The sequence below is a fragment of the Zalophus californianus genome, chromosome 1 (assembly GCF_009762305.2).
Source record: "Zalophus californianus isolate mZalCal1 chromosome 1, mZalCal1.pri.v2, whole genome shotgun sequence".
In the NCBI taxonomy this organism is placed as follows: Eukaryota; Metazoa; Chordata; class Mammalia; order Carnivora; family Otariidae; genus Zalophus; species Zalophus californianus.
In genome coordinates this window covers 158,546,452-158,790,244 of record NC_045595.1, presented here as the reverse complement: position 1 = coordinate 158,790,244, position 243,793 = coordinate 158,546,452, and the positions used below count along the sequence as shown (strand labels likewise).

General features: G+C 39.4%; 5 protein-coding genes and 1 pseudogene across 28 annotated transcripts; 4 read left to right on the top strand and 2 right to left on the bottom strand.

The window, feature by feature from the left end:
- Positions 1-255: 255 nt before the first annotated feature.
- Positions 256-28,425, top strand: C1H3orf52 (chromosome 1 C3orf52 homolog). The gene is made up of 6 exons (XM_027585553.1): positions 256-441; positions 6,193-6,322; positions 13,041-13,168; positions 19,123-19,193; positions 22,581-22,762; positions 26,952-28,425. The coding sequence occupies exons 1-6, from the start codon at positions 304-306 to the stop codon at positions 26,954-26,956; spliced, it is 654 nt and encodes a 217-aa protein (XP_027441354.1). The 5' UTR covers positions 256-303; the 3' UTR covers positions 26,957-28,425.
- A 4,065-nt stretch (positions 28,426-32,490) lies between these two features.
- Positions 32,491-44,014, bottom strand: GCSAM (germinal center associated signaling and motility). Of its 4 annotated transcripts, none has more exons than XM_027585669.2 (6): positions 43,885-44,014; positions 40,494-40,562; positions 37,655-37,699; positions 36,563-36,609; positions 34,852-34,880; positions 32,491-33,950 (listed from the first exon to the last, which is right to left on the bottom strand). In XM_027585669.2, exons 1-6 carry the CDS (start codon positions 43,911-43,913, stop codon positions 33,633-33,635), a joined length of 537 nt encoding a protein of 178 aa, XP_027441470.2. In that variant the 5' UTR covers positions 43,914-44,014; the 3' UTR covers positions 32,491-33,632. The 4 variants fall into 4 exon arrangements, with proteins under 4 accessions (XP_027441470.2, XP_027441471.2, XP_027441472.2 ...); XM_027585670.2 differs by having other exon boundaries at positions 32,491-33,947; XM_027585671.2 differs by lacking the exon at positions 37,655-37,699.
- Positions 44,015-53,003: 8,989 nt separating this feature from the next.
- On the bottom strand, positions 53,004-133,218 carry SLC9C1 (solute carrier family 9 member C1). Of its 11 annotated transcripts, XM_027587097.2 has the most exons (30): positions 132,995-133,079; positions 132,581-132,671; positions 128,391-128,647; positions 127,157-127,257; positions 124,393-124,521; positions 120,557-120,722; positions 117,512-117,640; positions 115,643-115,804; positions 110,674-110,773; positions 106,142-106,285; positions 104,802-104,976; positions 95,127-95,208; positions 92,418-92,584; positions 90,529-90,654; positions 87,476-87,573; positions 84,150-84,269; positions 77,239-77,434; positions 75,902-76,087; positions 74,939-75,088; positions 73,687-73,738; positions 72,339-72,487; positions 69,450-69,575; positions 68,005-68,103; positions 67,324-67,497; positions 61,357-61,488; positions 61,038-61,223; positions 59,449-59,569; positions 58,526-58,575; positions 56,218-56,305; positions 53,004-53,364 (listed from the first exon to the last, which is right to left on the bottom strand). In XM_027587097.2, the coding sequence occupies exons 3-29, from the start codon at positions 128,539-128,541 to the stop codon at positions 56,240-56,242; spliced, it is 3,537 nt and encodes a 1,178-aa protein (XP_027442898.2). In that variant the 5' UTR covers positions 128,542-128,647; positions 132,581-132,671; positions 132,995-133,079; the 3' UTR covers positions 53,004-53,364; positions 56,218-56,239. The 11 variants fall into 11 exon arrangements, with proteins under 11 accessions (XP_027442898.2, XP_027442899.2, XP_027442901.2 ...); XM_027587098.2 differs by lacking the exon at positions 132,581-132,671 and having other exon boundaries at positions 132,995-133,084; XM_027587100.2 differs by lacking the exon at positions 106,142-106,285.
- On the top strand, positions 133,148-172,967 carry LOC113918559 (OX-2 membrane glycoprotein-like). Of its 5 annotated transcripts, none has more exons than XM_027587108.2 (6): positions 133,172-133,244; positions 138,203-138,262; positions 152,107-152,445; positions 153,126-153,425; positions 158,472-158,574; positions 172,758-172,967. In XM_027587108.2, exons 1-6 carry the CDS (start codon positions 133,187-133,189, stop codon positions 172,759-172,761), a joined length of 864 nt encoding a protein of 287 aa, XP_027442909.1. In that variant the 5' UTR covers positions 133,172-133,186; the 3' UTR covers positions 172,762-172,967. The 5 variants fall into 5 exon arrangements, with proteins under 5 accessions (XP_027442912.1, XP_027442909.1, XP_027442907.1 ...); XM_027587106.2 differs by lacking the exon at positions 172,758-172,967 and adding an exon at positions 172,516-172,706; XM_027587107.2 differs by lacking the exon at positions 172,758-172,967 and adding an exon at positions 166,464-166,522.
- Positions 172,968-173,486: 519 nt separating this feature from the next.
- On the top strand, positions 173,487-192,398 carry LOC113918561 (OX-2 membrane glycoprotein-like). 7 transcript variants are annotated; one of them, XM_027587113.1, is made up of 6 exons: positions 173,493-173,511; positions 177,213-177,294; positions 180,469-180,789; positions 183,073-183,345; positions 185,296-185,403; positions 189,807-192,398. In XM_027587113.1, exons 2-6 carry the CDS (start codon positions 177,276-177,278, stop codon positions 189,812-189,814), a joined length of 729 nt encoding a protein of 242 aa, XP_027442914.1. In that variant the 5' UTR covers positions 173,493-173,511; positions 177,213-177,275; the 3' UTR covers positions 189,815-192,398. The 7 variants fall into 7 exon arrangements, with proteins under 7 accessions (XP_027442918.1, XP_027442914.1, XP_027442913.1 ...); XM_027587112.1 differs by lacking the exon at positions 173,493-173,511 and adding an exon at positions 173,518-173,663; XM_027587116.1 differs by lacking the exon at positions 173,493-173,511 and adding an exon at positions 177,905-178,171 and having other exon boundaries at positions 177,218-177,294.
- A 25,157-nt stretch (positions 192,399-217,555) lies between these two features.
- LOC113918562 lies at positions 217,556-218,612 on the top strand (annotated as a pseudogene).
- The last annotated feature ends 25,181 nt before the right edge of the window (positions 218,613-243,793 follow it).

Genomic DNA, 243,793 nt, shown 5'->3' with positions numbered 1-243,793 from the left:
AGCCACCACCTGGCCGGGCCCTTGGCTCAGCTTCTGCTTTGGATCTGCGCGAACTGGGAAAGGCTGAGCCGGCAGCTCCCTGAACAAACCAGAAAAACAGCCCTCCTCTGCTCGGCTCGCGAGCCCACAGGAGGCGCGGCGGTTCTACCCCGCAGGGGCCTGGGGCGCCTCCTCAGCACCGCCCCGCTCCGCCCCGCCCGCGGGGGGCGGAGTGCGAGCTGTCGGCAGGCCACTCTGGACTCCGCACCCTGGAGTGTGAGCGCCCTGCTTGCCTAGGGCGGCTCAGCGCCCCTCTGCCCGTCCATGGAAGGGGTCAGATCCCCATCGCCGGGGGAAGACCTGGAGCTCTTGGCGCTCGGGGGGCAGCCGGACGAGCAGAAGCCTCTCAATGGAACCGTCCAGGTGATCCCTCTTTCGGTCGAGGAACCCTGCCCAGCCCAGGTAAGGCCTGCTTGGCGCTGCGGGCGGTGTCCCGGCGCCCTGTGAGCCGGGCTGCCGGCCAGGACCCGGGCCTAGCACCCTCAAAGTTGCGGGGTTCCAGCCAACCCTCCGGACGTCTCAGACGCGGAGCGCTGGTGCGCCCTGGAATCTTCTGAATGGCGCGCACGCGGGAGTGCGCTTCCGCCTGAGCCAGCCAGGGCCCCTGCCACCCCTCCGATCCCCCTGACCCCCATGGAACCTGTGGAACCCTACCGTGCAGGTGTGCGGGGCCCTCTCTTCAGAGAGAATCCCCAGGGATAGAGGTGGTTTTAAAAAGCAATGTAACTAAGTTTTTTCTTTTTCAAGCGGGAGAAAGAACTAGAGTGACAGATGGAGTCTTCGCTCGCTCTTCAGAATCTCCTTGCCTTAGCTTTACTGCCTTGCTGCTTCCACCCTCCCCCTAGCCCTCCCCCTAGCCCTCACCCATTGCCCATCATCCCCTATCCCGCTACACATCCCCCAGACACACACTTTCTGTCCTTTACTGATCTGGCCATTTGATTTGGCAGGAAAAGAGACCGGGAGAGGCGCGTGAACTCGCCCTGCTCAGTTGATGGGAAGTAATTTCAAAGTTTTTGTCCCAAAGAACTAGACTATGCCTCATTTGCTTTCCCTCCTCTCAGTCTCTACAGCAAATCATGGCGGTGCTTAGGCTGAGCTCTTTTCTGATCCAGCCCTGGCAGTGATGGGAAGTTTATCCATTCTCATCAAATGCTTGTAAAACAGCAGAGACTTGGAATTCACAGCCATCTGCCTTCTGATTAACCCCTAGGATTGGCTGGAGGTTTACAGGGTGCTTGGAGCTCCCCATATATATAGCTTCAACCTGATCTTTCGAGGTCGCACTTCTCCATTCCCACCCCTTTGACTCTTCGCCTGTTGATTTAAGGGATAAGCAAGGACATCAGAAGGGGAAAGCTTTGCCTTTCCTTCGACATCGAACCCTGGAAACACTGTAAAGTCTGCTTTTCTAAGGACCTATAGGTACCCTGGAGGGTGATTTGGGACTTTATGTTTGAGCGAAAGATGAACACCACAGAAGAATGAAGGTTGGATGAAGATGGTCTGTTCTCTGTGCAGTGGCCACAGCTGTGGGCTTGCTGTGTCAGTCCTCCAAGCCAGGGTCTAGGAATGGAGAGCGCAATACTTGCGTCATGTTAGGTAGACCCAGGATGTACCAACGACTCCTGGGACTGAATGCAGAGATAGGAGTTTTGGTGACAGTTTTACCACTAAAAGGTGTGCCCTGAGTCACGGTGCTAACGTCTGTAGTCAAATCGTCATGTAATGAGGTTAACCGGTCTTCTCTAGGAGGCCTGGGAATGCCTTGCTGAAAACGGATGAGTAGAAGAACATGGCGCATACATGGAGGGCATCAGTATTTTATAATTGTTTAGTACCTACCCAGGAGAGATGGCTCTTTCGTATTCTAATTACTTCCTTGTCAGCCAGCTGTACACTGATAGCCTAGACTTCCTCGTGACTTAGGCTTGTAGGTCGCCAAATAGGAAAAGCTATTGGGAGTGACAGAATGGCATGAAGGAGAAGGTGAGCACTTGGAGGGCATTCAGATATTTGAACAGGAAACATTTAAAAGGAGAAAAAAAATCTCCATTTAAGGTGTTAATCATTCTCTTTGGTTACATAGAATAAGTTGAAGTGTATTTTATTTTTTTTAAAGATGTATTTATTTATTTATTGAGAGCGAGCACACGTGTACCCACAAGCAGCAGGGGGAGGGGCAGAGGGAGAGGGAGGGAGAGAATCTCAAGCAGGCTCCAAGCTCAGTTTGGGACTATTGGGAAGAAGACATCCCGCCTCATGGGTAACTTCCTAGTTGGAAGGGCGGATCTGGGAGAGTCTACAAAGGCAGTGGGGAAAGAAGTTCTTTCCCTTGCTTGTTCTGGGCTTGGAGCTTGAAGGAAATTAGCCCCATTGCTATGCATTGTTCAGAATTTAGGACAAGAATCAGCTGGATTTTCTGTGGGTGGACAAGTGGATTAAATCCCACAATGAGATTACAAAGTACAGATTTTCCTACAGTGCTAAGAAAAATTTTCTAGATGTATATAATATCTGCTCTTAATAGAGCCAAAGAGAAGAAAAGCTTCTTGTGTCTAAGAGAGAGAGTTCGCCATTGTTGCAGGACCTTAGGTCATGTATTTGGATCCCTGTCTGAAGGGGGATGTGACTATTTGGGGACCTGTTCAGAGGAAAGCCACAAAAATTCTCCAGCCATATAATGCAATCATAGAATGTAAGATGCAGTTTGCAAAAATCTCTGGAAAGCACCCTGTAGAAAAGCCTGCCTGTGGCTTCTCCTCATGACCTAGAATTTGGGCACGAGACAAAGAAGATGCTAGTGAAGGAGGCAGTGTGTCCTTGTGACCTGGTTTTTAGGGGAGTCTCAGCACAGGTGGCACACACCTACTATATCAGAGGCTCTTCGCCCTCAGGGCACAGTGGAATCTCCTGGGGGAACTTCTAAAAAATACAAATTTCTTGGTTGATTCTAATGAACAGAGAGCTGAGAAGCACTGTAGTTTATTCTTGGGGTGGGAGTAAGCTGATGGACTACTTCACAATGACTTAAAGTCTGTGAAGATTAATTTTGCAAACGATAGTGTCTCACCCCTAGGGCTGATGGCAGGCAGCAAAGGGGCCAGGCTGTAGGTTGGCAGCTTTGGGCTGGACAGGAAGAGGCATTTCCTACAGGCGAGGGCTGTGTACTTGTGAGATGACTATCTCACAAGTCAGAAGTCAGAGTAATGGTCTCCTCACAGCACCAGGGTCGTAGTTTATTATTTCTAAGGGAAATCATAAGTGGAGGCACAAGAGGCCAAAGAGATTCACTGACCCTCATTTTGTGGCTCATTTGAGACTCCAGCCCCTTTCATTTTGTACTAACCTTATGGTCCTGGCTGCTGCTTGTGTAAGCACTGAAAATGGCATGAGGTCATTTTGTTCTCAGGAGCACTGTAAGTAGGAAGATACGTTTCTGTTCCCTGGGAAGTTGAAGATTCCTTGTCCTGGGACTTTATTCCCATGTGCCTTATCGAGCCCTTGGCTTTGGTGTCTTTGGAGCAGTTTTCAGTCTTCAGGTGAGGTGAGAGGTGGCTCTGTCCTTGGACTCTGGAAATACACTTACCTCAAGAGCATTTTCTTCTGTCCAGGTGTTCCCTTTATTGCTCCTCTCACACCCGACCCGAAGAGCCAGTGTAAAGTGTACTCAGGGGCTCCAAAGTATGACCTCCACTCTAGAATTTCTCGAAGTACCTTCTTAAAAGTTCTAGAACCTTCTACAATGTATTAAGAGCCTAATACCTGAATGAGGCACTAACCTGGGCTATAAGAATGAGGAAGTTTAAGAACTACCCCTCCTCCTATCTGGTTTCAGTTTACCTTGGAAGATAGGCTGATATCTGTTTATATTTGAACATGAAACCAGACAAAGCAGGGACAAATGTGCTGTGTGGACAGCTCATGTTCTGGGGGATCTTTCCATGGGTGACGTGGCAGGGAGGCCTCCACAAAAGGAAAGATCTGACCTGGCTCCTGGAGAGTGATGAGGCTTCAGAACAGAAGTCTCAACCCTGATAAAGCAACTGATTCACTCTGGGAGGCTCAAAATTACAGACAGGGCGGGGGGATGGTGGTGGTGGTGCAGGTGGGGGTGGGGGGGGGGTGCCCGGGTGGCTCAGTCAGTTAGGCGTCTGCCTTCAGCTCAGGTCATGATCTCGGGGTCCTGGGATCAAGCCCCACGTCCAGTCTGCTTCTCCCTCTCCTTCTGCCTTTGCCCTCCTCCCACTCATGCGCTCTCTCTCCCTCAAATGAATGAATGAATGAATGAATGAATGAATAAATAAATAAATAAATAAATAAAATTACGGGCTGGGGCCTATCCCCCACCTCCTCTACAGTCTGGTCCCCTATGTCCAGGTAGAGCCTAGGGGTGTTGTGGTTTAAATTCCTCCTCAGCTGATCCTGATGTGCTGCCAGGCTTGGGAACCTCTCACTGAGCAAGTCTGAGCGGTCATCCTGAAGTGAACGATTTCCTTTTCTGGTGGCCATCACCACAGGCATGAGGGAAAGAAAGTCAACCAGATGCTGCTCTGTGGGACTGGAGAACACAGTAATGATGGCTTCCATGTGTGGGGTTCCTAACATTTGTATAGCAGGTGCTTCATGTCCATGATCTCTAGTCTTCACAAGAACCCTGGGAGCTGGATTTATTTTACAGTTGAGGATGTCAGGGCTGGTGAGCTTCAGTAACTTGCTGAATGAGGCGGTCACTGCCTTCGAGTGTGGGCAGCGAATGTCGATACAGAACCACATTTTGCCCCCTCGGAGTCCGTGAACTCAGTGTGGGAATTCCTAAATGGCTCGGTGGGAATGGAGCGGAGTCACGGAAGCTGGTAGGGGCCGGGGGTGGCCCTGAGCAGAGGCACCCCACGGCAGCCAGACGCGCTCGTAACCTGGGGCTCTGCACCGTGTCGCGGTGGGCTGTGGACAAAAGGGGCCAGCTATGCCATGACCCGCAGCAGGGATCCGTCCCGCCTGCTCTAACTGCATCTTGGAGACGGGCTAACGCGTCCCTTGCAGGGCCGTTCGACTGAAATGAAATGGTGTTGGCCACCAATCAAGCATGACCGTTGTGGCCTCACGACCCCCATGGCCACCCCCTTCCTGGTGTGGCTCCCCAGCTGCCTTGCATTTCCCTTCCCAGGCCCCCCTTATTCCACAGTATGGGGTGTGGCGGCAGCCTTTTCGCTTGTTCTTGGTGTGCCCGCTCTAAACTGCACATCATTCTTCTCTTCATCTTCAGCTCTGCTCTTGTGCTCCAAAACCTTTCGCAGGTCCCCAGCACACAGCAAATTAAGTCCAGACTGCTCTGGCGGCATTGAAAACCCTCTCGAGGAGGCTCCAGGCTTTCACGGTCTCTAATCTTCACTATCGGGACTTGCTTCTGGAACCCACCACATTCCCATCAGAGGATCCTCCTGGCCAGCTAGCTCCCTTATGAATCAACACTGAGGACGCTCTCTCCTGGACTTGGAATGCCTTTCTCTGTCCATCCTTCAAAGTCCTGCTTCCCCCGCAACTTCACCTCAAAGCCCCCAGGGAATTTTCTCCCTTACTTTTTTTTAAAGATCTTATTTATTTATTTGACACAGAGAGAGATAGTGAGAGAGAGAGAGAGAGAGAGAGCACAGCAGGGTGAGCAGCAGGCAGAGGGAGCGGGAGAAGCAGGCAGGGAGCCCGATGTGGGACTCGATCCCAGGACCCTGGGATCATGACCTGAGCCGAAGGCAGACGCTTAACTGACTGAGCCACCCAGGCGCCCTCCCTTACTTTTTTTTTTAAAAAGGTTTTATTTATTTATTTGAGAGAGAGAGAGAGAGAGCACATGAGCTGTGGGGTGGAGCGGCAGGCAGAGGGAGAAGCAGACTCCCTGCTGATCAAGGAACCTGAGCAGGTCTCAATCCCAGGACTCTGGGATCATGACCTGAGCTGACTGCCTGAGCCACCCAGGCGCCCCCCCTGCCTTCTGTGTGAGGTTCCATTCTGCTTCTTTGCAAACCTGACTCCATGGAGTATAGCCTCGAGAGGGCAGGATCCTGCTGCCTTCATTTCTGTATCACTGGCCCTTCACAAGCATTCAGAAGTGCTTCTTGAAACCAGTGACTGCCTCAGTGTCCCTCTGCTTTCCAGGTGAACAAGGAGAACCCTTGGAGCTCCTGTAATAAGAAATTGATTGGAAAGTGCAAACTGTGGATGGTCATCGCCTCTGTTTTCCTAGGTCTCATTGTAGTCATCATCATAAGCTTATGTCTTATTGGAGGTAAGAGGATTTAAACAGGACTAAGCTGATGCGTTTTAAGAACTTATTTAATGTTCATTTATGAGTTACATTGATATGGAAGATGTGCTCATTGCTATTTCATTATTTATAATATGAATTTACAACTGGCTTGGGATTGTTGTATGGGTGGTAGCTATCCATGGCTCTTTGTTTTATTTCATTTTTTTGTTTATTTAATAAGCTCTGAAAAGAGTATGGAGACCAGTGTTTTACTTTAAACTCTGCCCACCGGATCTTGAAGATTTTTTAAGTTTTAACTTACTTAAACATTAATTTATCTTTTATTATTTCTCTACACCTACTTATTTGAAATTTTTTTCATTTGTTTCATAAAATAATTATTGTACTTCCTCTGATATACCTAGTACATTTTTAGAATGATAAATAATGAACAACCCATTTGAAAACATCTTAACTTTATAGAACCGTGTATCTATATGCTGTCATTAACTATTTTGGAAATAACTTTATTATATTTGTGTTGTATGTGTTTACAAAACAAAAAGTTACACGGTGCTAACTATATACTCTACATATATTATTTTATTTATTATTTATTTATTTTTTAAAATTAAAATTTTTTAAAAGATTTTATTTATTTATTTGAGAGAGAGAGAGAAAGAGAGCACAAATAGAGGGAGCAGCAGAGGGAGAGGGAGAAGCAGGCTCCCTGCGAAACAGGGAGCCTGATGCAGAGCTGGATTCCAGGACCCCGGGATCATGACCTGAGCAGATGCTTCACCGACTGAGCCACCCAGGCACCCTTTATTTTTTATTTATTATGAATATGAAAATAATACATGTTCAGTTACCCATAAAACCTATTCATATTATTAATATTTACTATATTCTTTTTCTTACTTGCATTTTTTTCTTACTTGCATTTTTAAAATAATTTGAGATCAGATTGTTATTTATTTATTTAATTTACTTACTTATTTTTTTATTTTTTTTTTAATTTTTTTTTAAATTTTATTTATTTATTTCAGAGAGAGAGAAAATGAGAGATAGAAAGCACGAGAGGGAAGAGGGTCAGAGGGAGAAGCAGACTCCCCGCCAAGCAGGGAGCCCGATGTGGGACTCGATCCCGGGACTCCAGGATCATGACCTGAGCCAAAGGCAGTCGCTTAACCAACTGAGCCACCCAGGCACCCTATTTTTTTTTTTTTTAGAAAGAGAGCGCAAGTGTGAGCCCTGGTGGGGTGGGCGGAGGAGCCGAGGGAGAGGTAGAGAGAGACTCCTAATTTTTTTTTTTAATTTTTTTCATTTATTTGTCAGAGAGAGAGCAGCAGGCTCTCTCCTGAGCAGGGAGCCCGATGCAGGACTTGATCCCAGAACCCTGGGATCATGACCTGAGCCGAAGGCAGACACTTAACCCACTGAGCCAGGTGTGGAGCCCTTCATGGTGCTCGATCTCACCGCCTAAGATCATGACCTGAGTCGAAATTAAGAGTCAGATGCTTAACTGACTGAGCCACCCAGGTGCCCCAATAAGATTGTTTTTTAATCATCTTGGGGCCTACCTTTAGGATTTTTAATGCTATATTGAGGCCATTTTGCCAATTCACTAAAAATTATTTGTGAACACTTTTTTTTTAAATGACTGCATGATATAGTCTTCCATACAATTTTAAAGCTTTTTTAGGTAGTTGCTAATTTTTTATGATTATTGATATTAAGGTTTTCATGATGAATAAATATAGCACCCTCCAGGGGGCAGTCATTTCCATTTTAAAACAAGAAAGAAGAAAATTGTTTTTATTTGTAAGTGGGGGTGATTGCAGCGATGGGGGGCGCTTTTCTGGAGTTGGGATACTCTTGAGGGTGATCTCGTCTCCACAAGGATTTGAGTTGAGTTGGATTCTTCTTAATAAACCCAATCTTGGATGAGGAACCTCTGAGTCTCTCCAGAAGGGGTCCTGGGAATTTTCTTCAGGAACTACATTTGCCCTTTACTTCCTATTCCTTTTCTTCCTCTCCTGTCTCAAGGTGTTAAAGTCCCTGAAGGAATAGGGAAATTTGATGACACCATGTTTGCTTAATTACTTAGGGCATAGTTGAGGTGGGATGGTGATCTTTTGAGGCCACAGGCTGGTTTCGAGTTAAGGAGAAGTTGATAAGAGGTACTATAACTCCTCTGACCTGCTGAAGGCAAGAGTTTTGGTGTGAGCCTTCCTACTCTCTCTTCCCATTGGACTCCCATACATGGATGTCGAAACTGAAGTTGAGCTGTGCCACCTTGTCCCATCACAATTAGGTGGTGCTATCCTGAACATTGGCTAATTTGTCTGTTGGCCTCTGGGGCCTATAACAAAGGAGGATGCAGCAGATCCAGTTGGTTTAATATTCAGGTTTCTAAAGCACAAGACCCAAGAGCTGTTTTCCATTCCCAAAAATCATCGGACCTCTTCAACTGCCCAACGGCAATCTGCAGAGGAAGGAATTTCTTTTCCTTCCATCATTTCCCAAGGGACATGAGAGTTCACTGGATAATATTCAGGGAAGAGCTCTGTAACATTTGTAGTGCAAACTTCATTCTCAATGTGGTTATAAAAGTGTATTTTCAAATGTTAATGCTATAAAGAGATTTGCACACTTTCACATTTTTTTAATCCGAGAGATACTTTTACTTCACTTGGCACCTCAGCCCTCAGGGGTTTGGGCCTTTAGGGAGAGTCATGGTGTGGGATGGTGGGGGAAGGGGAATGCCATGGGTAAAAGGGGCGGGGCCAGGGCTCTCCTCCTTCCCTCCTTGACAGTCCCAGCCTCGCCCAGAGCAGCTCTGTAGGTACTTCTGGGATGACCGTATACAGTAATTGGCCATTGCCTCATGGCCGAGCCCCAGAGTTAGGAATCGAACTCATAGAACTTCTGAGCACTGTGGGGAAAACTCTGCTGTCTGGAAAAGCACAGTGTTGGCAGAGCCAAGGGCTACACGTATGGCTGGCTTTGCTAAGAAGTGAGGTTCCTTGGGAGCTACCTTTGCCTCCTTCTTCCTGCCCTCCAGCTCCGCAGTCTCCTGTCACCGGGCTCTGTAGCATGCAGACTGAGGCTCAGAGGCAGAGACGTTTAATAACTGTGGAGCTGGAGTGCACACAGAAGTGGACAATAAACAGGTACCGACATAGAAGGGGTTGAGGAGGGGACAGTGGGGTACCCAGGGTGAGGTGTTCAGTGCAGAGGTCTACCTTGTCACTGACATTGTTAAGAATTACTGTCAACTGTGGTCTGTTTTATTATTGTTAATTTTCTACAGACTCTATACCCTTTATTGCCTGCATCTGGGGCGAGTCTCCTGCCACTTTGCCCTTGACATGCCATTGAAGTGATGACAACTTCAGGGTCATGGCTCAGCGTAAGGCATTGAGCTGGGGCTACATATGCCCTGTGCAGGAGATGCTCTGGTAGACAATGAAATCTTAAAGTGGCCAATTTGGGGAGCAGAGCCCAGGGAATCCTGTTGAGTCTGGAGGCTTGGTTTTGTCTCCATTCTTCAGGGAAAAGATAATGATGGATTCTCTTCTTCTCCCTAAAGAAGTATAAATTCCTTGATGTAAATAAACGATAAAAGGGGGGAAAAAGCCTCCCCCCCAAGTCATCTTCTTTCTGGCCAATTTAGAAGACCAGTTAAGCATCTTCAGGGGTTCTGCTTTTTTCACTGAGTTGCCCCAGCCAGGGAGGGGAGACACCTGAGTAACACCCTACAAATGAAACTCTCGTTGGAGTGGGCAAAGAATTTTGAATATTGTATAAGCCAAACTGTGACAAGTAGGTGGATACTTAGAGATATAGTTTAAAGGTGATCAGATTTAGCACCCGAGGGACTCTTATGTGATATTCCCCAGTATTATGGATGGGGAAAGCCTGACTTCTTTACTGTCCTTCCATACAGGTTTTTCCCTGAGTAGGAGTGCTGTGGTGCTGAGATGTAAGCAGGGACTTCACAAGCGCCGCGTGTTGAATGGATTGTTTTGTCTTTGCGTTGGGTGTAAGAGCCGCAGTTTATGCTGTCACAACCTGTCGGTAGGCAGACAGGTTGCACAAGGCAGTGCTCCCCAGTGTAGGGTGACTCATGGGAAAATCCTCGGCAGACAGCGTTAGTAAGTTATAAACTAGCAAGGTCCTTGGGGGCAGGAACTTAGTAGCAAATCCATAGGCCCTGTTCCTTGAAATTTCTTTGTGTTTTCCCCTGTTTCTCTACCTTCCCAGGACCAGCCTCTTCACCTATGCTCTCCGTAGGATCCTCCCCAGCTCCTCCTGACCCAGGGACCTTCAGATATCTCCGTGTCTCGCTAAGCGTCCTCAGGCTCTTCTCAACTTGGGCCTCTTACAATGTGCTAGCGTTGTCTGTCCTTCAGAACCTTATTCCATCAGAATCTTGCTACTTCATTTTAGGAATTTTTTTCTCTTTCTCTTTTTTCACTGGCAAACTTCTAGAAACGGAGGTCTGCGTTTGGATCTTGCCTCCTGCTCTCTCCTAACCCATTGGTTCCAGGATCCTGGGATCATGACCTGAGCAGAAAGCAGACACTTACCCAATTGAGTCACCCAGGCGCCCCAAGACTTAAAATATATAACATAAAATGTGAGGGAAAACTTGTTGATTAAAGAGTTACTGTATTTTTTTTCACGTTTTATTACAATTTCCTGTACTTGGCAAGTTTTCAGCCACGAAGACTTAACTTTATTGTCAGACAAAATAATGTCACGACTTACAGCAAATCAGGGTGTGGGGGGCTAATTCCCTGTGTTTGGGATCCTCAGGATCACTCCTGGATCTAGTGATCTGCTGGGAGAAGTCATGGGACTCAGCATATAGGCAAAGGGATGATTGCTGACGTGGGGAGCAAAGGCAAAGGGGAATGTAGATAAAATTCCTTAAAACTTGCAGCCGGTTGACAAATACTTGACTCAGGGAGAGTAGCACGTTCCTCCAGGAACTCCCAACTGTCTTTAAGTTAATGCCTTTCTAGAAGAAAAAAAAAACAACCTAAGCTTGACAATAGCTAGGCTTCCAGGAACCCCTAAGTCCTCTTTAACATATGGAAATCCTTTTGGAAACTTCCTTTGTCTCTACCCCTCCCAACTTGAAAGTATCTAATCAGGTGTTCCTCACAACCCCCGTGAGGCTCTTTCTGCCCATGGGTCCTGTCACTGTGCTTTAATAAAACACCCTTTTTGCACCGAAAACGCTGTATCAAGAATTCTTTCTTGACCAGTTGCACCCAGGCCCCATGTCAGATCACATCACTTGTGATGTATCATAGCAAAATGAAATAAAGCAAAATCCAGTAGGAAACCAGGCACAAACTTGAGGACACACTCAACTGCCGCAGCAATGAGATGTGGCAACACAACACGTGAGAAGTGTGTCCTGGGGAAGCTCAGAGGCTCAGTGCCCAGGGTTTTACTGGGGCTGGTCGTGGAGGCAGCCTCAGCCTGGCACATGCTAAAATTCCAGATCCCCGGAAGGCAAGGTGGTCAGTATCAGCCACATTGCTTGTATCAACAGGGGGTACCAACTGGGAGGGCGAGGTGGGAACCCTCCCCAGATCCAGGTTCGCAGAGGCCAGACAGACATGGGCCAGCCTTGAGCCGGCCGCTCGGAGCCGCTCATCTCAGGCTCTGAGAACTCTGTTCTGCACGTCCCCTTGCTCCTCGTGCCTCCGAGGGAGTTCGTATCAGGATTCTTTTCACCTGCCTTTCTCTCATACACTGAGGGCCTTTTCAAAGTCCAGCCAAAGAGGCTGCTTATGTTCCGTCTGAAGCATGAGATCTGAGAGTCAAGTGTAGGGCAAGGTGAGCGCCCGGTTCCGCCACCCACGCCTTTCTCAGGGCCCGAGCTGTGGTTCCTGTGCGGGCCCAGTGGGGAGGCCGCCGGGGAGCCGGGCGAGCAGTTTTGACTTGGAGTGCCAGCTTCCAGCGCCGGGCCCCCGACCTTGTGTGTTTTTCCTTTGGCTGTAACTGCTTAAAAATCAGTTAGCTCACCATCCTTAGAGCACTAACAGCCGCGCAGAGCTCACTGTGCCAGGAATGCAAGGCCCTTGGGCCCTGGGGCTCTGAGTGCAGTTTGGTTTCCCTTCTATAGAGTGTGTAAAAAAAAAAAAAAAAGTGTGTCAACATTTCTCTCCTGTGGGACAGACTGCAGAGTGGAGGCTTCCTGCCCATCTTCTGTCTTCCTGGGAGATGTCAGGACATGGCTCACGTGCTCATGTCTAGTCCCCACTCTGTTCTGGTCCATGATGTCCCTTCCTCATCAGGGTCTCTGACAGCCCGGGACTGAGGTGATTCACTGAAGTTCCTTGCTCCCAACCCCTGGCCCCCATTACCCATGGTTCACCCCCTAGGCGCTCGCCCAACACCTGCCTCGACGCCTGTGGACATAGCTAAAGCTGCAGGTCCCGTTCAACCAAGAAATTCATATTCTTCCCGCTCCCTCCCACTGGCTTTTCCCCCAGTTTGTATTCAGTGGCATCTGGGAGCTCTTATGGTGTAAAACAAACAATTTTTTATCATAATGGAGGCCAGCCCCTGTCTTTATTTGGTTTCGCCAGGAAGACAAAGCATTTCTGCTTGTACTTGCTTACTGTGTCTCGGCTTTATCCTTGATGAATGCTCCTTGTCTTTTATAGCAGCCAGTGGAACAAATTATTATTCTAAGCATGTGTTTACTTTTACTTTTTATCCCCCCCTTTAGTAACTTACATCGATGAAGATGCAAATGAAATACTTGAGTTATCATCAAATAAAACATTCTTGGTCATGCTAAAGATTCCAGAGGAGTGTGCTACTGAGGAGGCGTTGCCTCACCTGCTCATGAAAAGGGTAATTATATCTTAAGCATTGTTTACAGAGTTCTTAACATTAGAATGTGGGTTCTTCAAGGAGTTGGCATAGAGCAATCACATAAGTAGCTTCAGGCTTGGATTCTTTGTCTGGATTTAGGCAGACACTGATGCTCAGAATTTTCTTTTTTTTTTTCTTAAATTTATTTTTTTATTTTTTTAAAGATTTTATTTATTTTTCAACAGAGAGAGAGAGAGACAGCGAGAGAGGTAATACAAGCAGGGGGAGTGGGAGAGGGAGAAGCAGGCTTCTCGCGAGCAGGGAGCCCGATGCAGGACTCGATCCCAGGACCCTGGGATCATGACCTGAGCTGAAGGCAGACGCCCAACGACTGAGCCACCCAGGCGCCCTGCTTAGAATTTTCTGTAGTGCAAAGCCTGAGAGAGGAGCCCTGCCCTCCAGTGAAATGCATCCTGGAGGATAGTGCTCCGTCTCCTCACTCTAGTCTTACGTTTGATTCAACCTCTCATGTCATGGGGGACCTGTGATGTGCTAGACAGCATGCTGAGAGCCACGGTCACAGAGTCTGGGCCCTCAGTGGGGGCTCAGTGCAAGTAGAGGAAGCAGTTAAATAGATAGTTCTAAACAGTGTGGTATGTTCTATTGGGGAGATGCATACAGAATATTTTGCAAGCACGAGGGAGGGTCATCTAAACTACCTGAAGGTGCAGATGGAAGCTTGGAGGGCCTCTTTCAGGAGGTGATGCTCAGGGTGAGTCTTGAAATATGAGGTAGGAGTATTCTAGATAATACTAGGGGATCTGCCCCACAGTGTCCTGCTGCCTCTTGTGGACCGTGTGGTGGGGACTTGCAGGGGTGAGGTATGAAGGTTTTCCTACTCTTTGGTAAGGCACTGAAACGTTTTCATCTTGTTGACTTGGTCAACTTTTCATGTTAGCCCTTGAGAGTGGTGGTGGAGAAACACTGGAAGCTGAGAGCTCAGTTAGAAGGTACTGCAGTAGTCCCGTTGATAGATGTGGAGGCCTTGACCCAGGGCAGTGGCAGGGGGGGTAAGGAAGATTCAAGAGAGATTTAAGAGGTCTTCTCACTCGACGGGACTTTATGGCTAATTGGCTGTGGGGATGAGGGAGAATACGACTCCAGGCTCCTGGTTGGGTGGCCGAGTGGGTGGATGGTGGCTTTGTTCTTGGAGCAGGAAATGCAGGAGAATGTCCTTTGGGCACGAAGAGGGCATGCAGCGTCACCATGAGGGCTGGTTGGGTTCACAGCCAGATCCAGAGAAGTATTTGATAAGAGAGAAGCAAGACCAGCCTGCCATCCATTACACCCTTCTCTGCAGTTGATAGGTGGAACGGGGTGAGTCACCTTCATTTGGTTTCCATCTGATTCCTACGAAAGCTTTCCCGGGAGGCGATTCCATCTCGGTCATCCCGGAGTTAATTTCTGGGCACCCAAGGGCATGTTATTTGATTGCTCTTTTGGGTCACAGGGGTTTGTGCTCTGGGATGATTATCTGGGCTTCTCTTCCTCCTTCTTTTCCTTGTTTAAATCTTACCTGCAAGCCCCTTTTCCTCTTTTTCTTTCACCTGCTTCCAGAGCAAGTTGCTGAGTGAATAGCCTCTTGCCTTTTTCCTCTTGAGTGTTTTATTTGTCAAGGGGTTTTGCATTTGCTGAGCAGAAATGAGATGATGCAGCATCCACACATGTCACATGTTACAGACCGAATTCTTTATGTCAAAGGGAAGTGGATGTTAATCATTCACCTCAGAGCCATATCTCTTGCACAGAGCCAGACATGAGCAGATCCTGCAGGTATGTTTATCTCATTGCTATGTAGTGGCAAAGGGGCAGGGACTGGCATGATCCCCGGGGCAAGTGCACAGGCCTGTTCGAGTTGGTTCCTTCCCTGATAAGTGGGAATTGCTATACTTTTACTGTATACCCCCAGGTGCACATGAGATGCATATAAAGAACTCTGTAAAACACTTTTTTTTTTTTTTTTAAGAATGGTCTGGTTTACATGATAAAAGTTAAGGCACAGCAAGGTGAAAAAGCTACTGCCCCCTGGTGTCCCAATCAAGTATGTTCAGGAACAAAAGTGAGGCCTTAGAGGTATTAGTCTTACTGTCAGGTCAAGAGCCCCTTTCTTTCATTCACTCAGGCCAACTTCTAGAAGTTTCCAGATATGGAAGGCAAATGGGAGTGGAGAGTGAAACACCACGTCCTCGCTTTTGCTTTATTGTCTTGCTTTTCTAAACAGTTTTCCTAGCCCCTCTCTTATCCCACTGCCAGAATTTTCTTCTCTTCCCGCTGGGGCCTTCGCTCTGCTTCGGCCAGCCGGTTAGCTGCCTGTTGTGTTACCCTGGCCCGTGTCCCTGATGCAGGCGTTAACAACGGCAGGTCTGCTAACACGGAACATACCTCCCTGTCTCGAATTAGCGGCTCTGCCCAACCCCGGGAGTCAGCTCACCGGGTGCCAAGCTCAGCATGCACCCAGCTTCATAGGCACAGTGTGAGACTCCAGGGCCAGGGGTGAGAAGCCCCCAATTTCACTTCTTTGGGCCCATAGTAGTGCGGTTAACTGCTCCCAGATTTGTGGACATGTCCCAACGACATCAGGGGGCCGTGTCACCAAAAAGAATCAGAGTGGACACTAAAAGTGATCTGGTACACCGTTCCAGCTCTTAATGGAAAATTTTAGCTTAGTTTTTTTTTTCTGAGAGACGACTCTGTGCCAAAGAATACTAGGCCCTAAGGATTAAAAAGGAAGGAGAGGAGGGTGCCTGGGTGGCTCAGCCGGTTAAGCGGCTGCCTTCGGCTCAGGTCATGATCCCGGGGTCCTGGGATCGAGTCCCGCATCGGGCTCCCTGCTCAGCGGGCAGCCTGCTTCTCCCTCTCCCTCTGCCTGCCTCTCTGCCTACTTATTCTCTCTCTCTCTATGTCAAATAAATAAATAAAATATTAAAAAAAAAAAGGGAAGGAGAGGAGAGCGGGAACAGAGAAGGTTGGAAAGACACCATCCGTGCCATAACACGTTTGTTTATGTTTATGTGCATATGTGTGTATGTGTATGTATGTGTGTACACATGTATGTGTGTATGGGTGTGCGTGCATGTGCGCGCGCATGTGTGTGCACGTGTGCACGTGTGCACACATGCATGTGTGTGGGTGTGCGTGTGCGTGCATGTGCATACGCATGCGTGCGCGTGTGTGCACATGTATGTGTACCTGTGTGCATGCATGTGTATGTGTGTGCCTATGTGTGTACGTGTGCATGCATGCATGCGCGCGCGTGCGCGTGTGTGTATGTAAGGAAGTGCTTGGAAAAATAAAACCCCGTCCATAGCATCCTCCTCCTCCTTATTGTTCAGAGCAGCCCTGTGAGAGCCACTTTTTTATTCCTGCATTGGCCTCTGGCAGCATACTTTCTCGGGGGCTCAAAAACTATAGGATGACTCATTTTCCCCCAAGGTTCTTATCACCTTATGGTTCTTTCCTCTTTGCTATTCAGGACACTTTCTTGCTTCATCCTCAAATGTAAAGAAAGTGGGTTTTAGTGTCTATCACCCCTAGGACTGCATTCCTTATGAGCAGAGCGACCTCAGGCAGGTTTCATACCCTTTCCGCGTGCTGTTTTCTCTATTAGTAAGAAGGGAAGGGTGGTAATGCCGCTTATGTCAGGTTCTTATAAAGCTCAGAAAAGAGATACAAGATTGGAATCGTACACACTGTAGGTGCTCTGATCCCCTCTGCTCCACCTTGAAGGGACTGAATTGTCACCAGGTGAATTAAGTGGGAGCGTATTGTAGAAATGTAGGCTCCTTGAGATTCTGTTCGGAACTGGGTGGGAGACAAAATGAGCTGAGCTACCCTCCGGGCACTGCTCTTTAGGGTGTGTCTGCTGCTTGCTACTGGGTGAGGTGAGGAGGCACTGAGCCATCATGGGTGCAGCTGGGCCACTCACCTCAGCACCAAGCTGCCACTGGATGCCACTGAGCCTTCCAAAACCACTTCAAGGCTGACTTCAGGCTAGACAGGAGTAGGCCTGATGGTGGGCTCCCTCCAGCCCTAGAGCTCGGTCCAGGGTAGAGAGCGCAGCCAGATCCAGGGCAGTCCTCCCGATTTATGCTAGAAGCTGTCTGCAAAAGGGCAAGGCATTTAACCTTCAAATGCCAATTTCACAAAAGTGCAATGTAAGTACATTCAGCTACCCATCCTCAAGCCCTACTAGGCTAGGATTCCCATCTCTGAAACATGATAAAAAGGTTAATCAAAGACAAGGAGAAGATAATGGTAATGTAAAAGCAGCTAGTGTCGGGGCACCTGGGTGGCTCAGTCGTTAAGCATCTGCCTTCGGCTCAGGTCATGATCCCAGGGTCCTGGGATCGAGCCCCGCATCCGGGGTCCCTGCTCAGCAGGAAGCCTGCTTCTCCCTCTCCCACTCCCCCTGCTTGTGCTCTCTCTCGCTGTATCTCTCTCTGTCAAATAAATAAAATCTTTAAAAAAAATTAAAAAAAAAAGCAGCTAGTCTCCAGAGTATAACACCCGACACCTCAGATACAAAAGATAGAGATACAGCCAAGAAATAGACAACTCAAGAGAAAGACAGGAAACCAAGAGGCACATCAAAGGTGCAAAATCCTAAAGGAGTTCATAAACACATGTGAAAAGATACTCAACCCTACTTGTAATAATGCAAATTGAAACAATGTAAGCAATTTTATACCCCTTAGTTTGGCAATAATTTTTTTAAAAATCTGGTAACAGGAAGTGACAGCAAGGCTGTGGGAAATGGAACACTGCCAAGTGCTGAGATGGAGAGCAATTTGGCAGGATTTAGGTGGGTTGGAGATGCACCCACTCTTGGACCCAGCAATTCCATTTCTCTGCACATACTCAAGGGAAACTTTTACATGTATCAGAAGAGAGGCACCGAAATGTTCCAGGAAGATTCCTTGGGCAGTTTGTGATAAGGGAAAATTGCAAACGCTGCACGTCACCAGCATGGGGCAATGGAAAAGTTGGTGTAATCATTTAATCGGATCTCTGCAGGAGTTAGAAGTCAGCTTAAATGACCTCCATCTCGATGTACCATTATGGGGTAAATATCAAATGCAATTTTGGATGAAAAAAAAATAAGTCACAGAAGACTGTGTGGAATATGCCACCTTTTATTTGAATAAAAACAAAGTAATTATGAGTTGTTATGATTATACAAGGAAGTATTACATTTGTAAAAACCTGCATGAAAAGGATACATGCCAACTTCAGGACAATGGTTAGTGCTGGGGGCGAGAGGGAGGAAAAATAGTGTGTAGGAGTAGATTTAGCTTTGTTTTGTTTTTTCGAGTGAAGGGCTGAACTAAAATGTGTAGCTGTGAAACCTGGGTAGTGAGCACACAGGTGTCATTTTTGGTGTGTGATTGCAGTCTTTGATGCATGAAATAAGAACTCTGCAATTACACACCAGCCCCACTCGGTCCCTTCATCCAGGGCAAAGTGCCACACCTGGGGCTTCCACGGCCGTGTCTCCTTACAGTGAAGCTCCGCAGAAAGGAGAGAACAAGCCCTTGTCTGGTGATGTGCTGGGTCCTGAGTGGCCTCTTCTGCCGCCTTCCCAGCCACTTCAGTGTCGTCTCCTTCCCATAGGTCCTCGGGGTCCGTGGGGGCTCCGGCTGCTGATCATGCTCACCATGAAGGACTCAGGTGTCCACACGACATGTGAGAGATGTTGAAAATCCCAGCCTGGTCACCTGCTCCTTAGAAATGAGGTTCTTTTAAATGAGTGTTGAGTTTGGGTTTGGGTAGGTGGGGTCCACACCTTCCTATTTCTCAATCCAGAGCCTCTGGATAAGTGAATTCCGAGCTAGCATGGAATTTCTGTCTACTAGTAGTTTTGCTTTGTCAGGTGATACACAATATGATCCATCTGTAATGCGCGTGGTTGTTTAATTTGTTCCTATTTGTTTTAGCTCACAGATGTGTACACTTCATCCCCGTCACTGAGTCGTTATTTTACTTCAGTGGAAATGATGGACTTCAGGTAAGAATGTGGAACGTTCCACGTTGGTCTCTTTCTCTGGGAGGCGACACCCGTCACCACTTATCTAGAAGGACCTTTGAGTCTCAAAGGACAAAGGGAACCGATGATAGATACAATCATAGACTGTTGGCTTGGAAGGGTCTTTGGACACCCACTAGTTCAACTCCATGATTTTACAAAGGAGCAAAGTGAAGCCCAGATTAATTATATGCCTCAACAAGGTCACACAGAAGAGAGGAAAAACCAGTCCCAGGTAAACCATTCCTGTTTAACAGCAGATGCTCAAAATAAGCTAGGGGTAGGACTAGAAATGGATCTCAGAGGGTGGCCGTGTGGCTCTGTCAGTTAGGCGTCGGACTCTTCATCTCAGCTCACGTCTCCATTATCTTGATCTCAGGGTCGTGAATTCAAGTCCCACACTGGGCTCCACGCTGGACATGGAGGCTACTTAAAAAGAAAAAACCAGATCTCAGATAGTGATGTGCTGTAAATGATATAATCCGTATACTAGCTTTTGCTTTTGAGGAACATAATTAATATAAGAGTTCATGCTCCTTGTATAATATTAAAAATATAAAGACATGTAATACAGGAAAAGTCTACCTTCGCCCTTCCACCCCAGCCTACTACCCTTGGATATTGCATGTTCCAGTCGATTCCATACACATAGTATATTTCCTCCCTTCTACTGAATGGACTGCCATCCACGGTTTAGTATGATTTCTTCTATCTGTGTACTTACCACATATACTTTATGTACTAAACATGTATAGCCTATACATATACATACAGTTTTTCTTTTTACATTTCTTAATCTTAAATATATTTGTCTCCATTTACAGAACTTAGATAAGAGGTGTACATGTGACTGTCTTTTTGTATTGCTAGGACAAGATTTAGGTGACAAAGCTGTATTATCCACTATTCCTAAGACACCTCTGGACCGTGACCATCACAGATAGTATTGTGCTGAAATCCCCCTCTCCAGCTATACATTTCCCAGACCATAATCTTCGTACATCTGAGAGAGGAAGCATGTAAAGCACGTGGTAGCACAGCGGGATGGGACCAAAAGGGACCTGACATCTGAAACTGCCTCCAGTGGTGGGTTGCCTTGGCAACGACACTCTTCCTCCTTCTTTATGGACCCCCCACTGTGCATGTTACCTTATGGTGACCTCTCTGACATTGCTCATTTTAATCACAAATTACTGGTATTAAAATGCCAATAGAAAAAAGCCCAACACATTTTCCTCCATGTACTTGCCCCAACTTGCAATTTCAAGACAGCTGAGAAAGGGAAGGCATTCAATCGGAAGGGTCTTTCCAAGAATCCAGCCCCAGATTATGGGTCTAGAGGAGGTGGGATTGCATAATGGGTTGGGGTCGACCTTGGGGAAAAAAACATCAGAAAGTTGAGTCAAGCATGGCTAGAAATTTCAAGACTTGATGTTAGAGAATTTGTTTTTAAAAGTTATTTGAGGGGCACCTGGGTGGCTCAGTCAGTTAAGCAGCGGCCTTCGGCTCAGGTCATGATCCCCGGGTCCTGGGATTGAGCCCCACCTCGGGCTCCCTGCTCCGTGGGAAGCCTGCTTCTCCCTCCCTCACTCCCCCTGCTTGCGTTGCCCCTCTTGCTATGTCTCTCTCTGTCAAATAAATAAATAAATAAAATCTTAAGAAAGAAAGAGAGAGAGAAAGAAGAAAGAAAAAAGAAAGAAAGAAAGAGGTGCAGGCAGAGTTTTAACAATGTTGAGTTGAGAAACAAAAGCCATTGCCCCCCAAAATGTGCCGCCGCTAGTGGGCAGGAGACAGCCAGACCCCTGACAGCTGGGTTTGTGTCTCCAGGGGATACTGACCTCGGTCCTGCCCCGGCCATGCCCCTGCAGGAACCTAAGAAAATGCCCATTGGTTTATCACCTCCCGGGCCCACTCTAATGGTGGGCAGTGGAGGCAAAGCGCGCAGGCTCTCTGTTTTCCTGAAAATCCCTCCTTTCCCCCTCAAAATCTAGCCATAAGGTAAACTCCCCTGGTGGGTGACTGGACACGGTGGGACTAGGTTGAACTAGTGGGACTGAGTTAGGCAGGGCAACCCTCTCACCATCCAGAAGTCAGCTTCTGGTCATTGGCAAAGCCAGCCTGAGCCTTTGCCCACCTGTGGGAGTGCAGGGTGGCTGCGCGTCTAGACATTGACCGTGGATAGCCATAATTGGAAGGTGGAGCACAGGGGACAAAGAAGGACACCTGCAAACTTGGGTGGCCGGCTAAAAGTGTGAACGTGCATTTTCTAGCCATTTTCTGTAGCAGCATCCATAACCCGAGAGAGTTTCTCCAGAGTCTTGATGGTATATTGCTCATTTGCATGGCAGGGTTTGGCACACGGCTTGGCTGTCGCAGAGTTCATAAACGGCCCCATTAATGCAAGAATCTTGGCCTATGTGACCTCTGGCCACAAGAGGGAGCTCGTTTCCTGTCCTTAGCAGGGACAGCGGTCTGAGTCTGGCTCCTGGGAAGTGTGTCCAGTCTGTAAAAAACCACTGCAGAGCAGGGTCTCACATGTGGCCACCTCTTAATTATTTTATTACTGGCTCTTGATCTGGGCCTTCTTGAACCAAAGTAACAGGATAGCTTTGAAACACCTAAATGCTGAGCTAGCATTTAAGGAGCAGTATAAGCTACTAATGAACTGAGGATAGCCCTATGATTATTTTCATTTTGGAAATGGAAAAATATGTGCTGGGAAGATGAAAACTCCTTTTCCTTAGGTGTCTTTACTGTGAGTTGCAAAGCTGGGAGCCTCAGGAGGTGGAAACGGGACAGAACAGGTTTCTCAGTCTAGAGACAAATGGGGGGTGCGGTTCGTGGTGCTACACGGGGCTATGTGTGGGAGTTCAGGAGTTCTGCAACGAGCGGGTTGCAGGGAGCTCTGCGTCCTACCTTAAATATTTTATAGGTCAAGGAATGAACTGGTTGAACCCAGTAGCTTGTCGGGGCAAGGAGAGGGTGGATGGAGTGTGGGAACGTGGAGCAGGGAATACAAGAGGAGTACGTGGCTTCCCTGCCCCAGGGGATAAAAGGCTGGCATTGGAGCCTACGGTGGGCCAGCCTTCGGTCTTCCCTGACAATAGCTGGGTCGTGACTCTCCCTTCAGTGGCCTCTTCCAGTGATCTCCTAGAGGATGGGCTTTAGGTGCCAGGAAGAGGTTAGGGTCACCTCCACTTTTTGTGAGGAAACTACGGAAGAGGGTTCTTCTAGAACAGTGTGCCCTTTGCTATTTTGTCCTGGAAGAACGTGAGGAACTATAAATATGGTCCCGCTAAAGCCAATTTCCTGAGTTGCAGTGGGATTCTGTTGATACGTGTTGCTGTCTCGGTTTGGTGTGTCTTTCAGCAACGAAAATGCCACAATAGCCTACCACCTGCAATTTGGGGTTCCTTCAGAAGGTGACGGCTTTATGAAGTACAGGATGAGTAAGGAGTTGGTGCACGGCGTGTTGCTACAGAATCTGCATGATCGGGGAGTGCCTGGCTGTGAGACCTTGGGACTGGATCCAGCGTCCCTCTTGCTCTACGGTAAGTGGAGGAAGTCAGGAAGGCAGAGTTGTGGTGAGCCAGACTGAGGGCAGCTGCTTGGGGTCTGATTTCTGCGCTGGTGATGTTCGCGCTCCGTGGAGGTTGGTCCCTGCCTTCCCCGAGCAGACAGAGTATTTGGGATAAAACAATTAAATTGTTTCCTTGTTGTCGTTCACCCGCATTTGAAGCCCCGTATCCCACTTTGCAATATTATTAGTAAGCTCCGTGGAAAGGCCGCGGTTTCATAAGAGAAGCAAGTACTGAATTTGAAACTAATAATGATCCCAACATGGGGAACCTATCTCTTTTTCCCTTGAAGGCCACTTTGCCTGTTACATTAGAGGCAGAACAAGGCAAAACAGTCTGTGAGTATAATAAACTCACTTACCTACTTTTGAAACCAAGAGTGCGATGAGAAAACTGGCATGTTATTTAATGAGCCTGGAGGTGGGCGCCTGGGTGGCTCAGATGGTTGGGTGTCTGCCGTCGGCTCGGGTCATGATCCCAGGGTCCTGGGATCGAGTCCCGCGTTGGGCTCCCTGCTCCTTGGGAGCCTGCTTCTCCCTCTGCCTCTCTCTCTCTCTCTCTCTGTCTCTCATGAATAAAGAAATAAAATCTTAAAAAAAAAGATTTAATGAGCCTGGAGGACACCCCACTTGTCAGAATCTGAGAACTTTTAAGACTTTGCACAAAACCCGGTGACAGGCCTTGGAGAGGTGCCTCCCTTGCATCTGCACGAGAACTTCGGCCGGGCCTCTGGTCCCACGCCCCACTCTGATTCCTCTCCGGGCAAGGCATGGGCTCTTGTTAGCCCCGATGCCGGCCATCTCTGATAGTCCATCACCCACGATCCATCAGAAATACTTTCCGCACACTAGTAGTAGTAAATAGTAGTTGAATGAATGAAAAAGGCCAATCAGGAGATGGGTTAGCAGCAGGCACAGTGCCAGCCAGCCTCGCATTAGAAGATAGAACAGAGAGATTATAAAGCACCCCTGTTGCTACATAGTATGAGAAGGGGTGTTTATTATAATGACGCTTATTTCTTGATGTTGGGAAGTGAAAGTAGGCCAATCCTTGTCTAAGGAGGCAAAGAGTGTTATAAAGCAGTTCTGAAAGCTTTTTTTTTTTCCCATATAGAAAGGATGACATTCAGAAGGTCAGATCTTAGCTCCCTGGGAATGAATAGTTTCCTCACAGAGCATCTGAATAAATTGCGTCTGTGGGCCAGACAGAGGGCGTACATGTGGAGCGTGAAGAGGCTATACCCCCCTCTACAGGAATTTGAGGAAGAAAGAAAAGAAAGGAAGGAAGAAAAGTGGGAGGGAGGGAAGGAAGGAAGGAAAGAGGGAGGGAGGGATGGAAGAAGGAAGGGAAGGAGGGAGGGAGGAAGGAAGGAAGGAGAGAGAGAAAAAGAAGAAAAGAAAGCAAGCCCTTCGAACCCCTCCTGTGTAAAGAGGTGAGAGAGGGGAGGTGCACCTGCCTGAGCTGTGTGTGTGGCGGCCGCTGTGTGTTGTGACCGGTCGTGATTTTCTGAGCCCCCTCTGTAGTACAGTGGTCACCAGCTTTTTCCAAATGTTGGCGAGGAAGGTAGAGGAGGATGGTGAAAAAAAGTTGAGGAGATGATTGGGTTGGGAAGGCCGTACAGAGTAGGGCAAAGGGCAAGTGGCCTGTGAGCCTGGGGAGAGCTTGAGAAGACCTTGAGCAGACCTTGAGCAGATGGCCTTGGAGACACTTGCCCAGGGCCAGCCTCTGCATCAGGCCCCACGGATGCAGCGCGGAGCTCAGCGGGAGCTTGTACTGTTCCTCTGAGACATTTGGGCTGTGGGAGACAGGGTGTTTCTATGACCCTATGTCCACTTTCTAGAACATGCAGGTGCAGTATTTGTGCCATTTGATATTTTCAGGAATATGAGTATCAGTCAAATGGAAGAGGACACAGTGACCATTTGGGGAGTGAGGAAGGAAGAAGAGAGACCTAGAAAAAAGGCAGGCAGGCCAAGGGAGGGGACGAGCTCAGGCAGGGATAGGTAGAGGCCCTTGGGAGGGGCCCAGTGAGACCCAGCCAGTTTTCCATGTTCATGGACACTGTGAGCCTGACGGTTAAACCTCCCCTCCCCCCATGACCCCCTGTGATCATCGGGGCCATTCGTGGTGAGCCGGGCAGCTGGTTTCCTACAGAGATAATGTTCCAGTTCTCAAAGAACAATGATTCTTTTTTTTTTTTTAATTTGAATTTTAGTTAGTTAACCAGTCAGTATTGGTTTCAGGAGTAGAATTCAATGATTCATCGCTTACATACAACACCCAGTGCTTATCACAAGTGCCCTCCTGAAGACCCATCACCCATTAGCCCATCCCCCCCCCATCAACCCTCTGTTTGTTTTCTGTCATTAAGAGTCTCTTATGGTTTGCTTCCCTCTCTCCTTTTTTTCCTCCCTCCTTCCCATATGTTCATCTGTTTTTTTTTCTTAAATTCCACATATGAGTGAGATCATATGGTATTTGTCTTTCTCCGACAGACTTATTTCACTTGGCATGATGCACTCTAGCTCCATCCATGTCATTGCAAATGGCAAGATTTCATTCTTTTTTATGGTTGACTATTCCATTGTGTGTGTGTGTGTGTGTGTGTGTGTGTGTACATACACCACATCTTTATCCCTTCATCCATCGATGGACATTTGGACTCCCTCCATCGTTTGGCTGTTGTTGGTAATAAAAGAGCAATGACTTAAAAATTCTTTTCTCCACGTAATGAGAACTTTCAGGATTGCCTCTCTTAGCAACTTTCAAATGCACCATACAGCAATGGTACCTCTAGCCCTTGTGTTGTACGTTACATCCACAGAACTTACATATTTTATAACTGGAAGTTTGTGCCTTTTGACCACCTTCACCCAAGCCCCCCACCCGCTGCCCCACAACCAGTCCGTTCTCTTTTTCTATGAGTTTGTTTTTTCTAGAGTCCACATGTGAGCTGATGCAACATTTGTCTTTCTCCGTCTGACTGATTTCACGCGGCATGATGCCCCCGAGGGTCAGGGAATTGTTGTAATAACTCTCACCTCCCGCCTTCCCGGGTTTTGGGGCTACTTCACCTTATGGATGTTTGGGGGCGCTGGGGATGAGGAGGAGAAATCTGCTTTACAAATGTAAAATGGCAGTCTGAGTTACTTTAGACATCTTGACCTGAGTTCGTTATTTTGTATTGTTTTCTCACAGGGGAAGGAGTCAGCTAGTACACTAAATGAGAAACAGAGGCAAAGACCAGATTTATGTGAGAGAAAAGAGGAAAAACCTGTAGGCAGTGAGAACGGTGAATCTTGTTTGCACATTTTTGTGGTAAACCGATGAGCTGGCTGCTGGCAGAGGGGCCGATGTGTGAGTTCCGTCCTTGAAAGGACTGCTCGGTATCAAGGAAAATCATTTGAGTTGTTTTATAGATTTTCCAGAAACTCAAGGAACGTTTGGCCAAGGAGCACTCATTCTCCTGTGGGCGCAATTCTGCGGCCCCACCGCACCCCTGGGGGTATTTGGCGATGTCTGGAGACATTTGTAGTTGTCAAGGCTGGGTGTGTACGTGAGATAACTAGCATCTCGTGGGTGGAGGGCAGGGATGCTTCTGCACATCGTGCAATGCCCAGGACAGCTTCTCTGCGACGGAGAATTATCCAGCCCATAATGTCAACTGCGAGGACCCTGTGGTAGCACGTGGGCTGTCTGTGTGGTGTCCCCAGGTCCTTGCACAGACATCTCCTTGGTCACACCAGGTCCACACCATTTCTTTCAGCAGACCTTCTCACAAGCTACCGTAGACGTTTTAACAAACTGAAAATTTGACCTCAAACTGAGGTCAGTAGTGAGATTATGAAGAAGGACTGAATATTTAAATGTCCTCAGCACCCAGCAGGCCTCATCAAAATGTTATTTATCATGAGCTATGCCAAAACAAATGAGCATTGTGTTATTTGCTTTCTGAAAAGTGTTCAGAGGTGTGTGTGGGGGGGGTGGGGATGTGTGTGCGTTGACTGAAAAGAAAACTTCCTCTGTTAGGAATTTACAAGCATTTCAATTTTACAAAAGAGTTTATATTCAAACCCAATGAAATAAATGAAAGCATAAATCTTTAAAATAATCATGATTTTAAAAAATTAGTGACTTCCGTTTGCCTGTATTCTCTTTTCAGAATGAAGGGGAGGATGTCGGTGTGCATCTGAAGGCAGAGCTCCACTGAGTTTGGGGATGAGAGAATTCACTTTGTTTTCCAGAGAAGATCCTGCGAATTACCATGGAAGGCCTGGCAGTGACTTGGGGGCGGGGGGGGAGACTTCTCCTGATTCAGCATTTATGAAGTCTGGGCTCTGTGTCCCGCAGAACAGCCCCTGTGAACCACCCCCGTGGGGTCTACTCTTGGCAAAGGCAGGAAGCCTGAGGGAGCTGGGGTGATGGGGTAGGTGGGTGGGCCTTGCAGTGCGGGGTCACTGCTATTCTTGGAGCTTGAGTTGCCTCCGCCCACACGTGCACACTTTCTCTTTAGTGCAAAGGTGACCTTTCAGGCAGGATCCTGTCAGCCTGTGCTGGTGGAAAGAGTGGGCAGGCACGAGGTGAGGGACAACTGAGCCAATCACTCGCCGAAGTCCTCCCACTCCTGTCCTGCTATTTGATCTACCTCTTAGCAAGACTGTGAGGAAGTCACTTTACCAGACCACAGCAGCAAAGTTCTGTGGCTAATTCTATGACCTGTAGCTGCCTACCCCAGCCTCAGGCACATCATCCAGTACCACTGGGTCATGTGTAGCTACAGAATAAGAGGTGTGTTTTATTTCACATCTCCTCATGGCTCCAGTGACTCCTGAACACCGCTTTTGGAAACGTGGGTCCCTGTGTGTTTTGAGTTTTGAACACAACTGCTGTTTGGGATGGTTTTTGCACTTAACAGTTTCTCAGACTTCCCTCAGTGGATCGTTAAGGCTGCTTACCATGTGCACGCTGGTCCTTGGCTTTTTATTGTCCCATGTGACTAGGCCTCCTCTAAAACTCAGTGTCTTCACACACTGATTGCGTATCTTACTGAAAAGGATTTGAAACAGGAAGAACCACTCTCTGTTTGAAATAACCCGTTGGAGGCTTGATGCCAATTTGTTAGCAGGCCAGGGGGAATGTCAGCGACTGTATTGATCATCTATAGACATGGAATTGCCTAGCATGAGGAAGCAGAGGATTTGTTTCGTTGGGAAAATTGTTTTGCTGGAAATGTTCCAAGAGAGAGTGTTGTGGTCCTATCATGAGACATTCTTAGCCCTGGGATCTCAGTTAATGGGCCGTGGGTGGACGTCAGTGTGAGGGGCTGCCGTGCACGGGGAGGTGTCCAGCTGTGAGTCTCAGGCTAGATTTGCCCCGGTCTTTTTGTGATCCAGGACTCTGGATAATGTGAACTTGTTTTCTTATTTAACTGGAGGGTACGTTTATTGTAACCTGCTGTCTCATTTTGAGGCCAGTTCCTCAAACTATCCAAATAGGTGTGTTTCCCTTCTTCCTCTTTATTTTTTACATGTCAAATGTAAACCGTAACGTGTGTCTACTTTTGAGAACGTAATGAATAACTTTCATGGGGAAGGATTTAAAACTATTCGCAATAAATTATTCCTGGCGTGGGCGTGGTCACAGTCACATTTGTTTCACAGGTGTTGTGTCTCGGGGGCATGATGGGGCTGGCATTTTCCTGCGGTGAATGGTGCTGGAACTGATTTTTCATTTCCCGGAGGGCAGTTTCCCCTCCTGAGTAAGACTGAGCTGGAGGGGCTGGAGTGGGCTAGGTCCTCCTCTGTTGCAGGGAGAGCAGGGAGGGGCCCCCTCTCCCCTCTGCTTCCTTCCAGGGTGCTCTCCCGGCAGGCCCAGGTGTCTGAAGGGCCGGGCTGGAAGGAAGGGCCAGGACAGTGGGCTTTTCCCTTCTCCTTTGGAAAGCACTAAGACGCAACTACCAAGTCATACAGAAGACTTTCCATAGGTTTGACTCGGCTCCAGTGGTGTGGGAAGAACTGAACTTTGTGAATTAAGTATTTTGAGGTGTCTGGGAAAAAATATGGCACTCAGGTATACACTGTTCTGCCAGAGGAGATGAACTTAGTGGTCGCCACGCATCTTCACGATAAGCATAATGCCTGGTGCATAATAAGGTCTCAACAATTATCTGTGACATCACTGAAGGATTTGAGAAGAGGCACTGGTCTTTTCTGGAAGTCACTTAGATGCAGGCAGAAAGGGTACAGCCAGAGTACTGGAGTGTGCCCCCCTCCCATCCCCAATGAAAATTCTGTCCATGCATCCAGTTCTTTTCTACCTTTTTTTTTAAAGATTTTATTTATTTATTTGTTTGTTTGTTTAAGAGAGAGAGAGAGCTCACAAGCAGGGGGGGGGAAGGGCAGAGGGAGAGGGAGAAGCAGGCTCCCCGCTGAACAAGGAGCCCGAAGCGGGACTCGATCCCAGGACCCTGGGGACATGACCTGAGTGGAAGGCAGACACCTAACCGACTGAGCCACCTGGGTGTCCCTCTTTTCTACCTTTCAATTTAACTTAGCTCTAGATTTGTTTAATGATGTGTTTGGCAGAAGACTCCAGGAGATATGGGCGAAGAGGAGGACGATAATAAGAAAAGAAGCTGCTGGTCTCGTTGGGCAGTGTGGCTCTGCGCAGACCAGCTAGGAAACAGCAAGACAAAACAGCCTGTTGTGAACATGGGGACAGACTTCGGGTTGTGGGTAGTCAGAGAAGAGAGCAGTCAGTGTCGTCTAGTTGGAGAAGGCCTTGCCTAAGAGGGACGACACAGCTGAACCTGCAGCCGGGGTGGGATTGGAATAGACAGATTTGCTTTCCTTTACACATGTTTGTGTCTGATTAGGATGAGGTTCACGTTCTCATTCATTCATTCATTCATTCATTCATTTTTTTTAAGTAGGCTCCATGCCCAGTGTGGAGCCCAATGTGGGGCTCGATCTCATAACCCTGAGATCAAGACCTGAGCTGATAGCAAGAGTTGGATGCTTAACCGACTGAGCCACCAGCTGCCCCTCTTTTCCCTCTTAGCTGTGGGCTCTGCATGGACCCCTGCCCCGTTCAGAGTCTCATCCGTGCTGAGAAACATGAGAGAAATCTCGGTAAGTCTTCCCTCCCCTGCTCCCCATTATGGTTTCCTTGCCTTACAGTCCGCTCCTTCACATTGCCCTGTGTTGCTGGCGGTGGTGTCCACAGGCAGTCCCCTCATCTCATACTTAGGAAAGCGAGGCCTGGAGAGGTGAATGGATGAGCCTGGAGTTCCCCAGTCTTGGGGAGCAATGTCCAGCCCACTAGGCAACCTCAGACCGTCAAGAGCCTCTGACTTTGGCAGGCTCCCTAGGGTCATGTTCAGTTCAGGCTTGACTGAATCCACGAAGAGTGTGCTCTCACAGGTGGTGAGAGGGGAAGGGATGAGTTAAGAGATGTTACCATCAGACTGTAGAAGACCCTCTGGGATGATCATGACCACCCAGGGCTCCCCCGAAGGCCTTGCAAAAGCACCCTCTGTAGGAAAGTGGGAAGAACTTACACTGACCCATTCAACAGGTGGCAGAACTGAGGTACGCTCAGATCCAGTGACTTTCAAGGTGCCTTCTGAACACAAGAGGCTGGAAAAAGGACAGAGTCAGATACGTGTAAACGGAATCTCCTTTTGTCTGAAGGCTCCTGTAGCATCCCAGGGACTCACCTGTCCTGTTCTACCTACATGTTTCCATCCCATTCCTGAGAATATTCGAAGCACTTGGCACCCAAGGTTGTCCGAAAAACGTCAGCACTTGAGTTTATTTGTTATCAACGGTAGATTGTCCTGACCTAGCTTTGCCCTTTTCTTGTACCTCTCTTCTGTTCTGAATAAGAATTTATTCACAGGCTAAAGGACTATTTGTAGACGCTACTATGAACGTAAAACGGAAACCACAAAGCCTGCCTCCGTGAACTGGCCGAGTACAGGTGTAAGAAGAGCGTGGGGGAGGGGAGTTCCCTGATGATGTCTGTGCTCTGAGGGAGCAGTTTAAATCCTCAGCCTCTGTTTCTTATCAAGAGTGCAGAAATTCTTTCATTGATGGGTGACAGCCCTGACCACGTGAAATTGTATAAAATATTGTGTGAATGTGTATTTTCTGTGAAGAGGGTTACATGGCTTTCATCAAAGTCCTGAAATCTCTGGAAAAGAGGAATAGCATTATATACAGACAAAGCACTCCTGAAGGGCTCTCCTGCTCAAAAATCATTCCCTTCCATCATCCCTCTGAATTTCATTATAAGAACAAATTTCATTGGCGAAGCATTTATACTTAATATATTGCTGGTAAGAGGCATATACTATTTGGGACAAATAATGCTTTCATAGGAGAAGACTCAAACTAATATAACTTATATTGTACTGAAGATATTTAAAATGGTCAACTTTAGCAATGGTCCAACGCCCAAATGACAAATTCCAGTATAAAACCAGCAATTCCATTTCTAACCCACTGGAAGATCACTGGATGACCCTGATCATCAAGCACATCCACACATGTTTTTCTCCATATGTCATGAAGGTTTTTGTCCTTTTTGCTCTTTAATATCATTTATTCAAGGTCTGCGGTAAATGAATTACATACATTAGAGGCAACCCTCCTCCTCATGGGTGATAAAGCCAAATTTTCAAGTTACATGCTCAAGGTCACAGAGGGAGGAAGGGATAGAGCCAGGATCTGAATCATTGATTATCTGACTCTAGTGTCCACACTCTTTCCCTAAGTGAATCCTGGCCAAGGGTCAAGGTTAGGGTTCCATAGCGTTCCATGGCTGAAAATGGGAAATTAGCAGAGGACAAGATACCCAGATGTGACTGGCTCTTTAGCTCAAGACCACTGACTGCCTGAAGTCTCAGCAAACGTGTGTTGACACGTCCAACCTCATGTCACTGGATTTCTCCTCCCTGGTATTTAGTGCATTTTATTTTTTAATTTTTTTTAAGTTTTTTTTTTAAAGATTTTATTTATTTATTTGAGAGAGAGAGAATGAGAGATAGTACGAGAGGTAAGAGGGTCAGAGGGAGAAGCAGACTCCCCGCTGAGCAGGGAGCCCGATGCGGCACTCGATCCCGGGACTCCAGGATCATGACCTGAGCCGAAGGCAGTTGCTTAACCAACTGAGCCACCCAGGCGCCCCGTATTTAGTGCATTTTAAAGAACAGTTATTTAACTTTAGGTACCTTGGGGGACAAAACAGTAATTAAACATAATTTTATATACTACTTTGTCAACAAACCTTTACTATTTTAACATCCCTAAAATTAGGACAATGGCCACAGGTTAAAAAAAAAAAAACAGGAAGTTGAGAACACAGGTGTGAATATAGAAATAGTCTAATTTGCTAATTGTTCTTGGCCTCACTCATATCATTTGTGGTTTAATATTTTCATGCCAGTTTATTGGTACCAGCTCTTATGAGTTACAATACCCAAACACATTTCTATAAAGTTTATCTCCCAAGTATCATCGTTTAGGTCTGGGGTCTACAAATTTTTTTTTCTAAAGAGGGCAAAAAAATAAATATTTTTGGCTTTGCAGGACCGTCAGTGTGTGTCACGACTACTCAACTCTTCTGTGGCTGAGGAGCCATAGACAGTATGAACATGTATACAGTATAAATGAATAAGCATGGCTGTGTTTCAATAACATTTTATTTATATATAAAAAAAGACAGTAGGTCAGATTTGGCCTGCAGGTCACAGTTTGCTGACCTCTGTTTTAGGGGATAGATGGAATTCTAGGAATAATGAAGAAAAAATTAGGAAAAATAATCAGAACATACAGAGAAAGGCTCATTAGAGAAGGGGTATGTGTGTGGGGATGTGTGTGTATTATTTTTCTCATGTGGACTTTTTTTCATATTTTATACATGACGTATTAGTTCAACCACACACACACCACACATTTGAGTAGAGGCTCTTCTAGCTAATATGTTGGAAGAGTGCTGAATTGGAAACCAGGAAATCAGGCTCTGGATAAAGTTCTGTCACTAACTTGCAATGTACATTGCGTTACTTCTCTGAGCAAAAAGGATAATGGGATTAGAGTGTCTCCATAGGTCTTTCTACTCTACCATTCTCTAATGCTGTGATTTTCTTGTTAAGATTTCTAGGGAGAAATACGAGGTTAAAAAATATGGACTAAAATTTTATTAAAAATTATATAAAAACCTGATGTAGAACTTACTGATTCAACTCACATAACCAACAAAACCACAAGGGTCAACGAGTCAAAGGACACAATGCAAAGGACACGGTTAAGTGGCACAGGGTGAGAGGAACACACAAGGTTGCCACCTGGAAGGCTTGGAGTGAGGGGTTGGGCCTTCAAACGTGTGGAACCAGTGGAACCCCTTGGCACACTTAGTACGATGGATAAAGCTTCCTTGTGACTCCAGGAAACAATCATGTGGACATTTTATGGAGAAGAATCTGGACAAAGGAGCAGACCCTTTGTGATACTCATAGCTGTAGGTGACCAAGAATCCCCTCCCTCCATTGAGCTAATTGGTCCTTTTCCAAAGCCATTTGGAATCAAAGATGGCCACTCCGTTCTCAAAGAGCGGTGTTCGGGATAGGTGGTTGGTCTTTGGATGATGAATATTGAGCTGGATCTAAGAGGCCCTGTGGTTGGCAAACCGGATTCTGCAGAGACCCCTGTAACAAAGGCTGTTGTGTGTGTGGAGGGGGGTAAGCCTGAAGGGCTCTAGACCCCACACCTGCTTCAACCAGAGCCCCACACCCCCAGTTTTTATTTACTGGTATTAGACAAGTGCTGGTCCAACTATTTCATTATAAATAGGAAACCTGAGTCTTTGACGGTAGCAGAGGTACATGTGGCTGTTGCAGGGAGTGGAAGGAGATTCTACTAGGGACTACAAGTTCATATTCATCTTCTGGGGAAGACAAATGCCTCGGGGAGGAAGGCACCCGGAGAAGTGCGTATGAAGTCTCGGTTTCTCCCAAGGACTTCCTGGATGTCTTGGTCTTAGGGGAAACGTTCTCATAGAACCCCTCACTGGAGATCCCTGATAGCCTTCTCCCAAGGACGACATGATTAATGTGGGTGTAGCAGAGATTCTCCGAGGAGCTCTGATCAGCACTGTCCTGCTGGTCAAAGAAGAACCTTATCAAGAGTGAGACTCTTGCCATTCCCTTTATATACTCCAGGCTCAACACAGACCCAACCCTGGTCAAAATCTGTCTTCCATGACCATCTCTCCTCCACCCCCTGGCTGTTTTTCCTAATGGCGACCCCCACCCCAACCACTAGCCCAGGCATCCAGAGAGCTCATGCGTCCAGAGTATTCAGCCTGCCCAGGCATGTCCTCTCTGCCCCATGTTCCAGAGTGACCCCTGACTATCCCAAGTCATATATACAATTCCCAAGTCTCAGACCCCGAGGGCAGCACATTTTTATATAAGAGAACAATCTGAGGCCACCTTGGCATGACAGCTTATGGTATTTAACCACTCATCCTAGAGATTTTTGCATTATTAAAAAGGGAAACCACTCAAAAGAAGCTCCCAGGCAGTGGAATCTCAGGAGATAAAAAAGCAAAGCAGCAAAATACAAGAGGGAGAACCTTGGATCTGGGACTGAGGCTTGGTTTTGAATCATGCCCCTGACTTCTTGTCAGCGTCTGGCCTGGGGAGTATATCACTTAGCCTCTCTGTTTTCTCATTTGTACAACAGGGGAAATAATAGTGCCAGTCTTATAGGATCGCCATAACAGTGACGTGAGACACTCTAGGCAAAGCTCTCAGCACACTGCCTGGCATCAACAAAGGGCTCCATATATATTAGCCCCTTTCAGTAAGATGTACAACAGAGGTGGCTGACGTTGCTGCCACCAGGCCCCACACAGGGCCCTGGGCCGACAAGCACTGGCATCTAAAGTCTTTCTTTCATATCAAGGTTGGAAGGGGTCTTGGAGGCCAACTTCTGCCATCTGGGGTATCTGCATTGCTACCAGCATCTCAGAAAAGGGGTCAGAGGTGTTTGCATTACCTGCACAGGAGCAGATGACATTCCTTTATCTGGAGAAAGAAAATACAATCAATTTCAGGTCCTGGAGAGATTGTGGAGAGGGTGGGGAGTGGGGGGCAGCTGTGGACACTGGGGCAGAAGCAGTCGGAGAGCCGAACAGTGGTCCGTCAGGCTACCCTGACCTGTGACACACCCCTGGGGAATGACAGGACCATCTAAGGAAACAGCAGAGCTGTTTGCGGCTGAGTGGAGGGAGACATATTCAGTGGGGTCTTGGAAGGGAAATCACAATTCCTCTCTCTCCCTCACCCCTCCCTCCCTCATACAAAATTCATTGCATACCTACCTTGTACCAGGCACGGGGGAGACAAAGAAAAATCAGAAACAGTTCCTGTCCTCAAGGGGCTCACAGGCTAGCATAGGAGGCAGACAAGGGCCCCTGAGGATCCATGATGCAAAGGAGGACTGTCGTGTCTACTGCAGGTGACAGGGGATGATAGTAGTGGGGGGGCTGGTGCTCAGGGAAAGCTTGACGGAAGGAAATTCTTAAATTGAGCATTCCCATTCCTGAATTTGCTAGCAGATACACACAAAACCTGGCCAGATTTTCAAAAGCCAGTTTATTTAAAAGCAACTGGCTTTGGCCACTCAGCAAAGAGGCAAACGGATGCACTCGCTACCCCCTCGCAAACACACAGGCTCGATAAGCCAACGTGAGCTTTCACACGGAAGCCGCAGGATGCCCTCCTAACACAGGAGGTGGGTGTGCCCCTGCAGCTCATCTTATTATATTATGGATTTACCTTCCCTCAGGACTGACATCCCAGATTCTCACATCTCCATAAATTCGCATGGCCATCTAGGATGGTCCCTGATTATCACTGCAAGGAACGTCTGTGAGTTTTTGCATTAGAGGTCTTATCTCCACCTTGTTTTGCTCTGATGGAGATTGGGGTTTCCTGGGCCCCACCATTCCCCGGGGTGATGCTAGGGGTGGGAGGGCCGTATTATTCACACATACACTTTATGGAGCTAGTTTGCAAGACTCAGAGTGAATGAATTAGGCTCTGCTCTTTAAACCCAGGAAGGCAGAGGCAAAACTCCATCACTTTTCTTCTTTAGAAATACAATGGCCTGTCCTCAGGCCTATATTTCCTTTCTCTCTTTCTTGCATGTGATGCTATTCACCACCCTCTCCTTCTCGAATTTCTTCTCCTTAGCTGCAGTCCTCTTCTGTCTCCAAAGACCATTGCCTCACCCCCTAAGTGAACCTCCAGCATCTCTTCTTGCCAGGCGCTAGTGCAATGTGTTCTCTGCACAGCAACCCAGGCGGTGTCTTTTCATGCAAAGGGCATCATACCAGCCCCTTGTTTAAAGCCCCTCAATAGTTCTGCAGTTCTCAAGACAAAAACTCCAATCCTAAGCTTGCCTACAAGGTCCCGCCCCTCCTTGTTGCTCTCGGTGACCCTCTACCTTTCCAGTTATTGTTCCCAGTTCACCCGTCTGGCCTCCAGACCTCACGGGGGGATACAGAGATCAGTAGCCAGTTCCTGCTTCGATGAGCTCACAGTCTTGTGGAGAGAGACACAAGCAACTGGATGAGTGACACAGACCCACACGTAAGTGTTACACTGGAAGGACGACGCCCAAGGAGCTTGGGAAGCACAGAGAAGGGGCGGTGTGGAAATATAAGTCTGTCCAAAGTAGAAAAGATGAGAAAGCAATGACTTACTCGTCTTTGAGGAATCTGGCTTTGCTTTACAAATGCATACTTTTTTCCTGAAAAAAGAAAAGGAAGGAAAAGTTTTCAATATTCAGAAATTCTCAAAGGAAATGACACTGGACTCTAAAACCTTATCTTTAACTCTTTCATTTGTTAAAGTTATACCTCCTTTAGCGTAGAGGAAAACGAAGATAGATAAAAGGAAAAATGAAAGATAAGATCAAGTAGAAATCTCCACCTCTGGGTGTGTGTGTGTGTGTGCGCGTGTGTGTGTGTGTGTGTTTGTGTGTGTGTGTCTCTCTCTCTTCTCCCTTTTCCCTTTTCTATGGGTTGAGGTAGAATTGATTTATAAATGGAGAACTATGGTGATGTCATAGTTAACTATTTGGGGATTTTTTTTCTAACAAAATATCAATTTCTTTTATATCATGTGACATAAGGAGCCAAGGTTATTTCCAATTCCAACCCCAAGCCTGATCTCTGACCTCCAAGCAAGCAAGCAAGCAAATGTGGTCCATGTGAGCACAGGGGTAACTACTCTGTAGAGACGAGTCCCCCAGAGGAACACAGTCTAAATATAATGGAAGCTCATTATCATCTCAGGAGACAATGACATGTGTGCCAAGCAGCATGACCATATGTCCCACTTGGCTTAGGGAGTCTGGGTAATGTCCTTATCAGTCACTTAGGGACCCCAAACTATTTGTAGCATGCCTTTCACTCTCAATGCCTTCCCAGGGTGTCAGAGGACTTATATGATCACCCTGGCTGTGAGTTTTCTGTGCAAGGACCAGGAACGTGTGCTTCCACACATGGAGTCTAGCACTTACAGTGTGAGGAGGGGTCTTTCCCTCTACAGTGGCCACTTTCAGCCTTGCTTCTAGGGCTTTCTGGTTCAAGGAGCGCCATCAAGACTATTGTTCCTATTTCTCACCAGGCTCGAATTGTTACTTCCCTGACTAACTCTCAGATGACTGTGTCTGGGGAGTCAGAGGCTTCCCCTGTGGCCACAGACAGTGGGCAGTTACAGGTGATTTACAGTAAATACCACATTGAAACCACACTCAGTGAAATAACTCTTGAAAACAATTCTCCACTCACCACGGAAGGCAGAAACACCCTTCGGCAACGTAGCAGTCCCAGCATCTAAAATAACCATGAGATGACACAAGTCACCATGTTGGTTTCTGCAGCTTGATTAGGGTGACTCCTTCTCTTTGCCAGTTCTGTGAAAAACCTTTTTTTCTCTCCCAACCCCCAAGACAGTGTTTATTCTAGATGACTTGGACACATCTATTATGTTAGAATGATTTCTTCCTCCCAGAACATGAACTGCCCCTTTGGAAATATGAAGACGATGCGTATCACCTCCTAATCAGGGAAGGAACTTTCTGCTGTTGATAGGCATCATCTCCATATTTCCAAAGGGGCAGTTCATATCCTGGGAGGGAGGAGTCATTCTAGCATGATAGATGTGTCCAAGTCACCTAGAAGAGCTTGCTCATCCCCAATTTCAATGATTTACTTGGTCTCTTGTGATGAAGGACACACAAGAGTCATCTCCAGGAAATCATGGTATCAGTGTGTGGACATTTTAGAAATTTCTTTCTGGTACAGGTTAGACAATATTTATAGTGAATTCTACTGTACTCTGAATTTCTCCTATTTAAACTATAATTATAAATGTATACCACATTATAATTGTTAGGTTGAAAAAAACCCCAAAACAACACTGGCTCAAAATGGTGTCACTTGGACTGAGTTCCCAAAGTGGTGCTTAAACATAATTGAATTGCAGTTTCAACCTCCTCCATCAATGTAGTCTTAACCCATCAGCCGGGAATTCTTCAATTTGTGCCATTAAGTCTGTCACCTGGCCTTCTCCATCCCCACAAAAAGATGAGATAATCTGCATGATAAGACACCTTGCTTTTCCCCTTAGAAAGTAGTAGCCTCACCTGGGATAATCTTTTTCTTCTGCTAATAACTTTCTTTTCTCCACTCTCCTTCTATATATAACTCCTTTGAGAGCCTCTCTACCTACTAGATGGGGTGTTGCTGATTCGTGAATCATTTAATAAAGACAAGTAGATCTTCCCATTTACTTTGTTGAATTTTGTTATTTAACAGTTCATTTGTTTACATCCTACACTAGAGATTCATAAAGTTGGGGACCGTATAGATTTATTTTGTTCATCGCCGGCATAGATCACCAGCATGTGGCAGAGTGGCTGGTAAATCTATTTTCAATAAATATTTGATAGATGAACGAGTAGCCAAGAACAGAGTAACTCCAACTGGCTCAGGTCATCAAATCTGCCTCCTTGACCCAAGGGACAGGTAAATTAACAGGACTTGGGATCTTTTTTATGGGAGGCAGATCGTTCTGCAGTCAGACATCCAGGCTGACGTCTATCATGCTGGGCATCTTTCTGAACTTGAGTCATAGTCAGCTACCTATGTAGTTGAATGTGAAAGCCCTGCATGTCCTGGTAACACTATGTTAAAAGGGTCTGTAAAAGTACCATCCGGACATATCCCCCACAAAGTGAGCTTCCCAGGGAGTTCCCTTGCAAAGGGTGCTGGAGGAGATGCTGTCGGCGCCAGCATGGCAGAGTGTTCTGACAGCAACTGGGGGTCCCTGTACCCCCAGAGTTTGACGGCTGAAAGGCATGGCTCCTCTTCATGCGACTTTCAGCCGTTGTTTCTATCTCCTGTTTCTGTGGCTGAAGAAACGCCCGAAGGAAACCACTGAACTTCGCCAGTGCTAAGAAACTGGGTTCCCTAAGGAGATTTGGTTCCCTAAGGAGATTTGGGTGATGAGAAAAGACAGCCGATTTTGAGTTACTGACGGGACGAGGATCTTTGGAAAACTTGAGCCATGGTTTCTTTGTCGTAAAACGAAGATGCTTACACTGCTTACCTCATGGAGTTGTAAGGGTCACATAAAGTTAAATATGGGCAAAAACTATTTTCAAGCTTGTTATTTCCCCCACTCAATTTTTCTGTAATGTATTCTTGCATTTCAGCCTGGATGTTTTGGTTTGGGGTAGGTTCTGCAGGAGACCGGATGTATCTCTGGGACGCCACACTCTGTGCCGGCAATTCCAGGTTCCTGTCTCTTACATAAAGCTTCCCTGGCCCACTAGTCTACCCAGTCTCTACCTTGTTATAATGCCCATGACCCTTCTGGTCTGGTTCATTATTTGGAGTATATGCTTTAACACACGTCCAGGGATATCCCCCAAATAGATGATCCTTAGCTTGCCCTGAAGACATGTACTGTAAAAATACCGTCCAGACATATCCTCCCCCAGTGATACAGTACAGATCCCTGTTGGGGGATCTTTGGGTGTCCAGCTCCTAATGCAAGCTTTGGCTCAGTGGTTGCTTTTTAATTTAATTGATATTCTTTCAAGAGCTTCTCCTGAAACCATGGGAAAAGGGCAGATAAGTCTATAGGTCACAGAACAACTGGCTTTGCTACTTTTTGGAATTCTTGGACCCTGAGACCCTAGTTCCATATTTGAGTGATTCCCTGGCACTCAAAAGGACTGGTCAGAAAGGGTTCATGAGGAAATCTTGGTCTAACAGCATCAGGGTAATTGCAAGTGTCTCTCTCCACAAACCTTTTAACGATCATATGGGAGATGTAGTCACCTCAGCAATAGAAACTTAAAGAGTCTAAAATGGAATGGTCAGGATGGAGCTGAGCACAAAGGTACTTGAGCTAAATGATCAGAGGCAGCAGGGGTTGCACGTCTCCTGTCCAAAGGTTCAAAGTGTTTTGTCTTTTGTCTTGTCTTCACATTTACCATGATTACAGCTGCTGCTGGGCGAGGCAGGGTGCTCCGTTGTGGAGCATGTGAAGTCCAGTACCTGACAGACTTTACTCTTCATGGGCAAAGGCTGGGAGAAGGTTTGTTGGATTTGTTCTCACCTGGATGTTCTCTGTTCGAAGCTTTGGTTTTCCAGAGTCCAGGGTATTTCTTGAGTGTTCTGCTGCCACCTAAAACCCAACATATCAGGAATGAGCTAAGTTCTTCCTTTCTGGGCTTCCCTCCTTGATTACCAATTTTTCCAACTTTTGCCATTTCTGCCATTTGTGTATCACCCCGGCATCACCTCAGCTTCAGCCTGTTCCCCTCAGATCTGTTCACAGCTTCTCTTTAACATACATGGCAACCTTTTATCTGACACTTCCTCATTGCCATGGCAACAACCCACCCACCGACATTCTCCGACAAACTCCACACACCACCGGCCCTAAATCATTTGTTCCCATGCGGCCGGGATTGCTCATGATGACCATGAGACTATCAGCATATGGAGAGGTCTATCCACTTGGCGCAGTCTTCGGGATGGCGCACGGGGATGGGGAAGGGTACTGGCTTGTCTCAGGTAAGTCATCAGCTTTTACAGCACCAAGGCAGAGAACATGGGATAAGAGGAGAAGAAAGGATTAAAGAAAGAAAATAAATCTGTTCCTTGTGCGGGTTGGGTTTCTGTATAACCATTTTTTTTCACTTGTGGGGATTTGAGGGTATAGAGAAAAAGAAACTAAAAATTAACTACTACTGGGGCGCCTGGGTGGCTCAGTCGGTTGGGTGTCTGCCTTCGGCTCAGGTCATGATCCTGGGGTCCTGGGATCGAGCCCTGAATCAGGCTCTCTGCTGGGCGGGGAGCCTGCTTCTCCTCTCCCTCTGCCTGCCACTCTGCCTACTTGTACTCGTTGTCTTTGTCTATCAAATAAATAAATAAAATCTTTAAAAAAAATAAAAATTAAGTACTACTTACTATATGCTTATTACTTTCTCTCATCTTCTCTCTCTCTCTACACACACACACACACACACACACACACACACTCCACTTACTAAATGTATATAACACACACATTTTATATGTTATATTTCATTTAATCTCAGAATAAATCCATGAGATAGATGTTATGATTCTATTTTTTACCAATGAGAAAACTGAGGCCAAAAATGTTAGGTAACTTGTCCGAGGACCACCAATCAGTAAGACTCTGAGCTCCTCTTGTAGAGGACTAGGTGACACACTGCTCAGTGTGTGTGTGTGTGTGTGTGTGTGTGTGTGGGCGGGGGGGATCTCCATGGCTTTTGTAACAAATCTGATCTGGAGAACCATGGTGGGGCTGTGCTGACTAGATGATAAATGGGAGATAGGGGTGAAGTTGAAAATCAGATCTCAGGAACTAAAAGCCTTTGAAAATTATACTAAGGGAAATATTTTATTTTATTTTATTTTTAAATCATTTTTTTTAGATTATTTATTTATTTATTTGACAGAGAGAGACAGCGAGAGCAGGAACACAAGCAGGGGGAGTGGGAGAGGGAGATGCAGGCTTCCCACAGAGCGGAGAGCCCAATGCAGGGCTTGATCCCAGGACTCCGTGATCATGACCTGAGCCGAAGGCAGACGCTTAACCAACTGAGCCACTGGGGCACCCTAAGGGAAACATTTTAAATCAGCATGGAAATGAAGATGCTGAGCCAACTGATCAACTATTTTGGAAAAAAAAATATATGTGCGTGTGTGTGGGTGGGGGGTGTGTGTGTGTATGTGTATGCGTATTTGACACCATATAGTGAATGTATGGATCTACATGTAAAGCAATAAAACAACAACAAAAAAATGATACTGTGGATGTGTCTTATCTTAAGATGGGGAAAAATTTTAAGCATTAATTGGTAGAAACCTAAGAGCTTTCTAGATTTAATTCAATTATGTTTAAGAAATAGTAAACAAAACATAAAAAGTTTGCATGGCACAAGATATACAGACTAGAAAAACTATTTCTTTGTAATATGAGAAAGGGCTAATTTCTTCAAACTGAGAATAGCTTGTACTCTCAGTAAAACAAAGTAGACCAAAATCCAAAACAAAAAATAGGCAAAAGACATTACTGGCTCTTCACAGACAAAGAAATACAAATGACTGATAAATATAGACATTAAAATAAGGAAGATGTATCTAATGTTGTCAACAGTTATAACTGTGAGTTACCATTTTTTTCTTTATACTTCATGTATTTTTCACTGTTTCTACAACTAATATGTATTAAAGTCCTAATCCTTCACCCTCACACCAAAATTCTAAAAACAAAACAAAACAAAAAAACTACAAATGTCACATCAATCATGACTTTCTCAGTCACATTGTATCTGTATTTTGTTTTATTTTTCTTCTCAAGACAGTGATTTCTTCACGTTTCCAATCATTCATCAAACTCATTTTGAGTGCCTACTATTTGTCAGAAATAATGCTAGGAAACAGGAATTCAAACATGACTAAGAAACAGTCTCTACATTTGAGGAACTCACACATAGATATGAGAATAGGGATTTATAAGCTGATAACATGGCCGAGCTGCAGATGGCTCAAGGCCTGAGGAACCAGGGAGGAGTTTCAGAAAACACTGGGTTTCAGGGAGGGGCAGGACACATCCCATGGGTTCACCAAGCCTCTTTTTGACAGGTGGCATTTTGAGTTCCGTGTCTTAGCTCCCAGTGGCAGGAACTGGGACTCAGGATGCCAAACGTAATCCTTAAAAGTACTCCCCTTTCCTTGTCCCAGCGAGTTCATTCTTCCTAGACCACCTCACTAGGGATTCTCTTTGTTTTGGGTGGTACTAATTTTTACAATGACTGCTTTGATGTTAATGAAGATGATGGTCCCTCAAAATAATATCTTATTATTATTGAACCTTACTGTGTGTAAGGCACTGTGCTAGCATCACACGCACTAGAAACTTCCAAGGTAGGTATTGTATTATTACTTCCTCTTAAAATTAGGAAACCAAAGTCTAGAAAAAGCCAAATTCTTGACCGATTTTAATGACCGCTGCTTACCCATTGCAGGGAATGTGCACCGGGTGAGCCCTCCCTGTGGGCAGAAGCTTGCTATTTATTTTGAACTAAAATAGTAATTAAAAGAGTAGTGGTGTCTTTGAGCTCCTTGCAGGCATTAAGAACTCGGGAGACTGTCCTACCCACCCCCATCCCCTGCCAGCCCTCAGAAAATTGTTGCATTTCTTAAGTCATGGTTTACTGCATTGACCTCCCTTGATAAAGTCCTTCTGCCTTTTAGGGGTTCTCCACCAGCTGCTTGCTCACTCTGATTCTGGGGAGAAGGCCAGCACTATAAGGAGTTGAACTTAGTGTCTGACCCTCAGTAGGCACTTAATTTTTTTTCAGTTCTTTACCCTGTTCCCTCCCCTTGCCCAAAGACCTCTTTTTTTTTTTTTTTTTTCTTGATGGCTCTGTCCCACGTCCGCTGCTTTCCCCTGGGGAGACTGGACTCACCTGTTTTCCTTCAGCGGAGAGTTCCCCATTCTCTCAGTTCTCTTGGTGACTTCCCCTCAGCCAGCCTGGTGCTCTAAAGGGGGCAGCTCCTGACCCAATGTGCGTTGCTCTGGCTACCAGTGCCAGAGAGCTGAAAGGAGAAGAGTACCTCCCCACAAAGGAAGGAGGACCCCAGGGGGAGGAGAGTCTGAGGTGCACGCACGCACAACTTCCTAAAATGTCAGAGCCCGTAAACGGGAGCAAATTTCGCCACTCAGAGATACGCCTCTTTGGCATATTATTTTAAGTTGGTTACTTTAAAGAAACTTCAGATATAAAATGGGCTCTGAAAATCAAGTAGAAATTACCCTACTGTAAGAGACTTTTGCATTGACAAGGGAAATCTCCATGTGTAAGGGTATCAGGAAAAGGGAGCTCTAAGTCTCTAGAAACTGTTACTGATGCAGAAGGCAATTAAATCTGCATAACAGCATGACCCTTGTTTACTGTGCTTTTTCCTCTCACAATGGACCCTCCACCCCCAACGTCTTTTGTCTTTAACTGAAGATGGTTTTTAAGGTGATGGCTTCAGCCCTTTGGGGGAATTGCTTAGTTTCCCTGAGTCTCTCCCTTACATACAGGAGATAGACATGTTATTAAGCTTTTGTTTCTCTCCTGTTAATTTGTTTCATGTCAATTTAATTCGTAGGCCAGCCAGAATAGAGGAAAATGTTTCCTTCCCAACTCCTGAGGGAACCAGGCTACTGGCCTTAACCAGAAGCCATTGGTCAAGGAGAGCGTTCAGCTTCTGGGGAAGCCCCAACTGCAATTACAGACAAGCCATGGAGTTTTTCACTTCAGATTCCTGAATTTATTCAACCACTTCATAGTCTTGGAAAAGTCAGAGGGGGAATTTTGTTTTAAAACAAAAAAAAGGTTAGCGGTGCCTGGGTGGCTCAGTTGGTTAAGCGGCTGCCTTCGGCTCAGGTCATGATCCCAGGGTCCTGGGATCGAGCCCCGCATCGGGCTCCCTGCTCAGCAGGGAGCCTGCTTCTCCCTCTCCTGCTCCCCCTGCTTGTGCTCTCTCTCTCTCACTATCTCTCTCTTTGTGTCAAATAAATAAAAATAAATAAAATCTTTAAAAATAAAAAACAAAAAAGGTTAAAACAAGTTAAGTCAATCCAATGACCAATAGAAATTATTAACAAAGCATATATCTGATAAAAAGATTTTATCCAGAATATATAAAGAACTCTCAAAACTCACTAAGAAAACAAACAGCCAATAACAAAATGGCCAAAATATTTGAACAGACATTTCAACAGAGAAAATATACAGATGGTAAATACATACATGAAAAAAATGTTCAATACCATAGTCATTAGGGAAATGTAAATCAAACCACAATGTAATACCTTTATACACATTTGCTAAAAAACAGGTCAGTCAAGTGATTTTGAAGAGTTAATTGGCTTTATAAGAGACTCAGGACTTGGGCAGTATCCCATCCAGCAAGTAGAGAGATGCTCTGAGGGGCTGTATAAAATGGAAGGTTTTTATAGGAGGGTGGGCCAGGAAAGTTATTAGCAAAATAAAAGAAAGAATTGTTCCAGTCAAAGTCACTTTCCCTTAGAGGGACGATGGACAGGGGGTCTTATTAGGTGGATTACCTCATCTTCCTTTCCGGGATGAAGAGGATCACTGATGTTGATGAGACAATTCCCGACTCACCAGTTAAGACTTAAATTTCTGGAGGAGATTGAAATTGCACTTAGTTAGGTATTAAGCCCCCATTTGGTGACTTAGCCTAAGTAAAGCCATTGTGGGTCTGTGGTTGTCTTATTTACACCTATTAGAATGGCTAACATTGAAAACAACAGAAAAACTGATGACACCAAGCGCTGGTGAGGGAACGCAGGGCTTGCTGCATGCATTGCTGATGGGAATGCAAACTTGTTCAGCCTCTTTGAAAACCAGCATGGTAGTTTCTTATAAGCATAGCCTCATCATACAATTTAGCAATCCCAAGTGAAATAAAACATAAGATCTCTAGGAACCTGCATGCAATAGCTGCTTTACTCAGAATTGCTCCTCAAACCCTGGAAATAACCCAAATGATTTCCAAGGGGTGAACAGCTAGACAAACTGTTGCATCCCTCCAAGACTGACCGATAATAAAAAGGAATGGACTACAAATTCATGCAACAACACAGATGAATCTCAAATGCATCACACGAAGTGAAAGAAGCCAGACTTAAAGGCTACCTTTATATGACATTCTGTCCAAGGCAAAATGGTAGGGACAGAAAATATATCAGCAGTGGCCAGGAGCAAGGGGTGGGGGAGGGATTGACCTTCAAGGGGCAGGAGGGAATTTTTCTGTTCTTTTGTATCTTGTGGTGGTGCAACATGACTGCACGAGTGTCTCATAATCGAAATAGCTGTCTACCAAAAAGGGTGCATTTTACTGTATGTAAATTATGTCTCAACGGAAAAAAAAGAGGTTATAAAAACAAAGAAATGAACTTGGGGACAGGGAACCATCGATTTTTGGTATTATCCTTATATTTGATGGCTGGTTCCAGCTTGATCACTCATTCGTTTCTTCATTTCTTTAACGAGTATATGTTGAACACCTACTATACGCTGGGCACGGCGGGTTCAACGTGGAGCAAAGCACATACAGGCTTGCCCTCATGGAGTTCCTTGAAATGAGATAAGACAAAATGCAAGCTACTTTCTTGCCTGTCCTTGAGTAATGCAGAGGTCACACTTGCCACAGTCAGGAGCAGCATGGGGAGAGTACTAGTTCTGCAGCCACCCTTGGTAGCTGCTCCCCAGGCTTCAGTCTGTGTCTGTGGAGCATTTCCAGGAGGGCTTCACTACCAGCTGGCAGACAGATAACAGTCCCTGCAGGGGAGGAGAAAATATTCTGACCTGAGGAGGAGCCGTAAGGAAAGGAGGGCAATGCCAGTCTAGGGGCACTGGAGGCTCAAAGCAAAATACGTGAGTATTTCTAACATTTTAGTACTCTAAGGGCAAATACAAATTTAAAAGATAAGAAGTTTAATTCTCTCTGCTGAAAATGAGGGTGGAGACTTTCTCTCTGGCTCTTTTCTTAAAGCTTTTCCATTAGAAAACTTGTAAGTTCTTTCTATCTTTGAAAGGCAAGTAACTCTTGTAAAGGTTGAATAAGCAACCCAGGAATGAAGTTTCCTTCAGGATCTGGGAGATTTCTCTTTGAAATGTAATCATCAAGGAAGATCGTGCCCAACTTCCCAGTCCCCCTACCCCTGGGGAATAGCCGCAGAAATTCAGCTGGCCTGGGGACTCCAAACTGCAAGCTACTTCCATGGAAAAAAGAGGAAATGCTCTCTTAAGGACAATTAGCAAATATGTTACCAAATGAATTTAGGGTGAGTTGTGTGTGGCAGGTGGTACAGTCAAATCCTCTTATTTGAGGACTAGGCACTGTTTATCTTGAGAGAATGCATGCAATGGATTGTATCTCCTTGGTTAGATAAAAGGGCACAATTCCATTGTCTTGACAATCTCCGTAGTGAATCACTTGTGGCTTGCTGCACATTCTGGTTCCGTGCTTATTCAATAATAAAACTTTTTTTTTCTACTTTTATGGAAAGATTTTTCTGGGATGGCAGGAGATTTTTTCATTATATTTCTCCAACAGTACCACCATCCAATGTTTTCATTAATCCCTCGGGTAATTAACTCTAGGAAAGATGTTAGGGTGGCAGATTTTCTTGCCCGGGGAATATCTAAAATTCAGGAAACCCTTTCCTCAGCGAATTAAGTGAAGCAGTGAAGTAAGAAAGAAAATTCTTAACAAAGCATATATTGAAAATTAGGGGTGTCCACTGAATACAGGTCTAAGAAATCTAGGGCTGCACTAATCTGTTTCTCCCATTCTTCTCTGTCAAAACCACTTTCTTTTCCAGGCTGACCAACTGCAATACATTTTAGGGAATGTCTTCCAAGTTATCTAACGCATTCTTTTCTGTGTGTAAGAAATCTGGGGTAACAGTCAATGGTCTGCCATTCTGTGTATGAAGAAAGTGGTGTGTGTGTGTGTGTGTGTGTGTGAGTGAGAGAGAGAGAGAGAGAGAGAGAGAGAGAGAGAGAGAGAAAATGAAGTAGTCTTGACACATTGTTATAACTAACCTTTCTCTTCCCCATTATCTTCAGGAAAAAAATGAAAAAAAATTTCAATTCAATCTATAAGTCCCTCTCCTCAATGGCATCTGTGCCTTTCACCCTGCCTAGAGGGCAGCAGAAGGGAACCATAATTTTTCAGTATTATGGAGAAAACAAAATGGCCAAGGACATTTAGCCAGTGAGTAGGACTATTGCTGACTCCTCATCAGTATGAATTAAGATATCCCAGACTCTGGGTGGAACAGTTTGAGCAAACAGTCTGGAGACTGTCCCATGGGTGGCTTACTTAGTTCCAATGTTGAGCAAAGCCAAAGGGTCAATGCCTCAGGGGTGAGGGTTGGAAATCATTATGCCACTGCTAGGGATCACTTCTAACCTTCAAGGGGCACTTTTACTCAGGCCACTAGATGGAGAAGCTGAGCTGAGTAAAAGTGTTAGCTACCCATCATGAAAATTTCCTGTGATTGTGTGAGGTAGCAGTGAAGAGCAGGACATTGATAGAAAATACACACATTTATTGCTGTGAAAAGGACTCTGGACTAAATAATCTACCTTCACTTCACAAATGGAAGTATAGCAGCACACATTCCCACAAAAAGAAGCCAAAATAACAAAGCTTTGAATCAGATCCTCCTTTTTATCCTCCTCAGTGCTGACCCCAGTGCCTAATACATGAGAAACTATAGGAATTGAAGTGGAAATAGAAGCCTGGATCTTTGTAAACAGATGCTGGTGAAATCAGTGGAAGGTTGAGTTGAAATCTTCAAATTTACTTTCCTATCCTTTGGCATTACTGCAGACACTTGATGACAAATGCAAACACTGTTTTGCTGTATCTCAAGATCATAGGCTAATATCAAAATAACTATTTGTTGAGAACTTCCTATAATCCATGAACTGTTTAAATGTTTTAGATATAATTTCTCATTTGTTTATGCAAGAATTCTTTATTTTTAAGATTTTATTTATTTGTCAGAGAGAGAGAGAGAGATACAGGCAGGCAGAGGGAGAAACAGACTCCCCGCTGAGCAGGGAGCCCGATGTGGGGTTCAGTCCCAGGACCCTGGGATCATGACCTGAGCTGAAGGCAGACGCTTAACCAGCTGAGCCACCCAGGCATCCCTCGTGCAAGAATTCTATGGGATAAATACTATTTCCTCTATTTTAGAGATGAGGACACCCAGCCTCATACAAGCCAAGTGACTTGCTCAAAGACACCCCTTAATAAGAAAGAGAGCTAGAATCTGAGTTCAAAAGGAGGGTGGACCCTTTCTGTCTATTCATTGCTCTATTCAGTAAGTACTTGTGGAAAGATGAACTTAGCTTTGAACTCTGGTCTGTAACACTCCAACGTGTCTGGGAAGACTGAAACATACTTTCATGTTTGGGGTGTATTATGCTTCCCAATTCTTATGTGGCTTTTCAAACACCTGGCTGGCTTCAGCTGCTAAGGCAGGTTAGAGGCCTTTCAGATAAAGAGTGATTCTTCGAGCTTCTTCAGTCTCAAAGAACTGGATGGGATAAATCTGGCTCTAGCTTACTCCTTTGTAGACTCTTGTGGCTAACGAAGGGAGCTGGGAGAGATATTTATGCGAAAGGAAAATCCTTATGGATCATTTTATGGTAGGAAAAGAACTGGTTTATTTAAGAGTTCTTGTAGAGTCAGGAATCTAATAGCTTAGCTAAGTTTTCCCTATTCTGCTTCCTTCCCAAAGGTCTTACGGAGAGGGTAAAGACTTCATGGAGTGATATTGTTGAGAGGTATTCCTGAGGGTAATTTTCCAACTGTTTACTTTGTGGTGCAGAGTATGAGCTGATGAGGAGTCCTGGCTAATATCAGAGAGTTAGTCATGTGTTTGAAACTCTGGCTATTCATTGCTGATATTCCCCACTAATGTGCACTTGGTTTGAAACAGAAGGTAATAGCAGAGTTTCAGTACCTCCCTAAGTGAACTTTGGGACTGGGATTTTGCTTTCTGGTGGAGGGATATTCACATATAGCTCTGCCGACTTTCCAGGAGTAATAACAACACAGAGGGTTATTTTTAATGGTAAGAGGACTATTTGGCAACAAAATGGGGATTTGTTCAGCTCACTGAGAGGGCTTTTACAAATCTAATGGCAGGTGGAAACTATAGCACTTTCCTGTCACTGTTTTTTTTTTTTTTTTTAAAGATTTTATTTATTTATTTGAGAGAGAGAGAATGAGAGATAGAGAGCACGAGAGGGAAGAGGGTCAGAGGGAGAAGCAGACTCCCCGCCAAGCAGGGAGCCCGATGCGGGACTCGATCCTGGGACTCCAGGATCATGACCTGAGCCGAAGGCAGTCGCTTAACCAACTGAGCCACCCAGGCACCCTCCTGTCACTGTTTGAGCCACGAATGACCCTTGGGAAGAATATTCCTTCATTTGCAATGTTTCCGGTTTCTCATTAGTGAGACTGACATAGAACATACATGATTAAGAATCTGGGGGGGAAATTACAAACTGGGCTTAAGCACCATAAAAGTTAAAAGCTAAATTAAAAAGAAATCCAAGAATCAAAGGATCAAGGAAAGCCTTTTTTTTTTTTTTAGATTTTATTTATTTGAGAGAGAGAGATAGAGATAGTGAGAGAGAGAGCACAAGTGAGGAGGAGAGGGAGAAGCAGGCTCCCCACAGAGCAGGGAGCCTGATGCGGGACTCGATCCCAGGACCCTGGGATCATGACCTGAGCCGAAGGCAGACGCTTAACTGACTGAGCCACCCAGGCACCCTCAAGGAAAGCCTTTTATCTAAAAATTTTAAAAGCAGACATTCTGGGCTTTGTAAGCAAATAAAGGGGTTTCCACTGAAGAGTCAAGTGTAAGTGAGCTCTAAGTGTCCTCCTCAGGTCAAAGTCAGCGCATTACATTATTTCAGATGAGGGAAAAGTCCTGGCAGCAATCACCCAGATCCTGCTGATGGGTGGGTATATACCATGCCTGGCTCTGGAATTACTTCATATCTCAGTACCTTGCTCAGGGTTCTTTCCCCATGTGAAAATGATTACACTCCAGAACACAAACCTGTCCAAAAACTGACCATGACTAATATATCTGAGCCGAAGGCAGACACCAAACAACTGAGCCACCCAGGTGCCCCACATCTAGCTGTGATTTTGAGTAATTTATCCGAATTCCCTAAATCCCATTATTTCCTCTGTAAAATGAGGCAATGATAGTACTCACTTCCTAAAGTTCCTGGGTTGATTGCCAGAGCTAATGAGGGCAAAAGACTCCGAAGAGAGTGTGGTGCATACTGAGCTCACTGTAAGTGACAAGCTACTGGTGGAGAACTTTTTCCCCACCTGGTGTCTTGTTCGGGATTGAGGGCTTTACTCCCCATTACCCCAACACTCATAGCTTGTCACCAACTCATTCATTCTGCCAAGGTCGAGTGGCTTATTGATGAATTTGGAAGCAGAATCTGGGCATTCTTTGTCACCCCTTTCTTCCTGATTTCTTTTAAGACTGAATTTGACTCTACAAACCTTGCATTGTTTATTGTTCTCAGCTATGCAGTAAACTTAATGATAAATGCCTACAATGGTCAATACATCCAATTCTGGGGGTCAGAAGGCAACCATGTTCTTTATGTCAGTTCAGTTACTAATAAAGGCGTGTGCATGAGTGTGTGTGTGGGGGGGTGTGTGGGTTGTTTAGTCTCTAACTGCCTCAAACCTTTGCTTTAATTTTCATTAACACTCAGGAGAAAAAGGGTACTCATTAATGGGGTTCCCTCAAACACTAAAACAGCTGCTAGTCAATTATCATTAGAATAAAAACTGGTTGAGTTCAGTTTTGGAGAGAGGTGATAGTAGTTTGATTTGACTTTCGCAACATAAACAAACCAAATTGTTTTCTCTGCAAGGACCTTTTGTGAATGGAGTCTCTATACTTGGCTTCTGAAAATGTGCCTACCACCACTTGTAGAAGACAAAGTTTAATATTCAGATTTCCAACCCCCAGGTGGAAGCATGGTCCTGAAGACATATATTTAAATTTTTATTAATTTTTCAGATATTTATTTAGGACTTACCATACTGGAGAGACATATGGTATAATAGCCAATCACAGGCTTGTTCCCAAATCTCTGTTCTGCCTATTACTAGTTGTGAGATATTTGGCAAATTATTCACACTCTTTCAGTTTACACATTTGTAAATTGGAAATAATAGTATCTGCCTTATATGCTTGTGAAGATTAAGTCAGTCCGTAAGTGCATAGAGTTTGTTAGACACTATGGAAAGCATGCAATAACCCTTAACTGGTTAAGACTGTTTTTTTAAAAAGACTTATCTATTTATTTGAGAGAGAAAGAGAGAGAGAGCAGGGGAAGGGGCAGAGGGAGAGAGAGAGTAGAAAAATCTTAGGCAGACTCCCTGCTGAGCGTAGAGCCCAGTGCAGGGCTTGATCCCATAACCATGAGATCATGACCTGAGCCGAAATCAAGAGCTGGATGCTGAACCGACTGAGCCACCCAGGTGCCCCTGGTTAAGACTATTTTAAAAAATGATGTGCCGGGGCATCTGGGTGGCCCAGTTGGTTGAGCATCTGACTTTTCATTTCGGCTCAGGTCATAATCTCAGGATTGTGAGATCAAGCCCTGCACTAGGCTCCATGATGAGTGTGGAGGGTGCTTGGGATTCTCTCTCTCTCTCTCCCTGCCCTCCCCCCCGGCCAGCTCTCTCTCTAAAAAAAAAAAAAAAAAAAAAAAAAACACATGATATGCCAGGCATTGGGCTCATTGTCGTAATGAGATGATGAACAAAATGGATGGACCCTGGAAGTTTCATTTAGGACTGAGTTACATTGTTTAAGTGTAAATCAGTTTCCATTCTTTACTATTTTATTCACTGAGTGGTTCCAAGATGGGTGAAGTGCAATGAATGACAAAAATCAATACGTGGTTTAAGATCAACATTTAAACTACATTTTAATAGCGTTTTATTTTTCATAAAGTGAATCAAACCATTTATGCTCTAAGAGCACTATGCAAACTATCCTAGGTGGCCTAAGCTTATTTTCTGGCTCTAAAACGGAAACTTACTCTCTGATTTTTCTGAGATGTTTTAGATATTTACCATAAAAGAGATTTTAAATCAAGAAAATATTCCAAAAAATATATTTTAGATGGAATGGTTGCAAGGTCCAGACATCTTTCCTTGTGGCACCAAGATCATCCATATGGGATCCAGCTTGAAGTCGCTTCCTTTTGATGCAGGGAAATGAGTTTCAAAAACAGGAGGTGACTCGTGACAGTAGTGCCCATATGTGCATCAGTCTTCAAAAGTGTTGTCAACCATTCCTAATAGAAAAGTAGAGAGGGGGAAAGAAAAACAAATGCAAAAGAGCTTTGGAGTTTTTCAATATTGACTTATAACCCTGAACAGGATGTACTAGAGGGTCAGTTTTCATTCTTACAGGAAATACCTCCTGGTCATTATTGCTGAGGCAGAGGAAGGACATCGAGTGGGTGAGTGAGTGTGAGTCAGTCATCTTTCCCAAAGTGGTGGTGGCGTGATTTAAACTGCGGGTCCGAGTCTGAGAAGCCCCTGGGGCCTACTGAACGGGACAGGGGTAGTTTATGGACTATTAGGAGGAGCACGTTCCACTGTGGAAAACCCAGATGGCGTCTCAGCTCTAGCTGCTACCACTCCTTTTCACCGCATGGGGATGGCTGAGTGTAAAGGGAGGCAGAAAGGAACAGACAAGTTCCACACTATTTATATTTGAATAATGCTTAGGAGTTTTACAATCATGTTTTCCATTACAAGAGCAATAAAACCATGGAAAATAAGATAAGAGGTAAACACACCTGTCCCTACTCTCACCTTTCTTTTTCTTTTAAAGATTTTATTTATTTATTTATTTGAGAGAGTGAGAATGAGAGAGAGAGAGAGAGAGCACATGAGAGGGGGGAGGGTCAGAGGGAGAAGCAGACTCCCCGCTGAGCAGGGACCCCCCCCCCCCCCGATGTGGGACTCGATCCCGGGACTCCAGGATCATGACCTGAGCCAAACGCAGTCGCTTAACCAACTGGGCCACCCAGGCGCCCTGTTTTTTGTTTTTAGATTTTATTTATTTATTGGAGAGAGAGAGACAGAGATAGTGAGAGAGAGAGAGAGAGAGAGAGAGCAGGAGCAGGGAGGAAAGGGAGAAGATTCCCTGCTGAGCAAGGAGTCCAATGTGGGGCTTGATCCCCAGGACCCTGGGATCATGACCTGAGCCAAAGGCAGACGCTTAACCAACTGAGCCACCCAGGCGCCCTACTCTCACCTTTCTAACACCTGGTTGAATCATTTGGGTTTATCTTTTCTGGCCTCTTTTTTTGTTTTGTTTTTTAAGATTTTATTTATTTGAAAGAGAGGGAGAGAGAACAAGCAGGGGGAGAGGCAGAGGGAGAAGGAGAAGGAGTCTCCCACTGAGCAGGAAGCCCGACGCGGGGCTCGTGCCCAGGCCCCTGGGATCATGACCTGAGCGGAAGGCAGACACTTAACTGACTGAGCCACCCAGGCGCCCCCGACCTCTTTTCATGTTAAGAAAGTTGTATGTACAGGTTTGCCTTCCTTTTTATATTTTACATCGGACTATATGCCCAATCTTTTTAAAGGTTGTATGATATTTCCTCTAACAGGTGGTCAGTAGTGAAATTACGTACTTTCTTACTATTGGACACTTGGACTCTTTTTAATGTTTGCCATTAGAAATAGTGGTGCACAGGACAGTTTGTACATATGTCTACTTTACTACTTTGGATTACTCTTTTTGGATTGATTCCCAGAAGCAAATTCATGGAGTCAAAGTATATGAGCATTTTTATGACTTTTGTTTCAAATTCCGTTTAATCATCTACCAGCAAAATATAAGAAAACAAGTATCACTCTATTTTCATCTATTTCAAGGAAAATAGATGTTACCATGGAATAAAAATTTTAATTTTAAAAAGTCAACGTTAATACTTCATTGTTGTTTAACTTGGCACTTCTTATCTTCCCCCCTATTCTGGCTATTGTCTTTTTCCTGAATTGGCTGTTCTTAAATTTGCCTATTGGAGTCATAGTGTTTTCCTTATCATTTTGTATACATTTTTTTATCCCGTGAAGATTTTGACTTTATTACAAGTAATTCTTTTTTTTTAAGATTTTATTTATTTATTTGAGATAGAGAGCACGAGAGGGAAGAGGGGCAGAGGGAGAAGCAGACTCCCTGCTGAGCAGGGAGCCCGATGTGGGACTCAATCCCAGGACTCCAGGATCATGACCTGAGCCGAAGGCAGTCGCTTAACCAACTGAGCCACCCAGGCGCCCTATTACAAGTAATTCTTAAAAATACTTTTTCATAGTTTATTGTTACCCTTTGAATCTATTTTTAAATATGGTCTTCGTCATAGGAAGTAGCATGCAAGAGTTAACATTTTTTAAATGGAGACACAAAGATTTATGGGAAGGTCATTTTTTTAACCCAGTGATATACTTTATGTAACATAGTCACACACACACACACACACACACACACACACACACACACTTCCCCATGGATGCTACGTTTTGAGCAACCAAAGGCCACCCTGGCTTACTCATTTTCCCTAGAAGCCTTGGTTTCCTGTGTCCCCTATTCCAAACACCCTCTTCCTTCTCCACAAAGAGTTTATGTTCGCCTGCAGCTGTTTCTGTTTTGTATTCCTTGAGCTTCAGTTGGCACTATCCACAGTGTATCTCAAATGGCTATTCAACTGCCTTCTGATCGGTTTTGCCTCCTTAACTAGAACAGAAACTCTTGAAAATTGAAGTCATTGCTTATTACCTGTTTATACCTTTGTTACTTGTTTATATCTTCCATAGTACATGGCAGCCTGAAAAATGACCATGCTGCATGTGAGATTAAGTAGCAGAATAGAGAGGGAAACCATGAGTCTATTTCAGAATTCTAGATAAAGGAATCTTATTTTAGAGTTAATTTTCCAAATTAGAATTTAGAAATAGTATCATTAGAGGAATCAACAGGCTAGTGGAAAATCATCATATCACAAATAATGACTAGCGGAAAGGGGTATAATTCATATTGTCACACCAAAGGGCACATGAACTTCTGGCTTCAGCTTGTATCTCCAGGGACAGGTGTGATCCAGATCGTGTTGAGGAAAACTGAGGCAGCTTACCAGATTTTCACTGAAGTCTTATTTAGGCGACCGTATAGATGTCCATTTTTTCCTTGATACTATCAAGTAACCCTGTAGGCTGTTGAATCTAGAAATTGAGATAGGAGATAGGAGTCAAATTCTGAGACTGTTAATAAGGATTAGATTTATAAAGCAGGGCAGGTGTCAAATCTGGTCTAGGGAGCAGGGAACTGAGGACTGGGACTTCTAGCAACAGCAGCACTGTGTACTCCCATCCTGGGAACCAAAACACTTTGTAAAGAGCTGCTGGGTGCTGCAATGGGCCTTTATACTATGTGAAGGTAAAGCCACAGTTCTGGGGTGGTGGCAGGAGGAGGGGTTGGGGGAGCATGGAGGGAGCTGGCCCAGAAACATAGCCAGGATCTAACATCAAGGAGAAAAAGCATTTACTAAATAACACAATTTGACAATTGTCTTTATAAGACTCAGTAGCTGATGTTTCTACCATTTAATGAAATGTCTCTCGCTTCTCTATATTAACAACCTCATGCAATCAGGTTTTTTTAAATTATGAAAAAGCAGCAATTTGGGGAATATGTACAGGGAGAGCATTAGCTTCCCTGCCTCCTCATTCTTCAAAATATGCTATTAAGCTGACTGCTACAAGCTTGGCAGCTCGTCCAGCCTAAAGGGAAAGATAGGCTACCCAGTGGCCCCTAGAAGCCATCTAATATTTTATCTCAAGTGTTCTCCTCATCTTCTTCATTTTTTAAATTGTAATTTCCCTTTGTTACTTCCTAGTCTTCAGCAGCAACTGTGTTTGGGAGAATTAGAGGAGGTACCTGTATCCGTATTTTTTAGAAAATTAGTATCTGGGGAGCATGAGAAGTTTGGAGAAGTAGTTTACAACGTGAAGAAGGGGTTAGAAGAGAATAATAGAAATTATGTGTATGGATTGTTTGTTATGTGCCAAGCACTAAGCAGTGTACTTTTCATTTCTTTAATCTGCACAGCAGCACTACACGAGGTCCGTATGGTTACTGTCTCAGTTTTGTAGTTGCAGAAAATGATGCTTAAATAGATTACGAAATCTGTCCAAGCTCACATGGCTAAGAAGTGATGGAACCAGGAAGCAAACCAGGAGTCCCATGCCAGAGCCCATACTCTCAGCCCCTCTGTTATTGAGTCAGTAGTTCTAGGCAACAAGGAACAACCAGGGAAGGTTGAGGAAAAACATCCCCAGAAAGACTCCAAAATGTTTAGGGAGGGGGTGAATTTCTTGCCTTTATGCTGGATGGGAAGTGGGTATTAAAGACAAGTGTTGGCCTCGTGAAGACCGGACAGACATGAGAGAAACACCTTCAACTTCCCCCAGCAGAACCTGTAATCACCTTTCTTGCAACATACACTTGTTGAGAGGTTCAGGGGAGAAAGAACGTGTGTTCTCAGAGTTTTATGTCTAGTGCTGATAGAGCAAATGGACTTGACGTAAAACATATTTTTAACGACCAAGAACACAATTTTCTGGCTTGTGTATTTGTAGCAGACATCACTCAGATCGTGGTTATTATAATCAGCACCTCCTGGAGTAATATGACCAGCTCGGCACAAACTAGATTTAAAAATAAATTCTCCACCTCATCTGGAACTCCCCAGGATTCAGTCTACAAGCAAGCTGGTGTAGTGCGGTACTTCCATCCTATTTCTCTGTGCCCTACTTTCATGTCCAGGGCCCTGTAGTGTTTTATAACTGTTGCCAAGTTGGCCCAGGGTTTTGAAGATCCCAAGATCCCTAAGTGACCTATCCAAGTTCATAGGGGACTATGAAATTAACCAATATTTATGAGATTTTCTGGATAACTTAGGTTAGCCTGGGGCAGAGTAGATTAGTACATTCATTGTTGAGCTCCTGCTTTGTGACAGGCATTGTGAATAATTGAGCAAACTGCCTCCAGGTTGGAAGATCCCAGATGCGTAGTTGAGGTAGCAATGAAGGCTTCAGACCAGTCAAAATTTCTGCCCAAGGCAGAGAAGTGGGAGGGGCTCATGTACACGACAATCCTAGCCAGCCACCCCAGTAGTGCGTGGTGGCGCATGTGATTCAAAATAAATATCCTGGTATCTTCTGAACTTTGTTTTTCTCTGTCATTTATCAATATTTACCTAAAAATATAAATGCAATTTCCACTATACCCTGGACTAAGAGACAGTGTTCATATCAATATCTACAAAATGATTAACAGGTAAACTCCTTCAGATTAAGAGAAACATATTGATAATTTCTGTACATTCCAGACTCTCTTTTCCCCAAATTAAAGCTTTTAAAAAGACTCTGCTTTAAATTTACCTCAATATTTGTGTCAAATTGAAGGTCTTCTTTATAGAGTCTGCTTGCAGCTGGTTCAAGAAAGACTGTGTTAGTTCAAGCATTGGAACAAAGCTCTGTTTCTATTAGTTCAACTGTCACATTAGGCCAGGTTCAAATCATTCACACTCAGGGCCTCTGATCTGAAATTGGTGGTAATCTCAATTGGTGGGAAGAAGTGTCACATTTAAAAAAAAAGGCTTAAAAGTCTTTTATTATAAAGATTATGTAACAAATGTGCAAGAAGTTTGGAAAGAAAGAAAAAATGAGCTATTTTCCCATCATCCCGAATACATTTATGTTAAGATGTGTTGAGAATGAAAGCCAGGCCTGTGGGTAATTGGAACAGTCCGATAGTACAACAGTATTTCCATTATTACTGCTACATAAAATATGTTAATTTGGGGGAAGAGCTAAAAATTGTCTCATTGGGGCACCTGGGTTGCTCAGTCAATTGAACCTCCAAATCTTTGTTTCGGCTCAGGTCATGATCTCAGGGTTGTAAGATCGAGCCCCAAGTTGGGCTCTGCTCTCAGTGGGGAGTCTGTTTGAGATTCTCTCTCTCTCCCTCTCCCCCCTACCCCTCTGCCTACCCCAGCTCTCTCTAAAATAAATAAATAAAATCTTGAAAAATAAAAATTCCCACATTATTTTTTCCATGGTATTTTGATAATTATGCATGTTTATTCTTATAGATGAAATGTAGAATAATTCCTACTACAACACGGATATTCTCAATCTGGATTCCCCCATCAGATATCAAATATGGCAATTAAAATGCTTTTCCAGTACTCTAGGTAGAATGCATTCAATAGTTTCCAAATATATATATGGCTATTTTATAAATATATAAAATTTTATAAATGGAAATTAAGGTCTCAATTACTCAAAGAACTCTAACTCACATGATACTGGAAGAGATGCTTTACGCGAAGGTACATACTTTCTAGTGTTCCATCTGAAGTTTTTCACATCAACCAAAGTTTGAACAATCATTACCTTTGTAAAATCTTCAGTGCCTTGTACCTGAAGTTTGACAGAATGTAAGTTAATTTCTGAGTACATATCATACAATAAATGTTTCTCTGGTAAGCTACTATCTCAGGACCTCTCTAAATATCATGTAAATATCTAAATTTACATGAAAAGTAAACATGTCTCTATTAGATAGACATCTTAAAATACCTGACTATGTTGGTTTTTTGAAAGTCAACATTCCATGTACTTTCATTGATTTTTAAGTGTTTTGCTCATTTCTCTTACAAATGAGAAAAATGATTAAGAGTTCATCATTAATGATCCTTTAAAATATCACCGAGAGAGATTATCTATGTGGCAAAAGAAAGTTTAAAAAACAGTAGACTTCAAGAAATCCTTCGGCATGTGGTTGTTTTCGATATGCTGTGAATCACATTGGTACCCAAATCTACAGTAAGCAGGGCTTTCTGCCTATGAGAGTAGACGGAGTTGCCCAGGTTTTAAGTTGCCTTGAGAATCTCTTGCTTGGGCATCTAACTTCCCAATCAGCACCCACAGTAGAGCTCTGTTATATTGTACCCAAGGATAGCGGTAGGGAGCACCATAGTTAAGTGTAATGTCTTACTTCCTTTCAGTGGCATCTGTTCAGAAAATTTTTCTTATGACCCTTTCTCATCTTGGGATTCCTCTTATCCCCACCTCATGTTTTTCTCCTGTCCCAAATCTACCTCCTAAGTACTTCTATCATAGCTGTACATGTTTCATGAACATATATGTGTTTCTTTTCACTTGGATGAGACATCTTTTGAGGGTAAGTCGCAAATCTCATTTGTCCTGATCACTTTAGCGTCTAGCACGGTTTCCGCCATACATTCATTGCTTTAAAAATATATGCCTAATTTAATTGACTCTAGGTCCCTCTTTCAATTTACTTTTTGTAGCTATATTTTGTATGTCCCCTGATTCCTCCTGACATGTGCCTCTCTTCCTCTACCCCAACACACACACACATGCACACACACAGAGTCGGCCTTCTTTCTTTCTTCATATGCACAGCTTCTCATTTTGATTGCCAGGAAGACTCAACAGCTTAAACATGGGAAGTCTTTCATCTTATATTCACTTTCAGAGTGGCTGAGCAAATACCCCTGATACTCAGTTCAGCATGGGTCTGGCAAAACTTTTCTAGAGTACTGTTGATACAGTCCAGGGAAAGTGGTCCTTCTGCAATGTGTAAATGAACTTACAGGCCCCCTGTTGCTATTTATAATTGCACCAAAATCTAACGAAGGCCCAAATGTACAGCTCGGCCTGCTTCATTGACATTGAACAGGAATATCTTGGTGTTTGGACTACTTAGAGCCAAAGCAATCAGTGACCTGGGTGTATGTGGTGTGTGTGCTTATGGAATGGTAGGGGAAACGCAGAGGATGGGAAGGTGGAAAAGTGACAATTTTTCTTATGTTCATACATATATGGCATATTGACTGGAAGGCATGAATCAACATTTCTATACCTGATAGCACGTTATAGGAATTAAGGAAGGTGCCTTATAAGCTTTTCGTAACTGACAATCTTCTATAGCTCCATTGATGAGGATGACATAGATCACAGTTTCATCATAGATATCAGTTTTGGAGTTCTTTGGTATATCTTTTACACAAACATTACAGAGTTTTAACTGCATCTTGTAGTTCCAATCCTATAAGGAAAACAATTTCATAGTCTACTGTTTATAAAGTTTAACATCAATCCCTAAAGAGTTAATTGATAACACTACTTTAATACAATTCCATTCAGAGAGAAGGATGAGTTTATATATAAACACCTCTTACCTCATAAGACAAACGTTCCCTCATTTTTTTGGCGGTAATAGAAAGTCCAAGTTTTAGCCACATTTTATATTCAATGTGAGGACAACATTGTTTAAAAGCTTCATACAAGTGATTTTTAGGAATAAAACAAGTCTGAAAAATGGAGGATATAAATTTAATATTTCCTTCTGCACACCTATAGTTTAAGGATATAAGGTTTTCTCATTTACATATAACATTAAAGCTAAGAATTTAAATTCTGTGAGATTCATGTTGTTGCCTGGACATCTAATAAGATGTGTATAGTAGTAAATATTTGTGTGATCTTATCATAAATTAAATATTAAAATGTCACATCCTCCAATGAGACATTATTATTCTTACAGATTCTGCAAAAGTAGAAAACAACATATCAAAAATAATTGAAACTTTTAAACTAAAGATATAAATATTTCTGAAAATACATAATTTTAGGGGAGCAAACTTTTTAGATAACAATAAATGCTAGTGCTAACAATGAGCAGGCTATTGGCTATGAGGAATAAGCTGCTACGAATATACAAGATGCTGTGTATGTTGGTTTTTATTTCTCATAGGTAAGTATGTATGAGTGCGATTGCTGGGTAATATGGTAATTGTGTGTTTAACTTTATAAGAAAATTGCCAGTCTGCTGTTAGAAGGGTTGTAACATTTTACACTCTCATCAGCCATGATGGAAATTTCAGCTGCTTCACATCCTTGCCAATATCTGCTACTCATTATTTTTATTTTTCGCCAATGTAGTAGGTGTGTGGTGATACCTCATCATGATTTTAATCTGCATTTCTCTGAGAGCTAATGATATCAGGCATCTTCCTCATGTGCTTTTTGGTCATTTGTATATTCCTATATTCTTTTGTGAAATGTTTGTTCAAATCCTTTGCCCGATTTTTAATTTGGTGTTTTGTCTTCTTATATTTGAGTTGTAAGAATTCTTTATAGGTTCTATTGTCAAGTAATTTTTCAGATAAAGATATTGTGACACGTTTCCATTGTCTGTGGTTTGCTTTTTCCATGTTCTTTGTGGTGTCTTTAAAAAGCAGAAGATTTTAAGTTTAGTGACATTCAATTTATCAGTATTTCCTTTTATAGTTAGTGCTTTTTGTGTCCTGGCTTAGAAATCTTTGCCTATCTCAAGATTTGTGTTTCCGTTTAGAATTTTTATAGCTCTAATTTTTATGTTTAGGTCTATCATCATTCCAAGTCAATTTTTGTGCCAAGGCTCATAGCTCCCATATAGATATTTGAGATTTTCAGGATCATTTGTTGAAAATACTATTATTGATTATTATTATATTAATATTAATTATTATATATTATATATTAATAACATTATTAATAACATTACTATTAATAATCAATATCATATATACACAATATATGAATCTATTTCTGGATTCTCTTCCCTGTTCCACTATTTTATATTATCTTAAGTTAATATCATTTTGTCTTGATTATAATAGATTTATAATAAGGCTTCAAGTCAGACAGTATATGTCATCTAACATTATTCTTTTTAAATTTTAATTCCAGTGTAGTTAATGCACAGTGTTATATTAATTTCAGGTGTACAATATAGTGATTCAGTAATTCCACATATTACTCCAGTGCTCATCAAGATAAGTGTACTCCTAATTCTCGTCACCTATTTTACCCATCTCCCCACCCCCTTTCCCTCTGGTGTCCATCTGTTGATTCTCTATAGTTAAGAGTCTGTTTTTGGTTTGTCTTTTTTCTTTGTTCATTTGTTTTGTTTCTTCAATTCCATATATGAGTGAAATCATATGGTATTTGTCTTTCTCTGACTTATTTCATTCAGCATTATACCCTCTAGATCCTTCCATGTTGTTGCAAATGGCCAGATTTCATTCTTTTTTATGGAAGAATAATATTCCATTACATATATGTATATATACATATATATACATGTAATGTGTGTGTATATACATACATATATATATATATGTATGTATATACACACATTTTCTTTATCCATTCATCTATTGGTGGACACTTGGGCTGCTTCCGTAATTTGGCTATTGTGAATAATGCTGTAGTAAACATAAGGGTGCATATATCCCTTCAAATTACTGTTTTCAAATTCTTTGGGTAAATACCCACTAGTGTGATTACAGGACTTTAGGGTAGTTCTAGTCTTAATTTTTTGAGGCACCTCCATTCTGTCTTCCACGGTAGCTGCACCAGTTTATATCTCTATCAATAGTGCATGAGGGTTCCTTTTCCTCCACATCCTTGCCAACACTTGTTTCTTGAGTTTTTGATTTTAGCCATTCTGATGGGTGTGAGGTGATATCTTATTGTGGTTTTGATTCGCGTTTCCCTGATAATAAGTGATGATGAGCATCCTTTCATGTGTTTGTTGGCCATTTGTATTCTTCTAGGAGAAATGTCTGTTTACGTCTTCTGCCCATTTTTTAACTGGATTATCATCATTATTTTTTGGTGTTGAGTTGTATAAGTTCTTTATATAGTTTGGATACTAACCTTTTATCAAATATGTCATTTGCTAATATCTTCTCGCATTCAATAGGTTATCTTTTAGTTTTTTTGGTTGTTTCCTCTGCTGGGTAGAAGCTTTTTATTTTGATATAGTCCCAATAGTTTATTTTTGTTTTTGTTTCCCTTGCCTCAGGAGACATAATTAGAAAGATGTTGTTATGGTTGATGTCAGAGAAACTACCATCTGTTCTCTGTTCCAGGATTTTCATTTTTTTATTCATTTATTTTTTAGGTAAGCTCTATGCACAATGTGGGGCTTGAACTCATGGTCCCAAGATTGAGAGTCACATGCTCTACTGACTAAGCCAGCCAGGCACCCCTATTCTAAGATTTTTATAGTTTCAGGTCTCCCATTTAGGTCCTTAATCCATTTTGAGTTTATTTTTGTGTATGGTGTAAAAAAGTAGTCCACTTTCACTTCTTTGCATGTAACTGCCCTGTTTTCCCAACGTCTTTTTTGAAGAGACTGTCTTTTTCCCATTGTATACTCTTGTCTCCTTTGTCAAAGATTAGTTGGCCATATAATTGTGGGTTTATTTCTGGATTTTCTATTCTGTTCCATTGATTTATGTTTCTTTTCTTTTCTTTTTTAAAATATTTTATTTATTTATTTCACAGAGAGAGACACAGAGAGAGACGCAGGGAACACAAGCAGGGGGAGTGGGAGAGGGAGAGGCAGGCTTCCCGCCGAGCAGGGAGCCTGATGCGGGGCTCTATCCCAGAACCCTGAGATCATGACCTGAGCCGAAGGCAGACGCTTAACTACTGAGCCACTCAGGTGCCCCTGATTTGTTTCTATTTTTGTGCCATGCTGTTTTTATTTACTACAGCTTTGTAATATAAAGTGAAATCTGGAATTGTGATACCTACAGCTTTGTTTTTCTTTTTAAAGATTGCTTTGGCTATATTAGCCTGGTGATGGGTATTAAAGAGGGCATGTACTGAATGGAGCACTGGGTGTTGTACGCAAACAATGAATCATGGAACACTACATCAAAAACTAATGATGTAATGTATAGTGATTAACATAACATAATAAAATAAGGTAAAAAAAAAAGATTGCTTTGGTCTTTTTGTGGTTCCATACACATATTAGGATTGTTTGTTCTAGTTCTGTGAAAAATGCTGTTGTTATTTTGATAGGGATTACATTAAATCTGTAGATTACTTTCGGTAGTATGGACACTTTTAACAATATTGGTTTTTCCAACCTATGAGCAATGGGACATCTAATTTCTTTCATCAAGGTTTTATAGTTTTCGGAGTACAGATCTTTCACCTCCTTGATTTATTCCTAGGTACTTTACTATTTGTGGTGCAATTGGAAATGACATTGCTTTCTTAATTTATTTCTGCTGCTTCATTATTAGTGTATAAAGATGCAGTGGATTTCTATACATTGATCTCATATCCTGCAACCTTACTGAATTCATTTATCAGTTCTAGTATTTTTTTTTTGGTGGTCTTTAGAGTTTTCTTTATATAATATCATGTCAAAGAGTGAAAGTTTTACTTCTTCCTTACCAATTTAGATGAGTTTTATTTCTTTTTCTTGTCCGATTGCTGTGGGTAAGACTTGCAGTACTATGTTGAATAAAAGCAGTGAGAGTGGACATCCTTGTCTTGTTTCTTACCTTAGGGGAAAAGCTCTCAGCTTTTCACCATTGAGTATGATGGTAGCTGTGGGTTTTTTACATACAGCCTTTATTTTGTTGAGGCATGTGCCCTCTAAATCTACTTTGTTGAGGGTTTTTATCATGAATGGATGTTGTACTTTGTCAAATGCCTTTTCTGCATCTATTGAAATGATCATATGGTTCTTATCCTTTCTCTTATTGATGTGATGCGTCACATTGACTGATTTGTAAATATTGACCTTTGCATCCTGGGAATAAGTGTCATTCAATAGTGGTGAATGATTTTTTTTAATGTATTGTTGGATTCTGTTTGCTAATATATTGTTGATGAATTTTGCATCTATGGGTAGGTATCTTAATGTTCATCAGAGATATTGGCCTATAGTTCTCTTTTTTGTAGTGTCTTTACCTGGTTTTGGTAACAGGGTAATGCTGACCTCAAAGAATGAATCTGGAAGCTTTCCTTCCTCTTTGGTTTTGGAATAGTTTGAGAAGAGTAAGTATTAATTCTTCTTTAAATGTCTGGTTGAATTCACCTGTGAGGCCGTCTGGTCCTGGACTTCTGCTTGTTGGAGTTTTTTGATGCTTGTTCAATTTCATTGCTGGTAATTGGTCTGTTCAAATTTTCTATTTCTTCCTGGTTCAGTTTTGGGAGGTTATATGTTTCTAGGAATTTATTCATTTCTTCTGGGTTGTCCAATTTTTTGGCATAAAATTTTTCATAATGTTATTTTACAATCCTTTGTATTTCTGTGGGGTCAGTTATTTCTCCTCTTTCATTTCTGATTTTGTTTATTTGAATCCTCTCTCTCTCTCTCTCTCTCTTCTTTTTATGAATTTGGTTAAAGGTTTATCAATTTTGTTGATCTTTTCAAAGAACCAGCTTTGCAGTATCATATCCAGAGGTACATGATGCCCAGTTGTCCAACTTTTAGTGATGCTACAATTGTTTTTTAGGTGGTGCCAGCTAGGTCCTTTCATTATAAAGTTTCCCATTAACACTGCGCACAGTAGTTTTAGCATTAATTGATGGCTGTTGCCTAGATCCATTATTTCATTGAGATGGCAAAATGAAGATATTCTAATTCTCTGTTTCTACATTTGTTAGCTGGAATTCTGTATAGAAGAATATTTCTTCATTTTTTTTTTTTTTTTTTGGTTACCTTGAAAGAGTTCATAGAAGAAAGGCAGGATAAATGTTGAATTCTTTCTATTTAAAAAAAAATCCATTTTTAGAGTATTAAGTTAATATCCCAACAATCTTATTGGAAATTAAACAAATTTTGGTATCATCATCAACTTATGGATTTTTATATATTATGGGGTTCAATTGTTTGCAGTCATTGTTCTTTTTGAGTTTAAATTAGGCCAGTGATAGCCCCTGTTGCTTTGAGAATTTTGTCCTCATTGTACCTGGGGAAACTTCCAACCACTTTGCTCAACTTTTTTATTAATAGATATTAGTTCTCTGACTTTTTCCCTTCCTTACCCCCCAAATTATGGTATTGATAGCTAAAATATGTCCTCTAATTTCCCCATGAGAGACCTCATTTGATCAGTTTTTCTGGTTAAATTTTTCAATATGGTAGGTTAACTTTTGCAAGCCATTTTGCCAGGACAGTAAACTGGATAAATATAATCTGGTAACAAGTTTTATTCCTTTACTATTCCTATTTTTTAATAAAATTATCATGAGACTGTAAACATATGCTAAATACAGAAATAACCTTAAATTTGATACTAGATATTTAATAAGATACTGCAATAGACCATATGGTGATGTTTTCTGACCTCCACTACAGTTTTGCAGGTAGCAGAACACATCATGGGTTCGTTAGTTAAACAGTTTAGCTCTCCTATTATTTCCCCACTGATTGCAAAGTCTGTGTACATTAGCTGATAATCTTTTTCCTCTGACTCCCAGAGCATTTGGTCAATTCCGAAACCAGGTTTTGATCTTTGAAGCTGTTTAGGAATGAAGAAAGAGAAAAAAAATATGCCAGTTAATTACCAAAACTCTCTAATTTTTTACTTTTTTCCTTTGGTTTTAGCAATTTTAATATGTAGACATTGTTTTGAGGATACTTCTTACTTATACCTTTTAAGGCGATTTTATTAAATTAGCAAAAGCATTCCTAGATCCTGCGATATTTCTGAATCCTTCTACTCAGCCAACATATACCTGCCTTAGAAAGGCTAAATGCCCAATTCAGATAAACATAAGATGAAAACAACTTATAATATTCCATCTTAAAGATGATCCTTTGCATGGTTTCTTGTTGTCTATGGGAAAGTAATGCTTAAAAGGTGGTAGGTAATGTTAACCACTGTGTTTGAACAAGAAAATTGGATGGTAGCTGTTGTCCTAAAAGAGGAACAGTGCAGTTCTTAACATAGAAAACTATGAATTCTCAATTTTATAGAATTTTTAACTAATGTTCCCAAGTGCATTTATAAATAACTTTGACTTACCTTTATCATACCTGATATTATTATATAAATTCCTTCGGGCTCATCACCTTCTTCAAATATATCATTTCCACAATCAAATGTTACAACTTTGGCTCTTTCCTTAAAAATATCACCAAATATATAAGATACAAACACTATATTAGCAGTGGTTGAGGATGTTGAAGTTTACATCTTTTTTTTAAAAGATTTTATTTATTTATTTATTTATTTGAGAGAGAGAATGAGAGAGAGAGAGAGAGCATGAGAGGGGGGAGGGTCAGAGGGAGAAGCGGACTCCCCGCTGAGCAGGGAGCCCGATGTGGGACTCGATCCCGGGACTCCAGGATCATGACCCAAGCCAAAGGCAGTCGCTTAACCAACTGAGCCACCCAGGCACCCCTGAAGTTTACATCTTAATAAAATTTTTACATTTTAGAATATCAGTCAGTAAGATCCAACTTATTGTGTTAGTGATAAATTTGCAAGAGAAAATAGGAATTATGACTATCAAAGAGAAGAAGGGGATATTCATAGATCTTCATAACTTCAGATGGGATATTTATACATGGATTAGAAAAGAACTAATCTAATATAAGAGTAAGAATGTAGTGGAAAGATAAAAATATTTCATCTGGATGAAAATAATCAGAACAGATTCAGGCTAAGGGCATATATACGTCTCACACATAGTTATGCTCTAAATGGCTGATGAAGTAAATAAAAAATTCATTCATTCAAAATATTCTAAGCAGGTGGAAAAATATGCACCTGCTCCTTTGGCACCAAGTAGATATAGAAAAAGAATGTTATTAGAACAAGTTAGACCTATTTAATTGTTTATTCTACAGTCTTTGAGCATCTTCTCTGTAATAAGCAAAGTGCAAGGGGCTGGGTATTCAAAAGATGGATGAGCTAAAGGATATAGCACAGAAGAGGGATGTAAATGTAATTGTAATGCAATGTACTTAATGCTATAATGAAACTGTATAATGGATACAATGGCGACACCTTTGGTCCTCCAAACTCAGGATGGACCACAGAATGGTCTTCTACTGGTGGGGTGTTTGCCCCCAAAGCCTACTTTTCTAAGTTACCTTTGGTAGGGATGTTTCCAGGATCTTTCCAGAGAAGCAAGATTTGGGGAAAAAAAAGTAAAAACAAAGGACATTTCAAGAAAAGTAAATAGCACCTCCAGAGGAAGGGAATTAGAAAACAGTGAAAAGGGTTTGGGGTACCATGTAAGGTTGAGTATAAATAGAGTATGAGGTAGATGATGATGGAAATGTAGACAGGAAGCAGATTGGGAAAGGACTTTTCAGGTCACTTAAAGGGATTTTGATTTTATCCCATAGACAATAAAAGACTTTTAAAGAGTTTTAAGCTGGAGAGAATCAGAGTTCTTCGTTAAAAAAAAAATCATTTGTTGGTACATTATAGATGGTATTACCAGAAAATAAAAATATTACCTGAATGAAGTTTATATGGTCTTTGTCTTTATCTAGCCATGGAATATGGTAGAGTGCTTCTTCAACAGTAAGGGGCTTGATAACAGGTTGAAAATCAAGTATCTCTCTTTTTTTGGCCATTATTAACTAAAACCACAAAATTTAAGAAAGAAGATGAACAAAACTGGTGTTCACAGAATGCTTAAGAAATTATGGCTTTGTACTATCTCCTTTACTTGCTCTTCTGAGATTTTTGTTCTTCTGTGGAAACTTTCAACTTCTCCCCACTGATAGCATTTTTCTGTTATCATCATTCTGAAGTCATAGATTAAACATTTAAAAGTAAACTTTTTTTACTAAATTAAAGTAGATAAGCAAAAAGTGCACAGATTATAAATGTCTGCTCAAAGAACATTTACAATGTGAAAAGATCTGGGTAACCAGCACCCAGATTAAGAGATAAAACATTTACTGCACCTAAAATCCTCTCTTATATTCTCTTCTAGTCATTTCTTCTATCCAAAGATGACCTCTCTTCTATCAGAGTTTAGCTTTGTTTGGTTTTGAGATTTATCTGCATGAAATCAATGAGTATGTACTTGTTTGTGTCTGGTTTTATTTGCTCAGTAGTATGTTTGTGAGATTCATCTCTAATATTTCAGGGAGCAATATTAGAAGTTCATTCCTGTCATTTTCATTGTTGTAGAGGATTATGTTGTATGAATATACCACAGTTTTGTCTACTATTGATCAACATTTTGGGTGTGCCAGTTTTGGCCTTTGTAATGCTGCTATGTTTGTTTGCTGTACATATGTATACATTTCTGTGGATATATGGTTCTGTAATCTAATTGCTGTGTCATATGTGTATGTTCAAATTTAGTAGATTCTGCCTAACAATTCCAAAGTGATTGCATTAATTTACACTCTTATTCTAACGTTCCAGTTATTCTACATTATTGCCTACAGTTAGTTAAAAAAATCAAGTATTCTGATGGTTGTGTATTGGTATTTCATTTGGTTTTAATTTGTATTAGGCTTTTGACAATGAAATTTAGTACCTTTTGTTATGTATTAGTCATCTGAATATCCTCTGTTGGGAGGTGTCTACTCAATCTGTAGGACTCCTTTTAGCATTTCTTTCAGGGCAGATCTAGTGGTAATAAACTCCCTCCACTTTTGTTTATCTGGGAATGTCTTAATTTCTCATTTCTGCAGGACAGTTTTGCTGGACATAGGATTTTTGGTTGATAGGTTTTTTTTTTCTCTTTTAGCACTTTGAATATATCAGTTCACTTTCTTCTGGTCTACAAAGTATCTGATGAGAAATCTGATAATAATCTTATTGAGGATTGCTTATATGGGATGAGTTGCTATTGTTGATTCAAAATTTTCTTTTTGTCTTTTTGACAGTTTGATTATAATGTGTCTCGGTGTGCGTCTCTCTCAGGTCATCCTACTTGGAATTTATTGAACTTCTTGGATGTTAATATTTATGTATTTCATCTAAGTTGGGAAATTTTTGGCCATTATTTCTTCAAATATTCTCTGTCTCTCTCGCTCCCTTCTCTTTGTGGAATTCCCACAGTGTATATGTTGGTCCACTTGATTAGATCTCATGGGTCCCGTAGATTTTGTTCTCTTTTCTTCAATCTTTTTACTTCTGTTACTCAAATAGGATAATTTCCATTGTTTTATCTTTAAGGTGACTGATCTTTCTACCTGCTCAAATGTGCCTTTCAGTTCTCGCCACATAGATGTTATATATTTTATGTTAGGTTCACACTGAAGGATTTAGAGTTTTTAATCAATACTGTGAATAGAATATTTTTCTACATTTTCTTTAGTTGGGGAAGAATTTTGAATTTTGACATTATTTCTTAATACCCTATGATTTATCTTATTAATCTTATGGATTTTAATTTATTTTCCAAGGATTTTAAATTAAACAATCAACATATAATAACTTTTTTCCTCTTTCCAAAAATTTTATCTCTCAATTTCCTTTCTTTTTTTTTCTTGACCTGGCTAAGACTTCCAGCACAGCACTCAATATTTGGAGTGGCACTGTTCATTCTTCTTTCATTCCTGACTTTAATTGGAATACTTATAAATGTTTTGACATCCAATACAATGTTTCAAATTTTTAATAGAAACTCTTTATTTAGTTAAGGATGCTACTTCTCTTATTAGCCTTGTAAGAATTTTAAAAAATATTTTGAATAATAAATTTTGTCAATTTTTTTCTTTCTTTTTAAATCTCTTAATAAGTTATATAGCTATTGGGGGATCTAAAACATTCTTAGTTATAGTATACTAAACTTTTAATATACTAATAGATTCAATTAGCTACCATTATGTTTTTAAAAGTTTTGTATATGTATTCACAAACATAATAGCTTTTGGGTTTTTTTTTCTTATACTATTCCCAATTTGGAGAGTAAATTTTGTACTTACAGAATTAGTCGGGATCCTCTATTTTTTTATATGTCATGGTACCATTTAAATAACTTAGAGAAAGGAAATGTAGTGAATTTTTACCCTATAATTGAATGCTCTTATAAATCATGGGGTTCTATGGGAAAAGTTGTCTCAGTGTCAAAGATAATTCCTAGAAAAATACTAATATCCACTGTAGCCTAGGAAGAGAAATAGTTTCATCATACCATCGGTTTGGGAGCAAAGCATAGAAAGAGATGGTCCCTTGCTGTGGCAAGAAAGGGAAAGAGAAATTGAGCATTGGAGCTCTTGGAAGGAAATACTCTATGGTAGGTGCTTATCTTTAGATAATTATTTTAAGTTAGATATTCATATCTCAGAGACGGCTTATATTGAAAAATCAAAAGTAGGTTTGAAGATCATGAATAACTATATATCAAGTATATTTGCCTTAAAAATATGCTACCTTACCTTATTAATTTCAGAACCTTCAATTTTATGAATAATTCCTTTTGACCTAAAAACCTTAACAATTTCTCTAGCCAAATTGAGCATGACATTAATCTCCTCCTTTGTTTTCATAGTAACAACGATTTCTGGGTGATCATACTCTAAGTAGCCTGAAAAATAATATTTTCGGATAAAATAAGAATATTATTTAAATATTTCATGTAGACAGTAAGCTAGTATTTCCACTCTAAATCCATGAAATACAACTCCCAACACAGAGAAATATATCTCTCCCTGATGAGTCCTCCAGTCGTTGCAGAGTTAGGCTTGCCGTTTTCTTGCCAGTTTATACCTAAGCCCATGAGGAAGGACAGACAGTCCTAGTCCTAGGATTAACAATTACACTGATACACCTGCATGGGACACTGAGAAGCTCTTCTGGGCTCTAGGTCTAGAGTTTATGTCCTACTTTTCTATTCTGTTTGAATTAGGATTAGCACTTAGATATGGCTTCTGATTAAGTCCTCTCATTCCTCTTGGGTCATTGTCCACCCAACATTCTTGTGCATCTAGATGACTCATCCATCTGTGCTCTTCTGCTTGACTTATCTGGATTCCTGAATGCCCACGAGAGTTGCATTCACTTAGATTCTACATTTTGGCTTTTCCTTCGTGATGGCTTCATGTCTGGCTTGATAACTATCTGCCATGCAAATCTCTCAAGTCTTGTTTGATCTCAGACTTGCTGTGCCCTTTTGCTGCCCACCACCTAGTACCAAACCCCCTTCTTCTCCTCCCACATGAACACTATACTAGAGGAGTGTGTCTGTCCCACTCCCAGGATTTATCCTGTGCTAGGAGCATGACGTGGCATGATTCAGAGAATAAACTGTTGTCATGTTTAGGCATAGAAGCTCCCAGTGGTCTATCAGAGATCTGTGAGATCTTCTAATTTCAACTTATAAATCCTAAATCCTCAGATGGTAGCTCTGTGGCAAGTGAAGGGAAAAATAATAACTTTTTTCCTTGTTTTGCTCAGCAAGGTATGTGTACTTTTGGTTTGGAAGAAAATAGAATTTATAAGGTGATAATAGCATGTATAAACATGTAATGCTAATGTGTTTCCTTTAAAGAGAAATTAGAAGGTCTTCATTGAGGTATAAGGCAGGAAGAACAAGTGTAGAGAGGTAATATTACACTAAACCCATCCAAACCAAAGATATGATCATATCGATTAAAGTTATATACTTTATTACTAGTAATAAATAGGTTTCCTCAAAGATCAGTTTAGTTATCAAAATAATTGCCTTTCTGGAGTAATGATAATAAGAAATGGTTGTGTTTAATCTTTAGGGCGAGGGGTACATACCCAGCTCTTTCATAGCGTGTCCTGTATTCTTCATAATCCTCCTTAATAACATCTACAAAATAAAAGAAGAGTTATCCCCACTGGAGAACAAGCTGTTATAAAATATCTTTACATTTGCTACTGATGGATTTTTTTTTTTACCTAACTAATAACTTCAAAGAAAAAATATGATGGGGAGCTTTACAGGGATTAGAATTGAATTTTGCGCAATAAATTTTATTTTGCTCCAGCAAATTTGTGGAGAGAATAAAAAGTGGCTTCAATCTTAAATGAGGTAGAAGGTTTGGCCAAACTGTGTGAGAGCAGAAATGAGGACTAAAACTGGACATCTTAGAGATTCAGGTCCTTTTGTTTTCCCTACTGTGTATCCTCAAATTCCAGTGCCAAATATTCTTTTCCAGGTTAGAACAGGTAACAAAATTCAGGAAAACAGTTTTAAAGTTACAGGTGGTGAAGAAAGGAAACATACTGCTTTTTGTGTTCTACTACCTATCACATGTTCAATTTTCTCAACTACAGAGCTTTGGGCATATTAAATGGCATTCACGTGTTCTACATTGCCTTGAAAGGTAAATATTTCACATAGTTGACAAACTTGTGAGAACAACCACCTCGGTCAAAAAAGTGAAAATCTAGAACTTAGGCCCTAGAATTCTCTTCACTGTTTACTAGCCATGTGACTTTGAGAATAACCATTCAAGCTCTCTTGGCTCTTTTTTGTTCCTTATCTGTGTAATGAAGAAATTAGACAAGGTTTCCTTCTGGATGAGTTATTCTTACTTTTTCCATTTGCCAGATCCCCATCCTTTGCTTCTTTTACTATTTATTGTGGGAAAATCAGGCAGGGGGTGAGGAAGGGAGCCTTTGGGAATTATGAGGAAGCTCCCTTTGCTTAACACTGCCATTATGTCTCATCCTCCAATATTTCCTATTTAGTGCACCTGTAGCTGACAGACCCTGGAACTTGCATTGGGAGGGAGCTGATGACCACTGCACATATATTTCATGATAGCCTCCACAAGAACCAAAAGGTGGGTTGCAAAAACCTCATGATTTGTTACTGTGGCACAGACATTTAAGCAAGGAAGATTTTGAGTAATACAAATGTAGACTAGTTTAAGTTTTTACAGAAATTACTTAGCGAATCGAATCAAAATCCCCATCTACATATATAGATAGAGGACATAATGGGTGAGGGCAACTGAGGGACTGGAGGAATAAACCCTTTCCTTACTATTGAAAGTTTTCTCACCTGTTTAACTTGCTTAGAACTTGAAATCTGATCAATTATAGTCATTATGTCTGCTTCACCTTGGACATATCCTTTTAGTATAGCATACTTAAAGGACAGCTGGTGACTCATCTTTTGATCTATTATTTGCAGCAACTTTGGGGTTATGAGCTGGAAAAAAACAGAACTACTATTTAATATAAATTGTATACATTTAGATAATTATATATTGATTAGTTGAACTAAAGTAGATAATAATAAGAAATAACATGCTTTCAACAATAATTATAGTAACCTGTCAAGGCTTTTAGTTATTTTATTCATGGTAGTTTTATAACTTCATGACCAGAGTGATTTCCTTATAATTAATAATGTTGGACACATATGTGAAGTTGTGAATTTACTCTTTACTTATGTCCCTTATAGAGAATTGGATGCTAATTTTAACTGGTTTAAATTCTTGGAAAACAATGCAATTAATCTTCTGGGATTAAGTCATAAATGTCTATAAAGTACTGTCACTTTTACCTGTGAAATCTCCTACTAACCTTCTTCTTAGAAGGTTTATTTGGGGGTTGGAACCCACCACAATTATATTCTTGTTTGATCCCAAGGATAAGTGCAAAAGAGAGTATGTACAGAATGCTAACAAGATTTTAAAAAAATGATATCCTTTATTAGGTGATACTTAAACTGAATCTTGAAGAATGACCATAAGCTAGCACTTTGAGGATTAATGGCAGCTGGTTGGAGGGCAGAGTATGGAGATTATGGAGCATAGACAGGAAAACACAGCAAATACATAATTTGGATATTCATAAAATAATGTTATAAAATTTAATTTGTGAAAGGGTTATAAAATTTAAAATACAAACATCACCTCAATAGAAAGTGGAAGTCATAAAATTACTAAACTGATTTTAGTTCATATTTCATGAAGCAGTCAGTAGAAATTTGAAATTGAATGATTTAATAGTTCTTTACCTTCAAAATACGTAGTATGCGAAGAAATCGAACAATTTTTATAAATATTACTGTTAGAATAAAATCAAGAGTAAAAGTAATGGAATTTGTCTCAATAAGAATTATATCTATGATGCCAACTGATGTAATTGCTAACTCAAATAAGTTCCAGGTATGTAAAAAATATTCCTTCCTCATTGCAGCCATCTGTTGATTAAAAAAATAGGTTATCTTGTTTTTGCTTTTACTGCAACATTTTCCACAATAACTGAAACATCACTAGTTAGATTTTTTCTGACCTACCTTAAGACTACTTGTCTGAAATACTAGTAAGTAATCATATTAATTTAAAATTAAAATGCTTGAAATATTGAAGCATAGTAAGAGAGTGGGAAGTATTAAAGATGATTGTGGATGCTAGTCTGGGAAATTGGGTTTCCAGTGGAATTTTGAGGGAAAAGTAGGCTTAGAGAAGATAAATTTTTTAGAATGTGCTGTTTGAGATGTTTGTATAGGATTTTGTTGGAGAGATCCAGTCCTCAGTTGTCTATATGATCTGAGGTTCTTGATAAGATATGAGCTGGGAACATGAATTTGGAAGTTATTAGACAATAAATGGTAGTTGATGTCAGGGAAGTGGGAGAGATAGCACGGCCTATGAACTTCTTTCTTCTTTACGTCCATGTCTCCTGTTTCATTTTACATATCCTCCACACCAATCTAACATCTCTCCAATATCCGTGCTGACCAATCCATCATCCCAAGCTCCAGTCACTGGGAGTGATGTTCGTTGCGGGTGTCATGGTGTTGCTTCTAAGTTTTCCCTTGTTTTTGTCCATCATGTTATGTACTCACATACTCATTCTCCACTTTTTGATTCATATAACACAATACTATTATCAGTTTGTGGGAGTACATTTCCTCATTTTACAACTACCTTTATATTAGATTTAAAAATCAGATCATGAAATGTTTTTCAAGTATAAAGGAGTCTCTATAACTCTACCTATCGATCTGTTTATCTATCTAGTATTAAAAAAATAAAATGAGCACTGCCCTGCTAAGTTTATGAACACTGCCAATATCTTTGAAACTCCCTTTGACACATACCATTTTAAAATTTATTTTTACAAATACAAAATCAATTCTTAAAGTATGGATGTTTTCTACTGAGTTGTCTTAAAAATTTACCTTTAAAAATTAAAGTTTGTGAAGTGAGAAAGAATTTCATACACTCCTTTAGAAAATTGTGTTCAGGTAGTGTTGAAAAATGAAGTCAGGGACTCTCTCTGTGAGACATATAACATGTTCACACATACACAGATACACACACACACACACACACAATTTCAGATTACCTTAAGTAGGGACTCCATTATATAGAATGCAAGAAAAGAGTAGTTGCAATATCTTAATTCATGCTCATAGATATCACTTAACTCAGGTATCCAAGAAATTATAATGGGAAACATATTCATTAGTATCACAAGATATCCAATGTACTCAAATTCATCAGTAAATACAATTTTATGGCATACACGAAGAATGCAATGTCTACAAAAAAAAGTTTTATCTGATAAAATAATTACACTGAATTATTTTCATTATATGTTCAGTTCTGTTCCAGTCATCTATAATACACAGCCCAGCTTAGTTCTGGGTAGGAGCAATCCCTACCAAACACTTTCTGGCATCCTGCTTCAGATATTGTCCTTTTAATTTCCTCCTCTGCTAAATGTCTGGAGGCTTGTTTCCCCTCTTCTTTCCCCCCATCTTCCTCAACTCTCAACCATTTTTAGTTTTAATAGAAATACTTTTGGTCACGAGATGGGGATAATTCAAACTGGAAATATTAAAAAAATAATAAAACAAAGGGAATCTCTTCAACCTGCCAGACATGATTACTATTAACAGTTTGAATATTGGTCCAATCTTTTTGTTTATGTAATCATTATCTGTAAACACAAAAGAAATTATATCATACGTATTGCTCTGTAAACTTTTTTTCTTTTTCTTAACAATGTATCATGAGCATCTTTCCTTGTTGAGGCATAAAATCTGTAAAAAAAAAAATCCCAGGATGTGTGGTAATGGACCAGTATGCATCCACAGTTTATCAAAATATTTAAATCAAAATGGATGGAAGTCCTAAATGTGAGACAGGAAGCCATTAAAATCCTAGAGGAGAATATAGGCAGCAACCTCTGTGACCTCGGCTACAACTTCTTAATAGACACATCTCTGGAGGCAAGGGAAACAAAAACAAAAATGAACTATTGGGACTTCATCATGATAAAAATTCTGCACAGCAAGGGAACAATCAAACTAAAAGGCAGCCTATGGAATGGGAGAAGATAATTGCAAATGACTTATCTGATAAAGGGTTAGAATCCAAAATCTATAAAGAAGTTATCAAACTCAACACCCCAAAAACAAATAATCCAGTTAAGAAATGGGCAGAAGGTGGCTCAGTTGGTTAAGCGTCTGCCTTCGGCTCAGGTCATGATCCCTGGGTCCTGGTATTGAGCCCCGCATCAGGCTCCCTGCTCAGTGGGGAGCCTTCTTCTCCCTCTCCCTCTGCCTGCCTCTCTGCCTACTTGTGCTCTCTATCTCTCCGTCAAATAAATAAATAAAATCTTAAAAGAAATGGGCAGAAGACATGAAAAGACATTTTTCCAAAAAAGACATACAGGTGGCTAACAGACACATGAAAAGATGCTCAACATCACTCATCATCAGGGAAATACAAATCAAAACCATGATGAGATACCACCTCACACCAGTCAGAATAACTAAAATTAACAACTCAGGGAACAACAGATGTTGGCAAGGATGGAGGTTGTGGAGAAAGGGGAACCCGCTTACCCTGTTGGTGGGAATGCAAACTGGTGCAGCCACTCTGGAAAACAGGATGGAGGTTCCTTATAAAGTTAAAAATAGAACTACCCTATGATCTGGCAATTGCACTACTAGGTACTTGCCCAAAAGATACAAAAGTACAGATTCGAAGGGGCACATGCACCACGATGTGGTATCATGCAGTATTTGTCTTTCTCTGGTTTATTTCACTTAGCATAATGCCTTCAGCATCCATCCACATTGTTGCAAATGGCAGGAATTCCTTCTTTCTCATGGGAATAATACTCTATTGTGTATATATACACCATATTTCTTTATTCGGTCATCTGTTGATGGACATTTAGTTTATTTTCATGTCTTAGGTACTGTGAATATGTTGCATTGAACATGGGAGAGCAAATATCTCTTTGATACCCTGTTTTCATTTCCTTTGGATGTATACCTGGATGTGGGATTGCTAGATCATGCAGTTCTTTTTTTTTTTTTGAAGAATCTCCAAACTGCTCTCCGTAGGGGCTGTACCAATTTTCATACTTACCAACAGTGCACAAGGGTTTCCTTTTTTCTACATCTTTGTGAACACATATTATCTCTTGTCTTTTTGTTGATAGGGATTCTAGTAGGTGTGAGGTGATATTTCATTGTGTTTTGATTTGCATTTCCCTGATATTAGTGACATTAAGCACCTTTTCATGTATTCTTTGAACATTTGTATGTCTTCTTTGAGAAAATGTCTCTTTGGTTTCTCTGACCATTATTTAATTGTGATGGTTTTTGTTTGTTTGTTTGTTTGTTTTTACTATTGAGTTGTATGAGTTCTTTATACACATATTGGATATTAACACCTTCCCAGATATATGATTTGCAACTATTTTCTCCCACTCCATAGCTTGCCTTTTCATTTTGTTGATTTTTTTTTTCCTGTGTAGAAGCTTTTCAGTTTTGACGTAGTCCTACTTGTTTATTTTTGCTTTTGTTGCCTTTGCAAAGGTGTCAAATCCAAAAGTCATTGCCAAGAATGCTATCATGGAGTTTTCTTCTGGGAGTTTTATGGTTTCAGGTCTTAGTTTACTCCATTTCAAATTGATTTTTGTGTATGGTGTAAGATAGTGGTCTAGTTTCATTATTTTTCATGTGGCTGTCCAGTTTTCCCAACATCATTTACTGAAGAGACTATCCTTTCTACATTGTATTTCATTGACTCCTTTGTCATAAATTAATTGACTACATACCCATGGGCTTATTCCTGGGCTCTCTATTCTGTCGCGTTGATCTATGTGTCTGTTTTTATGCCAATACCATACTATTTGTTTACTACAGCTTTTTAATATAGTTTGAAATCAAGAAGTGTGATACCTCCAGTTTTATTCTTTATTCTCAATATTGTTTTGGCTATTCAGGATCTTTTGTGATTCCATACAAATATTAGGATTTTTAAAAATTTTTGTAAAAAATGTTATTGGAATTTTGGTAAGAATTGCATTGGATCTATAGATTGCTTTGTGTAGTACGGCCATCTTAACAACATTAATTCTTCCAATTCACGAGCACAGGATATCTTCCCATTCATTTGTATTTCTTCAATTTCTTTCATCAGTGTCTTATAGTAATCAGTGTACAGGTCTTTTGCCTCCTTGGTTAAATTTATTCCTAGGTATTTTATTCATTTTGATGCAATTATAAATGGGATTTTCTTAATTTCCTTCTTTTGTTATTAGTGTATAAAAATGCTGCTGATGTTTGTATATTGATTTTGTATCCTGTAACTTTACTGAATTTGTTTATTAGTTCTACCTTTTTCTGGTGGAGTTCTTAGGGTTTTCTGTATATATCATGACATCTGCAAAAGATGTCAGTTTTACTCATTTCTTTCTGATTTGGATGACTTTTTTTTCTTGCCAAATTACTCTGGCTAGAACTTCCAATACTATGTTTAATAAAAATGATGAGAGTGGGCCTCCTTATCTTGTTCCTGATCTTAGAAGAAAAGCTTTCAGCCTTCACCTTTTCACTGTTGAATATGATGTTAGCTGTGTGATTGTCACATATGGCCTTTGTTGAGGTACACCCCTTCTTTATCCAGTTTGTTGAGAGTCATCGTTTCTCGGCCTTTTGGCTAAGATCAAGTGCAGTTTGTTGAGTCATAATTTATATTTACCCCTTTTTATCTTGTGTATCCATTATTGTAGTTATATTAATTTTTTTAATACTTTTGACTTTTTGCTAGATACTTTGACCTTTATGCTAGATTTTAATGTGATTTACCACCATTGTTACAATATTAGAGTAGCCTGAATTTTATTTTATTTATTTTTTTAGATTTTATTTATTTATTCATGAGAGACAGAGAGAGAGGCAGAGGCAGAGGGAGAAGCAGGCTCCCTGCTAAGCAGGGAGCCTGATGTGGGACTCAATCCCAGAACCCTGGGATCATGGCCTGAGCTGAAATGCTTCACAGACTAAGCCACCCAGGCTCCCTAGAGTAGCCTAAATTTTATTATATATTTATCTTTACCAGTGAGATTTATGCTTTCATATGTTTTTCTGTTACTAATAGGGGGTGTGTCCTCTGGATGGCGATCACCAAAATCAGGGTGCCAAACTCTTGCACAAGTTCATTTCAGGTAGACGCTGTCCTTGCAAGCTCATTAAGAACTGTTTCATTGTCTGCTCCAGTCTTCTGGATTTTGTGGACATAAGCCCAATTAGCTCTCAGAGCAGGTGTTTTGGGGGCCCATCTCTCAAGTGGAAGTCTTAAAAGTTGGAGCACTAGATGTTGGGTCCAAACCCTTTACTTCTCATGGAGAAGCTGGGGGCCATGAGTTCCCTTCTGATCACATGCCTCAATGCCAGGGGGTGAGTTTTATGCTGAAAGTGTGTCTCAGTCTTCCCTATCTGTTTCAGTGTAGGTATTCTCTCATTAGTCTGATGTGTAGGAATCACTCAGCTAGTTTTTGGATTTCTTTGAGAGGGAAGTGATCTATATGTGCTGTAGATTTGGTGTGTTGATGAAAGAGTTAAGTTCAGGAGCCTCCAACATCATTATCTTGGACTAGAATACAGACTGCTTTTCTTTATTTCTTTCAGGAATAAAGTCATATCTGGCACAGCATTGCACTTGATGTTACCTTTTGCTTAAATTTGTAATTGACTATACTTTGACTTGTTTATGCCAGATAGATGAATTGAAAGGGATATAATGGGGATTGCTTACAATTCCTTTAAATCTTTAATGTTGGCGTTAATTTCTTTACTCCTGGAATACTATATTGCTTCTTATGACTATTTTGGCCAGGGTTCCACTTGGTCACTTGGACCTTCCTGCCATAATAATTCTTATTCTATAGGTCAGCAAAAAAATGTAAATGTTCAGTTACACACGGACTATATTCATCCCAAGTATACACTTGGGAGATTTAGAGAAATAATCACACAGTGGACTTGCTGGATTATTATGAAGCAGACTGGGTCAGAGTCCCCATATATCATCTAGCCTAAAAGCTTCCTCTCTAACTTGAGAACTATGATAGCATTTCAAGCCTTTGGTCTTTTGTTTGTTTGTTTATATTCCCCCAAAGTCTTTTAAAAAGTCTGAGTATTCTCTTTTTTCCCAGTGAAAAGTAACTCTTTTAGTAAAGTGACTAAAGGCCCATCTGAGAAAAGATTGAGGGAATATTTGTCCTATGTACTTGTGGTGTTAGTGTAGACCTTTATGAAGGCTTTAAAATTAGGAATGCATCAAGTCCTATATACATTTGTGGTTTTCTTGTAATTACCATATCATTCTATGAATCACAGAGAATTGAATGACTTCCTTTTATTCAATTATGAAGGCTTTAAAAACCCTATAATATGAAAATATCTTTCTTGTATTTATTGAGTATGGTAGATTAAGGATGCCACATAATCTTTGATACTTTTATTGAGAACAGGGGTCTATATTTCCTCCTCTTGAATCTAAGAAAAGAAACTAGGCACCCAAATTGGAAAGGAGCAAGTAAAATTATCTCTATTCATAGATGACATGATCTTATACACAGAAAATCCCAGCAAATTCACAAAAAACAAGAGAGCTAATCAATGAATTCAGCAAAGCTTCAGAGTCAATATACAGAAATCATACACTAGGAATAAACAATCCTAAAATGAAATTAAGAAAGCCGTTTCATTTATAATAACATCAAAAAAGAAAAAACGATATAGGATTAACTTTAATCAAAGACTTGTATGCTGAAAACTACAAGACATTTCTGAAAGAAATTAAAGAAGATCTAAATAAACCAAAAGTCACCTCATGTTCATGAATTGGAAAGCTTAATATTGTTAGGATGACGATAGTGAAGATTCAGTGCAATCCCCGTGAAAGTCTCAGTGACATTATTTTTTTGCAAAACTAAGCAAATCCTAAAATTTATATGGAATTACATTTATATATAACATTCCACATTGTTACACCAATCTTGAAAAAGAAAGTAAAGTTGATAAACTTATATTTCTTGATTTCAAAATTGTCTAGCAGCTGTGGAAAACAATTTGGTGGTTCCTCGATAAGTTAAACATAAAATTATCATATGATCCTGCAATTTCACTCTTAGGTGCATACCCAAAAGGTGAAAAGCAGGTATTCAAATACTTGTACATGAATGTACATAGCAGCACTGTTCTCAATAGCTATAAGGTGAAAACAACCCAAATTCCATCGACTGATGAATGGGTCAACAAAATACGATATAGCTGTACAATGAACTATTATTCAGCCATAAGAAGGAATAAATCTTGATACATGTTACAAAGTGGATGAAACTTATGTTACTGATACATTCTACCATGTGGATGAAAACCTTATGCTGAGTGAAAGAAGCCAGAAACAGAAAGCTATATATTGTACGATTCTAGTGATATGAAACATTCAGAACAGGTAAATTCATAGAGACAAAGCCGACTAGTGCCATGCAGGAGCTAGGGGGCAGGGGGAGTAATAGGGAGTGACTGCTTAATGGGGGCTGGATTTACATTGGGGGCAATAAAAATGTTGTGGGTTTTGGTCAAGATGATGGTTGCCCAACATAATGAATGTGTTAAATAACATGGAATGATACACTTAAAAATGGTTAATCTTGTTATATGAAATTTACTTCCATAATAAAAAAAGTTATTATACTATCTCTTTTTTTCTTCAAGTAACTTTTTGTATGTATATAAGTAATTTAATTGTAAACTACTCCAAAATATTTTCCAATGTATTCAGGATATGAATTTAGTTTTTAAATTTTTCATGGGGCTTCAACTTTCAACCCTGAGATCAAGAGTTACATGCTCTACCAACTGAGCCAGCCAGGAGCTCCCAGATATAAAAAAATGGTATTTAAAATCAGTATAATAGCATTTCTAGTAAGGTTAAATCGCTTACCTTGATGGGATCCCTTTTTCCTTTTTAGTGTTATACACCCAATTGAGCAATACTTTTCTAATAAAGGAAAGAAGTTTTTTGCTTTCAGAATAATTCTTTATTGTCTCAGGACTCATATATCTGGGGAAAAAAAGAAGTAATCATTAAACATGCTTTAAAATTTGGGGAATAGATTTAATGCAGTATTGTCAGAAAGCAGGAAGATGATTTTGTCCGTTGATAACTGGAAATAGGACACTTTCATGAGCATAGGTCCAAGTCACAAAGCTGTAGATACAAGTAGATATATAATTATTAATTTAGATTCTGCAGCTCACTCATTAAAGAGAGAGTATAAAAAGTCAGAGATACATGGTTTAAAATAGAGAGGTCAGGTTCAGGAAAGAAAAGGATAACATGATTCAAATACATCCAGGTTTTCATGTTGGATCCCCCATTATCTGGTGAGGCAATGAACAAATTACCTCATTAAAACGTTTGCTCTACAAAACAGACATGAAAATACCCATGCCAGTTGGGAATAATTAAATAAGAAAGTATATATGAAGCATTCAGCCCATCTTATACATCCTCTTATCTCTTTGATCTTACCTTCTGGGCAGTTAGTTGGGGAATTAATGGACAAAATACAAGTGGTAAGTAAAGAGTTAATGGTTACTTGGAGAAGTTAGTGGTCCTAAAACCCCAAAAGACAATTTGGTGCACATATCCCATTGTCTCTAGGTTTCTGCTGGCTTTTCTATTGAGGTAGCTCTTATCTATGTGCTACAATTTGGTCTTAGCCAAATCCCTTGGTTTTTGTTATCTTAATTGGAAGGGGGATAGGGCTTTGTGCTTGGGTCTGAGACCCTACTTTAAAATATGGCTTAATGGAAGGGTGTTGGGGGACCTTGTCCTTCCTATTGACTATACTGTTCTTACTCTGAAATTTAAGCAATTTCTCTGCTACCAGGATACAGATGTAATTGAAAAGAAGGAAGTCATTCAATTCTCTGTGATTCATAGAATGATACAGTAATTACATGGAAAACCACAAATGTATATAGGACTTGATTCACTCCTAATTTTAAAAATATTTATTGAACCTATCATGCTTGCTAAAAGCTGGGGAGAAACCATAAACAACCATAGATCTCTGCCCTTAAGGATCCAGCAGACTAAGGGAGTAAAACATGCAAATAACAATTGCAGTAAACTGTAGGGGGTGTTGCTATGGAGATAATAACCAATAGGGCACTCTAGATCCAGCAAGTGGGGGGCATTTAAAGTAGTGTTGGGAAATCAGGAAACCTTCCTGAAATAATTAATGTCTCAGCTAAAATCTGGCCATTTCTTAAGTTCTCATGAATCCTAAAGTTCTGTGATATCAGTAATTCAGGCTCCTGAATTCCTATTTTTTATCATCACATTCCCTGCTTAGACCTGATTTAGGAAGACAGTTGTGATCTCTTTAATTGGATGGTGAGGCAGCTTAAACTTCCAGTGCGAGCTTCCCAAGGGGCAACTGATAGGAATGACCGGCAAGTTGCAAAGTCAACTCCAAGGCAAGTACTGACTATTAAGTGTAATTAACAGGAAGTTCTTTGGGGATTAGAACACGATTCCACTTATCCTACTATCCTGATATTCCCCATAGTGCCTGCCATATACATCTGCCCATATTAGTATGTAATATTTATCTCTTTAATGTATCACAAAAAATAATATATTCTAAAATGTGCCTTTGTTGTCCGCTAGGAATCCTTCCAACCCTTTAACTCCCTTCTCCCCACTGTTGACCTCCTTGCTCTGGGTCTTCATAGGCATATATTGCTTCTGCCTTCTTGGAGGATTTAAAGAGGAAAAATCAAGGCAATGGGTTGAATTGCGCTATACTGCTTTTTTTTTATATTAACTTCTCCTGAGCAATGCAGCAATAATGCTTTTCAGCATGTTATTTATTCATCCATTTAAAAACTTTCACTGTACACTGTGCATCTGTCTTCTTTAAAGAGTGCATCATATTGTTTCTAAGTGATCACATTTGCCCAGTCCTCTTTCCCAGTCTCTCTCCCGTAAGCATTTGAATGGCCTAGAGCAAGGGAGCAAATGGAAGCCCTTGTCCTTACACCTCATTCATCAAGAAAACAAAATTTTAAGTAAGAGGTATTATATCTTCCTACCTTGACAAGCATGTCATAATGATTTGTATGGCTAGGCTTGAAATGGAATCTCTTACACTCTGAAATCCGTACTTAAACTGCAACGAGATTGTCCTCCAGCATCTGGCTGCTTCTCTTCCCACGCACGGCTTTATCCCTCTCTGTGCTGGAAGCCAGTACTCGTGAGTGGACACCATGCTGGGGCTGCTCTTAGCTTTCAGGCTATGCACACCAAAGGCCCAGTTTGCTTGAGAGATAATGGCCCAGGAGAAAGGCCCAAGAAGAACTTACAAATGAGCTTTGGGACCATTCGAGCAGGGAATTTTGGTGTCTTTAGTACCAGGAGTGTGGTTTATTTTATTTTATTTTATTTTATTATTTTATTATTTATTTTTTTAAAAGATTTTATTTATGTATTTGTCAGAGAGAGAGAGAGAGAGAGAGAGAAAGCACAAGCAGGGGGAGTGGCAGGCAGAGGGAGAAGCAGGCTCCCTACTGAGCAGGGAGTCCAATGTGGGACTCGATCCCAGGACCCTGGGATCATGACCCGAGCCGAAGTCAGTTGCTTAACCAACTGAGCCACCCAGGCGTCCCAAGAGTGTGGTTTGGAGCAAGAAGATATGTTATGTCCGGTATTTGGGTGGACATCGTTGTAACTACATGGCAGTTTAACTCTTCCCTTAGCCCACTCATATATCCTTTGTCCTTCCAAGGGGATCTGAGGCTACTGTCTAATATGCAGACTTCAAGGAACTCGCTGTGAACTACATGGGCTTACAGCAAAAGAAGCTATTACAAAAATATGCTGGGTATTAAGAGAGAATATGCATTGGGAAGATGTGCCTGGAGGAATTAAGGGAGTCTTTGACCTTAGTGAGGCATTCAAGCAGTCTAAAAGGAAGAGTATTTTACCACAGCTCAGCTTTGGGGGCAAAAGGAGGAAAGGAAGAGCATCTTAGTTGGCAGCAGCAACCTGTTCAAATGCACAGAAATCTGAATAAGCAGAGCAAACTGGGAAAATGAACATAAGTGATTTGGCCTGATTTGGGGCTGCAGAGCAGGCAGCGGCTCGAACACGTAATACTGGATGATCCCAAGTTACCAAAAAGAGCAACAAAACTCACTTGCACAATTTCCTAAATGCAGTGGCTTAGGATGAAAGCCTTCTCTTGCCAATGTACTTACTCTCCCTTCTTCTCTCCAAAGCTTCCCGCTGCACCTACCAGCACCTGGACTGCACTCTGGGACAGAGTCTCATTCCTATATTGTCTCTGGTAGCTTGCCTAAAACAAATGTGCAAATTATTATATAGCATGGATAACAATAACAACTTAATATTTTCTTTATGGAAAAATAGTCTGTAGAAAGAAGTCAAAATCCCTAAATATCTACTGTCTCTATAAAAAGACTGTTTCTATGCAGTCCAGACCTTGCAATCAGTGCAGAAGGTCCGTCTGGGCTTTGGGTAAAACCAAACTGGTTCTGTGGAAAACTAGGTTCCTGCAAGATGTTAATTAGGCTTTCAAAAATAAGTGGTGTTCTGTGGCCACTTAAATGGCCAAATAAATATGGGAACTTCCTGCTGCAAGTATATCCTCACCTTAACAGTTTATAATGCATATTAGAAAATTAAAGACTGAGAAATCCTATAGTAGAGAATCCTGGTTTATATCTTTAATTTCATTTTCCCAAATATTTTGACAACACAGCTCTGTTGTCTCCAGTCTGTTATAAGCATTAAATGAACTGCCGCTGTTGTACAGAAAACAGTCATTTGCTAATTTGGCCCATATATTGAGAGCCCACTTTGCTCCCCGGCACTACCTCTGATGCTGAAGAGGCCACTGTGTGACACTGCCCTGGCCCCATTGTGCTGAACACTGTCAAAAATCACTGTATGGACTAACTTCCTAAATTGGAATGTATGATATAACTAAAGACTTTTGCTTCCATAGAACATGACTTGTCAGCACAATCATGTATGGATCTTTTTTAACATTTTTATTTATTTATTTGTCAGAGAGAGAGAGAGAGAGAGAGAGAGAGCACAAGCAGGGGGCGGGGCAGGCAGAGCAGACTCCCCACTGAGCCAGGAGCCCAACGTGGGACTTGGTCCCAGGACCCTGGGATCATGACCCGAGTCGAAGGCAGACACCTAACCGACTGAGCCACCCAGGCATCCCTCATTTATGGATATTAAAATGCAGCTTTGCTCTTGAGGGATCCCAGAAAGGGGTAGAACTAATTTTAAGAATGAGGGAACAAAGGTTATTTGTCTGTAACACAGGAACTCAACAGAGTAACACTGTTCTTCTTAAACTTAAAGTACTTATAAAATCATGTGAGATTAACATATTTTCAATATTCTCGAAGGTAAACACCATAGTTTGTAGAAAAATAAGGAAGCTGAAAGTAGTATGGAACTCATGAAAGCTTAGCAACACAAATGACAAAACAGACTCTAGAAAAATGTTAATTCTTAAATGATCATTCATACCAAAATGTAAGAAGAATTTAGAGAATGGTTGATTCCCTAAAATAACTGCCATTTATTGAGCTCCCTACCATACTATTAAATTAACTGATTTACATATATTTTGCAAAGAATCATTTAATCCTTACAGGAAATTTATGGGGAAGATATTCTAATCTGCATTTCACAGAGAGAAAGCTGAGGCTCAAAGAGTTAAGTATTTTTCCCAAGATCACATTAGAAACTCAGTTCTCTCTGAATTTAAAGCCTGTCTCCCCTTCCCCCTGTTATATTTGGGGGATGTTGCCTCTCCTATACCACTGTCTCATCATGCTGTGCTTCCTCTTCTAATGTACAACAGTATTCTCTCTCTCTCTATAGTATTGCCCAGTTAATAGTAACTGGCTGAGATTTAAATAAAAGCTCTCAAAGCTTTGAGAAGTATCATAGACTTGTTAATATTATGGTTGGAGCAGTGAGCATTAGAATTGAGGTTGCAGAAACCAAATTAGCAAATGAAGGTAAACATGAAAATATGTCCAGAACAAAGAAGGGCTAAAAAGATGTGAGATGAGATAAAGAGCTGGAGAACAGAACAGAAAGATCCAACCTACTTTAAAAAAATAGGATTTCCTGGTTAAGACCCAATACATACCACAAAATCAACAAAGATATAATGGTAGAAAACAAACATTTAGGGAAAAGTATGTGGAATGTATATTGCAGAAAACATAGAATATCACAAGGGGAAAAATGTAGGGGGTCCTGCAGTTAGCATTTTCCTCTTTTACAAGTGGGGAGAATAAAGACTAAAAAGAGTAAGTCCTGAGTCACATTATTAATGAAAGCAAGACTTAAAATGGAGTCTCCTGTATTGATTTGGAGGGTTCTTGAATACTATATAAATTAAAAATCTGGAAGTGACTCAAAGATATGTTATCATAAACTCTGCTGGTGGAACAAAGCACTATATGGGCATAAGTTCATCCTTCATGGCACTGCCTCAATTGTTTAAAGAAATTATTTATGTCCTTGGAAAAGCTGCCTTTGAGAGTCAACCTCTCTGCCAGGACTAATGCTGAAGAGAGAACAATCGTACCCTATAGACCTTCCATTTCCCAAGTTAGAATGAACACATAGAATGCTTGGAATTCTGTATGGCTGTAATAGCCAAGACATGCATGAGAGTTCCATATGCAATGAGGAAGACCTACCATGAACATTTTGAGAGCGTAAGTCATGGCAACGAGTCCAGATCCTGACCTGGATAGTAAAATGGTAATTAGGCTATTAGCAATTTCCCACAGAGTCCAGTATGCTGCTGTGCCACAGAATTTCTCTAACTTTTATCCAAAATTGGATCTGAAAACTAGTCTCTACCTGCAGTTATTAGCAGAGCTGGTGGTATCTTTCATGAAAAACTGGTGTGGACCCAGAGATGGGCAGTGTTGTAGAAATGGCTGCATGACACACCTGAAGGTTGAGTTCCGCTGTAATTCCTGCCTTGGGGGGTCTGGATTTGGGTTCCCAAATCCTCTTAATAAAACACCTTTTATTTAGGCTAATTTAGATGGATCTATTTCCCTTTTCTTTTTTTTTTGGCAGTCAAACGGATTCCTAAGATAATGCCAAACTTCCTTTTGCCTTTGTAACAATCTATTAAGCTATGCAGGTAAGCCTAATCAAGATGTCTTTAGTGAAGGAAAAAGTTTTCAGGATAATTTTAGCCCAAATATCATTTAAAAGTGTATGATCAAGTACTAACTATTTGTGCCGACAAGAGACGTCTGTTGGCCAGCTCCATTGCTTCAATGTTAAGGGTCTCATCTATTTCCTTGTTACAGTCTAGACATGTCACCTTTTGATGTTCTGTTGGGTCTCCTTGGCTCAACTAAGTGAAACAGAAATAAAAACAAACAAAAAAAATACACGAATATTAACATATTGTTTAGCATAACCCTCAAGCAATTCACCTAAAAATTTAGTTTGAAAAACTATAGAAAATCTGTTATATACAGAAAAAGTGTTCAGATGAGTTTCCTCATCATTTCACAGTTATCTAGAAGGTAAAATAATTGCCAGTTTTGGAGGAAAGGAGTTATATTTTTATGTTTACATGGCATTATTGACATTTTATAAAAGCGACCACATATATGATCCCACTTTAAACCAATGATTCTGGAAGTGTGGTCCCTCAGCAGCCTCAGTGTCACGTGGAAATTGTTAGAAATGCACATTCTCAGACCCCAACACAGACCTGCTAAATCAAAAGAACAGGGCAGAAATCTGTGGTTTTATAAACCCATTCCATGATTCTTGCTGCTGATAAAGTTTGATAATCACTGCCTTAACCTCATCACTTAAGGTAGAGTAGAAGGTGAACTTAGCATTGGGAGATGGGGATTATGGATAACTTCATTTTACCATTGAGAAAAGCTGAAGCTTAGAGAAAATAGAAGATTTGCTCAAGATCACAAAGCTATTTATTAAGTGACAAAGCCACGATACGAACCCAGATTTTCTGAGTCCAAGGCCAGTGCTCTATCTATAATACCATAATATCCCCCATGTTTAATTATCTACCTTCTGAAACAGATCGAGTATCAGAGTGGTGGCCTCAACCTTGACTTTGCACTAGAATCAGCTGGGTAAATGGAATAAAAACACATATTCCTGGGATCCACCAGACCATCTGCATTATTAGAATCTCCTCAGTGGGGCTGGGAAATAAAGCCATATTTTGATAAGCTTTCTAGATGAATCTGATGCAGTCAGATTAGCAAAAAGCCACAGTTGGGAGCTACTGTAGAAAATAATTGGATTTGACTTGGTACTTGTCTTATCCAGAAATCCCGGCACTGTTCTGTAGGCAGAAGGCTTGGTTCTGAGTCTCCATCTGGAGCTTCAAGCACTGGTTAGTGGATATGAAATGGATTTTGGGGAATCCTACTTTATAGAAACATTGATCTTATGTCTACACTCGTAGAAGTTGGCTCCTTCTCCTATTGTATGACTCAGCAAAACATTGCAAAAACTGCATCATACAGTATGCATTGAAATATTGCATTGAAAACTGGATGTAACAGAGGAGATAACAAAGCAGCAGTAGCATTGAGAAGATTCCAGAACAACTTTTATTATTTCTCCTTATGGCAGCCATGACCGATTGGGGAGTTACATACCCTTCAGTGACTAAGAAGTCTGACCGCAGAGATTCTAAAGCATATCTCAGAAGCAGGAGGTGACATCTCACCCACACCTAAACTTATGATACTGGCTTTGAATTCTATTTGATATCAAAAAATAATATTAATCATAAGTGAGGGGCTAGTAAGTACTTGGCATATATGATAGTGTAAACAAATGCTAAGTAAATGCTGAACAAAGGCACCTGTCCACTGTCAATCTAATAAAAAACTAGCCATTTTCTCAGGCTCACTTTCCTCTTTTATGGCACCTTTTATAGGGAGCTCCAAAGCACTGCTCCTTCTTTTGAATTTACCCTAAGATTCCTTTCTATTATTACAGTGGGTTACCAATACAACTTCTCCATCAATTACCAGTATTAAAACTGTGAATATTTGTAACATTTAGACTTACTTCAGGTAATGATATCTACTTTGAAGGAGTAAACAAAGGATATGACTTGCTTACCGCATATGGGTTTTGAAGTATAATTGCTTTCTCAACCATATTCCAATCCGCATTAGCAAGATCTTTGTCAAATTTGAGTGCAGAGGCTGCAGATTTGGTTAGCTCTTGAAAGTGTTGAAATGTACAATAAAGTGATTTATATTTTGTTGATGTGACATCACGAAGACCTTGGGTATGAAGAGTATGTTTTATCAATAATAAGGATACCACCATTTTGATATTGATTATATAGTTTCCTTTTGTGTCTACTGCCACCAACTATTTTTTATTGAAGTTAAAGACTCAACATAAATTGTTTAATAATGGAAACATTAACAATTTCAAGCTTTTCTACTTTCATACTCCTCAGAATAATAACTGTAATAGTTAATATTTATTGAGTGCTTACCATATGCTGAGAAAAGACTTCTCAGCACATTGAACGTATTAAATCTTTGATTACCTTACCCATCTTTTAAAAGTCCCTTTTTCTGGTTTGATAGATGAAGAGACAGAAGAACAGAAGTGTAATGATTAATTTTATGTGTCAACTTGACTGGGCTACAGGATACCCAGATATTTTGTAATATTATTCTAGGTGTGTCTGTGAAGGTGTTTCTGGATAAGAATAACATTTAAATTGGTAGACTGGGTAAAGCAGATTGCCCTCCTCACTGCCAGCAAGCCTCATCCAAACCACTGGAGTCCTGAATAGAACAAAAGAAAATTCGCTCTCTCTGACTTATGGTCTTTGAGTTGGGACATCACTCCTCTCCTGCCTTTGCATTTGGACAGGAAGTTACACTACTGGCTTTCCTGGATCTCAGACTTTTGGACTGAAGGTCTTGGGACTTCTTAGTTTCCATGATCACGTGAACCAATTTCCTATAATAATATAATATACATACGTACACAGAATAGATGACACATACATATATAGGAGATATACATGTAGGAGATATATATCTGTGTATATGTATATCTGTACTTCCTACATACACATTCCTGACATATGTATCCCATATATATGTATATATTTACAAATATACAGAATATAGGTAAATATACATATATTTAGGAGATACCTATTAAAGGATGTATCAATATAGATATATACATATATATATATATCCTACCTAAATGTAATTCATGTATATACATATTTATACATATATATATATATGATAAGTATATATATTTATCTCCAGACCTCATTAAGGTTTGAAGGACTCTTCCTATCAGACACAAATTCCTTTTTATGAGCCATAGAAGCTTCCTTGGAAAGCAATAATGTTCTGCGAGCAAATGTTCACTGCTCTCAATGCAAATAAACTCATGCTCCTCAATAAGAATTTTAAGTTTATTTAGCTATTAAGTAGAACATATGATACTCTTTGCAAAACTCCCCCTCTTTAATCTTTTCTTCCCAATTTACTGTGTTAAGGCTCAGAGAATTTTAAAAAGAAAAGAGAAAAGGTTTTGTTGCAAATACAAGGAAGGAAGGTAGATTGGGTAGTGCAATGTCATCCATAAAGATGGAGTCTCAAGACTGATTAAAAATGCCATTAGATGAAAGCTCTGTGTAACAGAAAGGGTGACAGAGCATTTGGGAATATAATGGATTGAAAGCATCAGGGCTATTTGTTTCTAGTTCCTCAACTGCCATTACCTCGTTGCATGACCTTGGGCAGGAACTTTTAACTCTCTAGATCTCCATTCTTCCCCTGTTAAAAAGTAGACGATGAAAATGGGCATACTGTATAAGGCAATTGCCTCCTACAACTGCTATTTCCCTCATACCATGCAATCAGTTATCCACAGAACAAGAGTTAACCATTTAATTACACTTACTTGCTTAAAACTGGCCAAGGACTTCCTCTTGCCCTTAGAGTAAAATCTTAAAATCCAAGGCCCTTCATTACTTAACTCCTTTCTACCTCTCCCATCTGGACATTCTCCACTATCTGCTTGTTCTCAAAGGGTCAAACCCTCTTTCCTTGAACACACTCAGCTTCTAGCTTCCTCAGGAACCTAGGACCCATTGTATTTTCTATCTTATGCATGTGTGACTTGTTTACTTTGATGTGCATATGACTCTCTGGTCCTGCCTCATATGACCTGTTAACTGTCTGTTTCTCCTTTCACCAATGTAAGCTCCATGGATATAGAAATCCTGTCTGTCTTCAATGCATCATTATCAGAATAGTGCCTGGCAGATAGAAGGCTTTCAATAAAAGTTTGTTGAATAATTGAATAAACTTATTGTACTATTTTATTTAACCTAGACTAATGCAAATAAGTAATCTTTTTAAATTTACAAGCTTATTGGCCTAACCTGTTCATATGCTTTTTTAAAAAATTTATTTATTTGAGAGACAGAGATAGTGAGAGAGAGCACTAGTGGGAAGGAGGGGGAGAAGCACACTCCCCACTGAGCAGGGAACCCAATGCAGGGCTTGGTCCCAGGACACTGGGATCATGACCTGAGCCAAAGGCAGATGCTTAATGGACTGAGCCACCCAGGCGCCCCTGTTCATATGCTTTTATACAGAGATCCAATTTCCTCTTCAATTAGACACTTAATTTTCATTTATGTGGCTTCTTTCCTCATTATTAGCAATTCTTTAGCATTTTTAGAACGTCTGTCTCTTCACTCAGGAATAGTAATTACTAGGGGTTACCTAGTAAGTAGTAGGGCTTATCTAGTAATTAGTAATTACTAGGGCTTACCTAGTTTACTAACTGCCATTGGCAAAATAAATCTATTGACAATCAAGGTAACTAAGCATACTGACACTCCATGAAATAATACCTAGAATAGAAAAAAATACAAAGTAAGTATTCATGATAATTTCTTGTAATATATTCTATATTTACCAGTGTAAATTAAACTAGGTTGTACTAGGTCAATAAATGCTCATAGTAGGAGAGAATTTGAATGTCAGGCATGATGAAAGTACTCTGGGGATTCTCTATCTTCCTGCACATATTTTATCCATGTTTTTGGAACAAAATCAAGACCCAGGACATATGGTTTGACAAGTAAACATATAGAGACATTGGGGGAAAAAAAAGCTTGTCCCTAAATTCCATTGTTGCACTTCTTGGGCCTTCAGATATTGGGTGCTTCATATATTTTAACCAGTTTAATAGTTGTTTACTAGAGAAAATAGGTCTGATATCTTTTATTCAGCATGGTTAGAGTCAGAATTCCACATGCATCAGTAATTTGCTAAGAGTTCCTGAAGCATTCTAATGTGCCTTCAAAGTTGAGGACCACTAAGTTAGTTAATTTAATAGTAGTACAAGCTAACATCTCTATAGTAAGCACAGAGCACAATATGTCAGGCTTATTTAATCCTCACTACAAGTCTATGAAGTAAATACCAATATTGTCTAATTACACAAGTGGGAAACTCAGGCAGTAACTTACCCACGGTCATTTAACTTGTGAGTCCTAGGGACAGGATTAAGTTATTTTTTTACTTTATTTTATTACATTACATTAATCACCATACATTACATCATTAGTTTTTGATGTAGTGTTCCATGATTCATTGTTCGCATATAACACCCAGTGCTCCATTCAATATGTGCTCTCTTTAATACCCATCACCAGGCTAACCCATCCCCCCACCCCCTCCCCTCTAGAACCCTCAGTCTGTTTCTCAGAGTCCATAGTCTCTCATGGTTCCTCTACCCCCTCTGATTTCCCCCCCTTCAGTTTCCCCTTCCTACTATCTCTTCTTTTTTTTTTTTTAACATATAATGTATTATTTGTTTCAGAGGTATAGGTCTGTGATTCAACAGTCTTACACAATTCAGAGCACTCACCATAGCACATACAATGTCTATCACCCAGCCACCCCATCCCTCCCACCCCCCACCACTCCAGCAACAATCAGTTTGTTTCCTGAGATTAAGAATTCCTCATATCAGTGAGATCATATAATACATGTCTTTCTCTGATTGACTTATTTCACTCAGCATAATACCCTGCAGTTTCATCCAAGTTGTTGCAAATGGCAAGATTTCATTCCTTTTGATGGCTGCATAATATTTCATTGTATATATATACCACCTCTTCTTTATCCATTCATCTGTCGATGGACATCTGGGCTCTTTCCATAGTTTGGCTATTGTGGATATTGCTGCTATAAACATCAGGGTGCACGTACCCCTTCGGATCACTACATTTGTATCTTTGGGGTAAATACCCAGTAGTGTAATTTCTAGGTCCTATGGTAGCTCTATTTTCAACTTTTTGAGGAACCTCCATACTGTTTTCCAGAGTGGCTGCATTCCCACTAAAAATGTAGGAGGGTTCCCCTTTCTCCACATCCCTGCCAGCATCTGTCGTTTCCTGACTTGTTAATTTTAGCCATTCTGACTGGTGTGAGGTGGTATCTCATTGAGGTTTTGGTTTGGATTTCCCTGATCCCGAGCAATATTGAGCACTTTTTCATGTGTCTGTTGGCCATTTGGATGTCTTCTTTGGAAAAATGTCTGTTCCTGTCTTCTGTCCACTTCTTGATTGGATTATTTGTTCTTTGGATATTGTTTCATAAGTTCTTTATAGATTTTGGATACTAGCCCTTCATCTGGTATGTCATTTGCAAATATCTTCTCCCATTCTGTTGGCTGTCTTTTGGTTTCGTTGACTGTTTCTTTTGCTGTGCAAAAGCTTTTTATCTTGATGAAATCCCAATAGTTCATTTTTGCCCTTGCTTCCCTTGCCTTTGGCGATGTTTCTAGGAAGAAGTTGCTGCGGCTGAGGTCAAAGAGGTTGCTGCCTGTGTTCTCCTTTAGGATTTTGATGAACTCCTGTCTCACATTTAGGTCTTTCAACCATTTTGAGTCTATTTTTGTGTGTGGTGTAAGGAAAAGGTCCAGTTTCATTCTTCTGCATGTAGCTGTCCAATTTTCCCAACATCATTTGTTGAAGAGACTTTCTTTTTTCCATTGGACATTCTTTCCTGCTTTGTCAAAGATTAGTTGACCATAGAGTTGAGGGTCCATTTCTGGGCTCTCTATTCTGTTCCATTGATCTATGTGTCTGTTTTTGTGCCAGCACCATACTGTCTTGATGATTATAGCTTTGTAATAGAGCTTGAAGTCCGGAATTGTGATGCCACCAGCTTTTCTTTTCGTTTTCAATATTCCTCTGGCTATTCGGGGTCTTTTCTGGTTCCATACAAATTTTAGGATTATTTGTTCCATTTCTTTGAAAAAAGTGGATGGTATTTTGATAGGGATTGCATTAAATGTGTAGATTGCTCTAGGTAGCATTGACATCTTCACAATATTTGTTCTTCCAATCCATGAGCATGGAACATTTTTCCATTTCTTTGTGTCTTTCTCAATTTCTTTCATGGGTATTTTGTAGTTTTCTGAGTAGATTCTTTGCCTATTTGGTTAGATTTATTCCTAGGGATCTCTTGGTTTTGGGTGCAATTGTAAATGGGATCGACTCCTTAATTTCTCTTTCTGCTGTCTTGTTGTTGGTGTATAGAAACGCCACTGATTTTATATCCTGCGACTTTACTGAATTCCTGTATGAGTTCTAGCAGTTTTGGGGTGGAGTCTTTTCGGTTTTCCACATAAAGTAGCATATCATCTGCAAAGAGTGAGAGTTTGACTTCTTCTTTGCTGACTCGGATGCATTTATTTCTTTTTGATGTCTGATTGCTGAGGCTAGGACTTCTAGTACTATGTTGAACAGTAGTGGTGATAGTGGACATCCCTGCCATGTTCCTGACCTTAGGGGGAAACTCTCAGTTTTTCCCCATTGAGAATGATATTCACTGTGTGTTTTTCATAGATGGCTTTTATGATATTGAGGTATGTACCCTCTGTCCCTATACTCTGAAGAGTTTTGATCAAGAAAGGATGCTGTACTTTGTCAAATGCTTTTTCTGCATCTACTGAGAGGATCATATGGTTCTTGTTCTTTCCTTTATTAATGTATTGTATCACATTGATTGATTTGTGGATGTCGAACCAACCTTGCAGCCCAGGAATAAATTCCACTTGGTCGTGGTGAATAATCCTTTTAATGTACTTTTGGACCTTATTGGCTAATATTTTGGTGAGAATTTTTGCATCCATGTTCATCAGGGATATTGGTCTGTAATTCTCCTTTGTGATGGGGTTTTTGGTTTTGGGATTAAGGTAATGGTGGCCCCATAAAACAAGTTTGGAAGTTTTCCTTCCATTTCTATTTTTTGGAACAGTTTCAGAAGAATAGGTATTAATTCTTCTTTAAATGTTTGGTAGAATTCCCCTGGGAAGCCATCTGGCCCTGGGCTCTTGTTTTTTGGGAGATTTTTGATGACTGCTTCAATTTCCTTAGTGGTTATAGGTCTATTCAGGTTTTCTATTTCTTCCTGGTTCAGTTTTGGTAGTTGATACATCTCTAGGAATGCGTCCATTTCTTCCAGATTCTCTAATTTGCTGGCATATAGTTGCTCATAATATGTTCTTATAATTGTTTGTATTTCTTTGATGTTGGTTGTGATCTCTCCTCTTTCATTCATGATTTTATTTATTTGGGTCATTTCTCTTTTCTTTTTGATAAGTCTGGCCAGGGGTTTATCAATCTTATTAATTCTTTCAAAGAACTAGGTCCTAGTTTCGTTGATCTGTTCTACTGTTCTTTTGGTTTCTATTTCATTGATTTCTGCTCTAATCTTTATTATTTCTCTTCTGCTGGGTTTAGGCTTTATTTGCTGTTCTTTCTCCAGCTCCTTTAGGTGTAGGGTTAGGTTGTGTATTTGAGAGCTTTCTTGTTTCTTGAGAAAGGCTTGTATTGCTATGTACTTTCCTCTTACGACTGCCTTTGCTGCATCCCAAAGATTTTGAACAGTTGTGTTTTCATTTTCATTTGTTTCCATGAAATTTTAAATTCTTCTTTAATTTCCTGGTTGACCCATTCATTCTTTAATAGGATGCTCTTTAGCCTCCATGTATTTGAGTTCTGACTTTCCTCTTGTGATTGATTCTAGTTTCAAAATATTGTGGTCTGAAAATATGCAGGGAATGATCCCAATCTTTTGGTACTGGTTGAGACCTGATTTGTGACCTAGGATGTGATCTATTCTGGAGAATGTTCCATGGGCACTAGAGAAGAATGTGTATTCTATTGCTTTGGGATGGAATGTTCTGAATATATCTGTGAAGTCCATTTGGCCCAGTGTGTCATTTAAAGTCTTTATTTCCTTGTTGATCTTTTGCTTAGATGATCTGTCCATTTCAGTGAAGGGGGTGTTCAAGTCCCCCACTATTATTGTATTGTTGTCAATGTGTTTGCTTTTGTTATTAATCAGCTTATATAACTGGCTGCTCCCATGTTAGAGGCATAGATATTTACAATGTTAGATCTTCTTGTTGGATAGACCCTTTAAGTAGGATATAGTGTCCTTCCTCATCTCTAATTATAGTCTTTGGTTTAAAATCTAATTTGTCTGATATAAGGATTGCCATCCCAGCTTTCTTTTGGTGTCCATTAGCATGGTAAATGGTTTTCCACCCCCTCACTTTCAGTCTGGAGGTATCTTTGGGTCTAAAATGAGTCTCTTGCCAGACAGCATATTGATGGGTCTTGTTTTTTTATCCAATCTGATAGCCTCTGTCTTTTGATTGGGGCATTTAGCCCATTTACATTCAGGGTAACTATTGAAAGATATGAATTTAGTGCCATTGTATTGCCTGTAAGGTGACCGTTACTGTATATTGTCTCTGTTCCTTTCTGGTCTATGTTACTTTTAGGCTCTCTCTTTGCTTAGAGGACCCTTTTCAATATTTCTTGTAGGGCTGGTTTTGTGTTTGCAAATTCCTTTAGTTTTTGTTTGTCCTGGAAGCTTTTTATCACTCCTTCTATTTTCAATGATAGCCTAGCTGGATTTAGTATTCTTGGCTGTATATTTTTCTCATTTAGTGCTCTGAATATATCATGCCAAGTCCTTTCTGGCCTGCCAGGTCTCTGTGGATAGGTCTGTTGCCAATCTAATGTTTCTACCATTGTAGGTTACAGATCTCTTGTCCTGAGCTGCTTTCAGGATTTTCTCTTTGTCTCTGATACTTGTAAGTTTTACTATTAGATGTCGGGGTGTTGACCTATTTTTATTGGTTTTGAGAGGGGTTCTCTGTGCCTCCTGGATTTTGATGCCTGTTTCTTTTCCCAAATTAGGGAAGTCCTCTGCTATAATTTGCTCCAATATACCTTCTGCCCCCCTCTCTCTCTCTTCTTTTTCTGGGATCCCAATTATTCTAATACTGTTTCATCTTATGGTATCATTTATTTCTGAATTCTGCCCTCGTGGTCCAGTAGTTGTTTATCTCTCTTTTTCTCAGCTTCTTTATTTTCCATCATTTGGTCTTCTATATCATTAATTCTCTCTCTTGCTTCATTTATCCTAGTAGTTAGAGCCTCCATTTTTGATTGCACCTCACTAACAGCCTTTTTGATTTTGACTTTAGATTTTAGTTCTTTTATTTCTCCAGAAAGGGTTTCTCTAATATCTTCCATGCTTTTTTCAAGTTGAGCTAGTATCTTTATAATTTTCATTCTGAACTCTAGTTCTGACATCTTACTAATGTCTGTTTTGATTCAGTTCCTGGCAGTTGGTACTGCCTCTTGTTCTTTTTTTTGAGGTGATTTTTTCCATCTTGTCATTTTGTCCAGAGGGGAATAGATGAATGAGAGAACAAAATGCTAACAGGGTAACAATGACCCCAGAAAAATATGCACTAAACAAATCAGAAGAGACCTGAAACTGGGGGAAAAGAAAGGGAAGAAAGAAAGAAAAAAAAAAAGAATATGATCAAATATGATCAGGCTGGTGCATAGATCAGTGCCACACACTAGATTTTGGGCGTATATTGGTCTGTTAGAAGAAACTGCCTCTCAAAATTTTAAAGAAAGAAAAACTTATATATGTACAAAATAAGGGTAAATACGATGAAGGTATGGAATATGACTGCAAAGATGAAAATTATAAAAGATTTTATGAAAGGAATTGATAAGAAGTTGGTTGAAAAAAGAAAGAAGAGAAATTAAAAAAAAAGGGGGGAGAGAATGTGATCAGGCAGGAGACTAGAACAAAGCCAAACACTAGAGATTTAGGGTATATTTTGGTCTGTTAGAAGACACTGTATCCCAAAATTTTAAAGAGAGAACAACTTATATATATATATACCAAAAATAAGATTAACTACTATGAAGGGATAGACTATGACTCTAAAAATGAAAAATAAAAAAAGATTTTTAAAAAGGGATTGATAAGATGTTGGTTGAAAAAGGGAAAAGGAAAAATTTAAAAAAAAAAGAAAATTGAAAAATTAACTTTGAAAGACTAAAGAATCATGGGAAAAAAGCCATGAATTCTACGTGCAGTACTCCCCTAGTGATGGAGTCCTGCCGTTCTCATTGATTGGTAAACTTGATCTTGGCTGGCTGTTCTTGCTGATCTTCTGGGGGAGGGGTCTGTTGCTGTGGTTCCTGAATGTCTTTGCTGGAGGCGGAATTGCCCCGCCCTTGCTGGGTCCAGGCTAAGTAATCGGCTTGGGTTGGCTCTTGGGAGCTTTTGTTCCCTGCAAGCTTTCCGTACAGCTTTGGAGGATGAGAGTGAAAATGGTGGCCTCCCAATCTCCGCCCAGGAGGAGCCGAGAACTTGGGGCCCCGCTCCTCAGTGCACCCCCAGAAAAAAGCAATCACTCCCATCTCCCCGGTCTCCGGCCGTACCCCGTGCTCACCCGGCCTGTGACCGAGCATTTCTATCTCTTGCACCGGACCCTGTGTGGAGTCTCCAAACCCAGCAGATCCCTGCGGTTGCGCTCCAGCGCCGCTCCTCCCAGGGGAGGAAGGGAAGTCTCCCTGGATCTGCCGCTTGTTGGGTCCCTGCTGGAGGAGCTGTGCCCCGACTGTGCTGCAGACCACAGTTTATGGCAACCCCGAGCTGAGAGCCCACTCCTCGGCTCCGTCTCTGCAGCCGGCTTCCCCGCTCCGATAGCTGGGAGCTCTGCCGCACTCAGGCACCCCCGGTCTTTCTGTGATCCCGAGGGTCCTGAGACCCCACTGTCCCAGCGAGGGTTCCACCCCCCGCTTAGCCACTGGAGCAATGTCCCTCAGCGGAGCCGACTTCTAAAAGTTCTGATATTGTGCTCCACTGCTCTATCACTTGCCGGAAGTGGCCAACAGAGGCCCCTTCCCCCGCCGTCTATCCTCCCGAATATCGCTTCGGATTCACTTCTCCACATGTCCTACCTTCCAGAAAGCGGTCGCTTTTCTGTTCAGAGTTGCTGCTATTCTTTTCTTCGATCTCCTGTTGAGTTCGTAGGTGTTCAGAATGGTTTGATCCCTATCAAGCTGAATTCCTGAGACCAGAGGAAATTTAGGTCTCCTACTCCTCTGCCATCTTGCTCCGCCCCTCAGGATTAAGATATTTTTAACCTTTTCCTCTAGTGCTGCTTCATGAGCATTAAAAAGTTAGCTGGAGGGTTCAGCCAGATTAAATTAAGGAAGGAGTGCGACTTTCTTTTCAACTAGTTACTACTGATGAGGGCATCTCACTACATGATTTTGTTTACTAGGGTTTTATCTCAAATCAGGTCTACGTGGCATCATCATCATCATCAAGACTCATATTTATTGTACATTTACAATATGCTAAACAATGTGTTAAGCATTTTATGTACATTTTCTATTTCTCAAATAAGCTTTGAGATAGTGTTGTGCTAGTGCTGACTTTTACCAGCTCATGAGAGCTGATCATTAAATTTTCAGGAAGTTATGGAGTTGATCGTTGTTCTGTTAGGGTGATTACACCATGGAAATTGACAAATACTACCAATTAGGGCTCCCTTTGACCCCTAAGAAAGTTACTTGTTAAACATTTGCTAGCACAACACTGGTATTATTTAGTTCCTTTTGGAATGAAGAAACTGACAGGTGCGATGGGGTGGGTACTAATTAACTTACTGACAGCCACACAGAAATAGCAGCCAACTAGAAATTTCAGAATCCAGATCCATGTGCAATGTCTACCTTTACACTGGCCAGGATGTGTGGTGCCAAACTGACCTGGATTATTCAGGCATGTGGAGATAGTTAAAAAGAAAGGGGAGATAATGTAATATTAGATAATTTTGGTTTTAAAAGCAGTGTTTGAATGTTTAATTTTGTAATGTTTGGTCTATTATCTAATTAGACATGCAATGATTCCCTTGCTGCTCTTCTCTTTACATTTGGAATTTTTGTGTTAAAAAACCCACAATGGAAGTGTTAGATGCATTGTGATATCTGCACAGGAAATTTCTTACTAGAGCTCCTTGTAATGGTCTTACCTGGAAATAAGGTAGAGGGAGAGTCATGCCCTTTATGTTCTGTTTGGCAGAATTTGGGGCTAGTCTCAGTGAAGAGGTAACTTCAGTTTACCATTAAAATGTTTTGGTTCCTAGCGTTACTAAATGTGGCCTCACAAAGTTACAGAAAACAGTAAAGTCAATCATAAGCAGGTTTCTATTTTTCTCAAGTGGCTATTAGGAATAAGTAAAAATAAAAATAAGAACACTTATTGAGTACTTACTCTGTATCAGGTACTATTTTTAAAAACATTTATTTATTTATTTATTTGATGGGAGGGAGGGGCAGAGAGAGAATCTCAAGCAGACTCCACACCCAGTGTGGAGCCCAGTTCGGGGCTCCATCTCATGATCATGACCTAAGCTGAAACCAAGATTTGGAGGCTTAACTGACCAAGCCACCCAAGCACCCTGATCAGGTACTATTTTAAATTATTTATAAGTTTTAACTCCTTTAACCTTCATAATAAACTTATTTTAAGAGTGTAATGAAAAAGGGTGCCTGGGTGGCTTAGTCGTTAAGCATCTGCCTTCGGCTCGGGTCATGATCCCAGGGTCCTGGGATCCAGCCCCACATCAGGCTTCCTGCTCAGCGGGGAGTCTGCTCCTCACTTTCCCTCTGCCACTCCCCCTGCTTGTGCTCCCTCTGCTTGTGCTCTCTCACTCATGCTCGCTCTCTCTCTCTCAAAAAAAAAAAAAAAAAAAAAAAAGCCAGAAAAGGTAAACCCAAATCATTCAATCAGGTGTTAGAAAGGTAAGAGTAGGAACAGGTGTGTTCACCTCTCTTATCTTATTTTATGTAGTTTTACTGCTCTTGTAATGAAAAACATGATTGTAATGTTAAGCGTTTAGGAATTCCTAAACCAGAATATTCCCCAGGAAGAGGAAGGTTGCCGGTTGTTTTCCTCTCGCCAATCTTGCCATCATAGCTAAATCACTCCTGCAGTCCAGGTGGGGTTGAGCTACCTTACTACCAAAACGTATTTTAGTACAAAGCAACAGTATTCATAAAGTATTCAAATAAAAAAATTCATTTATCTTTACTTGAGATTTTTCCCTCTCAGAGCCAAGAGAAAGGTCAGAGTAGGCAAGCAGAAGAGCCATGTTTATATTAGGTGTTCCTTTCATTTCACTCCAGACCATTATGAATGCCCAGCGCCAGCTGAACCCATGACCAAGTCGAGACAAAAGAGGGCTCATTATTAGAAAGACCAGAAGTCTAAAAGACAAAAGAGATTTTTAAGAAGTTATTCTTGCCATAGACATTTTTTTTCCATTTCATTCTACTCTATTCCAATCTATTCCCTGTGGAATGGCTGACTCCCAGACAAACGAGCCATGTTTCACACACCATTAGCTGGCACCAAAAAAAGGCAGAAGGGCATTTCATAGAGGAGAGAGAGATGACAAGAGGATGGCATTATTCTTTTTGTTTCTTTCTATGAAGTTTGTAGAAGGGTAATTTCACATTTCTTGAGGTAGAAAAAAAGTTAGAGATGTTTTGTAGATATATTCTATTCTGGATCCCAAAAGGAAATAAAAACAAATCTAATGAATAAGAACTGAGGGGGGGGGAAATGTCTTCCCTTTCTTGTTCTTTGTAGATTTTAATCTTGCTGAACTTATCCAATATTGGTGGATTCATTTCTAGTTTTTCTTTTAATCACACATCTCCTACACTTTACACTAATTGTATCTGATAATTAGGGACTAATTTCCATTTAATTGGCGCTAGCCCACTGATGTCAACTCCTAATTAGTTTTCCTAGATGGAAGTAGAATGCTAGCAACATGAGGGATAGAATCTGGAGAGAGTAGCCATGGTGGTTTTTCCTGCTCTGTGTCACGTCCTTTTCACTTACAGAGGCAGACTCTTTCCTGCCTCTTACCACTGAAAAGGGGACTACAAAAATTATTTAAGTAAAAAGGACATTTACAAAGAGGACTTCCTAATGATTTTTAAAAAGCTATTTGTAACTACAATTTAATCAGAAGGAAATTATTTGTTATACAATATTAGGCAAACAAAAGCAACATAAAATTTTTATTTATGATTGGTGCTGAACTTTATGACACCTCATAAGAAAAAATAACACTGGACAAAATATATCAAATGTTAATAGCAGTTTCCTCTGGGTAGTAAAATTATGAAAGATTTTTTCCTTCTAATTTTCAAAATTTTTATAGAGTGCTTAGATTGCTTTGACATGCAGTTAGAAATTGGAAAAAAATCCCACTAAAACAGTAATTTGCTAATAATTCCTTGGTAAGTTTAAGAGGGAATGCTTCATTTTCATTCTAAGGAATGAAACATTTCTATTTAAAAAATATCTTTGGGCTTACTCAATGTCCTATAAATAGAAAAATTCAAATGACATTCTTACCTTAAAACAATAAGTGTGAAATAGATATTTAATGAATAATATATGTCAGAAAATGATATATATAAATATGTATGTGCAGGAATTAGAAGTCCAATGAAGGTAAACACCATAAGAAAAGCAACAAATGATAGACAATTCCAGAATCTGCATTTTCAGAAAAAAAATTGAATGTAGTTAATTACAGTTAACTAATCTAACACATTTATCACAAGGCTTATTCATGTGAGGCATTGTGCTAGGTCTAATCAAGAAAATAAAGTTGAATAAGGCATTTACTTACACTCAAAGAGCTTATAATTTAACTGGGGAGAAAGGAGCAGTAAGGCAAGTAAACAAATAATTCTAAAGCAACCACATGTAAATTAGTGTCTTTCTTTTGGGATTGATTCTGAAAACATGTTTTGGTGCATTCAGGCATCACGGTTCATGTAGCTTGAAAATCCTGGTGTGAACTCCTTGTATCATTAGGAAGAGCTAAAATTATTTATCTTCAAAAAGAACACTGAACTGCTAGTCTGCTCTACATAGTGATAGAATTGAGGCTTATCCTAAGATCTAGCTAGCACTTAGAAGATGTGAATTAATCCTTTATTCAAATGAACATCCTTTGTAGATTCTCCATTTGGGATTTGTGAACATAAGTACATTCAAGTGCCCTAGATAGAGCCCAGGAAAACTCTACATCACTCAAAAGTGCATGTTCTCATCTGCTACAGGCAAAGCAATTTGGAAAAAGACACTCAGTTACCAATATTGGTCATGTTTCACTATTGGGACCATAGGAGGTTATTTAAAATTTACTTCTTGGGGTGCCTGGGTAGCTCATTCAGTTAAGCATTTGCCTTTGGTTCAGGTCATGATCCTAGGGTCCTGCGATCAAGCCCTGAATTGGGCTCCCTGCTCAGCGGGCAGTCTGCTTCTTCCTCTCCTTCTGCCCCTCCCCACTGTTCTCTCTCTCAAATAAAATATTTTAAAAAAATAAAAATAAAAAATAAATAAAATTTACTTCTTGTTATCTTCCTATGTATTTCCTGTGTTGAATGTCACAATATTATATTTATAACAAAATAAATTGAAAAGATTAAAAGGGCACATGAATACCACTTTATGAGATGAAGGTAGCTTGGTTTAGCCATATGCTGAATGCCCAGAAACTGTCCCTGAAACCCTTAAAAAGAATGATTGTCCCTTCTCCAGAAAAACAGATTTGCCAAAAAACAGATCCAATACAAAAACAACTCTTTCTCTGTTACAGTAATGTGAATTTTCAGTTCTGGAGAACTGAAACAGTTCTGAACGGTATTTAAGAGGCACAAATACCTAGGCCTCATCAGAGAAAAATTAAATGTAAAACATTTTAGCCTAGGAAATATTAAGTCAAATCCTTCAAAATACTGATTCTGTGACCAAACTTAGGCTAATTACTCTAGGCTGTGAATTATCATCCCTTTCTTGCATATGCATGGCCATGCTTTTAATTCTGTTTCTTCTGCATCGAACATTAACTTGGAGGGAAACACACTAAGATATATTTTATGACAATTATGTAATTTTTGTGTTTTTTATCCTTCTTTTGACTTCACTATCAAAAGCAAATCCAATTGTTGCACCATGTGCATAGTGACCAAAAAACAAACAAACAAACAAAAACACCCTCAAAGCATTATACACACCTACCCCTACAATTAATGAAATCCCTTGTGAATATTAATTGAGTAGGATAATTCAGTCAAATGAATGGTGAATATGAACTACTACCATTCCTTTCTCTTCGTTTAACAATTACATAATTGAATAATTTTCCTAAATTTGTGGAAAAATGCTGCTGAATACCAAATATAACAGTCTCATTAAATGAGCATAAAATGAAACAAATCAATTAAGCAACAAATATTGAGGAGCTGTCAAGACCCTTTCATATGTGGTAGGAATTATGGGAGAAACCTGATGAGGAGGAAACCAGATTCTTTAAGGAATCAGTCTATCAACTTCAAAGTGGGTATGAGCCGAACAACCAAGCTCCAACCCAGCTAATGGATGTGTGCATGTCCTTGTGCATAGGTTTGTGCACTTCCGTGTTTGCAATAAGTCAGGCACACTGAAAAAGAGCTTCTGACTTTTTTTTAAAAAAGTCCTTTTTTATTTGGTGATCATGAGTATCCTAATAAATCTAAATCTTTTATGTAGCAGAGTCACAGCCCTGTCTATATGTAAGTGTCATCAGGGGAGAATTTTTAAAAAAAATTTTAAAAATCGGAAGTCCTATGCACTTGTGATTTTGATTCAACAGATCCAGACAACTGTATTATTTTTATTGCCCGATGTTGCACAGCCACTAGCCTAGAGAAATGACATGACCTTACGGACTGAATGTTGTCGGGATGTCAGTTTGCCAGGAATAAAAGATTATGCAGGCTGGTAGGGAAGTAGTTTCTATTTTGGGAATTTCTTTCTAGCAAGGTGATGTACAAATAGAAGCATGGAAGAAGTATGGCATCCACTCTGCCAGCATGCAGGGGAAGCACATTTCAGGAGCAGAAACACAAGGACAGAAGAAGCACAAATAGGGAGCATGTTGGGCAAGTCTGAGGAATAGCAGAGTGATCAGTGTGGCTAGGGCAGGGTCAGTGAGGGTGAGAGTGGTGGAAATGAGGGGGACCTAGGGCTCTGTTTGTCATTAAAACAGCTTTGACCTGTAGCCAGAAGAGATGAGAAGATATTAGATGGTTTTAAACAAAAGAAATGATCTGGGTAAGGAGGAAGTGAGGATCAGTAAAGATCATAGGATTGATACAGTGTAGTCTCAGTGTGATTGCAGAATTGTTGAAATCAGGGTCCTAGAGGCTGTAAGCTGAAAACATGGGAGATGATACACCTCTTCTCTTAGAGAGTAGCAAGGACCTGATGCAGATTGCTGTAGTATGTAGGAGGTTTTACCATTGTTATCCTAGATTTCTACTATCTTGGAGAGGAGGAGTTGACACATGTCATATTTTAGACTGTAAGATTCTTGAAATTGAGATTATGAAGTGGTCATTTCGTGGGTGGCTTAAGCAAGGTGGTAAACATGCTCATAGGAAGAAAGGAGGTCCAGGAACTGAAAGGTGGAGTAGAAGGATCAACTGTGTGGATATTGGCTGACATCACTAAGAATGGTGATAGAGTAACAGTGCTACAGAGAGTCACAGTGAGAAGGGGCCAAAATCTTCATGAAATGGAGAGTGTGAGTCAGGGCTCTAGATACAACTACGACCAAGAGGGTGGCAGATGGTATAATCTGATGGCATGGGGTTCAAAACTGGGTTTTCCTAGGGAAGAATGATAAAGAATGATCTAGAAATGATTTTGAGGTACAGACAGATCACCTACCTCAACTCTAGGTGCAGTAGCACCAAGGATGTGGGTGAGAAAAACACAACTTTTAAGGAATTCAAGGGAAGTAATGTCTTCAGGGGAGACCCAGGTTTCAGTTAGAGCAGAAAGGTGAAAGTAGTCTTCAGAATCACTTCCCAAAGACAGAGTTGAAACACATAACATTTTTAATTCTTCCTCCAACAATTAATTGTGGCAAGTAATTCTGCCTAGCTGCTGGTACAATTGGCTTCCATTATAATTGACATGAAGTTTAGCTCCAAAATTCTGTAAGAGTCTATACTTTCAAACTTCTGACTTCTGAATTTATTCTGTCTTCTCTAATGTTCTCCAAAGCTCCATGATCATTGATTATGTTCAGGGCTTCTGTTAACATATGTTGCCATTTTGTGATTTAGGTCAAGTTCTCAGCCAACGTGTTGGAGCATCACAGAAAGCAGCACCCTTCTTCTACGTTGGCACAAATTTCAATCACCCCTAAGCTGGATGCCCTTGAGCAGGGAACAGTTTATACATTTGTACATTTGGCCATATTTTCTTTTATAACACTGCCAATCCTTTTCAAATGCTCTAGGTTAATCTTTTAATTTGCTTTGCATGCCATCTCATTATTCTTAAAATACTGGGATTATATTTTAGTAGCAGTGCCATGCTGAGCCATATTGGAGCCTGAGGCAAAAGGAACTAATCAATAATATTGATTCCATCTTTATTTACAATTTTTGTTTTCACAAACATGGATTTTTTTGCATTAATTTCAATTTTTTAAAAAAAATTGCCCTAAAATATTATTTATCTTCATTACTGAGTATTTTGGCACATTCTTAAATTTTGTGACTGAGATGAGTGCCTCACATGCCTTACCTTACTCCTGGCCCTGTCTAGTGAATTATACTGGAAATTACTGAGTAGATGGTCAGAGACTTGAGAGAATTTGTAGGAAAATAAAGCCAACACGAACTCAAGGTAAGGCTACAAATTTTGCCTATAATTAGAGGATTAGAAGACACAAGCGAATAGAGTTTTTAGTAAAGGTTTTTCGTCGGGTAGTTTTGGAATCAGTATCTTACTTTGACCAGTGTAGATGTGGATATAGTTGCTATTACAATATTATAGCTTCTAATACATGAAACAAAGTGAAAAATATGCTAGCTACTCACTCGAGAAGAAGCGCTTCAACTCCTGGTTTAAAACTTGTAGAATTTAAAAAAAGTCCCATAATGGCCAGGGTAAATATTCCAGACATTCCAACTAGCTCACCTATTTTTAAAAGAATTAAATATAAAGTATTAATTTAACATCAACAGTGGCACAAATTTTGCCTGAGATGAAAATATCAGATATCTCGATAGTATAGTAACTTTATAGAGAGGATACTCTACTTGGTTTCAACTGGATTATATTGCAGATTATTACCACCACCTTGTCCTTATTCCTCCTCAGATTCACATCCAACTGTGTTGTCAAGTCTATACTGAACATCCTTGCACTGCTTTGGTTTCAGATCATTGCCAACAATATGAAGCTCACAAAACTCTTCATGTGCCCCACTGGGGCTTGAGCACCCTTTATAGGTCTAATTTTTTCAGAGGAGCTATGGAGGAATGAAATGGAAGTGAGCCAGTGAGTTCTTTATGGACTGGCCCACTTCATATGCTTTCTTCTTAGGAGACAATGGGAGATAGAAATGGTTTGATTTTGTGGCAGGACTAAGGGAGTCGATCCAGCAGAAACCTCTTATGGATATACTTATCCAGCTTAATATTGTTTTGGTACATTTACTGTGCGGGACTGAAAAGCATAAAAAATTGGAATATTCTTAAAAGTAGTTGTATTAGAGTTATATTCCCCCTTGCTTATGAAAGTAGTATTTTACCACTGTAAAAAATTCAAATAATATGGTACAGTATAGAGATTATATATATATATTTTTTTTTTTAAAAGAGGACCCATAATTCAACTACCAAGACTTCAAGTACAGACCATCCCTAACTTACAAAGGTTCGACTTGCAATTTTTCAGCCTTACAGTCGTGCAGAAGCAGTGTGCTCCAGGAGAAACAGTACTTAGAATTTTGAGTATTGATCTTTTCTCAGGCTAGCAATTTGTGGTAAGAGCCTCTCGTGATGCTGGGCAGTGACAGTGAGCCGCACCTCCCAGTCAGCCAGGCCATCGTGAGGGTGAACAACCGATATGCTTACCACCATTCTGCACCAACACAGACACTCTCTTTCTCACATTCAGTACAGCACTCAATAAATTACATGAGATATCCAACTCTTTATCATAAAATAGGCTTTGTGTGAGATGATTTTCCTAACTGTAGGCTAATTTAGTATTCTGAGCATGTTTAAAGTAGACTGGGCTAAGCTATGATGTTTGGTAGGTGAGGTGCACTAAATGCACTTATGATATTTTCAACTTACAATGGTGTATTGAGATATAACCCCATTGTAAGTCAGGGAAGATAATTATAATTTTAAAGAAAATTTGTATTAGAATTTCTAAAATGGAGAGAACTGTATTTGTTTAGAAGAAATAAGTTGATAAGTTAGTTGAGAATAGAGAATGAGGCCCAAAGGGCAGCCTTAAGCATTAAAGGATACTTGCTGAATTTCTATACTGGACACAAGTGATAAGAATTAAGCAGGAAACATGGAAAAGTGAGGAATTAAAGGGAGCTATCAGATCTCATAGAGCCATGAATTACATAATGTAACTTTCCCTGTGAGCTCCCTTGTCCCCATCTTCAGTAAAATTTACTAAGAACCAAAACTTCTCTATATTTAAAAGGAAGTAGCATGAGATGCTTGGGTGGCTCAGTCATTAAGCGTCTGCCTTCGGCTCAGGTCATGATCCCAGAGTCCTGGGATCGAGCCCTGCATTGGGCTCCCTGCTCCGCGGGAGGCCTGCTTCTCCCTCTCCCACTCCCTCTGCTTGTGTTCCCTCTCTCACTATGTCTCTCTCTCTCTCTGTCAAATAAATAAATAAAATCTTAAAAAAAAATAAAAAGGAAGTAGCAGAGATCATGAGAAACTAAACTCCAGAAATTTTCAGCAATCATGAAATCCTTGGGTGCTCATAGGCTATAGAATTGGGAATTTAAGATAATTGGATCAAGATCTTTAAGAGGAGTGGAGTACCCAGTGAACACTCATGATGGCATATATACGACATGTATACAAAGTCACACATTTAAAAAAAGCTATAATGAGATTATACAGTAATAGTGTTCTGTAATAAGCTGCTTTTTTTCACTTATTGTTTAGCAGACATTGTTCTAGTTAATAAATAAAAATTAAAAATTTTTGTTTTAATAGTAAAAGAATATTGTGGACATGCCACTTTTATCATATTGCCGTATTTATCAATTGCCAGGCATATTTGGATCAGTTCTTTCCCCCTCCATTTTTTGGCTTACTTTACCTTACTTTGTTGCAACAGTTGTGTTTTAATTACTGGTGGCTTGTTAAATGTTTAATACCTACCTAGGAGAGAAAGTTCTTCATTTTTCTTAAAGTTACTTGTCTGTTTTCACAATCAGTATTTCCAGATGATATTTTAAATTGTTCGGTAAAATTTCAACCTCCCCAATTGCTATCATCGTTTGATTCAGATTGTGATACATTTTAATTTTGTAAAGTTAGTATCCTTATCACATTACTGAGACTTCCCTTCCAGAGATGGAAAGTTACAAGTTTTATATTCTTCATTTTAATCCTGGCTAGAAATGGTACCTAAGCCAGAAACTAACAATTTGTTTAGTTAGTTTTGAATTATAAAATAAGAGGGAAGTGTGGACATAGGCACTTTGAGGAGATCAAGTCCTGGACTAGTCATAGTCATTTATTAGGTAGTAGTGAAACTTGGAAAATATTTGTGGTGAATATCTTGAAGATACTAATAATATAAACATTAAGCCAGGTCAGAGTGAAAGTCTTTTTACATTAGATTTATATTTACTCTGTACCTCATTTTCATGAAATTCTGCTTTGTTTTCTTTCTAAAATGTTTATAGAGGGACTGGGTGGCTCAGTCTTAAGCCTCTGCCTTTGGCTCAGGTCATGGTCCTGGGATCCTGGGATCGAGTCCTGCATCGGGCTCCCTGCTCCGCGGGAAGCCTGCTTCTCCCTCTCCCACTCCCCCGGTTTGTGTTCCTGCTCTCACTGTGTCTCCCTCTGTCAAATAAATAAATAAAATCTTTAAAAAAAAATAAGATAAAATGTTTATAGAGACATTTTAACTTTAAAAGTTTAAAATTATTTTGGGGGTATAACCCTTAATCTTGAGGCTATGTTCACTTACTAAATAATGTTAGAGGGAATTATATTTGCTAGGATATATTTTTTGTAGAAATTTAGGTATCCACAACTAAAGTAGTATGCAATGAATGTATCTGTACTGACCGTTCTGTTGCTATTAATTAATTAATTTGATTCTATAAACTCACTTGACTTTAACTGACTTTAACCTACTGATTAGTTAGGAAGACTCAAGATCCTATATTCGGCCTTTCCTTCCTCAGACATGAAAATAATGAATCTTGTTACTCTAGCATTTCTAAAAAGATTTTCTCTGTCTTGATTTATTCAAATTTTATATTTCTCAGTAAACTTATATAGTTCTCCATGTTAGGCTCAAACTTCTTGTTCAGTTTATTCCTTTATATTTTGTAATGTTTTGTCAATGTAAAGAGAATGAAATTTTCATTATATCTTCTAATTAGCTACTACTGGCTTATAAGAACACTATTTTTTTCTGTATTTTTCTTATATCAAGCTATTAAAAAGCCTTTTGGGCTTAGTTTATTAGTTAATGCTTTTGGGTTTTCTATGTAATCTAAAATGTCACTAATATAATCATTTTCTCTTTCAAAATTATGGATAAATGTCTTCTTTCCTCTCTTTTCCTTCCTACCTTCCTTTCTCCTTTCTTTCTTTTTTCCTTTCTTCTTTTTTTCCTTTCTTCTTTCTTTTTCTTTCTTTTTTTGTTTGTTTCTTTCTTTCCTCCCTTTTTTTCTTTTCTTTCTTCCTTCCTTCCTTTCTTCTTTCTTTCTTTCTTTTTCTTTCTTTTTCTTTCTTTCTTTCTTTCTTTCTTTCTCTTTCTCTCTCTCTCTTTCTTTCTTTCTCTCTTTCTCGCTCTCTCTTTCTCTCTCTCTCTCTTTCTTTCTTTCTTTCTTTCTTTCTTTCTTTCTTTCTTTCTTTCTTTCTTTCTTTCTTTATTCTTTTTCTTATTGCCTTAGCTAAAGCTTCCAGAGAAATCATGGATATGAGAAAAGGCAACATTGGCTTGCTCCTAAATGGAAATGGAAGGGCATAGTATAAGTTTGTAACTAGGTAACTAGGTATCATTTACTGCACATGCTAACTCCCAGTCATTTACAGGGCTGTCTTGAATGACATTCTGGGGCTGCACCAGAGAACAATAATATGGTGAATTATTAATATCCTCCATTCTTCTGTGAGGAAGAAGTGGTGGCAAATGGATTAACATTGATAGATTTTCTAATATTTAGTCTTAATCTGTAACTTCTATTTTGATTTCCTTTTTAAGCTAAAATTTATCAAGAAAAGTATATTTAGTTTCAGGCTATTAGAATGATTATTTTTAAAGGCCCTCCTTTTGTAATTAGTAAGTTGTAAATGCATTGTGATTGAACAATGTTTCAGATTTTATTAAAATGCTCTTCAAGTCTAGTTCATTTCTGTAAATGGTCTACAGGTATGTGTAAAGGATATGCATTCTGCTTGGGGAGATAAAACTTTATATCCTGTAAACCAAGCATTTAAGTTTTTATTTATATCTTTTTATAGCCATCATTTTTTGTCTGACTAGTTATGAAATTATCTGGGAAAGGCATGCTAAAGTATCTCATTATAATTATGATTTTGTCAAATTCTTTTGGCTTTTATAATGGTATTTGCTTTATATATCTTGAGACATTGATTTCTGTTGTATAATATTTTCATCTCTTTGATAGGTTATTTTAACAAAAATATTCCTCCTAGACAAGTTGAATTTTGTTTTCTTTTGTTTTTTTGTTTACAAACTTTGCCTGGTATGCATTTTCCTAAATCTCTGTTTTGCATTTTTCTGTCACTTAGTTTTAGGCATAAGCCCCAGACTTACAAATAAAAAAGATGAGGTACAGAATTGAAAAGCTGAGGCTTATGTGATTGACATCATCTCCAAAAACAGTAGACATCCACAGTTGAATCAGTTTTGAACTTAGAATTCCAAACAAGAAACTGGCTAGAAAATAAGACCAAATTTCAAGCAGGATGTCAAAGGCTGCAAGAAAGGGGAGTAAACAGAAAATAGTTAATAGAACTTACTTGATCTTAATTTTAAGTGATACTCTGGGTCAACTTTTCTTTTTGTCCTTATCTTTAAAAATAGCTCATCGCCATTGGTATGTATGGTATTTTCTTATTCCTAAATTGAAAGTTTCTATTCAAATGCTGAAAGCCATATAGAAGTTTGCAAAATTCAGTCAGTTTAGTTTAAGAGCTTTTTTCAGTGCCCATTAAGAAATACACATGTATTCAGTGCCATACAATTCAATAAATTTTGGAGATGCAGTTGAGTAAGAAGTAGAAAGTCCCCAAACTCTTGGAACTTACATTTTGTATCCATCAAGGTACATACAGGAAATACAGAAAAAGGAATGCCTCTGGGTCCCAGTGGAGTGAATTTCTTGCATTGTTTTGGCTTACCAAACTAACTGATTGGTTTCTCTAGGTCACACCTGCTCTAGGCATGGAGTTAAGCCATAGTGGTAATCTGGGGAGTCTAGCACCTTTTGCAGCTGAAACAGAGCAGAGGTAGACTCTGATTTCAGAAGGAGGTAGGGAACTGGAGTTAGAAGACCCACTGGAAAGCTGCTTTCTTTTTAAGAAAAAAAAATTTCTAATCAGTGAAATATTTACTGAATGCAATTATTAGGCCAAGAAAAAGCAAATCCATTATTTCTTACAATGTTTTTAAACTCCTAACATGCAAGTTGGAAAGGACAGACCTGTGAGTGCAGTAAGTCCTCTTAGTTTTCCCCTTTATGAAATATGTGCTACCTTCAAAGATGGAGCAACATTATTTAAATAATTACATGAGTTTTAAAAATAATTATTATGAAAATTATTGAGTCACTATTATGTCAGTTGATGTAAATGAAATATCAGTAAACCTTATTAAGCATCTTTTTTTCTTAAAGGAAATTTTTCTTTCAAATCTATTAAAAATTCAGAGAACGCCATCGTGGCTGAGGAAATAAGTTCACAGTTCTCTTCATCCTTCAGCAGAGTTTTTATTATTGTAGTTGTTATGATTATTATTTACATAGAATGATTATTTATGGTTTTTACTCCTCTGAAACTTAAACACAAAATTCTTTTCCATTAATTTTATCAAAATTTTGAAGGAACCTCTGTGAAAGCAAGGACTATTATGTTCATGGTTGAAGCATGAGGCTTAGAAGAGGAACTATCACATATGAGTACATATCAATAAATAATTGTTGTATTAATTAATGAATGAATTTCCATATCGGTACCCACCCCACCCTTTTTTTTTTTTTGCTTCCCAGTGAGTATCAAGAAAGTTCTCTTGATTAGATTGTAGATATCAACACTGATAAGGTTCCCTGAAATTATGTGGGCAATCTTTACTATCTTAAATGGAGCCTAGTAGAATACTGGACCAGGTTGGAGGCTGGGCATGGATCTGTCCAGTCAGCATGCATGACTATAGCTCTTTGTAGTTTTTGGTTTTCTGAGACAGTGGTCCTTGAGTTTTTAAGAGGCTTCTGAATATAGACATCTCTTTGTTGCTCATCTTCATCATCTTCAGGAAGGCCCTATCTGCAGGAAGTTTTATGGTGAAAACTCTCTGAGTGACACAATATCATAAGTATAACTTATGATAAAATATAAAATCCATTTCAGTTTTTAGAAAATATAGAATTCTGGTTTTAAAAAATTTAGAAAAAGAATAAGTCCTCACCTAAAGAATGGTTCACCTTCTTTTGCAGGCTGACATTAATATCCTCAATACCAATGAATACAATCAAAGACATTATAGAGGTCATCAGACTTTCTCCATTAATTAAATTGATGAGGCTTCTAGAAAGACCTATGGAAGAGAAAATATTTTGTTTAAGGTGGGAAAATCACTATTAAAGAGTAAAATTTTATTATCAAGTAGGAGTATATTCTTAGCTATAGATTTATATCATATACTTTGCCCATGTACTTAAATAAACTTTAGTCATGTTTGAAAACTCCCTTCAAAGAAATTTAATTATATATCAACTGTAAGTTAAGTCTAGACTTCCATAATTAGGAACTAAATTAATTGGGGTTGACCATGGTTTATGTAAGAAGGATGATCAGCTAGAGCTGTCATTCCTTGTTTTAAAGCCCAGATGAAAACATGAAATTCACTATTTTTTAAAATTTGGTGAGTTAGCCAATATCATGTATTTAAGGCAAGACAAAAAAACAGTGATGGAGGGATAAAGGAAATTCATAAGCCAAGCTTTATAACATGGTACCTAAGCAAAATATTAGGGCAATTGTCAAGATAATCTCCCTATGAATAGAAATTGTCTGACTTTCCCATACATTCCTTTCAAAGATTTTAGAAATCAAGCTCTATGAAATGGAGAGCACCTGGATATTATGTACTCCCATCCTAATTTCTCTCCATTTATGATGATAGTTTAGATATCTATCAATTGTCATTTTTCTCTATTAAATATACTTGTAGTGGCAAAAGTATAGCTTTGAGCATTGTAATAATTTTCTCGATGGCCATAGGAAGGAAATGTTATTACATCACCCAACCACTTTATGATCACAACCTAACACAGTAAGTATGCTGTTGTAAGAGAAGAGAAGTCAAGGCATTCTATTCCTGTGGAAGCTCAAGTGCCTTGATGGTCCAATTCTTCACCTCTTTATGCATCCATGCCCTTTGCTGTAAAACTGCAGTTTCTCTCGCCTAAGAGATCCAGCCTGTTTTGTCATGAGACAATGCAAGCAGAGGCTTAAGAAAGATTTTTGTTTCCTATCTCTTGCATCTCTGCCACCATCGTGATAGTGTTCCCTGGCTGCACTACTGGAAGATTGTGAGAAATATGTGGAAGAAAAATGGATCGTCTCAGTTGAGACCATCCTAGATCACTTAGCCCCCAGATGACCCTCTCACTTACTGTAGATTCATTAGTGAGCACAGCCAAGATCAGCAGAGCTCAGCCATACCATCATAACTGCCAGACTCATGAGAAATAATAACTGCTGTTTTTAAGCCACTGTGTTTTTCTTACTCAGTTGTTGGAACTCAGAGTTGTTCCTTACTGAGAAAAACCTAACTGGTCCTGTTGTATAACTATTCCAATTTGGAAAATGAACTATAACAAAATGTAAATATTTGAAAATAAACAACCAACATGGGGGTATACGAGGAGTCAACAGACCATCAAAAGCTCAAGACAATGTGAATATACTCATGTACTCATAAGCATGGGCAGACTTTATATGTGTGTGAAAGTAAAATAAAACAAATATAAAAATCTTGCTTTGAAAACTCAAGCAAAAATGTTACCAAGAGAAAAATACTTTAATTTTCATTTTTATTTTTTAAATATGCAAAATGAGGAGGAAAACAAAATTCCAAAAGTCATGGCAAAATGACTAAAATGTATGAGCATAACTTTGCAAGTTAACACAAAGAAATTATTTATCTTTTTTTAAAAGATTTATTTATTTATTTATTTGAGAGAGAGAGTGAGAGAGAGAGCACGTGCATGTGGGGGCAGGGAAAGGGGCAGAAGAAGAGAGAGAGAGAAACTCAAGCTGACTCTATCCTGAGCATGGAGCCAGATGCGGGGCTCAATCTCACAACCCTGAGACCAGGACCGGAGTGAAAACCAAGAGTTGGGTGCTTAACCGACTGCACTACCGAGGCACCCCCACAAAGAAATTATTTAAATTTAACAATGACAGGCCAGGAAACCAGTGGAATACTAACTAGATTACAAGATTATAAAGTTAAGAACATAATGCTCTCAGGTAGCATAGAACTTTGCCAAATCTTTTGAGTAGAAAAGGAGCTGGCACTGACAAGAGTCCCCATAGAGGCAGGGTTGGGTGACAGATGTTGGCACTTCCTTCTTCTAAAGTCTTATTGCACAATCTTAATCTCTTTGTTTTGAAGAGTTGGCTTTCCTTTATTCATAGAGGTACACTGATGAGTCTCCTCTATTCTATTTCTACTTGCCTCAAGTAACTTTTTCCCCTGTAACTGGCTATGAAATGGAAAGTGTGTGTGTGTGTGTGTGTGTGTGTGTGTGTTTGGGTGTGCACATGCACACATGCCATAGTAAAATTCTATTTCAGAACAAATGTTGTAACTCTTGTTACTAAAAAGCGATTGGAGGAAAACAAATTAGTTATCATTTTTCTTGAATGAGGCTCTTAGATTTGTGTGTTTGTGGAGGGGGAGGGTTGTGTTGACTTGGTATTTTATTTTTAAATATAGACTTATTTCTCCTAAAATACTGTATGATTAGTGATTTTATTGTTTTTGACTTTTCAAGTTTTTGGTCCTATTGGTGATGATGACTCCAAAGGCAATTTTTAAAAATTTTTTATTTTATTTTTTTTTTACAAATGGCATTATCTTAGTGACAGTATTGTCAAAGGAAAAGGGGTATTGGGTAATAGAAATGTCACCACAATGTATTTGCAAATTGTTCGCTCCTGGAACTGTTGGCTCAAAGTAGAAGCATGTATAAAGTCAAGGATTATACATAATCCCATTTTATTTCACAATTGCATGAAATATATATATATATATGTTAAGTAAGCCCATTACTGGCATTTCATTTTGTTCTAAGCGTCACTATCGCGAATCTCATGCTCAATCCCCAATGTCCCAGAACCCTATTTCACATAGTGAAAATCTACAGTGAACAAGAGATCTTAAAACTAGATATATTAAGTACAGAACATGATATTTTAAATACAGAAAAAGAAAAAAATATACCAAGGTCTCTTATGGCAGCCGCCGTCAGCATGGGATCCGAACTCACAAGGATAGTTGAAAATAATAACCATGGAGTGGTTTTCAAAAGTAATTTATTCACAGATGCCAGATACCAAAGAATTAATATATAATTCATCAAAAAGCCAGGAATTGTAATTAAAAGTACCTGCCAAGAAATTTTACGGATAGAAAAATCAGATTGCTTTTGTATCTTATTTTAAAAAGCAGATTGTCAGAATTATTGGATATACAGAATCACACTAATTCCATCAAAGGGAAATTTTAGGTTATCTTATTTAACAAATATGTGCCTGCAACTCTGGAAATAAGAGGGAAACATTGCAACGAGATTCTTAGGACCTAGGACATACCAGTTGTAGGAGATACCATATTGTAACTAAAAGGGAACTTTTAATTTTCTTGATAAGGCTGTTGAATATAGATATGTATGTGTAAAGGTATATGCAAACACACCATATGTACACACGCGTATATATACACATTTAACTATGCACTGAACTGAAACATAGGCTATCAACATAGAAAGAAAGAACACAAGTTTGAAAGAAGTCACCAAAGAGGGAAAGAAGGAGAAAATAAGATAATACAAAGAATGTAAAGAAATGGCAGAGAACTCTAGAAAAGATGGGAAAAAAATTTCTGTTATTCTAGACCTGGAACCTGGCCTTCTGCTTCCTCTTATTACGCCAGTGGCAGCTATGTAGCAAGATTTCATTCCCAAATGGACTTAGAAAATGTGATGTGCCCGAAGCTGCCTATTGGAATTCAGAAATGCATCCCCATATTCATTGCAGCATTATTTACAATACAGTAATGTAAATTTACATTATTTACAATAGCTATATACAATAATAAGACATGGAAGCAACCTAAGTGTCCATCGATAGATGGAGATGATAAAGAATATGTATTATATAGAATAGAATATTATTCAACCATAAAAGAGAAGGAAATCTTGCCATTTGCGACAACATGGATGAAACTTGAAGGCATTATGCTACGTGAAATAAGTCAGATAGAAAAAGAGAAATACGGTATGATCTCACTTATATGTGGACTCTTAAAAAAAGCTGAGCTCGTAGACACAGAGAATAGATCGGCGATTGCCAGAAGCTGGGGCGGGGTGCGGGAGTTTGGTGAAAGGGGTGAAACATTATTACATGTTTATTCACCATTAGCTAGGCAATGAGGCATTGCGATAGGATCTAGAGAGGTGAAGGGGGTCAAAGGGTACAAACTTCCAGTTCTAAATAAATCCTGGGGATGCAATGTCCAGCATGCTGACTATAGTTAATCATACTGTACTCTATATTTAAAAATTGCTAAGAGAGTAGGTATTAAAAGTTATAGGAAAAAATTTGTAACTATGTGGTGATGGATGTTAATTAGACTTATTTTCGTGGTCATTTCAAAATATATATAAGTACTGAATCATTATGTTGTATATACACCTGAAACTAATATAATGTTGTATGTCAAGTGTATCTCAATTAAAAAAAATAAAAGTGAAAATGAAAAATTATAAAAATTTCATAATGATGTTGACAAATGCTCTTACTACCAATATTAAATAAAAACAGCAATATATATGTATACACACATATAGGAGTCTTGTGACTAAATCTTATCATACATCCTTTATATCTTTAGAATTTCCATAAGTAATATTAAAGACATGCATCATTTTAGGGTTTTCCCCAGAGATTGCCAAACTGCCCTCCAGAAAGGTTTGCCAACAAACACAGCCACCAACGGCGTACCAATCGATCCCATTTAAGACAATTCTCCAGAGAAGTAAAATCAAATGACACCCCCAGGGTCCTGTCTCGGTTTTTGCTACATCAGGAAAGTCATGCATTTTCTAACGAAAAGACACAAGCTCTCAATCCTTCGTTTATTACATGTTTATTTACCACCTGCTAGGCAATGAGGCATTGCCATAGGACCTAGAGAGGCAAAACCAAAGACAGTTAAAAAAAAAAAAAAAGAATTCAGAAGAACTAAAATATTAAAAGCTATCTTCCTTCTGACTATTTTGCTCTTCATTTGTACCAGGACAGTCATGCATGATGAATTGGGGAATAAACACTGGACTCTAATTCAGGAGGCTGGGGTGGTAGTGCTAAGTGATTTGGTTAAGTCACTTAATCATACATCTCTTGCTGAATCTTAAAAGTGACAGAACAATGATGGAGTGTTTATATGGCCCTGTTGAGCCCTGGAGCTCCTGAGAGGGAGTTTTGGTGGATAAACCTTGGTGACAGAATTAGGACAGTGGGAGAAAATCAACGCCTCCTACATAATTTACCTCTAGGGTGGCTGGGTTCTCACTGCAAGGTTTTGATGGTCTGGAAAGTTGCATTACTAACTTCTGTTCAAAGGAAAAATTAAGATGAGGCTCTGAGACAAGAAGACTGAGGGTCAGGAGGCCCAAATCCTTGTTCTCCCACCAATAGTTGTCAATACCCTAATAAGTCACAAAGCATATTGGTTGTAAAAGTGGCTGCAGTAATTTTGTTCTCTGAATTCTACTGGAAAGTTATCTCCAGCACTGACTTGGTTAGTCATGTCATTCTTCGCTTTGGCTGAAAGAAGCAAGAGCAAACACGATGAAGGTACAGGCCTAAAAAGCATTGGCAAATTGGAGCTTGCCCTCTTCTGTTGATGTCTGAGACTCTGCAGCGGTCATGGGAAGAAGTCTGGAATAAACTTCTAGATCATGGTAGTGACACCCATTGCCTATAGCCAACGCTAACAGTAACAACCAACAGACACGTGCGTGGGGCCATCCAGCTCATCCCACCTCAGCTGACCCCACAGTTGTACAGAAATGCAGGAGACGGCTCAGCAGAGATCACCCAAACCAGCCCAAAGTACTTTTATATCTCTATTCTGTTCAATTTCTTTTCTTTTCTTTTTTTTTTTTTTTTTGTCACTTGTCTGAACTCCCATTTGCCTGGACTCAAAATAAAGTAAGTTATTTTAATAGTTTTGTTTCTAATGTAGTTTAGGTAATGACCTTATATTTACAAAGCTGTTTTAATTACTTTGAAAGAAATGTGTACCTTGCTTAAGATTTGGAGTATTTTTTCCTCGAGGTCTTTCCTTGATCGGGTTCAAATAGCACATGATGAGAAAAAAAATCATAATAGTTGGTGAATTAAAATTATAGCTGTTTCTGTGAGTATTCTCCGTTTTTGTTCATGTGCGTATGGGAAGTTTTAGGAGGTGGGTATTTGAAACACGGCTTTTATGCAAAATAAACAACTGGACCAAATCTATTTCATAATAGCTCTCTAATAGCATCTCAGAGTTAAAATTATAACTGGCATTAAGCTCTGCCAGTCAGATTTTCAGAATTACTTTTTTTCTCCATAAGTTTTTTTTTTTTTTCCCTGAGCCTTCAATACACTGGACGATTGTTAAGATATGGCTTATTCACTAAAATATAAAGCTGGGGGCGCCTGGGTGGCTCAGTCGTTGTGTCTGCCTTCAGCTCGGGTCATGATCCCAGGGTCCTGGGATCGAGCCCCGCATTGGGCTCTCCGCTCAGCGGGAAGCCTGCTTCTCCCTCTCCCACTCCCCCTGCTTGTGCTCCTGCTCTTGCTATCTCTCTCTCTGTCAAATAAATAAATAAATAAGATCTTTAAAAAATAAAAAAATAAAATATAAGGCTAAGTTTTTTCTCCTGCACCTTATACTTTTTCTTCATCTTCTTTGTTTTCTAATTTAAAGCAAAGTTTTAAAAAATCTGGACATAGATAACATATAGTAGTTCATGAGTGAGTGATATTATCACAAAGAGAACTTCTTACCTGCCAAAATAATTTCTGCAGCATGTAAACATCCATGTCAAATGCAACATTAAAGATAATTATTGGTGTAAATAGATCAAAAAATACTTTTGGACTCATCCATTGTATGGCATCTGCATATATTTGGACCTAATAATATAAAAATATGTTATTTTCTCATTTATCCATCCTTCTATTAGCATCGATTGCATGCCAGATACTCCTATCTCTAGCGAAAGAGAAAAAGGTATATCATAATGTAATAGGTGTTCAAATCTTAACTCTATTGATTTTCATCATTTTCTTTCCTTTTTTTTTTTTAAGATTTATTTATTTATTTTGGTGGGGGAGAAGGAGCGAGAGTCTTAAGCAGACTCCCCGCTGAGCACAGAGCCTGTGTGGGGCTGGATCTCACCACCCTGAGATCATGACCTGAGCCGAAACCAAGAGTCGGATGCTTAACTGACTGCGCCACCTGGGAGCCCCAGATTTTCATAATTTTCCATCAGATTGTTACCAGTTACAGTGGAAAGTTAATGCGTATCTCCATGCCCATTTTATTTTTTAAACAACGGGTATAGAAAGTACATTGATATGGGTACAAGAGAATATGGAGAAGATTTTCAGGCATAAAAGAGGAAGACAGGTTTCAGGTAGATAGATTATCATGCACAACATGCACAAAGAAGTAAACAATCATATCAAGTTTCAGAAACTACAAATAATTAACCATGGCTTACACAGAAGATGGTCATGGAAGAATAGCAGGAATAAAAACTGGGAAGTTAATGCTGTGAATGAGATAACTAATTAATGGTGTTTATCACAAAATATTTAGTTGATATTTGTAAATCCTGTTATGGGCATCCACTCAACATTCTGTTCATTAAGGAAGCACTGGATTGCCTGCTGTGTTAGGTGGTATCTTTGCTTTGGGGGGATGAGTCTCCATGAGTCTCTTGTGTTTCTCTACATCTTATGAGTGGAGGCACTGACTGCTTTTCCTCCAGGCTATCTTTCAAAAATATTTGTATGGCTAACAGCTTTGGAAGACAGAGCCAAGTGCCCCTCTTCAGAGCAAGGAGCTGGTGTACTATACCGTACAGTGTAACAAGGACAGTGTCTCCCTCTAGGGCAAGAGGCCAGGTGAGTTTACTGCCCATCACAAAATATTCAAGTTCTCTAAACTCAGGTTTCTTCTCCTGTAATGCAATCCATTGTGTATGCAGGTTTCACCGGGCCCTCTTTGCTTCTCCCTGTGGGTGTTGGGGCTCACGGAACAGGCACAAGAAGATGCTGATACTTCGGCTTCTGCTATTGCCTCGAACACTAAAGTCCTTTTCTTGGGCCTAGGAGTCCCACGTCTTTTGCCAAGACCATGAAACTGTGGCAGGCTAACTTATTACTTGCAAATAGAGTAAATCCTAGACCCTTCACAGTTCTTGACCTCTGTTCTCCTCTTTTAAAAGGTTATCGACAAATAGAAAAATTAAGTTTATAGACGTATTTAAAATTGTATACAAGTCAAAACTGTACGGTTACAAAACCTATTGATGACAAATGAAGTAATAATCTAGGTCTTATATGGATACATGTTTTTCATAGTGTTCGTCAATACCACTGGTTACATTTGTTTTGGAAAGCCAATCGTTTTCATACATGTTCTCATTCACACTCTGATTGACTAGAGCAGGTGTTGGCGAACTATGGCCCAAGGCCACATCTGACTCAATGCCTGTTTTTGTAAATAAAGTCTTATTAGAACACAGCCATGCCAGCTCACTTACATATTGCCTGTGGTCGCTTCTGAACGATAATGGCAGTTGAGTAATTGTGACAGGGCTCAAGTGGCCTGTATAACCTAAAATATTTACTGTATGGCCTTTTATAGAAAAAATTTGCTGCCAACCCCAGGGCTAGAGAACTATTTAATGTGTCAACGATACATTCTACATCCCTTATAGTAAAGATAGTCTCTCTCCTCTACCTGACTCCAGTTGTTCTCAACTATTTATAACACTGTAGCTGCCTGGACTACATCTGTAGTTTGCCTTCCTCCTCACTTCCAACTCCAGGTAAGAGGTTCGACTTCTGTTTCTTGAGATCTTATAAGCCACACACACTTAAAGTCTAGCCTCTATTCTAATGGGAACCCTGTAAAACATTCCTAACTGAGGCAGTAGATTGGTTCAATGTCAGAAATCTCTTGCTAGTAGAGTCCTGTACCAGCAGCTTAGGGTCTCTGGGCTTCTATATTATTAACCAAGTCCAGTCGGTTAAGCATCTGCCTTCAGCTCAGGTCATGATCCCAGAGTCCTGGGATCGAGTCCCGCATCAGGCTCCTTGCTCAGTGGGGAGCCTGCTTCTCCCCCTGCCTGCCGCTCCCCACTCCCCCTGCTTGTGCTCATTCTCTCTCTCTCTCTCTGACAAATGAATAAATAAAATCTTTAAAGAAAAAACAAACCAATTCTTGTCTAAGCTTTTGAATTCTGCTTAAACTCTCATTAGCTGCTCACACTCTCAGTAGGTGTATGTGAACTCGTTCTCTGAGTTGCCTACCTCCTTTCAGACAGAGGCTCTGTTTTGACTACATTTAGCTGGATCTCAGCTCTGTCACCCCTGGCTCCTTTTTTCACACATCTGATCTGATGTCATCCATATCACAAGCATCCATCGACTGGCAGAGCAGTGAACTGGCAAGTGTTTTTGCAAGTTTCCTTAAGCCATCTTTGTATTTGTATGAATTTGAGCTATAGTACAAAATATTCATATTTACTATACACACCTGCTCAGATGTAAAACTTAATATTTCAAAACTGCATCCAATTAAAAATAATATCACAGGGAGAGGAATTGGAAAGTCTTTTAAGTGTAGATTCAAAAATCCTGCAAAAAAATACATCTTTACTGAAAGGCAGTGAAATATCACATTTATGGAACTTTAATTTGATATGCTTCTTAATACTGAGGACAATGAAATACTGTTCCACTTTTCACTTACTTAATTCCTGTAATTGAAACCCTCTCTCATACTTAAGCACAACGAATCAGTATAATTCTTAATCTGCTAGGTTCTGTATTTACCTCTTCTATGAAGTATCTCATTTCCTTAGAATCTTTAGTAAATATTGCTAGAAGTCATTGGCTCTTGGGTTATTACTAAATATTTATAGCATTTTTTTGTACATGCTATAAATCAGATATTAGTTTCTTTAGCAATCTTGCAATAAAAGGTTAATAAATAACGAAACTTTAACAAAATCTCCCGGCTGATTCCCAAAATAACAATGAGGAACTAGGTATAAGAATTTGCCCAATGAGAAAAACTAGCTTCCCATTACTGCTTACCTACTACACATTAGAAAGCCTGTAATGAATTATTATCGAAGTACAATAAGCCATATCACAGCATTTCCTTCAGTTTAATGTTTTCTGCTTCTTTGTAATATAATTTCTAATCAAAGAATGCAAAAAAAGGGCTTTCTTTTGATTTCTACAGTACTCTTTTCTTCTCATAGGAGTTAGGCATAATTTATTATTTGAACAAAACCTATGGGACATCCTGCCAAATGGTTAAAAAGTAACTGGTCCACTCAGAAGACCCCACTCATTTTGAAAATTCTTTGTTCAAGTGAAGAAAGTGGTACACAAGTAGCTTTAATATATGAATGAAACTATAGTTTGTGATCACGCAGATGGCAATCAAAATCCCCCAACCCTTGATTTTTGGCTCATCTGCTTCAATTCTTCCCATCACTTAAATCTAACCATGACCTACCAAGTAAAAAGTGTGAATACTTTGAATCCAAAAGAGGATGAAGAATATGAATCAGTCTCTACATGTCTCTTTTCAGAGGCAGATTATCATTGGATTCATTTGGTTGATAATCTTAGGTTAGAAGTATGAACTTAGGAACAAAATTATAACTTTCTATTACTGCTACTTTCCTCAGTTCTGTGTGGTGACATTTACAAGATATAGCCATAGAATAAACTCAAATAAAGAGAGTTACACCTACCTCCAACTGTGCAGATCAAGGACAATATTAGAATGATTTCAGGGAGATCATCAGAAGTAGTCATAAACGTACTTCTGAAAAATTCCAGCCATGTGCTAGAAAGTCCTTTGGTAAGAAGAGTGAAATTGGACAGACTGGAATTCAGATCCATTCTGTTGTTTCTCACAGACCACCTGAATTCTCTTATGATTTAGCAAAACTCTCACAGGATCAAAGGATTGTAAAATTTGCCTTCTTTCTGGCCTTCTAGCACATTTCTTTAAAAAGAAAAAAAAAAGAAGGAAGAAGCTCATATTTCTCCTTAATTATTTCTAGTGATATCTTAGGGCCCCCCAAATTTAGGGAAGCCTCTGCCTTCTATGATGCTTACAATTTAAATGAGATAGAAAAGGTACAACCCCAAGTGATGGAGGCTAGCCAGTGTCACCCTGTGTTCACTTACGATGCCAAGCACTACTCAGCTGTTATTCTCCCTGCACCTACCCAACTGTCTGAAGGGAGTTTTCATCTAACCAGTTCCTGGGACCACAAACTGGTGTAGGTTAATTAGTTCTGGGGATGGACAACTGAGGGGTTTGCCCTCAACTTAGCTGAGCCTCTGGAAGCATCTTCTGGCAGCTATTCCAAAGTGGGAAATGGGATGGGGTCAGAACATTCTGATCTCGTTTGTTGCTCTCTCCAGACAGAAATTAATAGACCATGGTGCTCTTCCATCATAGCTTTCTTTTATCTCATTTGGGAGTGAGGAGCCAGGTTTTCTCTAACTTTTGTATATCTATATAGTGACCAAGAATGTAAGAAAAATGTTGAAACCAAAAGGACTTAAAATAGGGGAGTTGTTACATGTCCTATCTCACGTGTTCTGGGATGAGTCTTGGTTTGAAGAAATAGGTCATAGCTACAGTCTGCTAATCTCTTCTGCTTCCCACGCTAAGGAGAGTTTTATATCGGGGTCCTAAAATTCATGCAGGAAATTCTTCCAATTGAATCTCATAATAGTGACTTAGCATTTTCCAGCGTCCACTATTAGCATCTTCTCTGGCTGCCATGCTAAATCAGTTAGTCATTACCAAACTTCCTCTCACAATCCAGCAATGTCTTGTTAAATTTCAAATTTCAATGTCTTTTAAATTCAAATATTTATATTTTATTATATGCCCTTTCCTGAGTACAAAAATAATATTTTGAAAGAGAAAATTAAATGAATACATGTTTATCGAACACTTCTGAAATAAACATGTAAACAAACATTCCAAAAACAGGAAAAAAAGTCAACCACAGTCATGCCATCTCACGGCTCTTGTGTGTTTTATTTACAGGACGGGGCTTATCCTTACATAATTATACTTTATGCTGCTTTCCACTTGATGTTCTATCACTAGCATCAAAGTGCCTTGTAAACACCATTTATAAAGGTTGTACTATATTAGCACCAATATAAAAGTGCTGACCGTGGTCAGACTGCCCGTAAGCAAAGGGCTGATGGGTTGCAGCTTGCAGGGTGAAAGACTCTGGGCAGCTTCCTTCACAGCTATTGGCCTCAGATTTCCATAGGTCCCTAGTCTGTGTCACTTATTCTCTCTGGGCTTATATTTATTTGGCATCACCTGTGGTGTCATAATGATACTTGTGCCTGGGTCCTATCCCCAGAAATTTCTATTTAAATCAGTCTGGCTTGCAGCCTGGGATCCACAAGCAATTTTAATGTGCAGTTAAAGTCAGCAACCACTGTGACTCACCCAATTCAAAGGCAAAATGGCTCCATTTTTAGTCTCAAATCCAGTTTCTTTTTATTATTCTTAAGTCAGGTTTTGTGAGAAAGAGTATCAATGCCCTTTAGGCAAAGACCACCAGAAACACATCTGAGGTTGAGAAGTTGGGTTCATCGTTTGTCGCAGTAAGGGAGAACATTCACCCTGGGGAACTGTGGGGGTGTCTCAGTAACAGGATGTTGAAATTATTGTGGATCTGGGCTCTGGTGGGTGATTCTGGAGAAGGTCCAGAAGAGTTTACTCAAGGGTTTACTATAGATTGGTGCTGTCAGAAAGCAAGGATAATTCTGTGGCTGGGTATCTTAACATATCTTATCTACAGGGAGGGCAGCCGGGAACAAGGATAAAGCTGTCATGGGTGAAGAAGTAGCAATCAGGGCGCCTGGGTGGCTCAGTTGGTTGAACGACTGCCTTCGGCTCAGGTCATGATCCTGGAGTCCCTGGATTGAGTCCCGCATCGGGCTCCCTGCTCAGCAGGGAGTCTGCTTCTCCCTCTGACCCTCTTCCCTCTCGTGCTCTCTATCTCTCATTCTCTCTCTCTCAAATAAATAAATAAAATCTTTAAAAAAAAAAAGAAGTAGCAATCACTCATTTTAGCTAAGAGAGGGTATGTTTGGTATCTATGGTTTGCCTGGTGACTTCCTATTTCACTTTTATGGTTTCGAGTGACCTCATCTGATGTTGATGTTCTATGAGATTGTGTCCAACAGGAGAATAATATGGACTACATAGGAGCAACAGCCAGCTGGTGATGACACGGAGTGACACCTAGCTTTGAACGTCACACCAGTTCCCTGATGGCAGGGGCTTTTTTTGTGTGTTTGTCTGGTTTTTGTTTTTCCTCAAAGGATTTCTAAATTCCTTCACTTTACTTTAACATGTCAAGAGCTGAAGGTAGACCCAGGGATGTTGATAGCCATATAAGGGATGGAACAGAGCAAGCTTGGCCATCCCTCTAAGACAGAGATTCTCAACCTTGGTTCCGCATTGGAATCACTTAGAGTTTTTAAAAATATAGAGGTGGGGGTGGCTGGCTGGCTCAGTCAGTAGGGCATGGGACTCTTGGTCTCAGAGTTGTAAGTTTGAGCCCCGTGTTGGGTGTAGAGATTACTTAAAAATAGAATCTTAAAAAAAAAAAATACAGATGTATGGGCGGCACCCCCAGAGGTTAATCTAATTGGTTTGAGGTCTAGCCTGGGTATTGGGAACTTTAAAAGCTTCGCAGTGATTCTAATGAGCAGCCACTATTCAGAAGCCCTGCCCTAGGAGAGGTCCGTGCCTTTAGGGAACAACACTGTGACAGTTTGATGATATTTGCTTTTACTTAAACATCTAACTATTTAGGAAAATAATGTCAGTGTCATTAACTTGTGATTAACATATTAACTTGACCACTGTTACTCCAAAAGGAAACATCCTGAAGCAAACAGGCTTAACCAAAAAAGGAAAAGTATTTTCTGCAACATAGTTACACATTCTTACATGCTTGCAGAATTTGATACAGTTAAGGAGTTTATTTTCCAAACTAAAAATAGGGAGACACGTTCCCATAAGCATCTTTCTCCTTTCTAAAATAGTTTATTTGAAAACTTTATCAGGTGTTTACATATTTAATTTTAATCAATTCCTTTCAGAAAAGAATAAAATTACTCCGAGTCTTAATTATCCTTGAAATTCAGGGATGATATCATCATATCCTGATATGATATCAGGATGATATCATCATCATCATCATCAGGGATGATCATCATACAGATGATCAAGTTCAACAGAATTTCACTCTCTGGCTGTAAATATGTGGCAAATACTCAGTCTGGCTTTTCCAACCTCTTCTCCAAATTCTCCTAGCAAACCTCTCACCCTAAGAAATGATCTCATCTCAGTAAAATGCTAATACTACCCATACTAGGTATGGGTAAAGAAATAGCAGTGAGACTAAACAGATTTTCAATGTAATTAAAACTCTTCTTAAACTTAAGCTGACTTTTGACAACTTTGGAGAAGTTTATGAGTCCATGTCTTATTAAGGGAAAAATATTCGTTTGTCTTGAAATTACCATATAGGTCTCCTACATTAATTTTTCAATAAATTCAATAATGCCTCCATCCCCACTATGCATGGAGTAGATGAATGACTGCTCTCTCAAAAAGGGCATGCAGCCTTGTCCTCAACAGTCTGTCAGCCTTAAGAAATTCTCTGTGTCACGGAAAAGTGGAAGTAAGACTAATTCCCTGTCCCTGAAAATGGGAGGACTTTTTTCCTTCTAATCACACTTTTCAGGAATTAGCTGACAAAAGCATCCTGAGGAGGGCACGGTGGCATCCCAGTAATCATCACGAGCTGCAAACTCTGGCCTAATGGTTTATGACAGATCCACCAGCAGGGTGCTGCCACACCACACAGCAGCCCTTACTCACGGACTCTGACTGACGTGGGCGGCCTGTCGCCCTCCTAATGCCTCTTCACTCCCAAGGAGCCCTTCCTCCCTCTTGGCTCAGCTCCAAGCACCTGAGGAGATTGACCAGGGCATCAGTGTGCTTCCCTCTCTGTGCCTCAGCAAGGCCAAGGGAACAAACCCACACCAGGTAAATAGTTCAGAGTCATGGAGGAGGGGCAGGGGCTAAGGGGCAGAAAGTCCAACTGAGAGGCTCGTTTGCCTTGAGTAGGCTGCCACAGGAAAGGTGGAAACTCCAGGAGGGAATGGCTGGCTGAATGGGTAGCTGGAATACTGTGGGAGCATTTGCTCTGCTCCGAGGGAAGGCTGACCGAGCAGGGAAAGTCCCAGAGGGGAGGCGGTAACTTCCTGAAGGGGAAACTGTGGGAGGGCTCACCGTCCAGAGCTTCAGGAGGAGTATCCCGGAGTAGTGAGAAGAGGAGGCTAGCTATTCTGGTCACCCCAGAACAGCAACAATCAACCGCCACCTCACCATCAGTTACTTGCTCCAAGCCCCGCCCCTGGTCTGCACCCATTGGCTTCAGGTTCATAACTCCTGACTTGATTGGCTGATGATATACACCGGAAGATGCTGCTCAGCACCATTGCCCCTTTACTACCAAAGACCTTGGAAGTCTTAAGGCCAGGTTTGTTTAAAAAATATATTAAAAATACATAAATAAGGGTGAAAAGGAACCCCAAGGATTTTATTGCTGTGTTAATTTAAAGTTTTGGACCAGTGGATTTCTGGCAAAGAGCTGATGGACACTGTTTTCCTAGAATTCTAGAAATGGGTGTCCTGGGTAAGACAGGGGGTAGAGATTTTGAAATATGAGGAGGTAGGTTGCTGGATTAGGAAAAAAAGAGAGAGAATGGCTATTTGGGACATGTAGGAGAATGAACAGGCTAGGTGGACTTTCACTTCTGGAATATTTATGTGGAGGAATTTTTAGGAATAATGATATACTCATTTCTTTTTCCTAAACATACTATGTAAAGGATATTTTAATTGAAATTACTTAGTGATATTACCGTAAAGCCAATTTCCGTATTTCCACTCTCATCATAAAATATTTTAGGAGACATTTTGTAATGATTTTGAAATCTAGATACTTACTTGGTGTATGTGATATCTCTCTTTATAATTTTACTCACCCAAAGCCTTTGTGAAGTTATTTCAATGCCTACAAAAAGGTTTGTGCAGAGGAGAGAGTTCATAGGGTGGGGAAGTGAAAGGCGAATCCACCCAGGACAGAAATAAATGCTGGAGAATGGCTGATTAAATTATCCACCTGGTCCGCAGAGAACCTTTCAGACTTCATATTGGTCTTGCAGTGGCCATTAAGCAAGAGACTTTGCTGAAGGAAATTATTTTCACCAAGTTAGCCATGTACCCACTTGGGAGATGGTCAGTCAAGGAAACTAAGAAAGGCTTTCAAAAGTGATAAAGTGCACATAATGTTTTAAAGACATTAAAATCGAGATTGCTTCTGAGAGACATGCAAGTTATCTTCTATTAGAGCTAGAATTAGATTAGCAGATGAAGTAATCACTGTATCTATTCTCTCATGAGAAAGATATAAACATTTACTTTAAAGATTTTTTTAATATTTATTTTCCTTTCTTTCTGTTTCATCTCTTTCTCCAGGCCCACTTAATTCTACCCCAATAACTACAAGGAAGAGGAACTGTATTTCCCCCCTTAATTTTCTCTAATTTACTTGGGTGGAATTCAGTGGAAAATAAATAATTAGTCATGATTTGTTTCTATACTACCTACTGTGAGTGATTTCCTCTCATCTCTTATTTGCCTTTTTAAATTTTAATTATGCTCTTTAAAAATCTCACCATCATTAAATTTATTTTTTATATACAAACCTACTGATGCTTTTTGTCTGTGATTCCTTCTTTCATTTATGAGCGAAATCCACCTTTTATAGCTAAGAAGTTTAATACTATTGTATGGACCAAAGGCAGGCCACCCCCAAATGGGCCACTTTGGCATGAAGATTATTTTGGGTAAAAAAGCAGTCAAGGGGCACCTGGGTGTCTCAGTCGGTTAAGTGTCTGCCTTTGGCTCAGGTCATGATCCCAGGGTCCTGGGATCGAGCCCTGTGTCCCAGGGCTCCCTGCTCAGCGGGGAGTCTCCATCTCCCTCTTGCTCTGCCCCTCCCCCTGCTCTTGGTCTCCCTCTCTCTCTCTCTCTTGCTCTCTCTCAAATAAATAAATAAAATCTTAAAAAAGAAAGCAATCAAAACTCAGCTGATTCAGGAAAAGCTCTTTACCACTCCTTCAACTGCTTATAAAAATTTAGAGGGCCTCCAGGAAAAGAGTAATCACCGTAACAGGAACTAGGTGTGGCAGACAGGGAGGAACCTAGCAAGGCCCATTTGATCAAAGTCCTCTATGTCCCATTTTTTCTAAATGGCCCAGCAAATATTTGTTCGTTAAACATTTATTCTGTTTCATCTTTCCTGGAATTGCTTTCCTTCCCTTTGAAGTCCCACACCCCCAGCCCCTTCTCTTTAGTTCAGGATGACCTTTATACCTCATTTTGTCTGACTGTCTTTGGAATATTCATGTCTGCATGGATTCCCTGTCCCTATGAAATTCAGCTGGATTTTCTCTGTTAATCTGTCTCATGTCAATTTGATTCTTGGTCTGGCTAGAAGGACCTTGAAGGGCAGAGAGAATTCTTCTTCCTCGATAATATTAAAACCTATTTACTTCTAATTACTGATGAATTTTTTAAAAAACATTTTTAACTCAAGTCCCTTCCGAATTATTTCCGTTCATAGTAAATGCCGCAAGAGTGGTATAGCCAGTGTGCTATAATCACTCAGTAGAAGCAAGGTCATGTTCACTTTTGACTGAGATGGTCAATGAAGTTTCTCCAGAGGAAACAGGACTTGAGCCTTAATAAGACAGGCAGGAACTGGTTGAATGGATGAGTTTAGTGACAGTCACAAGCAAAATAAAAATCACCTTATCTGTGTTATTTCTACACACACGGGAGCCTTCAAGAATACAGAGATAAAGGATGAAGACAGTTATCAATAGTGTAGTATGTGATGTGGGGCCACCAGTGAACCGTGAAGAAAGAATTCTTGAGACTTTTTGTGCAAAAAAGGTGCTTTTATTATAGCTGGGGGGTAGGACCCATGGGCTGAGAGAGCTGCACTCGATTGCGAAGAGTGACTGGTTATATACCTTTTGCTTAGTGGGGGTTAGGCATAGCACAAGTCTCTAAGGAATTTGTGCATGTTAAAAGCAAGGTCTCCAAGACCTTGGAGGCTAGCTATTGTTAAGATAAGGTTGCTTTTATTGTTGTCTAGCAAAACATTAGTTATGAGATGCTTCAAGTGTACATCAGTGGGCTAGATGTTTGAAAGGTGATTGCTAATATAGATCTTGGGGAGGGAGCGTGTTAATGGTTATCAGAGGGAAGTAGCACTAACAAGAGCAAAACTGTAGTGGTAAAATATTAAAAGAAGTCTTTGAGGGAAAACATTAAAAGAAGTCTTTGAGGGAGCTGTAGGACTGTTGTAATCTGTATGCCTTAGGAATTCTGCCTGGAGACCTAGAGCCAAGCGGAGTCCAGCCTCTGTTCTTTGTCTCCCGTCAGTGTGTATAATAAAAGCAGTTATGTTGGTCATTGTTGGAGTAGGTCATTGAGAGAATGTGGCCACTCGTTGACCCTTAACCTAGACCCAGACTCCTCCCTCCCTCCGATGTCCTTGGAATATATATTCTGCCCACTGTTCCCAAAGGCGGACCCATTTTCAAGAACGGAGCCTTAAGAGAGCAATGTGTGTTGACACTATCTGAACAGTATGTGGGACAGAACCTAGGTAAGCCTTCTATATACACTTTTAGGACTCTGGCAGGTGGGTGTGGAGATCTAGATATCTTGCCGTTGCCTAAAACAAGCCTGTTTCCTCAATCTCTTCTTGCTCTTCAAACACGGTCCAGTTTCAGAGTTCACTTGGGAAGCTCCCAAATTTGCAAAGCAACAATTATTCATGCAAAGAAATAGTGAACTTTTTCTGAGAATTAGAGATTGGCATAGATGAGGAAATGTCTTAGCAGATTTTGATAGATAAACTAAGCTTACATATACATGGAGTTTTATGAAATACAGTGATATGTTTGGGATAGTCTCCGTTGTTTACTGTAGTGAGCACTGGAGCAATTATCATGGGTCTTGAATGACAGGTAGAAGACTGTCTTCTTCTTTAGGAAGTTAAATGGTAAATAGTAAATACAATAGAAATTAAGGTAGAAAGATCAGGGAGCTGAGGAAGGTGTGGTTTAAAAAAAAGATCTCAAAAGACCAATGATCTGGATTCCAAGGATGTCCAGTGTATGGCCATTAGAATGTATTATAAAGTGAAATGGAAGAAAATCTTTAAAAAATTTTTTTGTTCAGTTTTAGCAGAAACACATACACACATGTACACACACGTATTAGGTTTCCAACTCAATTGATTTTCATGTATGTATAAAACTGTGAAAATACAGCCCATAGAAAAATACAGAGTATTTTCAACAACTCAGAATATTTCCTGTACCTCTTTCCAGTCAGTATCCCTTTCCTAGAATTACCTTTATTTGGGTTTCTACTACCCTTGAATATTTTGCCTATTCTTAACATTTCTTATAAATGGTACCAAATATGTATTCTTTTGTCCCTGACTTCTTCCACTCATTATTATTTTGTGAGATTAATCCATGACATAGTTTTCTTCTTTCTTTTTTTTATTGCTGTGTAGCATCTAATTTTAGGAAGATTACTATAATTTACTTATCCTTTCTGGAGTTGATACCATTTGAATTGTTTTCAGTTTTGGCTACCACAAATAAGGCTTCTGTTACATTTTTGTATATTTCTTTTATTTTTTAAAGATTTTATTTATTTTATTTTGACAGAGAGAGAAAGAGCACAAGCAGGGGAAGCGGCAGGCAGAGGGAGAAGCAGACTCCCCACTGAGCAGAGACCCCCACGTCTGGGCTTGATCCCAGGACCCTGAGCTGAAGGCAGACGCTTAGCTGACTGAGACCCCTGGTCACCCCTTTTTTGTATATTTCTTTTGATGGGCATATTAATTCATTTCTCTTGGGTGTATATATCTAGAAGTTAATCAGTGGGCCAAACGGCATGCAAGATACAACTGTAGCAGATACTGCCAAAATGATTATGCCAACTGGCACCAATCTTGCCAATACTTGACATTGACAATCTTTTAAAAAGTGGATGGATGTTTGGTATTACTGTATTTGTAAATTTAATTTTCATCTAACTATGCATGTTGAGCACTTATCTTTTCATGTGTATATTGACCACTTGAATTGTATGAAGTGCCTATTTGAGTGTGTTGCCTGTTGTTAAAAATTGAATTATGTGAGACTTCCATTTCTGGAAGATGGAGTCCCTGTACTTTTTCCAATCCCTTGCAGTAAGTACAGCTAAAGGCCCTGGACATTATATATAAAACAAGCATGAGAAGACTCTTATTTAAAGATGAAGGGAAGGGAGGCCAGATAGGTACCTTGAGACCTGAATAACTGACTGAGATAAGTTCTTTGAGTTTTCTTTTTGCCTCAGGTTGCCTCAGTCAGTACCTCCAGACTGGGTACTGGAGAAGCTGGAAACCTGGAAATGCCAGTAAGTGCAGATTTTTAAAAGACTTCAAAAAAAGCCTATTCTCTCTAGCCAAATGACCAGGAGTGGGGCAGTCTAGCAAAACAGAAAATGTTTACCAATCACTGCTTTACTCCAGCCAAAATACATGGGAAAACTTGAACCATCCCCTCCCTCACATACAAATACACACATCAGCAAGAGCTGAGTGGGAAGCCTACACTTGACCCATGTCAGACTTTACAAGGTGCCAGAACCCTGCCCCTACTCCCATACCTACCAAAGAGGGTGATGTCAGAAAAGGTCTAGTGGGAACTAGGTCTTTTATTCCCACCTTGCAGTGAAGATGCACCTCAGGCCCCTGTGATTCAGTGGAGACCATATTGGAGCTTGTACTTCCACTCCCACCTGAACAAGTTACCCTTGCTCTCCTCATTGGGGTGATGTCAGAGGAAGACACATAGAAAGTTTGGTCATTCACCATCATCCAGATATAAAAAGGTTATTATCTCTCAGGGTATAAGTGGAGGCCATGCAGGAGCAGTAAGAAGAGGGGTATCCCATTACTGCTTCTTAGCAACAGAGACACTTAGTTTCCCATAGCTCTGTGTCAATGAAGACTGAGTACAGAACTTTAGCTCCCATCCTGACCTGCCAGTAACAAGATAGTGCCCCTACTTTTGCTAGAGCAGTGTTAGAAAAGGACTGCTAAAACACAGGATTTAAATATGGTCCAGAATCTTATAATATCCACAATGTTCCGATGTCAATTAAAAATTATCCATTGTGCTCCAAAACTTAAAATGGATTCCAACTTAAAAAACAGACAATAAACAGATACCAAGTCCAACATGACACACATTTTAGCATTACCGGAAAAGAATTTAACATAACCATTGTAAAAACACTCCAGTGACTAGTTAGAGCACAACTGAGGCTAATGAAAAAAAATAGAAACTCTGGGCAAAGAAATAAAAAGTTACAGAAAAACAAGAAGGTGATATGAAGAAAAACCAAATGGAAATTTCAAAAATAAAAAATATAATAAATGAAAAAATTAAAAAGCAACAAATGGGCTCAATAGCAGAATGGAGAAGACAGGGGAAAGAACTTGAGGAGAGAACAATACAAATGACCAATTCTGAAAAACACAGAAAAATTGACTGAAAAAAAAAATGAACATAACTTCAGGACCATGTGGTACTAAAACAAAAGATCTAAGAGTTGGGTCTTCAGACTTCCAGAAGGAGAGGATATAAAGAGTGGCACAGAAAAAGTATTCAAAGAAATAATGATTGAAAGTTTCACAAATTTGGAAAAATACAGACCTACAGGGTCAAAAAGAGTTAACTCCAAACAAGATAAACCCAAATAAATTTATCTCAAGACAGAAGTTAAACTTCAGAAAACTAAAGATGAAGAAAAAAATCTTGAAAGCAATTATAGAGAAGGTGATATATTACTTATAGGGGGAAAACTATTCAAATGATAGCAGATTTCTTATTATACACTGTGGAGGCCACAACATTTTCAAGTGCTGAAAAAAATGAACTTATGAACCCTATATCTATATCCAGGGAAAATATTCTCCACAAATTAAAAGAGAAATCAAGACACTAGCAGATGAAGGAAAATGGAGAGAATTTGTCATCAATAGATCTCCTCCTAAAAGAATGGCTACAGGAAGTTCCCTAAGCAGAAAAAATATAATAAAATAAGGAATCTTGGAACATCATCAAGTAAGAAAGAACATGGTAAGCAAACTTGTGGGTAAACACAAAAGACTTTCTTCTCCTTTAGAGTTTTCTGAATTATGTCTGATGGTTGAAGCAAAATTGTAACACTGCCAAATGTAGTTCTCAATGTATATAGAGGCAATGTGTAAAACGATTATAGTATAAATAGAAAAGAGTAGAGGAATGTAAAGGGAGGTAAGCTTTCTATACTTCCTTAGGACTGCTAAAATGTTGACACCTTACAGGGTAAACAGTGATAAGGTATACACATACACATATATACACATATCTTCACTTATGTATTACATTATACGTATATACACATACATATAAAATGTAATATTTAGAATAACCATTAAGAAAGCTTTAAGAAGACACACTCAAAACACCATAGAGAAATTAAAATGGAATTATGAGTGTTCAAGTATCCTACAAGAAGGCAGAATACAAAATAGAGGAAAAAATAGAGAACAAACAGAATATAGAAAAATAAAATGGCAAACTTAAGCCTTAAAAATATAAAAATTATATTAAATGTAAATGATCTGTAGACACCAATTAAAGGATTGAGATTGGTAGAATAGATAAAAACAAACAAAAACATGACAAAGCTATACACTGCCTACAAGAGACTCACTTCGATTATAGAAATATAAGAAATATAGGTAAGTTGGAATAAAATTATGGAAAAAGATATAGCATGCAAAGTAGTTAAGAGGAAGCAGGGTCAGCTATATTAACTATGTTTCAGAACAACAACAACAACAAAAAACCCCAAACTTACCAGAGATAGAAAGGGAAAGCACATAAAGGTAAAATGGTCAATATACTAAGAAGATATAACTGTCCTAAATAAGTATTCACCAAACAACAGTGCTACAAAATATTTGAAGCAAAAATGATAGAACTGAAAGGAGAAATAGACAAATCCACAATTATAGTGGGATATAATCCACAATTATAGCCTCTCTCTAAAAAATTGATAGAACAACTAGACAGAAAATCAGCAAGTACATAGAAGAATCCAACAACACTCTCAACCAATCGGATCTAAAGAATATTTATAGAACATGCCACCTTACAACAGCAAAATACATGTTTGTTTGTTTGTTTTCCAAGCACTTATGGAATATATACCAAGATCAACCATATCCTGGATCATAAACAAACCTTAGCATAGAGAGTATATTCCCTGATCACATGGAATCAAACAAAAAGCAATAATAGAAAAATAACAGAAAAACCCCCAAACACAGAAAACATTGAAAAAAACCCTTCATTATCCAGGTGTCAAAAAGGAAGTCCTGGGGGGCCTGGGGTGGCTCAGTTGGCTAAGCATCAAGCTCTTGATTTTGGCTCAGGTCATGATCTCAGGGTCCTGGGATGCAGCCTCATGTCTTGTTCCACGCTCAGTGGGGAGTCTGCTTGAGGATTTCTCTCCCTCTCCCTCTGCACCCCCCTCAAATAAATAAATAATTTTTTGAAGGAAGTCTCAGGGAAATTAAAAATAAATTGAACTGAATGAAACCAGAAATAACAGAAGTGCAGGAAGGAAAAATTCCTTACTTTCAAATGTTCGTTGTTAAAGTGTGCTATGAACTGGTAGTGAATGAGCACTACTTTTCCACAATCCCAGCAAGAGGAAGCCATTCTGGGGAAACTTGTATGAGCTTGTGTACATAAAATGCCAATAGGCAAGTAAGTGACTATTGGAATTTAAATGAGAAAAACACAAACAAATGCACTAGGTAAAGAGTGCTTTCCTTCTATTTAAAGTACTATGCAGGGGAGGAGATGAAAGTAATCTGTGCCTGCTCTTTTTTAAATTTTAATACATAAATAGTATTTAATTTGAAACTAATGATTTTACAGAAAACTTATATTTTTAATTTCCTATTTCATTTTGAGGAGATGAACATGGGGATTTCGATGCCAAAAGGAATGATTTTTAGAAACAGAGCATGCCTCTGTGGAGAGCAATCTTTTCACTTGACCTCACTCATTGTGGGTAAATTAGTTTGAATTTTATTATGTACATAAATAACAGGACACGAAAGACTGGGAAAAGTTAATAACTCTCTCAAAAGAAGAGCTAATTAAATTTTCTTGCAAGTTAGCTGGTAAGTTTTCAGAGCCTGTGTTTGAATCTGTGACAGCTACAGAGCTGCCTGCACATATGTTGAAGAAATTACATGCATAGACCTGAGATTCCAACAGAATTACAGGGGAAGCAGACAAGGGAGTCCACAAATGCTGCAAGATTAGGAGAGTTTTTCGTTTTTTGTTTTTTGTTTTAGGATTAAGAAAGTTTTAATGGACTGAGCCAGTGGTTAATTAGTAACAGAGTTTGGTGAAAATTTAAAAGATAATGCCATTTCATTTGATCTCAGCCAAAAGGTTGAGAAGCGATAAAGATAATGCCATTTCAGAACTAAGTCCAGTTAGAGAATAAAATACTCCATGTGTTAGTGAAGATTTTATAAATTTCATGGGTTTTCCACTCCATTTCATTCTCCAGCTCCTCATGCTTCCCATCTGGGTTCAAGGATCAGGTAACTCTTCACTTTTTCTTGCAGATACTTTGTGGTTGGAAATTAATGGCAAATAAATACTAGGGTGGTCTTTTCACTTTTGTAAAATTACAGGAGCAGAGCATTATGTTTGAGTCTGCATGTTAATCATGTAGTTATCCAAGTTGTTGGCAACTGGAAACAGTTTAAGTTGAGCATATCTGAAACAATGACTTAGTAAACAGAGAATGAAAGATAATAATCAATGCTTTCTGGAGTGAGCCAAAGTAGCTCACATTAGAGAGGCCACAGACCTGCTGGAAGCAAATGGGCTCTTTGCAAGTTAGCTAGCTAGCTAGTTACTTAGTGACTTCATTAATTTTGCAGTATTTCTTGCAGCCCATTTGTGTTTTAAGTTTGAATTTGACTTGTTTTGGTCACTAAGAGGTTTTTCATTTTTATGTTGTTAAATCTGGTCATTGTTTCCTTTGTGGCTTTGCTTACCATTACAAACCAAGGTACTCCTGCGACATTACAGATTTAATAAATATTCAAGTCCTGATATTTTCTAGTCATTTAAAATTATTTGATTAAAGATATGTAATTCAATTCCATCTAAAATCTGTTGGGTTCATGGTAAGGGCAGTCACTAATGTTTTGTAGGAATTTAGTTGAGAAAATAAATCATGATTACTTCTAGCGAAGGAGTTTTTCCTGGGAGAAGTATCGTTTGAATTCAATTAGATAATTCAATCAAAAGTTGAGCGGGAATGACACATGCTGAGACAAAAGAAGCATGACAGAAAGAGGAAATCAGTATGTGTGAGTGTTACTTCTCCTTAACTTACTTTAGCATCTAAAATACAAAATGGAGAAGGCCGGTTCTGACATCAGGTAACTCAGAATCTAGTGGGGGAGATGAGCATGTGGACAAATAATGATAAAGAGATGTGGCAAGCAAAATATAGAAATTGTTACAGAAATAGTGATAGCTTATTTGTTACCATTTAGACTTTCATTAGGTATTACAGGTGTCCCCCACTTTCTGAAGGTTCATATTACATCACTTCACTTTTATTAATGACCTACATTAGTACCTGTTTTTGCTAACCAAAAAAAATTTGAAGAGGACTTTTGCTTTTACAAAAAAGCAAAAGCCTGACACTCCCCCCTGACCCATGGCCTCAACTCAGACCCTGGGAAGCTCATCACAGTGCCAGTAGATCAGGCCTGTCCTGCTGCTAAGCCCTAACCCTAACCCTAGGTTGGCTTCTGAGGGGTCAGTCCCCAGAACCTTTCTCCAAAGTCCCCAGGATTCGGGACACCTGAGCAATATCAAGGGACTCAGGCTGCCACCCAAAAGGAAACCGTGCCATTTGGAAATGCGGTTCTGTACTAATGTAGGTCCTTTGTAAAAGCAAAATGGTGTAACTGCAACTTTCAGAAAATAGGGAATATTCTTCAGTTGAAGCCATTTGGATTTATGAAAGGTTTCACAGGAACACTCTCTTTTCAGATAGCAAGGGAAACCTGTAGTGGGTCTTTCTTTGGGGGCAGGGCTATACCACCCATGATCACTGAAATGTCTTGTCGAATATTCTTTTTTTTTTTTTTAATATGGTTTCTTTTTTTTTTAAAGATTTTATTTATTTATTTATTTATTTATTTATTTATTTATTTATTTGAGAGAGAGAATGAGAGAGAGAGAGAGAGAGCATGAGAGGGGGGAAGGTCAGAGGGAGAAGCATACTCCCTGCTGAGCCGGGAGCCCGATGTGGGACTCGATCCCGGGACTCCGGGATCATGACCTGAGCCGAAGGCAGTCGCTGAACCAACTGAGCCACCCAGGCGCCCTTGTCGAATATTCTTATTCGACACTCACAATACCCTGTAAGTCAGGTATCATTAAGGCCATTTTTCATATGAAAAACCTGAGGCTTAGAAAAGTAAATGATTGCTTTAAAACCATACTTTTTTTTTTCAGCTTTTAATCACCATATATTACATCATTAGTTTTTGATGCAGTGTTCCATGATTCATTGTTTGTTCATAACACCCAGTGCTCCATGCAGAACGTGCCCTCCTCAATACCCATCACCAGGCTAAACCATCCCCCTACCCCCCTCCCCTCTAGAACCCTCAGTTTGTTTTTCAGAGTCCATCATCTCTCATGGTTCGTCTCCCCCTCTGACATACTCCCCTTTTCTTCCTCTCCTGTTATCTTCTTCTTTTTCTTTTTTCTTAAAATATGTTGCGTTATTTGTTTCAGAAGTACAGATCTGTGATTCAACAGTCTTGCACAATTCACAGCGCTCACCGTAGCACATACCCTCCCCAATGTCTATCACCCAGCCACCCCATCCCTCCCACCCCCAACCATTCCAGTAACACTCAGTTTTAAAACCATACTTCTTGAAATTAGCAGAGAGAAGACATCATCACAGATCTTTTGTTCACAAATGAAATACTATTTGTACAACAAACATGCTATATGTATTTAAATATTCTCCAATGCTGTGTGCATAAATCGATGAATTTTTGAAAAATATTTGAAAAAATTTTGTTTATAATTTGAATATAAAAACCAAGAGAAGTGGATGAAAAACAGAACATAATATGAGTTAAGTAGAGTAAGGAAGATGAGGTTTTTTTTTTTTTAACCTTTGCATTTAAGTAAGATAGACATACAGGAAAGTGTACAAACATTTAAGTATGCAGTCTGATTAATTTTCATGATTACGCCAACATATCTAGTATAGATCAAGAACAAAATATTAACATCATCCCAAATCCTTATTCATGCCCCCTTCCTTTCATTTCCTAAGAATGCCACTATCCAAATTTCTTACACCAGAGATTCATTTTATCTGTTGTAAATGTAATCATTTAGCGCTTATTCACTTGTATCTAGTTTCTTTGGCTCAACAACATATTGGTGAGTTTTATCCATATTGTTGAGAGTAGATGTAGTTTATTAAATCTCATTGCTGTATAATATTCCATTGTGTAAATGCCATAACTTACTTATCAATTCTGTTGATTTGCATTTAGGTAATTTTTTGGTTTTGACTATTACAAATAGTGCCTCTATGAACATTTTTGTACAGATGTTTTGAAGAACATATATATGCATTTCTATTAGATATATATCTAGAAGTAGATTTTTTCTGATCATAGAGTAAGCCTATGTTCAGCTTTTTTTTATTGAAGTATAGTTGATACACAATGCTACATTAATTTCAAGTATAGAACATAGTGATTCAATAATTCTATGTGTTATACTATGCTCATCACAAGTGTAGCTACCATCTGTCACCATAAATGCTATTATAGTACCATCAACTATAAGGCCAAAGGGCTTTTCAGTTTACACTCTCATCAAAGTGTGTATGAATTGTGTTTTCTACATATCTTCACTAAATTTGGTATTGTTTATCTTTCATGTTAGTCATTCTGGTGCATGTGTAGTCTGGGTTTTAATTCACATTTCTTTGATGACTAAAGAAGTTGAGCATCTTAAATATGTTTATTGGTCATTTAGACATTCTTTTTTATGATGTGCAATTCATATATCTTGCTCAATTTTCTACAGAGTTGTCTGTCTTTGTCTTATTGATTTGTAGAGTACAAGTCCTTAGTCATATATACGCATAACAAACATCTCTTACTCTATGGTTTCTCTTTTTACTTCTGAATATGTATCATTTGATAGACTGCAGTTATTAAATACTAAAATAGACCTGTCTATCACTTCTGATTTTTTTAATCATGTCATATTCCTAAAAAAAGGAATAAAGCATCAAATAACTGTTGATGTATGCCTACTTAAGAAATCGTTGGCTATTCCAGCCAAGTAGATGTTCTATAATACTTTATTTTTGAAGTTATGTTCTATCTTTCAAATTTACTTTTTTAAAGCATTTGAAATGGATTTTTGTCTCCAGTCTTAGATGGGAGTCAATATATAATTTTTTCCACATTGATATCTAATTTACACAGCATCATTTATTGGAAAGATAATCTTTTGCCCACACCTATGCACTGTCGATTCCATTTGTCATATATATCAGATGACCATATATGTGTGGGACCATCTCTGACTCTGTTTCATTGTATTTCATCTATTTCCTTACATTTGAATAAATATCACATTGTATTACTTTAGCTTTATATCTGGATAGTAAGTCTTCACTTTATTGCCTTGGCTTTTTTTAGAATCAGCTTGTCAAATCCAGAATTAAAAAAAACTGCTTGAAATTTTATCAGAGCTGTATGGAATCTAAAAATTAGCTTGAAAAGAATTGACATCTTTATGGGTTTTTCTCTTAACTATGGTGTGATATATCTTTCCACTTATTTAAGTCTTCTTTTTTTTCAGATTTGTTTTTTAGATTTCAGTAAATAAGTCTTATATATCATTCAATGGATTTATTCCTATGTATTTCTTTCTTTTTACCTGGGGAGGCTATTGTAAATGGTGTTTTCAATTTTTTTTTCCATTTGCTTATTGAAGATATATAGAAATATAATTGATTTCTTAAAAAGATTTTATTTTTTTAAAACAGTTTTAGGCTTACAGAAAAACTGAGAAAATAGTACAGTGTTCCCATATTATTAACATCTTGCACAGTTTTCCCTATTATTAACATCTTACATTAGTATGGTATGTTTGTTATAATTAATAAATTAAATTTGATATATTTTTCATAACTAAAGTCCACAGTTTATTCATATTTCTTGATTTTTAACCTTTTTTTGTTTAAGAATCCCACCCCAGACACCACATTACATTTATTTGTCATGCCTCCTTAGGATCCTCTTAGCTATGACAGTTATCTCAGAATTTCCTTGTTTTTGATGACCTTGACTGTTTTCAGGGTATTTCGAGTATTTTGTAGAATTACCCTCTATCAGAATTTGTCTGATCTTTTTCTCATGACTAGACTCCCCCTTATGGATTTGGGGGAGGAAGATCACAGAGGTAAAATGCCATTTTAATTACATCATATCAAGTGTACATAACTATCAACTCTTATGTCTACATAAGATACATTTATAATACAGTTAGATTTTTCAGGTTTCAGTCTGCACTCCTTGGCATCCCCAGTCTCCTAAATAATTTTTATAATTGTATACATTAAGGTTCACTTTATGTGCTGTAAGTCTCTATATGTTTTGACAAATGCATAATGTCCTTTATCAGCCATTATAGTATCATACAGAATAGTTTCATTGCCCTAAAAATCCCCGGTATCTCACCTATTCAACTCTTCTCCCTACTCCAAACCCCTGGTCACCACTGATCTTTTTACTGTCTCTAAAGTTTTATCTTTTCCAAAATGGCATGCTCTTGGAATCACACAGTGTATAGGCTTCTTAGTTTGTTTTCTTTCACTTAGCAATATGCTTTTAAGGTTTATCCATGGTGTGTGTATGTGTGTGTGTGTGTGTGTGTGTGTGTGTGTGTGTGTGTAGTTTGATAGTTCATTTCTTTTCATGGCTTTATAATATTCTGTTGTATAGCTGTGCCATAGTTTACTCATTCACCTATTTACGTCATCTTGGTTGCTTTACATTTTTGGTGATTATGAATAGGCTGCTATAAACACTTACAAGTAGGTTTTTATGTGGATATAAGTTTTCAAATCAGTTGGGTAAATACCTAAGAGTACAATTGCTGGATCCCATGGTAAGAGTACATTTAGTTTTGTAAGAAGCTGCCAAACTGTCTTGCAAAGTAGCTGTACCATATTGAATTGCAATTGGTACTGAATGAGAGTTCCTGCTGCTCCACATCCTCACCAACATTTAGTATTGTTTCTTTCCTTCCCATTTTAATAAGTGTGTAGTGGAATCTCATTATTGTTTGAATTTGCAATTTTCTGACCACAAGAGATTTCACGCATCTTTTCATGTGCTTATTTGCCATTTATATATCTTATTTGGTGAGGTGTCCATTCAGATTTTTTGCCTATTTTTTAATTAAGTTGTTTGTTTTCTTATTTTTTTTTGTATATTTTGTATACAAGTCTATTATGGCCTGAATGTTTATGTCCCCTCAAAATTCATATGCTGAAATTTTAACCCCCTAAGGTTACGGTATAAGTAGGTGGGGCCTTTGGAAACTGAGTAGGTCAGGAGAGTAGAACCTTCATGAATGGGATCAGATTATTAAAAAAAATCGACAGAATTTCATAGTTCCTAACACCATGTGAGGACACAACAAGAATTCTATGATCCAGAAAAGAGCCTTACCCAACCATGCTGGCACCCCAATCTTGGACTTCCAGTCTCCAGAACTGTGAGAAACAAATTTCTGTTGTTTATAAACTACCCAGTCTATGTTATAGTAGCCTGAATGGACTATGACAAAGTCATTTATCAGATATGTGTTTTACAAATACCTCCTTGCAGTCTGTGGCTTGTCTTTATATTCTCCTTACATTGTCTTTCACAAAGCAAAAGTCTTTAATTATAATAAAGTCCAACTTATCACATTTTTTTCATTCATGGATCGTACTTCTGGTATTATATCTAATAATGCATTACCAAACCCAAGGTCACTTAGATTTTGTCTTATGTTTTCTTCTAAGTTTTGAGCTTCTACATTTTTCACTTAGGTCTATAATCCATATTGAGTTAATTTTTGTTGGGGGTCTGTATTCATTTTTTTTAGCATATGGATATTGTAGTGGGTTGAATAGTATGCCTTCCCGCCTCACCCCCCCCCCCCACACACACCTTCTTGTCTATCTGAAATCTCAGAATGTGATCTTATTTAGAAATTGGGTCTTTCCACATAAAATTAAGGTAAGGATCTCAGGATGAAATCACCCTGGGCTAGGTTAAAGAGTCCAAAACACCTTGATTTAGGACTTCTGACCTCTAGATCTGTGAGAAAATAAATTCTATTGTTTCAAGCCATGAAGTCTGTGGTAATTTGTTATAGCAGCCCTAGGAAAATAATTAGACACTCAATTTTCCCAGTAGCATCATTTGTCAAAAAGACTATCCTTTCTCCATTGAATTTCTTTGCACCATTGTCAAAGATCAGTTGACCATATGTATATGGGTCCATATCTGGACTCTATTCTGTTCCATTGATCTCTTTGTTCTTTTGGCAATTCCACACTGTATTGATTACTGTAGTTTTAGAGTAAATTTTGAAGTTAAGTAGTGTCAGTCCTTCAACTTTTTCCTTCTCCTTCCATGTTATGTTAATTATTCTGGGTCTTTTACTTCTCTATATGAACTTGAGCATCAGTTTGTCAATATCCATAAATAACTTGCTAAGATTTTAATTGGGATTGCATTGAATCTACAGATCAAGTTGGGAAGAAGTGATATCTTCTTTTTTTTAAGATTTTATTTATTTTTGACACAGAGAGAGACAGCAAGAAAGGGAACACAAGCAGGGGGAGTGGAGAGGGAGAAGTAGGCTTCCCGCTGAGCAGGGAGCTCGATGACGAGTTCTATCACAGGACCCTGGGATCATGACCTGAGCCGAAGGCAGATGCTTAATGACTGAGCCATCCAGGTGCCCGGGAAGAAGTGATATCTTGACAATATTGAGTCTTCCTATCCATGAACATGGAATATTTCTCATTTACTTAATTCTTCCTTGATTTGTTCATCAGAGTTTTATATTTCCCTCATATAGATCTTGTACACATTGTTAGATTTATACCTAAGTATTTCATTTGGGGGCTGCTTATTATGTAAATGGTATTGTGTTTTTAATTTCAAATTCCACTTGCTCATCATTGATATACAGGAAAGTGACTGACTTTTGTACAATCGCCTTGTAATACTACAACTTTGCTATAATTGCTTATTAGTTCAGAAATTTCTTTTGTTAATTCTTTCTGATTTTCTACATAGATGATCATATCTGTGAACAAAGACAGTTTTATGCCTTCCTTTCCAATCTGCATACATTTTATTTCCTTTTCTTGCCTTATTGCATTAGGTAGAGGTTTTAGTATGATATTGGAAAGGAGTGGTGAGAGGTGACATCCTTGCCTCATTCCTGATCTTCAGTGGGAAAGTTTCAAGTTTTGCTAGGTGTAAGTTTGTGTAGATATTCTTTATCAGGTAAAGGAAGTTCCCCTCTACTCCTAGTTTACTAAGATTTATTATGGATTGGTGATGGATTTTATCAAATGCTTTTTTCTGAATCTATTGCTATGATTATCAAATATGTTCTATTTTAGTCTGTTGATTAAATAAATTACATTAGTTGATTTTCAAATGTTGAACCAGCTTTGAATACCTGGGATGAATCTCACTTGACCATGGAGTATATTTTTTTAATACTTTTTTGGATTCAATTTGCTAATATTTTGTTTAGGATTTTTGCATTTATGTTCATAAGAGATATTGGTCTATAGTTTTATTTTCTTGTAATATCTTTAGCATTTTCTTTTTAATTCTTTTTAAAGTTTCCATATTTATGTTTACATTATCTATGCATTCTTGCATGTGTCTACTTTTCCATGAGAGTCTTTACTATATTAATCATAGCTGATTTTAATTCCATCTGATAATTTCAAAATCTGTAATATATTTGAGTCTGGCTTGGATGCTTGCTTTGTCTCTTCAGACTGTTTTTATTCTTGGCTTTTAGCATGCATTATAATTTTTTTGTTGAAATCTAGACATGATGTATCAGATAATAAGAACCAAGGTAAGTAGAGCTTTAGCATGGGTTTTAAGTTAATCTGGCAAGGAGTTGGGTTGTGTTTATTGTTTATTATAAGTCTTTGTATCAAGGGTTTCAAATTCATGTAGTTTTTTTGTTTTTGTCTCTTCTGCTGATTTTTAATTTTCCTAAGAATTCCTTGTTAATAAAAGTCCGAGACTTGCAACCATTTCAGCTGTAATACATTGTCATTATATTAGCTCTCTATTGATACGGTGATGAAGAGTTAGGAAGGGAAGTATTTTAAAATCTTCTGTTCAAATTTCACTCTTTTGGTGGGCCTATGACCCTTGGCTGTGACCTTCACAAGTTTCCCTACTTTTTCCTCCTCCTTTCCCACCTTAGGTGAGACAGGAAAGCTAAAGGGAACAAGGGTAGGGTCGTTGTCCTTCTACCTGTGTAACATAAGGATCTGGTAAAGTCTTTACCCTGGAGAGTAGGTTTTGTTTGTTTGTTTGTTTGTTTGTTTAATAGAAAATGGTTTGGGCTTGTTTCAATATGGCTACTTTCCCCTTCCTTTGTCAAAGATATGAGGTGATTTTTCTTGGTTCTTCACTATAAGAACCTGGAGGGGTTCATGCTGGTGAAATCTATGGACTAGAGCCCTGAGGATTTTGTCACCCTCAAGCTAATTCATACTCAACCTCCCGAACGTCATCAAAATTACCATTACTTGTGTTGGTTAATATATGTTTCAATTTTTGCACTCAGTAAATATTTATTGATTAGGTAGTATATGCCAGAGACACTTTTAGAAACTACTAATCAATGGTGAAGAAGATAGGAAGGTTCATTTTCTAGTGGGAAAGAGACACATATAAAAAGATAATTATAAAACAGAGAGGTAAGTGCTATGATAGGGGAAGTCCAAGGTAGTATGAAAGTACATTTCTCTTAATTCATACTGGGTTTTATTTTCAGATTCTCCATACAGAATAAAATACAAAAAAAATGAAACAGCCGTATTTGGAGAAAATGTGACCATCTTCTGCAATTTAACAACTCCAGCAGATGTTGTGCAAATTACCTGGCAAAAGATTCAAGGTTCTTTGCCACAAAATATTGGCACATATAGCAGTATATATGGAGAAAAGATTCTTCCACCATACAGAGATCGGCTGCACTGTGAGGTCATCGAACCCAATTCCTCATTCATAACTATCCGTGAAGTAACATTTGAAGATGAAGCCTGCTATAAATGTCTATTTAATGTGTTCCCACATGGCAGCCATGGCGGACAAATCTGCCTTAGCATTATAGGTATATAAATGTTTTTATGTAGAGTCAAAATTTGGGGGATGTGGTCTTTCAAGGTTAAGGTCCAGACAAAGAATGTTAGAGAAGGAAAGATTATAATAGAGGCCACCCATGCTTTTGTTATACAGCAGAAAAAAAAAAAAGGAAGCCAATGATAGTTACATGACTTTCCCATTTTCACACAGTGCAGGACCAGGCATAATATTTAGGTCTTCTGACCTCTCATCTAACTTTTACACTGCACTGATTTTAATCTGGCAGATAAAGTTCATGAATGGCATCAGAATTTTCATTGGGAAAGAGAGGAAAAGGAAAAGAGAGAGTGGAGAAAATGAAAGAAGACTTAAAGAATAAGAACAAAATGTTGAAGGAATAGTTATAGTTAGTATCATAGTGTCCCCTCATTATTTTGCTGAAAATTTAAAGTATTGGAGGTTTATATAAGATAATTTTAAGGTTGAATGAAAGTGGAGATAATGAAGCATTTCTCTTAAATTGGAGCATAGTAGGTGTAAGAGATGGAATTGTGAGATTTTGCAAAATATGAGGAGAAGTGTCTGAAAGGGACATGCTTCAACCTTTTGTCATCATATAAATATTTGGGGAAGTCTATCTTTAACACCTTAGAAATCAGGTATGACATATATTTTATATTTAATTTTGTGTCTCCTTTTTTGTCTCAGCTGTATCTGAATTAAAAACTGAACTCCAGTCCAATCTTGACTCTGAAGATTTTCTTAGATTTATTTACTCAGCTGTGGGAAAACCTGTTCCTCAAATATCCCTTTTCCCATCACGAGTCTTGATTAATCCACCAGAGGAATACTTTGCTCAGAACCCAAATGGCACTGTGACTATCACTAAAATGTACAACATCTCCTTGGAGACTGTGAAGTCCCTAGGTCTCCAATATCTGACTGTGCGTATGGATCATCCTCTAAGGAATGAAGAAAAGATTGTTCCGTTGTCAGTCAAGCAAGAATGTAAGTAGAAGTAATAATCAACAAGGGGAAATGTTCTAAAAATTCATATCAGAAGTGTATGTGTACTCATCTATTTTTAGAAATGTTAAGTCATTGTGATCCATATGTATGGTTAAAAGAATCAAGTAATGAAAACGTTCTCTAACCCAGTTCTGCCTCCAAAGGTAATTGTTCTTAAATGGCAAATTTTTAACTGATCTCTCTTAATTGCTTTCCACTGAATTTCTTCCACAGTCAGTGAAGACCAGGTTCACTTATATCTCCTTCAACTTTTCCTCCTCCCAATATAGTTCCTTTCTTCCCAATACAGTTCTTTTGCTGATTACCTCTGCAACCTTCAACAATGTGGTTAAACTTATTTTTGTGTCATCCACCATAGAAAGTCTCTCTTAGCTGCCCATTTTTCCTTGCTTAGCTTCCACCCAAGCTCTGTCAGTTGTACCCTCTGTTTCAAAGCCATAGTTAAACAAGGTATGATTTTCTTTAAAAATTTAAGTAATAATTTAAATATATTTATGTTTCTGTATTTATATAATATAATTTCCTATAAAATTTAAAAAATTGTTTTTATATTTCACTTAATCTTCTGACACTGGAACATTTTGTCTCTATATATTTAGTGTAAATACTGGCATATTTGGGTTTTCATCTACCATCTTACTATTTGTTTTCTATTATTTGGCCTGTTTTATGTCCCTTTCTCTCTCTTCCTGAATTCTTTTAGGTTATTTATTTCTGTTTCATTTACCCCCTCCATTAATTTGTTAACTATACCTTCCTGAATAGGAGACTACAACATACATCTCTTGACTTATTAAAGCCAATATAATTTATTATTTTTACTACTTTTCAGATAATGCAATGAGCTTATATAAATTATCACTCTTGGTGCTGTCATTTTGTGCATTTCATTTCATTTATTCATTCATTTATTTATTAATTAAAATTTTTGTTTGAATATAGTTGACACAGTGTTATATTAATTTCTGGTGTATGTTTTGTTCATTTTAATTCTTTATATATATATTTAATGCCAAAATATATTATTGTTGTTATTATTCATAGTAATATTCTTCTAGATCTATCCTTTCTATTGTTTTTTATTTCTTTGTCTATGTTCAAACTTTTATTTTTCTTCTGCCTAAAGAATTCTCTTTAGTTTTTTCCTTAGTGAAGATGTATAGATGACCGATTCTTTTAATATTTTTGGTCGTAAAATGTTTTAGCTTTTGAAGTACATTTTTGTAGGATTTTTGATTCCAGTTTTGATAGTTATTTTATTTTTTTCATCACTTTGACAATGGTATTTTACTGGCTTCTGATTTTCATTATTTCCTTTGAAAAAGTTTATGTCAGTTTTATGGCTGGTCCTTTGAAAGGAATGTATCTCCCCTTCACCTCTACTGCTTTTAAGACTTTCTCCTTGTATTTATTTTACATTAGTTTTATTGTTAGTGTTTTGGTATCACATTCTTTGTATTTATCTTGCTTGCATTTTCCTAAGCTTCTTGAGTCGTGAGTTAATGTCCTTCATCACTTTTGGAAAATGTGTAAACTCAAGAAAATGGTGAGGATAACATTTCTCCATAATTTGTTACAATCATCAAGAACCAAAAAGCATCACTAGCCATCAGTGATATTGAATCATAAAGTTTGAATGAATGAAGGAGACATCACATCTTTTGGAAATTTAACAGCTTTTCCACATAACTAGCTATGGGAGTATTGGAATAAGTAGCTTAGTACATAGTCCAGATGGGCTAACCATAACCTCATTAGTTATCTCATTAGTCTCTGAATTAAACAGCCTGTTGCCTAACCTAAATAAAGCACAAAAAAATGGCTATCACAAAATGAAACTACTATAAAGCATAATATACTCAGACCAACACAAATTATTCTTCCATTGTTTTCAGCCTCCCCAGGTTAGCACGACCTGGTTCAAGTCAACTCTGCTGTAGAATTAGAACAGTGGGCAATTTCCCTAGTGACTCTGTAGTGATGATAACAGGCCACAGGACCTATCCTATGGTCCGACAATGCTGTTTCATGTGATTAATAGTTTGCTTGGTACACCACTTTAGTTTAACCACCTTTCTGCCCTCAGATCTTGTAGAGTATTCCTCCATTGTCTTTGATCATCCATTGTTATTGCTGAGAAGCCAAATGTCAATCAGATAATTGTAATAGTAAATATTACTGTATCTTCTCTTTGATAATATGGTATTTTCTCTTTATCCTTAGAGTTCTGAAACTTCCTGTGCTATTTTTAAGGTATTTTATCTTATTTTTAAATACTTTAATGTAATTGCCATTTGGTGAGCTCACTCAATTTGGAGACTCAAATCCTTCAACTCTGAATATTTTCTCATTTCTTTGCGAATTTTCCACCTGTTCACTTAACTTACTCTCTTTTTATAAACTTCAATTAGGTGGGCATTAAAACATTTCAATTGAATTTTATTTTCTTCTTAAAAAATGTCTCTTTTTCTTTTCTTCATAATATCAGGGAGATTTTTAAAAATTATCTTTAAACTCTTTCATTCAATTTTTCCTTCTTTTGACAGATTTATAATTTTGAATTGCTTTTACAACTTAAGATTAATTTTATAAATTATAATTGATTTAATTTTTTTATACCCAATTTTCCTGCTTTATGAAAGTAATATCTTGTCAAATCTATCTGGGAATAATAATTTAGAAGTCCTGTTTCTTTAATTATCTCTTCCACTCTCCCCCCTGACTTACTACCACCATTATTTATTTATAATTTTAAGTAGGCTCTATGCCCAGTGTGGGGCTTGAACTCACAACCCGGAGATTAAGAGTCTACATGCTCTATTGACTGAGCCAGCCGGGTGCTCCCCATCATTTTAATTTTATGTTTCTTTTACTCAGTCTTTCTCACTTTGATTACAAGTTTTATTTAAAGTCTAGTGAGCTCTGACTGGAGGATTATAGAATCTTTATTTGATTAATTGTATCTTGTAAAGAATGACTTCTGTTTGTAGAAAGCAGGCTGTTGCTTTCTACAGTTAGCCAGGAGACTCCAAAAGCCAGAATGTAGAGGCCTGTACTCTGGGCCTATGACTCCCTACCTTAGTTATTTCCAGGATATTCATTAAATTACTTAACTGCCCCTTTCTTCTCTCTCTCTCTCTCTCTCTTTTTTTTTTTTTTTTTTTGGCTGGAGGTTTCACACACCTGCCTCTCCAGAACTGTGATTTCAGATACAGAAATGGGTGCTTTCGACTGTAAGTTTCATTCTGTGATTCACTACTCCTTCTTTTGCCATCTGAGTTCTAATGCTCTCCAGGTTCTGCAGGGCTGTCTCTGCAGGTGTAAGCTGCTTTTTGCATACATGAGCCTGTAGCTTCTCATCCTACACCTTCATAGCCTTTCCTCTATCCACTTTACGACTTTTGTAAATTTGTTGAAATCTCTTGCCAATGAAGATCACTCTCCTGTTCGTTGTTTTTCATTTAATCAATTTATTTTTGTTACTACAATTTTAATGAAGTCTTAAGAAGGAGTAGAGGTAAATATTTTTGTTATGTGTGTTTCTTGAAACTGAGGTTAATCAGCTCCTTTTTTCCTGGAAAATTTCCCCAAATTATGAGATTGGAATATGCCCATTGAATAGCATATGTATCTCCCATCAATCTATTGGCTAGATTATTATATTAATTTCACTTCTCACTGAGCTGCAAATGTCTGTAGAGGAGTAACTTATCAATTTAGAAGAGAATTCTTCCTTGTTTAGCTTTGCAACAAATATTAGGGATATAAATTCCTGATTCTATTGAAATCTTCTATAGAGCCTTTATTCCCATGCTTTATTATTGCTGACTTAAGGGCTCCGTTCACATTTTAGGCCCATTCAGCCTCCTTTGCCCACTTGAATGAGTTATGTAGTATCTCATTGAAAAAGAACATAGTTAAAACTAAAAACTGAGACAAAGTGATGTCTGAACAGTCAGAAATAAATAGCACAAAGTTTCTCACATGGATTTTCCTAATAGTATCAGGGAAGAAGAAATTGCTAGCAAGAATTTCTCTTCAATGATAATGAAATTTGAAAGCAGCAAATTAAAAAGAAGTAAGAGGTTACAATGAACAGAAAAATGACCTCAATCAGAAAGAGGACCCCACAATCTACCAGAAGCAGACCTAAGAATACGAAATGCACAATAATTCATACCATTTTAATGTAAGTGCAGATTTCCTTGAGGTCCATCCACAAAGTGTATATGTTCATTTTTATATCTAAGAACTAGCAGAAATACTCATGATGACCTTTGGTTAAACTTATGCTGCAATGAAAAATGTAAATTATATTCCGAAGGCTACATAGAAAGAAGTGGATTTGTAATACAATTTAGGAACACCATGGTCAAAATAGTTACTATGAAGTGTTGATACTCAAAATTTCATACTATGTTTTTTTCATAAGACTGCAGCCTCTAGAATCAGACAGAACTGAACTTGCTTCCCAATTTTGCCACTTAATCACTATGTATCGTATCTTTGGGCCATTTTCTTAATGTCTCAGAGCCTGTTTTCCCATCTGAACCTAAAAATCGTACTCACTTAGTTGATGTAAATAATCCTTACAAAATGCTTATCACATTGCTTAACACATTAACCTTAAATACTGATTATTATCATTATAAATTTGTTTTCTGAGGTTTTTGCAGATTCTTTGAAAATTCCATTTTAGTAATTGAGTATTATTTCATTGTGACTACATTATATTTTTCTTTAAACATCTTCTTTTGTTGAATATTTGGGTGGTCTGATCTTTTTTCCTTATTCTTGAGTGTCATAAAATGTTATTCAATATTGTCTGTCTTCATTTTGAATATACATTAGTATATTCTTTTATAAAATTGATTATGGCAAATAATCTCATAGTGTCAATTTGAATGTCAATGAAGCAATGGCAAATCAAGAGAGTATTGCAGATTCTAAGTGTCAAAATGACAGTACAATGTACAGAAATTAAGCATAGTCACAAATAACATGTTTCTGGTTTGTGTCTTTCAGGTACTTCTGGTTCTTCTTATATTTGGTTGCGTACAGTTGGTCCACTCATAATTTTGTTATGTATTTCATTGATCATTGTCCATCTTGTCCGGAAAAAGAAAAAGTAAGTTGCATTACTACTTGTCTATGATAGGGAAGGTGGGTAAAATAGGGCTAGTTTTAAATATGAAAAAAAGACATTTCAAGGGCTTTGGCAAAATTCGTCATGGAAAGAATGATGATGGAAAACTCTTTTCCATTTACTTAGTAATTCTTGCAGTCAAGAGTTTATCCCTGGTCAAATGATATCTTACTTGGGATTGTATAAAGGTAGACTGTTAGTCATTTATACTGATGGTAAATTGAGCTTAAGAGTCTTCCTTTAGGGGCGCCTGGGTGGCTCAGTTGGTTGAGCGACTGCCTTCGGCTCAGGTCATGATCCTGGAGTCCTGGGATCGAGTCCCACATCGGGCTCCCTGCTCAGCAGGGAGTCTGCTTCTCCCTCTGACCCTCTTCCCTCTCATGCTCTCTGTCTCTCATTCTCTCTCTCTCAAATAAATAAATAAAATCTAAAAAAAAAATAAAAAAATTAAAATGTTTAAAAAAAAGAGTCTTCCTTTAGAACAGATTTTGAAGGAAAGAGCATATGAACTTCAGACTATTGGTGGGAGGGTCCACTGAGTGGGGAACAAGGCTGAGATTGGAGGCTTGAGATAAATCTACCTCACAAAGCCACAGTAGGATGAAAGTGGTCTTACTTTACAGGACTAATACATTAAAATATATTTTTATTTATTCAACAAATACTTCTTTTTTTAAGATTTTATTTATTTATTTTAGAGAGAGAGAATGAGAGATAGAGAGCACAAGAGGGAAGAGGGTCACAGGGAGAAGCAGACTCCCCCTTGAGCAGGGAGCCCGACGTGGGACTCGATCCCAGGACTCCAGGATCATGACCTGAGCCGAAGGCAGTCGCTTAACCAACTGAGCCACCCAGGCTCCCTCAAGAAGTATTTGTTGAGTGCCTATATATTGTTATGCATTATTCTCAGTGAGGGCAATAGAAGTACAACTAAAACAGGCAAGTTTTAGAAGTGTATGTCTCAGTAGGGAGAGGTGGTCAATGAAAATTTACATAGAAACAAGAGAACACCAGGTGGTGATATGCACTATTTAAAAAATAAAGCAGAATGATGTAATTGAAAGAGACTATGGGATTAGTTTATATTGAGCGGTCTCTCTGAGAAGCTGATGTTTAAATTGAAACCTGAGTAAGAAAAGAGTTTTGAGTGACATTCTCAGAGAAGAGTATTCCAGACAAAAAAGGAGGAGTTATTGTAGGTCCTGAGGTGGGAATGAGCTGGGTGTGTCCCAAGACAAAACGAGGTCAGTGTGCATAGAGCAATGATTTAGAAATAGAGATGGGGTTTAGAACAGGTAAGGCCCTCAGGCCTTGAAAGGCGTTTGGGATTTTTACTACTTGCAATACCAATCTATTGAAGTATTTAAAACAAGAGGGCACAAGGATCAGATTTACCCTTTAAAAAGATCTCTTTCACTGGAATGTGGACAAAGTTTCTTAGAATTCAAGGATGAATGCAAGGAGGTTTTTAGAGAGGTGATGGCCAGAGTCAAGGTGGGAGTCAACAGTGGTCTGGACTAGGGTGGTAGCCCTGGGAATTGAGGAATTAGGGAGAGGTTTAGGATGACAGGGTTTGCAGCTGGATAGATGTGGATAGAGGGGAAATAGGGGGAAATTATCTTGATGATTCTAAACATTTCTGCATAGACTGAAGAAACCTTTTATAAATGGGGAAAAATTCGAGGAAGAACAAATTTTGAGGGAGGATCAAGAGTTCTGTTTTGAACATGTTAATTTTTAAATGCCTATTTGACATCCAAGAGAATATGTCAATTATGTACGAATCTGGAATTTACAGAGCAGATGAGACCAGAGGTACAAATTTGGGAGTGTAGTGGGTATCAACAGGACGAATCATAAGTTATGACTCTCACTATTACAGTGTAGAAATAACCTTCAAGTTCTGTTGATGGAGTATTTTTATGCTGAATTAAGCATTGAAAAGATATTTTGATCAATCTCTAAAGAGATCTGAATCTTCCAATTTTTTATTCATAGAATGCTCTTATAATCTATTGCTCCATTAGGGGGAGTGTTTGGGCTCTATTCATCTTATGAATCTATCAACATCATCTCTGACCTATAGGTCAGAGAATGTGCTTAAAACCACCCCCCAGCCCAGACAGTCTGATGTGGAATCCTTAGTGAGCCACTCTCTTCCTGCACACAGGTAATTGGTAGGTGTGTGATTTTTGCTGTCATTGTGCATACTTCAAATTTAAGACTTAACCTTCCATATTAAATCATCCATTCGGTAGAAGCAATTACCATTTTTAAAAATAAATGGAAACAGATTTGTTTATATAATCCAGTTTAATGAACTAGTGGGTTCAAGTGAAATGGTATTAATATTAATGACTGAATGTTTCTATTCATTCCCTGATTCAAGACCCTTAGTTGAATGACTGCTCTAATTTTGCTTTTTTTTTTTGAGTATTAATAAATATGAGCATGTCTTCATATATTTATGACTATATATATATATATATTTCTCAGCCATTCAGGTTTCCCTTTCTTTGAGGTTCTTGTCTATATCTTCTGGTTGTTGTCTGTATTTGCAGAAATTCTTTATATTCTAGATTCTTTATGTACTAGATAGTGATTACTTCTCCCTATTTAGCACCACACTACTAAATTTTTCAGTTATATCATTAAAAGAACAGAAATATTTGATGCTTTAATGTTGTTAAATCCATCAATTTTTTCACCTAACACTTTGAATTTGGGGACTTATTTAAGAAGTAATCATTCATGTAAGTTCACAAAAATATAATCACATTTATTAGCTTCATATTTTTCTATTTCATATTTAGGTCTTTTAACATTTGTACATAACGCAGGAATGACATGTACTGTTAATTTTCATCATGTAATGAGACAGATTTCCTAACATCACTTATATACAATCTGTCCCTTTCCTTATTGATGAGCTCTGTTTTTAGCTCTCTCAGGTAGAGAGTTTTGTTCCATTGTTGAATTTTTAGTTTCTTCATGATTGCGTATAGTTTTTATTATTATGGTCTTTTGTTATGTTGAAATGTGGTAGGGAGAGATCCCTTTTTGTGTTTTTTAAAGATGTATCTCTTCAGGGATACACACACACACACACACACACACAGACCGTGAAATAAGTTTATTTCATTAAAAAAATATAGCTGCAATTTTGGTTAGTCTTACACTGAATTGATAGATTAATTTAATTTAGAGAGCATTGATATCTTTACAGTGTAATTTACTCCACCCATAAATATGCTATTCATTTATTCAAGTCTTTCTGAATGTCTTTTAGGAAAGTTTTAAAACTTTCTCTCTGTAGGTTTTGTATAATTTTTGCTAAATTAATTCCTCAGTACTTTTAATTTGTTCACTATGATGAATGGTATCTTTTTTTTTTTTAAAGAATTTATTTATTTGAGAGAGAGCGAGCATGAGAGAAAGAGATCATGAGCAGGGTGGAGGGGCAGAGGGAGAAGCAGACTCCTCGCTGAGCAGGGAGCCTGATGCAGGACTCAATCCCGGGAGTCACCCAGGTGCCTCCAGTATCTTATTTTTTTAATGAAAATTTCTAGCTGGTTATTAGTGATTTAGGAACAGTTCTGGATTTTTTAGGCTAACCTATATTTGGAAATCTTGCTAAACTATTAGTTAAAAGTTTTTCTGTTTATCTAAAAGTTTTCTATGTAGATAATCATCTCTTGTGCACTCAATGACATTTTTGCTTTTTCCTTTCTATTTTTTATACCTCTTTTTTATATTAAATAACACCAGTTACCTTTGTCTTGCTTTTCTGAAATTAAAGACTGTGTTTTAAATTTCTCAAGTATGGTATTTGCTGCAGTGTTTGGCTATTAATCATATAATCGATTTCAAGAAACGTTTTAATATTTCTATTTTCTGTCATTTTATTATATATAGACTGTTGAACTTAAGAAGTAATTTTGTATCTGTTAATATAGTCATATGAATTTTCTTTTTTTTTAAAGACTTTTTTTTTTAAGATTTTATTTATTTATTTGAGAGAGAGAGAATGAGAGACAGAGCACAAGAGGGAAGAGGGTCAGAGGGAGAAGCAGACTCCCCGCTGAGCAGGGAGCCCGATATGGGACTCGATCCCGGGACTCCAGGATCATGACCTGAGCCGAAGGCAGTTGCTTAACCAACTGAGCCACCCAGGCGCCCCTCATATGAATTTTCTATAGTAGTCCATTAATATGATAAACTGCGTTGAGAGATATCTAGTGTTAAATCATTCTGGGAGTATATTTTTGCTTATATTTATAAATAAAACAGGACAATAGTTTTCATTTTTTTAAATTATCTTTCCCTGGCTTTGAAATAAAATTTTCAAATTAAGGTTTTGAAATTGACAGTAACCTCAGAGAAAGAACTTAATCTTTTAATAGTTCTCCATTTAGGAACATGTATATAAGATGGCTATTTCTATTCCTTCACAATTATCTGGGTCTGTGGAGTTTTCTTTGATTTCAGCTTAATTGCTTTCAAAGTGACTGGCTTATTAAATTATGAATTTTTATGCTGATTTTTATTATTCTTTTCCTAATTTTAAATGATTTTATTTTATTGTAGTAAGAACAATTAGTATGAGATCTATACTCCTAACAAAATTTTTAAGCATACAATATAGTATTATTGATTATAGGTACAATGTTGTACAGCAGATCTCTAGAACTTACGCACATTGCTTAACTTATGCTTATTGGTTAGTAGCTCTCCATTTCTCCCTTTCCCCAGCCCCTGGCAACCACTGCTTACTCTTTGATTCTATGAATTTGATTATTTTAGAGTCTTCACATAAGTGGAATCATGAAGCATTTGTCTTTCGGTGACTGGCTTATCTCACTTAGCATAATGTCCTTGAGCTTCACCAATATTGTCACCTATTGCAGAATTGCCTTCTTTTTGAGGCTGAGTAGTATTCTATTGCATGTATATATCACATTTTCATCTGTAGATGAAATTCATCTGTAGATCAACATTTAGGTTGTTTCCACATCTTGACTATTGTGCATAGTGCTGCAATGAACACATGAAAATAGTAATAGCTTTTTGAGCTCCTGATTTCAATTCTTTTACATAAATATCCAGAATTGGGATTGCATCATATATAGTTCTATTTTTAATTTTTAAAGACATCTCCATATTGTTTTCCACAGTGGCTGTACCATTTTGCATCCCCACCAATAGCGCACAAGGGTTCCTATTTCTCCACATCCTCACCGACGACATGTGTTGTCTTCTGTTTCTTGTTTTATTTGTTTTGTTTTGTTTCTTTCTAGTTATTAACAAGTTTTTTTTAATTGAAGTACAGTTGACATGCAATATTATGTATTAGTTCAGGTGTACAACATGGTGACTTGACAATTCTATATATTACACATGCTCACCACAATACTAGTAGCTACCTTCTGTTATATAGTTATTACCATATTATTGATTTTTCCCTATACTGTACTTTTCATCCCTGTGACTTCATTATTTTATAACTGTAAGTTTGTCCCTCTTAATTCCCTTCACCTAAATTTGCCCATTCCCCCACCCCCTTCCCCTTGGATAACTATCAGTTTGTTCTCTGTATTTATGAATCTTTCTGTTTTTTGTTGGTTGGTTGGTATGTTGGTTTGTTTTGTTTGTTAGATTCCACATATAACTGAAGTCACATGGTATTTGTCTTTCTCTGACTTACGTCATTTAGCATAATACCCTCTAGGTCCATCCATGTTGTGAATGGAAAGATTTCATTTTTTTATTTTTTATGGCTGAGTAATATTCCATTATATATATATGTATATATATATATATATATATATATGAATGGATAAAGAAGATGTGATTGATATCTATAGCTATATGAATATAGATATATATATATCAATTAACAATAGTAATTCACAGACATGCTAAAATTAGTCCATAAATCTTCATGGATAACCCAGGTGCTTTTCAAAATGCGGCCCCTGTGCTGGGTCTCAGAGTGATATAGTGTGCTGGCCCTTTAAGAGTCTCAATTTCTGTATCCCTCTGGCTCTCCCCAAATGAAGCTCCACCAATTTTCAAAGCTCCTGGAGTTAAGTCCGGCTGATTTTCAAAGCCAGGTGTTAGTGTTGCAGGATTGCAGGGCTCTTGTCTCGTGGAGTGGAAGAATGAATCTCATGGACACAAAAGGGTAAAGTGAAGCTATGAAGTGAAGGTGAGAGCAGAAAGGAAAGAAAAAGCTCTCTAGAGTGAGAGGGGTCCTGAGTGGGTTGCCACTGAGGCCGTTTAGTGGCAGTCTTTTATTGAAACCGATTGGGAAGCTTGTGGCCTTGAGATTCTTGTGCTGTCTTGGTTTTTCCCCTTATCTCTTTTTTTCTTTTCTTTTCTTTTTCTAAAGAGAGAGAACCAGAGAGCACAAGTGGGGGAAACAGTAGAGGGAGCGGGAGAAGCAGGGTCCCCGCTGAGCAGGGAGCCCAATGCGGAACTCGATCCCAGGACCTTGGGATCATGACCTGAGCTGAAGGCAGCCGTTTAACAGACTGAGCCACTCAGATGCCCCGCCTTATCTCTTGTTCTGCTCTGTCTCAGTGTCTCCACTTGCCAGGAATAGTTCCAGAGCCTTGTCAAGGGATTCGGGGGCCTTCTATCTCCCCAGCCTATACCTTCACCCCTTCCCTACTGAAGAGACAGGACCTGTGGACAGAAAGAGCAATACTGGGATTGTGAGCAGTGACTCATTGCCTACTTTCTAATTCGTGGGGGTTAGGGATGGAGCAAGTCTCGGAGGAATCTGAAAAGCCTTGCTTTTCAGGACCTTGAAGGGCCAGCTGCTGCCAAGATAAGGTTACTATTAAACATGATCTCACTGATATGCAGACCTTAAGAAACAAGGTAGAAGATCATAGGGGAAGAGAGGAAAAGTTGAAACAATGAAACCAGAGAGGGAGACAAACCATAAGAGACTCTCAATCTCAGGAAACAAACTGAGGGCTGCTGGAGGGGAGGGGGTAGGGGGATGGGGTAGCTGGGGGACGGACACTGGGGAGGGTATGTGTTGTGGTGGGTGTTGTGTAAGACTGATGAATCACAGACCTGTACCCCTGTAACAAATGATACATTATATGTTAATCAATAAAATAATAAAACAATAAAATAAAATAAAAAACATTAAGTCACTAAGGCAGCCAGGAGTTCTTTGGGGGAGGTCACACTTTGCGTGTTTCAGGTGTCTATCAGTGAGCTGCAAGCTGTAAGGCAATTTTATTTTTTTAATTTTTTTTAAAGATTTATTTATTTATTTATTTGAGAGAGTGAGAATGAGAGAGAGAGAGTACATGAGAGGGGGAAGGGTCAGAGGGAGAAGCAGGCTCCTTGCTGAGCAGGGAGCCTGATGTGGGACTCGATCCCGGGACTCTGGGATCATGACCTGAGCTGAAGGCAGTCGCTTAACCAACTGAGCCACCCAGGCGCCCTGTAAGGCAATTTTAATTTAAGCTGCATTTCTTTTGCCTTTGTTTCCCCCATCATTATGAGGCCTCATCTTCCCTTCCCTGTATCAGAGCCCCCGGGGTGCCTGATGTGGGGCTTGATCCCCTTGCTCCTTGGGGAGGACCTCTGCACTTGTGAAATCCCTTCTGCTTGTAGGTCACCATGCTGGAAGCTTGGTTCCTGGCTGCACCTCTGCCCTTCCTCCCCTTTTCAATGGGATTCTGTTTATGTCTTTATTTATGAAAAATCTGTCCCACCAGTCTCACCAGGCTTGTTTTCAGAGTGAGTTGCATCACATGTAGTTGTTGCCTTGGTGTGTCAGTGGGAGATGAACTCAGAGCCCTCCTAACTCTGCCCTGTCTTGTTTTCTTTTCTTTTTTTTTTTAAAGATTTTATTTATTTATTTGAGAGAGACAGAGAGAGAGAGAGAGAGAGAGACAGAGAGCACGAGAGGGAAGAGGGTCAGAGGGAGAAGCAGACTCCCCGCCGAGCAGGGAGCCTGATGTGGGACTCGATCCCGGGACTCCAGGATCATGACCTGAGCCGAAGGCAGTCGCTTAACCAACTGAGCCACCCAGGCGCCCCTGTCTTGTTTTCTTGATAACAGCCATCCCAGCATGTGTCAGGTAATATCTCATTGTGGTATTGATTTGCATTTCCCTGATGATTAATGACATTGAGCACTTCTTCACATACCTGTTGGCCGTTTATATCTTCTTTGGAGAAATATCTGTTCAGATTCTTAGCCTATTTTTTTAGTTGGGTTATTAGTTTTCTTTTGCTACGGAATTGCAGGAGTTCTTTATATGCTTTGGAGATTAACCTCTCTTTTTTTTTCCCCTCAACTGAGGCTTAATTCTGCCACTAAGTAGCTTTTTTTTAAATTTAAATTCAATTAATTTACATTTACAATGATACATTTAATTACATTTACAATAATACATTTAATGTATTATTTGTTTCAGGGGTACAGGTCTGTGATCCATCAGTCATGTAATACCCAGTGTTCATTCTATCACATGCCCTCCTCAATGTCTATCACCCAGTTACCCCATATCCCCACCCCTCTCTCCTTCAGCAATCCCCAGTTTGTTTCCTGAGATTAAGAGTCTCTTATGATTTGTCTCCCTCTCTGGTTTCATCTTGTTTCATTTCTTCCTCTCTTCCCCTCTGATCCTCTGTCTTGTTTCTCAAATTCCACATATCAGTGAGATCATATGATAATTGTTTTTCTTTGATTGACTTATTTCACTTAGCATGATACCTTCTAGTTCATCCAGGTCATTGCAAATGGCAAGATTTCATTTTTTTGGTGGCTGCGTAATATTCCATTGTATATATGCACCACATCATCTTTATCCATTCATCTGCCCATGGACATCTGAACTCTTTCCATAGTTTGGCTACTGTGGACATTGCTGCTACAAACATGGGTGCAGGTGCCCCTTTGGTTCACTAGAGTTGTGTCCTTGGAGTAAATACCCAGTAGTACAATTGCTGGGTCGTAGGGTAGCTCTATTTTCAACTTTTTGAGGAACCCCCGTACTGTTTTCCAGAGGTGGCTACACTAGCTTGCATTCCCACCAATAGCGTAGGAGGGTTCCCCTTGAAGATGAACCTCTTATCATTTAGATGGTTTGAAACATTTTTCCGGAGCTCAAGTTATCTTTTATCACTAGCACTGACTAACTTAAAAACATACCTGGAAACATGCCCTCAATAAAATGAAAACCAGTTTTAGAAACTCATTAGGCCAGATGATGTGACAGTAAGTGAGAGAAGTAAGATGCAGAGGCTCAGGGCTACGAACCATCAGCAAGGGACTGGAGGACCACAGACACTTCGGGCTTGAGTCAAGACCTTTAAGATTCATGTGGAGAAGAATGAACCCTGAAAGCCGCCAAAAGTTGTTGCCTACGCTGGAACTACTTGCTGGTGAATCTCAGTAATCATTCCCTGTTCCATAGCTCAAATACATGCAAATAGGTTACAGTCTTAGATGCATTAATAACAGTGAGAAAGCAATATTTGCATGCTTGTGATGAACTATGTCTCCTAAGGACTCCTGAGAGTATTTCTGCCCATTCTGTAGCCTGCCCTTTCTGTCTGTTGTCTCCTTTGCCATGCAGTAGCTTTTTAGCTTCATAGAGTCCAATTTGTCTATTTGTGTTTTTGGTTGTCTGTACTTTTGTTGTCATAGCCATGAAATCATTGCCAAGACCAATCTCAGGAAACTTTTTCTCCATGTGTTCTAAGAGTTTCATAGTTTCAGGTTTTACATTTAAGTCTTTAATCTATTTTGAGTTGATTTTTCTGGTGTTGTGAAGGAAGGGTCCAGTTTCATGCTTTTGAATGTGGATATTTAGTTTTCTCAACATCATTCATTCAAGAGATGATCCTACCTCCATTGTGTGTTCTTGACACCCTTGTAAAAATCGGTTGACTACAAATGCGTGGATTTATTCCTGAGTTCTCTAATCTATTCCCTAGGTCCATATGTCTGTCATTATGCTAGTTCTGCTCTGTTTTGATTACTGTACCTTTGTACTATATTCTGAAATCAGGAAGTATGATGCCTCCAGCTTCATTCTTCTTTCTCAAGATTGATTTAACTATTCATGGTTTTTTGTGTCCCATGTGAATTATAGAATTGTGTGTGTGTGTGTGTGTGTTTTAATTTCTGTCAAAAAACGCTATGGGAATTTTGATAGGGATTGCATAAAACACGCAACTCTATTCCTTAAGGAGCTAGAAAAAGAAGAAAAAACTGATCTCAAAGTTAGCAAAAGGAAGTAACAAAAATTTGAGCAGGAAAAAACAAAAATAATAGAAAAAATTAACAAAACGGAGAGCTGGTTTTCTGAAAAGGTAAACAAAATTGATAAACTATCAGCTAAACTAAGAAAAAAAGAGTGAAGACTCAAGTAAATAAAATCAGAAATGAAAGAAGAGACTGATGCCATATAAATAAAAAGGGTCATAAGACAATATTAAAAAATTATACACTAAAAGCCTGGGTAACCTAGAAGAAATGGATAAATTCCTAGAGACATCTAACCTCCCATGATTAGATCATAAAGTAGAAAGTCTGAAGAGACCTATAGCTAGTATGGAGAGTAAATCAGAAATCAAAAAACTTTCAACAGAGAAAAGGCCAGGACTATATGGCTTCACTAGTGAATTCTACCAAACATTTAAACAAGAATTAATGCCAATGCTTCTCAAACTCCTTCAAAAAAATTAAAGAGGAGGGAAGACTTCCAAACTCATGTTTTGAAGCCCGCACTACCTTGACATCACAGTCCAAGACGTCACAAGTAAAACAGCCAGCCAATATTCCGACAAATATAGAGGCAAAAATCTTCAACAAAATACTAGCAAACTGAATCCAACAGCATATTAAAAGGTTCATACAGGATGACCAAGTAGTATTTATCCCTGGGATGCAAGGATAATTCAACATCTGAAAATTAATGTGCTACACCATATTAACACAATAAAGAATAAGAATCACACAATCCTCTAAATACATGTAGAAAAAGCATTTGAAAAATTCTAAACACTTTCATGATAAAAACTTTGAACAAATTAGGTATAGAAAGAAGGAAAGTATCTCAACATAATAAATGTCATATATGAAAAACCCATAGCTAACAACCCACTCAGTGGTAAAACACTGTAAGCTTGACCTCAATAATCAGGAACAAAGCATGAATGCTCCCTCTTGCCACTTTTGTTTAACATAATACTGGAAGTCCTAGCCACAGTAATTCGTGGAGGAAAAACAAAACAAAACAAAACAAAAGGCAGGGAAATCAGTAAGGAAGACCTAAACTGTCCCTGTTTGCAGATGCCATGATCTTATATGTAGAAAATCCCAAAGACTCCATAAAAAACTTTTAGAACAAATAAGCAAATTCAGTAAAATTACAAAATCAACATACAAAAATCAGTTGTGTTTCTACACGCTAATAATGAACTGTCTGAAATGGAAATTAGGAAAAACAATTCCATTTACAATAACACCAAAAGGAATAAAATACTTAGGAATAAACCCAACAAAGGAGGTGAAAGGCTTGCATACTGATATAAAATGTTAATGAGGGGCACCTGCCTGGCTCAGTAGGTAGAGCATGTGACTCTTGACGTTGAGGTCATGAGTTTGAGTTCAAGTTGGGTGTAGAGATTACTAAAAATAAATAAACTTAAAAAAATCAATGAAGGAAATTAGAGAAAACACAGCAAATGGAACAATATCCTATAGTCATGTATTGGAAGACTTACTATTGTTAAAGTGTCAGTCTTTAAATTTTTATGACCAACTTGTCATTTTCAGAATTTTATGCATTTTGTGTTTTCAAATTGATATGAATGTTCATAATATTGTCTTATTTTTTTCTATTATGTCAGTTCTACTTCTCATATTTCATTTTATATTGTTTCTTTTTTTCTAATTTTCTCAGTAATTTTTTAGATGGGGGAAAGGGCAGAGGGAGAGGGAGAGAGAAAATCTTAAGCAGGCTCCACAACCAGCGCAGAGCCCCACACAGGGCTCGATCTCACCACCCTGAGATCACGACCTCAGCCGAAATCAAGAGTCAGACGCTTAGCCAACTGAGCCATCCAGGCACCCCAATTTTCTTAGTAATTTTTACCATAGGTTTGTTTAATTAATTTCTAGAAAAAGCTCTTTTTGTAGTCATTCAATTTTGTTCCTTTTTATTGATTTTTGCCTTTAGTTTTATCTACACTTTTTATTTCGAGTTCACTGCTTCTTTTGTTCAACATTGGTATATGATAAGTACAGTTAAGATGATAAATTAGCTCTAACTACTTCTTTAGATTTATCCAAGAATTGTAAATGTCATCTTTCCCTTGTTTGCAAAATGTTAAATTATGTAAGCACATTTTTTCTTTTCCAAAGAATTTTTAAAGTGATGTTTATGCTTCATAATGGCAGGGATTTTTCCCCTCCCTTGTTTACTCTTCTGTGTCCTAGGTTTCTATCTTTTGTGTTTTTAACCTATTTGTATATGTTGTAGTAACTGATATAATAGGACATCTTTTCCATTTTATTTTTAACTTTCATATCATTTTAGTTATATTCTTTTTTCTCCCATGCTGTTATGAAGTTAAATATTCTTTTGTTACTATTCTTCTGATGTTCTCTCCTAACTTACTAAGGACAATACTTCTCTTTATTTTATAATGTCAATTTCTCTTTCTTTTTTTTTTAAGATTTTATTTATTTATTTGACAGAGAGAGACACAGTGAGGGAGGGAACACAAGCAGGGGGAGTGGGAGAGGGAGAAGCAGGCTTCCCGCCAAGCAGGGAGCCCCATGTGGTGCTCAATCCCAGGACCCTGGGATCATGACCTGAACCGAAGGCAGACGCTTAAGGACTGAGCCACCAGGTGCCCCTATAATGTCAATTTCTTAAACATATATATCTTGCCAAAATTCTCTTACCTCTCATATCTCATTTCCTCCCTCCATGTAGGTTTGAATTATTCAATTATTTTATTACAGAGATACAATTTGAGGAATCTTGCTTTTTTGGGACAATTATAAATTTTGATGAATTATTTATTCCTTCTATATATCTTTCTATGTTGCATCCTCCTGGATTAATGTTCATTTTTCTTAGGATACTTTTGAAAGTGTTTTCATGGAGAGTTTGGATGGAATAAATTTTATGAGAATTATATCCTTTACAGAAATCTTTTTTTATCCTATAATTGTATAATATTTTGTTTATGAAATCTGGAACAGAGTCTTTGAGTAGATTTTAAAAATTTAGGTCCCGCAAAATATCTGACACTTGGGAAAAAAAGAATAGAGAAAGATTAAAAATAAAGCAAAAGGAAAAGACATATCTGGCAAAAATAAAAAATAATCTAACAGAATGGTCTACATATGTTCACAGAAAGCCACGTATTAGAATGTTTATAGCACCACTATTAAAAATAACCCTAAACTGGAAAACAAATTTCCATTAACAGTAGCATAGAGAAATAAATGTGGTGTACAGCATTTACAGAATGGATAGTCTACAACAGAGAGAATGAATGAATCACACCTATATGCAGTCACAAGGAAGAATTCTTCAAACCTACTGTTGAGTGAAAGAAACCAGATACAAATGAGGTCGTCGTCTCTGATGCCATTTATATGAAGCGTACCAACAGGCAAGCCTAGTCTAGGAGGTTAAAAGTAGGACAGTGGGCTGGGGGCGGGGTGGTGGTGGTGGTGGTAGTGACAGGCTCTGGAGAGCTGGGAATGTGCAGTTTTTGATGTGCTTCCAGCTATGTAGTTTACAGGTCCATGGATCCTTAATTAAAAGCTCTTTCCCAGCAACTTGTCAGAGGGTGGTGGTAAGAAAACAGGAAGATTTCAGGAGATGAATAATTCGTAGATCTGTTTACCTCTCTCTCTCTAAGAGCCAAGAACTCTGGAACTTGTTAAAATAAGAATCTTCCTCACCAAACAAGTGGAAGGAAACCTCTTCCTGTAAGAAGAACAAACCAACCAACCAACCAGTCACTCTGAAAGAAGAGATCATTACAGAATTGATTGCTTAAATCCAAAATTTGATTCTGGATAAAAATAAATGTGCATTTGTTTTTTAAAAGCGTCTGTTGGTTAAATTCGGCCTCAAAACATTTTTTTTTAATTTTTATAGGTGACATCTGGAGAAACTGAATAACATTTCTCAAAATTCTTCATTTCTGACATGCCTGTGTGGAATTGTGTTAAATTTCTGGACCTGAGAGATTCCATCTTGATGCTCCATTTTCCTTTCCAACTAATGAACTCTTGAACTGAGCCAGAAGCGACAATAGTTTTACAAACAGTTAAATTTCAACACAGCAACTGGCATTCAGGTCATATGAAGACAGTAAAGGTAGTTAATACATACTAGGGACAACTTAATTTGACAGCAAAAATAAAGCAGTAGTTATCAGAAGTGGCTCCACTGGTCAGCACCAAATTAGCACCTTTTTCCCTTATTTTCTTTATCTGCCTCATGTAATCACCCCTTCCTTATTTTTCATAAAACCCCTTGCTTTCCCTACTAGAGCACAGCACTTTTCTGGTTTCCCCGAACCTGTGCTCCCCGAACTGCGATTCCAGGACTCCCAAAGAAAAGCCTTTGTTCTTTCTCGGTTTCACCACCTCCTGTTATTTAACACCTGCTTAACAGTGCAGGTTGCCATTCCTGAGTGCTACCGCCCAACCGATGACTCCTCACCTCCCCCATTTCCTTTCTGTCCCTGTCAAATGAAAATGGAAAAAGTGTATTTCCGCCCCCCCCCCCACCCCCGTGCTTTCTCAGTTTCCCCAACCGTCACATCTAAGGACTGGAAATATTTCAGGGCGGGGACTTTTAAACTGAAAACCCCGTGTGGCCGGGCTCCTGTGGGCAGTTCTTGAGGGTGAGTGGACCACCACTACGGCTCGGTGCCGGGGCGGGGCATTGGCCCGCCTCCCTGAGCTGGAGGCGCTGGGCGCGCAGCGATGAGATCCCTCGGGCTTTGCAGCTGAAGGCTGCAACCGCGCGCGGCCGGGAGCGACCATGGGGAGGCCGGTGAGCGGGGCCGGGCGTGGAAGGAGGGCGCAGGGCGGGCGATGTCGGTCCGGCTGCCCTGGGGACGGCGGCGGCCTGAGTGCGTCCGGCTGCGGCTCGCCCGGGGCTGGTCGGGCGCTGGGCTTGGTGCCGGCGCTTTCCCCGCGACGCCTAGCCTTGCCGAGAAGAGGATTTTTGCCTCGCGAAGGGTGGTTTCCAGGCTGGTCCCGGAGTCCCGGTTCTCTGTGCCAGTTGTCCTAGAAGGATGCCGCCAGGCGGGGGCCTCGGAGACGGAGACGCTTCTCTCGAGATCATTGTCCTCGGAGGGGGCCTGGGCGGGGAGGCGCGCGCCGGTGGTCGGCCAGTCCTCCCGGCACGCTGGCGGCTGGGCTCCCTGGCCCCGACCCGAGCGCGCGAAAGCACGTTCTATTTTATGTTGTCCCAAGAAGGGGATGGCGGGTGCTGCTTTGGCTTCGTGCTGGCACCCAAAGTTGAGGTGGGGGCTGCAGGATTCAGGGTTCAGAGCTCGCTCCCTCCTTGAGGCACGGCCTCTTTCTCCATCCTTTGGTCCTTTGCCTCGGGAGCCAAAGAGGGCCAGATAAATCAGGGTTAAACCCCAGGGTATCCAGGAGAGACAGACATTTTGTTTATTCCGGATCTGTTTACATGGCGCAAACTGAATGAGCGGATTTTTATTTACGTTGGGAGAATTGAAAAGACTAATAATAATACAAGATTAAAATCCAAATACAAGTAATACCTCAAGGTATTTTTTTCTTTTCTTTTTTTTTTCACATATGGTTTACTGGCAAGACCGCACGGCCAGTCATTTCAGTATCTTTCTTAACAAAGGAGAATGGTGGCCTGGGAGCTTGTGTTTACTCGGCGCACTGGATGCTGCTAATCTTCACAGCCATCCTTCAGAGGAGGAATTGTTATGTGCTTTTACAAATAAACAATCAGAGAGGTTAATTTTCAGAAGCCCATGCGACTACACGTGATGGGAGCAGGATTTGCACCTAGAAATTCAGGGGAAAGAGGCATGGATAGGAGCAGTTAGCTGCCAGAGGGGTAGCTGCCAAGTAAGACCAGGTCCCTGGGAACCCTGGCCCTCCTGGCAAGGGGTAGAAGTGGATTTCTCCATTTTCATTTTGTACTCCCTGTATGTGGTTTGATTAATGGTTTTTTTTTTTTTTTAGTTACCTAACATGTATTGGGATTTACTGTATCTTACGCACTGTATTAAGTGATTTCAATGCTTAATTCTCATAGCAACCCAATGAAATAACGATATTTATTTAGTGCTTACTCGTATCACTCACTATTCTGGAGGCATTACATGTACGAACTTGCATAGTCTTTTTAATAGAAGGGTTAGTGCTATTATTTTTGCCTCTTTTGGAGAGGTAAAGTCATTTGTCCTGGCTCACACATGTGGTATTTGTGCTAACCCCACTCATCAGCCAGAATAATTATGTATATATTTAATAGCAAGGCTTTCCTTCTAATTCCCTTACTTCAGACATTCTTGGCTGTGTTTTCCTTCTTAGACATTCTTGGCTCCCAGCTCACACACTGTGTTCTGGTGTGCGTCTGCTTTCTCTCTTATCCTAAAACACAGATTTTCACTGTGAGAGCCAGTCCATTCTGTATTCCTCATCATCTTTGCTAGAATTTGGGTTTCCGTGTGAGAGAGAGGCATATGGTTAAAAAAAATGGCAGGGAATTAGAATGCCAAAGAAGACTTTAGTTTTGGAAGCCAAGGTTTTGAGACAGCCAGAGCCTAAGCATTTGAGTTTTAAAAGCCTAAACACTGGAAAACCAAGGACATACGTTATTCCAGATGGGAAGAACGCAGGAGATGGAAGAACCAGCTTTCCTGACCCTAGGGCAAATACGTATTTTCTAGGCTGGGAGAGCAAAGAGGGCCTGATTAAAGTCTGTATTCAGACACAAGCTTGCCTTCTGAAAAGGCAGCCCTGTGCCTGATTGTGGTGCATGCGGAGGGAGTTCAGGAGGATGGTAAATAGAACTTACAAGGAGGTTTTGAAATCCAAGAACAGAAACCTCTGTGCCTGGCTTTCCTGGGAGAAACTGTGGAAAGAGACCAGCCTCCTCATCATGACAAAGGAAAAGTAAAACAGAGATGGATAGATACAAGGGCGTCTAGGCAGAGAGCTTTTAGAATTTCCCTTTGCCCAACCCAGGGGCACAGAATCAGGAGAACAAAAGAGAATGAGAGAAGACACTTTCGAAGCACAAGGTTTAATTGCACAAATTGATGACCATGATGACTGGAGGGGAACACAGCCATCTTAGAGAATGCTACCATAGATAGATGGTTGTAACCAAGGACTAGTAGCCCTGTCCCATGGCTTGGCATTGTGTGAGCCCGCAAGAATGGAGATGCAATGCCAGAGATTGGGACACCTGTGAAGTGCGGGGGTGGCAGGGGGCTGAATTGACAGAGATGATGTGATCTTGACTGCAGTGACGTCTCTACCCCTAGTTGGAATGGCAACATGAAATAACAATGAAACTCAGGTAAAGAAAAATACAGAGAAACCTACATTTCTTACACATCTCTAATATAGAAAAATATAGGGAAAAATTACATTTCTTGCCTGTACCCTTATGAACATACACGTAGATGAAGTGAATGGATCCATGGGGCTACTGTAGTTAGTCTGTCTACATCCACCCTCTCATTTTATAATAAAATGATACCCAGAATAACATCCAATTAAATGTCACCATGTAAAAATGCCAAGGATTTCTGCCCAGACACATGAAAACAAAGCAATACAGAAAAAAAAATAAGGATACTACTTTTTTTTTAAAAAGATTTATTTATTTATTTGAGAGAGAGAGAGAGAGAGCTCCCACAAACGGGAGGGACGGAGGGAGAGGGAGAGAGAGAGACAGAATCTCAAGCATATTCTACACTGAATGCAAAGCTGGTGATGGGGCTTGATCCTGGGACCCTGAGATCATGACCTGAACCAAAACCAAGAGTCCGACGCTTAACTGACTACACCCCTCAGGTGCCTCTGGACACTACTGTTTTTTAAAAGGCTGCAATTCGTATAAAATTTGCAGAATTTTCAGGGAAATCTACTTCAGCAAACTCTAAGGCAGTCGTATCTTTTTGCAAAGTGGTGCCCCCTGAGTTCCGTCTTTAATGTTAACAGATGTGGATTCTTTGGGAAGTGGATGCTAGCATTTGTAGTCTCTGTTTTCTGTGTGTATTTATGGCAGTTTGTTTTCCCCGACCATCCTATGTCTTTGAGACCTGGCTCTTGACAATGGTGGCTTTGAGAGCGCGGCCTCAAATTGCTAGGGATTGCCATAATGGAGGAGCCATATTGCTGCTTTTCCCTTCCCGTATCCTGAACACACTCTTTTATTTCTTCCATTTATAGTCTCCAGTTCTGTATCCACAAAACCAAAGTTATCTGGTGGTTAAAATTTGAGCTGCAGCATTCCCTGAGGTAGCCATGAGATTGAAGCTTCCTTAGCTTTTTGTCCACATGCAAATGCCCATGTCTTTGCTTTGCTTTCTGTCTTCAGGTGTTCAGGAGGCTCTTCTGTCGTCTGTCTACCTACAGACTGATTTGGTTCTTGGCAGCAGTGATGCTATGCAGGGCGCAAGGTAAAAAGATACCCAATTCCCCTGCATGGGGTCCAGGGAGCACAATTTCTGGAGTGGAGACATCTGGCTAGTGTTGTTTGTGCTGTGCTAGTTCATTTGTCTGCATGAATTATTTAAACATGTAATTTGCTTGGAGGAATGGGAGTGGTTCTTTCTGCTTTCCACATTTTAGTTTTCGAAGTGGAAAAAGGCTTTGACTATTTAGAAACTGTTTCCATAGATAAAACCAGATGTGAAGAAATTCTTTCTAAATTAAGATGTTTTTCACCTATCAAAGCAAATGACTTTTACATATTATTTAAATATAATTCCCTATGTTTATAAAGATATGGAAATGCTTGGGGAGTATGAATGAATATACCCTTTTTAGAAGGTAATCTGGTAGTAAGCCTTTAAATTGGGCTTGCCCCCTCTTTTACAGAAAAATATGGAAAATAATGAAATATAGAGGTTACCTTGGTTCACAGTCTATATAAAGCATATGCCTGTGCTGTCCACTTATTTGTTGAGTTTCCTAGTTGTGCCAGACCTTTCTCCTCTGTTCCATGGGATGCCACCCCTCACTTCGCCGCTGACCTATAACCTTCCATGTGCTGTTGCTTTGTATCAGCCTTCACAGGTGGAGAGAGGGCAGGCTTCCCACCATCCATGGCACAGGCTTTACCAACAGACTTGGGGGAATCTCAATGGAATTCCATAGACGCATCCAAGAATTGTAAACTTTCCACTAAATTATTTCTTGTCAAATAGAAAAATCACCTAAGAAGTTAAAACTCTAGCTCGGGTTCCTTTTCTACTCTCCATTCTAAAAGCAGCAATTTCTTCAAATCTCTGCTCTGCAAAATCTCAACAAACTTTCAGAAAACCCCAGCAACAGGTACAGTCTCCAGAACTTTTCACATCTACCAAGAGTACACCTCCCTAAAACTACACTTCTGCAATACTTGTGGGTTCCAATTTGTGTCTGTTGGTATGCCTACCTTCTCATCCTTGACATTGTTGAAGGGCCACTGAGAGGACATTGCTTCTTTTTTTTCTAATGACACTAGCCAACGTGTTCTCTGTGTTATTCATTTAAAAAAAAAAAAACAGATTTTGGTGTTTTTGATTAAGTCTACATGTTGTCTACCATTGTATTAATTTGTGCTTTCATCTATATGAATTCACTCCTTTTATCTTTTGGGGGGGTGGGATGTTTGAATACATGTGTGTATTCATTTATCAATCTCTCTTGTTTCCTAATGAAGTTAGGATTAAATATTTCCCTCTGAAGATGGCTTTATCAATTTCTACGGATTTTAATACATTATATTCTCCTTGTCATTTATAGTAATTGATTATTCTTGCTATGACTTCTGGTGTAATTAGAGTTGAAAGAAGTATGCAAATTTCTTGTTTATTACATTGTGGACAGTGTTCAAGGTCATAGGGTAAGAACTTTTTTTGCATCTTATTTCAAGTTCAATTTGGGGGAATGTTTGTAAAGATTGTATGTTTATGTTCTCTTTTGGTAAAAGTTTATAAATACATACCTATATACACATACACATGATTTATATATATATAATGATTTATATATAAATATTCATTTTTCAAATCTTCTCATCCTTACATTTGACTTTTTTGCTTTATTTGTATTTTTTAATATGTGGAAGTGAAAATTCTGAGCAAACTATGGAAAACTCTCCCATTATTTTTGTGGATTTAAAATTTTCCTTTTCAATTCTATGGCTTTTTATGTGTTTCACTTATGTTCTTAGGCACAGAAAGGTTTGTTTGTTTAAAGATTTATTTTATTTATTTGAGAGACAGAGAAAGAGAGAACATGGTGGGGGGGTGGGAGAGAGAGAGAGAATCTCAAGCAGACTCCCTGCTGAGTGCGGAGCCTGATGTGGGGCTAAATCCCATGACCCTGAGATCATGACCTGAGCTGAAATCAAGTGTTGAATGCTTAGCTGACTGAGCCACCCAGGTATCCCAACATAAAGGTTCATAATGTATATATCTTATATTATATTGCTCCTTTTATCATTTTGAAAAATACATTTTTGTCCCTTACAGTGTTTTTTTCTCCCATTCTTCCTTTTCCCTTCTTGTAAGTCTCAGTGATGATGTTGAAACATTCCAGGTCTTTGAATTTTTCTTGAATTTTTTCCATATCTTTATGCCTTTGTGCTACATTCTGGAAGAATTCCATGACCTGCTTTTCCTACTTAACTAGTTGACCCTTCAGTGATGTCCATTCTGCTAAATCAGCCAAATCATTAAGATTTTATATTTGTCATTTTCTACAACTCTAATTTCTACTGTTTACAATGCTGGCTTCTTTTTACACTTAAGAGATCACACTTATTCACGTCAAAGTGTTTCTTGATTCATTATGTCTTTATTCATTTAGTTTGAGTTCCTGGGTTTGTAGAGTTTATTCTTCTTTCATTGAGTCAGCTTTCTCAAATGTCTGCCTAGTTGTTATTATATTAAGATTTCCTATTGAATCATCTCTCATATCAATATGAGTAGCCAGCATTGGCGGGGGGAAAAATTATTGTCATGCCTTATATTCTGCATTGCATTAAGTAAAAATGTGGGAATGCGTAATTGTTATTTGATTGTCAAAGCTGTCTGGTACTACGTAGCCTCCTGAAGCATTGTCCCGCATATTCTTCTACCTTATGTTCCCATATTCACCACTGCTTTCTGGAGGCAGAAACTGCTATTGCTGACCCTTCTTTGAAGGGGGTGTGTGTGGAATGTATAGGGCTGTTACATCTTCTTCACCTAAACGGATCACTCTGCCAATTGTCCGTTGGCCCTTTCTTGCTTCTGCACCTCTAGGCATGAACACTCCTGGTGATGCTTCTAGTCTATCTGGCAATTTGCATCTCCAACCTCATTCTACCTCCTTTCAGCTTACAGGAATTCTTTGCACAATTTCTGTCACTGAGAGTTTGCTTTCTTGTTTTCTTACTCTGTTACTCTTAAAGATTGAATAAACATATTTGAACTTATATTTCTCCAGCAGCATCAGGGATGTAGGTAAATGTTTTCTTTGCATTTTTCTCTATCTTTTCTATGTTTAACTTTGAACATGCATTTTTTTAAATCAGGAAAATGTGTATTTTTTTGTGTTAAATTTTAAAATATAAATGTTCTTTTATGATTCCATGATAAAAGTCGTGACCCAAAATGAAAAAGAACTGCTGAACACACCTGCTTCCTTAAGATGCTCTCTGCAAAATTCCGAGGAAGTCTTGATTGTGACATGGCAGAAAATCAAGGCTGTTAGCCCAGAAAACATGGTCACCTTCAGCAAGAACCATGGGGTTGTGGTCCAGCCTGCTTATAAAGGCAAGATAAACATCACCCAGCTGGAACTCAAGAACTCAACCATTACCTTCTGGAACACCACCCTGGAGGATGAAGGGTGTTACAAGTGCCTCTTCAATACTTTTGGTTCTGGGAAGATCTCAGGAACAGCCTGCCTCAGCCTCTCTGGTGAGAATCTCTGGGAATACATTGTCTCTGGCTAGAAATGTCATTTTCAAGAATGTTTGGAACATGGTGGTAGTGCCTAGTTTTTCAGGATCCTAACCTCAGAAAGGTTCATGAGAAGACGCTTAGCCTTTCATGTCTGTTATAACTGTGTTTGTGGTTATTTGGAAAGTTCATGGGGCTCCCTTGAATCTCTGCCTGGAGTTATCTTTGCTCTGAGGAATAGTGTTCTCAGCGAGAGTAAATTAAGGACCATGGTGAGGATAATGGGTTCTTCGTAAGTAGTGGTATGATTCAGACCTGGCTTTGCCCTTAGCGGTCATGTGACCCTGGGAGCGTCCCATCCCACTCTCTGAACCAGAGTTTATTTATCTGCACAGTAAGTATGAAATCGATCATCTGTAGGGTCTCTAACAGCTTTAACACTTCTGGATCTAAGGACAGAGCCAGACTGGGCCTACCCAGAGCCAGTTATGGCGGTCCCTCTCGTTTTGTCTCAACATAGCTCTCTTGGGATATACCTCAGAGGCTCTTCGTACCTGCAGTCAGCTAGGTATTTAACTGGATAATAAGCATTCTTTTACAATCCAAGAGGCTGAGTTTGACAAGTTTCTTTTCCGTTTAACTGACACACAGCTGGGATCAAGAATTGAGAAGTGGGAGTAAGGGGTAACTTTGGAGCACGGCACACTCGGTGGCAGTTTTAGAAGGGAAAAGAGAAATTTAGACAGGGTTATCAGGAATGTTAAAGTGAGAGTTTGAGCACACCAAGAATATTGGGCACGGGGTAAGGGGAGGATCAGTAAACGAGAGTGCAAGGGAGGTATGGCAACAGCAAAAAAAAAAAAGGTTTCTTTCACTTATTTTGCCTATAATGAGTCCTCTCTGCAGGATCTCAGGTCAGGTTTTCTTCTTGACTCTATTTTTTTGTTTTCTTTGTCTCTTTGTCTCCCTGTCCTTTTTCCTCTTTCCTCTCTCTCCAGTCTTCCCTCCTTCTTTCCTCTCCTTTTTTCTCCTTCCTTCCTTCCTTCCTCCTACCTCCTCACTTGTCTTTTTTTTCCTTCTTGTGGATGTTACTTTCATCTCTATTACTTTTCTTTCTTCTTTTTTTTCTCATCTTTCTCTTTTCTCCCCTCCTTTACCCATAAACTTTTGTATTATTTTTTACCTGAAAACCAGACTCCCCTGAATCTTCTGGATGGTAATCCTGTTCTTTTCCACATGGATCGTTTCCAGCCATACCTTATAGCTTCCTTGGATATGCCAGAGAACCCTGCCACCCAGTCTCACCATGTCAACCATACTCCTCTTCTTTCGCTTTTATGTCTTCCCTTAGTGCCCATCACTTTAGTATCTGGGTATTCTTTGGAAGAAGCCACGGTCCCTCTGGGCCCATTTCCTCCAGTCCACTGCCACCCACCCACCTCTTGAACCTCGAAACACAGACCAGGTTTTCCTTTAGCTACTGTCCTTTAATTATCTTGTAGGCTCCGGAGTAACCACAGGAAAGCCAGCTCATGTTTGCTCAGCGGCGATAAACTGCACATTCAAAGTACACAATGAAAATGAATTCACTGGTCAAGGGACTTTTGAAAGGGAACAGGGTTACAGCTGGGCTAAAATAATGTGCTTTTCTTGTAAACCAGTTATTTTCTCTTAACTCTATCAGGTGATCTCCAAGGTCCTTTCAGCTGTCATTCTGTGATTTTCTGGTTATCAGCAGTGAATTTCTAATTTACATTTTCTGTAGATATTCCAAGCAGGGACTTTCCAAGTCTCCTCCTCACATCTCATTCCCTGGTCCAGCTCTGAAAGGCCATCTCCAAGCAGCACTCCCTCTGCCGGCTCTCTGGTCTGAAACTGCCCTGGGGCTTCTGAGAAGTGCACCTACCTCTATGGCCATGCTGACAGGTGACCATTGTCAGACTATGAGAGGGACACCCAGAAGAAGCCAGAGATGCTGCCTTGCCCATGGAACTGGAGAACAGAATAATTAGGCTCTGGACCGTTTGGGAAAGAAGGAACCCCCCCCACCCCATTCAGCTAATTCCCCTGCAGACAAACTACAGAGAGGATTTTTCTTGTTACAGGGCTGTCTTAGGCTAGTTTCCATGCCAGCCAGAGGATTAGACACAGGAAGAACTGAGGAGCCCCACTTTGGGTTGGATGTGCCACTTTATCCCTTGAGCCCCCAATGTCTTTCTGTAAAGATCTTCCTTCCTCCTCTGAGGAGAATGTGGGGCTTAACTGATGGCAGACCATCATTTTTTTTTTTTTTTGTCCCAGTACAGCCCACAGTGTTCCTTCAGTATAAATTCTTCGAAGACCGCCTAAATATCACTTGCTCTGCCAATGCCCGCCCAGCCCCTGTGATCTCCTGGAAAGTGTCTGGATCAGGGATTGAAAACAGTACTGAGGTTCTCTTCCACCCCAATGGGACCACGTCTGTCACGAGCGTTCTCCAGGTCAAAGACCCCAAGCGTCAGGTGGGGAAGGAAGTGGTCTGCCAGGTGCTGCACCTAGGGAATGTGACCAGTGTCACGCAAACTGTGGATAAAGGTAAGAGAAGGCTGTGGTTGCATCTGTGTACACACAACTGGAAAGTGGTGAATGTTCTGCAGAGCCTCTTGGCCTCTTAGCCAAGGAGCTAATAAGAGAGAATGGAGTAAGTGGGGAAAGAAAAACAGAGTTGAGGAAACCAGTAGAGCCAGTTTTACTTCGGTAACTGTTGTATGTTGCCCACATACCAAATGCTTTTGTTGAGATCCATCCATGCCTTTATTTGTCCATGCTGCTAACATTTCCCGAGTGTCTGTTGTGTGCCAGGTTTGGGGACTGTTGAAATGCAACAGTAAGCAAGACTCAGTCCCTGTGCTCAGAAAACTTCTGTTCTACTGCGGATACACAATGGGCAATTACATAACTGCGTGCGAAATGCTTCAGTAAGAAAGCTACGGAGCACCCGGGAGGATTGAGAGTGGGGAGGAGAGGATCAGCTCAGTCTGGAGGGAGCAGGAAGATTTCCTGGAAGAAGTGACATCCATGAGGAAGGCTTTGCATCCTCTGCACTGTAGAACAGGGCCACAGAGCTTTTAAGAAAGGGGCCAATCTGAGAATGTTTTCCTCACCCCTTTGAAACAAACTGCCTCCTGAGCAAGACCGTTTTTGCTTTCTTGTGTTTCTCTCTAAGCTGCTAGCTCTGGGCCTCATTGACACAAGAAGTGAGGCCTGTGGGCGGGAGAAGAGAGGGAGCGGCAGTTTTAGGCAAGATGCTTTGGGAATAGCCACGGTTTTCTTTATCTGTGTGGCTAAAGCATCAGCTCTGGACGAGCCTCTCAGTAATAAGTCTCCTACAAAGGTACTGATGCTTTTTTTTCAGGGAGCATTTTAAGCACTAAAGCTTGGGAAAACTTTCCCCTGTATGCCTTATTGGAGTGGTGGCCTCTAGGGAACATTTCCTATAGTCATTTTTGGGGTTATTGAAAAAAACAGACTAATCAAAAAGTTAACATTTAGGTAATTTTGGGCAAAAGATTTGTGGTGTTAGATCTGGACATTTGTGAAGAGATCCTCATTTTCAGCCAAGGCAGAAGGTAAATTTCTCTGAAAAGCAGGAACCTGAAAAGGAACATGTCTTCTTGTCCAAGAATGCCAGAATTGACTTACATCGTTTATAATGTTTATACATCATTTGTGTAATGTTTGTTTACTCTGTGAGCATTTACTGAAAGTCTTCCATGCTTCAAGCATTTATCAAGCACTGGAACCATGGAAGTTAGACACATCTCTGTCTGAAGGGGCTCGGTTTAATTATGATGTGAGAAATCCTGTTACAGAAGTATGAGGAAGATGCTGGAAACTCCCAAATCAGGAGGCTCTTCCCCCGCTGTAGGATTGTGGAGTGACACCGAGGGGCTGTGTTTATTGACTGTTGGAAAGAGGTTTAATAACAAAGACACAGATTAGAAGAAATACAATAAATACATTGAGATGAGTTACTCCTGGGGTTGGCATCATGAAATCCATGATTTTTTTCCCTTTATATATATCTCTGTATTTTCCACAACTTCCTCAATAAATATATTATTTTAATGGGCTGTGACCTCTGACTGAGCCTTGGTTCTGCCCCTTAGTACGCTGATGTGGGGCTTACTTAGCTTCTCTGAGCCTCAGTTTTTTGTTCTGCTGTTGTTGTTGTTTTTATATGTGCGACGATGATAATAATCCCTAACTCTTGGTTGTTTTGAGGATTAAATGAAATAACACATTCAAAGCTCTTATGAAATAGTAGCCACAGGAAACATGTGGTTAGATTATTATTAACCAAATGTTATTGAAATAATATGAAACCATGAGTGGAGACCTCAATAGGTATATATTTGAGGATAATTTTCATCGAAAGCTCCACTCTAGGAAAAACTCATCACAACGATTGCTTTATCACTTTTTGCCTCAATGGTTTCTGCTTATGACTTTGTTTCTCCTTTTCCCCCCCTTCACCATCTATAGGGTTTTGGTTTTCCGTTCCGCTCTTGTTAAGCATTGTTTCCTTGGTAATTCTTCTGGTCTTAATCTCAATCTTATTATACTGGAAACGTCGTCGGAACCAAGACAGAGGTAAGTTATCACAGTAAGTACAAAAAAGGAAACAAATGATTTTTTAATAGCACTGTGGAGGGCACAGGAAGATGTAAATAAGGGATGGCAACAATGTGTCCTGCGTGTTGTTGCTGGTGTTTTAGAACACTTTTGGGGTCATTTTCTTGCAGTTGGACATTTAACTGGATGTTTCTGCTTTTTATTTGCTAAGATCATTTAATGGCTAATTATTTGTAAGTTGAGAGTAAAGGTCCATGAGAGGAAATGTGGAAAATGTTTGTCCGATCCCTGTAGAGTCAGCTGATGGCCACACCAGGGAAAGAAGTCTCAGTACCCACACTGTGTTCTTCTACCCATTAACAAGAAGGACAGTCTCTTTTCCTTTTACAGCGAGCGCTCCCCGGGCCAGCTAGTCCATGTAAGAGACTCTGAAATTGTCCAGTATACTCACTAATTAAATAGTATTTTCTATTTTATACTCTTACTATGCCTCAGATACTATAGGCAGCTTATAGGTGACCTATACTTATTAACTCCGTCATGTCATTCTGTCCTTAAAGACTGTAAACTTTTTTCTGTCCCTACAACATCTATCACAGTGTCTTATGTATATGAAGTTCTCAATAAACTTTCATTAAGACAGTGAATGAATCGGATGGTTGGATGGATGGATGGATGGATGGATGGATGGATGGATGGACAGATGGATAGATTTTCAAAGTGACGTTTTCAATTCTCTTTTTCTTACTGTAATTTCAGTACCTCGTAAATGCTGAGTCTAAAACCTTGGGAGATACTATGAAATGAGAAGCTATAAAACAAGAGGAGTCAGCTAGAGAGAGAGAATTCAATTTTTTTGTTTTCGGAAGGCAGTGCGTAATTTATTAAAGTTAATGCAAATCTTCAGTTTATGGTGTGTGTGACGGGGATTTCCAAGGGTGAAAGGCGGATATGAGAATTTTTTCCATCTCTGATGACTGAAAGATAGGAAGAAAAAAACTGTTGGTTTTTTTAAAGTTAAATCGTAAGGTATCTTTCATGTTGTAGGTTTTTCGAACACTTAATTTTGTGTAAGCCTTATATAAACACCAGATTAATTCTTGTGATTTTATAAGAAAAGCAACAAATCTTCAGTGTCAATGACCCTTTTGCAAAAGTAGATAAAAGTGTGTTCTGTGGGAAGAGGAGATTACAGAACAGATAATTTTATTGCATATAAACATAAGCCCATAGAATTCATTAGTGCTCTGCAGAATGTCAAAGGCAATAAGTAGGCTGTTTGATTTTACTTTGTCCAAACATTTCATTTTTCCCATTAGGACTTGAAGCCAGAGAGGGAAATTGACTTCCTTCCCTAAGGTCGCACAGCTAGTTAACAACAGGCTTAGGACTAGAACCCTGGTTTTGGTCTGCTGACCTCTGCCAGAATGTTCTTCCAGGTATGATGCCCTGGAGTCCTGATTTGAAAGGCATTATTGGGTTGCATGTATTTTAGTCCTTGCTTGCTGTTACTGTTGTATTCTTTTGGAAAACGTGAGGAAAGAAGTATGAAGTGTTCAAATTCATCTTAAAAAGTCCCTGTTGGACAAGAATCTTATAATACAATCTATTCAAACCCAAGGTAAATTCCACTAGAATGAGACATTTGCAAAATAATTGTCCTTTGTTCATTAAGTAAGCCTTGGGTTTTCTGGGAAACATCATTGTTCAATGTCTTTTCCAGTTCCTGAAGCAAAGGGAGTCAGCTTATCTTTGTTTCTAGGCTTTTTCTCATTTATGAAAATAAACACCTGTACCTCTACAGAATCTTGCAAGCACTGGGATTGCCATTTACTGATGATGTCTTCATGACATACGGCCAAATCAGTTAATTACATTGAATGTTCAGTGGCACATTTTGGGGGACTGAATTTTTTTGCTGGTTTCAGATATTTTAACAGCCAGATGATTTGGTCCCATTTACTTAAATAGCTAGTAAAATGAAGTGTCGATTATGCTGGAGACTTAAACACTCAAGACCAAAACTGAAGTTATAACAAAAGTTGGGCGAAAGGGAAGAAAACCATAGAAGATGTTGACACTTTAAATTTCTTTACGTAGCAAATTGTGATTATCAATTTGTGACGAAAACCAGTGGACCTACTACATTTGCTTCCTATCTTTCCTTACACTTACTTTGGATTTTCTTTTTTTCTTCTCTTTTTCTTTCCATCATCTCCTGAACACCTAAAACTTTTGGATGGGCAGGAAAACATGATCAGTCAAAAATGACACCAAGTTTCTGATTCCCGGTGACTGGAACAATGGTGATATGCTCAGAAATAAGGAAGTGAAGAGGGGAACTGAATGTGTGTGAGTGTGTGTGTGCTTGTGTTCAAAGTTCATGGAGAGAGGAGGAGAGGAGGGATGAATTCATTCTTGAACTCACTGAATGTGGGTAGAAAGGAATCCTCTCCAGGGAGCCGCCCCATGGTAAGACAAATCTAGTTAAGTAAGTTTGACTCAGCAACAACAAAGTCTATTTAGATCAAAATCACTTATTCATTGCTCACAAAAGCACAAGCAAATTTATGGTTTTGGGATAGAGGAGTGATCTCTAATGATGATGTCACTTTTGTAGAAAAATCACTTTTTCTTGTGATTCTGTTTAATGCCAGAGAACGGTTGTGTTCTTTTCACCAGTGAAGGTGAAATACCTCTGGAGGAAGGTATGATGACTTAGAGACAATTTCTCTTTGTATCAGTCCTGATGGGATCATTGTAGTTACTTCCCATGAGATGACATCAGTAAGATAGTAGGTTGATTAATAGGTTGGTGTGTTTTCAAAGAACAGCCTCTTTTCTTTGTCTTTTGTGAATCCAGTACTTGATATTACTAAAATAGAAAGTGAAAAAATAAAATAAAATTTCCCAGGGAAATTTTCCACCGTTCTATAGTAGGTCTTGCTATTAAAACCCAGTTGATGTCATAAATGTGCCCCTTCCACAATGAAATTAAATTTGAGCTTGAGAATAGCGTTTTATTTCTCATTAGTCAACCCACCGATGATTACATGCTTCTCAGAAACTCAACCTCAATTTGGGGCAGATCTTAATAGACAGATAATCACCTCAGTTTTTGAAATTTTTGAGTACTAGCTTTCTTTTGTTTGATTGAGTCAAGGCAGAATTGGCAAACAGTAGAAAATTTAGACATTCACATGAAATGCACATGCCAAATTTCACTTTTTCTTCAAGTGTCTAGCTATTTCATAGCAAAGTGGTTTTTTTTTTTCTTGCCCACATTATCTATAGTTACCCTGAATTCTTCCACTTCACTTCATAATAATGTAACCTGTAAATGGGCTCTTTCAATGATAATGGCAGTGTTAATAAAACACTATATTCTGGGTGGAATCATGCCATTTTTTTCTATTTTAAGCTTAGTACTATATCAAATAACAGAAGTGCCCAATGGACAATTTATGTTGGTGAAATTAGTGACTAGTTAGAAGGACAGTACAAAGAGTATTTGTTTCTAAAATAATAATCTTTGCTTTGCGTAATAATTGTACTTACGTCTCCCTGAGGCAGGCTGGATGGGTGGTAGCCAGCACCCCTACCCCAGTTTCCTCATAGCTCCAAGCTGAAGAAATGGGATGTTTTATACGAGAAAAGTGTGGGGCAACCTTTATTGAACTGCTTAGGTCAAAACTGCTGGGAGAAATCTTGCATTCCAACGTATTTTTCCATAAGAGTTTACCTTTGAATGGGGGCAGATGCCATCCATCATATCAAAATGTCACGACCAGATGACAGAGTCACTCACTAGCAGAACCTTAAGCCTGGGCATTCTTGCCTGAGCTGTTCTGTGTTTTGTTTTGTTTTTTTTTTTTTTACCACAGACAGCAGATACTGGAATTTTGGCAGGTTTAAAATGTTACAGTTTCTGGCAAAGAATTACTTAAGATTACACAGAGAATGAGAGGTAGCACCAAGATAAAATCCCAGGTCTTTGCCTGCCTTGTAGGGAGGTCCACATCCTTTCAGTTTAGGTGCTAGAAACCTGGTAGCCCTGGAAAGGCCCTCCATGGGTCTACTTTGTGACCATTCCCAGCCCAAGGTCCAGTGAGTTAGTATCCACAGAGAACAAAGCTCAAGGTCTTATAAATAAAATAAATGTAGATTATTTGGAATTCTCTAACTTCTTTTTTTGTGTGTAGTCCTAAGTGATTCTGCAAAAGATTATTTTCTAGAATTTCCTACGTCCCTTGGAGAGAGTCATGGTCTCCCCACATCACATTGGGTCAGGAATGTCCTTATCTTTGCCAGTGAAATATGCACAGGTGTATTCTATGCTTCTGTTATGTATCTTCTTCAAATGTGTTAGGATAGACATTTTAAATGTTTGAAGTTAATATCTTGATCTTTCTTTTATCCAGAACCCTAGAGGAATCACACAGAACCCAGAAAAGTTACTCCCTGGTCTACTTGAATCTGACTCAGGAGGAAGGCAGGAGGAAAAAGGTCATTCTCTAACGGACATAAAGAGCAGAAGAGGTAGGGGTAAAAGACCTAAGAATTTCAAGATTTTCTATTGCCATCTAAGCTACCCAGTGCTTGTGGGAGTTCCAAAAGGAAGTCGTTTTACCTCTCAAGTCTGTTGTAGGACTTGATTTTGTGAAGCAATGCAGTGATGTGCTATTGAAAGGAGACTGGACTTTAAATCAGTAGCCACAACTCACAGGCTGACTCTGGCTCCAACCGAGGGCAACCCTCTGTCCATCACTTTATCTCAATAAGCATCCACACCTGCATCCAGAAAATTAGGAAGTTGGACCAGATAGTTTGCCATTCTGCTCCAAAAACTGATGAAATTCCAGGAAAAAAAGGAATCAAGAAAGGAAAAAGAGAAAGGAGAACATGGGAAGGTGTTAAGGACCAAAGAACTTTTCTGAGACTACCTTTTACCTTTCAGTTGCTGTTTTGTCTCTTCTTGCATATTGTTCTTAGGTCCACGAGTCAGTTTCCTCCTCACGTGGTGGTGGTAGTCCACTACCTGCTGACTGGTTTGTTAGTAACTGGTCTTTCTAGAACCCTTGGTTTCACTGCAGTTCTTCATGTCCTCCCGTGACTGACGTTTACCACAATGAATATGGGACTGAATTCATTGCAAAATAACATTGACAACCTTAACTTTACTTACCTACTCGTATAGAAGAAGTTTTGTTAACCCAGCAGCTCACTTTTTAAAAAAAAGCATTTCCTGTCCCATTTGACTTATAATAGGATCTGGTTCTATACCAGTCATTGTAAAATCAAAAGAAAATATATGATAAAATAGAAACAGGCATTTAGGAAGTTTTGAATTCAATTCAAAGTCAATTCAAATGCTTCTCCCTCCTGGCTTCTTTTCCCATGAGTTAACTTCTCGTAATAGCAGAGAAAGTATGTTTGGGTTTAGAAATCCCTTTGTTCTAAATTATATTGTTCTAACTAGTGGTTCATTTTTGAACTCTTAAAAATCACAAGACCAAATTATTGACTTTTTCAGTATCTTTTGCTTTCTTGTCTCTACTCAGTGACCTAAGAACTAAAGCTTAAGTTGTTTTCACTGTTGAATTGGATATTTGTATATTTAGTAAGCTTTTCATATGTTATTTAAATCTGTATTATTTCTTATATTTGTATTAAGATACTGAATGATTAAAAGTGTCAAATCTAAATATTTGGTTCATGACACTCTTTTGGGAAATGTGGACATTAACGATAATCTTTAGATTTTCCCTCTTTGTGTGAAACCCTCCTCTCTCCTCTATCTCTCACCCACTAGAAGATGCCACTGACATTTCTGATTAATCACAAAGTCACAAATCAGATATCCCTGATCTGGCCAGTGAGAGCTCCGTCAAGTTGACAACTGTGTCCTTTGGACATGACCTGGTCAATTTGGGAGCACTTCCTTGTATATGCTCTTTTGATTTTGCTTTTAGATACCAACCTTTGCAAACTGATTAAGTTACTACAGTTTTGAATTTAATCAGAGCTACCACCCTGCCTGGTATCTCAACTGCCAGATCAGGCAGGATAACAAAAGCAGCAGTTCTCAAAAATTTAGAATGTGCTTAAAAACATTATTGAGGACCCCAGAGAGCTTTCTTGTAAAGAGAAGTGTTTGTTGATATTTACCACATTCAAAACAAAAATATACAAGCATACGTTCTATTAGCCATCAGAACGATGTCCACGTTACACATCACGTAGTTTCTGGGAAGTTCCGCATCACGATTGTGAGAGAATGAGCATAAAAAAGGCAAATGATGTATTGGTGTGAACAATAGTTTTGACTTTTGTGGACCCCCTGAAATAGTCTCAGGGACAATATTAAAGACTGATCATTTAAAATATATGCAAAGAAGGAGACCACCTTATGAGAAGATTTCATGAGTCTTTCCCAAAGAAACTCCTTATTAAACAGATACCTTTACAATGCCTAAGCATTCTATTATTTCATCATAACTTATTGCAGAGAGCCCGAGGACTAATCCTTCTTCATCACTAATACAGGTGTACCTTGGAGATATTGTGGGTTTGGTTTCAGACCTCTGCAGAAAAGCAAATATCACAATAAAACACCTCAGATGAATTTCTTGTTTTCCCAGTGCATATAAAAGTTATGTTGACAGTATACTGTACTCTATTAAGGGTGCATTAACGTTATGTTTAAAAAAAAAACAACTATGTATGTACCTTAGTTTAAAAATACTTTATTGCTAAAAAATGCTAACCATCATCTGAACTTTCAGCAAATCATAACCACTGATCACAGATCACCTAGCAAATAGAATGGTAATGAAAAAGTTCAGAAAATTGCGAGAATTACCAACATGTGACACAGAGACATGGAGTGAACAAATGTTTTTGGAAAAATGGCACCAATAGACTTGCTCGAGGCAGGGTTGCCACAAACCTGCAATTTGTAAAAAACACAGGATCTGTGAGGTGCAATAAAGCAAGGTACACTTGTAATTCAATTCAATTGGCTTATGAAATGTCTTCTCAGTTACCTTGGAGGATATTGAGAGACTTGGACTTTGAATAGTAGGTTGTAATAGACAAGACCCGGGAGGGTCGCAGCCTATGGAGGCAGGAGGAGGAAGGGGGGAACCGGATCACGTGATTCTGCCCGAGAAAGTGGATGCATGTGAAACACTTTGTTGCCCTGTGACCCCTGCCCCGTGACCCCTGGGAGGGCTCACCAACTCCTTTGTACTTATTCTGAATGTTCCAGTTAAGGGTGCTTTTTCTGTATTTGTGAATTGGAAAGAGGCAGCTTGGGCTTTGCCTGTTTATGTAAGATTGGGAAAGTTGGAAACATTCGAGTCACTTAAAATAATTCAATGATGTAGTTCTGTTGCTGGTAAAAATTTAGAAAAATTCCAAGATGGTGCTAAACCTGCCTCCGAGACAGGGGAAATCAAAAGAAACCCTTTGTGCTTAAATAAAACTAAAACTGAAGATGAGAATTTGGGAGAGTGTGTAAAAATTTATTAATCACCAACCAGGTAACATTTTATAAATGCAGGTTCAAAAAGTACAAAATCCATATTGTAACTAGGGATCATAAAGCTTTGGTTAAAACAGTTTTCTTTGTTACAAACAAACTTTCTTCTATGACTATTCTTAGCCTTCCAAGAAAGAGATTTAACTTTTTTAAAAATAAAGCTCCCTAGGGGCGCCTGGGTAGCTCAGTGGGTTGAGGGTCCGACTCTTGATTTAGGTGCAGGTGGTGATCTCAGGGTCATGAGATCTAGCCCCATGAGGGGCTCGACGCTCAGCAGAGAGTCTGCTGCTCTCCCTCTTCCTCTGTCCCTCCCCCTGCTCATGAGTGGGGGCCCCTCTAAAAATAAAGTCTAAAACAAACAAACAAAAAAGAAACCGTTGCCGAGTTTTTTAAATAAATAAATAAATAAATAAATAAATAAATAAATAAATAAACTCCTTAAATTAATTCCTCACAACTGTAATGTCTTTTGGTTTGGGAGTTTTATATTTGCCCCCACGATATTCCAGATTTGACCTCAGTCTCCCCACCACAGTTGTTCAGGCAGACGAACTTGCAGGAGGTCACACAGAGCTGCGGCTCATTTCTAAGCAAGCAAACTTCTGCCCAGGCATCACATGCCTTTGAGCCTTTTGCGATCAGGAACGTGTCAAAGCCCATTTTTCTCGGTGTGAAAAATGAGGCCCCAAGCTTCAGTGATTTTTCCTCAGGTAACACTGTAACCATGAGACGGGCTTAAACTCCAGCTGGGAACCCCAGGCTTCCTGCCCAGGGCTCTCTCTGTCCTCTGCACTCATCCCGCGATTCAGCCCCCACCCTACTCGTATATCCTGTTAGTTCTATCAGTACTCAGAATCCAGTTCCTACCCCCAATCCTACCACCTTGCCCCAACCATCACTGTCTTTCTCCGAGACCGTTGTCATAGCTTTCCTTTTAGTCTCTGCTCTTTCTCCCCTGTTTGGTCTATTCTCATAACTGTTTTAAAATGTAAGGCAAGGGGCGCCTGGGTGGCTCAGTCATTAAGCGTCTGCCTCCGGCTCAGGTCATGATCCCAGGGCCCTGGGATCGAGCCCCCACATCGGGCTCCCTGCTCGGCGGGGAGCCTGCTTCTCCCTCTCCCACTCCCCCTGCTTGTGTTCCTTCTCTCACGGTGTCTCTCTCTGTCAAATAACTAAATAAAATCTTTAAAAAAAAATAAAATGTGGGCGCCTGGGTGGCTCAGTTGGTTAAGCGACTGCCTTCGGCCCAGGTCATGATCCCAGGGTCCTGGGATCGAGCTCCACATCGGGCTCCCGGCTCTGCGGGAAGCCCGCTTCTTCCTCTCCCACTCCCCCTGCTTGTGTTCCCTCTCTCACTGTCTCTCTCTCTCTGTCAGTTAAATAAATAAAAAAAATCTTTTAAAAAATAAAATAAAATGTAAGGCAATCCAAATCATGTCATTCTGCACAAAATGTCCAAATGCTCTGCGTTTTATTTAGAGTAGAAGCCGAAGTCTTTACATGGGCTGTAAGGCTCTCCATGATCAGGGCCCCTGAAAACTCTCTGAAATCATCTGCCCCTCTTTCTCCTGATGGCGCTCTGCCAGCCACACTAGCCTCCTTGCATTTCACCACCTTCAGGCATGCCTCCACCCCAGGGTCCGGGCACCTGCTATTTTCTCTGCCTGGAATGTTCTTTCTGAAGACAGCCACTGAAGCCTTTTCCCCAACAAATACTCTCCTTCTCCTGCTTTATTTTTCTCTGTTGCACCCACCACCGTCTAGCATACTCTATGTTTTATTTATTTCATGTATTATGTGTCTTCTCCCATTAGATGGTAAGCAGAGATTTTTATCTGCTTGCTTCCTTGCTTTTTCCTAGCACCTAGTACAGGTGGCCAATAAATATTTTTTTTTTGATAAATTCATGTTACATAATACATTATGGGAAGAAGGAGTAGTCCAAATAACTTCGCACTGGTATATCCTTCCTGCCCTGTGGGAAAGTGTGATCGACCTAGACCGCAGGAAAGGACTTTTAGAAATTGGTGGTCATGAGGCATAGGGACAAGGGTAATAGATGTCGAGCCAAAGGAGGGGGTTTCAGTTCCACTCCTGCCACTCAGTAGTGTGTGATCTTGGGCCAGGTGCTCTGAATTGACATTTCCTCAGTTATTAATTGGGTGTGTGCTCTGTTTTTTTGGAGTGGCTGTAGGGCTCAAGTAAGAAAGGCTGTGTCTCTCAGCTTGCCCAAGTGCTGACGCAGGTCTGCCCCGTTTGCTCAAAGTTCCCACGAAACAGCACGGGCCTCATGTCCTCAGTTGTTCTTCGATTCCTCCTCACCCCCACAGCCAGCCCCTCCCTTGTCCAGGAGTGGATGTGGGGCCAAGGAGGACGGGGGCCGGCTGGCAGTGGGGGCTGCGCTCTTGCTGGGCAGAGACAAATCCAGCCGGGCTTGTTTCCTACAGAGGCAGAGGTCCAGTGCACCCTCCAGGATGACTTGACCTTTCCTTGCCCTGAAAGAGAATAAAACACACAAAAGTTGAAGTCCTTTCTCTTTAGCATTGGTTTTCTTTCTTTCTTTCTTTCTTTCTTTCTTTCTTTCTTTCTTTCTTTCTTTCTTTCTTTCTTTCTTTCTTTCTTTCTCTTTCTTTCTTTCTTTCTTCTTTCTTTCTTTCTTTCTTTCTTTTTCTTTCTTTCTTTCTTTCTTTCTTTCTGTTTCTCTTTCTTCTTTCTTTCTTTCTTTCTTTCTTTCTTTCTTTCTTTCTTTCTTTCTTCCTTCCTTTTTTTCTTTCTTTCTTTTTCCCTTTAACAAGAAGTTTATTTAAACAACAAGAGGCTTGACTTAAAGGGAAAACCAACTAGGATTCATTTCTTTTAGAGTCATTTGTCCCTGCTTACAGACAGATTGCCCTACATGTAACAACTATATAAAAAAAATTATAAAATTGTCCTTGGTTTTGCAATGATAAATGAAAAACATTAAAGCTCTCCAATTGAACAAGGTATGCAGGGACATTTACGTTGTTCTTTTTTTGCCAAACAGTGAGATCGAAATAACTTACTGGAGTATAAACCAAAGGAGGTGGCAGCACTGTGGAAGGAAGGCAGCATTGGCTTCCTGACTAGAGTTCTGCCACCTTGCTCCAGTATTAACAGCCACGACTCACCAATAGAGATGGCAGAGAGCCCTCCAGGACACTAAAAGAGGATGCCAAAATGGACATCCCTGAAATCTCTCCCTAGACTTAATGTTGCTTCAGCAGATCTGATACTATGTCACGACCCAAGGGCCTTGCCAGAACTTGAAAGGTTCCAGAAAACTCATAGAGCTTAAAGATATCCTAGAATTTTATTCCCCCTTTCCATCTGTCCCCATGGGTTTCTGAGAAGCCAATCCAGTTCCGCAGCTGCCTAGACATGGCTGGAACTGTCTGGGGAGAGAAGATGCTTCTCTCTCCTTCATCTGAGAGCTAACTTTAGTTTATAAATCCCTTGGAAAGACAGAATATATTCCCCAAGGGAACTCTAGGCCTGTCAAGGTGCTTTTGATCGTATCTGATTTGACCAGGTTCTATCCCCGAAGTGTCATCGGAAGCCACCATCTTGTTTAAACCAAGGACAACAACAGTTTGAGACCTAATGCTTCAAGAGCTGATGGGCATATGCTTCTGGGTAAACTGAAACTTCCTGGTGTACGCTAAGGGGCACAGCACCCTATGAATTCTCTGTGCAAGAGACGGCGTATGAATCACAGAAAGTCAGCATTAGAAGTAATGTCAGATGGGGAAATTGAGGCCTAGAGATGTCAGGTGACTCACTGACACTACGCAAGACTTGTTCCTTTACCAGGAGAGATGAAAGAAGCAGGCAGTAGAAATTCCCAACACAGCTCAGACAAAGACTCCTCTGTGGCCTGATAGAAGCTAGTGAGGGGTACTGACTCAGCCAAGAAAAACATTTTCCTAAATTCAAATATAGCTTCAGGAGGTCATGGCTTTACGGGAACCCCAAATTTTCCTGAACTCCTCCCTCTGCATGAGGTTCAAAGCTGTTGCCATCACTGGTTTTTGATGTTCTTCCAGCTTCTCTCACAGTGAACAGGTAAACATCTGGTTTGATATATACTACATGCAGTTAAATTCTGGAGAATTCATTCCCTTGGCCAGCATAGTTTTGACTGCTTTCAGCAAACATATTTTTTTGCCTTGGATCTCGACCACTGTGTAAGGGGGGGCACATCGTCAGGGAGGGAGAGGAAAGTTTCTCTCTATATATCAGGTTAAAAACAGAAACAAAGAAAACCAAGAGTCACTTATGAAGTAAACACTTACAAAGCCAGATTTGAATGAATTTCCATTCACTCTCATCAAGTTTCAAAAGCTAAACCTATCAGAGAACATTTCAACAGTGGTGAAAGATGAATAGAAAGAAAACAAATGATTTCACGAGTTTGGAGCTCATGTGTGGCTTGGTTTATTGAACAAAGGGGTGGCTGAGAGGTGATGATGTCATTAGATGAAGTCTGTGATGATTGGTTCTTAGAACAATTAAGCATATAATCATTTTCTGACCATACAATTATTAGAGGGTCACATGATATTTCTTTTTACCATCTTACACACATCTTTCTGCTGGTTGCCTTTATGGTGATCAGCATGTATCTTGCAGCGGGTATCATTTATCAAATACTGTTCTAGCTGCCCCACTGTCCTGGGTCCCAAGAGACAGTTGCAGAGGGACTCACTAAATAAATCCTTTTCCTGGACAGATTCGACAGGCAAATTAACCTCTCTGCATTATTTAAAAACAACTTGTGAAGTATCATTGAGTAATGTCATGAATGTGAAATAAAATTTAGAAATGTGCTTATTATAATTCAATTTATACTTCGATTACATTTGTGATGATAGGGTATCTTAGACATGGATGATAGGTACTGTGACACTGACATGTTGATCAGTATTGAAACTGAAGTGCGTTACACTCTCCTCTCTCGTTTTGTGTATGTTTGAAAATCTCATAATCCAAAGTTTAAAACAAAGACCTGAGCTCCAACTTTGCCACTAACCGGCTGCATGAGGGTGGCCTTTTGTCTAAGTGAGAAAACTCTCTCCTCTATTTTCACAATCTATTCATCCCTGCCGCCTTTTCATGTGGTTTCCAAATAAAATCTTTCTTCAGTCAATAACTTTGAATTCCTTACTTTAGACCTTTATCAATGAAAATACAATATAAATATTATAAAACTTAAACACATATTTTATTTCTCATCCTCAGATACTTCAAGTTATTAGAACCAGCTCTGAGCACACTTTCAAACACAGTGCTGATGAACCAGACCCAGGGCTCATGCTTTTCTACTCACTCATGTGCTCATTTCACAGCAGTCTTTCAGAGTAAATGACTAAGGACCCATGGTCCATTTGATGGGCATCTATTCTTGGGCCACATAATCTTAGCCCATTATAGAATCACTTAGGACTTCTGCTGGTTTGGAACAATGCTGCAAGAAGCATTTGTGGGCATAGTCAGGTCCTTTGCTGAGAAATGATGCTGAGGTCAGAGTGCATTATATTGCTTAGTGCTTCAGGTAAAAGCCAGTACTAGAAAAACTGATACTTTCCTGAAGGAATTGACCTACTAACTCCTCTCTGATTCTAATTATCTAAATGACTGATTTGCCCTTCTTGCCTTGACTATCAAGAAAGCCAAGTCCAATTAAGCAGTTATTTTTCAATGATGAAGATAATAAATAATACATGCCCATCATAAAAAAGTTGTAAAGTATGCAAGGACTCAAAACAACAGAAAGAGAGGCATCAAAAAATTAACCCCTTGGGGCGGCTGGATGGCTCAGACAGTTAAGGGTCTGCCTTCAGCTCAGGTCATGATTCCAGGGTCCTGGGATCAAGTCCCGCATCGGGCTCCCTGCTTCTTGGGAGCCTGCTTCTCCCTCTGCTTCTCTCTTTCTCTCTCCCTCTGTCTCTCATGAATAAATAAATAAAAATAAAATCTTTAAAAAAAATTAACCCCCTATCCTGTCATCCAGAAAAACCACTGTTAACATTTTTTGAAAGAGCCAAATATGACACCCAGCTAATGGAATTGAATTTACCATTATGGTTGGTATGAATGCTCACCTTTTACTTGGTTCTGATTTTCTCAATTGATGACTTTTTAAGTGTGTGTATTTTGAAACTGTTTCAAATCACTTTGGGGAAGAGGAAGGGTAAATAAAAATTAATCCTTAAAATGTTATGGTGGTAATAGGAGGGAATTATTGCCAAATTTGGATCTCCTGACATAATACCTACATGACTGTGGGATTATGAGGATTATATCAAATGAGTCACTGGTCACACACTGAAAATGTCAAAGTACTATACCATAATGATAATAAAAACAGCTAACACTCATTGAGTACTTTGCTATTTTGCCAGGCACAGCAACCCTATGAAAAGACACCATTTCAGCATTTCAGCCGTTGGTGTTCCCAAACAGTTCACTTCGCTCTTTTGTGGGGTAGTGAGGTCCATACCTGAATCCCTAAAACCTCAGAATGGGATCTTATCTGGAAAATAGGTCTGTGCAGATGTCGTGTAAAATAACGACCTTGATAATCCTGGATTATCACAGGATGCCCTAAATCTAACAAAAGGTGTCTTTACCTAGAAGAGGGGAAAAGCAGGGTGACCATGGAAATAGACATTGGAGTTCTGTGGCATCAAGTCAAGGAATGCCTGGAGCCACCAAGAACTAGACAAGGGAAAGAAGAGATTGCCTGTAGAGGCTTCAGAAGGGGTGAGCCATGTGGACAACCTTGATTTTAGACTTCTAGCTTCCAGAACTGGGAAAGAAGAAGTTTCTCCTGTTTTAAGCCACCAAATTTGTGGTGATTTGTTATGGTCACAAAGGTTGGTAACCTGGAAAGGTATGGCAACTAGGAAAATAATACACTGATCTGGAAAATAGAACCATAACAAGTTCCAGGAAAGTAACAAAATTGAACTAATTATTGGCATTGTTCAAGAGCACGAAGGGCTGAGTTATGAGATCATAGGCCTCTGGCAATTGGAGTAGTGGCTTAGTGGTTGAAGAGTCAGAAGGAAAGGGTTTATTGACTGGAATGGGGAGTCTTTTAAAACTCTCTTATGCTTTTATTTCCTCAGATTTACATATTTCTGATGAAAGTTTTCTGGAATCACTTCTCAGAAATCCCCAGATTTTACTCATGTCATTGTCCATTATCCCTGGTTGGGTTAAAAATAATAGAGCTAGTTCCAAACAGGAAGATCGGTTTCCAGGGCCAGAAGAAGCCAATGTTGACCATGCCTAGCAAATAGATTTGGGAATACCTGGTAGAACTTCCTATCTATGCACCCACATCCCTGAAGTGGATTCATCTGATGCTTTACACATCTATAGAGGAACAGACTTTCCCACATGCTCCAGCCTAGTCAGAATGATGAATGAAGCCAGCCGGGCAGATTAGGTCTCACCAGCTCAGTGTGTGCCTCTCCTGGCATATCCTACTGTATACTTCCAGAATGCTCTTTAATTTGTCATTTCTTTGGTCAAGTCTACTGTCTCCTGTGCTTCTGTTTGGAAGATTGCTTGTGGGGCTATGATTAGGAAGCCAAAAGCAAGATAATTCTACATAAACAAAATATTTCTCCCACAATTCCAAGACTTGGAAAAGTGGTGAAGTGCTGTTTACATAACTCTAAACCCTGTAATATGGCTCTGCCTAAGAAACAACCATTTGGAATAGAATATATATCTTCACAGTGTATTTTCCTTGTCTAAACAAATCCTGCTCCCCCTTCAAGGCACAGTTTAAGTGTCTTCTCCTCTAGAAGAATGTTCTCAGATTTTCCAGGCTAAGATCCCATGACACTTTTACAGATTTATATTTTAGTGCTTACTATAGTACTTTTTTAAAAAAAAGATTTTATTTATTTATTTTTTTTGACAGAGAGAGAGGGAACACAAGCAGGGAGAGTGGGAGAGGGAGAAGCAGGCTTCCCACCGAGCAGGGAGCCTGATGTGGGACTCGATCCCAGGACACTGGGATCATGACCTGAGCCAAAGGCAGATGGGTAACGACTGAGCCACCCAGGCGCCCCACTTAATATAGTACTTCATTCTTTTCTTTAGCGTCCTGTGGAACAAAATCTACATCTCATTTTTCTAAGTATCCCTTGTGGCCATCAGAACCAGGCACATAGAAGGTGCTCAATAAATGTTTGTAGAGTACATTAAAGTTGCTTCAAATCTGGTAGCATGAAATGAACTTATATTGTTTCTATTTGAAACAATAGGGGGATAAGGGAAATTGTTTGAATGTAATATATGTAACAGGGCAAAAATTGATTCATGAAATGCTCATGAGTTGAATTCTGGGTCACAATAGAAGATATATTTCTTCTTGTGGGTTAACTGAAAATGTGAAAAATGTTGAGTTAAAGCATGACTGAGTAATTAATATCTGCACAACTCAACAGTAATTTTAGCATATATTTGGGTAATTTTTTGGTTAAAAATTCTAGTGTGTCTGTCAATTTTTGACCACACAGTTATCCTTCCCCCTTGGAAATTTCAGATAATGTGTTGCGATTCTCCTGTGGCCAGGTGATTATAGAGGCACAATCACCTTCTGGGGGGTTAATGCTGACAGACAAACACATGGTGGCTGAGATTAATGAAAAGGACAAACGTCACCCTTCTTTCTTAGTAGCAGAGCTGCGGTACAAACCCAGGAGAGCAGGTTCCAAAGTCCAAGTTCTTTTTTTCTCTATCTTGTAGAAATGACTTCCCGCAGAAGCAGAAGCTTCCCTGAGAGCTGCCAGTCAGAGACTTGTGAGAAATGATACTGAAAATCCAGAGATCAAGAGGGAATCCCAAACTTTTGCACATACTCTTCACAAGACCTTGCCCCCCACATTTCTCAAATACAACATTTTTATCACCATTACCTGACATGTCTTTATCCCTGTTTATGTCAGTCACTGCAAGAAGTCCAGGAGTGACTCCTAGGAAAGTACTCATTCCTCCAGGCACCCTGGTCCCCTTTCCTGACCCTGTCTCCCACAAATCCCCAACTCCTGAAATCCTTCACCTCTGTTCCCTGGAATTTTTTCTTTTTTTTTACATTGATGGACTGATTTAAATATAATTTACATACAATATAATATTAGTTTCAGGGGTACAACATATTGATTCAACAATTCTATACATTACTCAATGCTCACCACAATAAGTGTAGTCACCATATAACCTTATTACAATGTCATTGACTGTATTTTTTATGCTGCATTTTATGCTGTGACTTATCGATTATATAACTGGAAGTTTGGGGGTGCCTGGGTGGCTCAGTCTGTTAAGTGTCTTCATTCAGCTCAGGTCATGATCCCAGGGTCCTGGGATCGAGTCCCGCATCGGGCTCCCTGCTTGGTGGGGAGCCTGCTGCTCCATCTCCCTCTGGCCCCCTGCTCATGATCTCTCTCTCTTTTTTACCTGTTGTTCTTAATTGAAGGCAATTTTGACTCCCAGCCCAATCCCAGGAGACACTTGGAAATGTCTGGGGACATGTATAGTTGTCACAGATGGATGCTAAGAAGGTGCTATTGGCCTCTAACAGGTAGAAGTCAGAGATGTAGCTAAACATTCTACAATGCACAAGAGGGCCCTCCGCAGCAAAGCAATTATCCAGTCCCAACTGTCAATAGTGCCAATGTTGAGAAATTCTGCTTAATATGACGAGGATCCTCAATATATTGATTCTTCCATGGCTTATGGATTGCATCGTGTCCTTGAAAAAGGCTCTATTGAAGTCCTAACTCCCGATTCCTCAGAATGTGAACTTATTTGGAGATAAAATCATTGCAGATATAATTAGTTAAGATGGGGCCATGCTGAAGCCGGCTGGGCCCCCTAATCCAATGACTGATCTTTATAAAAAGGATGCCATGTGGAGATACAGAGACACAGGAAGAACACCACGTGAACATGGAGTGATGCACCTACAAGTCAAGGAATGCCAGGGATGGCCAGGAAATCACCAGAAGCTAGGAAAGGGCAAGGAAGGGTTCTTCCCTACAGGTGTCAGAGAGAGCATGGCTCTGCTGACACTTTGACTGGGGACATCTAGCCTTTAGAACTGTGATACAGTAAGCAGCTCAGTTTGTGAGACGTTGTAATGGCAGTCCTAGGAATCTCATATTTATGGTTTCACTGAACTTTACTCCATTTATGTCCTCTCTTGCTGCATTGCCCAGCTGAAAAAATGGTGATTGCTGATGCAATAGAAGATAACAATCTTGCCCAGTTGTATTTATTCCAAACAGGAAGCAAAGAGATTGAAATCTGGTATATGTTACAGTATTTGTCTATCCAAATCAAGTGATAAAATGTTGCAAGCAAATATGATAAAAGCTTGGGGAAGGATGAAATTGGAAAGAAGGCAAGGACTTAAGTGATTCACCAAATTGACTTACCAGTGGGTTCTCCAGTGACAGAGCAGAACCCTTGAAAAGAGCCTTACCCTATACACCGGAGCTGACTCTTTCTGGGGTGTATTTTGTATTCGTTCACATCTCCCGGGTTTTATTTTTTTTAATTAATTAATTTATTTTAAAGATTTTATTTATTTATTCATGAGAGACAGAGAGAGAGAGAGAGAGAGAGAGAGAGGCAGAGGGAGAAGCAGTCTCCTAAGGAGCAGGGAGCCCGATGAGGGACTTGATCCCAGGACCCTGGGATCATGACCTGAGCTGAAGGCAGACGCTTAACCATCTGAGCCACCCAGGCGCCCTTACATCTCCCAGGTTTTATAATTCCTTGACCAATGACCAAGAAGCCCAAATCCATAACATAGGTGTCAAATCTTTGACCAATTAGTCCAAGTGTATAATCTCAGCTACTGGGCTGCCTCTGAAATAATGGTTTTGTTCCACTTTGTTAATTAAATAACTTGAAAAACCTGAGACAATACAAAAAAAAATGAACACAGATGATGAAAAAATAGATATGGTGCTTTTTTCGTATAAATTTATGTTTATGCAAATGTAGCAAGTTTAAAAATAATTTTACTGCTTTGTATATTCTTTATATTAAAGACATTTAAGACAAACTAACAAAGTAAACAAATTATTTTAATTGAAATGTTTGGGACGCTTAGCCATTTTTTTACCCATTTGCAGTTCAATACTTAATGTAATCTGATTTACTAAATTTATGAGTTTAGGGGTTTTTAAAATTCTTTTTAAAAATTATTATTGAGGTATAATTGATATACCATGTTGCATTGGTTTCAAGTGTACAACATATTGATTTGACCAGTCTGTGCATTACTCAATGCTCACCACGATCATGATAAGTGTAGTCACCATCTGCCACTATTACATTATTACAATATTGTTGACTATATTCCCTATGCTGTACTTTTCCATCACTGTGACTTATTTATTTTATAACTGGAAGTTTGTACCTCTTAATCTCCTTTTTCTCTTTTATCCATTCCCCCCACCAACCTCCCCTTTGGCAAACACCCGTTTATTCTCTGTAATTAAGAATCTGTTTGCCTTTGTTGTTCATTTGTTTTGTTATTTGTTTACTTGTTTGTTTATTTATTTATTTAGAGACTGGGGGGTGGTGGATGGGCAGAGGGAGAGGGAGAATTTTAAGCAGGCTCCACACCCAGTGCAGAGCCTGATGAGAGGCTCCATCTCACAACCCTGAGATCATGACCTGAGCTGAAATCAAGAGCTGGATGCTTAACTGACTAAGCCACCCAGGTTCCCCCATTTATTTTGTTTCTTAGATTGCGCAGATAAGTGAAATCTTATGCTATTTTTCTTCCTCTGTCTGAATTGTTCCACTTAGCATAATACCCTCTAGGTCCATCCACGTTGTCGCAAATAGCAAGATCTCATTCTTTTTTGTGACTGAGTAATATTCCATCATATATATATATATATATATATATATATATATATATACACATCTTCATTACTCATTCATGTATTGATGGACACTTGGGTTGCTTCTATATCTTGGCTATTGTAAATAACAGTACAATTAACATAGGGGTGCATATATCTTTTCAAATTAGTGTTTTTGCTTTCTTTCGGTAAATATCCAGTAGTGGAATTATTGGATCGTATGGTATTTCCATTTTTTAAAATAATTTTTTATTGTTATGTTAATAACTATACATTACATCATTACTTTTTGATGTGTTCCATGATTCATTGTTTGTGCATAACACCCAGTGTTCCACGCAGAATGTGCCCTCTTTAATACCCATCACCAGGCTAACCCACCCCCACCCCCTCCCCTCTAGAACCCTCAGTTTATTTTTGAGAGTCCATCGTCTCTAATGGTTCATCTCCCCCTCCGATTTACTCCACTTCATTCTTCCCCTCCTGCTATCTTCTTCTTCTTTTTTTTTTCCTTAACATATATATTGCATTATTTGTTTCAGAAGTACAGACCCGTGATTCATCAGTCTTGTACAATTCACAGCGCTCACCATAGCACATACCCTCCCCAATGTCTATCACCCAGCCACCCAATCCCTCCCACCCCCCACCACTCCAGCAACCCTCAGTTTGTTTCCTGAGATTAAGAATTCCTCATATCAGTGAGGTCATATGATACATGTCTTCCTCTGATTGACTTATTTCACTCAGCATAACACCCTCCAGTTCCATCCACGTCGTTGCAAATGGCAAGATCTCATTCCTTTTGATGGCTGCATAATATTCCATAATGTGTATGTATACCACCTCTTCTTTATCCATTCATCTGTCGATGGACATCTGGGCTCTTTCCATAGTTTGGCTATTGTGGACATTGCTGCTATAAACATTGGGGTGCACGTACCCCTTTGGATCCCTACATTTGTATCTTTGAGGTAAATACCCAGCAGTGCAATTACTGGATCATATGGTAGCTCTATCTTCAACTGTCTGAGGAACCTCCATACTGTTTTCCAGAGGGGTTGCACCAGCTTGCATTCCCACCAACAGTGTAGGAGGGTTCCCCTTTCTCCACATCCCCGCCAACATCTGTCGTTTCCTGACTTGTTAGTTTTAGCCATTCTGACGGGTGTGAGGTGGTATCTCATTGAGGTTTTGATTTGGATTTCCCTGATGCCGAGCGATGTTGAGGACTTTTTCATGTGTCTGTTGGCCATTTGGATGTCTTCTTTGGAAAAATGTCTGTTCATGCCTTCTGCCCATTTCTTGATTGGATTATTTGTTATTTGGGTGTTGAGTTTGATAAGTTCTTTATAGATTTTTGATACTAGCCCTTTATCTGATATGTCATTTGCAAATATTTTCTCCCATTCTGTCGGTTGTCTTTTGGTTTTGTGGACTGTTTCTTTTGCTGTGCAAAAGCTTTTTATCTTGATGAAATCCCAATAGTTCATTTTTGCCCTGGCTTCCCTTGCCTTTGGCGATGTTTCTAGGAAGAAGTTGCTGTGGCTGAGGTCGAAGAGGTTGCTGCCTGTGTTCTCCTTTAGGATTTTGATGGACTCCTGTCTCACGTTTAGGTCTTTCAACCATTTGGAGTCTATTTTTGTGTGTGGTGTAAGGAAATGGTCCAGTTTCATTCTTCTGCATGTGGCTGTCCAATTTTCCCAACACCATTTGTTGAAGAGACTGTCTTTTTTCCATTGGACATTCTTGCCTGCTTTGTCAAAGATGAGTTGATCGTAGAGTTGAGGGTCCATTTGTGGGCTCTCTATTCTGTTCCATTGATCTATGTGTCTGTTTTTGTGCCAGTACCATACCGTCTTCATGATGACAGCTTTGTAATAGAGCTGGAAGTCCGGAATTGTGATGCCGCCAGCTTTGCTTTTCTTTTTCAATATTCCTCTGGCTATTCGGGGTCTCTTCTGTTTCCACACAAATTTTAGGATTATTTGTTCCATTTCTTTGAAAAAGGTGGATGGTATTTTGATGGGGATTGCATTGAATGTGTAGATTGCTCTAGGTAGCATTGACATCTTCACAATGTTTGTTCTTCCAATCCATGAGCATGGAACGTTTTTCCATTTCTTTGTGTTTTTTTCAATTTCTTTCCTGAGTATTTTATAGTTTTCTGAGTACAGATCCTTTGCCTCTTTGGTTAAATTTATTCCTAGGTATCTTATGGTTTTGGGTGCAATTGTAAATGGGATCGACTCCTTGATTTGTCTCCTTCTGTCTTGTTGTTGGTGTGTAGGAATGCCACTGATTTCTGTGCATTGATTTTATATCCTGCTACTTTACTGAATTCCTGTATGAGTTCTAGCAGTTTTGGGGTGGAGTCTCTTGGGTTTTCCACATACAGTATCATATCATCTACAAAGAGTGAGAGTTTGACTTCCTCTTTGCCAATTTGATGCCTTTGATTTCTTTTTGTTGTCTGATTGCTGTGGCTAGGACTTCTAATACTATGTTGAGTAGCAGTGGTGAGAGTGGACATCCCTGCCGTGTTCCTGACCTTAGGGGAAAAGCTCTCAGCTTTTCCCCATTGAGAATGATATTCACTGTAGGTTTTTCATAGATGGCTTTTATGATATTGAGGTATGTACCCTCTATCCCTATACTCTGAAGAGTTTTGATCAAGAAAGGATGCTGTACTTTGTCAAATGCTTTTTCTGCATCTATTGAGAGGATCACATGATTCTTGTTCTTTCTTTTGTTAATGTATTGTATTATGTTGATTGATTTGCAGATGTTGAACCAGCCTTGCAGCCCAGGGATAAATCCCGCTTGGTCATGGTGAATAATCCTTTTAATGTACTGTTGGATCCTATTGGCTAGTATTTTGGTGAGAATTTTTGCAACCATGTTCATCAAGGATATTGGTCTGTAATTCTCCTTTATGATGGGGTCTTTGTCTGGTTTTGGGATCAAGGTAATGGTGGCCTCATAAAATGAGTTTGGAAGTTTTCCTTCCTTTTCTACTTTTTGGAACAGTTTCAGGAGAATAGGTATTAATTCTTCTTTAAATGTCTGATAGAATTCCCCTGGGAAGCCATCTGGCCCTGGGCTTTTGTTTGTTGGGAGATGTTTGATGACTGCTTCAATTTCCTTAGTGGTTATAGGTCTGTCCAGGTTTTCTATTTCTTCCTGGTTCAACTTTGGTAGTTGATACATCTCTAGGAATGCACCCATTTCTTCCAGGTTATCTAATTTGCTGGCATAGAGTTGCTCATAATATGTTCTTATAATTGTTTGTATTTCTTTGGTGTTGGTTGTGATCTCTCCTCTTTCATTCATGATTTTGTTGATTTGGGTCATTTCTCTTTTCTTTTTGATAAGTCTGGCCAGGGGTTTATCAATCTTGTTAATTCTTTCAAAGAACCAGCTCCTAGTTTCGTTGATCTGTTCTACTGTTCTTTTGGTTTCTATTTCATTGATTTCTGCTCTGATCTTTATTATTTCTCTTCTCCTGCTGGGTTTAGGCTTTATTTGCTGTTTTTTCTCTAGCTCTTTTAGGTGTAGGGTTAGGTTGTGTATTTGAGACCTTTCTTGTTTCTTGAGAAAGGCTTGTATTGCTATATACTTTCCTCTCAGGACTGCCTTTGCTGTATCCCAAAGATTTTGGACAGTTGTGTTTTCATTTTCATTGGTTTCCATGAATTTTTTTAATTCTTCTTTAATTTCCTGGTTGACCCATTCATTCTTTGGTAGGATGCTCTTTAGCCTCCATGTATTTGAGTTCTTTCTGACTTTCCTCTTGTGATTGAGTTCTAGTTTCAAAGCTTGTGGTCTGAAAATATGCAGGGAATGATCCCAATCTTTTTGTACCAGTTGAGACCTGATTTGTGACCTAGGATGTGATCAATTCTGGAGAATGTTCCATGGGCACTAGAGAAGAATGTGTATTCCGTTGCTTTGGGATGGAATGTTCTGAATATGTCTGTAAAGTCCATTTGGTCTATTGTTTCATTTGAAGTCTTTATTTCCTTGTTGATCTTTTGCTTAGATGATCTGTCCATTTCAGTTAGGGGGGTGTTCAATCCCCCACTATTATTGTATTGTTGTCAATGTGTTTCTTTGCTTTTGTTATTAATTGCCTTATATAATTGGCTGCTCCCATGTTAGGGGCATAGATATTTACAATTGTTAGATCTTCCTGTTGGATAGACCCTTTAAGTAGGATATAGTGTCCTTCTTCATCTCTTATTACAGTCTTCGTTTTAAAATCTAATTTGTCTGATATAAGGATTGCCACCCCAGCTTTCTTTTGGTGTCCATTAGCATGGTAAATGGTTTTCCACCCCCTCATTTTCAATCTGGGGCTGTCTTTGGGTCTAAAATGAGTCTCTTGCAGACAGCATATTGATGGGTCTTGTTTTTTTAATCCAATCTGATAGCCTATGTCTTTTGATTGGGGCATTTAGCCCATTTACATTCAGGGTAACTATTGAAAGGTATGAATTTAGTGCCATTGTATTGCCTGTAAGGTGACTGTTACTGTATATTGTCTGTGTTCCTTTCTGATCTATGCTGCTTTTAGGCTCTCTTTTTGCTTAGAGGACCTCTTTCAATATTTCTTGGAGGGCTGGTTTTGTGTTTGCAAATTCCTTTAGTTTTTGTTTGTCCTGGAAGCTTTTTATCTCTCCTTCTATTTTTATCGAGTTTTTTTTTTTCTTTTTTTATTGTTATGTTAATCACCATATATTACATAATTTGTTTTGGTGTACTGTTCCATGATTCATTGTTTGTTCATAACACCCAGTGCTCCATGCAGAATGTGCCAATGAGAGCCTAGCTGGATATAGTATTCTTGCCTGTATATCTTTCTCATTTAGTGCTCTGAAGATATCATGCCAGTCCTTTCTGGCCTGCCAGGTCTCTGTGGATAGGTCTGTTGCCAATCTAATGTTTCTACCATTGTAGGTTACATATCTTTTCTCCCAAGCTGCTTTCAGGATTTTCTCTTTGTCTCTGATACTTGTAAGTTTTACTATTAGATGTTGGGGTGTTGACCTATTTTTATTGATTTTGAGGGGGTTCTCTGTGCCTCCTGGATTTTGATGCCTGTTTCCTTCCCCACATTAGGGAAGTTCTCTGCTATTATTTGCTCCAATATGCCTTCTGCCCCTCTCTCTCTTTCTTCTTCTTCTGGGATCCCAATTATTCTAATGTTGTTTTGTCTTATCGTATCACTTATCTCTCGAATTCTGCCCTCGTGATCCTGTAGTTGTTTCTCTCTCTTTTTCTCAGCCTCTTTATTTTCCATCATTTTGTCACCTATATCGCTGATTCTCTCTTCTGCCTCATTTATCCTAGCAGTTAGTGCCCCCATTTTTGATTGCACCTCATTAATAGCCTTTTTGATTTCGACTTGGTTAGATTTTAGTTCTTTTATTTCTCCAGAAAGGGTTTCTCTAATAACTTCCATGCTTTTCTCAAGCCCAGCTAGTATCTTTAAAGTCATGATTCTGAACTCTAGGTCCGACATCGTACTAATGTCAGTATTGAGTAGGTCCCTGGCAGACGGTACTACCTCTTGTTCTTTTTGCTGAGGTGATTTTTTTCATCTTGTCATTTTGTCCAGAGGAGAATAGATGAATGAGACAACAGAATGCTAACAGGTTAACAACGTCTCCAGCAAGTATACTCTATACAAATCAGAGAAGACCTGAAACCAGGGGACAAGAAAGGGAAAGAAAGAAGAGAAAAAAAAGGGAAAAGAAAAAGATAAAAACAAACAAAAACAGAACAAAACAAAAAAAAACAGAATATGATCAAATATGATCAGGCTAGTGCCTAGATCAGTGCCACACACTAGCTTTTGGGCATATTTTGGTCTGTTAGAAGAAAGTGCCTGCTAAAATTTTAAAGGAAGAAAGACTTATATATGTACAAAATAAGGGTTGATACAATGTAGGGATGGAAGATGACTGTAAAGATGAAAATTATAAAAGATTTTATAAAAGGAATTGATAAGAAGTTGTTTTTTAAAAAGAAAGAAGATTGAAAAAGAAAAAGAAAAAAGAAAAAAGAAAGGGAGAGAATGTGATCAGGCAGGAGAATAGAACAAAGCCGTACACTAGTGATTTAGGGTATATTTTGATCTGTTAGAAGAAATTGTATCTCAAAATTTTAAAGAGAGAACAACTTATATATATATATATATATATGCCCAAAATAAGGGTAACTACTATGAAGGGATAAAAATATGACTCTAAAAATGAAAAATAAAAAGTTTTTTTTTTAAAAAAAGGAATTGATAAGGTGTTGTTTGAAAAAGGGAAAAAGAAAAATTCAAAAAAAACAGTTAAAAAAATTAACTTTGAAAAACTAATGAATTATGGTAAAAAAGCCATGAATTCTATGTGCAGTATTCCCCTAGCGCTGGAGTTCTCCCGTTCTCCTTGATCGGTAAACTTGGTCTTGGCTTGCTGGCTGTTCGCGCTGATCTTCTGGGGGAGGGGCCTGTTGCCGTGGTTCCCAAACGTCTTTGCTGGAGGCAGAATTGCCCCGCCCTTGTCGGTCCAGGCTAAGCAAGCTGCTGGGGTTTGCTCTCAGGAGCTTTTGTTCCCTGCAAGCTCTCCGTACAGCTTTGGAGGACCAGGGTGAAAATGGTGGCCTCCCAATCTCCACCCGGAGGAGCTGAGAACTCGGGGCCCCGCTCCTCAGTGCGCCCCCAGAGAAAAGCAGTCACTCCCGTCTCCCTGGTCTCCGGCCACACTCCATGCTCACCCGGCCTGTGATCGAGCGTTTCTATGTCTGGCACCCGACCCCGCGTGGAGTCTCCAAACCCAGCAGATCCCTGCGGTGCGCTTCCGCTCCGCTCCTCCCTGGGGAGGAAGGGGAGTCTCCCCGGGTCTGTCGCTTGTTGGGTCCCTGCTGGAGGAGCAGTGGCCGCCGCGGATCACAGTTTATGGCAACCCCGAGCTGAGAGCCTGCGCCTCGGCTCCGTCTCTGCAGCCGGCTTCCCCACTCCGATACCTGGGAGCTCTGCCGCACTCAGGCACCCCCAGTCTTTTTGTGACCCCAAGGGTCCTGAGACCACACTGTCCTGCGAGGGTTCCATCCCCCGCTTAGCCACTGGAGCGACGTCCCTCAGCGGAGCCGACTTCTAAAAGTTCCGATTTTGTGCTCCGCGGCTCTATCACTTGCCAGAAGCGGCCGATGGAGGCCCCCTCCCCCGCCGTCGATCCTCCCGAATATCGCCTCGGATTCACTTCTCTGCACATCCTACCTTCCAGTAAGTGGTCGCTTTTCTGTTCAGAGTGTTGTTACTATTCTTATCTTCAATCTCCTGTTGAGTTCATAGGTGTTCAGAATGGTTTGATCCCTATTCAGCTGAATTCCTGAGACCAGACGAAATCCAGGTCTCCTACTCCTCCGCCATCTTGCTCCGCCCCCTGGTATTTCCATTTTTAATTTTTTTTTAATTTTTTTATTTGACACAGAGAGATATAGCGAGAGAGGGAACACAAGCAGGGGGAGTGGGAGAGGGAGAAGGAGGCTTCCCGCGGATCAGGGAGCCCGATGTGGGGCTCAATCCCAGGACCCTGGGATCATGACCTGAGGTGAAGGCAGACGCTTAATGACTGAGCCACCCAGGCGCCCCTCCATTTTTAATTTTTTGAGGAACATCCAACCCAGAGTGGTTGCACAAGTTTACATTCCCACCAACAATGTGCGATTTTTTTCTTTTCTCCACATCCTTTCTGACACTTGTTATTTCTTGTCTTTTTGATACTAGTCATTCTGCCTGGTGCAAGGTAATATCTCCTTGTGGTTTTGATTTGCACTTCCCTGGTAGTTAGTGATGTTGAACATTTTTTCATGTGTCTATTGGCCATCTGCATGTCTTCTTTGGAAAAATATCTGTTCAGGTCCTCTGCCCATTTTTTAACCAGATTTTTTTTTTTTTGGTGTTGAGTTTTATAAGTTTTCTAAGTATATGTTTTGGATATTAACCCCTTACTGGATGTATCACTTGCAAATATATTCCTTCATTCACTAAGTTACCTTTTTGTTTTGTTGATGGTTTCCTTTGCTGTGCAAAAGTTTTTTATTTTGGTGTAGTCCCAATAGTTTATTTTGTTTTTGTTTGCTTCACCTCAGGGGACATATCCATAAGTATGTTGCTAAGGCTGATGATCAAGAGATTACTCCCTATGTTTTGTTTTAGAGGTTTTATGGTTTCAAGTCTCACATTTAGGTGTTTAATCCATTTTGAGTTTATTTTTGTGTGTGGTGTAAGAAAGTGATCTAGTTTTATTCTTTTGCATGTTGCTATCTTATTTTCCCAACACCATTTGTTGAAGAGACTGTCTTTTCCCTGTTGTATGTTCTTGCCTCCTTTGTCATAGATTAATTGACCATACAAGCATGAGCTTATTTCTGGGTTCTATTCTGTTCCATTAATCTATGTGTCTATTTTTGTGCCACTGCCATACTGTTTTTACTACTCTCACTTTGCTGTATATCTTGAGCTCTGGGATTGTGATACCTCCAGCTTTGTTCTTCTTTCTCAAGATTGCTTTGGTGAGTTTTGTTTTAAGATGCTGAAATGCTTAAGAGAATTATATGTAAATGTATACTTTATTTTTAGCTTTATTAAAGTCGTTTATATGTTTACAAGGTATGTTTTTGGGGTTTGTATATCTGCTTTCTTAAGTGCTTGAGATTCTTGAGGAAATCCATTATATGAACTATGACTGTAGCTGGAATATTTATGGGAATGCAAGTAACCAGGTCTGTAAATGTGTTTAAATATGTAGGAATATTCAAATTATCAGATTTATACATTCATTTGTGAATTATATACATTTAAAATATAAAATACTTTTATATATATATAATCTAAAGGATTATGCAAATTTTGCTTGTCAAATGTATAAGCTAACCAACAATAAATACAAACTGCATTTAATTTCAAACTAAAAATTTTTAATTTACTAGATTCTTGCTATTGTATTTAAAAGTTTAGAGAAAGTATGTTTTTCAATTTATAAGTGTAGACTATTGAATGTCAGTGATAACACGGGCTACTGTAAGTACTGTTTTTGGTACACAAAAGCCTCTATTTGATTAAGAAAAAAAAAGCCCAACTGATGTCAGCCTGGGACAGTTCTAAGAAATCTTTCTGATGAAAGTGACTCTGAGTCTGGAAATAAGGAATCTGAAAAAGTTAGCCAGGACAGAGAGAGCCTGAGCAGGAGAGAGGAATGACAGTGTGAGGAAACACAGCATTTCAGTCTTATTGGAAATAAAGGATGAACTAGGAAACTTTAGGGAGTTAGATGCCAAAACTCCTTATTAGGAACACTATCCAAGAGGCAGCTAAACACAGATCTCCAAAAGGCCTCCCACTTCTAAAGCATCGTACACGTACTTGGTATGGTAAAAAATGAGTCTAACTGCTTTCTTCCAGAACTCTTTTCCATGAAGAGGCCTTGGTGGGCAGCATAAATTGGAAACAAGGCTTTGGATTGTGCTTCCTTCAACAGAACCCGGTGCCAGCTCTGTGGCTCAGGAAACAGAGCTAAATTTTATCTTCCAATCCTCTCTCTTTTTAACCTAATACACTTTTCTGACAGGCAATGGTACAGTCAAGCCTCACCCCTGGTGGCCACAGGGTCTCCATCTGCCTTGATGTCAACACACAAGCATCAATGGGAGGAAGCAGAAAGCAAATCAGGAGGAAACATATGAGCAGAATAAAATGTGAACAAGACTTCTGCCCTATGGCTGGCCCTCCCAGGCTACAGGGACTCCTCCTCCTGCCTGACCACTCCTCCAGAGCCTTTTCCCAGCTTCACTAGGGTTCAACCACAGGCAACTTTGGCTGCTTCCATGCATCTGCATTCTCAGCTCAGGGCCTTCATTGACATTTGCTGTCTCCTCTACTGGAATATGAACCTTCCCTGTTTTGTCCCCTCCTAGACTTCCAGGATCCAGAATAGCATCCTTACAGAACGACCTCTCAGAGAACATGTGTGGGGGCCCGAGTGGGGGATAGGAACTACGAGAATACTCTTTCAATGGCCTTTTCAGCATTTTCTAGTTCTGTTCACCCAAGAGGCAGATAGGACCCTTCTGGGCAGCACCAGATTTGTTCTCTGCCCTCCACACAGGAGAGGCCCAGCCAGCACCCGTCAGACAGTTTTCTGGAAAACTCAGGAAGCAAAGTCTTTTAAAGGCACAGATGGACTGTGTGTACTCAGTCTTTTTTTTTCCTTCTTCTTCTTTCTTTTTTTCTTCTCATACCGGCTGTTTTAAGTCCTGCTCAGCCCCACGGAATAAAAGACCAGAATAAAGTGTAACCGAATCCAAGTCCATCTGCCCAATGTGCAGCAAATCTAATCACTGAGACATCAGATTTGCAGCAAGCCAAGAGTTTATTTGAGAAGCAGCCAAAACAAGGAAAAGAGATGGGAGGACAGCCTCAAATTTGGCTCCCGGAAGGGGGAGAGAACAAGTTTTTTTATGATCCTAAGTGTTGAGATTACATACATATTGAGAAAAGGGTAGGGAAATTTATGAATATTCATGAGGAAAGGTAGAGCATGCACATGGAATGAACATATGTAATATATATCCCGTGTTAACTTTGGGGTAGAGACTTAACATCATCAGAATGAGGCAAAGTTCATCCCCTGACATCAGGAGGTTATTTTAGGACAAGAAGGGGCTATGCTTTGAGAGCCAGTATAAACTGGATGCGGTCTTAGGCTCATTATCTCGGGTAAGGAAAGAAGGCCTTGCTTGTTAAAAGACTGGAACCGTATTAGTTGACCTTGAGTCCAGGCTTTTGCAGAGAGAGCTAGTGGATTTGTTAGTGGGGTCTGAAAAGACACAATAGCTGATTAGGGAGAAGCAGTTCTCTGAAAAATAAGATTTAAACTTTCTGCTAGTTTCAGTCTTATTAACCCTATGGGGCATGGTTTCAAAAAGAGGGCCAGGTTGGCAGGCAACAGTTTTGGGTTAACACTGTCTCTTCCATTTACTAGTTCTGTGACCTCGAGTAACTCACTTATCTTTCCTGTATCTCTACATAAAATGAGTTAAGACAATACTTGGCTCATAAGGCTACAGTGAGAAACAAAGAAGATAATGTTTGCAAATATTTAGTAAAGGTCCTTAAGAGATGTGCACTGAATTGTTAACATATGTATATATTATATGTTATAGGTATTGCAATATAGTAAATATGTTGTGGGTTTTTTTTATTATGTTATTATTAGTTATAAAATGCAGGAAAATTGTCACTTGCTTTCAAACTATTTTAGATGACAAGATTTTTTAGAGGCACTTCAGTTTCTGTAAATGTTTAATTCTATTTTTAATAGACTTCTTCCTTTATAGTTGTGTGTGTGTGTGTGTGTGTGTGTGTGTGTGTGTGTGTTTTAAATAGACTTTAGTTTTAGGTTCACAGAAAAATTGAGCAGAAGGTGTGAGGTTTCCCATATATTCCTTGCCTTCCTCCCCCATACAGCCTCCTTCATTATCAACATCCTGCACATAGTGGTACATTTGTACCCACACTGATACATCATTATCACCCCAAGTTCATACTACACATTAGGGTTCGCTCAGTGTTATACATTCTATGGGTTTCAACAAATGTATAATGACATGTATCTACCATTATGGTACATATAGAATAGTTTTACACCCTAAAAATCCTGTGTACTCCCTTCATCCCTTTTTCCCCCACCCCAAGCTCTGTCAATCACTGGTCCTTTACTTTCTTCATAATTTTGTTTTTTTTCCAGATTATCACATAGTGGGAATCATACTGTATGTTGCCTTTTCAGATCTGCTTCTTTTACTTAGTGGCATGCATTTAAGTTTCTTCTATGTTTTTTTTTTCATGGTTTGATAGCTCCTTTTTTTTTTTTTTTTTTTTAAACACTGCAAGACAGTCCATTGTCTAGATGGACCACAGTTTGTTTTTCCATTCACCAAGGACATCATGCTTGCCTCCAAGTTCTGGCAATTGTAAACAAAGCTGCTGTAATCATCCTTATGCAAGTTTTTATGTGGACATAAGTTTCAACACCTTTGGGTCAATACTAAGAAGTGGAATTGCTAGATTGTAGCTAAGAGTATGTTTAGTTTTGTAAGAAGTTGCCAGAATGTCTTCCAAAGTTTTATATTCTCACCAGAAATGAATGAGAGTTCCTGTTGCCCCATATCTTGCCAGCATTCGGTGGTGTTAGTATTTGGGGCTTGGGCCATTCTAATAAGCGTGTAGTGGTAGCTCATTGTTGTTTATACAGGTGCTTATTTGTCACTAGTATATCTTCTTTGATGAGGTGTCTTGTTCAGGTCTTCGGTCTTTTGAAAATTAGGTTATTCATATTCTTATTCTCGTTCTTTGTATATGTTAGGTAACAGTCCTTTATCATGTATGTATTTTGCAAATATTTTCTCCCCGTCTGTGGCTAGTCCTTCCATTCTCTTGACTGTGTCCTATGAAGAGGAAAAGTTTTTAATTTTAATAAAGACCAGCTTATCAATTATTTTTTTAGTAAATTGTGCCTTTGGCGTTGTATCTAAAGACACATCACCAGCTGTCTCCCTCTTTGGCTGCTCCTGGTCCTGCTGTATATTCATTCAGTGTGGACCTTGTATTTCTTTTGTGAAGTGGCAGCTGAGGAGACTGGCGCACACCATGGCCAATAAAAAGTCCAAGGAAGGAGTCAGAACTGAGAACAACGATCATATTAATTTGAAGGTGGTGGAGCAGGATGGTTCTGCAGTGCCATTTAAGATGAAGAGGCCCACGGCACTTAGTAAACTAATGAAAGCCTATTGTGAATGACAGTTTGTCAATGAGGCAGATCAGATTCCGATTTGATGAACAGCCAACCAATGAAACAGACACTTCTGCACAGTTGGAGATGGAAGATGAAGATACAATTGATGTGATGTGTTCCAGCAGTAGACAGGAGGTGTTTACTAAAAAGGGAACCTGCTACTTCAAAACTCTGTCCCTCCAGACCAAAGAGGACCTTCTCAATTCGAAAACTGCAATTTGCTCCCACCACATCCTGACTGCTACAGTAGTTTTTCTCGATTCTTTCATTTTCCCCTTCCCCATTCCTTTATTGCATATAATGTAACTGTATGTGCAGAAGCATATTGCATTTTTTTAACTAAATGGCCAGTGATATGTTTTGATTGACATCAAATGGACATGAGATGGGGAAAAATACTGATTCTGTGAAAACACCCCCTTTCTCCATTCGTGGCATTCAGCTCCTATCTTTATATCTCAGTAAGTTATTTTGCTCTCACTGTTTAACAAAAAAAGAACAGCATAAAGGTCCTTGCATACCTTGTTCAATTGGAGAATTTTTGTTTTTCATTTGTCATTGCAAAACCAAGGACAATTTTATAACATTTTTTGTATATAGTTGTTACATGTAGGGCAAACTCTCTTTAAGTAGGTATCAATTACTTTAAAAGAAATGAATCCTAGATGGTTTTCCCTTCAAGTGAAGTGTCTCATTGTTTAAATAAACTTCTTGTTAAAAATGAAAAATAAAGGTCATCACCATACTCAATGTCACCTGTATTTTTCTCCTATGTTATCTTTTTGGACTTTTACAGCTTTGCACTTTATATATTTAGGTCTATGATTCATTTTGAATTCACTTTTATGAGGGGGGGAAGGTCTGTTTCTAAATTCATTTTATTATGTGTGGATGTAATAAAAGTTCTCCCACTATCAGTTGTCAAAAAAGATTATCTTTGTTCCATTGTTTTGCCTTTGCTCCTTTGTCAGGAATCAGTTGACTATATTTTGGGGATCTATTTCTGAGCTCTCTAGTCTGTTTCATTGATCTCTTTGTCTTCTTTTTCACCAATACCACACTATATTGATTACTGTAGCTTTATAGAAAGTCTTAAAGAGGATAGTGTTGGTCTTCTGACTTTGTTCTTCTTCAACATCGTGTTGGTTATTCTGGGTCTTTTGCCAATTAACATAAATTTTAGAATCAGTTCGTTGATACCCACAAAATAATTTGTTGAAATTTTGATTGGTATTATGTTGAATCTGTAGATTGAGTCAAGAATAACTACCATCTAAACAATAATGAGTCTTCCTGTCCATGACCATAAGATATCTCCCCATTTAGTTCTTCTTTGATGTCTTTTGTAAGACTTTTGTAGTTTTTCCTCATATGGATTTTGCACATATTCTGTTACATTTATTCCTAAGTACTTTCTTTCAGGGGATAATGACATAAATGTTATTGTGTTTTAAATTTCAAATTTCACTTGTTCATTGCTAGTATATAAAAAAGTGATTGACTTTTATATATTAATCTTGAATCCTATAATCTTGGTATAATCACTTATTTTTTCAGGTTTTGTTTTTTGTCAGTTCTATCAGATTTTCTACATAGATAATTATGTTATCTGTGAACAAAGACACTTTTATTTCTTCCATCTCAATCTGTATACTTTTTGTTTCCTTTACTTGTTTTATTGCTTTAACTAGGACTTCCAGTACAATGTTGAAAAGGGATGGTGAGCGGTGACATTCTTGCTTTGTTCTTGATCTCAACAGAAAAGTTCTAGTTTTTCACCATTAAGTATCATGTTAGGTAAATTCTATTTTTGTTTATTTATTTGACAGAGACAGAGAGAGCACAAGCTGGGGGAGCAGCAGAGGGAAAGGGAGAAGCCGACTACCGAATGAGCAGGGAGCCCCATGTGGGGCTCGATCCCAGGACCCTGGAATCATAACCTGAACCAAAGGCAGATGCTTAACAACTGAGCCACCCAGGCGCCCCAGTTTGAATAGAAAATAACACTCAAGTATGTTTTCATGCCTGATTTTAAATAAATGCTGACAATTAAGATACTGTATTTTTCTTCCAGAGTGACTTCTGGGGAGTCTTGGAATGAAGCCCACTGATAGAAGTGAAATTCTAATAAATTTGCCACTGATTAAGAACATTTTAGGTCTGGAGTAGTTTTCACTGCCTTGGAAGACAATGCTGAGCTTCCTTGGGGGGCCTCTTGAAGAAGTTGCCTGCCGATTAATGGATGATAGCTAACTCACAATCAAATTTTGATCAAACTACAGGAAACGTGGACATGGAATTCAGGCCCAGTTCACTAATGGTTGTTCAAACATTGAGAAAGGATCATTTCCTTAATGTAGACCCTGTGCTTTTCAGTACTGAATTCAATGGCAGATATAAACCAGGTTAAACGGGTTCCATGACATGTTCTGTGGAGTCATATTAATGCCTTGGGTCCTAAAGGGCATTCTAAAAAAAGTATTTTATCATATGTTCAGACTTTTTATAAAACTTCATTATGGATAGAAAACAGAGAGACAATGTGGTTAGTAAAATCCTCCCAAATGCCAGCAGAATGGACTCCATAAGGCTCCTAGGCCCTCTGCATAAGAGGGTTTCAAGAGGTTTGTCTTCTCACTCCCCTTCAACTTCAGCTACTGAAGATTGGCAGGGGACAAAGCAATGAGTTTGTGTGTGTATGTGTGTGTGTTGTTATTAAGAAAGCATTTATAAGGCATACAGGATAATATAATAAACATGTAATGCAAACCCACAAAGTTTAAGAAATAGATCATTGTCAACTACTGACATTGTTTAAACTCAAAGGAGGGCAATCTTAGTATTTATTTCTTTTTCTAAATTATTAGAGTTTTGTTTTTTCTTGATTGCCTTTGGAAATAATAAATAATATGTGGGAACCAGATGCCTGCTTATTGTGCCATCAAGCATTATATTTACTGCCAAACAAGGACACCTGTCCCAATGACTTTGATTCATTTACTCATTTATTCAATAAACATTTCTTCTATTATATGATAGGTCCTTTTGTTTTACTTGGCATCCTATGATGGTGTTCTTAATTTAAGATGAGATGATTCCCACAGCTTATTCCTTGTGCCATATTGTCAGTCTCAGGGTTCTTTCCAACTCACCCATGGGAAAGGTTTTTGCAACTTTGTTCCTCCCCAAAGTAAATTGATCCTCCTTGTCCTTGCCTATACCTACATACTTGTTAAAATTACTAAGTATCTTCCCTGGATTTTCAGGGACAGTTCTGTCTTGACATGTTTGTCTCATGAAATATGCTAATTATAGTTATGTGTAAATGACTTCCTTGTACTTGTCTTTGTTGAGAATATAGCCTGTATATTTGTCACACGAGGGATGGTACTCTATAAATATTTGTTGAATAAATTGATAAATATGTTTCCATTGGAGGCAGAATTTATTAAAAGGAAAAAAATATATCACACTCACTTTTCAGCTAGATTATTTTTAAGGAGAAAATAAGATCCTTATACTCCTGCCCATCTCTGCCTCAAAAGTCTCTGTTACAACCTTTCATACTGCTGTGTTTGTGCCCATGTGTACACTTTTCTGACTAGAGTGAGCTGTCCCTCCACTTCTGCTCCACGTATGTAAATCTTTTCCATCCTTCAAAATCCTCCAGGAAATTTCCCCAGGATCTGTTTCTATGCTTCCATTGACCAGTCACTAGGCATGTAAAGACCTAGGGATAAAAAGAGAAAAATTCAGATCATTTTTTCTAAGCTTTTGATTCTTGTTATTTCCTAACTTCTTTTTTTAAAAAAATAAGGGGATGAGAGTAAGTGGACTCCTCCATATCTTTTCAATAAGATAAGTATATATTATATCTTAAATATAACAAACTGTATTGTTTACATAAGAAAACCATGTGTTACATAATAGACTTTCATGCCCCCAAAAATGTAATTTTAGATTTGCTCAAGTTACAGAAGGAAAAGAGTGTTCTATATTTTTCCTTTAAAAAAAAGTTATTTCTAACCTCACTCTCCTAACTTATAACTTTTGATGCACATTGGAAATTAATCATGAATTGCCTCATGACATGATCTATATCATGTTATTTAATGTCTGTTGGGTTGTTTAATAGTTCATTAATTAAACAACATGGTAAGCGTGCCAAGAACAAAGTAGGTTCCCCATTAATCTTGGAAGGAGAGGAATTACTTTGGGATTGATTGAAGTTTTGAGGCTCTGGAATTGAGATGCCTAAATGAAAAGAAAAGGGGGGAAAAAAAGGGAAGGAGTGGAAATAAAGTTTGTTTATGCCTCTAGAGTGGGAGCTGCATTCTCAGATGCCTAGAGAAGTCAGGGAAGGTAAATTAAAATAAATGATTTAATAAGAATAGGGAGTTGTAGACTCAGTGTCAAACTTGAACTCAAGCACTAAGTAGTAAGAAATAGAATGGCTAGGAAGAGAGGAAACTGCTCTTGTATCGCTGAAATATTAGTTCGTGGCTCATGAAAATTAATATTTTTAAGTATAAGTCTTGCTAGTATTCTTATATGTCCCTGAATGCCCTTTGAGACCGTATAATTTTCCATTTCTCAGTGACTGACTTGAAGCTCTTGAGAACACCTTCTCCTTCATCCCACTTGGAACTGAGATTTTTAAATGAAGAATAAAGAGATTAGAACAAAATTCATGCTCCTGAACTTTAAAGAAAGGATCTTCTATCTAGGGTGCTTTAATAAAACTCCTCATGCTCTGTCTTTGTAGGCTCTTCTAGGCTAGCCCTTGCCTTCTTCTGACCTTGGACCTGGCCTCTTGGCCTTAGGGTTGCTTTTCTACCATGATTCATCCCCTTGTCCTTTAGAAAAAAATTCTGTATTTGGACTACTTGACTCCCAGCTTCACTTTCCCCAAGATTCTGGACTCCCTTTGCTCTACAATTCATTCCTCTGCGAAGCTTCATGTTATTATCAAGCTCAGTGCAAATTTTCAGAACCCCAGCCAAGAGCAAAGCCCTCAGGTCCCTACTTGCCAAGGAAAGGAATTTGGATGTGAATAATGTTGCAAAGAGATTGAAAAAAAATGTTACCCAAGCAGAGGAAGAGCTCCCATATGAGCAGATAAGTGAACCGAGAGCCTTCTCCCCTTTGGCAGAGATAGCAGCCAGCAGGACTGGTTTTGCCAACAGTTAGGTGCTCCAGGTAGTAGCAAGGTTCTTGCACACACAATGCAAACGGTTTGATTGTTTTTGAAGTCTCAGTAAATAAGGTCATTGCAAGAGAGGGGAGAGGAGCAGCATATCTCCAGGATGAGAAAGCCTAAATACCTACCACAATGAATATAAAACACTCTATAGATTCTCAGTGTAGAAGAGGAAGGAAATGGAGGAAGGACAACTCTTGAAATGTTAGTGTAAGGAAACAGCTGTCAAAGATAACTGGGAAAGAATGTGCACTCTTTGTTGTCCTTCTCCTGATTGTCTGCCCCCAGGACGAGAAAGCTACAGGTGTTTCCTCCGCAAAACACTCTGAACACAACAGAGTAATGCAGCTATGCTGGACTTGAAGCCACAAGACTCAGGTTCACATTCTGGCACAAACATCACTGTGCCACCCCCCACAAGCCTGTCTGTTACCTCCCTAAACCTTGACTTGTCCATTTTTAAAAAAGAGATGACATAAAAAATATTCATCTTATACTGTCAAGAGAAATGCAAGAGGTAATGTATGTAAAAGAACTTTCAAATGCTAAAGTACCCCCATGAATTTGAATTTGCATTATGACTTGCTAGTGTTTTAGCACTTATGGTATTCATACTAAGTATTTGTGATTTAAATGATACAGCTTAAAAATAAAATTTGGATTGTTAATCCAAAAAAGTGTGAGTATTAAAAGAGACCTCCTAGCATGATGAGTTTTGGAGTCCGATTCAGTGCAAACCCAAGATTTGCAACAGACTAACTATATGATCATAGGTTATCACTTTTCAGCCATATGTACTCATCTGTGAATAATTCTTTGCATTGTTTTCCAGGGTTAAATGAGTACAGTATAATGTTTGTTGTCTTTCCTTTCCTTCTTTCTTTTTCTTTTTTTTTATTATTAACATATAATGTATTATTTGTTTCAGGGGTACAGATCTGTGATTCAACAGTCTTGCACAATTCACAGTGCTCACCATAGCACATACCCTCCCCAATATCCATGACCCAGCCACCCCATCCCTCCCACCTCCCACCACTCCAGCAACCCTCAGTTTGTTTCCTGAGATTAGGAGTCCCTTATGGTTTGTCTCCCTCTCTGGTTTCATCTTGTTTAATTTTTTACTCTTCCCCTATGATCCTCTGCCTTGTTTCTCAAATTCCACATATAAGTGGGATCATATGATAATTGTCTTTCTCTGACTGACTTATTTCACTTAGCATATTACCCTTTAGTTCCATCCACGTCATTGCAAAAGGCAAGATTTCATTTTTGATGGCTGCATAATATTCCATTATATATACATATATTTCATATATATATCACTTCTTTATCCATTCATCTGTCGATGGACATCTTGGCTCTTTCCATAGTTTGGCTGTTGTGGACATTACTGCTATAAACATTGGGGTGCAGTTGCCCCTTTGGATCACTACATTTGTATTTTTGGGGTAAATACCCAGTAGTGCAATTGCTGGGTCATAGGATAGCTCTATTTTCAACTTTATGAGGAACCTCTATACTGTTTTCCAGAGTGGCTGTACCAGCTTGCATTCCCACCAACAGTGTAGGAGGGTTCCCCTTTCTCCACATCCCCGCCAACATCTGTCATTTCCTGATTTGTTAATTTTAGCCATTCTGACTGGTGTGAGGTGGTATCTCATTGAGGTCTTGATTTGTATTTCCCTGATGCCGAGTGATGTGGAGCACTTTTTCATGTGTCTGTTGGCCATTTGGATGTCTTCTTTGCAAAAATGTCTGTTCACGTCTTCTGTGCATTTCTTGATTGGATTATTTGTTTGGGTGTTGAGTGTGATAAGTTCTTTATAGATTTTGGATACTAGCTCTTTATCTGATATGTCATTTGCAAATATCTTCTCCCATTCTGTCGGCTGTCTTTTGGTTTTGTTGACTGTTTCCTTTGCTGTGCAAAAGCTTTTTAACTTGATGAAGTCCCAATAGTTTATTTTTGTCTATGTTTCCCTTGCCTTTGGTGATGTGTCTAGGTTGAAGTTGTTGTGGTCCAGGTCAAAGAAGTTGTTGCCTGTGTTCTTCTCAAGGATTTTGATGAATTCCTTTCCCACATTTAGGTCTTTCATCCATTTTGAGTCTATGTTTGTGTGCGGTGTAAGAAAATGGTCCAGTTTCATTCTTCTGCATGTGGCTGTCCAATTTTCCCAACACCATTTGTTGAAGAGACTGTCCTTCTTCCAATGGATATGTTTTCCTGCTTTGTCAAAGATTAGTTGACCACAAAGTTGAGGGTCCATTTCTGAGTTCTCTATTCTGTTCCATTGATCTATGTGTCTGTTTTTGTGCCAGTACCATACTGTCTTGATGATGACAGCTTTGTAATAGAGCTTAAAGTCTGGCATTGTGATGCCACCAGCTTTGGTTTTCTTTTTCAAAATTCCTCTGGCTATTTGGGGTCTTTTCTAGTTCCATACAAACTTTAGGATTAGTTGTTCCAGCTCTGTGAAAAAAGTTGATGGTTTGATAGTGATTGCATTGAATGTGTAGATTGCTCTCTACATTCTACACATTCATTTTGACAATATTTGTTCTTCCTATCCATGAGCATGGAACATTTTTCCATTTCTTTGTGTCTTCCTCAAATTTTTTCATAAGTATTCTATGATTTCTAGAGTACAGCTTCTTTACCTCTTTGGTTAGGTTTATTCCTAGGTATCTTATGGTTTTTGGTGCAATTGTAAATGGGATCGACTCCTTAATTTCTCTTTCTTCTGTCTCATTGTTAGTATATAGAAATGCAACTGATTTCTGTGCATTGATTTTATAACCTATCACGTTGCTGAATTCCTGTATGAGTTCTAGCAATTTTGGGGTGGAGTCTTTTTGGTTTTCCACATAGAGTATTATATCATCTGCAAATAGTGAGAGTTTGACATCTTCTTTGCCAATTTGGATGCCTTTTATTTCTTTTTGTTGTCTGATTGCTGAGGCTAGGACTTCTAGTACTATGTTAAACAGCAGTGGTGATAGTGGACATCCCTGCCGTATTCCTGACCTTCGGGGGAAAGCTCTGTTTGTCCCCATTGAGAATGATATTCACTGTGGGTTTTTCACTGATAGCATTTAGATATTGAGGTATGCACCCTCCATGCCTACACTGTGAAGAGTTTTAATCAAGAAAGAATGCTGTACTTTGTCAAATGCTTTTTTGGCATCTATTGAGAGGATCATATGTTTCTTGTCCTTTCTTTTATTAATGTAGTGTATCACTTTGATTGATTTGCAGATGTTGATCCAACCTTGAAGTCCTGGTGAATAATCCTTTTAATGTACTGTTGGATCCTATTGTCTAGTATGTTGGCGAGAATTTTTGCATCCATATTCATCAGGGATATTGGTCTGTAATTCTCTTTTTTGGTGGGGTGTTTGTCTGGTTTTGGGATCAAGGTAGTGTTGGCCTCATAAAAAGAGTTTGGAAGTTTTCCTTCCATTTCCATTTTTTGGAACAGTTTCAGAAGAATAGGTATTAATTCTTCTTCAAATGTTTGGTAGAATTCACCTGAGACACCATCAGGCCCTGGGCTCTTGTTTGTTGGGAGATTTTTGATTACTGCTTCAATTTCCTTGCTGGTTGTGGGTCTCTTCAGGTTTTCTATTTCTTCCTGGTTCAGTTTTGGTAGTTTATACATCTCTAGGAATGCATCCATTTCTTCCAGATTGTCTAATTTGTTGGCCTATAGTTCTTATAATATTTTCTTATAATTGTTTGTATTTCTTTGGTGTTGGTTGTTATCTCTTCTCTCTCATTCATGATTTTACTTATTTGGGTCCTTTCTCTTTTCTTTTTGACGAGTCTGGCCAGGGGTTTATCAATCTTATTAATTCTTTCATAGAACCAGCTTCTAGATTCGTTGATCTGCTCTACTGTTCCTTTGGTTTCTATTTCATTGATTTCTGCCCTAATCTTTATTATTTCTCTTCTCCTTCTGGTTTAGGCTTTATTTGCTGTTCTTTCCCCAGCTCCTTTAGGTGTAGGGTTAGGTTGTGTATTTGAGACCTTTCTTGTTTCTTGAGAAAGTTTTGTAGTGCGATATACTTTCCTCTTAGGACTGCTTTTGCTGCATCCCAAAGATTTTGAACAGTTGTATTTTCATTTTCATTTGTTTCCATGCATTTTTTAAATTCTTCTTTAATTTCTTGATTGACCCATTAATTCTTTAGTAGGATGCCCTTTAGCCTCCATGTATTTGAGTTCTTTCCAACTTTCCTCTTGTGATTAAGGTCCAGTTTCAAAGCACTGTGGTCTGAAAATATGCAGGGAATGATCCCAATCTTTTCCTAACAACTGTGACCTGATTTGTGACCCAGGGTGTGATCTATTCTGGAAAATGTTCATGTTGGTGTTAATGTAGAGCATGAAATCATCCATAATACCTGGCTTGCTAAAATGTAACATGGAGGCCACTGGAAGCAGGGAAGGTTTCAGAGAAGGGTGTAGGTCTGGAATGCTGAGGCCTGCATGACCACTCTGCCATAGGAATGCCACGGGAGGTTGCCTTCCCTGAAGCTTTCTTAGCCCATACAGCCACCCTGGGATCTAAGAGATGTATGCATTGTCGCCTAGGCTATGTTTAGCAGAACTTCATAGAACATACAGATTAGCATATCATATCTTTCCTGTAAACAGATCCTCCTAGTTCCAGTAAGACCCCTTGTCACACATCACATGCTTGAGAAACAGTGATAAAGATTTTTTATTATCCTGTAGGACCAATAAAGGCAGGAGCAAAGAAGAACATAGGGTCTTCATCTCTGAGTGTTGACCCCCTTGCCTTCTCCTCTCTTTCACAGCAAAGTTTGAAGTAATCTTTCATCCATCGGTACAGGGATTGCTGGCCATTTCCAGCAATGTTCCATGGGCACTAGAGAAGAATGTGTATTCTGTTGCTTTGGGAATGAATGTTCTGAATATATCTGTGAAGTCCATCTGGTCCAGTGTGTCATTTAAAGCCCTTATTTCTTTGTTGATCTTTTGCTTAGGTGATCTGTCTGTTGCGGTGAGGGGGGTGTTAAAGTCCCCTACTATTATTGTATTATTATCGATGTGTTTCTTTGATTTTGTTATTATTTGGCTTATATAATTGGTTTCTCCCATGTTAGGGGCATAAATGTTTACAATTGTTAGATGATCTTGTTGGATAGACCCTCTAATTATGATATAGTGTCTTTCTTCAGCTCTTAATACAGTCTTTGATTTAAAATCTAATTTGTCTGATATAAGGATTGCCACCCCAGCTTTCCTTTGATGTCCATTAGCATGCTAACTGGTTTTCCAACCCCTCATTTTCAATCTGGAGGTGTTTTGGGGTCTAAAATGAGTATCTTGCAGACAGCATATCAATGGGGCTTGCTTTTTTTTCCCAATCTGATGCCCTGTGTCTTTTGATTGGGGCATTTTCCCATTTACCTTCAGGGTAACTATTGAAAGATATGAATTTAGTGCCATTGTATTGCCTGTAAGGTGACTGTTACTGTATATTGTCTCTGTCCCTTTCTGGTATATGTTACTTTTAGGCTCTCTCTTTGCTTAGAGGACCTCTTTCAATATTTCTTGTAGAGCTGGTTTGGTGATCACAAATGCTTTTAGTTTCTGTTTGTCCTGGAAGCTTTTTATCACTCCTATTTTCATTGACAGCCTAAGTGGATAAAGTATTCTTGGCTGTGTATTTTTCTCGTTTAGTACCCTGAATATATCATGCTAGTCCCTTCTGGCCTGCCAGGTCTCTGTGGATAGGTCTGTTGCCAATCTAATGTTTCTACTGCTGTAGGTTACGGACCTCTTATCCCGAGCTGCTTTCAGGATTTTCTCTTTGTCTCTGAGATTTGTAAGTTATACTATTAGATGTCAGGGTGTTGACCTATATTTTGAGGGGCATTCTCTGTGCCTCCTGGATTTTGATGCCCGTTTCCTTCCCCAATTTAGGGAAGTTCTTTGCTATAATTTGCTCCAATATACCTTCTGCCCCTCTCTCTCTTTCTTTTTCTGGGATCCCAATTATCCTAATATTGTTTTGTCTTATGGTATCACTTGTCTCTCAAATTCTGCCCTCGTGATCCAGTAGTTGTTTATCTCTCTTTTTCTCAGCTTCTTTATTCTCCATCGTTTGGTCTTCTATATCACTAATTCTCTCTTCTGCCTCATTTATCCTAGCAGTTAGAGCCTCCATTTTTTATTGTACCTCATTTATAGCCTATTTGATTTCAACTTGTTTAGATTTTAGTTCTTTTATTTCTCCATAAAGGGATTCTCTAGTGTCTTCTATGCTTTTTTTTTTCAAGTCCAGCTAGTATCATTATAATCGTTATTCTGAGCTCTAGTTCCGACCTCTTAATAATGTCCATATTGATTAGGTCCCTGGCAGTCAGTACTGCCTCTTGTTCTCTTTTTTGAGGTGAGTTTTCCATCTTGCCATTCTGCCCAGAGAATAGATGAACAAGATATAAAATACTAAAGGGGCAACAACGAACCCAGAGAAATATACACTTAACAAATTAGAAGAGACCTGAAACCGGGCGGGGGGCGGGGGGAAGAAAGAAAATATGATCAGGCTGGTGAATAGAACAGACCCATACACTAGATTTTGGGTGTATTTTGGTGTGTTAGAAGAAACTGCATCCCAAAATTTTAAAGAAACAAAACCTTATATATACAAAAAATAAGGTTAAATACAATGAAGGGATAGAATATGATTGTAAAAAATGTAAATTAAAAAAGATTTTTAAAAAGGAATTGGTAAGATGTTGGTTGAAAAAGGAAAGAAGAAAAATTAAAAAGAAAAAAGAAAGAAAAAGAAAATTGAAAAAATTAAAGTTGAAAAACTAAAGAATCATGGGGGAAAAGCCATGAATTTTATGTGCTGTCTTCTCTTAGTCCTGGAATTTTGCAGTTCTCATTGATCAGTAAACTTTTTCTTGGCTGGATGTTCTTGCTGATCCTTCTGAGGGAGGGGCCCATTTCATTGATTCTCAAATGCCTTTGCCCCGGGAGGAATTGCATCACCCTTGCCAGGGGCCAGGCTAAGTAATCTGCTCTGGTTTGCTCAGTGTAGTTTTTGTTTCCCGAAGGCTTTCTGTGCAGCTTTAGAGGATGAGAATGAAAATACTGGTCTCCTAATCTCCGGCCCCAGAGCCAGGGCCCCACTCTTCAGTGAGCCCCCAGAGAAAAGCAGTCAATCACTCCTGTCTCCCTGGTCTCCGTATGCACTCTGTATTCACCTGGCCTGTGACCAAGTGTTTCTATCTCTGGCACACGACCCCGTTTGGAGTCTCCAAACCCAGCAGATTCCTGTGGTGCGCTCCCGTGCCGCTCCTCCTGGGGGAGGAGGGGAGTCTCCCCAGTTCTGCTGCTTGTGGGTCCCTGCTTGAAGAGCAGTGGCCCAACTGTGGACCATGGTTTATGGCAACCCTGAGCTAAGAACCCACTCCTCGGCTCACTCTTTGCAGCCAGCTTCCCTGCTTTGATACCTGGGAGCTTGGCTGCATTCAGGAACCCCCGGTCTTCCTGTGACCCTGAGAGTCCTGAGACCACACTGTCCCAGAGAGGGTTCCACCCCCCCGCTTAGCCACCAGAGCAACGTCCCTCATTGGAGCAGACTTCTAAAAGTTCTGGTTTTGTGCTCCACTGCTCTTTCACTTGCCTATAGCCAGCTGACAGAGGCTGCCTCCCCTGCAGTCTATCTTTCATATATTGTCTCAGATTCTTTTCTCTGCACCTTCTACCTTCCAGAAAGTGGTCACTTTTCTGTTCATAGAGTTGCAGCTATTCTTTTCTTCCATCTCCACTTGAGTTCTCAGGTGTTCAGAATGGTTTGATAGCTATCTAGCTGAATTCGTGGAACCAGATGAAATTTAGGTCTCCTATTCCTCTGTCATCTTGGACTCTCCCTTCTTTCTACTTTTTGACATGCCTTCTCAATCTCTCAAGATTATTAAAACCTGAAAAAAGGAAAGTTACCTTAGTGGATCCAAGCAAGAGATACTGGCATGGGAATATCCTGGAGCCAGGTGGAGAATAAATGTTTCATGAATGGCAGACAGTACTAGATTCAGCCTCTGCCCCTGTAGTCTGATTTCATTTGTACTCTCAAAAACCTATAATACTTAGTTTAAAGAAGCTTTGGGTAATGCAAAATTGACTTGATGGCCTGCAGTTGTCATTATGAAGAGGGATGCAAGGCTACATAGGAAAACTATGTGTCCATGACTGTCACGTGATTTTAAAGGTTTGTTTTTTCCTGAGCTGACACTTGGAAAGTTGTACCTCCTAAACACATGCCCTATAATCTGAAGAATTTATTATCAGGTCAACTGGTTGTCTTATTTGTGCTTATTTATACCTTATTTATGAGTCTGTGGTACAAATAGTTAAGCTTCCATCAATGGTATAGTAAGCTGAGAGACTCAAGCAATGACAAATTTGCCCAACAAATACAAATGTGTACTACAATATTTTAAACACAGTGTAGTAGGAGGATTCCTGGGAAGGCAGAACCTATCATGTTTCTAATTCACACAAGTGTGTTGAAGGAACAAATTCCTTGGAACCCAGGATGATTTTGTCATGTAGAAGTCACTGGGTGTAACTCTTCCAGGGAAGAGTGAGTTATTTTTTTTTTTTTTTGATGTTTTTTTTTTTTAAATTTTTTATTGTTATGTTAATCACCATATATTACATCATTAGTTTTTGGTGCAGTGTTCCATGATTCATTGTTTGTTCATAACACCCAGTGCTCCATGCAGAACGTGCCCTCCTCAATACCCATCACCAGGCTAACCCATCCCCCTACCCTCCTCCCCTCTAGAACCCTCAGTTTGTTTTTCAGAGTCCATCATCTCTCATGGTTCGTCTCCCCCTCTGACATACTCCCCTTTTCTTCCTCTCCTGTTATCTTCTTCTTTTTCTTTTTTCTTAAAATATGTTGCGTTATTTGTTTCAGAGGTACAGAACTGTGATTCAACAGTCTTGCACAATTCACAGCGCTCACCGTAGCACATACCCTCCCCAATGTCTATCACCCAGCTACCCCATCCCTCCCACCCCCAACCACTCCAGTAACACTCAGTTTTTTTCCTGAGATTAAGAATTCCTCATATCAGTGAGGTCATGTGATACATGTCTTTCTCTGATTGACTTATTTCACTCAGCATAACACCCTCCAGTTCCATCCACGTTGGGTGAGTTATTTTTTTTCCTTCTAATGTTTACCTTGAAAAACTACAGGACAGACAGGCTGGCAAGAAACAATGAATGAAACTGTCTGGCTCTGTGGGAGCAGTAAGGTAGGATGTCATACTTCTCCCTCAAGAAGGTCTTGGCATTAGGGCTGACACTTGGAAATGAATGGCAACAAACTGCTTTAAGGACAGCACTGATAACAACAGCCCAGTGTTCTTCAGAGTCACAGATGCTTCATCTAAATATTTCTCAGGGGAAGATCAGTGCCAGGAGGAAAACAGAACCAACCCAAAGTATCTCCTATACATGGACAGCATCCTTGCATAGCAGCTGGGGCAACATCAGTGAGGGAATAATTTCTTTGGAAATAGTCTTCACTTTAAGCCATAAAGCATGACTCAGCAGAGTGAGTTTATGGAAGCAGATTTGACACAATCCAGCTTCAATATAAAGTGCTTCTTTAAATGAATATGATGAATATGTGTAAACCCTCTGGGCATTTGGGATTACCATAAAGAAGATGACTACAAAGGAGGAGAGAAGCTTATTATCATGAAGGGCAGATCTATATGAAGGCTTAATCTGGTTTTTATTTGAATAATAAAATATGACCTCACTTACCCTACTATGTGTGATTCAGAATATAGTCAGATGAATCTCAAACTATAAGCTCAGATGTAAAGATACCACATTTCTTTTATTTAAGAAAAATCAACTTATTCTTTCTCCTTGGCTTCCAAATCAAAAATTATTTTATTTCACATAGTAAAAAAAAGAGCCTGCTTTGGAGATGGTCTCCTTGAACTCTAAGAAAATATTATTATAATTCTACAAAGAAATAAAAACACCATACGTATGTTAAATCGTAGTTATTTTTGTCATTCTACATATTAAGCTTTAATAATAATATTGAAAGACAAATACAAGGTAGGCAACTGACTTTTAAAAAAAATGATCTTACTGATTAAGGTCACTGCTTGAGCAGCTCAAAATTTAGTTTGATTTTATTAACAGTGTAATATGGTAAGAAATTTGCCAAAACCTACAAAGAAAAACAAATACTGTGAAAGATACGACAACAACAAAGCAGAAAAATAGGGAAATTAATGTCATCAATTCAGCAGTTAGAGTAGTTTCAAGTATGTTTTCGTATCTCTTAAAAAAAAAAAAACTGGAGTCTGCCATATTTTGGAAATATAGAACATGCACTCATGAGACTCTGTTCCTAACAGTTTAATAGTAACATTCTCGATTGAGGCCCTTGCTATAGCAATGCAATTGTATCAGACGCACTCAAGTTATTGAGCAGAAATAATGAATCACAAAAGGTGGAGATTTACAAGTTAAATATTGTGTCTGTGTGGAAAAAGAGGAAAGATTGCATTTCCTGATGGGAATCTTCAGTGACATAAGAACCAGTACTCCAGAAAGTAATTTTTAAAATTAATCCAGAGAGTTATTTCTAACCACTATTTTGAGAGAAGCAGCAAGCACAAATTTCTTGGGGAAAATATCATACTGAAGCAGTTCCACTGCCTTTTATATCATGGTGCACCATGAGTATTTCAGCAAATAATATACACTTGCCACTTTTCCTTCAGGCTTTTCCCCATTTTGAACTGCTGAAGCCCAGTAACTTGTATATAGTGGTTTTCAATTATTATTTATTGGATGAATGAACAAATGAATGAAAAAATACAAAAAAATTTAGAACTTTCCCCTTTGAGTGAAATTGTTACCCCTGAACTTTGACTTAATTGTTTCCTTTCTTTTTGGCAGGCAACATAGAACAAATAGTTCTAGTCTTTCCAATTGCTGTACAAATCTACAAGGCCTGAATTTCTTTAAAGAAATTATAGTAGTCGACTCAGCAATTGCACTACTGGGTATTTACCCCAAAGATACAAATGTAGTGATCCAAAGGAGCACCTGCACCCCAATGTTTACAGCATCAATGTCCACAATAGCCAAACTATGGAATAAGCCCAGATGTCCATCAACAGATGAATGGATAAAGAAGATGTGGTATATATATATACATATATATATACAATGGAACATTATGCAGCCATCAAAAAAATGAAATCTTGCCATTTGCAATGATGTGGATGGAATACTCGAGGGTATTATGCTAAGCGAAATAAGTCAATTAGATAAAGACAATTATATGATCTCACTGATATGTGGAATTTGAGAAACAAGGCAGAGGATCATAGGGGAAGAGAGTAAAAATTGAAACAAGACAAAACCAGAGAGGGAGACAAACCATAAGAGACTCTTAATCTCAGGAAACAAACTGAGGGTGGCTAGAATGGAAGGGGGTGGGAAGGATGCGGTGGCTGGGTGATGGACACTGGGGAGGGTAGGTGTTGTGGTGAGTGCTGTGAATCACAGACTTGTACTCCTGAAACAAATAATACATGTTAATTAATTGAATTAAAACTTTATAAAAAGAAAAGAAATTGTAGTAGAAAAGCAGATAAATTATAAAGTATTAGAAATAAGTTCTAATCCATGTTTTGAGAGAGCTGTTCTACTTATTAAATTAGAAAATTTCTAAACTCAAACTAAACCTTTAAATTCTGAAATTAATCATATAATACCAAGCTACAGTTTTTTGATTTTATTATGAAAAATAACAGGAAAATCCAATGTATGGAAACAAGTGTAATATATATATAATATTTAGTATGTAATATAATATAATATATATGTAATATATAAATGAAGTTTGTTAATTAGAAATGTATCTGTTATGGCTACATATCTCATTATACTTGTCTCGCGTTTGTTACTCTACAAGGAATACATAGGATTAAAATAGAGTTTCTTTAGAGAAAGAATTTTGAAATAGTGGAAAGGGCAGCTCTTCCAAGCATAGATGAGGATCAGTCACTGAGCTGTTCTGACTGGCGAGGAATGAAGAAAGAGAAGCTGAGGACACAGAGACTGCTGTGTTATGTATGATAATATTTTTGTGATGAAAAAAAAGAATAAATTTGGGCACAAACTGTAGGTAAATTCTCAGAACAAACTCTCCTAAAAGGCCAATCAATCAAATCTTGGCATAAGATTAAGAGGATGATCTAAGAAAGATGTTGGGGTTCAGAGCTGAAGGCCAAGAAAGAATTCTTGAGACATCTGTGGTGCAAAAAGGTGTTTTATAAAGCATGGGGACAGGACCGCGGGCAGAAGGAGCTGCACTGGGGTCATGAAGAGTGGCTGGTTATATAATTTCAAGTTGGGAGGGGGTTAAGTATAGCAAAATCTCTAAGGAATTTTGGAAGCAAGTTTTCCAGGACCTTGAGGGGGCTAGCTCTTGTTAGGAAAAGGTCATTTATTACTGTCTAATAAAACCTTAGTCATGAGATCTTTCAGATGTGTATCAGTGGGTCATATGCTTGGAGGATGATTGCCAACACGTATCTTGGGGGGTAGAGATAAAGGGAGTTTCCAAAGGAATTTTTATGTGTTTAAGTAGACTTACAGGATCCCCCAGGTTGCGGTTGGGCTAAGATTGTCTTTTGCCCTTAGCAAAGTATCTACATCAAGGCAGATGAGTACCTAGGGGAATGTCACTCTGCCTGTTTCAAGGACTTGTCAATGGGCTGTAAGTAGTAAGGAAATTTAATTTTTCTTTTGCCTTTGTTTCCCATATCAGAGAACACATTCAGGGAGAAAAACAAATAAAAACTTGAGTTTCAATGATAAAGACAGAAGAATGTCTCGTTTTGTATGTGTTTATTACCCCTGTAATAATAACTTGTTTTGCTTAATTATATATGCATGATGAGGCAGTTCTAATCAATGAATATCGGTAAATAAAGAAGCTTTATTTTACTTACCTAAAAGAGAATGTTTACTTCTGAATTTTGCTCCTTCACCCTAATGGGTCATCCACATTCACCTGGCATATTAATAGACAATTTTTACAAGAGAATTCCACAGGTTGAATGTGAATAGCCTCCTCTGTTTGGCAATACCTCAAAACTGGACTTATAAGTCACAGTTACCTCTTAGTCATCTGATGGTAAAGCCAAGAGATTGGTAAAAGGGTGTTGGGAATTCTAGATAGGATTAGGCAAAAGTAAGTCTGGGTCTTTGGGAGGCTATTGTAAACAAATGCAGTGTGTGTGTTTCACAGAAACCACTCTGATTTAGAATCCCCTCTCCTGCAGCTCACGTCCTCATTCCATAATGGTAACCCAGAGCAAGCATTAATTCTGAAATAATGCAAAGCCCAGAAAGGCAACAATTTTTTCTCACATGATTAATAATGTCTTTATATCAAAGTGGTTTCATGAATTTTATTACATTAATGATCACTTTACATATTAGGAAACTGACATTTAAACCATCTCCTACAGCTCACGTCCTCATTCCATAATGGTAACCCAGAGCAAGCGTTAATTCTGAAATAATGCAAAGCCCAGAAAGGCAACAATTTTTTCTCACATGATTAATAATGTCTTTATATCAAAGTGCTTTCATGAATTTTATTACATTAATGATCACTTTACATATTAGGAAACTGAGGTTCACAGATAAGACTGGACTGACTCAGTGTCTCAAAACTAATTAGTAACAAAGGCAGGACAGTGCTCTTCCAGTGTATCCTGCCTGAAAGCCCATCAGATAGATGACAAAGTTAAACTACATTTTCTTTCACTTTACTGTAGGGAGAGACATCCTGACTCAGTGACTGAATGATAGAAAGGAGAGTGACTTTAAACCAGGGCAAACAGACCTGACTGTGGAACCCAAACAGAAAAATCCTTCATTTTAGGTCTCTTTCTATTGTTTTGTCCTGGCTCATTTATTTGTCATCCTTTCCAAAGATTAAGAAAAGGAAAGGAACTGCTAAAATAAGAAGTATATAGAGGGAACTATTTTTATAACATGCACCCAAGCTGATCAAGTAACATCAGATGACAGATGTGTCACTTGATTCATTTATTTAATGTCTAAACTTGTGTCGAATCCACTTGACACTTGAAAACAAGTAATTAAGGACTTGTCATTTATCTCGTTTCTATGGTTTAAATGTTAGAAATTATGCCCTCAAATATGGACACAAGCTGTATTTTTAATTTTGGGATCCCCAGCACTTAGAACAGAGCCTGACACATACTCGATACTTAATAAATGTTTGTCCAGTGAATGAATGAATGAACGAACTATGCATTGGTGATGGGAGGCCGAGAGGAATAATGAAAGAAAGGAAGAAAAATCATGTTACAAACATGGCCTTCCTTCTGTTTTCTACTTGGACAGTAGCAACAAAATATTACCCAATATTGGCAACAGTGGAAACTTGATTGGGAAATTTTCTGGTCTTTCAGAAATGGGATGTTTTTTTCCAAGGAAATCAAAGAATGAAGTTTACTGAATGTACTTCCCTTGTTCATTCAAGTGTTATCAACAATGGAACTCATAAAGACATTTCTATTGCGTATCAAAAGTAAAAACTGCAAGAAAATGATCTTCTTCCTACAAACATTGAGTTATCAGACTGTGGAGCTTCTTAAACTCTAATGTGCCCATAAATCATCTGGAGAACTTACTAGAATGTGGGGCTTAAAGGTTATGATTCAATGAGTCTGCCCTGGAGTCTGAGATTTTGCATTGCTAACATCTCCCAAATGAATGCAAAGCTGTTGATCTGTAGGTCACACTTTGAGTAGTGTGTGTTTACTTTTGGAAGGTTTTCCCATATTTTCCTTTATCTTCACTCAAAGCCTTACCATTTCACCATTAACATATACTCATTGTCAAACATAAAGGTCTGCAATGTCCCCTAGGTGAATCCTCAGATCGATCCTTTATTCTTCCTGTATCATAGGTTATACTGATGTCACCACATCAGGCTACTGATGTGACATACTCTGATAAATCAATCTTACTATTATGACATTTTTCATTATTGAGAAATTCAAATTAACCGCTTTAGGAAATTGCTGACATCACACCTGAGTATGACTGATAGCCTTCCAATAAGCATAGCATCATCAACATGTTATCCAGTCATCAGAAAAATTCTCTTTCCCATTTTTTCAGTTTATTTCTATTACCTGAAGCTATGAGCTGGACCACTCCTCTCTGAAAAGTAAGGCTGAGCAGCTACTCTCAATCATGATCCCTTTAAATTGTGAAGTGTTTCAAAACTAATTATATGGTTAAATTGAATATAACAAAGCAGTGAAGCTGGCAAGCAATTTGCATTATTTAAAAATTATAGTCCATTCAAAGTTACCAATAGTTCTTAGACTTGAGAATCACTAAGAATCACCTGGAAGACTTCTTAAACCACAAATGCTGGGGCCCACCCTTAATTTCTTGCTTCATTAAGTAGGGGTGATTTGTACCTCTAATAAATGCCCAGGTGATATTCAATGCCATGCTTTCTCAACATCAGCATCACTGGCATTTCAGAATGGATAATTCTTTGCTGTGGGGGCTGTCCTCAGCATTATAGGATGTTTAGCAACATCCTTGGCCTCTTCCCAATAAATGTCAGTAGCACTCCCACTCCCTTCAGTTGTGACAACAAAAATGTCTTCAGACATTGACAAATGTCCCCGGAAGATGAATCCACGCTTGACTGAGAACCACTGTTCTATGCTATGTCATTCTCATTAACTTGCATTTTAATATGCTTTATTAACTGGAAGACTAAAGATGTGCCAACTCTGGTGTCGTGGCAGGGCAGTGTGGCAAGTGTGCACAGCATTCCCCAAGAGTGTTTCCATGGAGAAACTGGTTATTACTGATGCTTAAGGTCACTACTAGCCTAACAACACTGTTCCAACACCTAACACAAAGGAAAATTTGGAAGACAATCCATTCTTATGCCAGGACAATCTCTAGATATCAAGTAGGGTGTCTAGGAAAAAAATGTGATTAGTATAAGATCATATTCTGTCTGTCTGTCTTCCTCTCTTTTTCGGTGTCTCTATCCCTGATCTGTGCTTTCTCCATGTTTGGATAGCATTTTTTCAATCTTCCTTTGGATCTCACATTAAAATGTTATCTTTGTATCCAAGAAATATAATGTAACCTCTGTGTCTTCTTTGACTGTGTCATTCCTTTATTTAATTCATTGAGTTACTTCCAAAAGAAAAATATTACAAAGACTCGTGGAAAACCCAATGAATAATGATGCTATTGATACTGATAAAGGGTAACTTCTTTCTGTTCCACTCTAGTTCTCATATTGACCCAGAATTCTTACTAAGAGAGATTTCTCAAAACCTATTTTTGTTCATTTACTGAAAGAAGTCCATTGACACTGGATTCAGATTTCCGTTGAAACAGAAAAAAGAAACGTTAATTTAGAAACTGTGATCCAAAGACACAAAAGGAATTCCAGAAGTCTCAAATAGTGAAAACTAATAGAAGGCTGAAGAAAAGAAGAGGGTGGATTTTCTTCAGATAAATCCTCTACTCTCTTCCTCTTGCCTCTGTCTTGAACATCCTTACAACAAACCCTACCAGGCCCTCTTGACTACACAGTTCCAATACCCCCTTACTCACTCCTCTAGCCTCCTTTTGTTCTCCCTACCCAATCCCCCCTAAAGAAAAAAGACCAAGTAAGGACTGAGAGGTCATCTGATGTGGGAGAATCACTCCCCTAAAGAAGGAGAAGTTTTAGACTTTGAGCAGGACAATGCTGAAAAAAGACAAGTAAAATTCCTGCAATATAAGATTAGAGCAAAGAGCTCTAGGAGCTAAGCACAAGACGATAATACTGATACTCAAAGGGATCTACTTCATCAGAGGCAAATTTCAGAAGGTGCTCTGGGGCTAAAGGATTGATGTTCAAAGAAGTGGAAGAGCTTTCAAGACTAATAATTTACATTAGAATAAGTATATTTAACACTTATAAGATCACATTTTATTTGATACTGTGTAATGTATATAAATTTTTGCATTTGAAATGCGTTATATATTTAGCTATGTGGGTTTTTAAAAATTTTATGAATTCTGATCAGGTTTTCAAATAAAACTCTGAAATTTGGAAATACCGGAACAAATCCCTTAATACTTGCATTATATTTTTTCTCCAGTATTGTGCTTACTTATTCAACATGTCTAAAACTGAAGTGATACTTGTCCCCCAAATACTTGCTCTCCATCAGAATCTTCAATAAAAAGAATTCTTTTTCAGGCATTCAAATCCTGGGTATTATGGTATCATTGATGCCTCCTTCTTACTTGGTCCCCCACTCCAACCTGCTAACAAGTTTCAAAAGTTCTAATTGTTAAATATTTCTTGAATCCAGGGACAAGAAAGAGAATGGAGAAGTCCAGTCTTCCCAAGAGAAGAGTACAGCACAACACTGGAGCATAAGAAAAATATGAGTTTGGATGCACTGGAGAGACTAAGAAAAACTCTGTCAGTGCCACCTCTCCCATAAAGGCTACACAGGATAGGGCTGAACCACTAACCAGTGTTAACTTCTCCACAAGGGAAAAAGATAACAGAGTGTGCCAGGCTACCTCAGCTGTGCAGGACATTGGAGAAACCCATTTCTCTCCAGCGGCATTCACAGTATTGATGCAGGACCTCTGTGACTGGGGGGAGGGAGGAGATTAAGAAAGAAGCATATAAGAGTATCAAAGGGCACATTAAAGAGATTGGTCTCAGGACTACTGCAGGAAGTCTGCTCACAAGTCTTTGGGAGAAACTTACCCAAAGGTCTTCCCGTCAGCTTGCAGTCAACCCAACACCCAAGTGTCAAACCCATATCTCTCCCCACTCTGCGACCAGCTCCTCTGCACACTCCCAAATGTGGTGGTAAGTGAGACCCAGTAAACAGAATGCTTTCATAAAATCAGACCAGGGTCTTTGGACTGGGGGAAACCACAAACTTGAACTGTAGCACCACCTGCTGGAAAACAAAAGAGAGGGTTTTTTGGTAATAACCACAGAAGACAAAAGTTTAAGAATTTTGTCATGAGAAAAATCAAGAAGCGTGGAGTAGGTATATCCATACAAAGTCGTGGAAAGCTCCAGATATAACAGGACCAAAGAACAGTACATCCCAACTGAAGGTAACTAGCAAAGATTTGAGAAGGTGTCTGCTACTTCAGCTGTGAAAGTTGCAATGCAAAATTCCAAGAAACATGAAGACGTGCTCGCTTCGGCAGCACATATACCAAAAAACATGAAGACTGAAGAAAATATATTGTTACCAAAAGATAACAATATTCCTCCAATAACTGAACTCAAAGGTATGGAATTTCATGATTTAGCTGATAATTCAAAATAGCTTTTCTTCTTTTGAGGAAACTCAGCAAGCTATAAGACATACAGACAATTCAATGAAATAAGGAAAACAATACATAAATAAAATGAGAAATTTAACAAAGAGATAACAATCATAAAAAAGAACCAAACAGAAATTCTGGAGTTAAAAAATTCAGTGAATGAAATGGAAAATGCACTAACATCTATAGCAGAGTAGACAAAATGGGAGATAGAATCAATGATCTAGAGGATAAGAACTTCGAAATAACACAAATGGAGGAGAACAAAGAAAAAATAATGAGAAAGAACAAAGAAAATCTATAAAATCTTTGAGACTCTATCAAATATTAGAATAATTGGGGTCCCAGAAGGACAAGAGAAGGAGAATGGGGCAGAAAGTTTATTGAAAGAAATAAAAACTAAGAACTTCCCAAACCTGGGGAAAGTCATGAACATCCAAGTTCATGCAGCTATTATCTTAATGCAAAAAGACCTTCTCTATGACACATTATAATGAAACTGTCAAAAATCAAAAACAAAGAGAAAATCCTAAAAGCAGCCAGAGGAAAAAACCTACAAACGAACCCCCCCTTAGGAGATAAGCAGATTTCTCAGCAGAAACCCTATAGGCCAGAAGGGAGTAGAATTACATATTCAAAGTGTTGAAAGAAGAAAATTACCAACCAAGAATAGTTTATCTAGAGAAGTCATCATTCAGGTATGAAGGAGAAATAAAGGCTTCCCCAGACAAACAAAAGCTGAGGGAGTTCATCCCACTATACCTGCCTTGCAAGAAATGCTGAAGAAGTTCTTCAAGTTAAAATGAAAAGATGCTACTAGTGATATGAAAGCATGTGAAAGTATACAGCACACTGGTAAAGATAAATATATACTCAGATTTAGAAAACTGTGTTCTGTAATAGGATGGTCTGTTAACTACTTAACTAAAGTTTAAAGGTTAAAGGAAGAGTATTAAAGCTAACCATAGCTATTATAATTTGTTAATAAGTACACAATATAAAAAGAGGTAAATTTTGAGATAAAAAATATAAACGGGGTGGGAGTAAAAGGGTGGAGCCCTCATATACCATCAGAGTTAAGTTGCTATCAGCTTAAAAATCAACTGTTTTATCTATGTTTTATGTGAACCTCATGGTAATCACAAAGCAAAAACGTAGATTATATTAACAAAATATAAACAAAGATAAACAAAGCATACCACTACAGATAAACACCTATTTACAAAGGTAGGCAGAAAGAGAGGAAAAAAGAAACGATGGCACTATCAAACAGCCGGAAAGCAACCAGATGGCATTAGTAAATCCTTACCTATCAATCATTACTTTAAAGGTAAAAGTGAAGAAATAGAAAAAGATATTCCAAGGAAGTAGAAACCAAAAGAAAGAGAGGGTAGCTATATTTACATCAAACAAAATAAACTTTAAGCCAAAAACGGTAACAGGAGATGAAGAATGTCATCATGTAATCATAAAGAGGTCAACTCATCAGGAAGATATAATGAACATAAATATATACACACCCAACATTGGATCTCCCAAATATATTAAGCAAACCCTAACAGATCTAAAGGGAGAAATAGACAACAATACAATAACAGTAGAGAACTTCAATACCCCTTTCAGCAATGGCTAGATCATCCAGAGTGAAAATCTGTACTTAAAACATACATTACACCAAGTGAACCTAACAGACATTTATGAACATTTTATCCAACAGCAGAAGAATACACATTCTTCTCAAGTGCACATGGAACATCCTCCAGGATGAATCATATGATATGCCACAAAACAATTTTTAGCAAATTTAAGAAGACTGAAATAATCCCAAGTGTTTTTTCTGACCATAATGGTATGAAACAATAATGAAAATTAACAACAATAGGAAAGCTGGAAAATTTACAGGCATGTGGAAAATAAACCACACACTCCTAAACAACCAATGGGTCAAAGAAGAAATCAAAGGAGGAGTCAAGAAAAATCTTGAAACAGGTGAAAATGGAAACATAATACACCAAAACCTATGGGATGCTGTAAAAGAGAGAAATTTATAGCGATAAATTTCTCATATATTGAGAAAATAGAATGATCTCACAAATAACCAACCTAACTGTACACCTTAAGAAACTAGAAAGTTAGGGGCACCTGGGTGGCTCAGTCGTTAAGCATCTGCCTTCAGCTCAGGTCACAATCCCAGGGTCCTGGGATTGAGCCCTGCATCGGGCTCCCTGCTCGGCGGGGAGCCTGCTTCTCCCTCTCCCATTCCCCCTGCTTGTGTTCCCTCTCTTGCTGTGTCTCTCTGTCAAATAAATAAATAAAATCTTAAAAAAAAAAAACTAGAAAGTTAGCAAAAAAAATGAAATAACAAAGATCAAAGTCGAAATAAATGAAATAGAGACCAGAAACACACTAGAAATG

Bases quoted from the DNA above. Each gene is read 5' to 3' on its own strand.
- C1H3orf52 (XM_027585553.1), top strand. From the start codon at position 304: ATGGAAGGGGTCAGATCCCCATCGCCGGGGGAAGACCTGGAGCTCTTG. The intron at 6,323-13,040 runs GTAAGAGGATTT...CCCCCCCTTTAG, and splicing joins AAGCTTATGTCTTATTGGAG to TAACTTACATCGATGAAGAT. The intron at 13,169-19,122 runs GTAATTATATCT...TATTTGTTTTAG, and splicing joins CTCACCTGCTCATGAAAAGG to CTCACAGATGTGTACACTTC.
- GCSAM (XM_027585669.2), bottom strand. From the start codon at position 43,913: ATGGGGAACTCTCCGCTGAAGGAAAACAG. The intron at 40,563-43,884 runs GTGAGTCCAGTC...GTTGGGTTTTAG, and splicing joins TCTCCGCTGAAGGAAAACAG to GTGGCAGCAGAACACTCAAG. The intron at 33,951-34,851 runs GTAATGCAAACA...TTCTTTGACCAG, and splicing joins TGTCATCTGCTCCTGTGCAG to CAGGACAGTGCTGATCAGAG.
- SLC9C1 (XM_035724072.1), bottom strand. From the start codon at position 133,148: ATGAACCTGAAGCCAATGGGTGCAGACCAGGGGCGGGGCTTGGAGCAA. The intron at 90,655-92,417 runs GTAAGCAAGTCA...TGTTTCACTTAG, and splicing joins TACTTCAAAACCCATATGCG to TTGAGCCAAGGAGACCCAAC. The intron at 69,576-72,338 runs GTAAGGTAGCAT...TTGTGGTTTTAG, and splicing joins AAGGTTCTGAAATTAATAAG to TTAATAATGGCCAAAAAAAG.
- LOC113918559 (XM_027587106.2), top strand. From the start codon at position 133,187: ATGCTGCTCAGCACCATTGCCCCTTTACTACCAAAGACCTTGGAAGTC. The intron at 133,245-138,202 runs GTTTGTTTAAAA...TTTTTGCCTCAG, and splicing joins CTTGGAAGTCTTAAGGCCAG to GTTGCCTCAGTCAGTACCTC. The intron at 158,575-172,515 runs GTAAGTTGCATT...TCTCTCTCTAAG, and splicing joins CTTGTCCGGAAAAAGAAAAA to AGCCAAGAACTCTGGAACTT.
- LOC113918561 (XM_027587112.1), top strand. The intron at 180,790-183,072 runs GTGAGAATCTCT...TTTTTGTCCCAG, and splicing joins AGCCTGCCTCAGCCTCTCTG to TACAGCCCACAGTGTTCCTT. The intron at 183,346-185,295 runs GTAAGAGAAGGC...CACCATCTATAG, and splicing joins CACGCAAACTGTGGATAAAG to GGTTTTGGTTTTCCGTTCCG.